This window comes from Podarcis pityusensis (genome assembly GCF_964106645.2).
Source record: "Podarcis pityusensis genome assembly, chromosome: 11".
NCBI lineage: Eukaryota > Metazoa > Chordata > Lepidosauria > Squamata > Lacertidae > Podarcis > Podarcis pityusensis.
The window spans coordinates 20,128,067-20,416,424 of record NC_138036.1 but is presented as its reverse complement, the minus strand read 5'-3'; the positions used below and the strand labels follow the sequence as shown (position 1 = coordinate 20,416,424).

General features: G+C 42.9%; 2 protein-coding genes and 1 long non-coding RNA gene across 3 annotated transcripts; 1 reads left to right on the top strand and 2 right to left on the bottom strand.

The window, feature by feature from the left end:
• Positions 1–16,214: 16,214 nt before the first annotated feature.
• LOC308458913 lies at positions 16,215–34,775 on the bottom strand. Its single transcript, XR_013977773.1, has 3 exons — positions 34,712–34,775; positions 19,381–19,507; positions 16,215–16,485 (listed from the first exon to the last, which is right to left on the bottom strand). It is a non-coding gene; the product is annotated as an uncharacterized lncRNA (long non-coding RNA).
• Positions 34,776–65,583: 30,808 nt separating this feature from the next.
• Positions 65,584–249,855, top strand: HCN1 (hyperpolarization activated cyclic nucleotide gated potassium channel 1). Its single transcript, XM_080972498.1, has 8 exons — positions 65,584–66,100; positions 94,447–94,870; positions 173,927–174,088; positions 192,346–192,564; positions 209,547–209,693; positions 219,618–219,858; positions 239,802–239,966; positions 245,402–249,855. The coding sequence occupies exons 1-8, from the start codon at positions 65,703–65,705 to the stop codon at positions 246,244–246,246; spliced, it is 2,601 nt and encodes an 866-aa protein (XP_080828624.1). The 5' UTR covers positions 65,584–65,702; the 3' UTR covers positions 246,247–249,855.
• Positions 249,856–271,201: 21,346 nt separating this feature from the next.
• On the bottom strand, positions 271,202–273,767 carry LOC308457886 (uncharacterized protein; the record flags this gene model as incomplete). The annotated part of the gene is made up of 2 exons (XM_080972112.1): positions 272,801–273,767; positions 271,202–272,769 (listed from the first exon to the last, which is right to left on the bottom strand). The coding sequence occupies exon 2, from the start codon at positions 272,711–272,713 to the stop codon at positions 271,202–271,204; it is 1,512 nt and encodes a 503-aa protein (XP_080828238.1). The 5' UTR covers positions 272,714–272,769; positions 272,801–273,767.
• Positions 273,768–288,358: the final 14,591 nt, after the last annotated feature.

The following is a 288,358-nucleotide window of genomic DNA, read 5'->3' as shown; positions in this document are numbered from 1 at the left end:
TTTCATGCAGGAGTCTCTCCAGCCCCACCTGGAGATATCGGGATTAAACTTTGGACCTTCAGCATGCAAGGCAGATGTCCTACCACTGAGCTATGGCCCTTGTCTCCCCCTTTTATCCTCACAACAACCCTGTGAGGTAGGTTAGGCTGAGAAACTTTGACTGGCCCAGGGCCACCCAGTGAGTATCACAACTGAGTGAGGATTTGAACCCTGATCTCCCAGGTCCTAGTCTTAGTCTTCTATCCATTACGACATACAGTCATACCTTGGTTATCAAACGGAATCCATTCTGGAAGTCCGCCCAACTTCCGAAAACATTCAAAAACCAAGGTGTGGCTTCCAATTGGCTGCAGGAGCTTCCTGCACTCAATCAGAAGCCACAGAAGCCGTGTCGGACATTCGGCTTCCAAAAAAAGTTTGCAAACTGGCACACTCACTTTAGTTCAGGAGCCAAAATGTTCAAGTCACAAGTCTTTCGAGAACCAAGGTACGACTGTACTGCTTTACAAGCCAAATTACCAAACTGCATAGGAAAATAAACTAAGGTAAAATGCAACAGATGACAAATTCAGTAAACAAACAAACAAACAAAAAACAACAAGCACATGTCTGTGATTTTATGGAATTATTCTTCCATAAAATGACTGGGTAACACGTCTGTGGTCCCACTGTTGCAGCAATGTTTACCGAGGCTGTTACACAGATGCTATTTCCCAGTTGGTGTCATAGCACAGTCTGCTTCTGAGCAGGCGCTCAGACCAGCGTGAGGCTCAGAATTCCTTTTAAAACTACTCAGCTTCCACCAAGGTGACAGTAACTTTTAAAAAACCAACATAAATTAAATCATCTGCCCATCTGCTGCAGGGAACTGGTGGATCAACAGGTAACATCAGAGCCAGCCAACAGGTTGCAGTAGAAATGAATGCCAAATATTTGCACTGTTGAATCTGCTGTGTTACCGTTGCACCATTCCCACAAATTACCCTGCCATAACAATTACCCTGTTTATGCATTACTCACATGCAGGGCAATCATGAGTGGGAGCAAGAATCGGGGGGTTATGTCCATGCCCATGGTCTCTACACTGAGTGCAAATGTCTGGAATATAGTCACTACTTGAGAGCACCTGTGGATATGTAGGGTCTCCAAATAATCTGGACACCCATTTGTGCAGACATAGCACACCTGCAGGAGCAGGATCCTTTACTTGGGTGGGAGGAGAAGAGGGAAGAGAAGGGAAGGGAAGGGAAGGGAAGGGAAGGGAAGGGAAGGGAAGGGAAGGGAAGGGAAGGTGAAGGTGTAAATCTTGGAGGAATCTATAGCTCCCCAGTTGTTATTGGACTCTAACTCCCAAGCAGCCCCAGGCAGCATGACAAATGGACAGGGGAGAGAGGTGTCATGGTCCAACAGTGTCTAGAAGGTCACAGGTTACCCACTCCTACCATTAAGGGTCTGAGCATCAATTGAAACACTTTAAATCACCACCTATCTTATGGTGCACCACCTGGCATACACCTAAACATGAGCAAGCTTAATAGTGACAAAAGTGGCACATTATTCTTGATAGATTGAACATTCCTGCCACCGTAATTGCTTGATGCAGAAGAACTCGGTCCTAAAGATTCCTTTCTCTTCGCTGCACCGTCTGCGTTCTTGAAAAATGAAAGAAGAGAAAATGATGCAAGAAATGGAGTTACATAACGACATTATTTGCAGTGTAAGTGTGCCAAACCAACATATATGACACTAAGATGAAACTGGATGACTAACAGCACAAGCCAAGATGTGCCTACTCAAGGGGGGAGCGGGGAGTCCCACGGTGCTTCCAGATGGCCTGGTTATTGAGCATTCATTCTGATTTGTTTGCAAGGAGGTCAGATGATGCCAGCTACATAATAATGTCAGTATTCAGTATGATTTGATCATGGGGAGGCTAGGTGATGTTGCATCAAGGCAAATGCTAGCCTACACTATACAGTACACTGCCATGTCAGTTTCCTTATCTCAAAGGGCCTGATCTTTTTGAGCCAGGTTTGGTGTGCAAGACTTCACAAACAGTGTTGTTTGTGCAAACTGCACTAATGTGCAATTGAATCCCACCTAAAAAATAATGGCAGTCTGGAAGCACCACCACTTAGTCCAATGGGGCTTGCTCTCAGATAATTGTTTTGGAGAAAGAGGTTTGGGAGACATATCCTTACTCTCTTGTAACAGAATTAAGCACAGCAGTGATTGCTCCAAACACATTCAAACTTAGATAGATTGTCATTTGCCCACATCCACCTTTAAACAAACATTTCATACAGAAATACTTAGGCTAGAATAAATCACAGACATTGAGTTTTACAAAAAAAAAAAAAGTGAAGATATTACTCACAGAGTTTCCAGAAGTTACATCAAACAAATCTCCATTTGCTGGCAGTAAAATAAAGATGAAAAAAGCTTCCAAATGACTTAAAAGAAAGAATGTGGTTTCTTTACAAAAAGGACCATGCAATATTTGGGTTAGCAAAGATGCAGACTATAAAACTACCTTTTAGAGCGATTTAGGTCACTTTCAGTGCCCCATTGCTACATGGCTTTTTGCTTGTTTCAGAAAGCCTGAAGAGAAAAGAAGAGGGGCTAAGCCACACCCACTGGCAACTTGAGCCCAGCGTTCCAGTTAATCCTTTCATGCACGCAAGTGTGAGTCAGTAACTGTATATTACAATCAAGTGTGTATAGGACTGAAGCCTAAATGGGTTTAATAAACAGGTATTTATGTTTTAGGGAGGCGGGTGGCGCTGTGGGTTAAACCACAGAGCCTAGGACTTGACGATCAGAAGGTCGGTGGTTCAAATCCCTGCAACGGGGTGAGCTCCCGTTGCTCGGTCCCTGCTCCTGCCCACCTAGCAGTTTGAAAGCACATCAAAATGCAAGTAGATAAATAGGTACCACTTCGGCGGGAAGGTAAACGGCATTTCCGTGCGCTGCTCTGGTTCGCCAGAAGCGGCTTAGTCATGCTGGCCACATGACCCGGAAGCTGTACGCTGGCTCCCTCGGCCAATAAAGCAAGATGAGCGCTGCAACCCCAGAGTCGGTCACGACTGGACCTAATGGTCAGGGGTCCCTTTACTTTTTATTTATGTTCTTAAAGGCAGTGCAGCAAAACTGGCAAGCGGGAGTTGGACACGTTGACAATTCACTTCTCTTTGTATCTAACAAGGCATACACTATCCCTGTTGTCAGGCAGGAAGTAGTTAAATAAAAAGGAGTTCAGCTGATCACATCCATACAGCTGTGTTAAAGAAGTTGCTGATCTCAGGGGGAAAGTGCACTTCTTTTTGTACAAACTGGGGAAAGTGACTGCTGGGCTTAATCAGCAGTCTTCGCAGCAGTCTAGGGAGAGAAGTCTCCCATCTCATTAGGGCAAGACATACCTACAGTGAACTGAAGCGCTCTGATCAGAACTAAGTTAACTGGACTGTGGAGCAGGGAGAGTCAGTCTCCAATTGTGTAGAAATGTAGGGTGTTGTGGAAATGAAGAAATGTGGAGGACCTGAAAAAAATAACCATAATTGGGATAATCATAAAACTATCCATAAAGCAGATCATCAAAAAACATAATTTATCTGAGGGGTGTTCACATGTTACATTCGAGGTGTGCAATCTGTCCACACGTGTAGACAAATAGTTGAGTTGTACGCTTGTACACTTATCCTCGTATAGCGCTCAATAAGTGTAGTCTGTGCACCTGTGTATACAATGGCTGACCTGTAAGATTTTACCAGTGTCCGGATTAGCTACTGCATCAATTTCTTTAATATCAAAAATAGTAGTGGCTTTGAGCCAATTCCCCAGGAGTCTCACAACTGCTACACACTGACTCTAATCATAAAATACACAATACACACCGAAACAGCTCCTCACCCAGACAGATTGTGTAATTAAAATACAATAGTGGGAATGGTTCTGACTTCTACTGAGTTTATTTTTAGCTGTCCTTGCTTTGGAATCTGGACTTTGGGGATAGATAGCATTTTGCTTGCTAAAAGATGCTATCTCTCGCTACGTATTGGATAAGAATCACTGATGAATCACACAGAAGCCAGCTGAAATTATTCATGAGCCCCACTTACATGGAAATGCACTCATTGTACGATCTCGCTGACTGCTGTTAGTTTTTTTAGTGCTGGATCCCAGTCTGAAGATGGTTTTTTTCACTCAGATTGTAAGAAACAAAATTAGACTAAAATGTGAGTAACAAACAAGCATCATACCCTCTGTTTCCTGTGTGCAGACTGTGATTGTAACCTTTGTAGCCCAAATGGCATCAGACATGCATAAGAGCTTCTGTAATGCCAAGGTTTGCAGGAGTTGTTGTTGTTTAGTCGTTTAGTCATGTCCGACTCTTTGTGACCCCATGGACCAGAGCACGCCAGGCACTCCTGTCTTCCACTGCCTCCCACAGTTTGGTCAAACTCATGCTGGTAGCTTCGAGAACACTATCCAACCATCTCATCCTCTGTCATCCCCTTCTCTTTGTGCCCTCCATCTTTCCCAACATCAGGGTCTTTTCCAGGGAGTCTTCTCTTCTCATAAGGTGGCTAAAGTATTGGAGTCTCAGCTTCAGGATCTGTCCTTCCAGTGAGCTCTCAGGGCTGATTTCCTTAAGAATGGATGCGTTTGATCTTCTTGCAGTCCATGGGACTCTCAAGAGTCTCCTCCAGCACCATAATTCAAAAGCATTAATTCTTCGGCGATCAGCCTTCTTCATGGTCCAGCTCTCACTTCCATACATCACTACTGGGAAAACCATAGCTTTAACTATACGGACCTTTGTTGGCAAGGTGATGTTTCTGCTTTTTAAGATGCTGTCTAGGTTTGTCATTGCTTTTCTCCCAAGAAGCAGCTTAAAGGGGAAACCCCCTCACAAAAATGCCTCATGAAGGCTGAGCACGCTGACTGACAGGGGGCGGAGTCACTGACAACCATGCTTTTGCATGCACCATGACACCCATGGGAGTCTGATTGATAAGCGCTGCTGTAAATATTCTATCAGTCTATATATATATTAGAAATATTTCCAAGATTCTCCTCCCTGGAATTTCTCTACTGTTTTTGCAGTTCTGAATTGCTAGTCTTGTTTCCAACTGAGACCAGAGGCCAGAGTGCCTCTTTTGATCTCAGCATTCCAGCTATCTTGGCATCTGGTATGATGCATTCTGAGATGAGCTGGCTAGAGTTCTTTAGTTAAGCATTAGTATGTTTTACAAGTTGCGCCTACGCAGTCAGAAGCAAGCATCACTATGTTCAAGGGAGCTTATTCCCAGGAAACCATGCATAGATTGCTGGTTCTAATAAATTGTGCATTAATCAATGTACCGCTGCTTCTTCCTCCTTTGTGTGCATGTGTATAACAATGCATCAACACAGCTGGCTGTATTTTTGGACTCTTCTTGGGGGCATAGTGATGGGGGCTGTTAAGATGAGCCCCTGAACTTCAAAATTGGCCACTGGCAACAATGCAATCCATGGAACAAAATCAATCAACATTGCACACTGCAACCACAACCTTGAAAGCAGAAGCGATTTGCTCGCACTGGGTGTCGAGGCAAGAGGGCATCACAGGGAGCACTCCAAAATGATGTAAAATGGAAGGTGAGAGGTGGGGGTGGGCATTGCCACTGAAACCACTGAAATTTGAGAGCCCAAAGTCCACTACTGCTGAAAGTGCTTGTGTGAACCGACACTGAGTTTCTGCTTCACTTTGCAAGCAAATGGTATGAAAAAACAGAAACTGGGATATATTTATTTAGAACAACAAATATATTGTCACTCCAAATGAATGGGGTGTGTGTGCATGTACATCTAATATGCTCAGTATGCCCTTGCATATTGCAAAGATCAGCCATTTTGAGCAAGCTAGTTTTCAAGATAGCTTGTCTGCCACCCTTGATTTTATTATTGAGGAATCCTTGATATATTTCTAGGGACCACAAGCTTCCAGAGAAGGTTGGCATGGGATGAACCTACATAATTCGCACATCACAGATTTCCTGTGTACAGATATTACAGCAGTAGGAAAATTGGAAACTGGCTTCTATCAAGTCAGACCATTGATCAGTGTAGCTCACTGTTGTCTACAATGATTGGCAGTGGCTCTCCAAGGTTTCAGGCATGAGTTTTCCCCAGCCCTTTCTGGAGATGCCAGGGATTGATCTTCTGATTTGTGAAGCATGTACTTCTAGACATATAGCCATTCCCCACTGAAGGAACTGAACCTGTAAAGTGACTGAATCAGGTAGAAGCAATTCCCCAGTGAATAGGGCTAAACATTGGTAGTCTAAGTTAAAATCATGAAGTGAAGATAGATTTTGAAATTGTGTATATCTATATTGAGATAGATGACAGATAGATATACATCGGTGATGACTTTGTCATTGATTTGTAGTGTAATGCCTATCTGATCTTGTCTATCGTTCCCATTCTTGTATAAATATACAGATATATACATGAAAACAAAAGAAATGTTTCCAAGAACCTGAGGGTTCAATGGTATATAACCACTCTGCATGCTTAGAGTTCATTGAACAGGAGTGGGGATTTTTGGGTTGTTGTTGTTTTTTGGCTGGGGAGACACAATCAGAGTTTTATTTTTATACTTCTGAAAAACTTGTGGTTTCCCTAAGCTGCTGACCCCTCTCAATATGGAGGATGCCATTTTGGCGATGTAAACAACAGCGCTCGTTCCTGAACACTGAAAACAGAGAGAAAGATAACTGAGATTATTTTGATGGAAAGAAACTGTTCATACTGAAATGGAGTCAGGAGAAATCAAAGGAATCCTGCCTGCTATATTCATGTATGCCACGAATTCTGCCTCTGATGAGAAGCTACAGGCATGCAAACATGTGGACCTGAGGAAAAAGAAGAAGAAAAACAGTGTTTTGATGAAGAACTGGGTGTGCACATTAAAGGTTTCCAGTAGACAGCGAGTTCTGAGGCTGCCAGCTATTTTGTTTATATGAAACAAACCGGAGACAGATTCTTTGTTCCCTGTTTTGACAGGCGGGAATGAGAAGTAAGATAACAGCAATATCATGATCTGGAGGATCTGTAAAATAGTGTGGTCCCTTTCATTTTTAGGTTATGCAATGCAGTGCTATGCAACTTTGGTACACCCCAAGTTCCTGCAATCAAGCTATATTGACTCTAGCCCTCTTCAAGCTTTTCTCCCCTTTGAACGCAGCAGGAGACAGTGGGGCCACCTACGCTCAACAGTGTAGGAATGGTGCCAGCCCCATTCCTACACTGTTGACATTCTTGCACAGTTGACTTCCATGAACTCTTGCACTGTAAGGGGAAGGTCCAAATGCATGCAAGCTGTCTCCATAAACTAGAGCCCTGAACGTTCCCTTCCATAAGATTCTAGTCCACAGGGACAACCCATGTGTACTGAGTGGGATTCCCCCTTCAGATATTCCAACACACTGACAAGATAGGGAAGGGACCTGTGACTGAAAGTGCATGGAGAAGAACCTCTGAAGCACGTTAATAAGTATAATAATTCTAATGTAAACAATTACACTTGCAATATAGATGATAGATAGATAGATAGATAGATAGATAGATAGATAGATAGATAGAAGCCAATATCTTTATTTATATAGCAGAAATGGCCCAAGCTATTTTCTAATATGAAAAGCACAGCTCTAACTGCACACCCTACAAAGCACTGGTAGTCTGTCAGAAAACTAGCAGCTGCACCCACTAGCAATTTGGCAAGAAGCAAGTTCACTAAATCCAGCCAGCAAAAACAGCTGATTAGTGCAAACACCGGCTTTCTGTGCACATGTGGTCAGTGGCGAAGCTGCATGCTCCACTACCGGGGGCGGAGAGCAGGCATGGGTGTGGCTTCCACCCCCAGGGAGCTTGATGTGCCCCTGGGGTGTGTGGCATGCATCCCAGGGGCGTGGCACGCTGCCCGCAGTGGTGTGACACATGTTTTGGGGGTGTGATGCGCTGCCTGTGGGGGTGTGGCACCTGGCGCACGGGGGGCGCATGTCTGGGGGGGGCACCGCGATGGCACCCTACCAGAATAGTGGTGCCGGGGGCGGTCCGCTCCCTCCGCACTTCTGTTCCTCCGCCAGTGCGTGTGGTGCTGTTTTGGCTACATGAGGACTGGCACTCAATTCAGAAATTCAGAAATGGGTGTAACAAGCTCAGGGCCCCAGTCTCTCCATTCCATTCTTGCTCCCCCACCTCAGGGTTTCAATTTCCTCAAAAAAAGGTCAGCCAGCATTGTGTGCTCACCCAGTATGCTGTCTTGCCTGGCTGTTTTGGTTTTCCCCCTTCATTCAAGGTGTTTTTTTCCAGGGGGGGGAGGGGAGTTGCACAATCCCAGCAACATTAAAGCCCGGGGTTTCTCTATTGATTTCTATGAGCAGCTCTTACTTCTGCTCCTGGGCACATTTAAAAATAGCTTTTCAGTGTGAACTGGAGAATGACCTATACAGACAATGATATGGCTTGTTTGTTGATTGGTTCTCATCTCTAAGCCTTTTATGTGTATGCTTCTCTTCTTCAGTCCTCCTATTTCTGCTGTTCCATTCAATTCCCCCTTCCACCCCAGTTATCAGTGCTTTCTTAGTAGCCAGTCAGCATTCACACTCATTCGTCACCTTATTCCCTACTTTCTCATAATGAATTTTAATAATTCTGCAAGCCTCAAGATTATCCCTGAGTCTGCTGATAGCTCTGTCATGGCTGTTGTCAACGTAAGTGATGGCACTCCATGATAAACTAAGGATTTACAATCTCCTCATGGGGAAATATCTGTTCTCAGTGTGCAGGCTCTCAGGAACTGGGTTTTTGATCATGATGCTATCCAAGAGAGAGACCGCACTGCTCATGCTTGTTTTATCCTCTTGGTGACCTCATACCAAGACCAATAATTCAAGGCCCCATTATTCTGAGACACTGACCATTTCACAGCTTTGCAGGGATTTCACAGAACTTAGGTTTCAGCAGATGCCCTCAGCATATTTGGACAAGAGGTACCTTGGAATCCCAATTATAGAACAGAAAGTTATTTTCAACCGTAATCAGTACATAGTCGTTTAGATCCTCCAGTAGCACAAAAGTAGGGAGTAGCTCAGCATAGGGATCTCTGCTATGGGCTATATGGCAGTTTCAGAGTTTGCTTATCAAGGGCCTTTTTTTGGACCCCTTAAAAGAACAAAGTTGAGATCACCATAGCAAATAACATTGCTCAATTACATTACATTTAACACAGCATAACTAAAGTTAATTTTATAGAGATCCAGCGCCAAGGGTCTTGTGGCGGTTCCCTCATTGCGAGAAGTGAGGTTACAGGGAACCAGACAGAGGGCCTTCTTGGTAGTGGTGCCCACCCTGTGGAACACCCTCCCTTCAGATGTGAGGGAAATAAGCAGACAGCCCTGTTCAGGGAAGTTTTTAATATTTTACACTGTACTGTTTTTAACACTTGATTGGGAGCTGCCCAGAGTGGCAGCGGAAACTCAGCCAGATGGGCGGGGTATAAATAATATATTATTATTATTATTATTATTATTATTATTATTATTATTAATCTTTTAATACATTTATGCCTTGAACCAGCTTAGTGATGTTTTCCTTCAGCTTGAGTAAGAACTGGAGCCGGCAAACCAAGTTCTTTCTGCAGAAAAAATCACAATGCAACTCTCTCCCCACCCCAAGCCCAACTCAAAAAACCCCCCAGACTCTGACTGCACCACCACTTCTTTCCCCCATTATCTGCCATAAGAACATAAGAAAAACTTGCTGCAAACCCATCTAGTCTAACATTTCTGATCTCACAGTGACCAGCCACCTACATCACCTTCTTACTGCAATCATACCTTCCTGTGTTGAACACATTTGAATGCATTTGGTCAAACACATTTAGAAGCCTCTCTGTGATCAGGAACCCTATGTAGGAACAGCACTTCTGCCTCCATTCTGTGCAGCACACGGAATGTGCACACATTCTACTGAACCCAGGAAGAGGGCTACAGTCTGAGCCTGCAATTTTCTGCTCACTTACCTGGAAGTAAGCCCCACCGAACAGTGGGACATACTTCTAAGCTAACATGTATAGGATTGGGCTCTCTTGTCAGTTAAGTCAAACAAATAGCCAGCACGTGTAGACACAAAGTCAGAAAAGCTAAAGCACAGAATGAACTCAGGCTTGCTAGAGAGGTTAAAAGCAACAAAAAAGGCTTTTATGGGTATGTCCGTAGCAAAAGGAAGAACAAAGAAACAGCGGGGTCACTCAGAGGAGAAGATGGTGAAATGCAAACAGGGGACACAGAAAGAGCTGAACTCCTCAATGCCTTTTTTGCCTCAGTCTTCTCCGATAAAGAAAACAATGCCCGACCTGAAGAATTTGGAGCAAATGATTCAGCAAAGGAAACACAGCCCAGAATAACTAAGGAGATAGTACAAGAATACTTGGCTAGTTTAGATGTATTCAAGTCTCCAGGGCCAGATGAACTGCATCCAAGAGTATTAAAAGAACTGGCAGATGTGATCTCAGAACCACTGGCAGTCATCTTTGAGAATTCCTGGAGAACAGGCGAAGTCCCGGCAGACTGGAGGAGGGCAAATGTTGTCCCTATTTTCAAAAAGGGGAAAAGAGAGGACCCAAATAATTACCGCCCAGTCAGTCTGACATCAATACCAGGGAAGATTCTGGAGCAGATCATTAAGCAAACAGTCTGTGAGCACCTAGAAAGGAATGCTGTGATCACCAATAGTCAGCATGGATTTCTGAAAAATAAGTCATGTCAGACTAACCTGATCTCGTTTTTTGACAGAATTACAAGCCTGGTAGATGAAGGGAACGCAGTGGATGTAGCCTACCTTGATTTCAGCAAGGCATTTGACAAGGTGCCTCATGATATTCTTGTAAAGAAGCTGGTAAAATGTGGTCTTGACTATGCTACCACTCAGTGGATTTGTAACTGGCTGACTGACCGAACCCAAAGGGTGCTCATCAATGGAGAAGAGTGGAGAAGAGTGACTAGTGGGGTGCCACAGGGTTCTGTCTTGGGCCCGGTCTTATTCAACATCTTTATCAACGACTTGGATGATGGACTCAAGGGCATCCTGATCAAATTTGCAGATGACACCAAATTGGGAGGGGTGGCTAACACCCCAGAGGACAGGATCACACTTCAAAACGACCTTGACAGATTAGAGAACTGGGCCAAAACAAACAAGATGAATTTTAACAGGGAGAAATGTAAAGTATTGCACTTGGGCAAAAAAAATGAGAGGCACAAATACAAGATGGGGGACACCTGGCTTGAGAGCAGTACATGTGAAAAGGATCTAGGAGTCTTGGTTGACCACAAACTTGACATGAGCCAACAGTGTGATGCGGCAGCTAAAAAAGCCAATGCAATTCTGGGCTGCATCAATAGGAGTATAGCATCTAGATCAAGGGAAGTAATAGTGCCACTGTATTCTGCTCTGGTCAGACCTCACCTGGAGTACTGTGTCCAGTTCTGGGCACCACAGTTCAAGAAGGACAACCAAAATGGTCAAAGGCCTGGAAACGATGCCTTATGAGGAACGGCTAAGAGAGCTGAGCATGTTTAGCCTGGAGAAGAGGAGGTTAAGGGGTGATATGATAGCCATGTTCAAATATATAAAAGGATGTCACATAGAGGAGGGAGAAAGGTTGTTTTCTGCTGCTCCAGAGAAGCGGACACGGAGCAATGGATCCAAACTACAAGAAAGAAGATTCCACCTAAACATTAGGAAGAACTTCCTGACAGTAAGAGCTGTTTGACAGTGGAATTTGCTGCCAAGGAGTGTGGTGGAGTCTCCTTCTTTGGAGGTCTTTAAGCAGAGGCTTGACAACCATATGTCAGGAGTGCTCTGATGGTGTTTCCTGCTTGGCAGGGGGTTGGACTCGATGGCCCTTGTGGTCTCTTCCAACTCTATGATTCTATGATTCTATGATTCTAAGTCTATAGCTGAGTTTTTATTTATTTATTGGAATAACTGACCCTGAAGAGTCATAATTTTTGTCCAATTAAATTAAGATGCAACATTCATTAGTAATGACCGGCATCTCCAAGTTAGCACATAGAGGAGTTTTCCATACAGGCAGGGGGAGTGGGGGGGGGGGTGGAAGGAGACATAGAAAGACAGTAATAATGTGTTGCATGCTACCATGCTGGGGAACGCATGACATAATTATGCAGAATTATAATTAGAATAATTAGAAAAGCAGAGACAATCTTACTCTCTCGGTAAGTTTCCTAATCAAACTATCATTTTATTTGTAAATACAGTGAGGCTGCAATCCTAACTCTACTTGCCTGGTAGTAAGTCATTGAATTAAATACATTTTATTTCTGAGTTTTCGACGTATGGTAACAGCCATTTAAATTGCCTGCAATCTGCAGGATTGTAGCCCAGTTTTTAAGTGCATCACTGGTTTAATCATTGTAGTTATACAGACTGATGGCAGCAATAGCATTTGTTCAGGATAGATATTGATTATTTCTCCTTTTTCATCTCTATGAATGCAGGGTAAGCTTGAGATCCTGTTACATAAACTAATCGGCCTCCGTCCAGCAAGCATCCGTGTTCACCCCTGTCTTTTTCCTATTCTGTATTTTCATCTTTTTCTTTTCATGGAAAGTTACACTGCTTTTTTAAAAAAATGGGAAAATATGACACAAAACTGATTATATTTTCAAAGAAATAACACATCCGATGCACAGATTAGACACTCATAAATTACAATAAGGGGGGGGGAATCAAGAACAGAATGGAGGGAAACGTTGGGGGAAGATAAAAGAAGCATTGCATATAATTGTTGCAGGAATACAGCATAATATATACTAATATACAATTCAAAGTGTTGGTGTTGATGTTTAAAGCCCTAAACAGCTTTGGCTCTGTGTACCTGAAGGTCCAGCACCAAGGGCCTTCTGGAGGTTCCTTCACTGCAAGAAGTGGTTGCGGGGAACCAGGCAGAAGGCCTTCTCAGTAATGGCGCCCGCCCCATGGAACGCCCTCCCATCAGATGTCAAGGAAATAAACAACTATCTGACTTTTAGAAGACATCTGAAGGCAGCCCTGTTTAGGGAAGTTTGTAATGTTTGATGTTTTATCCTGTTTTTTAACTTCTATTGGTAGCCACCCAGAGTGAATGGGCAGGGGAAGAAGAAGAAGAAGAAGAAGAAGAAGAAGAAGAAGAAGAAGAAGAAGAAGAAGAAGTCTATAGCAGGGGTAGCCAACATGGTGCCCTCTAGATGCTCTTGGACTCCACTCCCATAGTACAATAACATCTGAGGGCACCACATTTGCCATCCATTGAGCATAGCTGGAATTAGTTCTGAGCAAATATGGGGTGCATGGGATTGCACTCAGGAGCAGCCCAAGGTATTTTGTTGCCTTAGGCAAAGGACAGTGTCGCCTGACTGCACTGGCTGCCATTTAGTTTCCGGGCACAATTCAAAGTGCTGGTTTTGACCTATAAAGCCTCAGATGACTCAGGACTGCAGTACCTCAAGGACCACTTCTCTCCATACTGAACTGACCTGGGCCCTGCACTCATCACCTGAGGCTCTTCTTTGTGTACCTCTTCCACAAGAGAACCGGAGAGTGGCAACATGAGAACGGGCTCTTTCTGTGGTGGCTCCCCATTTGTGGAATGCTCGCCCTAGTGAGGCTTACGTGGTGCCTTCCTAGCATAGATTAACATTCCAGGTGAAAACATTCCTCTATGACCAGGCTGATTAAACAATTTATGGCATTTTAAATGTTTTGTTGTTTTTGTTTGTTTATTGTTATTGTTATTACGTTATGTATATATATAGTAAACCATCCTGTGATGTTTGGATAAAGGATGGTATGTAAATTTAATTGATTGATTGATTATAATAATAATCTGGCACCCATTCCATTTGCAGACTTACTGGGCTGGCGGCTGAATCTTAATTCAGCACTAGAAATGGGACAGCACCCTTCACCTTTGCCTGGGAGGCAGTGTGCTAGTTTAGGTGGTTCATGACGAGCTCAATAGTTCTGATCTCCAACAGAGGGGAACATCCATGGAGCTCTGGATAAATAGCTGGTGTGTGGGTGCGCATGCGCATGCGCGCACACATGCACATGCACACGCTGCCCTTCAGCATCTGCCTCCTGAGGCAATATCTTTATTCCTCCTTGATTGCACCCTGCATCTTCAAATCTGCCACCTGCATAAAAGATGAAAGATCAACATGAACTAGATATTGGGGAAGGATGGCGGCTGTTTTTGCAATCCATATAGATTCCCCCTCTTCCTCCAAAAAGGTAGGTAGTTCTTCATCAACAATAAATACTTTTTGAGTAATACACACCTTATCCAAGGCAAGGGAGGCTGTTCCATTAGAGCAAATGGGGCAATGCCCCACCACCCTCAGGCAAGCCCACCTGCTGGCCTACTTACTTAAAACCAGCCCAGGGTGGTAGTACTGCCTATCAGCTTCCTCCTCCTTAGGCCACATTCACACACTATGATGCCACTTTAAGCAGTCGTGGCTCCCACCACCACCACCAAAGAATTCTGGGCTCTATGGTTTGTTAAGGGTGCTATTAGGAGACCCCTATTCTGTTCCCACAGCATCTTAAAAAGCAGAGACATCACCTTGCCAACAAAGGTCCGTATAGTTAAAGCTATGGTTTTCCCAGTAGTGATGTATGGAAGTGAGAGCTGGACCATAAAGAAGGCTGATTGCCAAAGAATTGATGCTTTTGAATTATGGTGCTGGAGGAGACTGTTGAGAGTCCCATGGACTGCAAGAAGATCAAACCTATCCATTTTTAAGGAAATCAGCCCTGAGTGCTCACTGAAAGGACAGATTGAGAACCTGAGGCTCCAATACTTTGGCCACCTTATGAGAAGAGAAGACTCCCTGGAAAAGACCCTGATGTTGGGAAAGATGGAGGGCACAAGGAGAAGGGGACGACAGAGGAAAAGATGGTTGGACAGTGTTCTCGAAGCTACCAGTATGAGTTTGACCAAACTGTGGGAGGCAGTGGAAGACAGGAGTGCCTGGCGTGCTCTGGTCCATGGGGTCACGAAGAGTCGGACACGACTAAATGACTAAACAACAACATTCTGTTGCCAGAGCTACAGTTTCCAGGGCAGTTTGACAATCAATCCCTTTTCACAGGGGCATCTGAGAATTGTAGCTTTGCAAAACATAGGGGTCTCCTGACAACTCTCAGCAGCCTTAACAAACTACAGCTCCCAGAACTCTTTGGAGGAAGTCCTTGTATAACTCAGCAGGGAGGCGAAAGTGGTCAAATTAGATTTAGTTAGCTCAGACTGACATTGGCTCCACCTGCCTTCTTCCTTGCCAGTCCCAATGAGCACCGATCACTACTGAGTGAAGGAGCTGTCCTACTTATAGTTGTTTTAAAACAGGCAGTTGAGGCTGGAGTACGAAACATAGTTACCTGGGAGTAAGCCCCACTGACCTCAGTAAGACATTTTAAAGTATGCATGCCTAGGCTTTCACTGTAAATATCCCTTTGTACCTAAATAGTCCTTACACAACATATCTGTGTGGAGGGTGTGTGTGCAGACCTTGCAAGAACTTAAGAATAACCAGTGTCACAAAGGTCAAAGCGGATATTAAGAGGCTAAGTCTTCTCAGAGACATTACACAAGTTTTCCAATGGGTTAGATAAGGTAACTCTAGATCAACTCTATTCACACTGTTCAATTAAGCAAAGATTAGTGTGCATTCACCTTTAGTTCAACACAAAAATATGCTTCCATTAGGTAGTCTGACAGATAAACCATGTGGTCAAGAACTGTAATAGGAGAATATCTGGCAATTAATGAATAATAAGGCCTCTGTGTATTTATAGTTCTAAAGATGGGCTTGAGTATCTCCACCTATTGTTATGAAGTCCTTTCCTAGTTAGACTTCAAAATGTTCTATGAATAACTGGCCTTAAAGGCAGGTGAAGAGGGGGAATAAAAAATAATGTAATAGGTAATATTAAGCTTTTGGGGTTTGTTAAAATAAACTCATACTAGGAAGGTTGCCATTTGGTTGCTACTCTTATAGAAGCTATGTAGTTGTACTCTGTGCACCCAGGGATTTATTCATTCATTTATTTCAATGAAGGAAGAAAGGAAGGAGAGAAATGACAAAGTTCCATTCTGGCCTTTAAAAAAAAAAATTCTGCCTCTTTCTCTGTTTGCTTCCCTTTCTCCCCATTTTTATAAACATTAGGGTATGCCTGGGCACACCTCTTGTGCATGCCTATGACACCATGACATTTTCTTTCAGTTGCTTCTCATTTTCTGCAATGATAAGCCATGAATGAGCTTAACAAGACTTGATACATCTATCAGTTTTCAGAGGCATGGATACCCATTGTGAAAACTGCCCGAGTCTCAAATGATAAACACTTCATGCTGGGGCAATCCTTTCTTTCCTGAAAAAAAGAAAAGAAGGTGTGATATGAAATGTTGTGATATTATATGACAATGTTCTTCCCACAAACCAGCACAAACTGTTCCTAGTAGTGTAATGGTTGGGGGCAGAAAAAACGGAATTCAAGCACACTTTGTATTTTTCAAAGCTGTAAAAAAAAGTCTTGGGAAACTTATGTTAAAAAGGTAAGATAGGAGAGTATTTAGCCTATAGAAAATTCAGGTGTAAGGAGTATGAGATTTCCATTAAGAAAGCATAAAATCAGGGGTCAGCAAACCTTTTCAGAAGGGGGCCGGTCCACTGTCCCTCAGACCTTGTGGCAGGCGGGACTACATTTTTTGGGGGGCGGGGGGAGATGGCTATGTTTGTTCCTTTTGTTAGGAAGTTGGGGGGAGGAGTGTTATGTATTGGGGTTTAACACATTTTATGTTACAAGGCGCGTTCTAACCAATCGTATAAGCACTGGTAGACGAATCTTCTAATGGCAAGTAAGCGCATGCACTTTCAACTGTCAACGGTCAGTTCACGCTCGGCTTTATTATTGTGTTGTCCAGTCAGTTCGGTTCTTGTTTTCCTATGAGTGAGCTGTTGTCACTGACAAATGTTAAAAAACGTAGTTGAGGAACCTATACTGCCTGGGCTTCTGACTTTTTCCGAACATTTAACATTGGCGACGAAGGTGGGATTGATGATCTCCTGCCGGCTGCCAGAGGCCCAAGACCGCACCGCAGCACCATTATACGATTGGTTAGAACGCGCCTTGTAACATAAAATGTGTTAAACCCAAAACATAACAGCTCTAAAAAGCAGCTTCTCAAAGGAAATGTTTTACTCAAAAATAATTCTCAATATCCAAACTTGCAACTAATAAACAAACACGTCAGTGCCACTCATCCTGTATTTTCATTTACTGCCATCTGTTGTTGTCAAGAGTCATTCTATTTGTCCTCTGCTAGAAAGCTCCAGCAAGCTGATTACCAGCGATTCAACAGAGAGAACAATGGGAAATGCTGCTAGAACGAGCATCTAAGCATTATCAGTAATTCAGTGTATTCACATTACAGCGGCAGCCAGGAGTTCTGCCAGGAAGGAGAGGCACTGAGATCTGCAGGTACCATAATATGCACACAAACCACTTACAGCAATTCTGCTACCCCCCCCCCCCAATTTATTGAGACCCAAATAAATCTTAAACTGTGCTTAAAAGTAAACTTTAGCAGAGCCGGAAAAGACTCTTGAGGAGGCTCTGTTTAAGTGGACAACACTGGGCTACATCAGCCAATGGCCTGACTCAGTGTAAGGTGACTTCACCTGTACGAAATGGCTTCCCAGCATGCAGTTTGCCCAAACATCTAGTCTATCTTTGTTCAGACTGCTGATAATGTAGATACTGATGAAGATACAACAAAGGGAAGCTTGCTCATATCAGACAAAGTGTGTTCTCCTTCATGAAGAGCACGTGTTGCAGTGGGGGCTGACAGGACGCTCCAAAGTTGTGGGGCGGGTGAATTGATCAGTGGCCACTGTTGTGATTGGGCTTCCCTTGTTGTTGGGAAGATGTTAATGTTGCAATTTGATGATTGACAGCCAGAAATGTTAAAACTCCCTACACGAGGCGTAGAGCTTCCTCTTTTCGCTCCGTGGATCGGATTACCCGCCCCCCCCCCTATATTTAGGGTTGTTCACTTTGATCTTGCTATGCCTGTCATGGGGTCATCTGCTCTTGGGGCAGGGGCCCAGTAGGAATTTTGTCCATCTGGCTGATTGGCTGGGGCCATTTGGTTTTTGCCTACTGCGTAGCAAATTGTCACAACTTGTAAGGTTGTGGTTAGGCATTGGTTTATGGTTTGGTTGGTTGAGGGGCATGGATTGGCTGTGCCTGCCCCTCTAATGCTGCTGCTGCAAGGGATTCTGTTAAAGGAATACAGGGGCTCACTATTGCTTTTGTCTGAACCCTGTCAAGGGGGCTAGGGCCATTGCAAGAGCTCCTGGTTGCATTTGGGGAGGGCTGAGGGCAGATTCCCTGCTCCGTCGCTACCCCCAAATGTATTCCCCTTTTCTGACTTTCGCAGGCTTGCGAAATGTCAGTCTGTCCCCCACTGGGGGGCAGATAGTCGCAACCAATGCCTAAGCAACCACTCACATTTTTTGTATTTTAATAAAGTTGTGGCCAAAATTATGCCAAAAACCTTAAACAAAAATTCTCTGTGTTATGTGAGTTATTTGGGGTGGCTTGGGGACCTTGACACACAAATGTTTGTGGGAGGCTTTTATACGTCGTTCCAATAGCAACATCCCATATAATGGAATTTGCTTCCCCTATGGAAACAAATTCTTCCCATGGGCTAGATGGGCTTTTTTGCTTGATCCAGCAGGGATGCTCTTAACACGTTTCTGTAAAATGACTCCAGCTTTTTTTAAAAAAACCATATCCATTAAAGGAGTAGATTCACTATTATGTGGAGTGGCACAGATAGCTATGGGGACACTGTGGCAAGTTGGGTGGGCAATGTCTCTGGAGCGGAAGAATTGCACACTGAGAAATAATGCCTTATAATCTCGGATTTGCTATGTCCTAAAGTGGGACGTGGGTGACCTATAAGGCAGAGGCTGTAGGGTTTGAGGGGACACTACATTCCTGTTTGCCTTGAGAAGTAAAAAAAAAGAGAAATAAATAAAAAATCTGCCAACCCCATTTTGCTTGTTTCATTTATTTGGCCTTGAAGGGATTCCACCTGCCTCTGTAAACCACAGAGATGACAATCAAAGAAGAAGGGGACAGGAAAGCAGGAACTTGGAGTTTTGAAGCCCAAAGTGATGGGGAAAGCAAAATAGGCATGCTAAGATTATTATCTTTCCCCCGAACTCAAATGTACCTGTTACATAACTGACCTACCTGTAAAATCAGTGCACGGCTTCTTGAGTTATATCCTGCTAGAGAATGTAGAATGTGGTTGGGTTTTTTTTTAACAGCCTTGATTTCAAGAGATGGAGAGGATGCACATATACGGGAAGTGTGATGTCTGCGGAAATAAAAAAAATATGTTGTCATTGTACAGGTTGTTTGGATTTAAATCTTTGCAGCTCTGCTAATGACCGTTTGCAGCAGCCGGGCTGCCTAACTGCATAAGCCACCTGCAGTTTAATATATCAAAGAAATGTAGCAAAGAGCTGCTAAGATTGCCATAAGGCTTATTGTCAACAATCTTCATAGATAGATCTCTGGCACATGCTGCCTTTCTGTAGGACAAACCTGAGAACAAAATGAGTCGACCTTATTCACAAATGGTAAACAACAAACAGTCTGACGCTGTAGTTTGTAAGCCTCCACCCCACAGTTATTTTCTGAACTGCTATGCTAACAGGGAATATTCAGACACACTCACACTTCAGAGAGTGAAACAGAGCTGGCCTGCCCATCAGGTAATCTGAAATAGCAGCCTCAGGCAGTGGAATCTTGTGAAGTTTTGCCCCGCTCACCTCTGCAGCCACTGGGATTGCATGGTGGCTGTTTCTTCCAGCAAGATCTCATGAGATCTCTAGGAGATCTTGCTGGAAGAAGTCGCTGCTGCTCAACTCCAGTAAGCAAGGCTTCAGTGGTGGTGTTTTGCCTCAGGCAGCGAAACAGAACAGGGTGCCCCTGGGGTGAATATATGTATGAACAAGCCAATGCTGACAAATAGTTCAGCTTCAGTGTGGGAACTGAACTGGTCAGTTCGGATGGGAAATAAACTTCACAGTCTAGGGGCAGGATGCTCTGAAGGTGGTAACCAAGGCACGGCCGTCTTACTACTCTGCCCCCCGATACAAGCATACTACAGTGTGTTCGTCACAGAGGTTCGGATAAATTTACACTTGCATCTTAGTTTACGTCAAGGCCCACCAGTTTTTACACACAACCTGCTACTAACAACTGTGAATGGAGGTGGCATTGCCTTCACTCCAGCACGCAAATGTGCTGTTTATTTTCCTTCTTCACACTTAATATCTTCTCCCCTCCCTCCACGTACAGTATTTTGTATCTCGTAAAAGGGGAACAAACTTTCCTGTCATTGGTCTTTTTAAAAATTAATTGTCATTTTAAACTTTAACAAAAACAGACGGGGGAATAATTGAAGAAATAAAATAATAATTTGAATTTTTAAAATGAAACAATAATTTATTAATAATGTTAATAGTAACCAAACACACTCTCTCACACATCCAATCAGGTCACAGCATGGATACGGTAGCCATCAATAAATGCATCTTAAGCTAAACACTGAATTTAATATAAACCTACGTATCCACGTGAAACTGACATCCATCTGAAATATGTTAGAATGTAGAAAGAGCAGTGTGCCTCTCAGAGTATTGCATAATAGATGGTGGATATTTATCCTTCAAGGCTTGAAGTGTAAGTCTGTTAGCAACCACAAGGGCTCACCAAGTCCACTTTTGCTATCCTGCTATTAATCCCCATACTTCAGGAATACGATTTAAAAGTTCCTGAACCTCTGCAAGGTTTTTTTTGCCAATGCAAAAGTGATGTGAATAGCAACTTTAGGCCAAAAATAATATATCACTATACAAGCCTGTCATTGGCCTTGAAAAGTCTTGCTCTGCACTTCTTGCTTCTCGTTAACCCCAAGCTTTCTGGAAGAAAATTGCAGCACAAATGTAATAATAAAGTAATGCATAATAACAAAATAAACGCCCCCCAATTGTTGTTTTCTCAATTTTGTTAAAAAGAACAGTTACATTTGTACCACCACACATTCTCTCTGAGGTGTTCATACAAACGATATTGTAACATCACAATATCACTGCATCCTGTGATCTAGCTCTCAAGCCAACAGCTTTGTATCTGGCATTGTTCAGGAATTCTGAGAAACCCAAAGGATCAGTGCAGTTTTGAAATTGCAGTCAACACTACAAACCGGGTGTGAGGAACGTGTTATTTGGCAGCTGGTGCTGGTTCTGTAATTTTATCTAGGTTACCATTTCTCACACCTACACAGGAGTCTTACCAAACGCCTGCACTCAAACCTTTCAGTTAATTGCAAATTCTAATCCTATTTTGTTTTGATAAGTAAGCGTGTCTGAGAATCTCTCATCAGCTGGTTTATTTTTCACAGAGAATCAGCAAGCCTCAGTGATATATTTTAATCATGCATTCATGCATTTTCTTAACAAGGAAGCAACTGCTGAGGTAACTTAGAGGCAGTATTTTAAATACTTGACTGAAGCTAGAGCTCATGGGAGGTGCAGGTTAAATATCAGAATGTCTGGAGTTCGTTTTCTCTAAACAGCGAGGCAGTTCATTCCTCAGGGGAAAGGGACAAGTTTCCTCTTGAGAGATGCTCATACAAGTAGTATGCATGGAACGGCCCTCACCATTGCCAGGACTAGAGAAGCCTAATTTCTGGATTAGGGCATTGACTTGTGACTCTGAACCCCATCAGAACCTATAGAACCGCATCAATACCTATAAAAGTCATTAACATATTGGGACTATTCTTTTGTAACATGGGATATTGTGCTTATGAGTGCCACAATTTGCTGCTGCCCTGTCTCCATTCAGATTGCTTCCCTTTGTGATCATTCTACTGCCAACTGTAATGTAAGATTAACAAAGACTTCTCCTTTTCAGCAAAGATAATATAAAAGAATGGGGATGATTTGAAATTGTGTCTGCCGCAGATGGTAATCAGGGAGACATAACTACTTCACAGCGATGGAATTGCCGTCTTTGACTGTAATGTTGGATCAGAATGAAATCGACATTCAGATGCTGAAATCTTGTTGACAGCTCAGAGAATATTTGTTCAAAATTCATCTGCCGCCTTACAGATATTCCTAACTGTTCTAGGGACTCTTGGAGCTAAGGCAGAGAGAGAGAGAGTGAAAACAGCCTCATGACTCTTTGCATTCAGGGGAAAAACACCTTTTGGTTTAGAAAGCTTTAGAGATGGATTTGACGTGTTTACACCACTTTTACAGTACTGCCTCTCTAGATAAAAACATGCCTACATAAAATGGGCTGGTGTATTACAGAGCTAAACCACAGTGTTCACTTCACTTTCTCTGCATTCTTCCAAAGAGCTGGGTGCGGACACACCATACATTTAAAGCACATGGGTTCCCACAAAGAATTGTGGGAATTCTAGTTTACCCAAACATGGAGAACAATTCCCAGCACCAACAAACTACAGTTCCTATGATTCTTGGGGTGGGGGGAGAAACCATGTATTTCAAATACACTTTAAATGTGTGGCATGTACGCTGAACACATGAAGCTGGTGTTACTATATACTAAGCTAGACCATTAGCAGACCCGAGTGTCCAATCGTCCTGATTTTCCAGGGAAAGTCCTGAAAGTACAGTAGCTGTACTGGTTTCTGATTGGATCCCAGAATGTCCTGCTTTCCCTTTTTCCTCTCCTCCATGCCTTGGAAAACAATTAAATGTGTTGTGTGTAGGTGCAAAAATGGAGTCCTGTTTCTATGGAAAATAAAATATTTGTACCCAATGCAGGAAATGGTGAAGCTGTCATATGAAGCCTGTCCTAAAATTTTGAAGGAAAAGATTAATGCAGAGGGAGATGGACCAATGATTTGGCCCACCATAAGGCATCTCCCTATATTCCTACAGAACAGTACTGGGAGGGGGGAGGGTAAGAGAGAAATTCAGTTTGGTTTGCTTACTAACTTGCCCTTTGCAGAACAACAAGGGAACCAAAACACAGCTATCCTTTGAAATTCACATTTTGCACTGCAGTTTCCTGGCCAGCAAGAGAGCACAAAAGTATGTATATTTAGAGAAGTGTGCAGAAAATGTGTATATTTGTGAAAACAACTTGCAAAAAGGCATTCTATAAGGGTAGACAGGTGTATATTAGGCACCATTGCATACACACAAATACGTATTATGCACTAAAATGCTGACAAACTTTTATGAGAATTTATTTTTTCTTCCCGGTGAAAAGAAAGAGCAAACTGACGCAGAAATGCAGCGAGCCAAACTTCGCGTTGGAAAAATGACTAAACTGAGAGGAACCAAAATTGACAGATCCATCCATCCCTAATAGCAGCCATGTACTACCCTACCCTCTAATTGCTGTGTTACATCGGCTGCTCCATTGCACGACACACAGAGAGCAGTTTTTACTGCAGTGCTTAATGGTTAATCAATGGGTACTGTCGCTTCAAAGGCATCGGATAAATCGCAGACGGTGCCCTCTGGGAGCGTTACGTTAACAGGGAGCAAATGGTTGCTGAATGCAGCTCAGTCTGCCAACTGCGGGCAGCTTTGGAAAGTTTGCTTTAGTTAATTAATTAAATTAATTAATGTGTTACACAATGAGAAACGTCTCCGACACCTCGCTGTGTCGCTTCCAGCAGATCCTGGAATGAGCTGGTTATATCTCATCCTCCGCAATAGCTTTTGTAGTTTTGGGATAGGTGGGTTGTTTTGGGGATGTTTTTAAAAGCACTGTTTCGTTTTGATCCTTCAGCAGTCCCAGTCGCTACTTCAAAAAGTAGGTCAGCTGTGAGCTCACTGAATTGCCTTACGCAAGATGTTTAATCTTATCCACCCACTTGTTATGCGTGTATGTGTGAACCTTCATACATGTCCAATCCGTGTGAGGACCTTAGTAAGAAGCAAGCGTGCATTGTTTTAAATGTGTGTTTATTCTAACCCTTATACCCAGTAAAGAACAACTCACACCGAGAGCTAGGGAAAGATTGGTTTATTGCAAGGGAAGGAAAACATGCATGCTACGAAGAAGAAGAAGAAGAAGAAGAAGAAGAAGAAGAAGAAGAAGAAGAAGAAGAAGAAGAAGAAGAAGAAGAAGAAGAAGAAGGAGGAGGAGGAGGAGGAGGAGGAGGAGGAGGAGGAGGAGGAGGGGAGGGGGAGGGGGGGAGGGGGGGAGGGGGAGGGGGAGGAGGAGTAGTTTGGATTTGATATCCTGCTTTATCACTACCCTAGTCTCAAAGTGGTTCACATTCTCCTTTCCCTTCCTCCCCCATAACAAACACTCTGTGAAGTGAGTGAGGTTGAGAGACTTCAGAGAAGTGTGACTAGCCCAAGGTCACCCAGCAGCTGCATGTGGAAGAGCGGAGACACAAACCTGGTTCACCAGATTACGGATCTACCGCTCTTAACCACTACACCACACTGGCTCTCGACAGTAAGGTACAATGGCATGTAAATGTACTATGTGAAATGATCTGGAAGCTGCAGTTAGCGCAGAATGCTGCAGCTTGATTGCTGACAGGGGCGAGGCCTTGTCCGCATATGACACCTGTGCTCAGAGATCTGCACTAGTTGCCAATTTGCTACTGGGCTGGGTTCAAGGTGTTACTATTAGCATATAAAGCCCTCAACAGCTTGGGACCAGTTTACCTACAGTATCACCTTTACCCCACATGTGCCCATTCAATGGCTTTGATCAGTGGAATTGGCACTACTACAATTGATGCGTAATGCCCATTCCGAATTTGTAAGAAGTCCATCATTTACTATGGCAGCACTTACACTTTGGAACTTCCTGCCTCTTGAGATCAAGTTGGAACCTCTTTTTGGCACCTGCTAAAGACATTCTTGTTTAGACAAGTCTGCCCAGATGATTAGAAATTTGAGGTAATTTTAAAATCTGTTTTAGTATTTTAACTTTTAAAGTATTGCTGTAGTTTTTTTCTTGGTTTTCTTGTTTTATCTTTGTGTAACCTGCTTTGAGGGTTGTTGTTGTTTTGCAATCAAGCAGTGTAGGAATTTTATTAAATAATAACAATAATGCTGGCAGCAAATAATCATTGATGCATCAAAACACGCTGCTCTAAAGATAAAATGACCCTTACATCACAGAAATTTATAGAAAGTGAGATTAACGGAGAGTTTATGGAACTCACAAAGAAAAGGGATAGGAGCAAAGATTATATCTTATTCAGCACCAAGGAACTACAGTTCCCAGGATTCTTTTGGGGAAGTCATGTGTTTTAAATGTGCTTTAAATATATGCAGGGCTTTTTCTCCCCTGCCGCAACGCACCAGAGTGCAATTCCGGCAGCTCTTTTGCCCTGTTTTGTACAAGAAGTCTGTTCACCCAGCAAAGGAAATCGCCAAGCAGGATTGTGGCTAAAGTGGCCTGAGTGCATGGGAAGTGGCAAGTGGCGAGCCCAGCATCTTGTCACTTAATTTTGGTTTCAAGATGGCAGTAGCAGCATCTGGGTTGGCGACTGAGGCAGTGAGTTCCGCCACCATTTTTCCTAGAAAAAAAGCACTGGCTACAGTATATGGTATGAACACAGCCTACATACCATGTTGCTCTGCCTATAGTGATGCCCACTTTGAGAATCAACCCCACTCTAATCTACAAAGTTCAACCCATTCATCTGTATGGCAACAACCCAGGAGAACAGACCCAGCTTTTGGGGTTGTAAGCATTTTCATTTTTAATGATGTTACTTGAGCAGTTAAGAAAATGCTCTGAATATTGCTCGGAACAGCAAAAACAAAGAAAATAATTGGATGAGGAGCTGTGAATCAATGTCTAGCTGTGGGTTGGTTATACATGAACCGAGAACCATAAACTACGATACTGCCAGGAAATCAATTAAGAGTAGGTTAAAAGAGGCTGACCTGCAATTAGGCATGGAGTGCATTTTTTAATATATCATTTTCTTGGTGGAACATTATATATATAAACACACTTTCAAATATTTTCTTCATGATTCTGCTTTCTGGTCCTTGAACAAGGCTTTTGATTCCTGCAGGTTTCTAGTTATTGCCTACTCGGAAGAAAGGCATGTGAAATCCCCCAAATCAGTTTCTTCATGGTCAACTGATAGTTGACTGGGATTTGTAGTATGTGACATGGTGTTAGCTGATTTAGGCTGCAGACACACCATATTAAAATACAGGATGCCCACCAAAGAATCTTGGGAGTGCTAGTATTGGACTATGACCTGGTAGACTAGAGTTCGAATTCCCCCTCAGCCAGGTTGACTTTAGGCCAGTTGCCATCTCTCAGCCTAAACTACCTCACAGGGTTGTTGTCAGGGTAAAATGAGGGAGGAGCAAACCATGTACACCATCTTGAGCTCCTTGGAGGAAAATGCGGCATTTAAATGTAATAAATGGTGGTCAGGGACAACCCTCATGGGTTCAATATATGTTGTTGTTGTTGTTGTTGTTGTTGTTGTTTAGTCGTTTAGTCGTGTCCGACTCTTCGTGACCCCATGGACCAGAGCACGCCAGACACTCCTGTCTTCCACTGCCTCCCGCAGTTTGGTCAAACTCATGTTAGTAGCTTCGGGAACACTATCCAACCATCTCGTCCTCTGTTGTCCCCTTCTCCTTGTGCCCTCCATCTTTCCCAACATCAGGGTCTTTTCCAGGGAGTCTTCTCTTCTCATGAGGTGGCCAAAGTATTGGAGCCTCAGCTTCAGGATCTGTCCTTCCAGAGAGCACTCAGGGCTTATTTCCTTCAGAATGGATTGGTTTGATCTTCTTGCAGTCCATGGGACTCTCAAGAGTCTCCTCCAGCACCATAATTCAAATGTATCAATTCTTTGGCGATCAGCCTTCTTTATGATCCAGCTCTCACTTCCATACATCACTACTGGGAAAACCATAGCTTTAACTATACGGACCTCTGCTACTTTGAAGCACAGGGTGTTCCATCAATGTAAGGATTCCCACTGGTGTAATTGAACTGTACCCCACCTCCTTTCCCTCTAAGTCGGTTTTGAGGGGTGGGTTCCCCCAACCCTCCAGAGAAATTTGGGGGGACTGCAGAGTCAGCGCTTGTGGGGAGAAGAGAAAGGGAGAAAGTTCCACCAAGTAAGTGGAAATCCTTGAGCTGATGGCACGAGCTAGCTGGATCCCACCCAACATCTATAGTATTAAGAGATAACGGAGGAAGTAGGGAAACGGTTGAAACCCATTTCCTTTCACAATGGTTTGCAACAATAAAAAAAAAGTCTTTGCACTCCAAATCTGCAGTTCCTTTCTCTTAGTCATGTCTTGCTCATAAATAAATGACAGCTTTTCCAAAATCCGCAGCTCTTTGTTGGCAAAATGTGCTTTGAATCAAAGAACTGTGTTTTCTTCCAGTCCAAAAAACACTCAGCTGGAGCTGTTTCCCCCGCCTGCCCCCACTTCTCATATTTCCAAATCTATTTTCTCCCCTTCTGCATTTGTTTTATTTCCTGGAATTATTTTTCTTGCCTCCCCACCCTTCAGCTTTGATTACAGGCTGCTGCAGTTTGCTTCCTTCGAGTGCCCCACACAGACGAAATAATTTAGTTTTGCTACTTGCTCTGAGAAGCACAGTACATTAAGTGTGAGACATGACTAGGCCGGTGCCAAACACAATCTCTTGCAGAGAGGAAGTGCAGGAGCCTTTATTTGAAGAGTTATTTATGTATTGAATTGATTTAAATAGAGCATCCACTGTGGCAAACACAGTGTCCCAAAACTGCTTTATGAATACATTCAGGTCTCTGGGAAGTAACAAGGATTTCTCTCTCCTGTCAACTCTCACGTTTTTCAGCCAGAAACTTATTCTTATGAGTGACATCTCAGAGAGGCACCTTAACTGCTTCTGCAAGCAGGAGATCTCAGTGATTAAAGCTAAGTGGCAAACTGCCTATCATTATGATGGACGGTGTTTGGAAGAAGGGAAGACCTGTATACTAGGAGACTGTTGTGATGTGTATTTGCGCCCACTGTGCGTATATGATAAGAGAGGCTAGAGAGAAGGGGGGCCAAGAGGCAGCGATGAAGAAACCAGGCTGGAGAAGAAGCAAGGGTTCTCATCTACCTTCTGGTCTCCCAGAACCAGAAGCGGTGTGAAGAGGTTGGAGCAGAGACAGATATGGCAACGAAGTCTCAGAAGGGGAGAATTTGAAAGGTGACGCTTTGTCCTGGATCTTAGACAAGTCAATGAAAAATTCACACTCAAAAACTTTGGGGTGCTCCTATAAAAAACTTTTGGGGTGTCCTGGTTTTGAAATATGGCAACCCTAACTTAGGGAACTGTGGATAGGAGGGGACCTTCAGTCCCCACAACTGCCTCATAAGGGCAAGATCTACCGGGATGAGTTGCTGTGTTCACTAGGCTTGGCCTCCTGAGCTGACTTTGTTTCCTTGAATAAAGAGATAACTTCACTGACATCATATGATTTATTGCTGACCTGCTCTTGGTTACTGCTTCTGACACCTGCTCACTTTCCACCCCCTTTTTAATGCTTTTTGTTTTATTTTTTGCCAAATGTGTAAAACAATGCGTACAAGTTAAATGTACATAAGTTTGAGTTAGGCCTTGCAAGGATAAAATTTTAACAGAATGATAAACAATGTAGAGAGTTAAGTTGCAACCAGGAGCGACTTGTTATGTTTGGGGTGGCATCTCTTTCTATGTTAAATGAACATGGAAGCAAATGAATATATTTCAACACAAATACCTCAAGTCAGACTAGGCTGTAAAATGCAGTCAGATCGGCTCATCTGCTGCCGTTTCTCTAAGAGATGACATTAAGCCAGCTGCAGAGGCTGATTACCCATTTGGCAAAGATGATTTGGTAATTAAAGCTGAGATTAATTAACTCATCAGGAGAAAATGGGGACAGCTAAAGCACTTCTACCAGGTATGCTTCTAGCAGGCTCTGGGTGGCATTTGTGAGGAGCCATTGAGTGAGGAGTTATAGCAAGTCAACATGCTGGCTTGCCCTTTTCCAAACTGCATTAACTTAAAAGATGAGGAAAACATGCATTGCTACAGTTTTGTGGGCCACATTTTCAAATGGTGTGGTCTCATTTGAAATTAAATCAGAGAGGGGCCATAGCTCAGTGGTCAAGCGGAGGACTTGTAGATGATTGACTGAGCAAATTCAAAGAGTGCTCACTAACAGATTCTCATCACACTGGTGGGTAGGGGGTGACAGGTGACAAGTGAGGTGCCACAGGGTTCTCTCCTGGCCCATTGTTGTTCACCATCTTTATAAATGACTTTGTTGAAGGTGAGGCGGTGCTCATCACATTTGTAGAAGACATGAAACTGGGTGGGGTAGCCAATGAGGAATAACCAGCTGCACAAATACAAGATGAGGGACACCTGGATTGCTATTAGTACATGGGGAAAGGATCTAAGAGTCTTAAAAATGCACAGATTTAACATGAGTCAACAGTGTGAGGCAGCAGCAGCAAAAAAGAAGCGCATAAAAGCTAATACTATTCTAGGCTGCATCAACAGAAGAGTAGTATCCCGATCAAGAGAAGTCATAGTCTTGCTCTGTTCTGCATTGATCAGACCACATCTGGAGTACTGTGCTCAGTTCTGGGTGCCACAATTTAAGAAGGATATTGACAAGCTGGACTATGTGCAGAGGAGGGTGACCATGATGCTCAAGGGTCTGGAAACCAAGCCTTATGAAGAACGGTTGAGGGAGTTTGGTATGTTTAGCCTGGTAAAGAGGAGATATAACAGCCATCTTCAAATATTTAAAGGGCTGTCACATAGAGGGTGGGAGGGTGGCTCAAACTTGTTTTCTTCTGCTCTGGAAGGTAGGACATGAACCAATAGATTCAGGTTACAAGAAAGGAGATTACGACTAAACATCTGGAGGAACTTTCTGACAATAAGAGCTGTTCAACAGTGAAACAGACTTCCACAAGAGGTGGTTCCTTGGATGTTTTTGGGCAGAGGTTGGGTGGCCATCTGTCATGGATGCTTTAGTTGAGTTTCCTGCATCCTACAATTTTGTGATTCTATTATTTGCAAGCAGGAGGTTGCAGGTCTGAATGCCTAACACCTACTGTTAAAGAAAATATGGATCAAGTACCACGTGTTTGGGAAAACTTTTCAGCTAGATGACCACCTTCCCTTCTGGGCAGCCAACCAAAGACTATATGCCAGTGACAAAAGTGAGCAGAGCAATGAATGTGAATATTACATTTATGCAGTTGGCTGGTTTCTATTCATACTCCCTCACTCAAAAGTAAGTGGTATTTATTTTAATGGGGCTTTCTCCCAAGTATATGGGTAGTACAGGACTGTAGCCTAAGATATGATATAAGCAAACGCAGCTATATTTCATCCTTGCTAATCATTATACAGCACCCAAATGTTTCCTTGTGTACTTGGTATCTTCCACTCTCCCAGCTTGAGGATATTGACATTTAAGGAAAGAAAGCTATTTCACTGTGATAGCAAATCAAGGCTTCATCTACTGTAAACATTTGCAGTATATTAAAACATTGCATTGTTCAGACCATTGCTTTCAGTGTGATTAGTTAGTTTCAAATGGCTGTTGGTGGTGATTTTCTGTTTGGAGGAGGTTCAGAGGAGTAAAATTCTGTATCTGATTTATAACTCTTAAAAGTGAAGGTTGGTCTGCAATAAAGATTGCCTGGCCCATCCAGCAATGGGGTATTGGCTTCCTGGTGAATTATGACTTTATTATCTACAGCTACACACAAAAAAGCAGAGTCAGTATGCATCATTTCATGTCTGTGTGACATAGTTTATTTGTGTTCCAGTAGGCTGCAGTACCAAAGTTAAGTAACTGATAGGCTGTCACGGCTTCAATGAGCTTCACTAATTCCCATCTTCCAGGACAACCACTCCTATTTTCTTGGATTGTGCTTCCTTGTCATGAAGAAGTATGGGGTGATTTGGTGTACCAGATAGGCAAGCCTTTTCTTCCTTTCCCAGAAGAAAGTAGAAAGCTCCCTTGGCTGGATAAGTTCAGACAATATTTAGTTAGTTGTTTTGTTGCCAGTTTAGATGACTGTTCAGCTTGGATTTTTTATTTTATTTTAATAGGGATAAAAAAGATTAGGAAGATTCTTCTGTAAACACCTGTCTGTACTGGTAGATCTCCTTCATGACTATTTAATGCTTTCATTTATCATATTTATATCTTGCCTTTTTTTAAAAAAAGTGTTGAAACCCGTTTATATGATTCTCTTTACAACAACCCTGTGAAGTAGGCTAGGCTAACAGACAGTGACCAGACAAAGGGCATGCAAGGAGGTACTGTACCCTTCATAATATCAAGATGCATATGGAGAGACACCACATTCATTCACTCACGTAAACAAAATACTTGGTGCTAAAATCCTATACTCTGCAGTGTTTCACAATTTGCCTTCTGACATGCAGCCCTTTCCACACCGTCCTTGAAAAAGAAGCACAGGGCTTGAAAAAGTGACTTTCTTACTTCACTGACTGATCTTTTAACATTTCTACAATCCCATCTCCAGACTGTCAATTGAAAATAGAAAGTTGGATTTAATTTATTTTGTTAGGATCCAGTAGAAAGTGGCTCCAGTATATATGCTTTGAAAGGTCATATTACTTGTTCATGTTAATACATAGCTCATGCATTCCCATATACTTTATAGTCTCATTTGAGAATCCATTAAGCAAGTCTCTAGTCCTCATAAAAATGGAGTAGAAACAAAGAGACGATGAAAGGGATAGCTTTTAATCATCGTTTTTATCATCGTTTTGATCATCGTTTTGATATTTCCCTTTCAGGAATATAAGTTTCACTACAGAAACGATGAAATCATGCTAACGCCAGCTTCAGTGAGGTAGATGCCAGTCTCACAGACACTTAGTGGTCCTTGATTATCCAAACCACCACTACTACTTCTTCTTCTTCTTCTTCTTCCTCCAGGCATCTACTCTTGATAAATCATTTTGTTCCTGTATTGTCTTTGGGCGAGTGACAGAGAGGATTGTTGACACAAGAAGTCAAATTATAGAAAACACGGGGCATTTTGGTAAGTCTCCATCTGCACTACACGCAGGAAGCAGTATCATCATACTTTCCAACTTTTGGAAACCCAAAACCAGAACTCACATCTTTCAGGAGGCACTTCTGGGTGAGTCACCTGACCTGCACTTTTTGGGGGAGGTGAGATCTTGCATGGCACCCAAAAACACATTTTTTGGCACCACGCAAGAGCACAGCCACCGCAAAACTGCTTGGGGGGGGGGGAGTGCAGTGTGAGACCATGGCACTCAAAATGGCCACTGTAATCTTGCACAAGAAAACAGGATGTCCCGCTTTTTTTCTATGGCACTTGTATCATGTCTCTTTAAACAGGCATGGCTTCTCTTAGAGAATCCTGGGAACTGTAGTTGATTAAGGATGCCGAGAATTATTAGGCAACTCTGATTCACAAGGAAACTCACAGACCTATAGTCTCCAAAGTACCTTGGGAATCAACTTAATAGTCCTACATGGGTCCCTCTGAATGTAATGGTCAGTGTGTGTTGGACTGTGTGTTGAGCATCTTGACAGCTATTGTTAGATGTGCAACACATCAATGTTTCTGATGCAACAGTGTCAAAACATTCATCATTTTTTGCTAGACCACAATCCCTTGGACCCCAACCACAAAGGCTTGGTAAATATTTTCAGTGGAATATTGGATAGCAAGGAAAATGTGAATGATGAAACAGAAGAGATAGGAAAGACCACTTAACAGTCTGGTTCCCCCCACCAATAGTGTGACAATGAGAAAATTGCAGCAAGCTATTACAATCAAAGTGTTAACAGAAGGTGTCTGTCACAAACAAAGCTCACCACATAGATACATACTCGTTCAGTCAGAAAATGCTGTTGCTTCTTTCAGCAGATAGAGTTCCAGGGATCAATATAATATTTTCAGCATGAGCTATGCAAGTTGCCACCAACTGTGCTTGATTCAGACACAAAGCTAATGAGAAGGAGTGACAAGCCCATTCTAATAACTGGGAAGGTAGAGCCGCTCAGGCTGAAGGCAGAGCTAATGTGCTTATTCATGATCTAGAAGGAAGACTATTATGCTACCTAATATCATCAAAGTGGAGTTGGTAGGATGGACCTTTAGAATGAGTCATAAAAGCAGAAGCAATCCTTCAAAGAATTGGGTTTGATGGGGCTTAAGCATGGGTAGGCAAACTAAGGCCTGGGGGCTGGATCTGACCCAATCGCCTTCTCAATCCAGCCTGCAGACAGTCCAGGAATCAGTATTATTTTACATGAGTAGAATGTGTGCTTTTATTTAAAAAGCATCTCTGGGTATTTGTGGGGCATAGGTATTTGTTCATATTTTTTTCCACAATATAGTCTGCCCCCCCCCCCACAAGGTCTGAGGGACAGTGGACCGGCCCCCTGCTGAAAATGTTTGCTGACCCCTGGGCTTAAGAAATGAAGGATAGCATATGAGAACAAACACAAACTATCTTAATGAGCGAGCTCAGCTCCTCGCAATGCATTTGCTCATTAAGGCTGCATACAAACAGGACCTTCTTTTATGAGTTCCCCATCGTGCCCTTGTGCAATTCATATTGACAGAGGGAAGTGCACATTGATTTATGATGGGTCACAGAAGATGCCTTCCCTGCAGTCCATGTGCTGAACCTGGTCAGACTGGTAATTAACTCTTGCTTCAGTTCTAGCAATGGAACAGATGTCTCTGGCTCTGCCAAACCCGAGGGCAGCAGGCTAGCTTAGGGAACAGAAGGCTGGTTTGATTTCATTTGATTATTTAATTTCTACCCCACTTAATATATTAAAGGTATCTCCAAATGGTGTGCAAAAAACTGAACTAACAACAGACGACTTAAACAAATTATTACAAAGTACAGTTATTTATAAAAATGTTACATTACTACAAAATTGCTAATATATAAAAATCAGTATCAACTCAGGCATACCCTCCCTCTCAGCCTTCGGGTTCTTGCTCAGGATCCAACATTTGTGACTCATGCTTTCTAGGCACAGGGAAAAGTGGATAAGCCCTAGACAACACAGCCAGCCAGCAAGAAGAAAGCATGGCAGCCACTAGGGCAACAAGGATAGGAATGGCAAAAAGGAAGTACCTGACTGCAGAGACTTTCTAGTGGCACCCAGGAACATGTTTATGATTTCAGAATGCAAGATATATTTACTATAAGATACACTTTCCTTCCTCAACGTGGTTTTGGACTACAACTCCCATCAGCCTCAGCCACCATCTGGAAGGCCCCAGGCTAAGAAAGGCTGAGATATGTAAAGGTGTTACGTGACTCATGCTATAACTCGTTACAGTGGAACCTTGGTTGTCAAACGCTTCGGAAGCCAAACAATTTGGAACTCGAAAGCCGACAACCCGGAAGTGAATGCTTCCATTTTTGAACGTGCCTCGGAAGTCGAACAGCTTCTGAGGTGCATTTCTCCATTTTAAAAAAGAAATTTGCTGACCTGCAATTGTGCCTCAGTTGTTGAAAGTTTCAGAAGTCAAACGGTCTTCTGGAACGGATTACTTTGAACAACCGAGGTTCCACTGTATAGCGGTTCTTTTGGAATTGCTATAATAATTCCAGAACTTCTGGAATCATCTGGTGTGTGTTGTAACATTCCAAATTGTATTTGTTTCTTTTAAAAATCCATTGAAAAAAATCCAATTTATATCACCCTTATGATAAAAGTGTCTCTCTTCCCTTTCTCTCTCCCTTTTCTAAATAATAATAAAAAACCAACACTGTTTATCACCCAAGTGTAAACTGCGAACTATAAAAACAGCCCCAGACAAATTTCCCCTTACTTTGCATAGTTTTCTGGAAGCAGTATGGAAGGGACTTTGATCTGAAAAAAGCAATCAAAAGGAATAAAATAAAGGTTTGTTCAAACTGACATTGTGAGCTCTGAGGCAATATATAGGGAAAACATGATTAAATTTTAAATGGAATAGAAAGACAGAGGAAAGCATGGGAAAGTTTAGTACAAAAACAACTTGCCCTGCCCCGTGAACCTCCACTTGAGGTAGGCTGTGCCTGCCTCAGTTCTCCTCTCTGTGATTATGCAAACATAGAATCATAGAACTGTAGAGTTGGAAGGGACTCCGAGGGTCATCTAGTCCAACCCCCTGCAATGCAGGAAACTCAGTTAAGGCATCTATGAGAGATGGCTATCCAACCTCTGCTTAAAAACCTCCAAGGAAGGAGAATCTACAACCTCCAAAGGAGACCATTTCACTGTCGAACAGATCTTACTCTCAAACTTATTTAATTATTTCTTTAAAAAAAAATATTAGGAATTTCAACATAACAATTTATCAAAAATACATCATCCTCATTCCCCCCATTTTCCCCCTCCCCCCTCCCCCCCCAAAAAACCCCACTCCCCAGACTTCCCTCAGCTTCTCTCTCTGGTTTCTCAGCACTTGTTATTCTCTGCATATTATAAAACTGTAAATATCCTTTATTATTCTATCAATATATTACCAATAAAAAAATTGTGTATGTTTATTCAAAACCTGCCAAGGAGTCCAGTTCATTTTGTTGTTTCTTTAAGTACTTTGTAAAAACTCCTTTTTTGTAGCCTGAATCCATTGGTTCGGGGCCTACCCTCCAGAACTGAAATTGTCCCCTATTCTTATGGTGAGATGGTAAAATAGTAATATTGCGTGAGAGTCTAGAAAGGAGAAGGGCTTTGATTTCTAGGTTGCAATTCCATTTCAATGGGGTTTTTTTGCATTATTATTTGTGTGTGTGTGTTTAAAATGTGACTGCCAACTGGCCAAAGGCAGGGGGGGGGGAGTCATAGTATATCAGGATTGGCAAGCAATATTTTATGTATCAAACAATATTTTAAAATGCACATTGAACCATAGCGCTGAGTCATCAGGTGATAGGGTAATGAAACCTCTCTCCCTTCTTCTTGCACTGCCACAAGAGCAATGAAGGGAAGAGGGAGGAGCCTTGGAGGTGAATGGAAACGAGGCTGGGGGAAAAGGGCTTGCCCCTCTCTGCCTTGGATTAAAAGTGAATCCAGTGAAGAACATTTGCCTTCTATTTATGTGCATGCTGAGATTCATATTTCTGAGCCAGGAAACATGAAATTTGGCAAGGCTGCAGGAGACATCTCACCATAAGCGTATACTGAGAAAAAGAAACACCTCGTCAAACTTAGTGTTGAATGATACAGCTAGCAGCGAGTCTCCAACACTTCAGAGAGAGGTCTTTCCTTTCCATATCCTAGAAAGAACATAATGACAGAAAAATAGCCTTCTGGATCACACCAATGGGCCCATCTAGTCCAGCATCCTGATCTCACAGTGGCCAGCCAGATGCCCGTGGGAAACCAGGGAGCAGAGCCCTCTCCCTTCCTGTTGCTTCCAGCAACTGCGTACCCAGCCAACTGCCCCAGAAAAAATGGGACATCCCGTTGTTTCTCCTGAGAGGATAGTGGCCAAATTGACCACTGCAGTGCCCTGTAGTTTTGGGCCTTGCTCTCTCGGGGCAACAATCATGCATGGCTCCCCAAAAGCCTTTTCCCCCCCATTTCATTTTATTTTATTCACATAATATACATTCTTTACAACAAACAACTCCAAAATAAGCAGACAACTCCAAAATAAAACCATATGTAACAAAACCATAAGTCTCATGTTTTCATTTACACTGATCTCCTCTCCGATAACTTTACTTGATATTTCTTGCTGCTTTCTGCTTTCCTTATAGAATCTTTATAAAAAATTTAATCTCTTAAATACTATATCAATCTTTAACAATTTCAATTAATCCCTTCACCTCCCTCCCCCACAGCCCAGTACTTCCCTCCACCCAAAAGCCTTTTTTGTGGAGGGCATGATCTCATGTAGGTCACATGACTCATGTTGGGGTGTTGCCACGGAAGACGGTGTCCCGATTTTGGGCAGCTTCATATTGGAGCGTATGCAACTGGCATTTGGAAGCATTGCTGCCTCCATCTGTGAAGGTAGAGAGCATAGCCATTGTGACTAGTAAAGGTAAGGTAAAGGACCCCTGGAAAGTTAAGTCCAGTCAAAGGCGACTCTGGGGTTGTGGCGTTCATCTCACTTTCAGGCTGAGGGAGCTGGCTTTTGTCCACAGAAAGCTTTCTGGGTCATGGGGCCAGCATGACTAAACTGCTTCTGGCGCAATGAACGGAACACTGTGACGGAAGCCAGAGCACACAGAAACGCCGTTTACCTTCCCACCACAGGGGTACCTATTTATCTACTCGCACTGCTGTGCTTTTGAACTGCTAGATTGACAGGAGCTGGGGCAGAACAATGGGAGCTCACTCTGTCATGGGGATTGAAGAGCTGACCTTCTGATCGGCAAGCCCAAGAGCCACTCGTGTCCCATTTTTCTAATACTCTTTTAAAGCCGTCCAAGTTGGTAGCCATCACTGCCTCCTGGGCAGGGGGTGGTTCCATGGTAAATACCATTCTTGAGATTAGGTGACCAAAACTGTACACAGTATTCCAGACATAGTTGTACCATTGAATTGTATAACAGCGTTATGATTTGGACAGTTTTATTTTCAATTCCTTTCCTAATGCTCCCTGGAGTGGAATTTGCCTTCTTCACAGCCACCCCACCCTGGGTTGACATCTTCATCAAGTTATCTGCTATGACCCCGAGGTCTGTCCCCTCCAGCTCAGACTCCATGTCCGTGTCTATGTGAAATTAAGATGTTTTGCTCCAACGTGCATCACTTTACACTTGTTGACTTTCCTTTTATGTAAAAATAGTAATGGAGAAATAGTATTGCTGCATCTTAAATCAGCTGAAGGAACTGAAACGGGCAGAAAATCCAAGCAATCAACTGTGAGTGGAGGGGGTGTCCTATCTGCTATCCTTGAGACCTCCTGGGAAACCTATCAAAACCTGCTGTCAGCTGGAACTGGGTGCGAAGAGGGCAGCTGGCTGTAGAACAGGACACAGCTGTGGGCAGTTTGAGGAAGCTGCATCAACCTTGGTGCCTGCCCATCAAAGCAAGTCTGGAGGGAGAAACTAGGGTGACGTTTGCAGGCTCCAGAAACCCCCTTCCTTATGATATTTTCTGGGTGAGCTATGAGTTTGTTTGGGCACTGGGAGGCTGAGAAGAGAGGTGCGTCAGAAAGAATTGATATTGGTCCATAGTAATTTTGTATTAATGGAGCATTTGAATATGCAACGGTTTGGATTTTTGTAACATCTGCTGCTGTTAAAGTTGCCTGTTGCTGCTGCTTTCAGAGATATTTTTATATATTAAGCAATGTTCCAAATAAGCCATACAGTCTGCTGGACTTGGGTTAGATATGAGCAGCCCTTCTGGGAGCGTGATCCAATGAGGACAAGGGAGAGAAAATCTTTGGCATTAAAACTGCCTTATCCAGAGCTGGCAAGGGCAGAAAGTGAAGGCCAGCTGGAGATTTTAAAAAGAAGATGAAGGACTAGTGTACATTTCCCTCCATCCCAGCAGTGGACCTGCGAAATGGAAGGGCTTTATACCCAACAGATCCAAAGCCTTCGTCAGTCCCCCTCAACACATCCCCAGAAAATGTCATTTTGGCCTTTTCTGCCCTCAGAGTAGCAATGGCAGGTAGGTGATGCCCCCCAAAAAGGGTGTGTGTGAAAAAAATATTTTTTATCAAAGATTTCTTAGTTTACAAAAATAAGTGCATTGTCTCTTTTTTCAAGTTGTGTTTTCTACAGATCAGTGGTAGTTGTTGTGAGACATCAGTGTTGCGTGCAGTATTAGGTTGGGAAGAAAAGAGGGGGGAAGAGGGGGAGGGAGGGTGTGGGGAGTGGGGTGGGGTGGGGTGGGGTGGCAATGCTTCTATTCTTCTACTTAGTGTATGTGTAGGGTTTTGTGTCAGCGTCACTTGTGTGGGTTTTCTTTCTATTCACTTGCTATATTTTCTTGGTGGTGAGAGAGGTTGGGGGTGGCCTAGGGTGTGGTTGGTTGTCTTTAGTTGGCTGTAGTGAGATTTGCTTGTGGGTGTTGTGGGGGGGTTGGGTCAGGTTAGCCAGGTCGATTCATATGAAGTTGGTGGATTCTTGTTGTTGTCGTGTTGGGCTGGGCCCGGAAACCAGTGTCCCCACTGTGGAAGGACATGTGGAACCAGAATTGGCCTCCACAGTCACTTACAGACTCATTGTTAAAACCGTGTTTATGGAAGACAATCTTACGAGTGATCACTAAAGAAGAAAGAAAGAAAGAAAGAAAGAAAGAAAGAACATACCGGAGTGAAGGCATCTTCTTCTATTTGTCCCCGTGTCAGTTTCAGTTTATTGGTTAGTTTTTCTGGTAAGCCTGTTTCTCATACTATTTGATACCATTGGTCCATGTTTACTCCTGACAGGTCCCTCCATTGTCTGGCTATGATGCTTCTGGCTGCTGAGAGTAGGTGGATTATGAGCTCTTTATAATGTGAGTGGGCATTGTAATCTTGGAAAATGTTCAGTAGGGCCAGTTCTGGGGTGACTTCTAATACTTGCTTAGTTATTTTGCACAATTCTTGTATGACTGATGTCCAGAAGAGTTGGATTTTGGGACACTCCTACCACGTGTGGAGGTATGTTCCTGTGGAGGTGCATCCTCTCCAGCAGTTTGGTGAGGCTCCTGGACGTATCAGTGCTAGTTTCTGTGGTGCTAGGTTCCATCTGTGAGTTTCAGGGTGAGTTCTTTTCTTTTAGCTGAGATGGATTTAAAGGGAGGTTTAGACCACATTCTAGTGCATTAGGTAAGGTTAATTTCATATAGTAATTTATATGCATATTGTAATTTATATGTACAGACACAATTTGGAAATAATTCACATGAATTAAATAGAAGCATCAGACATCTCACCATAGCGAGAAAGCCACTAGGTGACAGCTAACTGTTGAAGGGCTGGGGAGACCCAGCCAGATGGGTGAGATATAAGTAATAAAATTATTATTATTAAGGCTCCTGCTCTCCTTTTTATGGTGCTTTATCTTTAAGTGAACTTGGACTGGACAGCTTACAAATAAAGGACACCATCAAACAGAAGACTGTCTTCTGTAAAGTAGGACACAGGGCCACCCAAACAGCAAGTATAAATTGACACATAGACTGAATATGTGGTTATCAGAAAGATTTCATTAGTTTATTAGTTATCAGAAAGGTTTAATTGTTTTGTTTTATTATTGTGACATTCCGTTCCTGGGTTGCTTCTTTTATCTGTCCCTAAGCAGGCTGTTAAAAGAAATTTATTTGGACAGTTACAGAGCTCCAGAATTTGCCTTGCCTTATTGTTCCGTTGCTGTCTGTTTGGGGCTTGTTTTATCGACTTCCGCTTTAACTGATTGTGTTGGCTGATTTTAATGGTGCACCACTTGGAATGCACATGTACAGGAAAAAACTTGTGTGTTAACCAGCAGCATATGGGCTTAAACTAAACACTTCACTTGCAAAAAAAATAAAAAAAAATAAATTCTACCAATTTCTGTTCCACTTGAGTCACAGCTGCTGTTCAAAATATTATGTCTTGCATTCAATACAGATTTCTCAGCTTAGTCTACCAGTTTCTTGTATACAGTAAGGAGCAGAGTAAAAATGATCATCCATTTATTTCAGGCACTCTAGAATGAGGGTATATCCTGAGATTTTGGGATGGAAACTACGGAGCTACATTGATCACTTATTTTACCTGAAGGAGCGTCTCCACCCCCATCGTTCTGCCCTGACGCTGAGGTCCAGCGCCGAGGGCCTTCTGGCGGTTCCCTCAGTGCGAGAAGCAAAGCTACAGGGAACCAGGCAGAGGGCCTTCTCGGTAGTGGCGCCCGCCCTGTGGAACACCCTCCCATCAGATGTCAAAGCGATAAACAACTACCTGACATTCAGAAGACATCTTAAAGCAACCCTGTTCAGGGAAGTTTTTAATGTGTGACATTTTAGTGTATTTTTGGTCTCTGTGGAAGCCGCCCAGAGTGGCTGGGGAAACCCAGCCAGATGGGCGGGGTACAAATAATAAATTATTATAATATAATATAATAATAATAAATTATTATTATATTATTATTATATTTTCCTGAAGAGCAGCAGAGGCCCACCCATTAGGGTAAATGGGACACTGCCCCCCCCAACCTTGGTTTGCCCTTGGCCAGCCCCACCTGCCCACCTGTGAACTCACAACCAGCCCATACCCTCCAACATTTCTCCAATGAAAATAGGGACGTCCCATTCTGTAAAGGTCATTTTACTATTTATACCCCACACATCTTACTGGGTTTCCCCTGCCACTCTGGGAAGCTTCCAACATACCATATATAAAAATATAATAAAACATTTTTAAAAAATCTTCCCTATACAGGATTGCCTTCAGACGGCCCAGGGATCAGATAACTCCATAACATTTCTCCAATGAAAATAGGGACACCCTAAGGAAAAAGTGGGGCATTCTGGGATCAAATCAGAAACTGGGATGGCTTCTCTAAATCAGGGGTGTTCCTGGAAAGTAGGGACACTAGGAGAGTTTGTGCCACATGTAGGGATGAAGATGGGGGGGGAAACAGAATTACCATATTTTTTGCTCTATAAGACTCAGTTTTCCCCTCCTAAAAAGTAAGGGGAAATGTGTGTGCGTCTTATGGAGCGAATGCAGGCTGTACAGCTATCCCAGAAGCCAGAACAGCAAGAGGGATTGCTGCTTTCACTGTGCAGCGATCCCTCTTGCTGTTCTGGCTTCTGAGATTCAGAATATTTTTTTTCTTGTTTTCCTCCTCCAAAAACTAGGTGCGTCTTGTGGTCTGGTGCGTCTTATAGAGCGAAAAATACGGTAGCTCGCTTTGCCTATCATTGGCTCAGGCTCCACCTATTGTTGGTTTTCCAGGGGCCAAAAGTGTGACCTTCCCCTCTGCAGGCAAACAGAGAAATCTGTGGGTGGAGTAGGAGATCTCCCCACGGAGGCAGAGGAATAGCATTGGGGTGTGTGCCAGGGGGTGTGAACCAGGCACCCCCATGAAGGCGCTCAGTGCTCTTCTCCACCTGCCATGGGCTGTGTTGGCCCTCTTGTAATAATAATAATAATAATAATAATAATAATAATAATAATAAATAATAATAATAATTTTATTTATATCCCGCCCTCCCCAGCCGAAGCCGGGCTCAGAGCGGCTAACAACAGTAAAGTGATAAAACATTCTAAAATCATTTCATTATAAAATTAATTCAAAACAGATTAATGGCAACCATTGGGCTAGAGTTCTGTGAGGATTGCCAAAGGAGGGAGTCAGGCTGTGCCTTGGCCAAAGGCCTGGTGGAACAGCTCTGTCTTGCAGGCCCTGTGGAAATATGTAAGTCCCGCAGGGCCCTAGTCTCTTGTGACAGAGCGTTCCACCAGATCGGAGCCACAGCCGAAAAAGCTCTGGCTCTAGATGAGGCCAGCCTAACCTCTCTGTGGCCTGGGACCTCCAAGATGTTTTTGTTTGAAGACCGTAAGTTCCTCTGTGGGGCATACCAGGACACTGTACACTGCAAAGCACTTTGCACGCTGCCGCCATGATAAATATAGTAACAAATGCACATCAAGTAGAAAATAGATACAAGTAGGATTTGAATAAACTTTCACAATTTTATTGAGTTTAAACATGGAGGACGATATTGCAACAACAGCTAATAGTATATATACATGCAGAATATGACAAACAATGTAACAACCCAGAAGGGGAAGTTGAGGGAAATCAGGTGGGGAGGGAGAAGATTGTAAATGTAAAAGTAAGGTAGGATTGGAAATTGGTGTGTGATATATGGAATGTGCAATTATAAAACCGCAATAAAAATTTATTTTAAAAAGAAAAAAGAAGAAGAAAATAGGTACTGCACATAATGAAGAGAATAGGGCTTGGGAAGTGTTTGCGCAACTGAAATTTTGCAGCAGTTTTTCTTTCTAGTTTGTAAAAATACACCAAATATGAATTTGGTCTTAGGAGTTGTCTTTGGTCAAAGACTCTTCTGAAGAAAGAGTATTTGATTTCCACATACAAATGGCTGTAATGTAAAACAAACACCCCCTGCCCCCAGGCGGGAAACCAAAGAAAGTCAAATTGGCTGTATGCAAATACTTACGAGCAAAACAGGTGGTGAACTCTTCTGCCCCTGAACGAAGCCTTTGCTGTGAGTTTGACGTTATTGAAAGTGACATGCTCAGCTTCTGCTGCACATTTGCTGATTATTTACAGTCCATCATGTTTGCAACAAGTCCTAGGGAAATTAGAACGTTCTCCTCCTTTGTATTGCCTTTGCTGATCTCTTTTGTATTCCCGCGTGTACTCAGTTTTTTCTCGTTAAAACGATTTAAAACATTTGTTGAATTGTGCTCAGAGCCATCTGTGGAGGGAGCCCATTTCCTTCGTGCAGTTGCTTGGGCTGTAATGGTGTCACAAGTCAATTTCAAAGTATGAGAAGGAGTGGCAGTCAAGTGCACTTATTGGTATTTTATTTATCAATTCATTATGTTTTTATTCCATCCTTCCTCCAAGGCTGAGAGGGTGGTAGCTCTCCATTCCCCCCTTTTATCCACACCACCACCTGTGAGGTAGCTCAGGGTAAAAGTTAGTAGCCATCCCAAAATGTATTTATTTACAGTGGTACCTCAGGTTAAGTACTTAATTCGTTCCGGAGGTCCGTTCTTAACCTGAAATTGTTCTTAACCTGAAGCACCACTTTAGCTAATGGGGCCTTCCACTGCTGCCGTGCCACTGCCACACAATTTCTGTTCTCATCCTGAAGCAAAGTTCTTAACCCAAGGTAAGATTTCTGGGTTAGCGGAGTCTGTAACCTGAAGAGTATGTAACCTGAGGTACCACTGTATTTGTTAAATTTGCATACCTCCCTTCATCCACAGATCCCAGGGTGACTCACAACAGAAAAGTACAAGATAAAACACAGCTGCCCAGTGATCTGCTTAGCTAAGTGGGCATTTGAACCCAGATCCCTTGGTCTGACTCTCTAACCACTGCATCTTACACCTTGTATTGGCACAGTTTTGCCTCTCTCAAATGTGAGAGCAGAGTCTGCCAACAGTGCAGCAAGGGAGAAGCAGGCAGGAGTATATGCGCATAAGGCTGTTCTGTAGTTAGGCAGGAATGTTCCAGAGCTGGGATCTTCTTTTCTTTCCCTGGGGGGGGGGGGTGTCCTTCTAGACTGGAAAATGGTTGTACTCTCATTGGGGGTAATGGGGTAACTCATGTTCCTGCAAGTGGTCATATGCAGTGCTTTTTTTCTTAACAAAATGTTTAGGGGTACTCTCAGTGCTTTTTTCTGGGGGGGACGCAGGGGTGCGCATACCCCTAAACATTTTATGAATCTTTGTAATTTTGTCCACTTACTACAGTGGATGCTCGGGTTGCGAACATGATCCGTGGGAGAAGCATGTTCGCAGCCCGCAGCGTTCGTAACCGGCAGCGCCATATGTGTGCACGCGTGGGTTGCAATTTAGCGCTTCTGTCCATGCGCGACAGCCGAAACCCGGAAGTAACCTGTTCCAGTACTTCCAGGTTTCGGCGTGTCCGTAACCCAAAAAAACGCAACCTGAAGCGTCTGTAACCCGAGGTATGACTATTTATTTTTCCTGAGTTGAACTATAAAATGGTGGTTTTTCTGGAGCCAAAATGAGAGTTCCCCTAAACATTTTTTTAAAAAAAAAATCACTGGGTACTTTCATTTTTCTACTCAAAATACTGCCCCTCAATGAGGCCAAACTTAGATTCACAAAATGTTTAAGGGTATATGTACCCCCGCATACCCCCAGAAAAAAAGCACTGGTCATAATCAGCTTGTATGTACAAAAGGACTTAGACCAGGGGTCAGCAACCTTTTTCAGGTGTGGGCCCGTCCACTGTCCCTCAGGCCATGTGGTGGACTAGACTATATTTTTTTGGGGGGGTGAACGAATTCCTATGCCCCACAAATAACCCAGAGATCCATTTTAAATAAAAGCACACATTCTACTCATGTAAAAACACGCTGATTCCCAGATCGTCCGGGGGCCAGATTGGGCCGCATCCGGCCCCCGGGCCTTAGGTTGCCTACCCCTGACTTACACACTAGTTTATACTGATTAAAATACAGTGGTACCTCGGCTTACATACGCTTCAGGTTACAGACTTCGCTAACCCAGAAATAGTGCTTCAGGTTAAGAACTTTGCTTCAGGATGAGATCAGAAACCATACTCTGGCAGCGCAGCAGCAGCAGAAGGCCCCATTAGCTAAAGTGGTGCTTCAGGTTCAGAACAGTTTCAGGTTAAGAACAGACCTCCGGAACGAATTAAGTTCTTAACCTGAGGTACCACTGTATACATAATACTTGGAGATTTTCAATCTGGTTTAGCAGAATGATGATGAATATTCTGGAATGATTCTTTTATCTTTCCCCTCCCCTTGAATTTTTTCATTGAACCCAAAAGAGAGATTTTGAATTTCCAGGGGTGTTGTGGAGGTCAGAATAATTCTGTTTAACACCTAAAGTAACAGCAAGGAAGCAGCGGTTTCAGTTTAGAGATGAAAAGAGCTAGCAAATGCACTCTCCTTTTTTTCTTGCTCAAGTTTTCCCCAGGGAGTTTATTAAATATATTGTTCAGATGTCCTGTGTAGTACCTTCACATTTTTATTGTTATTACAAAGATACTGGAAATCCAAGACGGAACAGCATCAAAAAGCCATATTTTAAAAGAAAGAACAGAACCAAAGGAAATGCACTGAATCTTGGCTGTTGGATCACTTTGGAAGAGATCAGATGTTGAAAGGGAGTAATGAGTGACCCCCTTTTATACTTTAGAATGTTGCATGGGAAATTGATTTAGCAGCAGGGATAACAGAGTATGGCATGTCATAAAGTGTGATCAGAAGTGCACCGCCTAACCAAAGTATTTGGAAACTGAAGTCTTTTTACTAAACAGCTTAGGAGAATTTAGTGCTTGTGCCTAGGACAAAAAAAGAACTTTGGCCAGCTATTTGGCTCTATAATATTCTCTTAGGACAATTTAATTATTTTAGCATCTAGCATGTCTTGGCTTGAAAGAAGGATTGAAATTACTACCTTTGAAAAATCAAACTGTTGAGTTGCTACTGACAACTCAAGATCACACTTTGTAGGTTCTGTATAACTGTATAATAATCTTTCTGCGCATTAAAAGCATTTTTTCAAACACTGTCCCTTTAAAAGTAAGTGTGTGTGTGTACGGTGATTTGAAATCTGATGGGGTGGGGACAATGCAAGCACCCCTTGCTCGTTTACTTAATCCTCATGGAGAGTCCCTGAGGAGGGTTCTTGTTAATGGGAATACAGATGGACTGGAACACTCACTTGCCCCTAAGCACAATTATCCTATGCAAATATATTGCTTTGGGATGCGAACTGGAGGCCAATGGCAGGCATCCTTGCTAAGGAAGCTGGCAAAAGGCACAGTGCAGTGGAATCAAATCTGCACTTTTGCTAAATGGCTGGTTTTTCTGTTGCTCCTGGCTAAACATGTAAGTGCCTGCAGCTTCTTTCTGTGATGTTGGCTCCAGCAAGCAGCTGCATTAAACAGAGCGCCGGAGAGTTGGCAAGAACTTGACATATCTCTCTCGCACACCCACACAGTATTGCACAGAAGCATTCTAGAATAGCAATTTCAGTGAGACCCCCCTTCACAGCTGGGAAAAAAATAAATAATAGAAATTATTCTATAGTGATGAAATGTGCATTTCAAATAGGACAACCAGCTGATATAGGCTGTGTGTGTGTGTGTGTGTGTGTGTGTGTGTAAATCTGTAGCCCCTCCGAATCTTGCTGGACTACAGCTTCAACTATTCCTGGTCATTGACCATGCTGGTCCTCTAGAGAGCCACTCCTTCACTCTTGGTGGAGTTAATTACGTTTTTAATGTGGCCTACCTCTGAAACAATGGGTGACAGTTCTCTCTTTTGGGAAATCCATTCATAAAGGGATCGCTGGACAGTTTAACACTTTCCCTGTTGCCCTCTAATATCCACCGACACTGCTTTTGCCACTGCTACCTTGTTTATTGTCATCAGTTCTAATGAAATCCTAATGTTTATTAAGCCCAAGCATTTAACACCCACAGATCTAGAACAGGGATTCTCCTTTTGAAAATTCAAGAGCAAATGTACCAATAGGGAATCTCCTTTACTCATGGAATATCAGGATTCTAAAATGCATAAGAGCCTCTCTATGAGTTGTAGGAAGGTGATACCTAGTGTCACCCTGTAGACTAGTCATAAGTAAAGAGGTTGGTTGGTGGGGGTTGGCTGAGGAGAGGCAGAGCTTGGTGGGCAGTGATGCATTTGCCCTACTAAAATGGGCTCCATTGAAGATTCAGACCAACCATGCCTGGAAGAGATTCTGCCCCCCACCCCATTGGACAAAAATATAATGTTATTTCATTCAAAGAAAAAACAAACAAACCCTTCTCCCAAGAATAAGAATACAAACCCAGGCAGATGAGCTCCAAGATCAAAGTGTACTACTACATAGGTAAAGGTAAAGGGACCCCTGACCATTAGGTCCAGTCATGACCGACTCTGGGGTTGCGGCGCTCATCTCGCTTTATTGGCCGAGGGAGCCAGCGTACAGCTTCAAGGTCATGTGGCCAGCATGACTAAGCTGCTTCTGGCTAACCAGGGCAGTACACGGAAATGCCGTTTACCTTCCTGCTGGAGCGGTACCTATTTATCTACTTGCACTTTGATGTGCTTTCGAACTGCTAGGTTGGCAGGAGCAGGGACCGAACAACGGGAGCTCACCCCATCGCGGGGATTCGAACCGCCGACCTTCTGATCGGCAAGTCCTAGGCTCTGTGGTTTAACCCACAGCGCCACCCGCATCCCTGTACTACTACATAGATAGATGCTATTATTTCATTCAAAAATAGAGGTGCAGTAATCAGTATGCAGCCGAGCCTCTTGGAATGGCAATGTGGTGAATGAACAGAAATAGAAGCAAAGTATTTAACACACTCGTTAGATCAGGGGAGCACATGAATGCCAATTGCCACCTAATTGCCAGACATCTGAATTTGGGAGGCATCACTGAAAAACAGATGTGAATGGTCCTGTCTGAGACAAATGAATAATCTTCCCCATCCTTTTCATTGGCAGATCGCTAATGTGTGAAAGATTTTAAGGGAACAATCTGTCACGAACTCCTACAACAGAAGCACTATTGAAATGAACACAACTTGCAAAAGCATATGCTCCAAGGCTGTTTATCGGGGGCACATTTGTTTTTCCTGATATATCGCTCCAAACGACATATAATGCTACTATGTAGCAGGGAATGACACCTGTCCCCCCATTGTTTAATTACAGATACAGGGATAATTTTCATTGGGACTGAACATACGGGAAGGAGATTTATTCCTTCCTGCTCTAGCCATGATCCTGGCAGAAATCCCTGCCCTTGCAATTAGCATCAGAAAAAAAGTCTCCATTGGTGCTGATAGGAGATTCTTTTTCTTAGCCACATCTAGCCATGGAGTAGATTTATGTTGGGACTGTGGCTGTGGATTTACCAGCCATATCTGGTTGGTACGGCATTGGAATTCAGTAGTCAGCTCTCCCAACTCTTTGGGTAGTAGTCAACTAAATTCTTGTGACAGTGTAAGGATTAGCCCCAGCACAATGGGATTCCCCCTCTCCTGCCCTATGTGCACCCCATGCCACCCCACGATCTGCTACTGAGTGATCAGAGAAAACCCAAACATGGGGACACATGAAGGGGAAAAGAGAAGGATAATGCTTAGTAAGGAGAAATCCTTGCACTGACAAAACATTCCCGCAGGGGTGCCCAAGAGGTCCAAATTTGATAAAGTGAACGTGCGTGAGGGCCGACAAAGTTTTGGGGGTTTTTTAGGATTGAAGTTGAGCTTTTCTTTACATTCTTTTTAACATATACTGCCGCAGGGGCCAGGTTAAATCGATCAGCGGAGTGGATTAGGCTATGGTTACCAGATTTTTTTTCAATGAATCTGGGGACACTTTTTTGTTTGTTTGTTTTGAAGCTGAGTAGCAACAGGGAGTTAGTAGTGGGGATGGTGAGGCAAAAGACCCTGGGCCCAAGCATACATGAATATTGTATAAAGGTACAAAGTCTTTCTTTTGCACCCTGTGAAACATAAATGCACAGAATTTTTTTAAAAACTGGGCAACAACTGGCCGGCTGTGACTCCTGAGAGTCCCCCAATCAGTCAAAACAAAGGGGGGAAGGGGACAGGAGATCGCACAAGACACATCATATGTGCACAAGACACATCATATGGGTACTTCCGGCGAGGAAGAATGGCGGGCTCCAAGGCAGTGAGCAGCTCCTGATGCCAGCCAGAGCCAACTGTGCTACCAGGCTGGCTCCGGGCTGCTGAGGCTGCTGCTGCCACATTTCCCAGGGACAGATTTGCAAATCTGGGGACATTCCAGGGATGGAATTTGTCTGGGGACAGATTTGCAAATCGAGGGACTGTCCCTGGGAACCAGGGACGTCTGGTAACTCTAGATTAGGCCCCCAAAAGGCAGTGGCAGAACTTCATGCTCCAGCAGAGGGAGCGGAGAGTAAGTGGGGGTGGGGGTGGGGGTGGCACGCATCCTGGAGGCGTGGTGTGCTGCCTGTGGGGGCAGGGCGCCCAGTGTGTGTGGGGGGGGGGGTAGCCACAATGGCACCCCACCTGGATCATGCTGCCGGGGGCAGTGCGCACCCCCTGCACTCCTCTTCCTCTGCCAGTGCTGATATGGACTTTGAACATGCCTGCCTTAGTGCTACATTGAATACACCCCTTTAAGTTTTGCAGAAAAAGATAAGCAAATGTGTTGTGTATGTAATTTGGATCTGTGAGAGAGGGATAGCCTTCTCCCTACACTACTTTCTCCCCATACAAAATTCTGCTCCCAAGTGCTATTTATTGTTTAGCATATGTTTCTATTTTACATTTGAGAACACTGGTGAGTTCAGGTTATTTTTCTCTAAGGGAGCATATTGCAGCTTGAAGGCAGGGGATAATTTTCATAAGGAAAATGGCACCGGGGGGCAGGGCGACTCCCCTATCCTAGTGTAATGGTCTGAATCCAAATCTATCTGCACGTCTTTTTATATCTCTTGTCTTGTCTAATATCTCACCTAGTCTGGCCACGAATGAGTTGGGGCTGGTGTCCGACGTAGACATTCTTCGTCTGTTGCCAAGGCTTGTACGCTGCTGGAGGGGCACTGCTGACCCCAGAACCTCCTTGCTTACATTCTCTGTTCACCTCCTCTCTCTGATCAGTGGCATGAGAGGACATGAATCAGTATCTTGCACATGCATTGCATTCTCCTCTGGACAGTTGTGTGGACTGGGTCCGAAGAAGAGGCAAATAAATGGGCAATGGATATGTCAGTGAAAAGGATGTAGGGGTCCCACTGAAGGCAACCTGAAGCCAGACCTGACATTGGTGATCCTTAGGCTGCAATCCTATACTCACTTGCCTGGATGCAGGTCTGTTTGAACAGAGGCTTAATTGTAAGTAGTTACATAGTGAATTGTAAGTAGTTACAATGGTAAATTGTTACATAGATGTGCACTGCTAGTGTGATAATAGGATCAGCACAAATACATGACAGTCCCTGCTTATGTATATGAAAACCTAAATAGACCCTTGTTCATATTCCCTTTGTTTTGTGTAGCAGAAGTTCCCATCAGATTGTGTCCATAATCTTCAGGAAGTTATGGAGAAGATTTCTGAATGTTCAGAATGAAGACCAGTAAACGGGGGGGGGGGGGGGATGGGAATGTATGCCTCCCCCCCCCCCGATTTGTGTAATAGAAACATGCTAGCATCTATAAACACTCGTTCATCAGCGAGTGGAATCTTTATTTAAAGTGACTATCTACATGGGAGAAATGAATTATTCATTTCCTTAGCTAGCTTGATAAATTCCTCTCAGCATCGTTTTTCAGATAACGGGAGCTGTATTTCATTAGAACTAACTGTATCCCTGGTTTCTTTCTTTTTTTGGAAACTACTTTATTATTGGATTTGAAAGACGACTTTTTAAGAAGAAAAATCCTTTAAATAGCAAGTAGGGTAAGCATCAATCAAAAATGAGAAGCAGCTCTCGTCTATACAGCTTTGGCCCTGTATACCTGAAGGAGCATCTCTACCCCCATTGAGATCCAGCACCAAGGGCCTTCTGGCAGTTCCCTCATTGTTACAAATAAGGTTAAAGGGAACCAGGCAGCGGGCCTTCTTGGTAGATCTACAAATGAAGGACATTATAAAAATTTAATAAACAACAACAACAACTAGGATGTGAAACCTGTAGCATCCTAGATGTTGGACTCCAACTCCCATCAGCCTCAGCCAGCATGTCCAATGATCAGGGATGATGGGAGTTTCTCTATGCTTGTCACAGAAGGAGATGCACAGGACCATTGCTAACCATGGCTCTGGGATTCTGGGTGGTAATGGTGTAAACCAGCTCTTAGAAATAACAAACAATTGCCTTTCCTACACACGCACTGAATTCCACCATCGCTGTCACCCCTTTCATACATTTCCAGTGGAACAATTCTGGCAAGAATGATTATCAATCATCTCATGTCTTAATAAATTGGAGCAGGAAAAAATATATATGGCTAATCAAAGACTTTGTCACATGAGCAGCTCTTAGGCTGCTCCTTGAATGCTAAATGGAGTTGCACAGATGGCCGAGGGAGCCTAAAGACGAGATGGAGAAAGTCATTAAGGGCTGCAGAGGGACCAGAGAGCATTAGGAAAATGCAGACAGCAGTGATTCAGCAGCAAGAGAACTGGAAGCCTATTAGCTAATTACGTTGGAGACGACAGTCGTGTTTTCTTTTTACCAAGGGCTTGATCCAGCAAACGTGCACAGGGTGAGGAAGGGAGTAGTGGGTGCCCTAGAGAACAACATCAGTAGTGTCAAAACATGTCAGCTGGGATGTTTGGTTTAGATGGCTGTCCCCTAAGCTCAAGAGCTGGATGACCATATATGCACCATCTCCTCCATTTCTGATGTTCAGGCTTTGAGTGACATTGCTCATTAAGTAGCGAAAACAGCAGCATCTAAGCACAAAAGGGAGCAAGTTTAGAAGGGCAAGAGTTTTCCTGACTCAGAGTGATTCACCTGCTCTGCTGTTTTGAAGTTTCAGGCCAAACATTTAAAGTTCTATTTCCACACACACCAACAAATCCTGGGAATTGCAGTTTTTTAAGACCCCTTTGAGGTGACAGGGGCCTCTTAACAACTCTCAGCACCCTTAACAGGCAACAGAGGTAAGGATTCTTCGGGGGAAGCCATAACTTGGATAAAGTGGTATGACACTGCTTTAAATGTGTGGTGCAGAGGGGGTCTTTGTCTTTTCTTCAGGTTAAACATCCCCATCTCCTCCAGTCTTTCCTTTGTTTCCACCACACCACCTTAGTTTGGGCCTCTACCATCCCCCTATTTTCAAGTGCCCCTATTCTCTCTGGACATTCACAGAGGCATTTCCCTGCTGGAGCGGAGGCAGCGGATGTGCACAATGCTGTTGCCAGGAAGGGTGATTGTCTTCCCAGGGGTAAGGACCGCTGGTAGGGCTCGGATAGTTGGAGGGAGGTGGGAAGCTCAAGCTTGGTAAGCAATGGAGGCAGTGTGACCAGGAACATTCACTAGAAAGGGGCTGGGGAGGGGAGGCGAGGAGTGGAGTGGAGTGGAGTAGAGGGATGGGGCTGGAGTTCAGCAGGGTCCTTGGCAGCTGGGAAAAGGGAGTGGGCAGCTGGGTGAAGGGGGTGAGCAGCAAATGTGGGTGCAGAGGGGAAGGGAGAAGATGGGTTGGGGGTGGTGGTCCAAATCAGGCAAGGCATATGTGTGTGTATGTTGGGGGGGGGGGGACACACACACAAACCTGCCCCTTCAAGGGGAAAATTTGATGATGGATGATGGGCTCGTGTCCCGATTTTTATCACCAGGATGTTGGAGGGTGTGTTCCTCTGAATGCATTCCAGTTTGTCGGTCTCCTTCAATTGCTGACCATAAAGAAGGCTGATCGCCGAAGAATTGATGCTTTTGAATTATGGTGCTGGAGGAGACTCTTGAGAGTCCCATGGACTACAAGAAGATCAAAGCTATACATTCTTAAGGAAATCAGCCCTGAGTGCTCACTGGAAGGACAGATCGTGAAGCTGAGGCTGCAATACTTTGGCCACCTCATGAGAAGGGAAGACTCTCTGGAAAAGACCCTGATGTGGGGAAAGATGGAGGGCACAAGGAGAAGGGGATGACAGAGGACGAGATGGTTGGACAGTGTTCTTGAAGCTACCAGTATGAGTTTGACCAAGCTGCGGGAGGCAGTGGAAGACAGGAGTGCCTGGCATGCTCTGGTCCATGGGGACATGAAGAGTCAGACACGACTAAGCAAGTAAACAACAAGGGTCTCATGCAGGGGTATATCAGGAGGCCGGCTTCCTTCTATCTCCTACCAGGCTCCCCTCTATACCATCCTGCTGCTGTCCACAAAACTGGGAGAATATTTCGTGCAGAGAAGTCAATGGCTGAGGGGAGGTGGGAGAGCATTACGTCCCTGCACCTTTGCTGGGATCTGGAGGCCAGTCGGGCATTCAGTATGTCTGGGTATCCAGCTTAGGCTTAGGGTGTGCAATTTCATTCCTCTCCCATTTTGTAATGCCATTTATGTAGGTTTTAAGCCATCATGTTCATTATTCCCTCGTAGAAATTGCATTTGTTTCATCGTTCATTCATTAGATATAGCATTTGCTTCATTTCTCCAATTTATTTTGTTTTCCTTAGATTCCCCCCCCCCTTTGATTCTTGTTCCGTTTTTCTTTTTTCTTTTTTCTGAAGTCTGCTGTAGCAGCAGCTGGAAAGCTGACTTGGCAGGCACTCCTGGTAGCTTCTTTCCCTCTTTCACTCACACACACACACACACACACACACACTTCCACAATGCCTCTTGGATTCACATTGGGGGGAATGTTGATTGCCAGGAGAGGCTGCCAATGTCAGTTCCTGCTGCTGTTGAGGCCCCTCCTACTCCTCAATGGTACATGAGTATACAGTAAATGGAATCATGAAAAGCATACTCATTCATAATTCCATGGAAACAGTTCAGAATGAAGATATATTCAGTGAACCCATTTGATTCAATTTAGTCATTCATTCTTAACTGAATGCACACCTCTTTTAGGTATCACCTGCTGAGATAGCACTTGTCACATCCCACGTGAAGAAGTTAGGACTGCTTCACATATAAATGTGCATCACTTGATGATTGCAGGACCAAGTCACTACTTGCACACGGAAATGAGTCATCACAGTTCAAATGCCGCAGCAAGAAAAAGGCTCATATCCTCACACATCATCACCAACACAATGTTTTTAAACTATTCAACCATCTATTCAATTGCAAGTCACCAAGTATTGACTAATCAACTAAGAGACGGCCTTCTTTGTGGCTGTTTTATTTTGATGGACTTTGGGGAGCTGAATATTTTGAAGGAAAGGGCTTTTAATAGTGCTTTGCCATTTTTTACTATCTGTGTTTTATTAGATGTGCTTTTTTAAAAATTCTATTATGGTTTACTTTTAACTATTACGTTTTGTTTTGTTTTTGTTGTTTTAGCTTTCTGCGATTTATCCATTTGTTTTAATTTTGTAAGCTATATTGAGTCCTGGTTCTGGGAAGAAGACAGAATATAAGTTAGTATAAGAAGGAGGAGGAGATGTCAAGTGATACAAGTGCCTGCAACAAAATGTTGCGGCAAGATTCTCATCACTCTGTTTCCTTCCCTTCCCTTCCCTTCCCTTCCCTTCCCTTCCCTTCCCTACCAGTTTGATGTACCCCCCTCCCAACAGTATTCTGTCAGCATTCTGCAGCCACTGAGTATGCTATGCCCTCAGTGGGCCCACTTTTTTGAAATGGGGGGTGAAGGGTGTTCTTATCCCTAAAGGTTTTCCTCCCCATCTATTTATTAGGCATTGTCATGGTCTACTTTTCAGTATAGTAGGTCTCAGAGCAGGGATAAAATATTGGGAAGCAGATGTATGCAAATCAGCTTCACAATAAGAACAGCAAAGATATATGATTAAGGCCTCAGAGATAAATAGAAAATTCTTGGAAGTAACAAATAGGCCTAGGGGTAGAATAAGAATATGTGGTAGTAAATATTAAGGATTAGAATACCAATAAAGGAGAAGAGGTTAGTAAATGAAAGGAGTTAATTTTATTAGAAATATGAACTTGGAGAACTGTTATACAGGAGATATAATGAAATTCAGTTAAAGGGGACTTGAGGAAGTCAGTTATCAATGTGATGAGAGTTGGATATTTGAAGAGATATCCTTTTTTGTGTGTATTTAGTTTGTTGTAGTGTGGTGTGTTTTTCTTTGTTGTGTGTTTTGTACTGTTATTTTTGTGATAAATGTTGAAAATCAATAAAGAAATATGGGGGGAAAAGATTAAGGCCTCAGGTGTACTATGGCTTAAAAAAATACATATCAATTTCAACAAGCATAACTGCCACCCAAAGAATTCTGGGAACTGTAGCTTGTTGTGAGTGTTGAGAATACATTGTATTTCTGTGACAGAGCTACAATTCTCAGAGTTCACAAGGGAGAGGGATTGTTTGCTAAACCACTCTTCAGAATAGGATCTGAACCAATGCGTTAAAGTGACAAGAAGGGGATTTAGAGTAAACAGGAGGAAAAGCATCTTGGTGCTACAAGCTTGCAGAATATGACTCCTTAATGAAACAACCTGAAGAGTCCCACACAGTCTTCTCCATCATTGCACCTTCCAGATTTTGGGGACTGCAACTCCCTTAAGTCCCCTCCAGTCTTGGACACTTTGCCAGGGAACTTAAGAGTCTTTCCTAAGGTGTTATTGTTACACTGTAAGTGATACATTAAATAGGCACACTATTATACTTAAGTTGTGATTTTCATAATGTCTGCTATTCAGATATTTTATATTTTGGCTTATGGGATTTTATATTTCTAACACCGAGAACCAACCTTCTCCCCAGTGACATCTACAAAAAATGCTACCTGGGCAATAAAAAACCCCAGCATGATCTCTACCACCCATCCATTCTATAGCAGGAGGGAAGCAAGGCCAATAAATCTTCCAGAAGCCATGGCCTTGTCTCTTTCAGTTTTTGTAAAACTCACCAGCTGTTCAGAAGTCCCAGTCCAACTGTTTGGAAGAAGCATAATTTTTTCTGAGATTGTGCAGGAAGCAAATCTATTTTATGGAGCGCCTCTGAAAAACCGCTTACAGACACACAATAGAAGCAATAAACAGCAATAGAGCGGCATATTAAAAATGAAATATCCGTCCTTTCATTAAAGCCCAATCCTATGTTGCCAGCTTTAACAGTTCTGTCACAAGCAGCGTTCCCTGCAACTATGACTGAAATAGCATCCTATGCTAGGGAAATGGAGCAAAACCAATGGAATCTTTTTGTTTTATCTCTTGCCATTTGAACACCTGTCCTTCTTCTGCTTCCCCTGGAAAGGATCCCAAAGGTAATCTAGTCTTAAGTGTTTCCCTTTGCAGGAAATTTACTGTTACAGCATCCTTTGCAAGTGGCCATTCAGTCTCTGCTTCAGAACCTGATGTCTGCCAATGACCATCTAGCCATGGCAGGGACTCGCTCTGTGGAGAAAGAACTCGAGGCAAAGGAGATGGCAATGGATGGCAATAATGAAGCTAAATGCCCTCTCACTTATCTGCAGGAATGAAATGGAAGAGGCCTGGATGGAATGAAAAGAGTTTGCTCCCTCCTTTTGCAGACCAGGGAAAGGAACAACAACAACTTATTATTTCTACCCCACCCATCTGGTTGGGTTTCCCAACAGAATATTAAAAACACAATAAAACACCAAACGTTAAAAACTTCCCTAAACAGGGCTGCCTTCAGATGTCTTCTAAAAGTCAGATAGTTGTTTATTTCCTTGACATCTGATGGGAGGGCATTCCACAGGGCAGGTGCCACTACCAAGAAGGCCCTCTGCCTGGTTCCCTGTAACCTCACTTCGCAGGGAGGGAACTGCCAGAAGGCCCTCGGAGCAGGACCTCAGTGTTCGGGCAGAACGATGAGGGTGGAGACGCTCCTTCAGGTGTACTGGGCCGAGGCTGGAGGAAGCTGGAGGGGACTAGACAAACATCAACAAGCCTTCATAGTTCCACAGATTGCTTATTTATTTATTCTTGTATTTATGTATATCCCATTACACAGACTTTAAAATATCCGTAAGTCACATACACCATAAAGCTACCCCATTGATACCACACAGCAATTAAAGCCCGTGGAATACCAATACAGATGGGGCCTCACATATTTCATCAGGGAGTGCATTACAAAACACCAGTGCTCTTCATGAGAAAGCCCACCTCCATGTAACCACAAGATGATAATCATCAGGCCATGGCAAGGCTCATTGGGTTCCAACTGTTGGTTGCAATGGTCTTACCAGGCAATGATGTGAGCTCCTTTTATCTGCTGCATCACAGTGGGTCCCAAGCTTGTGTATGCCAGTGGTTCTGGGCTGTATAACCTGAGGGTCTCTGTCGTCCTAGAATGTGGTGATACAGCATTTTAAGACACATACAACATGACTGACAAAGAGCCAAGGAAGCTGATGATGTCCCCATAACACCACACAGTTCTGCCAAGCAGCAGATTATGCCAGAATTGTCCATAGACAAGGAGGCATGATGATTTTTGTTTTTGTTTTATTGCATATATTTTGTGTTCTCATTTTGTATATTTATGTTCTGACACGCCCTGTCATTGGCTGTATACAAATTTAATTAATTAATTAATATTTTTTAAAAAATGGTAAGGATGGCATTTTCATTCCAATTTACAAGAAATGTGGCTTGATCATACCAAGTCATTAGACCTACAGCCAAATTAATGTTTTGCCATCCTGGAAAGTGCATTCTTGGCTTGTTCCCGTCTCGCTTTGGCGCTATGAATCACCTTGAAGACTATATTTCAGTGTGAAGCACACCAAAGGAAAATGAAAAACCGTCTGCGGTTGGGAGGTTGCAGGAGGGAATGTTCAGACAGGCAATAGTAGCCAGAAATGAAAAGGGGAATAAATTACAGCCAGATAAAATGGGAAAGACCTATGAAATATAGACTTTTTGCCTCTTGGGTGCCAACATTGGTAGTGACTACAGGAAGGCATCCCAGGGCATGAATTTCTCTCTGAGGACAGACCTCCTATCTTTCTTTAAACTATTTTTTAAATTTGCTCAGTAACCAGTCGTTTTGCCCTAGATCCATCTCTGCCATCTATTATGGATACTTTAGTTGAGATTCCTGCATGGACTGGCTGACCCTCAGGGCCCCTGTGGCGATCACACAGGGTCCCTGGGCATTTGACGGTTTATTGATCCCTGTGCCACCACTGTGCCTGCTTCCCCGCTGCCACCAACCCGTTACTCTCAGGTACACACTGAGTCCAGACAGTTGCTTAAATTGAACCAAATAAACAAGTTTATTTTATAAGTATTAACAAGTTTATGGTTTCTCAGATAATATTCTGGTCAGTTTCTGACCTATACCTTCCTAATACCTTCTGAATTATTATCTTAACTGTTTGACTGACTCCTCTTAACAGATTCTCTCACTCTCTCACATCAGACTAGCCCAACCCACAGACTTATCCTCTCCATCCCTTCTCTAACCACAGACTGACTTCTTAACAACTCTAACTCTAACTCGTCCCCTTGGGTTCCTATAGGTTAGTCATTTTACAATTAGTTAACCCTTTCTTTATGAACCCCGTATGATGTCACATACTTAGGAAGGCAAACACCACAGCCCCTTCCAATTCTACAATTCTATGCTTCTATGATGTCTTCCCTGCTTTTGGTGCCTTTGAGTGATACATATTGTTGATTTACACTGCAGGAAAGATGACCGTTTCCAAGAGAGCTTATCTCAAAATATATTTGCATATTTTGAGCTAGGTAATTTTCAGTTGTGAGCCAGACATGATTAAGCAGTAATTCAATTCCTGTTTTGAAGCAAACACTCCAGTCATCCAGCCTTTGACAGATTTGGAATTTTGACAGTAAGGTGGAAAACCTTCTTGGAGGGTGCTGTGATTTTCTACGGTGACTTATATTTTATGGAGATGTCATTCCATGGCAGGTGACCCATGCAGTTGCATTCTTATCATGCTCCTTTTCCACCAGCAGGGTCACTTAATAGCTCAGTGAACCGTTCTGATCTGAGAGAGAGAGAGACCTAACACATTTGTACTAGGAAGAGATTTTCCATAGTCCAGTGGTCGAAAGACTGATTGGATCTGTTTGGATGCCTGTCATGGCACATTATGTGATTCTGCAGCCTAGTGCTTCCATGCTGCCCAACTCCACATCACACATCAACTTCAAGCAAAAGCCATATGGAAACAGCAAATCAAGTGTAATCTCAGGCCCAGGACTCAATTTTGTTGTGTGGATTTGGAGGGTAGGGTAGGATATCATTTATTATTTATCCTTCCTCTTACTCACTTGTGTGAGTTGAATGTCTAGTTAGCAGAGTTTAAAATTACCATCCCTTTGCAGAATCAAATGTGGGGACAAGGTTGCTTAACCTTATTAATCATTATCCAGGATGCTTTAGCAGACCAGATCTTTCCCCTTTTTGTGTGGCTTGAATGTACCATACAAAGCCATTTCCATTGCACCACCCACTTTTGCCTCTGGCCCCACCCACCTTGCCCTTTGACCCCAGAAGGCTGCCCATAAGATAGCATGGTCCTCATTCTGAAAAGGGCCCCACACTGCCATGGTAAATCTAGATGAAGTTGTGTGTGGACTCTGCAAAAAATTGCATGCCTGAGCAGCACTGAGTTCATGATAAATTGCCATGTGGAAGAACCCCCAAGCAAGACTGTCTGTAGACTATTCCAATATTTCAAGGTCATTATCTCATTCCATGTGTTTTGTGCCTCCTTATAAGCCTGTATGATCTGTCAGCAGCTGATGTTATATTCTCAAGCAAAGAAAAAGTTGTGACAACTTGTTCACGTCCCTTGCATCTGACACTGGCTTCAGCTCTTGACAAGCTAGGGAATCTGTGAGTGTTGGTGTGAAGAAGAGACAAGGACGGCTGGCAGAAAAAGTAAACTCCTTTCACCCGATTTCTCTGCCCAGTGTTATTGTACATCACCAGCTTTATTCTGAAAATTAGAAGTCTGGAGAGAAGATCTGGATGACCTTGGAAATGCTCTGCTGGGAAATGAGAAATCCATAAAATTCCTTCCTCTTTTGTGCATGCATTTCTGTCTAAAGTATCCTTGCGCTGCTGTGCTTGCAGCCTGCTTTTGGGCTTCCAATAGGCATCTGGTTGGCCAATGTGACAAGAAGATGGCTTTGGCTTGATTCAGCAAGATGCTTCTCAGGTTCCCATGTTCTATAGTAAGGAGAGCATCTTCCCAAGACAATACTTAACAAGAAAGTCAAAAGTTGTTGTTCATAATTCCACGTAGCTTTGGACTGTTGCCTTGGTCACGCTCTGCAGCTTGTTAGAACTTTATTTCTGGCTTTCAAACTGGAAGATTGAGCTTTTAAAATATATATCTACAGGGACTGTGTGGATGACATAAATCATCTGAATAGCCAGCCAATTGACCAACAACTATGGCAATTGCAATGCACTCACTGGGAATATAGCAAAACAGCACTGTCACATTTGTCTGGCCTATGCTGCATGTTCAAATCTTTAGGAATAAGAAGCCAGATAGTTTGGTTTTTTTGCAGCAGTCAATGACCTTTCTGTGTACCTTGGCATTTTCTGTCTATTGACATTGAGCCACCCACATGGCCCACCACTGCCTGCTGCCGTTGCTGAAACAATATGACTAGTTGGAAGTGTTTCACCATTGTTGTTTATTGATTTTAAGGGTTTTATGTATATTGTGATCACTTTGAGATTTATCAATGTATAAATGAAAAGCGGTGTGCAAGTTTTCAACATAAATAAAGAAGGAAATATAGCTTTCTGGTTTAAGTTCACAAAATGTAAATATGACCTAGATTAAGTGTTTGGTCATCAGTTCATTCTAAGGGACCCAAACTGTCTTGCTTTATTATTTATTATTTTTTAAACCTATCTCATCAAATAACACACTAGACCTGGAAATCTTTCTACTGAAGGGCAGGTATATATTGTGAAGTAAAGCAGCCTATAAATAAATAGACCAGTAACGAGCCTTTGTGAAGTGCACTGCTCTTATTATCCTGCAACCCCTTTATTTCCATTTTAGAGATAAGGAGTGATGGGCAGGTCCTCAGTTACAGCCAGTTAACATGGCCAGACATGTAGTAAGTAAACTGAGATTATGATATGGACCTCCAGCCTTATCCAGTGGACCACTTTGGCTTAGAAATGCAGCTCATCCCTGTACCTTAAGCCATTCTTTGCACTAAGTAATGACACTGAGGTGGTTCAGTTGAAGGAAAATCCTCCACACAGAGCAGTACCACTGGGCACAGTGGTATGGACAAAGTACACTGGGTCAGTGCATCTGGCTGTTAACCAGAAGATTGGTGGTTCAAGCCCCACCAGGGATGGCTGTGAGCAAGGTTCCTACATTGCAGCGGGTTGGACTAGATGATCCTTGGTGCGCCAACTCTACAGTTCTATGGCTTTATAGTGTCTGCTTGCAGAAAGGGGGTAGACATATTTTCTTTCTTTCTTTCTTTCTTTGCATCTGGATATGACAGGCCAGATGCTATTTCCTCCACATACTTATGCCCTCAGAGATGTTCTGGATGGGGGACCTTCTAATAATAATAATAATAATAATAATAATAATAATAATTTTTTATTTATATCCCGCCCTCCCCAGCAGAAGCCGGGCTCAGGGCGGCTAACAACAATAAAATAATACAACATTCTAAGTACTGAGTCAGCTCCCAGACAGTGGGGCTGCTGTTTCCAAAGTGCAAATTTACTCTACAATCATCTCTGCCGCACCAATGATTCCTGTAGTCCAGTACCTAAACTCTGCCGCTACTTCCCACTGCCATAAACTATTATCACATCAATAAAACACAAACCTCAGTGATTTCTCCTGTGACTGAGCCAGGCAGCTTAGCTGTCTTAACTTACTCTACTCTTAGAATTATTATAAATTTTACTCATCCATACTTCAACTCTTCTGCAAGAATTTCACTGGAAATTGGAAGGTGCAGTCAAAGTGAATCTCCTGCTGGGACTACTCTAGTTAACGGGCCAGGATGGCTGATAAGAAAGTTTACCTGGCTTTCCAGGATATATAGGGAATGTAGGAGAAATCCAGACTGGCTTGGAAAGAATTTGGAGACTTATAATTCAATACCTGTGTTGGATCCTTTATATGACATGTTGCTGTCTGGATTTTAATAGCCTATGTGGTTTTATTGTTCTTACTGGGCTGAATATTGATAGCTACTAGTGTTAGCACTGATTCTCATTGACCATTTTCTTATTTTATTTATTTATTTCATAAAAGTTACACAGCGCTTGATTGTAAAAATAAAGAAGGATTTATAGCCGTCCTTTAAAACACACAGAAGTTAAAATGCTAAAACAGATTAATATTCTAAGCTTCAGGATAGGTTTGTCCAAAAAGGAATGTTTTAGCAGGCACCAAAAAAGGTTAGAGTGAAGGTCCCTGCTTCATCTTGATTGGCAAGGAGTTCCGAAGTGTAGGTGCAGCCACATTAAGTGACCAAGTCCTTACAAATGTGGAACAGGTATTAAGTGGCACCTGTAGTTGTGCCAATTCCACCAATTGAAGCAGTCAAGTGGGCACATGTGGGGTAAGATGATCTTGGAGGTAAACTGATTTAAAGTTGTTAAGGGCTTTATAAAGGTAAAGGACCTCTGGACGGTTAAGTCCAATCAAAGACTTTCAGGCTGAGGAAGCCGGTGTTTGTCCACAGACAGCTTTCTGGGTCATGTGGCCAGCATGACTAAACCGCTTCTGGTGCAATGGAACACTGTGATGGAAGCCAGAGCACATGGAAACGCCATTTACCTTCCCGCCAGAGCAGTACCTATTTATCTACTTACACTGGCGTGCTTTCGAACTGCTAGGTTGGCAGGAGCTGGGCAGAGCAACGGGAGCTCACTCCGTCACAGGGATTTGAACTGCCAGCCTCCTGATCAGCAAGCCCAAGAGGCTCAGTGTTTTCAACCACAACGCCACCCGTGTCCCACTAATGTCTTATTATATACTGATAATAAGACATTGAACTCAGTCCAGTAGCAAATCAGCAGCCAGTACACATCTCTTAGTGCCGGTGTTATATGCTGATGAGGCCTCGCTCTTGTCAGTAGTTGTGTTGCAGCATTCTGCACTAACAACAGCTTCCAGATTAATGACAGGTTGCACCGATCTCCCTTGCTCTACCATTCCACTGAATCAAAGTGCATGTTCTCTACCTATGTTTCTGCACTGGCATAATGATCAGCTGCCTTTCTCCAACTGTTCTTCCTCATGGTGCAAAGGAAGTGATAAGTACCATTCAGTGGCTCAAGTTCAGACTGGTGTGTCCAAGCAGGGATCTTGATAGGAGGCTTTATGTGCACCTGAAAGGCTGCCAGATGATGTGAAAATCAAACGCTGTTAAGCAAAGACATCATGAAGAGGCATCAACAGTCACACTGGCTGTGCATTGTTCTTTCTAGACACACAAAAGGAACAGAAGGTCAACCACTCCAAATCCCATAGTGAGACAGGATTTTTTTTAAAAAATATATCCACAGACATCTAAAAAACAGACTTCCATGATTGTTTGCCAAAACTAGAGCCCCAAAGCAAGCCAAGAGTAGGTGGCTTTTTATTAATACTGTAGAGCTAAAAACTCCTGGAGCATCTAGGTGTGGACAGGCTTGGATGAGTAATTGGTCTGATGAAGTATCCCTCATTTTTCTTTCCTCCTTATGCCAGAGGCACAAAGAATTAGGTTAGCAAAACTGGCCCATTCATTTCAAGCAAGCAAAACATGGCACAAACCACAGGATCTCTTCATCCAGCAGGTATTAATGTATGGGTAGGAGGCTCACCCTAGCTGCCTGCCTTTTCTGCCTGACTTGGATTATAGAAACAGAGGCAGCATTTTGCCAAACATCTGGCAGCTGACAAAATATAGCTGATGGGCTGTGTTTACCTTGGTGGGTCTCAAGTTCTACTGTCAAACAGACCCTACTATTAGGATCCTTCTCCTAATGCTCAGCTGGATTCCACTTCCTTGCAATTTCTACCCTTCTGCCTCCGGAGAAACAGAGTAGAAGTCTTCTTCATCTTTTGGGTGACACCTCTCCAGATATCTGTGATGGCTCATTCACACAACAAGAGGCCACTGTGAGATGCTACAGTGATGGCTGGTTGAATGTGCCTCATGTGCTGGGAAGATATGGGCAACTGCAGCTTCTCTATGTATGTACTGTACATGAAACAGCAGAACAGACTGGGAGTGCAGGGATGTGTTAAAATAGACCGGAGGTCTAACTCAGTATAAGACAACTTCCCGTGTTTGTTCCTATGTCCTGCACTGAATGTGTTTTGTGGGCATGTGTGCGTTCATGTTGCGAAACACCACCCTGCTATTTTATGAGAGAGGCGATACTTAAGCACTTGTTATAAATAAACTCATAAATGAACCCCCCTGCCCCGGAAAGATCCGGCTTTTTGCGATAGGGGACAGGAACGCTTGCTGGGAACTGGCTGTGTGTGCGCGGCGCTTGATGCGACCTCATCTAACCTCATCCCAAGCAGGCGAGTGCTCTAACGTCGTCTAACGTCCCTCGCTGCGGACAAACCCGGGGAGTGAAATGCTCAATAAACAGCTCGTTCCAGGGGGAGGGTTGCCACAAACGAAACCCCCAGCTGGGTAGCACCTCCATGCCTGCGCAACCTCGGAAGCCGTCCTTCGTGCTAAAGGCACCGGGACCGAGGAGCGATCGTGGAAGGCAAATCTGTGCAAGCGAAGCCAGCTTGGGAGCCCCGGTCCCTTTCTTTGGGTAGCGGCGATGTGAGGAGGAAACGCTGGCTCAGGCCAGCCAGCTGCCTTACCGCGCGCTCCATCCTCCCTCCCTCCTTCCCTCCTCCCGGGCTCGTCCGGGTCGCTCAATGTCAAGCGAAGGGAAGCGGGCCCAGGCGCGCCGCTGCGGTCGGCAGAGGGCGCTCGAAGGGAGCCTGCCGCCCGCCCGCCCGCCTGCCTCTGGCTCGGCCCTCCTCCCCTCTCCCGTCGGTCCCCTTGCCACGCGAGGCGCGCCAGAAGGGGCTGAGGAGCCGCTGAAGGGCGGGCAGCAGTCGCAGCCGCCGCCGCCGCCGCTGCAAGACGGAGCCGGCTCGCCTGGCCGGCGCTGCCTCCCTCGCTCGCTCTCCCGCGCCACCTCCCTTCCTCCGCCTCCCGGCCGCTCGCTGGGCAGAGGCATGGAGGGCAGCAAGCCCGGCTCGTCGCCCGGCAGCCGCGACGACGGCAGCCCCAGCGCCAACGCCTGCTTCCAGGGCAAGGCGGCGGCGGACAAGGCGCTGGGCAGCCCGGGAGCCGGCGGCGGCAGCCTCAAGGACCATGGCAACTCGGTGTGCTTCAAAGTGGACGGCGGAAGCGGCGGCGGCGGCGGCGGAGAGGAGCCGGCGGTGGGCTTCGACGATGCCGACGCCGCCGGGCGCCAATACGGCTTCATGCAGCGCCAGTTCACCTCCATGCTGCAGCCCGGGGTCAACAAATTCTCCCTCCGCATGTTCGGCAGCCAGAAGGCGGTGGAGAAGGAGCAGGAAAGGGTTAAAACTGCAGGCTTCTGGATCATCCACCCCTACAGCGATTTCAGGTGAGGGGCGAGCGGGGTCGTCTGAGGTTATTTTCTGGGGTGGGTCGGGGAATCGATTTTTCTGTTGGTCACGGTGCGCGCGCGCGCAAAAAACCGGGGCATGTGTCGGCTCTGCCTCCCCAAAGATCTGCTTGTGCAATTTGGGCATTTTGAGTGTCTGTGATGCTCTGGTGCCCAATTTTGATGTCAGTCCCTGAAGTGGGTAGCCGAAGTTGAACCCTCTGGAAGAAAGAAATATTCCTATCTCCACTCAACCAACCTCAATGAAAGCTCAGAGTTCTGAAGAATGACAATTTTCCTGAGCTTGATCCCCTCCAACCTATTTCCTCTGCCTGCCCCCTTTGCAAAGTCTTCTTTGGCGTTCAGGGAAAGAACATGCCAAGTGCTGGAATGGGGAGCATCGAAGAGGCTCTGTCCACAGAGCTTTGAAAGTGCTCACACATATGCATAGAAGCCCAGGTTGGCTTCTTGTTTCTTTGGTAGCATTGCTCAGAAGTAAGTTCCACTCCGCTCAGTTGTGCTGTGCGCAAGATTGTAACCTTAGACTTTTCCCAAGTTCTTGGAACCTCAGGGTCCCACAACCCTCCGTTTTTGGAAGGACAGTGAGCCAGTGGCCTTCCAGAAGTTGTTGGGTGACTATCGTCCATCCTGGGTGCTGCTGATTGGCGCTGGAGTCCAATAATGGCTGGAGGACTGGAGGTTCCTCACTCCTAGACTAGACTTTCTTTCCATTGGCTGTACTGACCACCATGAAATAACTCACCCCCAACTTGTTTCCACTGAACTCTCGTCTAGATAGAAGAAACACAAATGCTACTTACTGTTCAACTTCCAGTCTTGCCCAGGTGACATGTCACTGACCTTCAGAGATGGAGGTTAGATTATTTTCCATTTGCACTTAAAGACAACTCTCACATCCCTTTTCCAGGTGGAAGATATAAGGGAGCCCTCCCCTCCCAGGATGCTGCAAGTTTCATGGGGCACTTTTTGGCATTCCAGTAAAATGGAGCTTTGCACAGGAAAAAAAATATATAACTTTGGCAAGCCAAGCATGTGAAATGTGGCTTGATTCTCTCCCCCGGTCCCTAATTTAGGGAGTATAATTTTTGCATCTGCAAAGGAAAAGCTAATCGTTTTGGCTATCTTGGAAGAACTGCGAGGAAACTGGGGCATGATAAACTAAAAATGAGGAATACCGTTTTCACTCAAACCCAGAAACTGCAAACATCTAAAATACGTACCTTCCTATTTTAAATATCCAAAGTCATGGTGACTTATTCCCTATCAAGCTGTCCCAAGAGAATAAACACCCTTTGCTTCATTTAAAAAATCCTTGTATGGTGCTGGCTACGGGAACAGTGCAACTGACCTTGACTAATATCCTGTGCAGATGTTCTTCTCTATACATCGTTGGGGCAGGGGAGAAGATTGTAATCTTGCCAACTGGCTCTGCCTCCTTGGCACACCCAACGTGTTGCATTTATTGTCTCTGAATGGTGTATGCATGATTTTTGCGAATGGGGCCTACATGTTTAAGTCTCTATGTGGCTATTCTGTCCATTGTGTGGACTAGAGTTGTGTCAAGGGGACAGGGTCATCTGGCACAATCTCCATCTACCCCTTCTATATTCAGGGAATAATGCATTCACAAGGCTTTAGGTTCTTTTATTAAAACTTTGGTTCCTTCATGCCTCAGTCTGTCTTAGTGCTGTATGTCAGAAAAAGACAAGAAAACGAGCAAATCAGAAAGACAGAAGACAGAGAGAAATAGGATGCTTTCTCTCTCTCTCTCTCTCTCTCTCTCTCTCTCTCTCTGTTTGTGTGTTGCCCTTAAAATGAAAGCTTTTATGTCTTGAGTCATGGTATATCCATGGGAAGTTTAAAAACACGAACATGTAAGATTCAGGCTCTTAGTTAAAATTTGCACTGCATGTTATTGTCGCTCAGTCTGATATGCGTATGCGTATGAAAGCTTTTTTGTCTGACAACTGCACATTTTTAGCTCTCTTCCCAGATACTTTTGGAAAGGCTGTGCTATTAGCTTGATAAAAAAGCAGGAACCTGGAAAAAAAAAAAAAGGATTACATGGATTGAGGGCAACTGGGATTTTGCTTAATGATTTTTGGCCAGAGTGGGGTTTGTCCTTATTAATTTACCTGGTGCTTGAAAGTCATCCAGAACGCGGTATCTCCTTGAGCTATACTATTATGTGCTGGAGGGACGCATGTGGGGAGAAATAGCATTAACTAGGTAGAATTTATGCACCATCCTTAACTGGGAGCTATCCAGGGTATTGAATAATAATGCATCTGGAAATCCCAGCTTTAACCTTGGAATCTGTGTCCTTGTCATTTCCAGAGTATACATCATGTCTGCTCCCATATATCCTGTAGCAGATGTAGTTTTCCCTTCTCATGTGTGTAAAAGAGGATGTCATAAGGGAGAAAGCAGTGTTAAGTTTCATTGACCTTCTGAGACAGACCATTCATAGTTGGCTTGGAACAGTCTTCATATTCATGAGATCTGTCAGGTAGATGAAAAAGAATCAGTTGTGCCTTGCGTGAGATAGATTGCAGGAAGTGTAGAATGAGATGGGCATGAAGGCCATTTAAATCTGAAAAAGGATAGCTACACACAATATAATAGAAAAATGCATCTCCGAAGATTGTTGTATTGCTTTATTCAAATGTGTATAGTTTTACACAAGATGCTAATACAATTAACCTTTGCAAATTGTTTACTAATTGCAAGATGTCATATGTTTAGGTTATGAATTTCCATGCAAACATTGTGTATACTCAGAGCACCATGGCATCTTAACATACTAAGGGATTGTTTGCTTTGGAATTCTTTCATGTAAAATGTATTTGTAAAAAATACTGAGTTGCTTACAGATGCTGTGAAAAAATGCTCCTCTATAGGACCAAGCATCTCGTGGTAAATATATATATATATGAATTTGTGGAGGTGATGTGAGAAAGTGGTGTCTAGTAAACAGTCCTTGAGCTTTACCAGTTGGTGGTAATTCAGTGCCTGTCTCTACTAATCTATGATAGTGCTGGCATTTTAATATATACTAGTCAGTTCAGCTGTCCTTACATATTATTATTATCATCATCATCATCATCCCAGGGTGCTTCACAACAGAAAAATACACAATGAGAATACAAAACACATAATAAAAGAAAAAGAAAAACAAGCAAATTTGAGGGGAAAGCTTATTTATGGCCTGTGCTTTGCAGAAACAATGGATACATAGTGTATTGGCATGTTTAAAAAATTAAGGAAATCAATACGTCCTGGTGATTGTGGACAGAGACAAATGGCCACCAATGAGCTGCCTTACCTCTGGGAGCCTCACTGAAAAAATGAAAGTGAGCAATTATGTGAAGAGATTCTTAGGGCTGAACTACGGTTTTAATTCTGGTACACTATTTTTAAAGTTTGTGTGTGTATAGTGTTGTCGGTTGTGAATGCTATGTATGTGTATGCTAAAATGATCAGCGTTGTCATGAAAATGGAATCGGTACCCTGTCATTTTCCTGATCAAGCCAGCACATCTGTGTGGTGGTTGTTGCTGCTGAATTTCCCCCCTTCCCTTCCCATCCCATCCCATCCCATCCCATCCTTATAAGGTCCCAAAGTGAGCTCCAACAGCATAAAAATACAAGATTAAATTAAATTTGAACAATTTACAGTCAATTGAATAGGGTGGGTCAGGTGTCAAAGGCCAGGGTATAGACTTTATGTCACCACACGTATATCTTGACGATGGCACCATGTATTTTGCAAGTGTACAAAAAGGAACTGGAGTATGAAATATTTCTGCCCTTGCAATTATTTGGGATCTGCTCTGGGCTGGCGACAATAAACTATTCAAGAAAACGAATGAATGGGAACACACAGTGAAACGACAAGTTTGGCATTGTGCTTAACCTGCTTAACACTTCAGAACTGACCACTGTCAGGAACCTGGGTCCATCTTGCAGACCCAACACTATGGAGCATTTTTTGAGAACCACTTTTGTATTTGTGAATGAACCTTTTGGTATGTAGTTCCATTGGCAGTTCTTGTGTCTCATATGGGCACGAAGCAACTGTGTTTGGATGGATAGTCTTATTCTTCATACTAGCAAAGTTACCTTCATGCATAATCACCAGATTAAATTTTTACACTTACTATAGAATGTAAATCAACCTGGATGCTATGTTTATGAACTAAATGAATTTTGATAGAAATGAAATGAGTTGTGCTGATGATACATACTGTGCTGAATAAAATCAGTTCCAGATCAGTCTACTTCCCCTGTCTGTCCTCTTCCAGCTTTCCTGCCAACCTGGTTTTGATCCACCTGAAGCTCCATCTTGCTGGGATGTCATTGCCAGGGCTAGAAGGTTTAAGGGACCTGCGTATGGGTTTAATAGGGCATCTTAGGAAATGCATAGTGTTGAGTGTGAGAGATGAATGGTGAGAGAGCAAGGTTGTATCTGGATGAGGGCAACAATATGTCTGTCTGTGAAGGGTGGAAATTTCCATGGGTTTCTTGAAGTGGCCTACTTGTGCATTTAAAATTGGGAATGTGGCTTCCTAAGAAAGACGTTCCTACACCTAATAGGCACTGGTATTATTCATGCACATGAGAAAGGATATATTGCAAAGAATAGAATGTGATCTTCGCATATCTTTGGACATTAACTGGGCTTGCAGAAAGGAGGATGTGTGGCTAATTCATGCTTCCTCTTTCCATGTTTCCATGCAAAGGTGTGAAGTGGTAACATGCATATCTTCCCTAAGCTAAATGTGTACCTGGACTTGCACAGATCCTCATGGGAGAGATGCATGACTTGTGACCTCAGATGTTACCTGGGAGGAGAGGATATAGCACAGACTTTTTGTTGCCTTCCGTAGCCACAGACTTCCATCGTATCATTTGGTTTCATTATAGAGCGTTAGAAACTCAGATATATGAACTAGGCATCAAATGGCTCCCTAAACCAGGATTACAGTTGCCAAAACAGAATGTCTAGTTGCCATTATGGGGTAAGACAGCTCAAAATTCACATTTTTCAGTACTTGGTTATTTGGTTACTGAATTTCGTTCTGATTGTACAGATAAAATATCACAGGTAGCATTCTACACAGTGTGTTGTTAGTGTGTGAAAACAGTCAAGATCCAATGATCCCCAGGCATGCACCTCCAGATGGTGGAGACTACAGATCCCATAATGGTGTTTGGGCATCTTCACTTGGTCGCAATTGGCCAATAGCCAGGTGCAAAATGTGCCTGGCTAATTTTGAATGCTGGTTTCATATAATATTTGAAATAACTAGCTCTGTTTCCCCCCCTGAAATTTGATGAATACTGATTCATAAAACCTTGCAACTCATTTTGCTGTTAATACAGATTTGCTCTATTATGGGGTATTTCTCCCGGAAGCTCTGTTAGTAACTCTTAAGTGAAACCACCCATTCCATCTTGTTCTGGTCCTCTTAATTGGTGGGTGCAACCCAACAAATTGCACCTACAGGAGCAAATCTATGTGCCACATATCTCAGTGGAACAGAACCGTATAAGAAGCACTGAGTCCCATTGAAACCAATACAATTTAAGAAAGACCTGGAGTGTGCCATGCATTTATCCCCTCTCAGATGCAAATCTTGCAACACTTCATTGGTCAGCCTGAACCATGGTTAATGTTAAACACCTGCATCAGTGCTAATCCATGGCCAATGCATTCCAGAGCTTGCTTCTTAATGAGGTTGGGGAAGCATCTGTTTTGCATGCAGAAGATTCCAGGTAGGGCTGGGAATGTCCCCCCTTAAAATAAAAATAAAAATCCTGGAGAGCTGTTGCAGTGAGAGTCGACAATACTTAGCTAGATGTAGAAGGCAGCTTCCTATATTCCACTGCTCTCCCCAGAGCCTGAAACAGCTGAGTACTCCCTCCATCTGAGCCCTGAGCAGCAGAGGCTTGCGTTGAGCTGGTGACCAGGCATGCAGGCCTGCTTCATTTGTTTCCATCAGCATAACATCCCCTGCTGGATGTGTTAGAAGTGATCCTGCTCCTGAAGCAGATGGTTAAGCGAGGTGCTGGTGGAAAGCTCATGCTACTTCATTTACCAGCTCAATCCAAGCATCAACTCATCATCTTAGGGCTGAGCCTCCTGACCACAGAGCAAGCAAACTGGTATTTAATTCATCTGCTCCTGGCTATCGCCCTCTGTGCTGGCAAATGGGATGAGGAAGAAGAAGGAGCCATGAGTAGGATGAGGATGTGGAAGAAACATAGAAAATAGGACCTATGTGCGAGGGTTCCTTTTTGTGGGAGACAGTAGGAGGTGTTCCTGCGTGGGGTGTTTGGCTTCATGTGTGACAATTCAAGTGAGCAGGGGAGTGTTTGCAGGGGAGGGAGACAGTGTTGTGAGAATGGAGTAGAGCAGAGGAACAAATGTTCCTTCTGTAGCCCCCACCCCACCCCATTTCCAGCAAGTTTCCACTTGCTAAATTATTAGCAATTGGGAGGAGAGTAGAACCACAAAATAGTAAGAGAAAAGGAAAATAATTTACATAGCACAAAGTGACCATATACAGTGGTACCTCAGGTTACATACGCTTCAGGTTACAGACTCCGCTAACACAGAAATAGTACCTCTGGTTAAGAGCTTTGCTTCAGGATGAGAACAGAAATCGTGCTCCGGCGGCGCGGCGGCAGCGGGAGGCCCCATTAGCTAAAGTGGTGCTTCAGGTTAAGAACAGTTTCAGGTTAAGAACGGACCTCCGGAACGAATTAAGTACTTAACCCAAGGTACCACTGTATTTCACAGTGTACTCTAAGGAAACATTTCAGGCTTTCTTGGCTACAGGAGTACAGTAAATGTATGTATAACGTACATATTTTATAGGAATTGGTGGTATTGAAATGAAAAAAATTGTTGTCTAGTACAAAATACCTAGAAAATAGTCACCTGCAATTATATGCATTTTGGTTATATATAGGCTGTGGTCCTATATTTCCTGTGTGTAGTAGTAGTAACATTTGTTTGGTTGTTTGATAAAATGTATACACTTCTTGATTGTAAAAGAAAAAAAACCCCCTCAAAGCAGTTTATTGTGCAAAGATCAATGACTAATGTAGTGGCCGCTGCTGGATTACTGTTTTTCTTTTGGCATCCTGGTGGCTTTTAAAAAGATTTATAAACCACTTAATCCATAAACTCTTTTAGGTGGTACACATAATTTTTTTTTTTCATTGTTGGTGTTGTAGTTCTTCTTGTGCTTTGATTTGTAGCAACTTTGCTTTGCCTGTTTTGCTGCAGGGCTCCTGCGCTCCGTCACTGCTTTGTGTTCTGATGGAACAAGATTTTGCAGGTGTTATATAAGCTGCACCATCAAAGGCCAGTTTCTTTGTCCCCTGGTAGTCTGCTCAAAGGAAATATCAAGAGTCTCCTGGGGCGCCTTAAAGCCTAACAATGTTTGTAGCATGAGCTTAGGTGGGTTTCGGATGCCCGAAATAGACACCCGCGTGCATGTATGCGTATGCATACATATACAGGGTGAGTCCTTTAAAAGAGGCCCCCTGGGTACAGAGTGCACATGTTCCACGGGGCCTCTTTTAAAAGACTCACCCTGTATGTGCACACACCCTATGGCAGTGAATAAATTGATTCTATTTATTTGTTTGCAAAGTAAGTCCAAAGAGAACGTGCTATTCTACAGGGAATTAATGTCCAATTAAGAAATGATTGTGTAAGTGGCCTGACAGATCTTTTGTCTGAATGGTTCCACGTATTTTTTCACAATCCAGTTGTGCCTCTGGAGCTGTGTGTCTCCGTTTTCTCTTGCACAAAGGCTCCCTTGGTAGAAACCCTGTGATTTTTGTGTGTGACACTACTCACTGGTACATTGTGATGGTAACCACAATGATTCTACCAAGTTATGAATACCGGCATCTCGTTATTATTATTTCTACTTCTACCTGTGCAAGTATTTTGGTTTCAGACAAGTGGTTAAACTGGTTTTGCTTCTGTTGCCGCCAGAAAGTTGCAGATGCATCCAGAAGCTGACCATTGGTGGGTTCCATTCATATGTTTAAAGGATATTCATTTAGGCAACTAGACCTTAATACAATAATAATAATAATAATAATAATAATAATAATAATAATAATACTACAGTGGTACCTTGGGTTACATATGCTTCAGGTTACATACGCTTCAGGTTACAGACTCCGTTAACCCAGAAATAGTACCTTGGGTTAAGAACTTTGCTTCAGGATGAGAACAGAAATCATGCTCCGGCGGCGCGGCGGCAGCAGGAGGCCCCATTAGCTAAAGTGGTGCTTCAGGTTAAGAGCAGTTTCGGGTTAAGAACGGACCTTCGGAACAAATTAAGTACGTAACCAGAGGTACCATAATAATAATAATAATAATAATAATAATAATAACAACAGTAGTAGTAGTTTTAGTATTTATACCCTGCCCATCTGGCTGGGTCTCCAGCCATTCTCAACTTGACTGAAAAGCAAAATACTCAACACACAAGTTTGCATGTCTTAAACCAGGAATGTCAACCTTTTTGCAGCTTGAGCTGCACATTCTCTTTGGGCACCTTCTGAGGGGCGCATTTTACCTTCATAGTGCAGGCTGTTTTCTGCACACATCTTCCATCTTCCATCCAGGCAGGCAAGAAGCATTAACAGAATTTAAGGACGCATTCTACTCAGGCATGTGCTTTTCCACTAAGCTGTGGTTCCTCCTTTATAACAATCAGCCTTATAAGAATCAGTTTATTTATGGCTTAAAAGGAATACTTTTCTGGCTTAAACTCATGCACATTGATTAATAGCTTATCCTTAGTTACCGGTATTTGTTTGAAGAGTCTTACCAATTTTATCTTTGTTTTAAATGATGATAGCCTTATGCATATTTTCTTTTTTCAATTGCTGTGTGGATTGTATCTGTGTTTTATCTACAGTTATTTTTGTGCACCGCTTAGCTCTTTGATCAAGCAGTCTGTACATCTTCTAAATAAGTAAATAAATAAAATTTAGAAACGCTTCGTGAGAATGGTTTTCCTTCATCCTCGCACAGTCTTCATTAATAATTACAAAGTGTTGCGTTCCTTATGTGACACTGCCTGGTGCAATAACTCTTATTAACCAAGGCCCAAAGAAGTGTTGTCTGTCCAAGAGTTCTTTAGATTTAGGTTTCCAAACTGCATTGTGATATGACATTGGAGCTATCTGGTCAAAGAAGACTCAAGTTTAAATAATTACTTTGGGCAAGTGTATGCACTTGTGTGAGCGTAAACTGGATTTGGGCCTTGACTTCTTAAATACTTTTTTATTCATGGTTGTTGTTGTTTAGTCGTTTAGTCATGTCCGACTCTTTGTGACCCTATGGACCAGAGCACGCCAGGCACTCCTGTCTTCCACTGCCTCCCGCAGTTTGGTGAAACTCATGCTGGTAGCTTCGAGAATACTATCCAACCCTCTCGTCCTCTGTCGTCCCCTTCTCCTTGTGCCCTCCATCTTTCCCCACATCAGAGTCTTTTCCAGGGAGTCTTCTCTTCTCATGAGGTGGCCAAAGTATTGGAGCCTCAGCTTCACAATCTGTCCTTCCAGTGAGCACTCAGGGCTGATTTCCTTAAGAATGGAGAGGTCTGATCTTCTTGCAGTCCATGGGACTCTCAAGAGTCTCCTCCAGCACCATAATTCGAAAGCATCAATTCTTCGGCGATCAGCCTTCTTTATGGTCCAGCTCTCACTTCCATACATCACTACTGGGAAAGCCATAGCTTTAACTATACGGACCTTTGTTGGTAGTAGGTTTCTAATAGAACCATTGTGCTGGAAATGCTGGCTGCCACAGCATCCCTCATGGTGGTTTCCCAGACTCAGGTTGAAAACCTTAAAGAAGGCCTTCCAATCTTCCAAGCCTTCCAAGAAGGTTTGTTCTGCTGTCAACATACGCATAGACTTCACAGTTACTCAGAATGTTTTGGAAAAGCAATGTTGATACACCTGTGTTACTGTTACTTGCTGAAATAATAATACATTCCTGGTCTCCTACTACATCAATTAGTATGCACGTAGAGCGATAATCAGAAAGCATAAAAGCACTATTGTTCAGTTTCAGAAATGACAGGGATTATCTTGTGCCTCACAACAACAGCATGTGCTGCAAAGCAAATTTTAACTTAGAAAATCCCTCTTGCTCATGCCCTTCTCGCTTTCTCCCCAAGGAGAGAACAAGGAGTGAGGTCTGCCTTCAATTAACATTTCCAGCTTATATTGATTGATATTGCACTACTAAAAATGGCCATGACGCTATAAATTAGTCTGAGACCTTCAGACAATTTACACCTGCAGAAGTCCCATTAATTTCAGTGGAATATAGCAGGGAAAATTATCTAAAGGGCTGCAGCCTAAGTGGTTAACCTAATAGTTAGTCATAAAAATAACTGTGCGGATCATAAAAAGGGTAGGTATCAGTGCTGCTGGATCGCCATCTTTCCCCGACACTGTAAAATGTGAGAATTGCACCTTTCCTATATTACACATTGTGTATGAATGGCTCTTATATTTTTATGCACAGAAATGTGGTTTGTGAAACATGTTTCTGGACTTAGTCCTCCAAGGACACAGTAGGTTTCCTTGGAAAAGCGAGTACAGTGGATTTAGTTGCAGAACCCTCTTTCTGTATGCAGATTGTATTTGCTGGAATGGGGCATTGATCTGTATGTAGATCTAAGGGAGGATGGGGAATATTTGTGGCTCTCTAAATGCACATCTGGAACTAAATTATGCGTGCGTTTGGGAACATTCATATGCATGTTCCCCAAACCTCTAGCTCCTCCTTCTTCCAGAATATTGAGCTTTCTAGACTTGGATAAATCTATATACTGTAAATGACCTTGCCAGGAACATACGGATGAGCAGTTGACGTTGCTTTTGAGATTTGCGGCAGGTCTTTCAGAGTTTGCAGCAAATGTCGTATCCTGGAAGTTGGGTGAAAAAAGAACAACCTGAATAAAAAAAGAAATGCCTTATCTACAGCAACCTCCTTCTCATACCCAAAAATTGCCTATGACAGGAATGTACCATCAGACATGGATCTTTCTGTGCATTGAGCTTACTTTGTATTTCAGTGAAAGTCCATATCCTAACCTCAGAGACAGGCAAACACAGGAAGAGAGGGAGAATAACTGTTCATGAGGATTGTGCATGTCTCCTTAAGGGGGAAGAAGGGATTCCTGAGAACGGGAGCAGCTCAGACTGGTACTTATCAAAGCTAGAAAGATAGTGTCCCAAATCTGCTCAGGAGGGTGTTGGTGAGAAATGACAGCATTGTATGTTTGTGGGGTAGGACAGAGGAGGAAAACAGAGATGGCTGTAGTATCCATGGGCAGGCCAAGTTTGTTTCAGAAAGAGATGAGGAAAGTATGAGAGAGAACTAAAGCCAAATTTTGAGGATGCCCGTATAATGTCATGATGTGAGATTTTGTTTTGTAAAACTAAAAAACAAACAAACAAGCAATCTGATCAATATTGATTTTATATTTAATGGGCAGGCAAAAGCTGAAATTGAAAAGGAGCTCTCAGTTGCTTTAGCAATATAGCAATATAGGAAGCTGCCTTATCCTTGGAAAGATTATTTGTCCATCTAGCCCTGCTTTCCTGTTGTGTTCCAGGTGTTTTGAACTTCCAGCAAGTTGGTTGGGACGGATAGGAGTAGAAGTCAAAAATATCTGGAGGGCAACAGGCTGGGGAAGCCTGACCTCAGCTAATCTTTTCTGTGTTGACCAGCAGGGTCCAGACAGAGTGGTCCTCTTCCCTATACCTTTAACTGGAAACACTAAGGATTGAGCCTTCTGCACTCAAAACACATGCTCTACCACTGAGTTGTAGCCTGTTTCCTACTTATCACTGTCTACAAATCAGACAGACACCTATGGTTTTGATACTTTGTAACCCGCTGAAAACATTTCTGTGCTGCCAAGAGTTTTCAGAGAATTAATTTGATTCCGCTTTGGTCATGTGTTCCATATTTTATGATTATGATGATATTTTAATGTTTTTATTGTACACCAACATGATTTTTTTTTAAATGAGTTGGCGGTTTAGAAAGACTCTCATAAATAAATAATAAACAAGGTCTGCATTTAAATTGTACAGATTCTGTACACATATTTTAAGAAAAATATGTGTTCTGTAGTATATGCATTCTGAATGCAATTTAAAAGTAAAGTGTGTGTGTGTGTGTGTCCATGCTTGTGTGCATGTGTATTGCAAATCTGGCTAAATGTGCAATGAGAGCTGTGTCCCCATCTTCAAGCAAGTTTGGGAGCTTTAGATCGGGTTGGTCTACTACTGCAAAAAGCATGCCGAAGAAATTCCTCCTCCATACTACTGGCAACAGCCGTGATACAGAGGTCTCCTTGATGCTTTAGAGCAGAGGTTTTCAACTTTTTTGAGTCCACGGCTCCCTTGACCAACTACGTTCTTTCTGCAGCACCCCTGTGGGGCTCAGGAGCCCAGTTATATCACTCCTTGCCTGCAGGGCTGGCACCCTTTTTCAAACACCGTCCCTTGTGGAATGTTCCCTCAGCCTTTTCTCCTCTACCCTGTCCTTGGGAGTCCTCTGGGCAGCAGCTGATGCAGCCCCTGCCCCAAAGAGAGGTGCCTCCTCACATTGCCCCACAGGGGCTGGGGAAGCACCCCCTGGCCTGCCCCAGAGGCATCATTTGCCTGTGGAGCTGGTAGCCAGGGCTGCTGCAGCAAACAGCTGTGCAAATCTTTGGGAAGTAGAGACACAAGAGACACAAGAAAGGGAGGGAAGGAAAGAGGGACAGAGGCCAGTGTTGCCCACAGCACACCGGACTATCGTTCAGGGCACCCCAGGGTGCCACAGCTGACTGGTTGAAAACCACCGTGCCTGGGTTCAGTTATCATTTCTGAACACATCCACGGTGAATAACGGGCATAGCAGCCCCTGTTTCATTTGAAACTACAAAAAAGTCTTCTTCTACAGGTCCTGTGTTGCTTATGCATCGTGTTTTGACACTGCAAACACCAGTTCTCTGTTAGTTTGCTGACACACATTGAAGCGTTGACACAGAAAGTGCAACGCAGCAATTGCATACGTTACCACTGAGCCTGCCCCTCTGCCGACTTTTCAGTAGTGGGTGAAAAATACTACTATTGCTAATTTGTGCACACAGGGCTTTTTTCTAGTCCCTTTTGCTGCTGGAGCTCCACTATTAAAACTTGGCTGGGCTTGGAAAGCAGGTTTGCAGCTCTGTGTGACAAGTCCTTTCAGAGGTAACGGTTAGCAGACCACCAACATACATGTGTTCCTCCTTGATTTATTTATTTTTAAAATCACTAGCTAAGGGTTATTTGACGGGGGAAAAAACCAGTTCCTTCCTGCCCCTACAGTCCCACATGCTGTTTAGAGAAATATGCTTCATATGCAGGTTTGACCCATAGTATCTCCAGTTGAAGGCTGTCTAAATCAGAGGGTGTTTTGGTGCTAAACCGGTGTCAGTAATGGACTGGATAAGGGTGAAGCTCGACTGAGACAAAACAGAGCTGCTCATGGTCAGTCAAAAGGCAGATTGGGTTATAGGGATTCATCCCATGCTGGATGCGGTTACACTGCCCCTGAAAACTTAGGTTCACAGCTTGGGTGTACTCTTCCACCACCACCACCTCCTTCTCCCGTTCTTAATAAAAATACAGTCATGCCTTGGAAGTCGAACGGAATCCGTCCCAGAAGTCCGTTCGACTTCCAAAACGTTTGGAAACCAAGGCGCGACTTCTGATTGGCTACAGGAAGCTCCTGCAGCCAATCAGAACCCGCAGAACCCGCGTTGGATGTTCAGGTTCCAAAGAATGTTCACAAACCAGAACACTCACTTCCGGGTTGGCGGCGTTCAGGAGCCAAAATGTTTGACTTGCAAAGCATTCGGTATCCAAGGTACAACTGTATTTGTAAGCATCCTTTCATCCATATGGATAGCAGGATGGGATGCAACAAACAAAGCCCTACAGAGCTCAGCAATTCAATACCTTAAGGACCACCTTCCCCCATACAGACCGACCCAGACCCTGTGCTTGTCATCTGAGGCTCTTCTCTATGTCCCCACTCCCTGAGAGGTTTGGGTGTGTGTGTGTGTGGCAACACAAGAATGGGCCTTTTCTGTGGTGGCTCCTCAACTGTGGAATGCCCTCCCCAGAGAGATGTGCCTGGCAACATCATTAAATGTCTTTAGGCACCAGGCAAAAACATTCTTCTGTACCCATTAAATAATTCTATGTCCTGTTAAAGCTGTGGGATAGGGGTGGGGGACTGTTACTATGATTATTTTATTATTATACTGTCTGTTATTATGCTTTTTATTACATTTTTATTATTGTGTTCCATAAAATGTGTTCTTAATGTTGTACAGCACCTTAGGATCTCTTTATAAAGGGTGGTTCATCATCACCATCATCAAACACACCATGAGAAACATACAGTTTTAACAGAGTAAGGCATCTAAAACCAATCAACAGTAGAACTGGTTAAACAATTAAGACAAATTTGATTAATTAAGGACACGTTCCAGCCTACAAAGCAGGACCAGTGAAGGGGGTGGTCAGAAGGGAGTTTGAAGCACCATTCAAAGAGGCCTGGGCCCAGCCTTTCTCAACCTTGCCCCCCCCCATGTTCTTGAACTACAACTCCCATAATCTCTCTAGAGATGGCTAGGGATGATGGGAGTTGTAGTGCAAGAACATCTAAAAACCCACAGTAGAGAAAGGCTGCGCTAGGCAATGGAACCTGGAGAAAAACCCAAATACAGGGGCTCCTTCAGGTATTTGCTTTCCAATCCATTTACCTAGGTTTGGCACCACCAAACCTTTTGAGAAAAATGCTTAACCCAGTTTCATTTGTGCATGTGTTTGGGTGTGTGTGTGAGAATTAAATGTATAGCAGACGACTTGTTAATTGTCTAAAGCCTTTCAGCCATCTTTTCCCTGGACCTGTTTTCCCTGGAGTCTGGAACTCAATTTTGAAATTCACTGTGTGTTCAGTGCTAATTCCTAGAGGTATCGTGCTAGACGTAGCAAAGCAAATTAAAGACAAAAATTATTGAGTGTCATTTGTGCCATTCCCAAGGTTACCAATAGATAGTTTTCAAGAAGTATATGCTGACAGAAGATGAATTCTAATTTAGACACCCCTGTGGCACCTGCCAGCTTCTCTGTCCACCCCAATTTTATTTTTAAATTTTTTTGGGGGGGAGGTTGCTGTCTGTACCTCCTGCAATATTTTATTTGGATTCGAAGGTGTGTTTTTTTTTGGAGGTGTGTGTGTTGTGATGCTTCTGAACTTTGTCAGCCCCCCCCCCTAAAATGGGTATTTTGTGATGCCCACAACCTTAGATTTCCAAATGTGCCTCTGTCCCCCAAAGGTTCAGGAAATCCTGAATGAAACCCTGATACAATCTATACAATTCTGTTGAGTAGAGTAGGCTCAGACAAAATTGCATAGGTGTACCCAGAACATTATATTAATATACATTGCTTATGCTAAAAAATACCAGCTATAATTATAGTTCAACCATTTCCTTCCCTGTGGTGGTTTTGATGAAAATTACACCTCCAAAGGCAACAGCAGAAAATTCCTCATTTTATTCATTTGTTCGCTCTGTCTTTCTGCCATTTCTAAAACATATAAATAATATAAAATGTAGAGCAACAGAGTCTTCTCAAGCTGACTGGTAGTCTTTTCAGGAGCTGAAGGTACAAGCTTAGTGACCTGGACATCTTGCCTTCCACCTTCCCTCAAGACACACAGGTCTTAAATAGCCTCAGGGAGGACCACATTTTCTGAGGTTTATATGTGGAAGGTGGAGAAGTTGGGACGGGATGGAGGTGATGTAGATTTTCACCATGGCAGAGGGCAACTTCCAGAGGAGAAATACAAAGCGCTTTGGGAACTAGAAGGAGAAGGTTCTGGTAACCGGACCTGAATATCCTAATGCCTTCATACAACAACAATAACAACAACAAGCGTCAGTATTGCACAGTGATGTTGGTGTCATTAAGAAACAGTGCACTTGTTAGGGATGCAGAATTGACCATATCCATATTGCTAGTGTGTTGGCAGGTCAGTAGGTGACTCTGTCATATGTGGAGAAGCTCTAAACAGATGTTGCCAGTGAGGACATCCTGCCTCTTTCCAGTTCCCACCCACCTATGCAGGAGGCACTCGCCAATAGGAGATTTCCCCCCTCTTCAGGTGAGGGATTTTCCTTGAAACCACAGCAGGGGAGGAAAGGATTCAATTCTCCCTCCATAGCCATGACTGTTTATCTTTAGAGCCATGGGAGCTGCTTCATGGTGGCTTTTTTCCATGCTTCTCCTTAACACTGGAAGTCCATGGTCACCAGTGAACATCCACTGTTAATTATAAAATTTAAAAGTACGTCACCTGTACTTCTGGCATTTGATTTCCTTCTGAACTCACAGTTTACAGTCTCCCACCTCTGACCATTTATATGCGTACCCAAAACTCAAGATCATGGCATCTGATTAAGTATGTTCAACAAAAGCCAGTGCCATAAGAATATCTGTCAAGTCATTAAGTTGCCACAAGTCTCTTGGTTGGTTTTGCTGCAATAGCCAACACAGCCACCTCTCTGGAACTGTGAACTCGAATGTCATGACTCTGTAGATGTGTTTTGTTGAAGTGGTACTTGGAATAGATTGCTCTGATGTAGGAATCGCAGGGGTTGCCTGCTTGGCAAGTGGGATAAATGCATTTTGGCATGCTTTGACTTGAGACTGCAGTCACGTCCTGCACCAGAGCTTCTTCAGGGTAATTTTTGCCTTGATTGACTGCCCCGCCCCATCGACAAAAAAGAAAAAAGAAAAATAAGTTTTATGATGCTTCACAGATTTAGTGATTCCAACCAGACCCCTGTCACGATTTACTGGCTGCATTCCTCTCCCGTGCAATGTTTCAGTATCTGATTACTGTGCAGGATTGCATTCAGTTTCCACCTTTCTGAAAGCACAATAGCTTCGCAGATAATATTGTCTTCATCTGGGCAGGTTAGCTGTTAATTTAAATGCTGCCATGGACCAGTATTTGAAAACTAAATGCACATGCTGCAAATTTAAGTGCTCCTGCTGAAGGGCAAGGCCTGAAACTACGCATTGTTTATTTTACTTGTTTACTTCATAAAATTAATACACTGATGGTAAAACAACAAAACCTCAAAATGGTTTGCAAAGAGAACGAAACAATAAATTTATCAGTAAAACAGTTTAAAACAACTACAGTGGCACCTTGGGTTAAGAACTTAATTTGTTCTGGAGGTCCGTTCTTAACCTGAAACTGTTCTTAACCTGAAGCACCACTTTAGATAATGGGGCCCCCCGCTGCACGATTTCTGCTCTCATCCTGAAGCAAAGTTCTTAACCCGAGGTACAATTTCTGGGTTGGCGGAGTCTGTAACCTGAAGCGTCTCTAACCTGAAGCATCTGTAACTCAAGGTACCACTGTATTTAAAACAATTAAAAAAATAAAATCAGCAATAAACTAAAAGCAGATTGAAATTTACATCAACATTCTGCATGCCTGGGCAGGGTTCTCCTAACAGGAATGTTTTTAGCAGGTGCTGAAAAGAGTACAGCAACGGCAGTGGCGTAGCGTGGGGGGTGCAGGGGGGGCCGGCCGCACCGGGCGCAACATCTGGGGGGGCGCACTCGCACTCGCAGCTCTCTGCCCCTACCTGGCTCACTCACTCTCTCTCACTGCAGTGCTGGCTGTGCGAATCCGATCCGAGCCGCTGGGTCGCCGCCCACTGTGGAGGGGGTGGGTGCCAGGCGTGCGGTGCGGAGAGAGAGCGAGGGACTATCTGGGGGAGGGACAGTGCAGCGGCCGCCCAGCGCAGCGCTGAGCGCGGGAGAGAACCACACCAGACCAGCCCAGGCAGCAGCAAGAAGAAGCTGGCAGCGGCGGCAGGTTAGGGGTTAGGGGGCGCAAATTACTTGCCTTGCCCCGGGTGCTGACAACCCACGCTACGCCGCTGAGCAACGGTGCCCGCCTGATGTCAGTGACCAGGGAGTTCCAAAGTGCCGATTTCTTATAAATGCAGGTATTATTTGGCACCTGTCACTGTGCCAGTTCCGCAGATTAAAGCGGTCACGTGGCATACAGGGGTAAGGCGATCTCTCAGGTAAACTGGTCCCAAGTTGTTATCATCTGCAGTATTCTGATGTACTATGCCAGGGGTCAGCAAACTTTTTCAGCCAGGGGCCGGTCCACTGTCCCTCAAACCTTATGGGGAGCCGGACTATATTTTGAAAAGAAAAGAAAAGAAATTCCTATGCCCCACAAATAACCCAGAGATACATTTAAAATAAAAGGACACATTCTACTCATGTAAAAACACTCTGATTCCCGGACTGTCCGCAGGCCAGATTTAGAAGGTGACTGGGCCGAATCCGGCCACCCGGGCCTTAGTTTGCCTACCCATGTTCTATGCTTTCCCTTCTTGTGGTGAGAAAACACACCCTGCTTGTCAATCCACTGACAGACTTGTTAGCTGCCAATCAGGGAATTTAAATTAGTTAGTTAGAATTCTAGAGACTTTTCTGTCTTAATAAGCAAACTTGGAAAATTCAAGTTATGCATATCTCTGCATAATACTGCATCATGTTTAGGACTTTGATTGCTGTGATGTGATTATTTCAGCCTACGTATTTAACTCCCATCCTTTGTTTTGGTTTGGCTGTAATTTAAAATATAGTGTACAGTACTTGAACAAATAGAGTAGAGCAAATACAAACGATTTGGTGAAGGCTAGCGCAGTGGGTCTTTTATTTGTAGGATATAAGGCTGCAAGGGGAGGGCCGTGGGTGGTGCTGTGGGTTAAACCACAGAGCCTAAGGGCTTGCCGATCAGAAGGTTGGTGGTTTGAATCCCCGCAACAGGGTGAGCTCCTGTAGCTCGGTCCCTGCTCTTGCCAACCTAGCAGTTCGAAAGCGTGTCAAAGTGCAAGTAGATAAATAGGTACTGCTTCAGCAGGAAGGTAAACAGTGTTTCTGTGCGCTGTTCTGGTTCGCCAGAAGCGGCTTAGTCATGCTGGCCACATGACCTGGAAGCTGTACGCCGGCTCCCTCGGCCAATAAAGCGAGATGAGCGCCGCAACCCCAGAGTCGTCCGCGACTGGACCTAATGGCCAGGGGTCCCTTTACCTTTACCTTTAAGGCTGCAAGGAGGAGATGATGGGAATAGGTGAACTGAGGGACAAATCCTAACATCACATGCCTCCAATGTAGTGCATTTATATACCACCTTTCCTCCAAAGCTTTGAAGGTGACATACATGGTTCTCTTCTCCATTTTATGCTCACAACTGCCCTGTGAAGGAGGTAAGATTGAGACACTGACCGGCCCAGGGTCACCCAGTAACATCATCATCATCATTATTATTATTACCCCACCCATCTGACTGGGTTGCCAGTGAGTTTCATGGCAGAGCAGGAATTTGAACTCAGCTCTCCCAGGTCATTACCACTGGCTTTTCTGCCTGTGGCTCTAAAGAGTTGGAGTTGCTCAAGTGGAGAGTCCTGCACAAAGAGAAAAAATGGGATGTGGTCAGATGAAAAGTCCCTAGAGAGACCCTCTGCTAAAACTCTACTTAATTTTAAACCTTATTAATTTTATTTAACGTAGCGGTTAATGCAGTCTTGACTGTTGGGCTTTGTTTCAGGCTTAATGATTTATAAGAAAGAAAGAAAATTCCTTCCATGTCTCCAAGATACAATCTATCAGTCTGTTTTGTTCAGTGGTCCTGCAAATCTGACATTTAAGTGTGTTTGATATTTCGGGTTTAAAGTCTGCTAAAGCCATATTCAGTAGCGGAGGTGCACCTGTTGCTCATCTTTTAAACACACACTTAAAGTGCTGTCCTCATTTTGATACAGAAGAAAAGGAGCATAGCAGCAAAGCAAATAATCTATGTCTGTTAGACCATTCTGAGATTCGAACGTGGCACTGCTGCTGAAATAAATCTGACGCATTTATATTCCTTTCGTTTTGGCGATACTTTCTGATACGTGTTATAAAAATGCCTTTAATTCTCCCTCTCAGTGTTCATCTCCTTTTGTCTGCCCCTGTCTTACATAAAATAGGAGCCATTTTTGGCCACGGACCTGTTTTTAGATTTTGTTTTCAGTGCCAAGTGTGCTGCTCAGGCTGTAGAAAGGGGGGGGGGGGAATCCCAAATAAATAAATGTAGATAACTTGCTCTGCTCAGAAAACCAAAAATATGCAAAGAATATTGTACTCGGTTAATTTCATTGTACCCAGGTTGTACGCTGACAATAAAGGTATTATTTGGGGGGAAAGCCGCTAAATATGAGCACTTAACTGAAAATCTGTGGATGTTGCAGGGTAGCTGAAATGCCTTTGAAAAATCGTAATTACAAATTAGAAGCAACATCCTGATTGGGAAGCAATATATCTTGCAAGTGTCGTTTGAGGCTGCCACTGTAATTGTCCCCAGCCTCTGATAATAGTTATCAGAAGTGTGTTGGGGGACGGCGGTGGCGGGGAGAGAAGTTAAATGGACAAGAATTGCAGGTTCTGTATGTGACAAGTTCCTAAATATTAAGAGGAAGCTGGGGTAGTCCACATGGTGCTCTGCATATGTTGTTGGACTTCAGCTCTCAGCAGCCTTGACCAGTTTGGCTAATGGTCACAGAGGCTGGGAGATGAAGTCCAAAATCCACTTGGAGGTTACCATGTTGGCTGCCACCTACATTTAATTTGTTTTACTTAATTGTATTACCGGTATGTACACCCTATCTTTCCTCCAAGGAGGCAAGGAGGTCAAGATGGCATCTGTGGTTCCCTCACTCCTCATTCCCACCCCCCAACAACCCTATGAAGTAGGAGAGGCTGAGGGGCAGCGATTGGACCAAGATCACCCAGTGAGCTTCATGGCTGAGCAGGAATCCTAAGGGCCCAATGCTCTAACCACTAAACCAGACTGGCTCTGCCAAAACAAACCTGACTCAGCTCCTTTCCTAAGCAATGAAGGTGGACAGCTGGCAGAATAGCTGCATTTTTTCTGAATGCCTGGTTCAGGATGGGGAATCTGTGGCCTACAAACCTCACATCATTCTGGGACTGATGGGAGGCAGAGTCCAACCACATCTGGAAGGCCACGGTTTCGCCTTGACTCATTGGATAACTGTTTGCCAAATATGTAATGCAACCTACCATTTCCCCTTCATTTTAATTTCAGTGTTATTTGCACTGTTACCTGCAAAAAAGGTCCTTATTAGCTTTCCCTGTTTTCTCTCTGTGCACTTGACGTACTGTTTTGATAGAAGCATTTTTAACGGTGATGATGATGATAACGATAATAAAACTATCTGCAGAGACAAGAGAATACAAATTTGATTTAAAGTGCAGCAACTTAATATACCAAGATGTAGAAAAGGGAAGTTTTAACTACTGAGGATAAAGTTGTTTATCAACAAAATAAAAAGGAAGAGACGTATTGGGTCACTAGTGCCGGTGACCTAAGGTTCGTCAAGTGCTTATTTTAAGAGCAGCTTATCAGTTAGCGGCAGCTATGGGCAACTTACTTTAAGGGAAACACTTTCCAAAGCCACCTTTAACCTGTTCTTTGTGCGTCTGAAGCAAAGGAACAGCTGTGGCAGTGCTGTGCAAAGTCATTAAGGAACTAGGTATACTTTGAACTCCCAGGGATCAGAGAGAATTTTTGTTCAAAGGGTTTCAGAGTGTGCAGACGGCAGAGCGGAATGCATTTCCAAAATATACGTTGTGCTGGTGGGACAGGATTGTGTGAAATAATTCCGCTTTGTTCCTGGTGTATATATACATATATGAATTATTGATATTTCGAAGCCTCTTTTTGCTTGAAGAGGGGATTAATTTTGGGGGGGGGGTAGGGGAGATGGCTATAAATGTGATTGTATAGTTAGTTGCTTGAGGCATAGCTCAGTCCCCAGAGCACGAGACTCTTAATCTCAGGTTCGTGGGTTCGAACCCCACGTTAGGCGAAAGATTTGTGCATTGCACAGGGTTGGACTAGATGACCCTCGCGGTCCCTTCTCTGGAAACCACAGAGGGGAATATGCTCTTGTGCTCAGATCCTGCCTTTGGCTTTCCCACAGGCAATTGGCCACTGTGAGAACAGGATGCTGGACTAGATGGGGCAGTGGCTCAAGACCGCAGGCTCTTCTGGGATAGTTCATGAGCATTGGATCTGTCTGTAAAATGTCTGATAACATGGCTCTTAAATATTTAGCTCTGAGCTGTAAAAATTACCACGTCGCAAACTGCGACTCTAATCAGATGTAATAATGGAGCGCGTAGTGCTTTCTGCTTCTTAATGGTGTTTTATAAATTGGCAAATCAAATTCTGGTGTCACTTTCCTTATGCAAACATCCATTATTTGCACATGCATTTTGTGCTTGATCTGATTTAACTTTGCTTCCTCTTCTTCACTCTCTTCACACAGAACTGAAGCAAACACGGAGTTGTACCCTTTTGCCCAAGCAAGTTTCAGGCATTAAATAATGCTTAATGGTGCTAATGAAGAGCAAATTCATGAAGAAGGGGGAAAATATTAATGTGCATGTAGCTACTAAGAAATTACATTTTGATTTTTTTTTTAAGTGTGGCACATGGCCAGTGAAGGTTGATTCTGCACTCAAAATTATGTTATAAATGATAAGTGATGAGCTGTTTCCCCAGTTCTGATTCCACTTGCTCACTTTTAAAAGACAAGAATTAATGGAAGCATTTGCATATCTGAGACTTTAGTACTTAGCTTTAGGGATAAATATTCTCAAATGGAAGCTAAATGCATTGGCAATAATGGTATTTGTAATGCTAAAGCTTGCAAGGTTAAATGGATAACTGCTGAGTGCCTTAATCTGTACTTCATGGAGTGCACTGAAAGGAAAGAGTGGACAGATGTCCAGGTGATTTTGATTTGTTTTTATCCTTAGATTATCCTTAAATAGAAATGCCCATAGTGAAAATTACATACAGGTGCCTGGTTTCAATGTCGCAGTCCTAGTCTGATAAAGCATGGCTTATTGACCTGGGAATGTATGGTCAATGAATGGTCACCCTCCTTGCCCATCACTCTTTGTTCCATGATCCAGGGCAGCTCATGCAGTGTCTTAAACCACAGAAGTTCATACTGAGAAACTGTGATTTAAAGGCTCCATCCAAACTAGAGCCACAGACCAGAATCATACTCTGGTTCCATATCCTTGTTTGAATGGTGCCTTTAAATCAGTTTCCCACTGATTTAGCCTATGGGATACAAGGCTTTAAGAAACAAAGAGTGTCACTGAAGTTGAGGAGGAGGGAAGAAATGAAGATTTGAAGAGTGAGAGTATACTTGGGTGGTGATGATCTGTGCAAATGTGCACATTGAAAACTTGTTTGATATCTGAAAGCAGCTTCTCAGCTACAGTTTGTACTCAAGTAGTGGCTCAGATTCCAGAGTAGGGCTGGGCGACATCTGGTTTTCAACATTGTGATATATCACCAGATAAACATGTCAATATAGTGGTATATCACAATGTCTGTATCATGGGATGTAACTGTGTAGAGGTGAACAGCATAATATCCTGGCAACTGCTACTACTTAGGGGTCTAAAACGGATTCATTTTTACTGTTACATATTGTCACAACTGTTGTTACATATTGTACATACATTTTACTGTTACATATTGTCACAACTGTTAATTTATAGTACAGAGCAACAGGAGCAGCAGGAATCATGAGAGAAGTAATGACTGTCTTCAGAGTTTTCCCCATATTGTGATTTTTTTTACCAAGCACATACACATTGTGCTTCGCGATATATCGCCATGCCAAATATTATGAAACCATTATCACGATGTGGACTTCAAACTGATTTTGGACGATGTATCAATACATCGCCCAGCCCTACTGCAGAGTCCAACACACACGTGTTATGTGCCATGCCTGGTTTTATTTTCTATGTATCACAGCTTCTGCAAGAGCCATGGGAATGGACCAGGAAATGAAAAAGCGGTGGCTGAATTCTATACCAGAGTCATTCAGGCATTTAATGTGCTTCTGCCTGCAACCTGTTGGCTAAGGAGTAATTTCACTCTAGACCAAATAGAAGGGAGATAGACATTTGGTGACATTTTCTTTAAGATGATTTGGTTGTGCATATGTGTGAGAGAGATAGAGAATATTTGGGCAACCAAAAGGCAAAATGTGCCAAAAATCTGGTTCTTCCCTCCCCCTGTTACGGCAGGTAACAGGGTTGTATCTGCACATGTCTGGGCACATACTGAATTTTGCTGCAGGGACCGCAGATGAACTGCTGAAGTCCAAACCTAGAGAAAATGCAACACAAGAGATTCGAGAGTTAAAAGTACTCCCCTACAGCATGCCATGAAATACCATATTGCATTGAGATGTGAAATAATTTGATCAATACTGAAGGACAGGGTAGTATCTACAAACCCCCAGAAATAATTTGAATGTCAGTGCCGATGAACAAAGTTGACATTTTACCAGTTCTTTTTCTCTATGCATGGCCTTGCAAATGATAAGCCTACATTCCTTTAAAATGCACGTTTTTAAAAGCAGAAAATTGCTTAACGATGAGACATCTCCTTTCCCACCCTGCAATAGTCATGAAGTGGCAAGCTTTGGCTCGGAGCTTGACAAAGCTTCTTTGCATGCAGTTACATGGCCCACACCATAAGATGTGCGAGTTGGCAATCTTTCCGCAGCATTTATTGAGAACAGGAATTGCTGAACGCAGCCAAGTTAAAATAATAATAATAATAATCCCATTAACTTAAAAATGTCAGCAACTGGGTTGCATCCATAGATGTTGCTCAGCTAATGGCAAGGTTTCTGTCAGGGGAATAGGGTGGGAAGCAATTGCCAGCAATTCCTCTCACTCTGCAGCCCCACATTGTATACACATTCATGCAGGAGTAAGGCCCATTGAACTCAATGGAGATTGCTTCTGGGTCGACATGCATAATAGCATTGTATTGTAAAAGGGACAAATGTTACTGCTTGTGGAAGAATGTATGTGAAATGCTGTGAATACCTTAAAGCGCTATGTAAATGTACTTTTTATTATTAAAGTAAGGTGTGAAAGACAGTTCTCTCCAGCATAAAACAATTTGGTAGGGATAGGAAAGTGGCTCAATTGTTCTAATTCAGGCACCCCCAAACTTGGCCCTCCAGATGTTTTGGGACTACAACTTCCGTCATCCCTAGCTAACAGGACCAGTGGTCAGGGATGATGGGAATTGTAGTCTGGAGGACCGAGTTTGGGGGTGCCTGTTCTAATTGGAACTTCAAGTGTAAAGATTTGGCTTTAGGAAGGAAGTAAACTATAGGAAATTGATCTGAAAACCTTCCTGCTTGTATGTGTGTGTGTGCCCTTCACTAATGTGTTCTGTATTAATATAATGTCACTTGGGGTTATGTAACACTTCACAGTATAGTGAACGTAACAGCATTAATTACTTGGTGTTTGTTAAGCCCTTGACTGTTATTTAGATAGGCCCCGATTTCACATTAGCTATGAGTGGTGTTCATTGCTAAAGATACACTTGAATACTGATGAGTTGAAATTCCTGATTTTGTGCATGTGTCGGTGCATTCCCCTTTTGTGAGAGAGCATCCTTCAAGTGAAAACAAAAAATTCACGAGAAGCAGAAGCCTTGTCTACTGACATTGCAGAGGTTGAAAAGGGGCAAGCTTTTACTTCAGCCCCTAAATGTTTTCACATGTTAATTAAAATAATGTATATGAAGTGTATCGATTACTTGAAAGGTGTTTCGGCCAATGCCAACTTTTATTGTTGAAATTATTGTTCTCAGTATGTTGAGAACAATCGTTCAGGAATTGCTTTTGTCCAGCAATCCTTTTTTTTTTTTTAAATGGCTAATGTATCCCAACATTATAATATACTTTGTTTCCATGCAGTCATTCTGAACCCAATTCATTATTATGTCACATTTTCCTCCTAGGACATCAATATGGCATACCTGGTTCCTCCCTCCATATTATCCTTTATTTGTTGCTTGCATGCATAGGTAACGTTCATTCCAGTGAGCGTTATCTTAACTGCTTGTTTATATTCGCAACTTCATATTTCATGGTTTGCAGTTGTTTATCGTGATCCACTTTGAGGTACATCTGGGTATAGGATGGAAATTATTGAAACTGAAATTAAACAATGTGGCCCTTAGGTTTTGGTGCAAGGATGGGCAACTTTTCCTAGCAGGCTGCTTCCCAGAACTGAGTGAACCTTGTCTGTTGTGGCCGTGGGGTTAGTGGCTCTTTTAGACATCATGCACATTGGCAAACATAGCATAGCAACATTATAATACTCTAAAAAGTGTGTCATACATGCTGTGTTTCACAGCACGGATGATGGCCACAACACCTTCTGAGAACAGGCCATAGCTCAGTGGTAGAGTGCATGAATTGCATGCAGAAACGTCTCAGTCCCAGCATCTGAAGGTAGAGCTGAAAAATATTCTTGCTTGAAATGCTGGAGAGAATATGCAAAACTAATCTAGACAGAATACTGGTCTGATCTGTATAAGGCAGTTCCTATGTTCTCTGTAAGAGCCTTCCACTGAGCACAAGTGCTCCATTTTCTCAGTGGACAGGCTATATATTACTCATGTGTTATGGGCTGGAAAGCAAGAAGAAGAAGATACATAGAAACTGGAGCAGGCTATATATTGTCCATTTGTCATTAAGCTTATTCTGGTACATTTTGGCTTTGCATTTGGAGGGAGACCAAGAGTGAATTTCATTGCCAAAGTGTTCATGATTAACAGCAGGCACCAGTTCATTTTTATGTAAACACATTGATAGGTTTTGACAGGAAGGCTGGGGAAAAAATCTACCAAATGCAACTCATCCTTTCAAATATGCCATGGAATGATAAGCTAATTCTTCAGCACAATGCTGCATTTATTCCATATGCCAATCAACTGGTAGGGAGGAATGGCAGAACTTGCTTGTACTCTCTGGATATAATAGCAGGAATTCTCTCCCTTTGTCTTAACAAGTAATCCCCATCAAAAAGATCTCTCCCAATCATATGACCAAGAAAGTGTGTGTTTTGCAATTGTGCTATTCAAGGAGAGAGTTTTACAGTGGTTGCAGAATTCAGTATTCTGATGCCCTCTGATTAGTTCAGATCACACATGGATGTCAGGAATCCTTAATATTTTTAAACAAAGGTGTTCCTTTAAAGCTTTCTTTCATTGAACAGGAAATAGCAGTAGAATTCAATCCACCAACTTGTCATTCAAATGTCTTCTGAGATTATATATATATATATATATATATATATATATACCCACACTCGCTAAAAACCAGTGGTATTCATCCCTAAGCAGAGTTTTCCAGAAGAGCAGCAGTACTAAGAGAGCGTTGCTCTGTTTAGCCTAGTGGCTGAGTCGGGTAATTTTAGATTCTGGATGTAATGTTTCTACAGGACCCCTGGACTCTTGAGATGACCACATGTTTTTTCTTCGTGTGCCCTGCTGCACATGGCAGTTCTCCTGCTCCTTCTATTGAGTGGGGCCTGGACTTGTGCTCCCATGCACATTTATACTGAAGCTAGCTACCCACACTTAAAATTTAGTCAATGGGACTATAGCTTGTGTTTTTTCCTCAATGCAACACAGACAATCTTATATAAATGGGAATGTTAAATGCTAACCTTTCCCAACTTGGTGCCCTCCAGATGTTTTGGACTAAAACTCCCATTGGTTCCAATGAGAGCCAATAATAAGATCTTATAGGAGTCGTAGTTCCATAACATCTGGAAGAGACCGCATTGGGCTATACAATGGTACTTCGGGTTACATACACTTCAGGTTACAGACTCCACTAACCCAGAAATATTACCTCAGGTTAAGAACTTTGCTTCAGGATGAGAACAGAAATCATGCTCTTGCAGTGCAGCAGCAGCACAAGGCCACATTAGTTAAAGTAGTTCTTCAGGTTAAGTACAGTTTCAGGTTAAGAACAGACCTCTGGAATGAATTAAGTTCTTAACCTGAGGTATCACTGTACTGTCCATGCATTTGACCAAGAAAAGTCTCCTGCCTTTTTGAAGGTAAGGGCACTTCATGCAACAAACATGAATGTAGTAGATATTCTAATTTTTAAAAGCCTTATAATATATAATTTAATTATACTGCAAGAAAATAATATTTTTTTGCTTTGTTCAATTATTGTGTTTTCTATCTTCTCTTAGGTTTTACTGGGACTTAATAATGCTTATCATGATGGTTGGAAATCTTGTCATTATTCCTGTTGGGATCACATTCTTCACAGAGCAGACAACCACACCGTGGATTATTTTCAATGTAGCATCAGATACTGTGTTTCTGTTGGACTTGATCATGAACTTTAGAACTGGCACTGTTAATGAGGACAGCTCTGAGATAATCCTGGACCCCAAAGTCATCAAGATGAATTATTTAAAGAGCTGGTTCGTGGTTGACTTCATCTCATCAATACCAGTGGATTATATCTTTCTCATTGTAGAAAAAGGGATGGACTCAGAAGTCTACAAGACTGCTAGAGCACTTCGTATTGTAAGGTTCACAAAAATCCTCAGTCTGCTGCGTTTATTACGGCTTTCAAGATTAATAAGATACATTCACCAGTGGGAAGAGGTAAGATTTTCCTTTTGTATATTCATCAAATGGATGCTTTTTTAAAAAAGAAAGAAAAGATCTTACGTTGAGATGTTGCAGCCAACTGAGACTTCATAGTTCTGATTACACTTAGGAAATGGTAAGGTTACTTGCTGGGTGCGGTGTAGCATTTTATCTTGTCCACTATTGTTTACTTTGTGCTACTTTTGATGATGCAGTATTATTAAAAACTAAATAAAGATTCAGGATACATGTATTAAGGCTACAGGAGTGGGGTGGGGGGACTTTTCCAGAAAGGCTAAAATGAGCAGTCAGTACTCTTCAACGCAAGAGCTTGATTAGTCTGACTGGTATTTATTTCATGTAATAATTCTACCTTCCGTAGTGGCTTTTCCATTGTTGGCAGCTGTATGCTTTTGAACACCAGTTGCTGGAAAATGTGGGGTGGGGTGGGGGGAAGAGTGCTGTTGCACTCCGTTCATCAGGTTGGCCAATGTGAGAATAGGATGCTGAACTCAGGTGTGTCAAGTTGAATAAAATATTGAGGGGAAGAGGTAAGCCCTGCACATGCACCATTTGAATGGCAATACCCATCAACTGGCAGAGGGGGGCTTAAGTGTTTTATTGGAGGGGGAGAAGGGACTTTGGCCTTTAGGAGTTTACTCCTATGGCTGGACTAGATGGGCTACTGTTCTGATCCAGCAGGCTCTTCCTATGTTCATATTTATAATAATAGTCATTTCAAATATCACTTTAGTCATAAGCTAGTGGCAATCTTCCCATGATCCCTTCGAACTAGTCTTGTGTTTGTGTGTGTTGCAGTAGAAGCCCTAAGCCAGTGGGGAGCACAGTCCTTTCTCATTTCCTCAGTGGAGCTTCCTCGATCTCTTCAATAAGAAAAGTGATGAGTGTAGTGAATTGAGGTGAACTACATTATTTTAACTTAAGCAGATACTGTAGAATTGTAAATGTGCATTAGAGCAGAGTCGTGTGCAGTTGCTTCGCTGTCCCTGTGGTGGATCCTTGAGGATACTGAGCAGGACCAGAAAATAATTTCATCAATATGTAGCCACTGTGTAAAAGAAAAGAAGAACTGTGTAATGTATGTGGTCCCATGAAATGTAACTGAATTTTGACAAGCAACTCTAATGGCAGTAAATAAGATTTGGTGAAGATCTTGAAGAAGTGAAAAATATTCGTGTCCATTCACTAATTTGAGGTAAATGGCATTAACCAGTTCGCCAAGCTGAACCCCAGCCAGCAACTTGGATCAGTTTTCTTTTCTTCTTGAGTCTCTTAAATGCAGCCTAGATAGCTTAATAACTACGTATGAAAAGTATGTTTCTGAATGAAAGTGGGATGAGAGGTTCAGTATGTTGTTGTTTATTGTTTATTTCTCTTTTGCTATTCCATGGTGCCTTTTTCCCTATACCTTGCATGGTTTTAATGTCTTCTTTTTTAATACATAACTTTGATCTTATGGGAGAGGAAGGGAATTTATAGGTGCTATAAATAAATGATTCGAGGTTAATTCATGCTTTTGACCAATACAGACGCAAGAGGTGATATCCAACTAAGGCCCCATCTGCACTATGTATTTAAAGTAATATCATACTATTTTCGAGAGTCATGGCTTCCCACAAAGAATCTTGGGAACTCTAGTTTGTTAAGTGTGCTGAGAATTAGGAGATTCCTTTTCTCCTCTGAAAGCTGCAATTGTCAGGGTTCCCTGAGAAAAGGGATTGATTGTTAAGCTACTCTGGGAATTGTAGGTCTTGGAAGAGAATAAGGGTTTCCTAACTCACAGCATCCTTAATAAACTACAGTTCCCGGTACTTTTAAGGGGGAAGCCATGACTGTTTATTAAGTGGTATGGTACTGCTCTAAATGCATAGTGCAGATGGAGCCTAAGTCATACCTGAAGTTGCTGTAATAAAATAATAATAATTTGATGTCATTGATTTCAGTGGATCTACTCTGTTTACTTTGGTGATATGACTCAATAGAGAAGTTAACTTTTCCATACAACACTTACATATGTGGTTTATTTTCCTTCTCTGCCTCCACCGCCTTTTCATTTAATATCAAGCTGTTGACAGGGGTATTCAGGAATTCCAAGGTATTAAAAAGAGCCTTTTCCTTGAAACCTTTTCCCTCAGATTATTCATTAGCAAAAGGATGCAGCTGTAGCCTTCAGCATATTGAATATAAATCTGAACTGGCATAGGTAATGCCAGCCTATGTTAGCCGCTCAATCAAGCAAGTGGTTGTCAAAAGGAATGAGAGCAAAAGACATGTAAACGAAGATGCTGTGGATAATTTGGCAGGACTTATAAGTACTGATTTTACAAATTTGCACAAGGATGCTCTTATATATTAACATTATGAAGGACTAAATGTACTATAGCATAACAAACAATGATGAATTAAGGAATACATAAATGGGTACCGCTTGATCCGTCTGTTGATAGATATAACTTTCATTCTCATAAACAAGACTCTTAATCTCAGGGTCATGGGTTCAAGTCACACTTTGGGCAAAATATGCCTGATATGCAGGGTGGGTTGGACTAGATGACCCTTGTGGTTCCTTCCAACTATACAATTCTATGATTCTTGAAATCATGTGGGGGTTTTGATATGAGGGAAAATCAGTAATAGGTAATATTCCCCATCATTTTCTTGAGGCCAATGCTCCTTTTGTATATTTCCCCTCCTCTGGTGAGATCTTTTTATTCTTTAATTGATGTACACTTTCAGTTTGAGAAAATATTAACACAAGGCATCTGTTTACTCTACTGTCTGTTTATGGCTGAACTCACCATGAACACTTCCCTTGTTCTCTTAGAATGGCAATGGTGCTCACCTGAAAGATGCCGGAACTGAGTTTCGGTGAGTTCTGGCTGAAAAAAGAAGCCCTAGTAATAACCAAATGTCACACATACCCTGTATTTTAGCAATAAAAATGAAAACAAAGAGATTTACATTTTGTTCCCCATCCAACAAACAAACAAATCACAATGATTTGTTTGTCTGTTTATTCTTGTTGTTAGATTTCTGTTGTTGTTGTTGTTGTTTAGTTGTTTAGTCGTGTCCGACTCTTCGTGACCCCATGGACCAGAGCACACCAGGCACTCCTGTCTTCCACTGCCTCCCGCAGTTTGGTCAAACTCATGCTGGTAGCTTCGAGAACACTATCCAGCCATCTCGTCCTCTGTCATCCCCTTCTCCTTGTGCCCTCCATCTTTCCCAACATCTTTTCCAAGGAGTCTTCTGTTCTCATGAGGTGGCCAAAGTATTGGAGTCTCAGCTTCAGGATCTGTCCTTCCAGCGAGCACTCAGGGCTGATTTCCTTCAGAATGGAGAGGTTCGATCTTCTTGCAGTCCATGGGACTCTCAAGAGTCTCCTCCAGCACTATAATTCAAAAGCATCACTTCTTCGGCGATCAGCCTTCTTTATGGTCCAGCTCTCACTTCCATACATCACTACTGGGAAAACCATAGCTTTAACTATACGGACCTTTGTTGGCCAGGTGATGTCTCTGCTTTTTAAGATGCTGTCTAGGTTTGTCATTGCTTTTCTCCCAAGAAGCAGGCAAGCCACTCCAGTATCCCTGCCAAGAAAACTCCATGGACAAAGACAACAGATTTCTGTTACTTATCCACACATCTATTATTGTTCTGATATCCCAGTGTCCCTTTGGTTCTCCTGCTTTCTGATTCTGCCAAGAGTTCTGGATTTTATTTTTTTTATGTTAGCAGCTGAATAGATGCTGCACATGCACCCAACAAAAAGTTCTTGAGAATTAATGTACAGATAAAGGTGCAGTTGCAAAGTTCTGCCGAAGTTTTACTCCCTGTGGATTGTGTTGTTTTTGGTGTTTTTGTGTTGGCTCCAGCGATTGTTAATCAGTAGCATAGCTCTGCCTGAACACGGTGTATATAATGTATCTGAAATACTTTTTTTTTTGGCCTATATGTCTAGTTTACCATTATGGAACACGCATTATTATTTGGCAATGTGCAGCTGATGAATCTGCTCAGAAAAAAATACACATAATTAGTCCCTCAGTTAAAATCCCATATGGGTAAGAACTCTGGGAGTGCATGAGAAATCCTCATGTTCTTGTAAAGTCTGACAATTTAAAAGGGAAAAGGACACATTTTAAATGCCACCTGAAATGCTAAATGGCACTGGCTGACCTTTCACACAGGAAACGTAAGACGCTGCCATATACCAAGTCAGAATTTTGGTCCATCCACCTCAGTTACGTCTACTCTGGCTGGCAGTGCCTTTCCACAGTTTCAGACGAGTTTCTCCCCCAATGCTGCTTAGAGATAACTGGGGACTGAGCCATGGCGCTCTGCCAGATAGGACTTGATTTTGGCTTGTATCGTTAAGGTTGGTATTTTTGTTTTATTGAATTTTCACTGAGATATTGTTAGCAGTCTTGAATATTTTTGGCAACAATATTTTCCATTACTACTTAGAGATACCGGGGATTGAATCTGGGGCCTTTTTGCATGCAAAGCAGATGCTTTGTCATTGAACGATGGCAATTTTATTTTGAACTTCTCCTAATTTACTGAATCGGGACAAATTACCTCCAGGTTTTCTGCTGATAATCATTTGGAATACCTCAGTTAATTTAACACCAACCACCAACACCAACACCACAGCAACAACCACAACCACAACAACAACGATTACTGAAATATCTAAGCGTTTCTTAGTTTGTGGAGCCACATATTTTTCTTTGGGACTGGCTGAGACCCAGTAGATTGAGCATCCACCATTCAGATAGGATGAAGATGATCTTCCTCCATGGTTCATGTGCCTTGAGTAATAGAGTTTGGCCTGTTTTTGGATGCAGTTGCACTCGCCCAGAAGGTTCAGGTTCATAGTCCAAACATTTAGAATGTTGCCACATGTTTTAATCTGGTTTTAGTTTATTATTAACTGTTTTTGGATATTTTGGATAGTTTTTTGTTTGTTTGTTTTTTGCTGATAATTTCAAATTGGGTTGGGGTTTTAGTGCAATCAAGCAGTATACAAATCTTGTGAAATAAAAGGAAATCCTGGAGGTGCTATTGGATCCTTTATTTTCAAGAACCTGCTATCTAAGATTGGTGTGCCAGCTATGACCGTAAGGGGACCAGTTATGCATCGCCACAAAAGAGGGCAAAAGAGGGCCTGAATTTGCATAAAGTGTGCATATGGTAATTTATATATAAATTCAAATTTTAAAGCAATTACTATAATTGAAATTTAAATAAGATATATCTCACTGTAGTGGGGAAGGCACAAGGTGTTTTGTGCCTGCTCAGTTTTCCTGATCTTGGACTGGACAGCTCCCAAATAAAGCATGTCTTCAGGGCATCTTGAATCATAGAGTCATAGAGTTGGAAGGGATTTTGAGGATCTCCTGTGAGCTAGGGATCATGGGAGTTGTAGGCCCAAAACATCTGGGGACCCAAGGTTAAGAACCACTGATCTAGTCCAACCCTCTGTAGTGCAAAAATATGCAGCTGCCCCTGATGGTGATCAAACCTTCTACCTTGCTGTTTTCAGCACCACACTCTAACCACCTGGCCTATCCAGCTGATGGCTCACCACCCCCAACTCTCGATCCATTTCCAGCCCCAATTCATAGGATGGGGCTGGGTTGCCTACAAGACTGCCTTCTCCCACACAAACCTGTCTAGCTACTGAGGTGCTCCTCAGCAGAGGTGCCAACTTGTGAGGAAGATGGGGAGGGGCAACGTTGCATGTGCAGTGTTGCATGTGCAACATTCTGACATCACTTCAGGATGTCAGAGGAGCCAGGGGGTGGAGCCAAATGCAGTTGTAGCACAGATTCAGTGGCCAGTGGCTCCTCCTGCTGTTGCTGCCACCATCGGCCGAGGGCTGCTTTCCCCCTCCTTCCTTTCCGCGGCAGGTAGAGGAGGAGAAGGAGCCGGTCACTAACGTCACGCTGTGCTTGGCTCTGCACTTGGCTCTGATTTCCCCCCAACATTTGGGGAGTTCAAAGGGTTGGGTCCCCAGGAGTTAGCGCCTCTGTTGCTTCTCCTTTGAGCTGCTCTACCTACTCAGGTCAGGTGATTGCTGTCCTTTCCATTGTGCTGTCTCATTCTACAGTGCAGAAGGCTCACCTGACACTGAGATTCATGTATTTCTGATGTTGAGTGAAGACTCTTTGATTTGTCTACTTCTTGTGCAGTTTTTTAAATGTGGAGTACTTTTTAAAGGCTCTTTGTGGCTCTTGGCTTTTATCTCTGCTAACATAAAAGTTATCAAATCTCATAGGCTTTTACATGAAGAAAAGTGCAGAAACATATTTAAACAAATGAGCACTATTTTATATCACCAGGCTGCTGATCAGAATGACATGCAGATGTGGCGAGGAAGGCCTGTGATGTGGAAATGCTGATGCCCATGGGATGTTTCTGTTTTTTTTTGAGTGCAGTTTTTTTTTACTGAAGCACATCCAGAGGTTTTTCACTTCAAGAAAGCCGGTGTGTGTGTGTGTGCCATTTTGGAATTTGGTAAAGCGATTTCAAGATGCATGACACAGTTGAAAAGTTGACTCTGTGATATAGAAATGCACTGTTTGGACCTCAGTTTTAGAGCATTTCTTGTGGTTTCATTGAATTGTCCATTTTCAGGGGACCATGCATTTGTTGTTGTTGTTGTTATTTATTGAATTTCTATCCCACCCATCTTCCTAAAGGAGCTGAGGGCAGCTAGCAATGAAGCAGAACAAACACCAAAGTTCAAAATAAAACCTATTGTACAGCATATAAAAACAATAAAGGACATTAACAAACATTTTAAAAAGCTACATGCCCTCACAACTAATTATTTCAAGGTTGCTAGGAACAGAATCTTTCAACCATCAGATGCCTGGGTGAATTGGAATGCTTTTAAATCCCACCTGGAAGCCCATGATGAGATAGACAGGTGCACTTCACCACTTGCCACCTGCTTGATGAAGGGAAAGCAGAGCCTGAGCATCTTTAACAGATGGCTACCCAGCCTCTGCCTGATGACCTCCCAGGAAGGAGAGACCACCACTCCTCTTGATAATTGATTCTATTGTTGAACTGCTCTTACCGTCAAGAAGTGAATCAAAATTTATCCCCCTGTAACTCAGGAGATCTAGTCCTGCAGTTGGGAGCAGCAGGGGAAAAAGTCTTCTGCTTTACCCTTAACCAGATAAGGGAGTTCTTTAAGGAATAATGACAACTTGCCTGAAACATTGTGTGGCGCATGGAGATTCCCATGGCTGCTGCCTGATTATACTGAACCCACAAAGTTTGTTCAGTTCGGATGTAGGTTTCTGTCGGGTTAGCTGAAGCAGTCCCACGGGTTGCAGCTTGCCACAAATTGTATTTTATTTTAGTTGCCATGCGAGCCAAAACATATTACAATCCTTTGTAGGTTTCAGCCTACCAGTTGAGCATGGTGGTTCACAGGTTAGAGCACATGTGTTCACAGATGTATAACATTTATTTAATATATTACAAAAGTATCAAGGTGATTGTGATAAATCAATATGTATAAATTGAAGAGACCACAAGTATATTTGTACATTTGCTTCGGTATTGTCGATATTTTATAGGTTTTCTATGTGTAGATACAATTAAAACATTTATTTAAAAATAAAAATAAAAAACACTGTATATGAGCAGCAGTTGCAATCTCTCCCCCTTTTAACACATTCACTTAAATTGAGCAGTTGGGGTTCACCGAATGCTCTGATTTGTGTGTACTGCATCTGTGTTTATATAAGCTTGTTAAGCTTGAGGATATGGAGAGGTCAAACAATTTGGTGTGAGATCTGACACGGAGTGTCACTCCCCCAGATTTCTGTCTAGACTTCCATCCTGATCCTCAGCAGTTTCCTGTAATCTTGAAACCACAAATCTTTTCACAAGCAATCTTGACAGTATCTTATTGCTGTTCTGTTCTCAGAATAAATATGGCTTACCCAATATAAGTAACACTTCAAAATACAAAATTGCACCTCAGCCACTAACCCCTATGACAAGCTGTGGCCTGATGGAAACAGAAATAGGAGTGTTGCTTTCTCCTGAAATATGTACTTAGCAATCAAAACAGTAGGCTGCATATCAAAGGCAGTATCATCAAATAGCATGAAGGGCAAATAACAATGGAGCATTAAGTGATAGGGCTTGAAATAGATAAAAACACAAGCACTGCATTTCTGGACCAGTGCAATATTGATGTAGTCCAGGGATATCCAATGTGGGGCACTTCATATGTTGGGCTCCAGCTCAAATTAGTTAGATTCTGATTTCTTTTGGCCCATAGATCCATATTTCTCCCCCAGCCGTAACTGTATGTTATGCAAAGTATTCAATGTAAGCATGTTGGTTTCCTGGCCCAAAATGATGTGTATTATTTTCACAGCAGTTTTGAGTACAGAAGCATTGACGAATAAGTATGCTGCTTGTCATCCTTATCCAAAAAGATAACAATAGAAACAATATCATATTCCAAGGACATGGGAGTGGGCGTTTTGCATCATTGCATCATTTGCATTGATGCCCTTCATCAATCACCAGCGCCGCACAGAACAGGTGAGAGCAGCAGACTGTTCAGATGTCAGAGTGAAGAGATCCTCTGCACCCTCAGATATGCCCATCAAATATACACCAGTATAGAGGAAGCCTAGGCAGATACAGCCCACTGAATTATGGCAATTCTGAACCCAGGAAGATAAGAAAATCCTTTCTGGATTTTGTGTCCAGCATTTTGTTCTCACTGTGGTCAACGAGATGCCTATGGGAAGTCCACCAGCAGGACACAAGCATAATAGAACTCTCTGTCCTTTATATTGGAGGATAGGGGGTGGCTGTGATACATATTTATATACAGTATAAGCATACAGAATCTGTGGAGGGAGGGATCATACTAGGAATGGATAGTCATCTGCTTATTCAGATATGTAACTATAAAATGACAGAAGAAATGCAAATATCTGATGTGCTGGAATTGTTTTGATGAAAGTACAATAAATAGATGGAGAGAATCCGTTCAAGGCTATAATATAGAGTTTATATGAGTGATTCTGGTAGGGGGAAGGACAATATTTGACTTAATGCACTGGTGTGTTTATTTAAAAACAAGAGTTGTAAGTCCTCTGTGAATACATTGCTCTATCAAGCCATTCAGATATTGATCAGGTGGTTAAATTTAGCTCATAAAGATTAGTTCCTTATGGGCTCAAACCTTAACTTTTCTTGCACATGAATAAATCCACCAACCTTACCAGTGGCTCACTTAGGACACTGATTAGATGTGCTTGCATAATTGACTTATTCCATTTTTCCGTATTTCAGTGAAGCTTTTCTCTACAGAGTTAATTCACATTAAGCAGAGGACACAAGAAGGGAAAGGCAAAATAAATGTGTTTCTTGATTTATTTAGCCAATACCATTTAAGGTTAAACTTCAGTAAAATTACATGACATGTAGTTTTGTTAATTATTTCACCTGCTCTGTGTACTCAGATATGCAGAAAGAGCAGTGAAGTGCAGAGGGGACAAGAAAGCAAAACAGGATTTTCTTTTTACCGCAACTGACTTGGACTGGTGATGCAGCTGATGCGAATTCTGAATGGCCCAAGAGAAGCATGGACACCCAGCGTCAACAAACGAGCCCTTGAGCCCACAAAGGCCTTGCCTTTGGGGATGGGCATTGGCAACAATAGTGTGGATAAAGGGTGATAGTTCATTTAGAAATAAGCCCCACTGTGCAACATGGGACCCATTTAAATTAATGGGCATGACTAACTTGGGTCCATTAATTTCAGTGAGTCTGCTCTGAGTATAAGTTAGTTGGATGTAACCTAGCATTCAGAGGATTATAGTCAGAGGTATTTGCAATGTTTCCACCCTGTTTTTTTGAACTTCCTCTGCAGGGAATCTTGCCAAGGTTCTTCTTCATTTGGTTTTAGAAAACAGCTAAACACATTTTCCTTTAGTTAAAACTTGATTTTAATCTGGGTGTTCTATAACCTGCACTAATTCAAATGTTGGAAACTGCTCTGATTTTGAAAAGGGCAGGTTGAAATACTTTGAATGAATAAACTGAGTATTTTTCTGTTCACAAATGGATCTTCTTTTCTGAAACCACAGAGAACATCAGGTCAAACCTTTTGCATTAAGGAAACCTTTGTGTCGATCTCCAAACAAAATAGAGTTGCAAATAGTAATTATCTCCATATTAGTCACATTATTATTCAAAACTAGTCACACAAGTGTACAAAAACAAGATCTTAAATTCTGCTCTCCGTAGGTCCTCCGAATGTTCTGTAGGCATTCCCTGTAGAAACCAGTAGGATATTGTTACTGTTTAATTGTATGACAGTATTGGATAATACTTTGAACTGGAATTGTTCATCAGTTCCACTCCATTTCCCCCTTTTACCTCATTGCTTAGCTGTTTTGGGTTCTGCAAAAGCTGCAAGAGTTGTTTGGAAAGCTCATACGTTAGAAAGAACTCTTCGTACCAATTCCATTAGAAACAATACTGTACTATTATAGGTTGTGGTTGACCTTTCTTAAATTAAGGAGATGACTGGCATGCTGTGCACAAACTCACATCAACAACACCAAATTCCCCAATATCTGACAACCATCACTATGGATAAATGGTGTAAATTTGGTGTTTTAAGGGGAAAGTGCACAATTGTGGTGAAACCTTGAGCTGTGCTTCCACACTAAAGCTGAAATATGTGTGGTTAATTCAGTTAAATCTATTCACTACTATATTTTGTTATGTTTAGACATTTGCTGTGTAGGTCCAAGCTATGGTTCATTCTAACTGCAGATATGCTTAGGTACTCTCCAGTCAGCTGTTTGCATGAAGCAAAATATGCCAGCAGACATTAATTTTGCAGCATCCTTCTGCCACCCAACCTTCCTTCCTTTCCTCGATTTGTCAGATATATCTTGGAAAACAGAAAGTCTCTTTTTGATGCTTAAAGGCAAGAGTTGTGAAATGTCAGTGCTAATGTTGAACATGCTGCTGAATTTGTTGCTCAGGGTCTTCTGATCCCTTTTCCAGGGCTGAAAATACAAAGCAAGATTGGTTTTCAGTGACAATGTCTTTCTTGACTAGCGTAATAAAATATATGCTTACAAGACATCTTCTCGTTTTGACTTTGAGGAAAGGTGACCCATAGTCATTTAGAAAGTGTTTCTGTATGTGTGCTTAATATTTGTTGAAAGATACTGGATTGTTGGGCACTGTATATCTGATGAAAATGACGAAATGAGTGCCTGTCATATACACACACAAACCGACACACACATAACTTGCTCAGTTGTACTTGCGAGAGTACAACCTGTTCACCATGAGCAGGGTGATGCTTACTAGGGGCTTCGCCAGATGAATAAATTTGCCAGACCTGTTTATTGAGCATTCATCCTGATTTGCTTTCACAGAGCTTTTACAGAGGTTACACTATGCCCAATTTTTGCTGAGTATTCATTCTGATTTAATTGTGGGGTGGTTATATGGCAATTAGCATTAATCCTTGTTGCCCTACTGCCAACAGGTAAGCAGTTTCTTGTTCCAACTGGGTTTCATGTGGGAGGCTTTTGCAGAGCTGTCTGGATAGGCCAAAGATTAAACTGTGATTCCGCCCCCCCCCCCCCGCATGAGCTCTGATGCTGAGCTGCAGCCTTTCCCCAATGTCACAAAGGAACAAGGTGCAATGTCATGCGTAGGAGTCAAAAATCTTTCCTTTATTGCAACTTCTATTTTGAGTCAGATTTGAATCCTAGGAACAATGGACTGGAGCTGTTTTGAGGAAAATGTGCATTCTAATCTGTCTGCCACGGTTAATGAGGATAAGAAAGACAAACTTACATAGAATCATCCATACCATTTAGGCTCTTGAATAGGACTTGGTACTGTTTCACCTCCATTCAGGGCATTAATTCAATTTCAAGATGTTACAATAAAAATATTTACCAGTATTGAAAATAATCCTGGATCAAACTCCGCCCCCCCCAATAGCAATCTTAACAACAACAAAAAATCCAATAGATGAACTTTTATTATTTAGATCAGTGTTTCCCAAAGTGTGCTCTACAATGCCCTTTGGTGTGTGTGCTGGAATCATCCGGGGGGGTGGTAGTAGCCTCGGGTGCAATTGGGGGGCATTGAATAAAAATAAGGGGTCAGTGGAAGCAGAAAAGAAGAAGAGAAGATTGAGAAAATATTGAAATTGTTGTTTAATGACGCTTACTGATGTAACACAGAGTTAAAGTTGAAGTGATTACTTTATTTTCCAAATAAACACACAAAATGCAAGTTATAACCAACCAGTGGTCAAGTCTGCTGATAGATCTTAAGAAGGTTGATTTCCAGGGGGGCTCTGAGTAATTTTTTTTTTTCTGGAAAGGGGACAGTAGGCCAAATAAATTTGGGAACCTCTGATTTAAACAATAAGAAAACTATTGAAAAGTTCTTTTCCTTGTTAGTTGGTTATTGGGGGGGGTGTTAATCCTTTTGATTCCCCCTGCAGGCAAAGACAGGCTCCAGCGGATTGAGTGGATGAGACCAATAGTGGGTCCAATGGTCAGGAAGTGTGCTGGTCCCGTGGCTTACCCGAGAGGTGAGGTCCAAGTCCAGTCTGTGGTCAAAGATACAACATGGAGGCAGTCTGCAGTAGCTGAAGCTGGGTGCAGGGCAGGGAGTCGGGGGAAGTCAGGAACAGGCTTGCAAGTTGGGAGCCAGGGTGGGTCAGGAGCTCCAGCAGTAAAGCAGGACAGGGTTCAGGCAGGAACTGGCAACCAACAATGTTGCTCCCGCAACTTGGGACTGGGGCTGGCCGGCTTTTATCTGCCCCGAGGCATAGGACGGCCCCGATCTTCTGGTGACTCGCCTCTCCTGACCTGGAGGTGAGCACTCCTCCTGCAGGAACTTAGTTCCCTCCGCCTCTCTGCCCTGAGCCTCTGCAGCTCAGGAGAGGCTGGAAGGTTACCGGACCCAGAGGCAACCTCCTCTTCCCCTGACAGGGCTGCGAGTGGAGCACCTGCAGGCAATCCTCCATCACCTCAGGAGCCAGAGCAGACTCAGCTGATGTCTGCACCTGAGGACCCAGCATAGGTGAGGAACCTTCAGGCTCAGGCCCTAGCCCTGGCTCACCTGGTTCTGGAGGCAGGGAATCCTGTGCAGGCTGGGATCCCTCAGGTTCAGCATCCGAGTCTGAATCCCAGGCCATCGCAGGAAGGCAGTTTCTGCATGTGCTGCAGAGAGAAGTGAAGGGCGGGTGCAGCTTATCAACCTGGGAAGGTAGCCTATCTAGGAGGAAGAAAACTCTGATCCTAAACCTCCACTGCCTTGCTGGATATCTTTGGGAGAAGAAAAGACCAAGGAGTAAAGCCTACACAAATTCGGAGTGGAGTCTAAGACGGCTGGATGGCACCTTGTGCGCCTCTTTCCCACAACTCTTGCAGCCAAGCTGCTTTCCTTTGGACCACATCATCAAGCCCAAGAATGGGTTCTTGTCATCTGGGCAGCCCCAGACCTCCATACACACTGCCCAGGCTTGTGCTCTGGAGAAAACACTTTGGTGCTGCTAACACAGCAGTTTAACTTCACCCCTAAGGGCGCACTCCATTGTCTCTTGAGACAGATGGATGCCAGCAACTGTTTCAGTGCTAACATTGTTTTGATTGATTGATTTGCTTCTTATTGTACTCTTGTCTTTTGGCCTTTGTTGTATTTGCTTTGAGAGTCTTGCTGAGACTGTTCTGCATATGTGGGAGATGTGTGGTGGACATTTGGAGGTGCAGAATTGAAGCATGGGTGAAATCTGAAGAAGAAGAAAAAGAGTTTGGATTTGATATCCCGCTTTATCACTACCCGAAGGAGTCTCAAAGCGGTTAACATTCTCCTTTCCCTTCCTCCCTCACAACAAACACTCTGTGAGGTGAGTGGGGCTAAGAGACTTCAGAGAAGTGTGACTGGCCCAAGGTCACCCAGCAGCTGCATGTGGAGGAGCAGAGACGCGAACCCAGTTCACCAGATTACGAGACTACCACTCTTAACCACTACATCACACATGTTGCTTCCGTCAGCATGAAAAGAGAGCAGTGGCATGTGCTTTACAGGCAAAAGACTATTTAATTGTATGCAAGGATTGTATGAACTGAAACCTCCCTTCCTCAATCACTGTGCACCCTTTCTTGAACTGGCTGCAAGACCACATGGGGAAACAAGACAAGAGGGACCTGATGATGGAAAGCTTGCTCTCACTTCATTGACTCATTCCCTCTTCACGACGAGGGTGAAGTTCAACTTATGAGGGTTTCAAAAAGTGAATTGAATCAAGTCAAAGGGAGTTTGACCTTGCTAGTTTCTAACTCCCTGAGAGTTTCCACAAATATTACAGTGAAAACATGGAAAGCAGCTATTCAGGCCACTTCAGCAGTCTCTCAAGCAACATAGAAGTCACAACTATGAGAGCAGCATGATGTAGCACAGATTTTTGGCAACATGGTCCCTCCAGATGTTGTTTGACTCCCAGCTCTCATCAGCCTCAACCACCATGGGCAATGGTCAGGGCTGATAACAGTAGTAGTCCAACCGGGGGCCGGTGTAGTGTGAGGAGTGCACAATTTTTGAGGGGCTGCAAACCAGGCACCCCCATGCAGGTGCCCCCAGTGTGGCCTAGCCCAGTGCTCCTCTCCGACCACCAAGAGCTGCATCGGCCAGCTGGGCTCCCCCAGCCAGTCTAGAGTTAATGGGCTGCAGTTATAGGAAGGTATTGCTCAGCTGAACTTTATGAAAAAATACTTGATGGCAAGTAAGAGCAGTTGGCCAATGGAACCAATTACAGTGGTACCTCAGGTTAAGAACTTAATTCGTTCTGGAGGTCCGTTCTTAACCTGAAACTGTTCTTAACCTGAAGCACTACTTTAGCTAATGGGGCCTCCTGCTGCTGCTGCACCGCTGCTCGATTTCTGTTCTCATCCTGAAGCAAAGTTCTTAACCCAAGGTACTATTTCTGGATTAGCGGAGTCTGTAACCTGAAGCATCTGTAACCCACGGTACCACGGTAATTAGTGGGGAGGTGGGCTCTCTCTCACTAAAAAGGTAAAGGTACCCCTGCCCGTACGGGCCAGTCGTGTCCGACTCTAGGGTTGTGCGCTCATCTCACTTAAGAGGCCGGGAGCCAGCACTGTCCGGAGACACTTCCGGGTCACGTGGCCAGCGTGACGAAGCTGCTCTGGCGAGCCAGCACCAGCGCAGCACACAGAAATGCAGTTTACCTTCCTGCTATAAAGCGGTGCCTAGCAAGCCCTAGGTACTGAGGTTTTACCCACAGCGCCACCCACATCCCTGCATCTCTCTCTCACTATTGGTCATCAAAGAAGATAGACAGCCATTTGTTGGGTGGTTATAGGTTTTACTTTGCAGAGGACAGTCCTCTATTTGCAGAGGACAGTCCTCTGGTCCAAGTTTGGTTTAAAGGTAAAAATGAAGAAGAAGGGAGAGCTAGAAGTCTCTTGAAGTTGCCCATCAGTAGTCAGCACCCAGACTGTGGACTGAGGAGGCATCGATTGTCAGCTGGTCACAGTCTTCCCTGCTGTGGTGAGATGCATTTCTGTTTAAATTATAGTAATCATTTCTAATTTTGCTTCTCTCTTCCCTACTGATAGGCACACTAACATTATCATATGCAAATTTTATGTGCAATTGTGTGGGGTTTTTGTGTGTGTTTTATGTGTGATGATGATGCACTCTGTCATTTTGGCGATGCATCAGTGGCTGGTCGTTGCTCTACCTTTGGATTTCCTGTTTTGAGCAGGGAGTTGGACTTAATGGTCAACATGCCCCCCCCCCCCCAATTCTATCATTCTATGTGCCTGAGAGTGGAAAATCATATACTGTACATATATATATTTGCAGTCTCTGAACAATGTATCTTCCATTAAATGTATATCTGTATAGGTTTTTGAACTGCCCTTCGTAAATTGATTTAAGTGGACACAGAACAACTTTAATAACTGATTTTCTGGAAGTGCCTGCGACAGTTAAAGCAACTCATTGCCTCATCTCAGATTTCTGTCTGTGTTTGGAATGGAGAAAAGGCCCGAAATGCTCCAAGTGACAGCAGCTTTTCTGTCCACGCTAAATTTGGTGAGCATGGATTCTCTATAATAGGCCATTTCAGGAACAGCTAAAAGCATCACAGTGCCTGGAACAATTATGATGCTGTTAGAGCTTTCCACATTTCAATCACTACTTCTGCTGCTTAATGGTGTTCTCATTTGGATAGCCAGATATTACCACTGGTCTTTGCTCGGAATATAGCACACAGGGAAACTCTTCAAAATGTTACATTAAAAGAGAACCTGCTGCCAATTTCCCCACCCCACCCGGTTTGCTGATTCAGAGCCTCTTGGCATTGGTGATTCAGGCATGGCACAGGGAATAAGCATGTACATATGGTTCTGTAACAGACAGAGGGGGTTATTGTGAGTTTCTTAGGATAGGCAAGTCTTCATTTCATGCCTTCACTTCCTCGTCCTTACTGCTACTGAGTATGCAAGAAGAGTTTCTTTCTTTCTTTCTTTCTTTCTTTCTTTCTTTCTTTCTTTCTTTCTTTCTTTCTTGTTCTCTCTCTCTCTCTCTCTCTCTCTCTCTCTCTCTCTCTCTCACCAGTGCAAAGAAAATCTGGTGTGTATCATTGCAGAAAATGGAGGGAATCTTCTGTGAGGAAAATAGCAAAAAGTATATGTTAAGAAAAAATTACCACTGCCAATATCTTCACCAAATCAGTGTTGCCAATTGTAAAAGTCATTGCTACAAAAACTCTGTGCTGCTTCAGCCACATCATTTGAATGTCTAACAACCATCTCCTCAAGAAGGTATTTTAAGGAGAACTTGCAAATGGAAAAAGGCCTCGAGGTGATCAGCATAACAGAGATGGATAATCTTTGAAGCAACAGGACTTTGTTGTTCCTTTGGAAATTTATCCATGTATCTCTTATGCTAATCTCCTCAATGTCTTTTTCTGTTATCCTTAGAATATGTTCAGGAGGAGCTGGAGATGATTATTAGGCATTCAAATGATGTGGCTTGGCTATAGCTTACAAGAAAGAGCTGGGATAAAGCTAAGATAATTTGAACATTTTGAAGAGAAATGCAAAGTGCGCTAATGCAGTTGGATATTTTGTCAAAGCTGCCTAACACTTGCACTTTAATCTATTCAATTTATAGTAGGACATTTTGGGCAAGACTTGGACTTATCCTAATGGCTTCAGCAGGATCTAGTTGAATAATAGTGTGCCATGGCCATAACTTTTGGTAGCAAAATACTGTGGTGATTATGTTTTATTGACCACTGAGCTTTCCGCTGGCTGAGTAAGTGGAATATAAATGAATATCCTTTATCACAAATGTAACTTGTACGTGGAGATATCCCCTTTCTTGTTCTCAAAACAATCCTTCAGGGTTGATGCTGCTGAGAACTATGACTTGCCCATGGCTGAACTCAAGTTAACCTAGTCTAAGCCCAGCACTCTATTTAGAGAAGGGCTGTAGCTTAGTGGTAGAACACCTGCTTTGCATGCAGAAGACCCAGTTTCAATCCTTGGCATCTTCTGGAAGGGTTGGGAAACACCTCTGGCTGAAACCCTGGAAAGCCACTGCTGCACTCAGATAAAACTGTGCTAGATGGACCAGTGTTCTGACTTCCTCTGTTGCTTCACATCCTATCCTGTTGGCTTTCGTTTTGATGTAGAGATACAGATATGGATCCAAATGATCATAAACAAATAAATGATCAGTTACCATATTCAGGAATTGTAGACGAGCCCCATTTCTGATCACTAGTCAGGATTTGGATTAATTACATTGCCAGACAAGTAAGTAGTGCAGCTGGTTTATGCCACATAACTTCTCAAAGCCTTACTGCATACTCTCCAACATTTCTCTGATAAAAATAGGGATGTCCTATTTAATAATGATTGTTGTTGTTTAGTCATTTAGTCGTGTCCAACTCTTCATGACTCCATGAACCAGAGCACGCCAGGCCCTCCAGTCTTCCACTGCCTCCCGCAGTTTGGTCAAACTCATGTTAGTATCTTCGAGAACACTGTCTCATCCTCTGTCATCCCCTTCTCCTTGTGCCCTCAATCTTTCCCAACATCAGGGTCTTTTCCAGGGAGTCTTCTCTTCTCATGAGGTGGCCAAAGTATTGGAGCCTCAGCTTCAGGATCTGTCCTTCCAGTGAGCACTCAGGGCTGATTTCCTTAAGAATGGATAGGTTTGATCTTCTTGCAGTCCATGGGACTCTCAAGTCTCTCCTCCAGCACCATACAACGACAACAAAACAGCAATAACAATTTTTATTACCTGTACCACGGCCATCTGACTGAGTTGTCCCAGCCACTCTGGGCAGCTTCTAACATAAATAAAAACATAATGAAACATTAAACATTAAAAAACTTCCCTATACAGCACTGCCTTCAGATGTCTTCTAAAGGTTGCATCTGCTCCTTGTATCTCCTTGGCTTGAGGGTCACATAATTCCGTCCAACATTTCTCTGATGAAAATGGGAATGTTTTAAGGAAAAGCGGACATTATGGGATCAAATTAAAAAACAGGACCCTTCTGTAAATCTGGAACTGTCCCTGCAAAATAGGGACACTTGGAGGATCAGTTGCCCTGATCCACCAGACTAAAGCAGGGCTCGTGGGAGTGGTTTGGGGCAGGTATATGTAAGAAGGATGTGAAAAAACGAGAGTGTGATCAGTTCTAGTGCTTTATTAGAAGAAGGAAATGTAGATTTACTGCATGGCCTGTAGAGACACACAACCTTAACAAATGGACACTGCAACAGTGAGAGGTCCACGGCCATGCAAACGTTCATACCTTCTTTATACATAAAGCAGCATATGTCACTTAGGCCAGGACTTTCCATTGCTTCACCTGACCAGATGAGGGCATAGGTGGCAAACGCCCAAATCTTATAGATAGTTCCCCTTTCTGGGCTCAGAGCCCAACACCCCAAGCCCACAGATAAGCATAGCATCAAACCAAGCCAATTAGCATGTGTTAAAGCAAGTGAATCATTCTTGCAACAACTACCAGCTAGTTTGGGGTTATCTGGACTACCAAGATGGTGTTTGCAGACTTTCAGGAGCATTTCAACTTTGGTTCAACACAGCTGTAAAATTAAATCCCCCAATAATAACCTTCCCTTCCCTGACCCCTCCCTTCAACTTAAGCAATTTACTGCTTATGAGTGGTCATTCTTTGTTAATCAGCCATCCTATTAAAAACTATCCCTGAGCCTTTTCAACCCATTCATCTACAGTTGACATTCATGTTCAGAACGTCATATATTTTATTCTGTTGATCAGAAAATAATAACAATAATATAGAGTATAGTTTGAGCACCAATTAGGCTTATCCTTGCAATTTTGTTTGGTTTTGTCTAATATTCCCAATTTGTTTACTGTATAATCTCAATACACTGCATTTCTTTCTCCATAGCTTTAATGTTGCTATCACTATGAACAGCTGGCATTTGATAATTAAAAATATCAATCTTTAGTTTACTGCAGTTTAGGATTAGCGTACCAACTTAACAGAGAACTGAGCGTAGCTGAATACTAAATAAACAAAAAAGAACTTTAGTGAAGAATTATTGACTCATTTTAAAAATAAAATTTAATTACAGATACATAGCTTAGATTTGTTTAAATATGCATGTGGACTCCTACTGTCAGTGAAACCAAGATCAGTTTGTGTGCTTAACTTTTGGGTGGTTTTTTGTTTTATACAGCAATATAAACACCCCAGTACAAAAATAAGCCATGATGTATCCTGGAATCCTCTGTCCATGATTCCTTTTCCTTGGAAGATACCTTATAAAAAAGTAATTTCTCCTCCTATTTTCCTTTCACACCGAGTTTGTACTTTATTCCCACTCCATCAGTTTCTTTCATCCTTCCTTCCTGGTCCTTTTACTCCCTTCCCTTTCTATTTCCTGTTTGTTGTTGTTGTTGTTAAATGTATGTATGTATGTATTATTAAATTTATATCCCTCCCAGCAGGATGCCACCAGGTGGGTTCTTGTGTAATGGTGGAAAAATACAAAAGCTCTGGCTTTCTGTGTTTTAAGAGAATAACACAATTACAAATTGTAACATAACATCCAGCCCACAACTAGCTCTTCTAAAAGTATTTGAAGATAGTGATAAAGGACCAAATATTTCTTACTGGTACACAAATATATGGGAATCAGCCCGGTTTTTTGTTTTTTTTTTAAGGCATATAAACTGAGAACCTCTAGAGGAATAAAAAAGAACAAATTTATTTTTGTTTTATATGATTTTATTGGACACGTTACTAACATAACCAATCTCCCCCCACTCCTTCATCCTATAAATGGTTGTGGATAATACAATAAAACAGGAATTTCCATTATATCAAAAGTCTGGAATGTATTACTAATATCTCTGGCCTCCCTTTTGTCTCTTCTTCTATATTTGATGCCTACTTTCTGTGATGATTTTGTTCTATGCTTGATTTTGCATTTTAATATAGTAATAATAATGGTTTTATTTTATTATTAAACATGTACCCCACTCGTCCTGCCAGAGGATTCTAGTGCAGCAAACACACAAATGATAAAACACTTTAAAAAATAATAATTCAGGAACATATTAAGCTTTTATATCACTTTCTAGTTTCCTTCAACACCTCCTTTGCCCTTTGGCCTTCCACCCCCTTCCAACTCCTTTGTCTTCCAGCCATCTTTCCTCAGAATGCAAGTAATTGCTGATTCTGGCATTGATCCAGTCAAAAGGCTATGTCATGCCTTGGGAGCAGGGCAGAAGTGAGGAGACACTGGACAGACTGAGGTCTACCTGGCTGAGGCCACCCAAAAGTGGCCCAAGGCCCACTGTTTGAGCAACGCTCGTTTATAAAACAAGAGGAAATAGTAAGATTTTGAAAGTGTCTGGGTGGTGGTGGTGGAAACAGAAGTGTGAGTGGCAGATGGGGAAATGTTATTAACAAGGACTGCAGATCTGAGGGAGAAGTTATTATTTCCTAGTGGGAGGAAAAGTTAAGTCCTAGTTGAACATTCAAGCCAAAGGCAGAAAGGGATATTTTGCAAAGGCTGCCTATGAATAAATACCCAAAGGACCTTGTTTTCTTAATTTGTCTTCTGTCATTATGTTTTGCGTTTCTTTAAAGAAATATTAGGAAAGGAGAGAGAGAGATGCTTTAAATAAGGTTTTGTGATTATCTATTTGCTTTTGCTTATTTAAATTGGTATTTTCAATGACTGCATTGCCTGGGGTTATTGATGTATTCAGGAAGTTATGAGAAAGATTGTAAAATTCAGCAATCACAAAAAATTAAAGTGGCCTTGCCGATAAGTCTCACCTGCCCTATACATTCCTCCTGCTTTCAGTTATTTCGTGGCATGTTAATGGCACTGGAGAGGGTGGGGGAAGGAGCAAGCTAAGCCTCTGGCAGCTTACAAATGCATCCCTGCTGGGTCACCTTGAGGTACCCCTTGTTCACCATAAGCAGCCAGGTGAGTGGCTTTTTACGAAACCCGATTAAGAAAAATGGGATAAGTACCTGCAATATTCCTGCAAAGAGAAGAGCAGCTGTGCATCAACGAGAAGACATAACAGAACTAAGAAAGCAGCTGAGCACCTCATCAGCCTTGCATGTCCCTCTCCACATAGCAGTGACATTTGCGTTCTTGCCACAGGAAAACAGCCACGTAGATACAAGAGGGTTGGTTGAAGCAAGACAAAGGACAAGATGTTCTGTTCTGTTGCTGCTTTGCGAACAAATCTCTTTGTAATGCACACAGGCAAAATTCCATTGTATCTTGTTGCCGTGGAATTTTTGTGTGAAATGTTGCAGAAGGACAAGGATTAAACAAAGGCACCTAGTAGCCTCTGGCATTTGGGCAGAAGGTGAAGCCAGTATTAAATAGGGAAAGATCAATTGTTTCTCTGTGCTATTTGCCCTTTGAGTATATATGCTGTAAAGATTACTTGACATTTTCCTCCTCATTGTACTATCAGCATGAAAATCGTCAATGTCCAGCTAAATTAGAAAGGCAGAAACCTAGATGAATGCAAGACAGAATCTGAATAGCAGGAAGTTGCTTTAGAGTGGGATGAAAAGAATATCTTAGATTGTAATTACTGTTCCATATCTTGACATCTATTGTCTGGCCTGCGTGCATCCATTTAGGATTTCAATGTAGTTGACTTCAATCTTGGTTGTTCTGACTTTGTATTGATTTTTGATGTAGTGTGTGACATATTTCACATTTTCTTACTACATTTTGATTTTAAGCTATGCATATTAAATGCTTTCTAAACTGCTTTTGAGAATCTGATGGACTGGCCCCGTCAATAAAAAGAGTAAAGCATATTTTTAAAAACAACAGAAAGCATAGGGTGGGATGTTTCATTCCCTTGCATTATAGAACTTTTCTACCTGTTACTTGCCCATCCCCCCTTGCATCAAATAACTATGAGTGTAGATGTAGTGCAGTGGTTAAGGGACTGATCCCTACGCCAGAAACGCCCAGGTTTGAATCTTACCTCACCATAAACTCACTAGGGCTAGGTGTTATCATAGAAACACAGAATTGTAGAGTTGGAAGGGACCCTGGAAGTCTCGCCCAACTGCCTGCAATGCAGGAATATCAACTAAAGCATCCATGAAATATGGCCATCCAACCTTTGTTTAAAACCCTCCAGTGAAGGAGAGTCCATCCACAATCTTCCGACGGAAACCGTTCCATTGTCAAACAGCTCTTATTGTCTTAAACTTCTTCCTGATGTTTACTTGGGCTCTCCTTTCTTGTAACTGGAAACCACTGGTTCGGGTCCTACCCTCCAGAGCAGGAGAAAACAAACTTGCTCCATCTTCCATATGACTTCCATGTGCTGTTGTTAAATTGGTATAAAGTGCTGTGGATATGTTCCATCATTGGTTCTGGATCTACCTGCTGTTGGCTTTCTAGCTTTCTGCCCTGCCAGTCCCAATGAGCACCAGCCACCACTGTCAGAATGTTCTCACAAGCAATGTTTTCTTTAATTTTAATATATCTTTTGCACCTGACTCTGGTTGGTAGATGCTGGGGTTCTGTTGAAACAACAACACACAAGGTAAACCCAAGAAGACTGAAGACTGCCTGCTCTTGGCTTGAGTAACTATTAGTTCAGATGTAGATCTGAACATCTAAGAATAGGTGGTCTAGGATGTGGATGAACAGTGTCAAAACACACATCCAGCCAGGTCAGCAGTATTAGGATGAGCATTACAGCGCAGATGGGGATGAGATTATTTCTTCCTTTTGCTGTTCTCTCAGTCCAGTCTGCCCTGCCTTCCAGCATGTATACTAAGGCTAGGTCGTAGGTACCAAGAAAAGATCAAAGGACAAAAGTGGGAGTATTTAAAATGAAAAAACAAAACAAAAAACCTTTGGGATTCAAAATAAGAACAAACTGACTCATGGGTCATTTTTGTTTGATCTGATCTGGGGCTTTTGCACCGTAATACATTAAAATCCTGTCTTCAAAAGAAGCTCCAACACTTCATGAAATAATGTTGTGCATTTGTAACTGTGAAGACTGATTACTCAAGAGGTTCAGATGATGACTAGAAATAACTGTTTTCAAGAAAGAATTTGTGGAATTAGATTGCACAGGAACATTGTTGGATATCGTTTAGGGCTTTTTTTTTTTTGTTTTGTCTGGATCTTTTTACCTGAAGTGCCTTGTTGAGTGATTAGATTTAGTTGAGTAGCCTTCTCAGTCTGTTTCCCTGGATAAATTTCTTTTCTTCATTTTAAAGTATTCTTGTTAAAAATTTGTCTGTGTTGGTATCTTACTTCCAACTGCCCCTTTCCCCCCAGGGACAGTCCTTTCTGGAACCTGTTGCTGTTTTTAACTGGTTGGGGGTGGGGACCCCTCTGTCTTTTGTCCCTGTTTTACCTCTTGAGAAAAGATTTGTGCATGTGTGTGCACACTCAAAAAATCCTCTTTATATCTTGATTTGAGTTCACATGCTTGTAAAATGCATGCACACAAAAGACCTGCCAGCTTCCAGTGCCCCTCCCTTCACTTGGGTCATTTGCCTGGACACAGAAAATCCCTTCTTCAAAAATGAATGCAGGACACACTCTTCCTGCTGCGCCACCTCACCTGGCATTGTTTCTGGAATTAAGTTGAGCAATAGGCATATTCATCCATCCATTTTGTTTCAGCAAATCACTGTTTAGGATGGACATGTTGCTACTTAGACACCACAACTCTGCTTAGTATAAGGATATTAAACCTGTGCTATAGTCAGAAATTCTGGTGTAAAAGTTTGGGATCCAGATATAGTTATGCATTTTAGCTCACACAGCCTCTTGAATATTTTACATGCTCTTCCCTTTCAGATCTTCATTTGAAATATTGGCAGTCAGAGTCTGGCTGCGTCGACATTGTGTATGCTGGCAAATAGTAGATGTGGCTTTCATAGCTTATTAAACATGGGGGCCAGAGATAAGCCTGGTTTCAATTATCATCGAGGCTTCATAAACCATGGTTTATGAAACTGGAAATGAGCATTGAGGCTAAGAACCTCTCACTTTGCTTTCTCACTTTGTGTGCTGGCTTCAGTGTGAAGATCCTGGCTTGTGTTAAGCCAGAATTTCTCATTGTGTCCAAATGAATCCTGTCTTATTTTTCTGGCTTGTTAACCGGCATGTCAAAGCTCCACTGTTAGGCTGTTATGTGTAAGTTTGGCCAGGATATTTGCACTGAAATACAAATCAAGTTCTTTGTAATGGAAGTGGGGAGAGGAGAAGTGGTTTGCCCTGATGCTTATTAAGTTTCATGAATCGTGATGTATGACACTTCCAGTGAATGGGAGGACCAGTCTGCTGTTGTTTTCTTCTCTAGTCTTTCCTTAGGGGTAGGGAAGATGTGATTCCATTCACATTTAAAAGTGAAGCTTCCAAATCCTCATTTTCTGAAACAGTACATGAACCAAACCCCAGCCATTGTTTTGAAATTCAACCTTCTCCGATTTTTTTGCAATGCAATTCTCCAGCTAAGTAATGCACACAAATATGCATATACTAGGATAAGAATTGTATAAAATGAACATGCAAAATGCATTGTATTAGAGAAAATTGCTTTGTGAAAATGTGAATATTAGGGAAAATTGCATACAAAAAAAAGGAACGTGTAAGAAAAATTCCACACTAAAATGCTGATGGATTTTCATTAGAGCTTTAAAAAGAAAGCTGATGTGGTAATGGGGAGAAATGAACTCAAGTTTGGAAAAACAAGAAACTGTCATATTCACTCATCTCTCTGTCTCCTGTGTAGCATCAAACTGTTCCCCTTGCCACTGATTTTCCCAGGGGGCTTTCACTTGTATTAGTCACCCTTCTTTTCAATAATGCTAACAGGGGGCTGAAACTGCATTTCATTTGGATTGCTGGTTACTTTATTTTTTGTTTGTATTGTAACCAACTCACAAGATTGCAGCCAGTCTTGGCATTCCCGAAAGTCTTTCAGTTGTTTGCAATGACTGACTAAAATGATGGAATGGAAATGTAACCAGCTGAGAGATTCTGGTTGGCTGACACGGTGTGATATCAATCTAAAAATAATAAAATGGGTACAATTGATTCTGCATGTCTTTGTGTGGTTAGGGGCTTGCATTCCTTAAGACAGCAATCCCACTGTGCCCCCATAGCAAACCATTTTTAAAACTGAGATAACATACATAGGCAATTATTTATTTTGGCATTCAAAGGAAGGAGTCTCACTGGGCATGCCCAGCCTCTCAGAAAATGGTCACACGAACCCTGGGAGTTCCAGGTTTTCTTTTAACACAGAAAATGTGCACCTTTTCCCTTGGAAACTTACCCATTTCAATTCAATTGGTATATTTGGGGAGGGGGATTCCTTTGGCTACAGCCAAATAGAGCAACATAGCTTCCACGTAGCATGGCTACATTACCATTTATGATGGCTCCAGTGTGCTGTCACCACACAAGCCAAGCACGCATGACATTAGTCACAATCCATCTGTATCCCTTCGCTTTTAGAGTACTCCTGTTTGATGTGCTTTTGCTCAAACTTAGTTTCCATCTGATTGGAAAACAGAAGCCACGGTTCTGTTGCTGTGCGAACAGCTCAGGCTGCTTTTCTGCACGCACAGGTGACAGCTTCACTTGGCATAGGGGAAAACATTGTTGGGTGAAGGCATCCTCACCTGTGCTCTGATGTGAACCTGGTGGCGTGAGAAAGCAACTTGGAAACATAGCAGGCTGTGGAGATGGAGGAAATGACCTTGCAGCATTGCAAGCCACTACCGTGAACATAGCCTATTATAGGTAACAATCAAACATAGATAGGGCAGTATGCTTTTGAATACCAGTTTCTAGGAAACAAAAAGCATTTAGGTCTTGCTTGTGAGTTTCCTTGGTTGGCCACTGTAAGGACAGGATGCTGAACTAGAGGGCCATTGGTCTGATTCAGTGCTGCTAAGTTACTGGGTAACAGATGGATTTTATATTTTCAGAATGAGGGATCATCAACAATCCTAGGGGCAGCTCTAGGTGCAACTTGAAACCTGCGTAACACACCATACAAAAGCCTAATCTAGTTAAGTCTGCACTCTTTGCCCACACTCTATTTTAAGAGACTAAATGCAGACTCTGCGATTTCAGCCTCCAGGCACCCTTTCCCTCCCCAACCCCACTCCTGCTTTGTTTAACGTCCGGACTGATGCAGAATTCTGGAGAAATTGAAAGCTTGCCCATTATTTTGTGGCATTTTGGTTGCTCTTTAATAAAGGTATCACCTGATCATGTAATATATATATATATATGTGTGTGTGGTGTTGTTGTTGTTTAAAAATGTGCATTTACCATTGCAAGTTGGTTAAGGCACTTTTTAAATTTTTCATTTTAAATTATCTTGCACTTCATCAAGAAGCATGCAAATGCAGGCTTTTGGATTTCAATAGGTAACCCATTAAACACACATTTATGAAAGCACACAACCACTATTTTTATAGGGCGAGTAAAGGGATTTGTTTAATCTGTTCTATTTTAAAGCGATACCAGCCATGTGACACCAGGGTATTATGGTTAAGAGAACTAGATAAACACATTAGAGTAATTAACCTGCCTGGGAAGGGGGAGCTTTTGAAACTTAAACACACTGTATTAAAAGGTAGGCAGTGTTGAATTATCAGCAGCTGCTGGATCAAAGCAAATTATCTCATTATCATTTCTTGCAAGCAGTGGTGAATTTATGATCTGCAGGCCCCTGTGTACAGGCCTTTTTGGAGAGGAGGCTATTTATTCAACTTAACAAATGTGACTATGTCAAAATTAGAGGTGTATGAAGGTATGGTGTTATTAATGTTTCTGCTTTTGTACTGTGCTGTCCCTCCTCAAACAACTGTCAAGGACTGGCTGAATGTAGAGGAGTAGTGGGAAGCATCAGCTGGGAAAACCCCCAAGGGAAGAAGGCTCAGAGCCCGGGAATTGGTGGTGGAATGATGATGAACAGTCAGATAGTAAAGAGGGAGAAGTCTGGGAGGAGGAGGTGTCGGAAGCTGAAGGGGCTGGAGGGTTTAGTGAGTAGGAAGAGGCTGGGGGCAAAGAGCTGTCAGGGGCAGAAGAGAAGGCTGGAGAAGAGAGGGCCAGGAGGCAGTGATGAGATTGGCTGCTGAAGAATCCAGGGAGTCTCCCCTTCCTGCCGTGACCAGCTTCCTTCCACCCTGGTCTCATAGAACACAGAGAAATGAAAAGGTCAGAGGAGAGGTTGGCTGTGCACAGATACAGTTTACTGCTGCTTGGAGAGGGGGGGACTTAGGTAGCTGTGGGAAGGTCCTTTTAACTGCCTTCAGTCCTTTTAACTGCCTGTCTGGGGCAAGGCATATTAGGAAGAGTTGCTGTGATCACTAGGCCTGAGTTGTTTTGGTTACTTTGAATAAAGAGTTAACTTCACTGTATTTTTATTGCTGGCCTATGCTTGACACCAGCTCCTGACACAATTTGGACACACACACACACACACACGCTGTGGACCAGTCTGGAGAAAAAGGTGATGGTAATAATGATGCCTCCGAAATGGATTCCCCCACCCTGCAAAATCCTTGGGAACAATCAGATTTTTATTTTTTTTATAATGATGCTGATGATGGCTCAGAACCCACCCCAACAACTTTGGGACAATTCCTGCTGTATGGCATGCAGCAATAACAAGAAAGCATTACCATATCCTCCCTCCACCCTCATATTCAACTAAGGCCCCTCTTAAGTAGCTGTGTACTCCACATGCCGGCAGGCAGCAAAAGAAGCAAGCTACAACAGGATGACTACCATATTTCTTTCTCCAACCCTGCCCTCACCTCACTTTTCAAAGAGTCCCTCAAACAGCTGCCTGTCACATGACATGCAGGCATCAAAATGAGTGACAGGTGATTTCTGTGATTTCTTCCCACCCCAACACACACACTTGGTTTCCATGAACATCATTTTGAGAGCACAGTATTGAATACAAGCCAGAGTAAAAATAAATTGCATACACAGAATCAAATTCTGACCATATCAAATTGTGGCCTGTAAGGATGAAGATCTTGGACCAAACAAACGGTGATCTCTGGTTTGGATCTAGTTCTAAGCTGGAGATTGTGGTTTGTTTCTCCCCAGTGCTAGCAGGGAAGAGTGAAGCAGCTGTGGTCAGATCAGAATATCACGGTGATGTCTTGCTATTCTGTCTCTCTTGGTTTTGTAAAAGCCACACACAGGTTAAATAAGTGCAGAGTTGTGTACATGACCCGGAAGCTGTACGCCGGCTCCCTTGGCGACTAAAGCGAGATGAGCGTCGCAACCCCAGAGTCGGTTATGACTGGACCTAATGGTCAGGGGTCCCTTTACCTTTACCTGTGTGGAGGTTTTTCAGCTTTGGCATTTCACACTCAAATATCTCCATGAAGGTTAAATGCATCTCTGATGGGAGCTGATGATAACTTGCTACTTCAAAATGAAAACAAACAAGAATAATCTTAAACTCTTGGTGAGAAAGACTATAACTAAGTTATTTAATTTCGGTGGGCCTAATCCAAGTAAAACTTAGCTGAGTGCCACCCATATTATTATTATTACTATTTTTAAAAAATGGGAAAATCTGAAGAAATATAAACCTGTGAAATGTTGTGATTATAAAATATGGTTGGAGTTTGTTCTGTGGAACCTGAGAGCTGCCCTGGGCTACCAAAGAATCTCCTCAATTAGGTTAGCTGTAAAGATAACTTCGTTGGTTACAACATGGTGCTGATGACACCAAGGTTGCAGGTTCGATCCCAGTAAGGAAGAGCTGCATACTCCTGCACTGCAGGGGTTTGGACTAGATGATCCTTAGGGTCCCTTTCAACTCGATGAGATGACGTTATGATTATACTCATTACAGTTTCTCTTCTTTGCTGTGCAAAAGCAGCATTGCCAACAACACTTACATATTCAACTTGTACTGCCTAAAGTTAGGGGGAGATAATGGAGGTGTGGCTTCACAATAGCAGGAAGGATGGACATAGTCATGTATTCATTTGGGTCAGTGGAAGGGGAGGTACCCAGAAAACCATATACTACCCTTCTGTGAGCTCTCTTGAAACCATATTGTTCCATAGTTCCCACATGAAGAAGAAACCCAAGGATGGACTGTGGGCAATAAAGGAAAACTCAAATCTTCTGTTTTTGTTGTTGTTGCAATGCGCACATGCTGTGTTGTAACTTTGTACTGTTCAAAACGTCTAGAGGGCTTTTTATACATTCTTTTTTTAGTATGAAGTCTAGTCTAAACTTTGCTCTCTGAAGAAAGTCCAAAGATTTTTATTATGCTAAAGCAGAGTTGTCATGCCACACACAATATATAGTGCCATCACCACATGTGGAGGAAGATTCCTTTCATGTAGCAGAATGAAAGCATCTAAAGGCCCGCAGTTGGGCCTTGCACAAGAAGGTAGAGGAAGGGAGATTGGCAGAGTTTTAAGTGATGTGCCCTGGTGTTTTTCTAGAGGTGCCTACAGAGAGTGAAGGAAGAAGGGACTGACTATATATTCCCCATGATTCCACAGGAAAAGGAGAGGGCATGGCACGTCAGATGGAGGAGTTTGTGGGGAGGATAACTGCATGGCTCAGATGGGTAATTGGGTTGATATAAGACCCAGTATTTGCCAACACTGTTACACTAGATGCTCTGGTCAGACCTCACCTGGAGTACTGTGTCCAGCTCTGGGCACCACAGTTCAAGAAGGACACTGACAAACTGGAACGTGTCCAGAGGAGGGCAACCAAAATGGTCAAAGGCCTGGAAACGATGCCTTATGAGGAACGGCTAAGGGAGCTGGGCATGTTTAGCCTGGAGAAGAGGAGGTTAAGGGGTGATATGATAGCCATGTTCAAATATATAAAAGGATGTCACATAGAGGAGGGAGAAAGGTTGTTTTCTGCTGCTCCAGAGAAGCGGACACGGAGCAATGGATCCAAACTACAAGAAAGAAGATTCCACCTAAACATTAGGAAGAACTTCCTGACAGTAAGAGCTGTTCGACAGTGGAATTTGCTGCCAAGGAGTGTGGTGGAGTCTCCTTCTTTAGAGGTCTTTAAGCAGAGGCTTGACAACCATATGTCAGGAGTGCTCTGATGGTGTTTCCTGCTTGGCAGGGGGTTGGACTCGATGGCCCTTGTGGTCTCTTCCAACTCTATGATTCTATGATTCTGTGATAGATTTCATATTCTTTAGCAGGATAGATGAGACTAGGAACATAGGAACCTGCTGTATATTGAGTCAGATCATTGGTCCATTCAGCTTAAAATTGTGCATCTCCCAGCTGTACCTGGAAGTTTTGACCTGGGACCTTGTATATGCAAAGCATGTGGGTCAGCTGGGAAACTATGCAAAGCATCAACTGACATAAGTCTCAGCTACGGAGCTGTGGCCCTTCTCCATCTGCAGATGAGGCGACCAGTTTGCATGATGACATCCTATCAGGATATGGCTTAATTAAAATTCTTTCTTTGGTTGCAGCTGCTACAAAGGGGTTCACGTCTATTAGCTCACTCTGTGCTCGCCTGCCCCTTAATAGATGTTGATACAGCATGTGCAATTAAATAGCTGATGAGTACAAAACAATTAAAATAACCCTCTCACCTCTCAATAACAGCAATCCTTCTCACATTAATAGTGGGGGGAGGGTTCCCCCTCCATGTAACTAAAAGGAGAGTTTACTTGCCCAACAGAACAAATTTAGCAAAGTGTGTTACCACTATCCATGGTGGTCACCTTTTCATGCTTGCTAATGTTGGACAGCTTCCATGTTTCATTTTATCCACCAACAAAAGAGTGCATTAGCAATTTGATAGGTATAATTTAGACTATATCTTGAAAAACAAAAGCCTTTCAGCAATAATTTAACGTTAGTGTTCTCTCAGAGCAGTCATCCAGAATGTCCTTCTCTATGTATAACTCTGTCCCTACCATGACATTGTGTTATGGCTTGCAAAATTGTCCATTAGATTATATTTAATTAAAATAATATGCTGCTAAAACTGAACAGTTGTGATATTCCTTCCATACGGTACTGTCTGAGATACTTTTATTTTCCAGCTGGTGGAACTGTTGATTAACAAACGCCTCTCAGAATACATCTGTCAAACTCCCATTTCTGTGTTCTCCTTTCAACCTAAGTGAATGTAGACATCTGCGTATGTGCTGGGGTTTTTTAAAAATCATAAACTGTAGTGCAGACTTTCTGAACCTGGTGCCACCCAGATGCTTTGGATTCTATAACACCCATCTTCCCTAACGATTGACTATTCTGGCTGGAGTTGATGAGAAATGGGGAGGAATTCAAAGCAGTGCTAAGAAGATTGTCCCATCAAAAGCAATCATTTCTGCTTGCCTGAGTGAACAATGCCTTCTACTCCGCCTGTGAGCCAATTGTGTTTTTGGGGGGCATGGGGGCATACGTGTGGAAGGGGGGGAGTCCCAGTGCACTAGCATAAGTCAGGCTTCCTCAATCTCGGCCCTCCAGATGTTTTTAGCCTACAACTCCCATGATCCCTAGCTAGCAGAACCAGTGGTCAGGTATGATGGAAATTGTAGTCTCAAAACATCTGGAGGGTTGAGGTTGAGGAAGCCTGGCATAAGTTCTTCTGCAGGCTTATGCTGGTGGGGCTAGTGAGTTGAACCCTGTCCACAGAGTCCAAAACATCTGGAAGGTATTGGGTCGAGGAAGGTTGTTGTAGTGCAAGTTTGGAAGTTTTGGTATTGTAGGCAAAATATTGATATGCATCAGTACATGTGCTCAACACAAACACACAGAAGGACTTATTTCCCAATGAAGTCTCCTTCACACCTCTCTGCTTCCATCCACTTATTCCTACAGCTGGGCTAGCACTTGCTTTGTGCATAGTGTAGAGTGGGAATGGGGGAATCTCAGATGTTGTTGAACCCATTATTCCTAGCCATTAACTATGTTAGCTGGGGCTGATTAGAGTTCAGCAGTGTTTGTGGGGCTACAGATTCCCCATCCCAGTCTAAAGGCTTCATTTCTGAACCTTATTCCACCCCCAACAGCTTAGGTTTGTTTCTTGGAAGTATAGCTGCTTGACAGCACAGTGCAAACATACCTCATCAGTTGTGTGAACACACACACACACAGAGAGAGAGAGAGAGAGAGAGAGAGAGAGAGAGAGAGAGAGAGAACCAGTTACCAGAAAAAGGATCATGCTCTCCCTTCTGTGAATTTCAAGGGAAAGCAGCAATTTCCCCTTCCACAAGTAATTTGCTCTGCGGGTAGCGTTTCCTCTTCTTCTTTGCTTACTGTTTTTCTTCCCTCCTCCTCCTCTCCCTGAGCCTGTCTTCATCAACTTATGTAAGTCTCAGGATTTGTAAACTGGCGTATGGTGCTTATTGGCCATCTTTCAATCTCCTCCCACGCTAAGATCATCCTCCCAGTAACCGTGTAACACATCAGGCAAAGATCCCCTAATGCCATGAGCCTCTTCAATTACTTAGGTCTTCAATTATACTTCTGGGATTCTGCGACTTGCAAACTCCTTCACAGATGGTGCATACAGTGTAGGAGTTTGTGCTGCATAGAGTGGTGCAGACTTCTAACAAATTTATATTCAGAACATTTTTGTGTTAAGCGCAGTTGGAAAACTTCCTTCCAGTAGCACCTTAGAGATCAACTAAGTTTGTTATTGGTATGAGCTTTCGTGTGCATGGAGCATGGGATCACTTTGGCTCCCATTCCAACTTCCCCAGGTGGGATTTCAGGGTCGAATTCTCCCACATTTCCGTGCTGTGCATCTATCTGTCACGGACACGCCTTAAGTTTATGCATTAATTTTGTTTAATAAATAAATATATTAAACTGTGTATTTAATAATATATATACTATGTATATTAACTAATATTAACTGTATTGCAAACACTTTAATTAATTATATAGAAATTTAATTCAAAGTGTAGCCCATGGAGTCTCTGTCAAAATACCGTATTTTTTGCTCTATAAGACTCACTTTTTCCCTCCTAAAAAGTAAGGGGAAATGTGTGTGCGTCTTATGGAGCGAATGCAGGCTGTGCAGTTATCCCAGAAGCCAGAACAACAAGAGGGATTGCTGCTTTCACTGCGCAGCGATCCCTCTTGCTGTTCTGGCTTCTGAGATTCAGAATATTTTTTTTCTTGTTTTGCTCCTCCAAAAACTAGGTGTGTCTTGTGGTCTGGTGAGTCTTACAGAGCGAAAAATACGGTCCTTTTTTTGTCGCCCACCTGGTCTGAGAGGTGGTACCACCCTGATCTAAGCCATAGCATCTAGCTGTACAGCAGCAACTACTTGCTGTATGGATTTCTAAACAGCGGGGATTGCCAGTTTTCTGTTGCTTTCAGCATTTTTGTCTATATTTGCCTTAATAAAACTCACCTGGTGGTTTTCTTTCCCCTCTTTATTTACTGCAGTCTTAGCAAATGTGAGAGCCATATGCAGTAGCATCAAGAATGGGGGGGGGGGGTAATCTAAATTTGTATCATTTCAATCTACAGGAGAGGTGTGCATGGAGCAGATTTTTGAATGCTCCTTCACATAAAAAGCCACATGAACTAGCACTTCAGAGAGAAGACTATGCTAAGCATTTTTTCCTGCCTGAGAGGTGCTAACTGCAAGCAGACACTGAACTCTGGGCAGGCTGGGACAAGTGGAGTCATGTAAGCAAGCAAGCAGACAAACAAAACCTTTCCTAACCATTTCCTAACCATTAGCAGAAGATCTCACATACCCTGCAGCATTTCTCTGATGAAAATAGGGACGTCCTATTTCATTTATTATTATTATTATTATTATTATTATGAATTTTACTATTTATACCCCATCCATTTGACTGGTTTGCCACTCTGGGCAACTTCCAACATATATAAAAACATAAAGAAGCTTCCCTATGTAGGGCCACCTTCAGATGGCTCAGGGGTTGGAAAACCCTCCAACAATTCCCCAGTGAAAATAGGGACGTCTTTCCATACCCTCCATCATTTATCTGATGAAAATAGGGATGTCCTAAGGAACAGCGGGACATTCTGGGATCAAAACAGAAACCAGGATGGCTTCTGTAAACATGGGACATCCCTGGAAAATAGGGACACTTGGAGGGTCTGCTCTCATACAGACAATCAGTGCTCCCCCCCCCTTAAAAATGATTGGGGTACTCTCATTTTCCAACTATTGAAATACTTCTCCTCAATGAGGCCAAACTTTGATTCATAAAATGTTTAGGGGTATCCTCGTCCACCCAGAAAAAAAACACTTAAGCAATGCAGTGGGGCTTTTATAAAAACAGATGGCAAATGTGTTTCATTTGCCTGAATGCCCAGGATTTGATTCAGCTCAGGAAATGTAATGGCATAAGGCATTTGTACTTTAGTTGGGTTCGGGAATTGTCAGTTAATTAATTAGTTAATTAATTAAGTTTGTTAGTCGCTTTATCTTTGAATCATAGAATTGTAGAGTTGCAGGAAACCCTGAGGGTCATCTAGCAACCTGAGAAAGAAGAGTTTGGATTTGATATCCCGCTTTATCGCTACCCGAAGGAGTCTCAAAGTGGCTAACATTCTCCTTTCCCTTCCTCCCCCACAACAAACACTCTGTGAGGTGACTGGGGCTGAGAGACTTCAGAGAAGCGTGACTAGCCCAAGGTTACCCAGCAGCTGCATGTGGAGGAGCGGAGACGCGAACCCGGTTCCCCAGATTACGAGTCCACTGCTCTTAACCACTACACCATACTGGCTTACAACCAACCAACCAACCAACCAACCAGGCAAACAAAACCCCATATAGATACATTAAAACCAAGGCAGGTTGGGTTTGTGTGTGTGTGTGTGGGGGGGTATATTTAAAGCATCCTGTCCTCTTCTAAGAGGCCATAGATAGTTAAAGGCCAAATGTCTGGTTATAGAGAAAAGCTTTTGCCTTGTGTCTAAATGTATGAAGTGAAGATGGCAGATGAGCCTCTCTGAAGAGAGCATTCCCCAAGCAAGGAGCCACCGCGGAAAAGGTCTGTTCTTGTGTTGCCACCCTCCAGGCCTCTTTTTTTTTTTTAATAAATATTTATTGGAGTTTACAATAAGAATAAATGTAACAGACAATATAACAAATATCTTAACATACTTTCACATTTTTTTTTTTTTTGGACTTCCTCACATCTCCCGCTCCCACTTTCATCGTTGTAACTTTTTACCAGCAATTTATTATCTTGTTTACATTTCTTGTATCCCCTCTATGTATTTATAATCTTACAATTCTCAAAAAAAGAGTTATATTTTCTCAATCTCACTTATTTTCTTAAATCATCTAAGTTAGTGGTGCTCAATTATTTATGATCTAGCATCCTGCTTAGCATTCACTCAAGTTGCAATATTTTTGTAAATAGTTCTTAAATTTCTTCCAATCCTCCTCCATCTTCTCTTCTCCCAGGTCACGAATTCTGCCAGTCATCTCAGCTAGTTCCATGTAGTCTATCAGTTGCATCTGCCATTCTTCCAGTGTGGGTAGATCTTGAGTTTTCCAGTGCTTTGCGAGAAGTATCCTTGCTGCTGTTGTTGCATACATAAAAAATGTTCGGTCCTTCTTTACCACCCCTTGGCCGACAATACCCAAAAGAAAGGCCTCTGGTTTCTTTGTGAAGGTATACTTAAATACCTTTTTCAATTCATTATAAATCATTTCCCAGAACGCCTTCACTCTAGGGCAAGTCCACCAGAGGTGGAAGAATGTTCCTTCACTCTCTTTACATTTCCAACACTTATTATCAGACAGGTGGTAAATTTTTGCAAGTTTGACTGGGGTCATATACCATCTATATATCATTTTCATAGCATTTTCTTTCAAAGCATTACATGCAGTAAAGTTCAACCCAGTACTCCACAATCTTTCCCAGTCCTCAAACATGATATTATACCCAATGTCCTGTGCCCACCTTATCATAGCCGATTTAACCATTTCATCTTGTGTATTCCATTTTAACAGCAAGTTATACATCCTTGAAAGTACCTTAGTCTTTGGTTCTAACAATTCTGTTTCTAGTTTCGATTTCTCCACCTGGAACCCTAGTTTCTTGTCATTTTTAAAAACTTCTTTAATCTGAGCGTAGTGTAACCAGTCTCGCACTTTATCCTTCATTTTCTCCAAACTCTGCAATTTCCAATTGTCTCCATCTTTTTCTAATATTTCCCAATATTTAGGCCATTTAGCCTCCATATTGAGTCTTTTTCGGGCCTTAGCTTCCAAAGGTGAAAGCCACCTTGGAGTTTTATTTTCCAGCAAGTCTTTATATTTTGTCCAGACATTAAACAGTGATTTTCTGACAATATGGTTCTTAAAGGCCTTATTTGCTTTAACCTTGTCATACCATAAGTATGCATGCCATCCAAAAGCATTGTTAAACCCTTCCAAATCCAACACGTCAGTGTCTTCAAGAAGTAGCCAGTCTTTTAGCCAGCAGAACGCTGCGGCCTCATAATACAACTTTAGATCTGGCAGGGCAAAGCCCCCTCTTTCTTTCGCATCGGTTAATATCTTAAACTTAATTCTGGGCTTTTTGCCCTGCCAGACAAACTTAGAAATATCTCTTTGCCACTTCTGAAAGCACTCCGTCTTGTCCAGAACCTGAAGTGTTTGAAACAAAAACAACATCTTTGGCAATACATTCATCTTAATAGCAGCAATTCGGCCTAGCAAAGAAAGTTTCAATTTTGACCAACTATCTAAGTCTCTCTTAATTTCTGCCCAGCATTTTTCATAGTTATCCTTAAATAGACTTAGGTTTTTTGATGTTATGTTTACCCCTAGGTATTTTACTTTTTTAACCACATTAAGTTCTGTCTCTTTCTGAAACCGTTCTGACTCTATATCTGTTAAGTTTTTCCCCAAAACTTTAGTTTTCTGTTTATTCAATTTAAATCCAGCCACCCGACCAAAATCATTAATCAATTGTAGTACTCTTTTCGTACTAGACTCTGGCTCCTGCAAGGTCAAAACCAGGTCATCTGCAAAAGCTTTTAATTTATATTGTTTCTGTCCGACCTGGATTCCTTCCACCAACCGGTCCCCTCTGATCATATTCAATAGCACTTCCAGAACCGAGATAAATAACAAAGGGGAAATAGGGCAACCTTGTCGTGTTCCTTTTTCAATTTTAAACTCCTCTGTAACCACATTGTTAACTATCAGTTTAGCTTTCTGCTCTGAATATATCGCCTCAATCCCATTCTCAAAACCCCGTCCCACTCCCATTTCTTTTAAGTTTCCCATCATAAATTTCCAGGAGATGTTGTCAAAGGCCTTCTCCGCATCTATAAAAATTAAAACTGCTTTTGTGTTTATATCTGTTTGCAAAAGTTCCAAAATGTCGATAATGTTCCTTATACTAGAGGGGGATACAAGGAACACCCTCCAGGCCTCTTGTGGCACACGAGGAAGGGCCTAAGATGATGATCTCAGGGTCCAGGTTGGTTCATGTGGCGGGAGGCCTTCCTTGAGATATTGCAGTCCTGAGCTGTTAAAGGAAGTTGGCCTTCGAACTCTCTTCTTTCTTCCATTTCTATAATATATACACTATAATATGGTTCAGCTCAGCCATGTGAATTCATTGGCTGGCCTGAGGCCACCCAACGTTTGCTTTTTAAAATATTGAAGGAAGAGCACATTAAATATTTCCCATTCTGTTAAAAAGCCTGATTCTTGCCTTATGCAAGTTTCATAGATGCTCTTGCCCCTACTTTTCTATCCATTGCATATTTAAATACTTTACACTAAAACTGTCTTAGAACTCATATAGCATACAGCTTGTTATCAAACGTTCTGGGGTAGCTTCTTCTACTCATGCTGACTTGCATGTAGCCTTTGTCTGGAATAAAAATTCTAAGGGGCAGAGATTTTTTATATTATTTATTTATTTATTTATTATTAGCTTGCTCAGCCCAAAATTTAATTAACAAACCAAAATGGGTTCATAGAGTCATATCTTAAATGAAACCAGTTTTTTGTTCCTGATCCTGTCTTTTTTCTAAAACATACAGCTAATATAATCCTGTCCCAATTCTACAATTCTGTGATTCTTCAGCCAAACTGGCTCCCACCTTACAGATCAGTAAAGAAACCAACGCAGTTCCTGCCCTTAGGCTTAGGGTCTAAAAGACACAACAATAATTTTTTAAAAAAGGTTGGGTGGGGTGGGGAAAAGCAAATTCAAGCACCAGTTCTTAAAAGTTACAGTTCTTACCATGACCAGCTGGAATGGAAATGGTTCCAATTAGCCTGATGGAACGGCCAATGCTGATTAAAACATTTTATTTATTTATTTATTTATTTATTTATTTATTTATTTATGGCTCACATACACACATAATATAAAACCACCAACCAAGGAGACAGGAATAGTAGCTAAAATCTTGTGTAAAACCATTATCTGACGTGTTGTTGTTGTTGTTTTAAAAAAGCTTGCTGGAATAAAATGGTGTTCGGTAATTGATGCAAAATAGTGAGGGAGACGTCCAGCCATGGTTCATGGGGAAAGGTGTTCCATAATCTGAATGCAGTGATAGAGAAATCCCTGGGCTCATCCACGCTAGAGTTTAATGTGGATCTGGAGTTTTTTGTGTCTGTATTGGTTTTTCTTCATCCGCATGATGCAAGTGGCAGCCTGCACTCCCCCCCCCCCCCCACTAAATTTGGATTTCCCCGATAATCCAATAAGGGAGCAAAATCCAATATAGAATTGCATGCTACCTGATTGTGGATGCATTAAAGTGCATTGTGTGAGCAAAGTTTTTACCCGTGTGGTGACGCTTCTCTGGGTGCAATACCCTCACTTCCATTTTGTTTCCATTAGCCCAGAGGAAAAGATGCAGCCTGCCTTCTTCCACCGGTTGTTGCTGGAAGCATACTTTTTCATCTTTTAATCAGCTATTTTGCTCTTGCGCAAAACAGCTCTTAAAAATCAGAATAAAAACTGCCCTTGTAGGTAGAGGAGGTGGGAAGAAAGACACTCGCAGCCGATCCTGTGAGGGAGTTGAAATCCTCTTCTGGTTTGGAGTGATACACGGCCTTATAATTTTACTGCTTTTTTGTGGTACAGTAGTACCTCGGGTTAAGAACTTAATTCGTTCTGGAGGTCTGTTCTTAACCTGAAACTGTTCTTAACCTGAGGTACCACTTTAGCTAATGGGGCCTCCCGCTGCCGCTGCACCACCGCTACACGATTTCTGTCTCCCCCTGAAGCATAGTTCTTAACCTGAGGTACTATTTCTGAGTTAGTGGAGTCTGAAGCGTATGTAACCTGAAGCGTATGTAACCCGAGGTACCACTGTAATCTGGTATGGTATGCCAAAATAACCAACAACTGTATTTCCATTGTTATTTCTTATACAATTTACCCCCCTCAAACATTGGACAAATACATCCCATCAAGCATTGCTTACTAGCAGGGGCGGAGGGTGTGTGGTGGGGGCGGGCCGCCCTGGGTGTCACCACTGAGGGGGGTGACAAAATGCCAGATGGCACTCACCGCGGGGGCTGCTGCATGCCCCGAACCACGCATCTCTCCTGGGAGAGACACTGTGGCTTGGCTGCGCACAGGCTCTGGACTGCCCAAACGGTCCACCCGCTGCCTACCCCCCCCCCAGCTGTAGGGCGGCTGAGTGGGAGGAGGCAGGCAGACTCCAGAGGCCCTGCAGTGCGACCCGCCCCTATAGGCAGCTTGCCCCGCTCTTGGACGCAACACCCCAGGCACCGGCGTGGCTTCCTCGGCTTCTTACCAGCATAGATGGGAAACACCCGGGATGGATTTCAGAGGCATAAAACTGAAAGCACTCGTGTGTAGATGAAGGTGCATGCAGAAATAGCAATCCACATACAAATTAGCTCCCACCTCTGTTCCTCATCCAATCAGTCCTTGATATGGGAGCGGCACTGCCCTTCCATGCCATCTGCTACTGCCACAGTTTAAGGAATTGCCCCTCTCTGCTTTGCAAGATAAAGAAATTTCATGCTTTTATTGCTCCCAATAACCACCAGTCTAATGATCAAACAGTAATAACTGGCAGGCTTGCAGGAATTTCACAAGTCTTATCTATCGCACAGTGCTGCCATACAGCCTTGATAAGGCAGGTAGATTTGGCCTCTCCTGCACCAAGTGGATGTTTAGTAAATAGGGCAATGAATTATTGAAAGAAGAATCTGGATATCTGATGCACTTAGCTTCCAGCCAGCAAGAGAACTGGAACGAATAATAGCATTATTAATAATAAAAAACAAACAGGTCGGATTTAGCAGTAGATGAAATTACTAAGAAAGAAGATGGATTATGGTTGCTCTGATATTTGCACAAGACCTACCCTTTTGTAATTAGAAGATCAAGTATCTGGGTAAAACAAAGACGTCTGGGACAGCATAATACCTTTCACCAATGTCTCTGTTCCTCATGCCACAAAATACTTCAAGTTTGCCTTGTAATTACCTAGGTCTGTAAGTTTTTCAGTATGTACTTCAGCTCATCAAGCAAAACTGTGTAAACAGTACCCTGCCTCTGAAAATTGAACGCCAGTAGATAAGGGCTGCTTGAAATATTAGCCCAAGTCGTCTTGATGCACACATTATTGCTAATTTGCATTACATGCGAACCAAATTTTAATTTGCTCCTTGTCCTGTGCTGCCTCCTATTATCCTGAAAACTTCTTCAGCTTTTGAATTCTTGGAAATGGCTTATGCTACTTGCCTGTCTTACTTGCTAGCTATGTTCAGACACCACATTAAATCATAGTTTAGTGTGCAGTGAACCTTGTGATTGTGTCTTCTTCCTTCCCTTCCTCCTGCGGTACAGCCACAAAGAGGATTTTGGAAAGGTTTACTTCTGAATTTGATCAACCACAGCTTGCTATCTCATCTGAATCGGACAGACTAGCTTATTTGAAACAAGCCTAATTCAAATGATGGGTTATCCGGGTGGCACACCTAATGGATCATAGTTAGGAAGCAGAGAACTTAACCATGTCCCCAGGTTTGGAAGACATGCTAAGCCAGACCTTGGTTAGTTGCTCCACCATACCAATCTAAAAGGACCAGGAAGGAGCAAAATGGATATGAGCACCTATTCATAAGCTAGCTCATTCACAAGGTCCTGTTAAGCCATTGTTTACTGTGACATGCAAACCTGGTCATTGTTTATTTTTATGTTGTATATCATCCTGAGGCCAGAAGAGCGGTTAAAATACTGTTAGTAAATAACATCAACAACAAATTATATAATAATGATTCTCAGCTCTGCTTCAGGCAGCAGGAAATTTGCCAAACTCTGATTTTGGAGGTGGGGCAAGGATTTCTTGTGCAAATTTCCTTCAAGTAAGTTTACATTAACATTTGGATCTGAATCCAGGAATTTCTGATTATGGGATATTCATGGTTTAGTTTAGGAAACAGTACACACCAGGAAAATAATAGGGTTGGAGTTTGCACAGAAAGGCCAAAGTATACTTCTGATTGAGCTATGTCTCATATATTAAGATCACTAAAAGAAAAATAACATTATATGTTAAAGGCATAAGTCCAGTAATTTGGGAGGTGGCAAGTGAGGGCAGGCAAGATTCTGATTGAGAGGGTTCTGCTTGCCTCTCCTCTGGTGCTGCCCATAAGTTTGGATTTTTTCCGCTTTCCTTTCTTCCTGCTTGTAAGTTTCCTGTGTCCCAGCTGCATCGTTCAAATTGTTAAGAAGAAGCAAACAAAGGTTGGGAGAAGGGAGCGCAAGACATTTAACGAAAATTATTCATATATGCCCAGTTCGGAAGGAATAATAAACATTTGCAAATTACTTTAGAAAACTATATGGGAGCTTGTGATAAGTATGCTGAACAGTAGCTAGAAGGAGGGGGGGGGGAAGAGCCAGCATTAATGCATGCTGCAGTTTTTCAATTAATTCACCACAGCATGAGTCTGCACGCATGTGACATTTGCACAATGTGTATGCACTTCTACTCCCTTTTGCCTGACTGCTTCTTTAGGCAAGTATAATTTGACAAATCAGTTTCTTTTTGAGTTCCAATTTTATTCCACTCAAAAATAGGTGCCCTTCACATACAGCCATGTGTGGTAATCTCACATGGCTGCAGTTTTGTGTGTGAAAAACAGGATACTCCCACCTGCAGAAAGAGGAGAGATGATTTTCACCAGTTCTCCCTGGTGCCCATTGTAATCCATGAAAATAGGTTTCAGAGGGATGAGGAAAGTATTCATAGCTGGAGGCTGTAGAGTGGCCAGTTCTCCATGGAGGGGGGTGGGCGGGAAGGATTTGCATCATGAAAAAAGAGGGCAAAAGAGTACACCCATTTGTATGAGGCAATTTATATGTACAGTGGTACCGCGGTTTACGAACTTGATCCGTTCCGGAAGTCCGTTCTTAAACCAAAACTGTTCTTAACTGAGGCGCGCTTTCCCTAATGAGGCCTCTCACCGACTGTGCCCTTCCGTTTGGATTCCGTTCGTAGACTGAGGTAAAGTTCACAAACCGGGAAACTACTTCCGGTTTTGCGGAGTTCTTAAACCAAATAGTTCGTAAGCAGGGCTGTTCTTAAAATGAGGTAAAGGTAAAGGTAAAGGGACCCCTGACCATTAAGTCCAGTCATGGACGACTCTGGGGTTGCGGCACTCATCTCGCTTTATTGGCCGAGGGAGCCGGCGTACAGCTTCTGGGTCATGTGGCCAGCATGACTAAGCCGCTACTGGCGAACCAGAGCAGCGCATGGAAATGCTGTTTACCTTCCTGCTGGAGCGGTACCTATTTATCTACTTGCACTTTGACATGCTTTTGAACTGCTAGGTTAGGTATTTGAACCGCAACCTTCTGATCGGCAAGTCCTAGGCTCTGTGGTTTAACCCACGACGCCACCTTTGTCCCTAAACTGAGGTACCACTGTACAGATAAAAATTTAAAAATTATCAGTGGAGGCTCCTTCATTAGGGCAAGTAGGGCACTCAAGTATCTCTCACCTGCCTGCCTTAGAACAGTCCAGAGGGTAATTCTGACTGTCAGCTTCTTCCTCCTTAGTCTCAACTGCAATACGTGGAGCCAGAGCCAATGACAGGCAGAGCCAATTAATTTGAGATTTGTCCCCAACCTCCTTGTAGAACTCAGCAAGGAGGAGGATGGGGAGAAAACTAAAATTTGTTGGCTCTTCCTGTCACTGGCTCTGGCTGCACCTATTGCTAGCCCCACCAGTTCCAATGAACACCAGCCACCGCTGGAAAGAATTACTGTTACTGAAACAGAAATATAAGTTGTTGCTGTTGGTAAACAATGTCAAGTCTTCTGCTCTGCCCTTGTTATGGTTCCTTATCTTTAAACCAGAACCGGACCAGCCAGCTGTCAAATACAGGACACCTTCCAATAGAGGACTGTCTCCTGGTAGCCCTTCAAAATTTTGGATTGTCCTCTGTAAAGTAGAGCACATGGCCACCCTAGCAGGAGGAGAGGGAATCAACATTTTCCTCCTTCCTTCCATTCCACTGGATCCCACTCTCATCTGTGAGCATATTCTTGAAGCATAGTTTTGATGCAAGCAGGGGTGGATCTTGCTAATACGCCATCTTGTGCAAGGTCAACATTTGACGCCCTCCTTCCCAGCCCTCCCAGTGCTGGCTTAAGCTGGGCTTTGGGAAGGAGACACAAAACTCTGGCAAGGTCCTAGGGCTCTTCTACCTCATTTCCAAAGCCCAACTTTCGGAAGAAGGAAGGCAGATTCTACGACCCTCACAGGCTTTGAGAAGGCACCCATCCTGGCTGCACACCCAGTGCAGGTCAACCAGTTGCACTGCCATAGAGCCAATAGTCCAGTAACAACTTAGCTCTACTGTGCCACCAAATACCAACCACAGCTTCTTCTTTTCTGCGGTGTGCATGCTAAGCAGAACAAGGAGGCATTAGGATTGGCCAAACAAATGGAACAAATGGAACAAACAAATGGAACAAACAAATGGAAGACATTGGGATTGGCCAAACTCAGAAACTGGGAGATTGGGTTTGTGGAGTCAATACTCCTCACTCTAAAACCATTCCAAAGATTCCCTGCTGAGACATAAGCAGAATTTGAAACTTTCGTTTGTGAGATGACCTGAAAGCCCTCGCCCCATACCCTTTCTGATGGTAAGAGGATTGCTGGTGGAAGGTTCTACAGCCCCCTGAAGATGCACCTTTGCAGGAAGGTATCAGGTCTTGAGCAATGCTAAGCATCCTCGTAGGAGCATCAAGTCCAGTTGGTATATATACTGTATTTTCTGGCGTATAAGACTACATTTTAACCCAGGAAAATCTTCTCAAAAGTCGGGGGTCATCTTATATGCCGGCTACAGCAGCTGCTCCTGCAGCAACTCTCCACCAAAGGATAAAACGACAGCAAATTAAATCAGAGGACACCATGCTCTCTAGATGAAGCAGAAATACAATTGAAAATTGGTCCCAGAAGCCCCCGGCCACTGGGAAGTGGAACGGATTTCCAAGCCAGAGTGGAGACTGTTTTTTTAATTTTTATTTGGTGTGCGTTGGAAGAGGGGTAGTCTTATACAGCGAGTATATCCCAAACTCTATATTTTAACTGGAAAAGTTGGGGGGTCGTCTTATACGCCCAGTCGTCTTATATGCCAGAAAATACAGTAGGTCAATCAACAGCAGCCCATGAGTATGTAGCGTAAGTGTAATGCTCCATAGTATTTCACTTTCATCCTAGCATTTCTGTTGTGGTTTGCACCCAGGCCTTAGGTTGGCAGACACCAAGTGCTTGTTCATTTGTTTAGAACAATTTCTATCCCCCCTACCAGTGTAAAAACGCCGTGCAGAGGAACTTGTAGCATAGAACACCACACTGTAGAGAAACAATATAAAATCATTAGAACAAAGAGACAGGGTCAGCAGCATTAAAAAATCATTATCTGCATCATAAAATGAAAGCCTGCTAGAATAAAAAAAAGATCTTCAGTAATAGCGGGGGGGAAGTGAGGAAGGGAAGCAGCCACACTCAATGAATAGAGGTGTCCCCATAATCTGGGTGCACCATTTGCACCCAGATCCTTTCTCCCTTCCCTACCCAGCCATACACATGCTGTATCTTTGGGGGGAAAGCCAATACATTTATTTCCTGTGCAAACTGTAAATGGTTCAGAGTTAAAAGCAGCTTTAAAGGCTCTGTAGCAGGCATAGGCAAACTCTGGCCCTCCAGATGTTTGGGACTACAATTCCCATCATCCCTAGCTAACAGGACCTGTGGTCAGGGATGATGGGAATTGTAGTCCCAAACATCTGGAGGGCCAGAGTTTGCCTGCTAGCATCTATAAACCCATGTACAGTTTCCCCCTTGCTTTGATTTCTTTATTGGACATTGAAGAGCAGCTTTAACCAAGGCACATAGCTATTTCTTTTCTTCTTTTTTGCTCAGTAAGGGACTCTTATTTCTTCCAATATATTCCTTCCTCAAGACTACATCATAGGTCATGTTTTCCTTCTTTCAAATGTATAAAATGCTGGTGGTGAGTCCCTCCCGCCCCAAAGACATGGGCAGTGCACATTAATATCCCACTATCTCCATGTAGCTACACAGAGCAGAGTTGTTGACTAACTTGAGAATTCGCTTCTTTTTTTAAAAAAAGGACACTACCTAATCTAGCAACATGTCACTTTAGCAGTATGTTACTGTAGATGCAGTAAAAAAAATAATAATAAAATTACTGAATTTCATTGGAGGGAAGGAGTTTCCAAATGATTTTAAGTGTTGAAATAAAGTTCCTTTAGCATCTAGTAATATTTACAGCTGGAGGGACGCGGGTGGCACTTTCGGTTAAACCACTGAGCCTAGGTTGGTGGTTTGAATCCCTGTGATGGGGTGAGCTCCCATTGTTTGGTACCAGCTCCTGCCCACCTAGCAGTTTGAAAGCATGTCAAAGTGCAAACATATAAATAGGTACCACTCTGGTGGGAAGGTAAACGGTGTTTCCGTGCACTGCTCTGGTTCGCCAGAAGTTGCTTTGTCATGCTGGCCACATGACCTGGAAGCTGTCTGCAGACAAAGGGCAGCTCCCTTGGCCTATAGAGCGAGATGAGCGAGCAACCCCAGAGTCATCCGTGACTGGGCTTAACGGTCAGGGGTCCCTTTACCTTTACTAATATTTACAGCTAAAATGGAACCGAGATAATTGTAACAGAACTCTCTCTCTCTCTCTCTCTCTCTCTCTCTCTCTCTCTCTCTCCATAAAGTTATTGTATGCCACGCTTACGTTCCATCCTCCTCTAGAATGGCCTGCAATCATATTTTAGTCCATCATAACCAAACAACATAAAAGCAATTGAAACAATCAACAGTATATGGGACATAAATTCCAGGAACAGCCTGAAACTTACTCAGAGGAGCAGGAGGTGTGGGAAGTTTATAGGTAGTGATAGTTGAATCTGTCCCACTAAGTCTATTTGTTTTTAAAGTCTGTTGATTTATGGCATTTCCTTACAAATATTTTATATAATTTTGCACAAACTGTTTAGAGGATTTTAGTTGCTGTTGATTAAAAAGCTTATAAATCATGTTAAATCAAACAAATAAATAGTTGCAATGGACATTGTAATGGCAGCATTTCTGAAGAATTCCATTTGCCTGTAAAAATACAGAACTCCTTCATATTGGTGACTGTGAAGTAGGACACATGGCTACCCTAACGCTTCTGTATGTGGGTGTATCATATACTTAAAATATGTTTGGAAAGTTGTTTGCTGTGCATTTGGAGACCTCTTGAGATACTCTAAACAAATCTTGCATGATATGATCAAAGTTTTGGTTTATGTTTGAATACAGTTGGATACCATTTTGAACCAAGATGGTGGACTGAACAATCCAAAACTGTACAAATTTTAACCACTGATTTTTATTTTTTTTATTTTTTTAGGATGCTATCCAACAACAAAGTTTGGCTAGCATAAGGATTTTGGCTGCAGAATGAATGGGCCCTTGCCCCCATCTACTTTCCCTATGCACACGTTAAATCTGTTCTGGAAGTCCCATCTCCAGTCTTCCAGAGCAGATTTGGGAATGATGTGGGGAGTGGGAGGTGATGTTTCATTGTGTAAGCAGAAAATTCCTTGTGCTAAAGGAACTACATCCTTTTATTTTTGTGTGCACAATAATATGATTTTGTAAATACAGGTCATCTATCACAGGGATTTAAGGACCCAAATGTAGGATTAAAATGTGTTAAATGTCTGAAAATCAAATAACAGGAGCTCAAAGGCAGCCCCAAATGCAGCCTTCATTACAGTTGTGACCATGGCACTTTCTATAGTGCAGTCAAAACATAGGGACCCATTGGACAATTGAGACTGAAGGTCAGTGTTTTGTATTTTTTTTTAAAAAAAAACTCCACAAAAACCCCAGTCATTTGCTGAAAAGTACTTGGAAAATGAAAACTTGGACTGTGCATTGATTTTTTTTTTTAAGCAACATGACAAATGGCTCAAATGCTTTCTCTTGACATGTATGGCACGTTTCCATTTAGTTCATGGCGGGACAATGCAATTTAGAAAGAAGAAAAGGTTCTGTCCTGTATTGTTTCCATTGGCTGCCAAACAATGCAGAATAAAGTGTGAGATTTTGCAGTGCTGCAAAACAATTGGCCTTTGCTGTCAATCTGATCCCCTGCTTTATATATGCTGTCATCTATCTATCTATCAATCTATTTTTATTTACCAAAGTGTGTGTGTTTATTGCTCTATAAAGCTGCTCTATAATTCTGGAATTATATGCAGTGAAGTAAAGATAAGTATTCAGACAAGCTGCAGGCAGGATGAAATTGTGGAAGATTAAATGAAAGTTAGAACTTCAGAACTTCAATTTAGGTCACTGACATCTGTTCTCTAAGGAAAAACTTAGAATTTAAGGTGGGCTATTTTTTATTTTTTTAAATGCTACATACATTAAAACCCTACTGAGGTTTAATGCTGTGAGCCAATGTTAAAATGTCAAGCAAGTGAGGAAAAAAACATAATTTACCTCCGTGTACCTTTAGAAATGCATAACAAGCCCTGTTGGGTATTGGCATGGAGTACTGATGGAGAACTGCGTGATAAGAAGGGGAATTGATAGAACTGAAGAATCGTAAGATTTTAGAGCTGCAAGAGATCTTGGAGGTCATGTAGTCTATCCACCTGCTCAGTTCTGCAATACAGTGGTACCTCGGGTTACATACGCTTCAGGTTACATACGCTTCAGGTTACAGACTCTGCTAACCCAGAAATAGTGCTTCAGGTTAAGAACTTTGCTTCAGGATGAGAACAGAAATCGTGCAGCAGCGGCACGGCAGCAGCAGGAGGCCCCATTAGCTAAAGTGGTGCTTCAGGTTAAGAACAGTTTCAGGTTAAGTATGGACCTCTGGAACAAATTAAGTACTTAACATGAGGTACCACTGTACTGGATTCACATGCAGCATTCCTCACAGAACTGCCTGTAAGCTTTCTTCCTCAGCCTCAAAGTTATAATTATTATTATTAAATTTGTTCAATTCTACCCTTCATCAGAAGATCAAAGTGCAGTTCACAACACAAAAATCTGAAATAAGAACACAAAATACATAACAGAAAGCTAAGTAAAAATAAACCAATACCCCCCTCTTCCACAAACACATTTAAAAGGCCATTTATGGTTTTATAAGCCAAAAGAAATGTTTTCATCTGGCAAATAAAGATATGCAATGAAGGGAGCATTCCAAAAATGGGGAGCCACCACAGAAAAGGCTCCTTCTTGTGTTGCCACCCTCCTGATGTCTTGTGGAGGAGGCACATTAAGAAGGGCCTCAGATGATGATTGCAAGGTTTGGGTCAATTCATATGGTGAGAGGCAGTCCTTGAGGTATTGCAATCCTGAGCTGTTTTAAGGTGTTATAGGTCAAAACCAGCACTTAACTGGTCCTGGAAACCAACGGGCAGCCAATGCAATTGGGCCAGGATCTGTGTAATATGCTGAAGCCATCTTGGTCCGATGAGCATGTACCCCCAAGCTACATACCAGCTCCTTGAGTGGGAGTATAACCGCATCAAGAGCAGGCAACTTCCCAGCCATAAGGTCCAGGGAAGAGGGATCTAGTTGCCATTCTGGAACTCAGCAGGGGGAACAAGATGGCAGAACTAGAATGGGTTGGTTCTGCCTCTTATTGGCTCTGGCTCCACCTACTGTTAGTCTTCCTGCCTTCCACCCCACCACTATTAATAGGGACAAGGTGGAAAATCTGTAGTTGGGTTGCCCTCACCTGCCCCACATCTCACAGCATTCCTGAGACCTTTAGCAACAATTTTGACTTAATAGGGAATGCAGCAGAAAGAAAAAGACTGCAAAACTCTGTTCCACAAATGACCACCGACTCTCAGTGCACTGACATATGAAATGCTATGACCTTTCCCTTATGACCCCCAGCTATGGTGGCTGGGACTCATGGGATTTGTAGTTTAGAATAGCTAGAAGGCACCCATTTGCCAAAGCCTACCATAGTGCTTGAATAATAAAGTCCACATATTTTGAAGAAATTCTCTTCTCTCTCTCTCTCTCTCTCTCTCTCTCTCTCTCTCTCTCTCTCTCTTAGCCTTGTAAGCTTCTGGAGGTAATATTGAATATTAGAGAGCTTGGGAGTTGTCTGAATATTCATTTTGCACAATCATGTTATTATGTTGACAATAAGTCACGCTGCAGAAAATGAATGCCATTTGCCGCAGATCACTTAATAGTTCCAGTGATTTTTGCTTTGGCAATTTTAGCATATAGGAGCACCCCTGATGCATTTGAGTTCAGAGATGAAAGCTGCAGTGTTTCCACAGATTGCAACTTAGAAAAGAGAACTCCAATATTAAACAGGAACTGTGGCACCAGCGGACTTAATGGAATGTCAGGTTTAATAATTTGACTTTGCAGTCTGAAACGTGATACATTTCGCAAAGAAAGATATTTATAGAACCCAGCCCCACTGATGCAGAGCTGAGGGAATTTGGGACAAATTTGCCTGGTGAGCGAGTTTTCCTCTCTTTTTTTGCATGAAAAGTTCATTAGCATTTTGGGGCATCAACAGGACCTTATTAAAATGCCCAAGAACAAATAGCGTAATACAGAAGATGCATACTTTAAATATTATTTACCTCCTTCAAAGGCAGCGCTGGGGAAATGCAGTGGACAGATGCCTCTCGATTTCTTTCACTGGCCCTAGACCACAGCCCCTCTCCCCAGCCTTCATTTAATGCTTTTGTCTGTGTCCTTGACTGTGACCCTCTTATCTGCTTGGATGGAGGAATGTCTTTGAAGGGGTGTGCTAGAACCCTCTGGTTTTTGAATGGATGGACCATAGTGTGCCACACAAAGAAAATAGACTCATCCGGGCATAGGCAAACTTGGCCCTCCAGATATTTTGGGACTACAATTCCCATCATCCCTGACCACTGGTCCTGTTAGCTAGGGATGATGGGAGTTGTAGTTCTAAAACATCTGGAGGGCCGAGTTTGCCTATACCTGGTCTCATCCATTGCTTCACCCACTTTTGCCCCTGGCTTAATCCATCACTGGCAATTATTATTATTATTATTATTATTATTATTATTATTATTAATACCCCGCCCATCTGGCTGGGCTTCCCCAGTCACTCTTGGAGGCTTCCAACAAAATATTAAAATACTGTAATACATCAAACATTAAAAGCTTCCCTAAACAGGGCTGCCTTCAGATGTCTTCTAAAAGTCTGGTAGTAGTTGTTCTCTTTGACATCTGGTTGGAGGGCATTCCACAGGGAGGGCGCCACTACCGAGAAGGCCCTGGAAGAAAGCTCCCGGAAGGCGTAAGAACCTCCTCAGGCTGAAAAGAGTTCTTCACCCCTCCTCTTCTAAGCTCTACTATTTTGGCACACATAGAAAATAAATTCTGGAGATCACCTTTTTGGATCCTGCTGCGTTCCTTTTCTTTTTGGGAGATTAGGCCAATGGATGCTGCAAGGCTAAACTTTCATCCTGAGCCTATCAGACAAACACCAATTAGTTGACAAGTTCTTTTGAAACATGCCTGAAGGTAGGCTTTGTTTCACTTCAAGGCTATAGTTGTTAATTCACCGATTCCCTGTGCAGTGACTGAACTGCACAAACGGGGAGAATAATTGACAGCAAAGCGAATTACTTGCAGCGAGTTCCACTGTGACAGCATTAGACCTTGCTTCTTCATATTGCGGTAGTTATATACTGTAGTTTCGGCATGCTGAGTATTCTGATGTTGCTAATATTTCCGAAACACATGTGTTTTTGTATTGACTTCCTCTTCTCACCCAAAAAATCAGTTCCCCTTCTGGCAGTGACTCCATTAACTGAGATCAGGAAATCCATCACCCACCAGAGGGCTTTCTCCCCATGTTATCCCAGTTCTGGAACAGCCATCCATCAGAAATTTGGCAGGTGCCTACTCTTTTGTCTGTTTATCTTTCAGCACTGCCTGAGGACAGTTCCTTTACTTCTGGCCATTGAACAGGCCTTCTGGAGATAGGAATTTGTTGGGCAGATATTGGTTAGAGCATGGTGCCGATAACACCAAGGCTGCTGGTTCGATCCCCATTTGAGGCAGCTGCATATTTCTGCATTTCAGGGGGTTGGATTAGATGATCCTCAGGGTTCCTTCCAGCTGTACAATTATATTATTCTATGATATATTTTAAAAGACATCTGAACGCGGCCCTGTTTAGGGAAGTTTTTAATGTTTAAAGTTTTATTCTGTTTTTAATGTTCTGTTGAAAGCCACCCAGAGTGGCTGGGGAAACCCAGCCAGATGGGCGGGGTAGAAATAATAAATGATGATGATGATGATAGGAAGCTCCCTTATACTGAGTCAGCCTATCTCTAGTATTGTGTGCACTGGCTGGGGCTGGCTTTTCAAGGCTTTCAGGCAGGGGTCTTTCTTAAGACACTAGGGATTGCACCCTGGGGCCTTTGGCATATAAAAATAGTTGCTCTATTACTGAGCTACAGATCTTCCCAGCAGAGTGATATTAAAGGGCTGCATTGGTGAATTTTAACTGTTATGTTGTATATTGCATTGTTGCGACCGATCCGGGATCACTTGTGATGAGAAGTGGGTTATAAACTTTGTAATAAAATGGAATAATTAGAAAAAAAATATATGGTGTGAAATTAAAAGGGATTCCCCCCCCCCCCGAAGTTGCATTGAAGAGAGAATTTGTTTCATTTAACTAGGTATGAGTCTGCTAGTTTATCTGTTCAATCCTCCATCTAGGTTTCTATAGTAAGGACTGCACCATACATTATGGTCTATGGCTGTTATTAAAAGCACTTTTACATTGTGCTCTTGTAAGATTCTTAAAATGTTTCCCTGGCAAAATCGCATATAAAATCTTAATGCTGGCAGAAGCAGCCATTAGATGCATGTGGTGGAGACACAAAGACTCTCCGTGGTTGGGATGATGCACAGAGTGAGACTTACTTGTTACAAACCCTGCATGGAGCACCAATGTGAAGGTGTTTTTGTGGCCCCCATGTGGAGTTGAAATACATGAAGTGGACCTAAGTCTTTGAAAGCGAGGCACTTCTGAATATAGGATTCCATTGCATTATTTCCCTGGCCGTTTTGGATTAATTATCATGCAGTTCCAAATTGTGGCTTTCCATAAGCCCTCTCTGCTCTTTTCAATAGAAACCTGCTGGAGCTAATGCTCAGTATTATATTGGGCAATGAATAATTAGGCATAAAGCACCGAGACAGAGACTTTGAAAAATGAGCATAGCGGAAACCAACATTCAGTGTGCTGTTGTTTTGAAGAAACCATGGCCACCAAAATAAGATGGTGGACAGTGAACCAAGAGTCAAGACCATTGGCATCTCTTGCACCATCCGGCACCCAGATCTTCCTAGGGAGATATATCTGCTTCAGCAGCAAAGGCACTCCATAGCCCTGGCCTTTCCCTCACCATACTTGCAGTTCATTGACTAACAATACTGCTCTAAGGGCAGCTATCAGGTATGGCTAGTGCAGAAGATTATTGTTGCACTTTACTCCCGCATGCTGCCCACTTACTGGCTGATTGAGCTCTTAGTGCCTGACCTTAACTAGCCTCTGCTCCTTCCATGAGCATCTTGATCTAGTCAAATAAATGTTCAGGTTAACGGCCCCGCTTGAAGTTTGCTATGCCACTGTACCTGTCCTAGTGCATCAATCTTGCTACTGCCCCTGAGCCTTGGAGAAGATCCGCAAATGCTTAACCTGTATGAACCCAATCTTGGCAGCACCTCCCAGTAGCATCTGATGCACTCAGAAGGCTTTCATGTACGGTTTTTAAAAGATAGTCTAGGTTTGCCTCTGAGCAGTTTGCAACTGTCCTGATGAGTTTATTTACATATTCTTTCTTCCCTTGCTTTGCCTTCCTCCTTCTCAGGGTGGTGCACAACTTGATGAAAAGTATGCACAATAATTTTAATGCACAATATGAGCAATAACTATGCACAGTAATCAAAGCACCTGAAAAAGCAAAACAGCAGCTCATCCATAGTAGTAGGTCCTTTGCGTGGAGAGGATGACAAAATGCTATTGGGTGACAGTGAGACGGTGGAACTGCTTAATGTCTGCTTTGCCTCTGCCTTCAACCAAAAGGAAAGCAATGCCCAACCTGGTGATAACAGAATAAATGTTGCAAGAAGGCAGCTGAAGCCCAAGATAGGAAAAGAGATGGTAAGGGAACACCTAGTTGCTTTAATCAGTGATGGCCAAACTTGGCCCTCCAGCTGTTTTTGGACTACAACTCCCATCATCCCTAGCTAACAGGACCAGTGGTCAGGGATGATGGGAATTGTAGTCCCAAAACAGCTGGAGGGCCAAGTTTGGCCATCACTGCTTTAAATGAATTCAGATCTCCAGGGGCTGATGAGCTGCACCCAAAGTTACTGAATGAGCTTGTGAATGTAATCTCAGAGACTCTGTCTATAACCTTTGAGAATTATTGGGGAATAAGTGAGGTCCCCGCAGCAGACTGGAGGTGAGGAAATGTAGTTGTCCCCCCTTCAAAAAGGGAGGAGGAGGAAGACCCAGGTAACTACTGACCGATCAGCTTGATGTCGATACCAGGAAAGGTCCTAGAAAAATAATAATTAACCAGTCCATCTGTGAGGACTTAGAAAAGGATGCTGTGATTACTAAGATCCAGCATGAGTTTGTCAAAAACAAGTCATGCCAGACAAAACTAATTTCTTTTTGGAGGTAGAGCTACAAGCTTGGTGGATCAGGAATGCTGTGGATGGAGTATATCTTTATTTCAGTAAGGATTATGACAGAGTCCCCCATGATATTCTTGTGGAGAAGCTGGTAAAATGCAGGCTGGATGAGATAACTGCTAGGTGGATTTGTAGCTGGTTGGCTGACTGAGCCCCAAGAGTGTGCACTAATGATTTTTCATCAACCTGGAAATAAGTGTCAAGTGGGGTGCCACACTGCCACAGGGTTCTGTCCTAGGCCCATTGCTTTTCAACATCTTCATAAAAGACAATGGGTGTTTCCCATTGTGTTCAAAGTAGGTTCATGCCAATATAAATGTGCATGTTTCTGTAAATTAAATGTCTGTACATTGTTCTGCATGATGCTTTGGCCTCTTGAAATTGCCTTTATGTGCCAGAAAGAAAAATAAGTAACACCCCTAGTCCCAATATTAGAAACTCTTATGGGAACTTAAATATTTAGAGTGTTTAAGTGAATGAAGTCCATGTCTAACAAAGTGATTTTTGGCTGAAATATTTGCAGAAACTCAGGTACTTGTGGCAGAAATCTCCAGCAATCCTTCAGATGTTTCCACGACATCGTGTACTTACTTTACATCTCTGTGTGTCTGTTTTTTAAAATAAAAAACCCCACCGTTCTTATTATTTCAGTGGTGCCCCGCAAGACGAATGCCTCGCAAGACGAAAAACTCGCTAGACGAAAGGGTTTTGCGTTTTTTGAGTCGTTCCGCAAGACGAATTTCCCTATGGGCTTGCTTCGCAAGACGAAACGTCTTGCGAGTTCTTGCAAGTTTGTTTCCTTTTTCTTAAAGCCGCTAAGCCGCTAAGCCGTTAATAGCCGCTAAGCCGCTAATAGCCGCTAAGCCGCTAAGCCGCTAATAGCCGTGCTTCGCAAGACGAAAAATCCACAAGACGAAGAGACTCACGGAACGGATTAATTTCGTCTTGCGAGGCACCACTGTAGAGGGAATAGGATGCACATTATACAAGCCAGTGCAGAGTCTTCTGAAGTGAGTGCAGAATGCTGGATATTCTACTGCAGGATTCAGTTTTTCAAATCGTTCATAAATGATATCAAGGGGCAGAGTGAGAATGCAGAGCTTTGACAATTTGTGACAAGGAAGGAAAGGAGTGGTTTTGACTGAAAAGTGTCATCACAGTAATATGTTTGCTATTCCTGCTCAGTGTTGCTCAGTCCTAATACACAGCTAAATGTTTAATGAACAACATTCTTCATTTGATAGTTATTTGATTTTATCCTGTTTTTCATACATTATTGTCTTGCATCAAACGAAGGCTCTGCCCCCAGGCTTTCAAACTAAAAAGGTTCGGTGCAGATGGGAATGTCCAAAACTTGGTGGATGTTGATAAGCAGCTATGAATGCTGTCAGTTCCAAATGAAATCCATGGAAGTCCAAAAAATACTTGTTTCTCCACTTTTTGGACACTAGTGAGTAGATACTGGAGCTGTGAAATTTGTCCCAATAAATTAGCCCCTATGCATATTACTCACATGAATATTAAATTGTAGCTGCTGCCAACCAAACTGATTCCTTACCAAAATCATTGCTTGGTTTCATAATTTGAACTTTAACATCCAAATCATTCAAGCAGCAGCTTTGGTGAGAGATTGGAGTCACAGCTACTGGCATCCAAATGACTCTCCACACCCCCAGGTGTATGGGCAGGCAGTAAAATACTGGAAGTGGAATCAGGCTGGTTCATCACAGCAAAACAATAGTGGCTGCCTCGTATCTCCACATTTACAAATCTTAGACACTTACTTTTAAGACGTGCCACATGGGAATCCCTTGTAGATGACCACAGTGCCTGGAGACACACAGTCCGTTAGCAGTGACCAGAGGAGGAATGACTGCTGGGAGGATTGCAGAGAAGAGAATAGCCATGGTGCATCGGTATCCAGTTCTTGTTGTATTGCAGGACTGTAGATTCTGAGACCGTTGTGAAGTGCTAAGTTCACGAAACGACACTTTTCAACTTGCAAATCCAGGAGCTGCATGCCACTGGCTGGATTAGGCCAGGGGTAAAAGTGGGTGACGCGGGTGGTGCTGTGGGTTAAACCGCAGAGCCTAGGACTTGCCGATCAGAAGGTCAGCGGTTCGTATCCCTGCGACGGGGTGAGCTGCCGTTGCTCGGTCCCTGTTCCTGCCAACCTAGCAGTTTGAAAGCACGTCAAAGTGCAAGTAGATAAATAGGTACTGCTACCGCGGGAAGGTAAACGGCGTTTCCGTGCGCTGCTCTGGTTCGCCAGAAGTGGCTTAGTCATGCTGGCCACATGGCCTGGAAGATGTACGCCGGCTCCCTCGGCCAATAAAGCGAGATGAGCGCCACAACCCCAGAGTCGGCCACGACTGGACCTAATGGTCAGGGGTCCCTTTACCTTTACCTTAAAAGTGGGTGAAGCAATGGATGAGGCTCTTAACCTTTGTAGAATAGCCTATATTCCAGCTGCTCAAAAGTCAGAGTGTTCTAATATAGCCCCTGAAACACATCCTTCTATCCAGGCAGGTAGGAGCTATTATTGCTTTATGGCAAGTGGGTATCTTGCCACATGAGCTGTAACTTTTTCCTTGAGCTCACATTCTGTTGTTTTTGAGACAATGTCACCCAATGTCATGGAGCATGCATTTTAAAAGTTAGCATTGCCATCATAGGTAGAGCCAGTGTGGTGTAGTGGTTAAGAGCAGTGGACTCGTAATCTGGTGAACCGGGTTCGATTCCCCGCTCCTCCACATGCAGCTGCTGGGTGACCTTGGGCTAGTCACGCTTCTCTGAAGTCTCTCAGCCTCACTCACCTCACAGAGTGGTTGTTGTGGGGGAGGAAGGGAAAGGAGATTGTTGGCCACTTTGAGACTCCTTAGGGTAGTGATAAAGCAGGATATCAAATCCAAACTCTTCTTCTAGGTGTGTGGGTATATACAGTGGTACCTCGGGTAACAAACACCTTGGGTTACAAACACTTTGGGTTACAGACTCTGCTAACCTGGAAGTAGTACCTCGGGTTAAGAACTTTACCTCAGGATGAGAACAGAAATCATGTGCCAGCAGCGTGGTGGCAGCGGGTGGCCCCATTAGCTAAAGTGCTACCTCAGGTTAAGAACAGACCTCCGGAATGAATTAAGTTCGTAACCAGAGGTACCACTGTATAGACAGAGGACCCTGTAGCACCTTAAAGATCAATTATGATTCACTTGCTTCATCTGATGAAGTCAACTCGTTTGTTTGTTTGTTTGTGTGTGTGTGTGTGTGTGTGTGTGTTTTAAAAAAACATGCCTCTGTTAAGTAATCAGTAGTTTACATGCTACACAAAAGCAGCAGTGAGTCACACTTTTGTTCTCCACTAATGACTGCCAAGAGGACTCATGCATCTCCCTCATGGTAAAGTTCTCACCAAGATTCAGAAGGTCACAATTTGCCCTAAATGGTTCCTGCTCTTAATCAGCTCATCCAGAACTGTGTTGCCATTGGCAAAGATGCAGAATTGTATGCATTGTCTGTCTGCAGGATTACAATGAGGATAACTGGAAAACATGTGATAAGTATAGCTTTCGAGAGGTAGTTATGAAAGGGCACCAGGAATCCTCAAAAGGAGAACTCTCCTCAAGACACCTCATGGGCTCATGCTCCTGAATCAGTTGTGTGTCCAGGGAGAGATGAAATACACCTTCACATATGGGTAATGAAAACATGTCTTTGATCTTCATTGGCCTTTTGGCAATATTATCTTCTGCCACATTGAACTAATTGACTCAAGACTAGTGTCCTGGGCCAGGAGTTGGCTACGACTGCTGAACAGCAGTCTGAAGGGGGAGAAGGCAGCTGATCAGCCTTCACAGCGGAGAAGGCATTGATGAAAACCAGCTGGAAGTGGCTGCCTTAAACAGAGCTCTCAGCAGCAGTCAGATGCTGGAAACAATGCCTGTAGTTCCTGGCCCAACCTTGCTTCCTGTTCTCCATCTGGATCCTGGACTCTGTGAGCATCAGGCAAGAGTTCCTCAGAGACTCCTAGCTCCTCCTTATTTGACAACGGGACTTGGACGGGGCCACAACAGCTAGAGGTACATCTCATAAAGAGTTAATGCCTTTCTCTCTCTCCTGTTCGAAGTACAACTGAAGCATCAAGCCCAGTCAGCATCATCAGCATGGCTGTGCAAATGCCAAGGCCCTTGGACTTTGATGGACCCACTTCAGCTTGCATCAAAAATGCATATTCTTTATAACTGGATAGCTAGATTTAATCTCCAATGACTCCATTGTCAGATGGGCATGTGTGCAGCACGTGTAATTCCTTGTTCTTCCCCCAGATGCCTCTAGGCTAGGCATTTAGGAAAAGAAGATTGTAGTCAGTCCAGAGATTCCAAACTGTACTTTGATGTAGGTTGATTGGCGGGATCACGACTTTTGTGACTTAGACAGCTTTGTGTCAAGAATAAATTCAACAGGCTAACTTTTTTTAATAGGATGGAAATACAATTATGGGAAAACATGGTCATATTATATCTTTCAGGAAATTTATTTTTTGCCTTCCTTTCCTTCAAGAGAGGGTACGAATTTGCCTGTGATATAAAGCATAAGCAAACTGGATGCAAATCTGTGTGCTCTTTTGTCGTTGGGCCAGAGGACCCAATCCACCTCCTGTCTACATCTGCTTGGCCACTATGAGAACAGGATACTGGACTTGATGGGCCTTTGGTCTAATTTAAACAGGCCCTTCTTACTAGGCAAATTATGGCATTTAAGCCAATGCTGCCAGTTTCTGTGAAAGAAAAAAAAAATGCTGCCTTTTTGTTTCAGAAAGAGATTTAACTAAATTAGGGTTTTCATATTATGTAACATCATGGTGCAAAATTAATGTCATTCTCCTTCGAGAGTTTCTGCTGCTTGAGCCTTATCTTAACAATCTTAAATCCGCTTCTGTAAACAAGCAAAAGTCCTCCCAGTTTAACAGACAGCTGAAATTAGAGTTCCTCACGAATCACCTCACATTTGCAAGTGCAAAAAGAGAAGAAAAAAAGTTCTATTTATTGTTGAATGTGCAGTTGCAGTAAGATTTGGGTACACAGGACTCCTGGGGGCAGTATGTGGCAACTGAAACTGATGGATCCCAGTGCTTGTGCAGCAGAGAAGAAGTCAGTAATGTGGAAACTTGAAATCTTTCTTTGCTAGTAGGACTTCAACCTGTATCCTCTGAAGCACATTCAGCATTAGCCCTGTTGGGGAATTCAGTCTCCCTGCATGCAAGACGACACTCAAGGAGAAGGATCACCTCTACACAGTTTAGAGCCCTCCATGAGTTTGAGGACCAAGATCCATGAGCCCTCTCCACTCCTGGGAGATTCCCTGAGCAGTTGAAAGAACCCTGCAGTATCAGCCATGAAGCTCACTGGAGTGACCTTGAGCCAGCCACCATCCCACATCAAAGGGATGCTGTAAGAGTTTAAAAAGGGGGGGGTGTAGGGGTAATGCTCCATATTGCGAAGGCAAACATCGCACAAAGATGTGCCACAGTATGTTGGTTGAGGAGCATTACTCTTGCTTTCTCTGACCTTTTGCCTTCTTGGCTAGAAGACAGGGTTGTCCCCTTGACCTTTTGTCTTTTCGCAAACTGTTTGCTTAGACATGTCACTTGGCTGGAGCAGGACGGGTGAAACTGGCATTATCAAGTATCAGAGGAACATTTGAGGGAAGCACCTGCGGACACGTGTATTTGCTAATGCTGGAAACGTGCTTTGATGGAAATACGTTAAGTTCAGGGTGGTTTCGCTACTGTTTCCAATTGTTGACTTCTGCTAATAAAAGGAGCCTTTGCAGAGCTAGCCGGCAGCTTGCTTGGAGCATGCTTGCTTGCTTGCTTCGGCACAGCTCACATGCATTCAACTCCCATGCTGTATTTCTACGGGGGGGGGGGGGGAGAATGAACGAAGTATGCTACCAGTGTGCATGCCAGTGTGAGCCAGTGTGGTATAGTGTTTAAGAGCGGTAGACTCGTAATCTGGGGAACCGGGTTCACGTCTCCGCTCCTCCACATGCAGCTGCTGGGTGACCTTGGGCTAGTCACACTTCTCTGAAGTCTCTCAGCCCCACTCACCTCACAGAGTGTTTGTTGTGGGGGTGGAAGGGAAAGGAGATTGTTAGCCGCTTTGAGACTCCTTCGGGTAGTGATAAAGCGGGATGTCAAATCCAAATTCTTCTTCTTGAGCTCACTGCAGAAAATGATTGCTAAAGATTAAATAAATAAATCTGGCTGTATCGTGTTGAGGTCAGGTGTGTAAATGAGAGAAGGATTAGAGGTAGACAAGTGTTTGTGACACCCAAGAAGCAAACTATTAATGGGAGCGCCTTTTTCAGGTGGTCTTCTATCTTGGCCCTAATTTAACACAGGATATACCTGAAGATGTTTGCTAACTTCTCTAAACATTAAATGTGTCTGTAGTTGCAAGCTCACGTATTTTGGGATGCTGTGGCTTTTCCCACTTCATGAGCACAGTTGCAAAGAGAGGTTGCCGTCTATGCAGAATGGTGCACTGCTCAACAATATTTGGGGCGAGTAATAGCCTGTGAAATTAAGACTGTAATATTAAGACTATTTCATAGATGTGAGATGTATAGAGTAACTTCTTTGTTCGGGTATGACCTGTATCTTTCCAAAGAGATAGCACCGTAAAGGTTGCTTTACGGTGCAGAGAAAGGGATTGGCATATAAGCAGTTATGGCTCTTTAAATACAAATTGGTTAAAAATGAAATGGCAGGGGCACCAATTATATATCCTGAAATATCCCAGACACAGGAGGATAATTTCAGTTTGAACTCTTTTCTGTCTAAAAATAGGTTCCTGCCTGCGCCGGGGAGGATGAATGTGACCAGTGTAAAGCTCAAGAATTCTGCAGGACACTATTTGACGTTACAGGATGTAAAATATTCATGAATGATTGCATGCTTATTTTTTCCACTATTGTATCAAAATACCTGCTATACCATTTATAGCAGTAGATTTTGTTTGAGCCCTGCCACCCACCTCCTTTCAATAAAAAGCCATTTGCCTTGATAAACACATTAAAGGGGATAATTTCCATTATAAATATGCAAGAATAACTTGTTATAGAAGTGCTTTTGATATTTGGGCAGGGGGGAGAGAATAGTCTCTGTGCGTAATTTCAGTAAGAAAAAAAATGTCGTCTCAACTGCAGCAAAACTCAAAAAGCAAAATAAAAGGCAGGGAATAAGTAGTACCATAACTTTGCTAGTATATGTGGGACTAGCAACAAAACATTGCAGTTTATTCTCCATCCTAAATGATGGTTTTTTTGAAATTTCAAAGAGAATTCCTTATTTGTGTTTTATTTTTATTTTTATTAAAAAAGGATTCTGTTAGCAGATGTCATATGGAAAAAGAGTGCAGGGATAGCACACCCTGTTTTGCTGGTTGAGGCGAGCATCTCTTTCCTGTGTTGCATAGCGGCACCTGTGAATCGCTGTCTTCCAGCAAGATCTCACTGAGATCTTGAGCACTTTGCAAGATCTCAGCAAGATCTCACCAGAAATGGGTGCTGCTTCTCTGCTGGTGTCAGGGCAGGCAGGGCACCTGTAAGGGTGCCACCTATTGGACTTCCGCCACCCGAGACAGCTACCGTCCCTGCCTCGTGTGTGGACCGGCCCTGGCTGGGTGACACAGCTGTAACCATTTCCTGTGTCCCAAAATGTTTGGAAGGACTAACTGGGAAAGAGTTTCCACTAAAAACCACCTGATATTGACCAATTCTGGGGTGCTGGGTGAGGTGGCCTGTTTTAAGATTCTGTGCTTTATTATATTTTTTTATGCAAGCATTAGATTCAGTACTCCCTTAACTGGAATGCTAGAATGACAAGCTCATTGGAGCACATGCTGGCAGACTCTTAACCTGATTCTCTGCTCAAATCAGATTGCTTTTGAATTTGTTTAGAGCCATTAACTACAGGCTGTTTCATAGATTTTCGAGGCGGGAATAGATCTCCTATATCATCAGAAGCATCTCCTTGACTATGCAGCAGTGTTCCTGGCAGAGCGCTTGCGGGTGTTTTACAATTTAGTGCATTCACCTGTATAAATGTGTCGGTGAAGGCATTGTGCAGTTTTTAAAGCATAGCTCCTTCACGCTGTTAAAAGGGCAGGAAAGATTCTAGGCATTACCAGGCATACAAAAAAGGGGTGGGGTAATATCCAATGCAGTCTAGTCCATTAGGGCGAATGGGGGAACCTCAGGACTCAGCTACATTAGCAAAGAAAAATTGTTTTATATGCGTTATAACACTGTGGCACCAGATGGCGCTGTGGAGTTCCGTCTTTTGCCAATGTGATTTCTCACTTTGAGGTTTACAACGCATTTGTCTGAAACGCTTTCCTGATGTGTCTACATCCAGCCTCAGTCTATCCTCAGGCAGCCCCGACCTGCCTACTTTTGTACAACCAACTATGATGCAGCTATATAAATTTAGTAGGTAAATGAATTGGGGAAAGCAAAATGTCACTTAGAGAAGGATCTGAAATATTTTCCTTGAAGCTTGAATGTGTTTTATTCTGGATTGTTTCATTGATGTTTTAATGTGCTGTAAAACTACTTGGAGATGTTTTATTTAAAATATGAAACAGTATATAAGTGAAATGAAATAAGAGTAAGAACAAGAACAATAGGCTTCCTCCTCTGTGCTATTTCTGTCCCGCCACTGTAGAACTGAGCAGGGATGAGGAAGAGGGCAAAACTAGAATTTGTTGGTCCTGCCTGTCCACTTCCTGGGGGTGTCAGGGCTTTTTGCCTTACATGTCCAGATGAGCTCCCAGAAACTTGGGCATTTCTGAACTTCAGGTTGGTTGAAGCAGATATTTCTTTTTCAGTGGCGTAGCGTGGGGGGTGCCAGGGGGGCCGGCCGCACCGGGCGCAACATGGGCGGGGGGCGCGCTCGCACTAGCAGCTCTCTGCCCCTACTAAAATCCACGGGTTAGGGAGCCCGCGCTCGCTCGGCTTGGCGAGGAGGTCGCGGAAGGGGGAGAGCGAAGCCTTCTGCCGCGGGCAAAAAAAGGAGAGGAAGCCGGGTGGGCGGGCGGGCGGGCTGGCTGGCGGGGGTCTGGCTGCGCCTGCTGCTGCCGGTGCAGGGCAAGGCAAGCAGAGCGAGGAGGAGAGAGAGGGGAAGGGGGGGGGAGCAGCTAGGAAACGCTGCGGTGTGGAGGAGGAATCAATTAAGGAGAGAAAGCGAAAAGCCTTGGAGAAAGGGAAAAAAGGAAAGAAAAGAGGCAGCTCCAGGAGAGCGCGGGGGAAAGAGAAGCCTCGCTGCTGCTGCTGCTTGGGAGAGTAAATTACTGTACTTGCCTTGCCCCGGGTTAGGGGGCGCAAATTATTTGCCTTGCCCCGGGTTAGGGGGCGCAAATTACTTGCCTTGCCCCGGGTGCTGATAACCCACGCTACGCCGCTGTTCTTTTTTTGTGTAGAACATGAGCATAGAAGAGATCTGTTTTGCATAATGGGGGGAGGACCTTCTGGCTACTGCTTAGGGAAGGGGTCAGAACCTGTGGGCCCCCCAGTTGTTGCTGTTGCAATCCAACTCCCATCAGCCCTAGTCAGGAATGATGGGAGTTGTAATCCAGCAATTTCTGGATGGCAATAGCTTCTCCATCGCTTCTGTAGAGACTGGGATGACATGGAATCCTGCTCTTTCTGGAGAACATAGCTTTGTAAACATGGGGAGCTACTAGCCAGTTACCTTGGCCAGGGCTGGTCCAAGATGTTTTGGCACCTGAGGCCAACCACAAAATGTCCCACCACCACCAAGGAGGAAGGAGTGAGTGAAGATCTGCATCAGGAACAAGAGGAGGATTTACACTGGGAGCAAGCGGGGAGTGAAAATCTACATTGGGAACAAGGGTGGGAATCAAATCAACCTTACCTGATGGTTGAAGTGGGAATCAAAGGCCATCACAGGGAGAAAATGGGCCCACAATGAATCGTGCCGGACTGGTGCAGAGCCTAGGAGACCCCAGAGGGGAGCCTCCGCCATTTCCTTCCTAGGAGCGGGAGGAGGTCAGCAGTGCCACTTATTCGTCTAAGAGGCTGCTGTGGGCACATCATGGGGTGGCGCTACCCTGCCTTTGGCCCACCTGCTGCCTCTGCTTCCATCAATCAGCCTTTCCAGTCATGTCAGAGGGTCCTCCTTCCTAGTCACCATGCAGCGCTAGGTAATTAGCTCAACACCCCTCACTTCCACCCAGCACCACTGTTTATCTGAGAAACTATGGATTGTTTCACAGGCAATAATCTATGGCCACTTGGTTGGCATCTTGCATGCTAGGACTTTGTGCTCATAGTGAGGCAATTGTTGGCAGGTACCAGATTTCAAAGCATTGTGGCTTGCAATAAGAGGCAGCATTTGACTCTGCACACACAAACTAAGTCTAGTCTGGTATGTGGTGGTATGTGCACATGATCAGCTTTGTAAAGAGGCATTCAGTGTTGCAGTTGTCAATTGATTTCCAAAAGCATGGCACGGCATAATATCCATGTGAAGTGACTCTAGCTTTGTCTGGTTTAAGCGCAGCAATACTACTGTGTAATCAGTAACTTTAGCAATTTATATATACATATAATCATCACAAGTTTTTGCCTAATGTATGTATCGTGCTCAGTGTTTTTGTGAACGTACGTCATCATCTTATCAATTTCTGAACAGTTTTGCAAAACAGCATGCAGCCCTCTCACAGTATTGGATGAATTGGTGCAAGCTTGTTTAAATATATATATGGGGGGGGGGGGCCGAGCCCAAAACAGAATATAAACTGTAGTCTTATAAGGGAAAAATGAATTTTCCTGTTGCGGCAATTTACCTTTTCATCACTGCATGGCACAATAAAGGTTTATATTTTGTGAGTGCAGTCAGGCAGAAAACGTTGGGACTGCCTAATGTGTTTTGTCCAGTCCTTTAAAGTCTTGAACCCTTCAAAGATGCAAGTCTACAGTCATTTAATGAATGTCCTCCCTCCTAAAAAAGAAGAAAACCATATGCATCAGCAGTGAAGGCATAGGGAGGATCTTTAAGCTTGTGGTAGAGTAAATGCTTTGCAAACATAGGGTCCCAGCTTCAATCTCTAACATTTCCAGTTTATGGGATCGATCGCACTCCAGAGATCACTGGAAGTCAGAGAATGCAGTTCTGGGCTGGATGGAGGAATAGTTCAACTGCCAATTCAGCATGTTATGTTTTTACACTATTTTATTTACTCTGGTACAGATACCTGAATACAAAACATCAGTTTAAATGCCAGCGCATGTGAAAATGGTCCGTTTCCTCTTTCAAGCATCCTACTAAAAGCAGAAAATAGAATTCTACAAATGATAAATATAAGGAATCATTATTAAACATCTGGCTGAAGTTCTCTAAACACCTATATCTCAAAATTTAATATCATAAGGGGTCCTAAGCAATGATATGTGTTGAGATCTGGCTTTAATCAAAAATTTAACATCTACTTTCTGCTTCCCAGAAAAGTTTCCTATTTGTATCTACATACAGATGTTATTCTACGCTGTGATTACAGTTGATCACCATAACATATAGCCAAATGAAATATTTGATCCCAAAAGTGCAGTAAAAAAAAGAAAAAAGATTAAATACCTGAGGGGGGAATGAATGTAATGTTTTAAAATCCCTGTTCTTTGTACTATTGCAAAGTAATAAAATGCACAAGGTAATTCGCAGAAAAGGCAGCATGTTGGGGATTGAATTATGTGCATATGGTTTTTGGTATTAGTTATATGACTAGCAGGCAGGTTTTGAATTACTTGGAATCTGTTAATCAGCTTTTCTGGCAAATCTGCTGAGGGAGCATTAGAATCGTCCAGTCAAGACGCAAGAAAGAAAGGCCCAAATTAGCTTTGAACCATTTCTGGGGACATGCAGTGCATCCCGCTGGTTAAATTTCTCATTTGGGGAGAAGCAGGCCAGTTATTCACTAATATGTTATTCAAAGATGAACTGAGAATGTCTAGCTCCACTTTTGTCTGCATCTACTGTATATACAAATACCAATTCAGATCTTCCCAGCCTTGAGCTTATGCAGCCCAAACTGCAGCACCTGTGCAGGAGAGAAGGAAGAAGAAGAAGAAGAAGAAGAAGAAGAAGAAGAAGAAGAAGAAAAAGAAGAAGAAGAGTTTGGATTTGATATCCCACTTTATCACTACCCGAAGGAGTCTCAAAGCGGCTAACATTCTCCTTTCCCTTCCTCCTCCACAACAAACACTCTGTGAGGTGAGTGGGGCTGAGAGACTTCAGAGAAGTGTGACTAGCCCAAGGTCACCCAGCAGCTGCATGTGGAGGAGCAGAGACGCGAACCTGGTTCCCCAAATTATGAGTCTACCGCTCTTAACCACTACACCACACTGGCTCTCAGAGATAAAGGCAGGCTCAGAGTAAACCTGAGGTATATATGTTAAGGCAGTGCCAGCTCCAGGTTTTGGAGGGACTTTGGGCAAAAAAGCTCTCAGTGGGCCCATCTCCTCTTTGCGACTGCCACAGTGGAATGGTCTCCTTCAGGAGGTTGTGGACTCTCCATCCTTGGAGGTTTTTAAGCAGAGGTTGGATGGCCATCTGTCATAGATGCTTTAGCTGAGATTCCTGCATTGCAGGGGGGTTGAACTAGATGACCCTTGTGGTCCCTTCCAACTCTACGATTCTTTGCTACTCATTCACTTAACTCGGGGATAAGGAAGCTTTTTTCCCTTCGTGTGTGAAGCTAAGGATGTAAATCTGACCTTTGTACAGCAGGCTAGTTTTACAAAGACTCAGGCATCCCTCCGTCCAGGCAAGCGAAAGGAATTACCACAAGGTAAAAGTAGGGCCAGTGAGAGGTATGGCCTGGGGAGAACCTGAAGGGCCCCATTTGGCCCCTGGCCACCCCTCACTTACCTTTTCTTCTGCTCAACGTAGTCGACACAACTGTCCAGAAGGAGAAGGCAAGGCTAGAGAAGGTGGATGCTGCATCTTCTCCCTCTGGCCTTCGCATGTTTGGAGAGGGTAAAGTTGAGCAGCTGAGCCTGGACGCATCAACCCCCCCCCGGCAAAAAAAAAGATGAAACGCAGCACCAAATTAGGAAGAAAAGAGGGTACAGATGCACACTGTACATTTGCATATGCTAATATGTCTCTCGGTGTGTTTATATATATGCACATAAAGGTAAAGGTACCCCTGACCGTTAGGTCTAGTCGTGGACAACTCTGGGGTTGCACGCTCATCTTGCTCTATAGGCCAAGGGAGCTGGCGTTTGTCCGCAGACAGCTTCCAGGTCATGTGGCCAGCATGACAAAGCCGCTTCTGGCGAACCAGAGCAGCGCACGGAAACGCTGTTTACCTTCCCGCCGGAGCGGTAGATATTTATCTACTTGCACTTTGACGTGCTTTTGAACTGCTAGGCGGGCAGGAGCAGGGACCGAGCAATGGGAGCTCACCCTGTCGCAGGAATTCGAACCGCGACCTTCTGATCAGCAAACCCTAGGCTCTGTGGTTTAGACCACAGTGCCACCCGCATCCCTCCAGCTGTAAATATTACTAGACGCGAAAGGAACTTTATTTAAACACTTAAAATCATTTGGAAACTCCCTCCCTCCAATGAAATTCAGTGATTTTTTTTTTTTTAACTGCAGCTACAGTAACATACTGCTAAAGTGACATATTGCCAGATTAGGTAGTGTCCTTTTTTAAAAAAGAAGTGAATTCTCTTGTTAGTCAACAACTCTGCTCTGTGTAGCTACATGGAGAGAGTGGGATATTAATGTGCACTGCCCATGTCTTTGGGGCGGGAGGGACTCACCACCAGCATTTTATACATTTGAAAGAAGGACTTAAAATCAGCTTCCAGGTCACGTGGCCAGCATGACTAAGCCACTTCTGGCGAACCAGAGCAGTGCATGGAAATGCCGTTTACCTTCCCATCAGAGCAGTACCTATTTATCTACTTGCACTGTGACATACTTTCAAAGTGTTAGGTGGGCGGGAGCAGGGACCGAGCAACGAGAGTTCACCCCGTCACGGGGATTCGAACCGCCGACCTTCTGATCAGCAAGCCCTAGGCTCTCTGGTTTAGACCACAGCGCCACCCGCGTCCCATATATGCACATACATATATGCAAATTTAGAAACAATAATTTAAGCAGAAATGCAACCCATCTCCCCATTCTAGCGAAGAACTGTGCCCAGGCGTACTTGCTCTGTCTACTGTCCAAGATTCAACCTTTACATTGTGCTTGAATCGGCCACCCCTTAAGAGGACTGACCTCTAACAGCCCTTCAAATACATGACTATCCTCTGTAACATAGAAGGCATACACACCCACCCTAGGGACCACACAGACCAGTGGTCTGTTAAGAGCTAAAAAGCAGTAGTTGTCACTGCCATTGCTGTGGTGTCCTGGGATGAGGAGAAGCAAGGCAGTAGTGTGGTTTGCACCATGGAAACATGCCACACTGACCACATCGCTGCTTTGACGTCTCAGTCTGCCTCACCAACAGCAGCGCAGGGAGTTCACTTTCCTATGTTCCCCTCTGCTCAGCTCATTTGGTAAAAATTTACCCCTCTCCCCGCAATGAATTAATGTGAAGCACGTCTAATACTTTTTAGAATTTTTGTTTTCCAGTTCCGATAGCCATTTGTTTTATGAAAACAACTTACTGACGATTTGATCTTTGTGCCTTTGTATAAAAGCTATTGATTAAAACGGGTTATTTATAAGAACTTGCTGTTATTCTAGATTTAGCCGTTCATGTTCTGAAGGGGATAAAATGATGGAAGTATGAAATCCAATATTTCTGCTTTCCACATAATACAATTTTTTTCTGATTAGAAAATAAAATATGCCCAGCTTTCGCAAAAAGCTTTTATACGTGTCAGTTGCACCACTAGATGCAATTTTCTTCACAGTAAATAAGCAAATAAAATAATGAATCAATATTAATTAATTAATTAATATCAGGCTTCAAGCTCATTTATTTTTTAAAAAGGAGAAAATACCCAGGGCTCCTTCAGGAGAAAAGGCAGGATGTAAATGAAAACAAAAACAACAACAATAAAGCCTTTATCATTAGGTTGTTCTTTTATCTACTTTTCTCAGATTTACAATTTCTTTCTTTCTTTCTTTCTTTCTTTCTTTCTTTCTTTCTTTCTTTGTGATGGGGCTCCTAGAATAGTACTCTGTGTTTAAAATATGATGGAAGGATAGATTAAGGATAGATTAAGGACATTAAGGTATTTTGAACCCCTTTCCTGATAATTTTTTATTTTATTGAATTATCTACCATGATTCTGGGTTGGGTACTGCCAGTCAGAAGATTCTCCAAGCACTTAAAATATACAAAAACATCCTTTAAGATTCATATTATTGTAAATTTACAATCTATTTAATTACTGCTGTATACTTCTAGAGGCAATATAATCTTGCATAATAACATTAGTAACAGTGAAATGTACTACCGATTTTTTTCCTTCCTTATTTATTTCTAACCAAACCCTTCACCAAAGGGTCCCAGAATGGGTTACAGCCATATAATATGACATTCTAAAAGCAGATAGAAAAAAAAATCTGTTCCCGCTACAACAGAACAGAAAATTCAACAAAAGAGGTTCATCCCACAAAACAAAACATTTTAGCTGTCCAAAGGCTGGGGCAGATATGTGCATCTTCAGCAAAAATGATATACTGAAGATGCTAGATGCACCTCTGGGGGGAGAACTACAGGGGTCAGCAAACTTTCTCATAAGTCCCTCAGACCTTGTGGGGGGCCAGACTATTTTTTTTGGGGGGGGGGGATGAACGAATTCCTATGCCCCACAAATAACCCAGAGATGCATTTTAAATAAAAGGACACATTCTACTCATGTAAAAACACACTGATTCCCAGACTGTCCGCACTCCAGATTTAGAAGGCGATTGGGCCGGATCCGGTCCCCAGGCCTTAGTTTGCTTACCCATGGTTTAGAGGGTGTTGGAGAGAAAGTTCATTCTGGACCACCATTCCCCACACTTCTGAGGCTAGTGGAAGTCCCCTCTGTCGTGCTACATTATAAACTGCTGTTGAACCTGAGAGGAAGTTAAAAAGAAATTGGTAACTGCAATTCAGAGGAGAGTGGGATACTCAAAAATTCCATGGAACTAGCACAAGCCCTTTATGTGAGCTGAGCATTTCTTTAGATGGCATTTTAAAGACAAAACTGTTGGTTTAGATGTATGATTTATGATGCACTTTGAGACCTATTAAAATATGGCGAGATTTATGTTGCCCTCTAGTTACAATAAAATGAAAAGAGTAACTTTTCTGATCCTACTACAACAACAAATGGAATGTATTCTAACCTTGAATAATGATTTGTTTAACCTATGGTGACATCTGGAGAGCGCAGCTCACCTCATTTCTTACAGAAAATCAGAGCTATATAGGCCACAGAAATGATTAAAAATATGTAAGGACTTCTGTATGAGGAAATATTTAAAGGATTACAGCTTGTCAGAGAGGGGGAATAGGAGCTGACATGATCAGAATTTATCAAAACAATGAATGGCTTCAGAGAAAGTAAACAATGTTATTATTGTTTGTTCCCATCCTTAAGTAATCTTAGTTTTTGTTGTTAATGGAAATGAGAGAATAGCCAGATCTAAAAAGTTATGGCCACTAGCATTTTCTTTAGATAAGCGCATTCAGCAAGATTGGGAAATTTGAGGCTGTTCAGACGTTATTGGACTTCAACTCCCATCTTTCCTGGCCGTTGGCTGTGCTTATTGAGGCTGATGGGAGTTGAATTCCAGCAACATCCTGAGAGCTACATGTTCCTCATCCCTGACATTGACAAAGAAAGTGCTCTCTTTTTGTACTGAGGAAAGATGGATAAGTATGAAATGGTACAAAAAAATCATTAGATTCATTCTCGGCCAAATACATTAGATTCATGAAATTCTTGCCAGCCCAAGCTTTGAAGGCAGCTAAAAGGTTTACAGGCTATTTTCTGTATCGCTCCAAATGTTGACTCATGTGGAACTCTCCATAACAAGGGGCATTCCTCTTTTGCTCATTTGGCACCCAGCATATCCTTCATTGTCACAGTGAGTAATGTTCAGGGTAATTTATCATGAACCATGTTCCTTAATATTCCTGCAGCCCTTGTAAGAGATTGGGAGACTTGATCCCTGTAGACTTGTTTAGATTCTGGCTTCACCCGATAAGATTTTTTGGAGCGACTTCTTGTTTTGCAACTCATGTTTAAACCATCCCTGGAATGTATCCATTTTCAAGACGTCTGGGTAATTCATTCTTGCAGTGCTGGTCACTAAAGTCGTTGGCATTGTTCATGCCTGAGAGCAAACGCAGGCTATGGGAGAGGAAAGAATATCATCCCTGAACTCTTGCTACTGGTAAAAAGTTAATCTGGGCTGCATCCTTCCTTGCAGTTAGAACAGAGAGGGAAAAGAGCACCACTGGACTTGACCTGGCAATTGCCCATATTATATTTACATCCATTATTCCTTTATCTAGAATATAGTCCTGCCTGGTTTGTGGAACATAATAAGATGCCTTATTCTGAAACAAACCTTTGGTGTATCTAATTCAGTACATCCTTTTTTAAATCTGGTGCCCTCCATATTATTATTTTTTTACTGTTGGTCCATCATGGCCAGTGATCAGGGATGACTGGAGTTGTAGTCCAAAACATCTTGAAGGTACCATGTTAAGGAAGACTGGTCTTCCTCTGACGGGCAGTGGCAATCAAAGGTTTCAGAACGGAGACTTTCTCAGTCCTATCTGGATATGCCATGGATTGGACCTTGGACATTTTGCATGCAAAACATGTTTTATTCCACTGAGCTGCCCCAGCCTTCCCCAACTGGGTGCCTTCCAAACTATCCCAGGTTCAATTCCCAGCATCTCCAGGTGGGGACCCTCATTGAGATCAATTTAAAAAACCAGGAAGCAGAATAAATCCTTAGTCTCCCCAGTGAAGAAATGTGGAAAGTGGACAGAGTCATATAGATTTTTTTTTATTTTTTTTTTTGCACTGCCCCTTGTATCAGACAATTTGATCTAAGTTTATTAGTCAGTTGGTTGCTAGTAGGGAGTGGAAATCAGACCAATGTACTGTAAGGCAGCCTTCCTAATGTTTATTCAGGATGGGGATAAGATGGAGATAGTAGCCAGGTTTCTGCAACAAACCACGAGGATTTGTGAATGTTATACAACAGTATTTTAATGTTAGATGCAGATTCTGTTAAGCTATTTTATTGTACAGTGGTACTGCAAGTTACATACGCTTCAGGTTACATACGCTTCAGGTTACAGACTCCGCTAACCCAGAAATAGTGCTTCAGGTTAAGAATTTTGCTTCAGGATAAGAACAGAAATCGTGCTCCGGCGGCGCGGCAGCAGCAGGAGGCCCCATTAGCTAAAGTGGTGCTTCAGGTTAAGAACAGTTTCAGGTTAAGAACAGACCTCTGGAACGAATTAAGTACTTAACCTGAGGTACCACTGTACTGAACTTTTCAAAATTTTGTCTATATGCAAGTATATGAGTATAAAAGGGAGTCGTCGTCCCCAAGGGGGGGGGGTCGTTCCCCCCAAGGATAGGTACTGGCACCTGTGCTTTTTAACTTGTGCATAAATGACCTGGTGTTAGAGATGATTAATGAAGTAGCCATGTTTGCTGATGACACCAAATTGTTGTGGGTGGTTGAAAGAAAAGGGGGATTTCAAGGAACTCCAATATTATCTTTCAAAATTGGGCAAGTGAGCATTAGAACGGCAAATGCTATTCAATATAAGCAAGTATAAAGTGATATACATTGGGGGAAGGAATTCGAACTTCAAGTGTACCCTAATCAGTTCCAAACTGGTGGTGACTCTCCAGGAATAAGACCTTGGGGTCATGGTGGATAGCTTAATGGAAGATACAACCCTGGGTGCAGCCTCTGTGAAAAAGTTGAATTTCACATTAGGGATCATTAAGGAGGGGGTCAAAAGTAAAACAGCCAAAATCATAATACCTTTGCAGCCGTGCTAAGAATACTACGTACAATTCTGCTCAAAAAAGGATGTTGTAGAGCTGTAAAATATGCAGAATAGGGCAACCAAAATGTTCAAGGATCTCCCTATGATGGAGGCTCACAATATTTGGGGTTTTCTGTGTAGAGAAGGGTGAGTAAAGGAGGCAATGGTATTGAAATGCATGGTATTGAAATAGTGGGCAGTCCTCCCCCTTCTCATAATTCTAGAATCCAGGGTCATCCAGTGAAGCGGAGTGTGGGAAGAGTTGCTTCACCATAGTAAATGGCTTACTATTATTTCCAGATGAGGCCAACATGTGGAACTCAACTCTACAGATCACTATTAACTGCCTCTATGAGTGTGGTATCCCTGTGGCCAAATGGATCACCTAGTTTCTAAATGAATCTTGTACTTCTCTCTGCATCTGTATTAACCATGCTTAATATTCCCCTTACCTCTGCAATAATAGTGGACTTGGTGAGCATGTTCGTGTGTGTGTGTGTGTGTGTGTGTGTGTGTGTATCCGTTCGTTTGTTCGTTCACAGTCCATTTGGGGTTAGGAAGTCTTGCTGTGGAATAAATGAGGCCAGCACAATGAAACTCAATGCCATACTCACTGAATTTGAGTTTAGAAAAAAAATAACACATTCAAAAGGACACAAAACACTGATTGCCTTCAGTTCATGTTTTCCAGATACACATTTGATTAAAATTAGTGTGCACTTCATTAAATCTCTCTGGTGTTTTCCCCTTCATTATTAGTTTAGCCGAATCCAAGCTTTCTACACTCATTAGCAGCTTTGCATAAACCATGTAACCAGATTTAAAAGTCTTGTATATGCCTACCCACTTTTTCTTTTGCAGAAAGATTAGTTTCCCAAAGAAATATACTGAAAATTAACCGTATATATAAGGATTCAGTTGAACAAACACTGCTGCCTTCCAGGTAAAATAAATTGCACTCAGCAGCTGTTTTACATGCTCTTTGTTCTCAGACTCAGCTTCTATTTCATGCCTAGCAAAGAGTTACAAACTATATAGGGCAATAGGGCTAGACTTGACTCTGCTGACGTCAATGAGAGAAGTCCATTTGTCTTCAACAGACGTCGAATCAGGCCAACAGTTTGCTATTGATCTTTTGCTGAGAACACAAGTGTCAACAATAGTTGCTTAGTTGACATGCTGCCTATCTAGAGCACAAGATGAATCTGCTGAAATGGCTTAAGAGGTTTCCTTGTTAACTTTTATAGCTTCTAGTGCATGGGTGTCAACCTGCAGTGTGTGTGATACCATAAATGGCACATGCCGTGACCGATTGCAGCACACCTTGAAGAAGAGGCATGTCTGGACGGTCTCTCCTTTGCTCTTTGGTTGTCTGCTTCTTGCTCGATAGAAGCAAAATCATCTGCATAAAAGAGATAGGAAGTGTTGATTTACTTACTTGCTTGGACAACAATAAAAAGAACCTGTAGCAGACTTGCCTGAGCCCCATGGAGATGGTGGGTCCATACAAGTTCACAGCATCTCAGACGGAACTGTCAAATTAAAACTTGTCTGTCCAACTCATAGATCAGTAATTGTGGAGTGGCTACGTTCTCTGTTATTGATATGTCCATTAGTAGCCTGGTAATCTCCATTCTAATCTCATGCAATCATTATGAGCAATGTAATGGCTCACTGTGGAACACAAGAAGGACTATAGTTCCAGGGTAATGCTGATTTGATTCAGAGTCAGTCTTCTACTCTAAGCATTTAAGGAATGCTTGGAGTAGAAGACTGATTCTGAGGTCTTGAAGAGGTTTTGCAAGCTGCAGTAGTAGAATGCAATGGTCTGGTTAATCAGTGATCTGGCTTTTCAGATGTTGCTCCAACACGTGTAGGCTCTACTACAAACTTCAGATGGGTACAATAGCATGTACGTATAAACCTGGCCCCCCTCTGCAAATTGTTCATATGTTCAGCAGCAAAATTGTGCTAGTATTTCTTTGGGGGGTGCAGATGTTAAAAACTAATTAAAATGCACATATGTTTTATTCCATGTATCTAGTTAGTTTCCACATCAGAGTGCAGGAGTGCACTTAGCTGCCCTCAAAAAAACCTGAACTAATTTTGTATGGAATTATTGGGAGCCACAAAATGACTTTGCTCATCATTACTCATATTCAGAACAGACCTGTTGAAATTAGGGGACTCGTGTAAGTTAAGTACATTGATTTTAGTGGGTTTGCTCTGAGTATGAATAACCATACAGTGTCATTAAGGAACACGACTAATGCAAGGATATATGTCTTTCAAATGAAGCCAAACGATCAGGATGAGCTTTGCAATGTTTAAAGAATTTTAGGCACAAAGTGGCTTCCTAGTATATACCTATGAATAAAAAAGGGATTATTAATCAAGTGTGAATGAAACTGATAATAGTGCAATGAACCTCTTTGACTTCAGAGGCCAATCCCTTCTCATAACCATCAGCGTTGCTGCTGATCCATTCTCAGCTTTTGCTGAAGTTGTTTTCAGCAAAGTGATATAAAGGGGTTACAATATACAGTAACTAAGTTTATAAGAAAGGTCTAGTTTGTATGAGGAACACAATGTAAGGGGTTCAGCTTTAGAGTACCCCCCCCCCAAGATTTTGCCTGTCATGAGATTGACATATTTGACAACTGTAGTGAATGGTAATGAATTATACAGGAGCCAATCTGCTGTTATTGTTGTTAAAAAACTATATTGCTTTTTACAAATGTGAGTTATATCTTGCAATTTGAAAAATTAATTAGCCAAATTAAATAAATATATTAGAGTACTTCAGTGTAGCTTGCAGTGTGTGTGTGTGTGTGTGTGTGTGTGTGTGTGTGTATTTAGTAGGATTTATCTTAACACTGTCTTAAGTAACCTGTGATTCCCCCCCCCCCCTTTTTCTTTTTCCTGCAAATGTTCACTGTAATGCTGAACTGAACAGCGTAGGATTATTTTATAGCAACAGAGTTATCTATCACCGGGATGTTTTTATGGCAATCAGCTCCTGTTCAAGAATTTTAAAAAAACAAAACCCATTCTAAACTGTCATTGATGAAACAATTGCTTAATACCGATCACCATTGCATTGAGAGTATGTTTTAGTTTCGATAAGTTAGGGCAGTGATGGCGATATTATATAGAACTGTATATAGAGCAATTAGTTGACCGTTTTGGAAAATTAGAAACTTGTGAGTTTCATTAAAGAAAAATGGTCTCTTAAAACCACATTCATCACAGCTAACAACCAAGATTTGTTCCAGCATGATTTGAACAACCTATATATAAGTGGCCTGGTTTTGTTTTGTTTTTTTAAAAGGTGCTCACCACCTGCAGGGTCTGACTTAGAGTTAAATTGGATTTGGAAAGTGTTTCTGAAATGCCAGCCAGTTATAGTTAAGTGCCTAAAAATGGACCAGACCAGACATTTAGGCTTCTAAGTTTAATAGTTTGGGCCATGAATGTCTTCTTGACGGGTCCCTTTAACGAGAAAAGATTTGGCCTCCATCCTCACTTCAAATATTAGAAAAATGTCACCATACACCCTTGGCTCAGAAGTTATTTATTTACTTGAGTTCTACCTGTTTCGGTTCTACCTGTTCACCTCTTTCTGACTGCTGCCCTACAGGTTGGTTTTAGTTATTTGAGGCTATTAATAGGGAGAAGTGGCTATGTGGAATGGGGTTAGCCATAGGACCAAGAACCATACATGGGCTGAAGTGGGTTTATAATGACCAAAACTTTAATGGACACCACTCACGGTGTTCGGCATGGCATAGGGCCAACGATTCAGGCATTAGGGAACCAGGCTTATGCCATCCCAGCCCCACCACCGGTTTGCATTCTAGGATAATGTTGGGGCAGGGTAGGAATATCAGGCTTACCAGGCAGGGATTTGGGTTTGGTGGCTCGACCACCAGTACACTTTCCTCTTCCACCCAATAGGATTGCTCTCTTAGTAAGTTTTCTCATCCGCAAAATGGCTATATTACTTACTAGTGAAGTGAAGCTGTTGCTGGGCTGAACAAGATAAAGGCAGTGTGTGTGCATCTCTATATTTTCCTTCAGAAGGCAGGGTGTGGGTACATTCAAGCTGCTTTCTCCTGAGCACTGAACACTGTGCTTTGGATAGAAATTTGAGGCAACTGCAATTGTACAACTAATAAATAATATTTGCATGTTGTCAAGCCGCTGCCTAGCTATTGCCTTAGGGAGACCTACACTGGGGTAGCATTACAGAAGTTAGACAGGAAACCCCAACAACAATAGTATCAAATTCACAGGAGAAAAAATAATATTTCTAAAAATACTTTGAAATCATCAGTGATACATTTGATAACAGCAGAATGTTTCGTAAAACAAAATATGTTATAGAATGTTGTTCTTCTACTGCTTATTCTTTTGTGTTTAGAATCAATGCACACTATCCTGCCTCCGGTATTGTTCCAACCATGTAGCAACTCAGCAAATTTTGACCGCACGGCACCCATATGAAGTTTGTGCCATTCCCAAATCGGAAATGGAGAACTGTGTGGATGGAGCATGCTGACATTTGCACCTGTGCATCTAGTTAATACTGGGAGAGATGGAAGTTTCCATTCAACCATACTTTCGTTACAGCAGGGAACTTGTGGTCTTCCAGATGTTGTTTCACCCCCAGCCTGTTTGGCCAATGGTCAGGGATGTTGGGGCTTGTAGTCTAACAACATCTGGAGGGTCGCAGCCTTCCCATCACTCCTTTAGTGCATACAGAAAATCCTTTCCAGGCCAATTTGTCCACCAATGAAACCTCAAGTATTGTGAAAAAATTCTGAATGGTGGAATGGCCATTCTGAATGGAATTCTGAATGGCCTCTTGAGCTGCCTGGCTCTAGAGGATTTCCTTTATTCTCTGTTGATGAAATATGCTGCTAGATCCCGCTTCAACTGCCAAGGTATCAGGGCAGCATACAAAGCTAAAGGAAAATCGAAACAGATTCAGAGTGATCACTTGCCTTGACAAGAGAGGACTCACCAAGTTGCACGGTTTTGGTGCCATTGTCATACAATTTCTAATTTTCTCTACAGATTTTCCACATGACATATGATCTTGCAAGCGCTGTAGTGAGAATCTTCAACCTGATTGGAATGATGCTCCTCCTTTGCCACTGGGACGGTTGCCTTCAGTTTTTGGTACCATTGCTCCAGGATTTCCCGCACGATTGCTGGGTGTCCCTAAATGGTATGGTTGTAAGTATTGTTCATTTTTCATTGTGTTTTTTCAAACGTCCTTTTAAGAGCTGTAATGAAGAAGGCATATATTCAGAGCCTGTTATTTTTCAACAGTATGTACAGTTTGCTAGTAAGGTTTTGAAGGTTGTTTTTTGGCTGATGATGATGATGATGATAATGGGACCAGACATCAGCAATAGATAATCAAGTGGCAAGTGCAGTGAAATGTTTCGATGTGTCCCTGGGCAACCGTGCTGGGAATTTCCATGTGTTTCCTCTGAGCCAAGAGGAAAGCAGGGGAATCTGCCAGACCTGTCAGTCAACCCATCATTTCTCTTTGTCTTGCTTCCTTTTCCTCACCTGCCACGCTGGTTCTGACTCCCTCTTCCTGCTGAGCCTGCCATTCCATCCCTTTTCTTCTCCCTCCTTCTCTTTTCTCTGCTGCTTGTTCCGATTTCTGCCTTTCCCACCCACAATGCAACTGGTACAATGTTATGGCGCAATGCAGAGAGATTCTGACAATGCATTGTGGAAGAACATTGCTGTCCAGCTGTCTGCCGGCTGCTGCTATTCCAGGGCACTTCAGTGGCTGCTGTTCCTAGGCAGAAAAAGTACTGTGTAAAAAGAAAGAGAGAGGGAGAGAGATATAACCTCTTTAGAATAGATGCAGCTGCCCCGGCCTCTCATAGCAAGTCCAAAGTGTTTTAAACCAGGGATGAGGAATCTCAGGCTCAATGGCCAAATGCAGTTCTCCAGTCCATTCTGTCCATCCTTGCGGACTTTCTCTGGGCCATAACTCTCACTGACCTAACTATGCCCTCCTTGAGTGCTTTTGCCCAGCTGGGATGAGTCCTTGGAATCTGATAATGCCTCTATGCACCTAATGCGTAGGTGGAGGGAGGATGGGTGTAGAGACTTCAGTTGTTGTGGCTGAAACATGGCTTGCTGTGCACTGTATACTGTAAGAGTCACATCTTTTACTCTGCTCATGTCTGCTTCTGTCCCCACTCAATGCGGTGGCCCCTGGAGGGCTGCCCACGAGAGAATGCAACTCTGTTTTGAACCTCCACCTGCCTCCCATTAAAATGGAGATCTTTTGTCTGAAAGCTCCCCATCGTCAACACCAAAAACATAAAGGTGAAATATTCTGGCATGTCTCTAAGAATCTGAAGCACCTGAGGATCTGATGAAAATGACATATAGTTCCCAGGAAATTGATGAAGAGAGATGTGTGGGTGCTGGGTTGCAAGAGGCCAGCTGAGAAAGACAGAGATGCCCATAGGCTTGAGGAAACAATGGGTTGTGGAGAGATGCAATTGTAAAACTGACTTATAGCACCTAAAGCAAAAAAAGAAGAGAAAGAGAAGCGCTGCAGAAGCAGATGGCTCAGGTATTTGGCTAAATGTGTTCTCACCCAAGGTAATTGATGGCTTGCCCCTAGGAACTGCTGACCACTGTGCCACCTGGCGAGTCATGCAGCTGCAAGCTCTAAGGAAAGAGACTTCTGGATCTGGTTTTGTTCCACCCACCCAGGCTGGCCAGTGATGTTGGTTGTAGCAGCAGGGCAATTAATCAAGGGCGGGCAGAGGTGAAGAGAGCCAGGGAAAGAATGGAAGTTCCAGCTGTGAGTGCAAATATATTGTCTGGATGTCAGGTTCATCTGCAGATGGCCTCAGGTCTCTCCATTGAGAACCAATAGAGTGGTAGACCTGGAAGCTTCTCAGAGATCAGGCCCATCCAGCCATCAGATCTTCCAGAAATGGAAGACGTGTTCTCAGATGTTAGTTATGGATGTTTATGTATTTATTTGGAGTGTTTACCAACCCATCGCAGTTCAGAAAATGTCCTGTTGGCGCCCTTGTCAGATGCCCATATACCTGTGTTATTTGTTTCGAGTTTTCTATGCAAGTCACTAACAAAAGTTTTTACACAGCTTTTGAAAAACTTGGCTGCCAAAAAAAATAAAAGTAAAAGGAAACTCTGAGTGGTATACAGCTTTTTTTTTTTTTTTTAAAATACATCTCAATTTCCCCCCCTTATGTACTTCTGACACTTTGACATTTCTGGGAGATGACACTAAATAATGAAAGGCATGCATGTAAGGGGGAAATCCTTGAAGAATTCTAAGACTGGCTGTTCTCCAAGTAGAATGTCTAATAATCAGTTATGCTTATGTGCCCAGATTAAATGTGGAGTGATTCATGTTTTGGCACAATGAGCCCTATTTTAAAAATGGGTTAAAAGAAAGTTCAGCATTTTCAAATAAGAAGTAATCTGGAAGTGTTGTTTTCCATGGGCAGAGCAATGACGGCCTTGAACCTGTCATCTTTTGTCTGTAAGCGATGATCAGTGATGGATGATCAGTTCAGGAAAAGTGAAATCTCCATAACTCACCTGCCTCTGCAGTACGCTACCAATGGACAACATGCCTTCTTAGCCTAGCATATGTGCTATGAACCATCAACATTTACGACCCTATAAGTTGCATCTGATCGATGTTACTGTTCATGCCCTTCTTACACAAAGTAATTATTATTTTATACTTCTGCAAAAAAATAAAAAATCATTTGCTTCCAAAATGTGCTAAATTATTAAGTTCTCTTTCATTGGGGCATTCCCCACAATTATTACTTTTTTTGGACAACTGAAGATAATGCAAATGATCATCCTGATTCTGCCAATGGATGTTTGTATTGCTATGAAAGTCTTGCATAGGGGAATGGGAGGCACATTGTCAGGTTTATTTTCAAGTAGATGAAAGAGAGTTGGGAAGAGGACCTATAAGCTTGCTAGGGGGGATGTCTGAACTTGTTTCTTTGTAATGGTGTAAGAAAAGAAGAAAACAGTGGGATTGATTGTGGGACCAGATTCTTCTTTGCTCCCTGCCCCATTGCTGCTGCTGCTCTGTTAGAATCATAGAATTGTAGAGTTGGAAGGGACCCTAAAGGTCATCTGTTCCAACCCCCTGCAATGCAGGAATCTCAGTGTGCTGGTCCTGGGGGCTACCGAGAGGTGAGGTCCGAGTCCAGTCTGAGGTTGATGGTCCGGTATGGAGGTTATCCATCAAAGCTGTAGCTGAGTCCAAGGCGGGGAGTCGGGTGGGGTCAGGAACTCTGGCAGAAGAGCAGGACAGGGTGCAGGCAGGAACAGGCTAGCAACAACGTTGCTCCCGCAACCTGGGACTGGGGCTGACTGGCTTTTATCTGCCCCGAGGCATAGGGCGGCCCCAGTCCACAGGTGACTCGCCTCTCCTGGCCTGGAGGCGAGCACTCCTCCTGCAGGAACTTAGTTCCCTCCGCCTCTCTGCCCTGAGCCTCTGCAGCTCAGGAGAGGCTGGAGGGTTACCAGACCCAGAGGCAACCTCCTCTTACCCTGATGGGGCAGAGAGTGGAGCACCTGCAGGCAATGGGTCTTCCATCCCCTCAGGGGCCAGAGCAGACTCAGCTGGTGCCTGCACCTGAGGATCCAGCACAGGTGAGGACCCTTCAAGCTCATGCCCCAACTCCGGCTCAACTGGTTCTGGAGGCGGGGACTCCTGTGTAGGCTGGGATTCCTCAGGTTCAGCCTCTGAGTCCCAATCCCAGGCCATCACACTCAGCTAAAGCATCCATGACAGATGGCCATCCAACCTCTGCTTAAAAACCTCCAAGGAAGGAGAGTCCACAACCTCCCGAAGGAGACTGTTCCACTGTCCCAACAGCTCTCACTTTCAGAAAGTTTTTCCTGATGTTTAGTCAGAAATCATAAGCACTGGGTCTTTATAGTATCTCAGCAGAGATGCTGTTCCACAGAACAGAGGCAGTCACACTGGAAGTCCTGCTGTGAGCTACTGAGGAGTGGGCTTCTGACATTTTAGAGAACGGCTTCGGCCCAGTATACCTGAAGGAGCGTCTCCACCCCCATCGCTGAGCCCAGACACTGAGGTCCTCCTCCTCCTTCTGGTGGTTCCCTCACCGTGAGAAGCAAAGTTACAGGGAACCAGGCAGAAGGCCTTCTCGGTAGTGGCGCCCACCCTCCCTTCAGTTGCCAAGTAGATAAAGAACTACACAACTTTTAGAAGACATCTGAATAGATATGTTGTAAGTTGCCCACAGTGGCTGGAGAAACCCAGCCAGAAGGGTGAGGTATAAATAATAAAAATTAATTAATTAATTAAAAGAAGCAACTATCCTGCAGAACACAGTGGCCAACCGGTCATGTAAAGAGTAAGGTAGTCTCTCAAGTATCTTGATCCCAAGCTGTAGATAGCCTTGGATATTAGTACTAAAGCCTTGAACTTGGCCCAGTAACAGATTGGCAGGTACCACTGACAAGATGTTACATGCTGGCAGATTGCCCCCACCAGCTTAGCTTAGTTGCCACTTTTGACGCTAGTTACATCCTCCAGACCAACCTTACTGATAACCCCACATAGCGTGTGTTGCAGTAATACAGCCTTGAGGTTACCAAGGGGCATGCACACTTGTTGATCAGTTCTGTTGGTACATCATGTGATGGGACGATGAGCTGCTTGTGTGTAAAATCCAAGTCCCTCAGAGTTTGGTCAAGTTTGCAAACCTCTGTCTGTAACGGAGCCCCTTAAACATGGCTCCGTCAGTCGCTGGCAGATTCCGACAGTGGTTGCTTTCGGAATCGCTTCCAACATAAAAGCTCCTTAACGGAAACACGTCTTCTGGACTCTCTGCGTGACAGTTTCCGGCGAGGAGTGGGTGTCCCTACAGGAGGTCCTGAAACCTCCCCACTGTTTTCGCTGGAAGTGTCTCTGAGCCATCCCTCCAGCTCACTTTCCCTCAGCTCACCTCCTCTCCCCCTACTGGTTCCCTCTTCAGCTGCTGAGTCTCTCCCAACCTGTGTGAGCCCTTTCACCTCCCTTCCTTCCGATGGCAGTTCCCTGACACACCATGACATTTGAAAACAGAGCTGTGCAAAAATGTCTGCTTGAAATTCTTTATCCTATTTGTGGGGAAAGAGACAGGACCATTTTACTTTTATTTGCCAAGGAGGAGAGGAGATTATCTTAAAGTTTCTGGAGGGAGGAGCTCATCGTTAGCAGTGGTAGTAACATAGCCTTTTTATTTGTTTCAAAGTTGTACGTACATGTGGCAGCCTAACCACCATTTTGTGTCCTCCACAATGCCCAGGACCGAGCCTAGTCCCAGGGCATTATGTGTTGGCAGCAGAATTGTTGTTAACATGCACAAAAATGATGGGGAATATGTGGATAAAATGCTGTAAAGGGAGCTACTTTTTCGTGGGGTGTGTGTGTGAAATAAAATTTAAAAAACCCTCGAATGTTTTCTCTGGGAAAATGTCTCATGAGACTTTTTTTCTTCGCATTATATTTACAACAGACTCTAGAGCTGAGCCCAACTAAATTATAGATTGGATATTTAATTGCATAATCAGCCCTCCTGATGATGGTGATCATTATAGCAACAACAACTACTACTACTACTACTACATATAAGGCACCTTTGTTCACAGACCTTTGTGAATGGAATACATTACATTGTTAAATTGCATTGACCTGCATGTAACCCTCAGGGTGAAGGGCCGGCCATAAATGTCTAGAAATCAATCAATAACATCTAAAAACTAGTTTTATTATTAGTTTACCCAAATTGCCCCAAGCCAACTCTTCCCATCCATTATTATTTTTAAAAGAAGAAGAAGAAGTGTTATGAGTAAAAATAGATAGTTTTCTGCACCTGCATGTTTTCATCTGCTAGTTGTTGGTTTTTTCCTCTATTTTGGAATATTGTTCCTGATGTCTCACTGTGACAATGCCAGTCTCACAACAGCCAAGTGACTGTAGACATCCAGAAACATCTTTAATGATAAATGGCATGTTTGCTGACGCTTCACAAGTGCAGCTTTCCTGACAAAATAGTGACATATCTTCAAAAATGTAATTACTCTAATAAAAAGTAGGTCACCGAGTTGCTGACTGGCACGTCTTGGCAATCTTTGTGCAGCTGCTTTTGTGGCTTCCGCTCCGCATAGATTGGGAACTAAAAAGTGCATATTTCCTGCTGAACTGCTGAAGAAACCAAGTGCCTGAACCAAAGGAACAAAAGCACTGCCAAACCAGCTAGTCTGAATGAAAGGAGCAGATTTTGTATTGTGTTCAATAAAGAGCCACAGAAAAGACAGCAGAAGTAGGCACAGCTCAGCTACCTTTGAAACTGTGTAAGAACTAGGAGTCTAACCTTCAGTTTGCAACTCGAGGCAGACTTGTGTGAAAGGCCAAGGAAACAACTGGGACTTATTTCCATTGAATGGCCCTGTTTGCATGTAATGCTAAGCCAAACCAAACCATGGACTAGCACAAGTCAGAAAGCATGTGGACTCCTGGAAGGGAGAGAGCTGCTACTTTTCTCCTCCTCTGATCACTCTGGTGCTGTGTTACACTTAGCTAAACCATGGTTTGGCTTAGTATGTCATCTGAACCCAGGCTTGTGATTTAGCTCTCCCCAGATAAACTAGGAGCTGCAACCACAGTTTGACTTCATGCTACATGCAGATGAGGACAGTGTCTACAAGACAGAAAAATCTCCAGCATTCAAGCAAATATCTGCACATGTGTCTTTGACTCCTATCTTCAGTTCTCCTGCTCCAATGGCCAGAGCTGCTGGGCGTTCACCAACAACTGGAGAGCCACAGATTCCACACACCTGATATAGAACAATTGGCTGCATATCTACAAAATGTGAGGGCAGTTATTTCAAATGTTCTCCATGCCCTACACAATCATCCCTTCATTACTCCTGCACATTGGTAAAACAACAGGCAAACGGTATCTTGATACAACAACAACAAATTTATTATTTGTACCCCGCCCGTCTGGCTGGGTTTCCCCAGCCACTCTGGGTGGCTTCCAACAGAACACTAAAAACAGAATACTGTATTTTTCTGTGTATAAGACTATTTTTTTATGTGGCCATCTTATACACGGGTAGTGCAGAGAGGGGACGGGTGACTGGTGACAGCCGCAAGCAGGAGATTGTCAGCGGCGATTGGGGAGGTGATTGGTGGCTGTGACAAGGGATTGGCTGCTGCTGCGACAATTGGGAGGGCCGTTGGCGGCAGCTGGCAGCAAGTGGGCAGATGATAGGTGGCTTCGGTGAAGCATGCAGTTGGCATTGTGGGTCAGGCAGGTGATCTCTCCGCCCCCCCAAAAAAGCTCAACAACCCTGGGCAATCCCACCCCCATTTCCTTAATTTGGTGTCCCTCAAAATAGGGGTCGTTTTATACACGGGGGGGGGGCATGTTATACTTGGAAAAATATGGTACTTTACAAATATATATTAAGGCTGTGCAATAAATTGCCATATAGTTGAATTGTATTGAAATAACATTGTGATATGTGCTTCAACAAGGCAATATACTGGTGAACAAAAGGTGGAGACTTAACAGCTTCCCAGGGGGTATCTCAGCTGAACCAATACTTTACAGATACTTTGCAGATACTTTGCAGGCACGGGTGTCTCCAGCTTTGTTTGCTGTCTCCTTTCTCCCTCCTAACCATAAGAAATGAAGATAAGCCCTTGTACAAACCAGCAAATTTTTTCAGCTTCACTGGTATATTTCCACTTAAAGGTAAAGGTAAAGGGACCCCTGACCATTAGGTCCAGTCATGACCGACTCTGGGGTTGTGGGGCTCATCTCGCTTTATTGGCCGAGGGAGCCAGCGTACAGCTTCCAGGTCATGTGGCCAGCATTTTGACATGCACTTTGACTTGCACTTTGATGTGCTTTCGAACTGCTAGGTTGGCAGGAACAGGGACCGAGGAACGGGAGCTCACCCCGTCGCGGGGATTTGAACCGCCGACCTTCCGATTGGCAAGTTCTAGACTCTGTGGTTTAACCCACAGCGCCACCCGCGACCCATATATTTCCACTTAGAGCTCAGCTAATTATGCAGAGCCTGCTAACAATCCAGGAGGGAACCCTGCCCCCCCCCCCACAGCTGGCTAGACAACCATAGATCCAGCTGCAAAGTAAACAAAGAACATAACAAAGAACTGGAAAGCTCTTCTTTCTTTCTTTCTTTCTTTCTTTCTTTCTTTCTTTCTTTCTTTCTTTCTTTCTTTCCTCACCCTCACCCCCACCAGTGGAAAAAAAAAGTGTGGGGAAGAGTTTCCATTTTCATTTTCTGGTGGTGTTTATGTTGTTGGTTCCCCCTAAATAGCTTTCTTCCATATGAAAAAGGAAGGGTTTTTTATTATTTAAAGGAGACTATCTTTTTGCTTGCTGTGTGAGAATGATGAGGAGGGTACCATGGTACACCTGCAGCAGCAGAACCAGACAACTTCATCTGCTCCAGCTGCAATGAAACATGTCTCTCTCATATCAGTCTCTACAGCCACAGCAGGCACTGTAACTCTCCAACAGTTTGACTTCACCCTAGAGACAGACGGATGCCAACCACATCACGATTGATGTTTGCTGTATTTTAGTAACGCACACATACAAACTATCAATTATCAGAGAACTGAGAGAACAAAAATGTGTGGCAAACTCAGCATGCCCAATGCTCTGTGAACATTCAGTTATGGAACCATGGAGAATCTCAGAGGCATTTGTTTCATTTCAAAAACAAAACCAGCTAATGTGGATCTCCAAAATGCAGGTGGAGATTTGAAGCAGGAGAATTTTAGAAGCAGCCCTATTTATCTTGCACATATACGCTTCAGGTTACAGACTCCACTAACCCAGAAATAGTGCTTCAGGTTAAGAACTTTGCTTCAGGATAAGAACAGAAATCGTGCTCCGGCGGCGTGGCGGCAACAGGAGGCCCCATTAGCTAAAGTGGTGCTTCAGGTTAAGAACAGTTTCAGGTTAAGTACAGACCTCCGGAACGAATTAAGTACTTAACCCGAGGTACTGCTGTAATGGGAATAGCACCAATCAGTTCAGAGGACAAGGCTTCCATCACCAGAACCTTTTATATGGAAGTACTGTACTAGGAGGTTTTGGAGACGATGCTTATCCCAGTGATTCTTGCACCAGAGTTAGGGTTAGCAAGATTGTTTTGCTTTGTGAAATAGAGTTGTGTGCAAATGGCCTCTCAAAATTTCCCTTTGTGTTTTAGGGGCAGAGAAATTGGGACAACTTTGCTGAAATTCCCCAGAGGCAGCATATACAGTGGTGCCTCGCAAGACGAAATTAATCCGTTCCGCGAGTGTCTTCGTCTAGCGGTTTTTTCGTCTTGCGAAGCAACCCTATTAGCGGCTTAACGGATTAGCGCTATTAGCGGTTTAGCGGCTATTAAAGGCTTATCGGCTTAGCGGATTAGCTGCTAAAAGGCTATTAAAGGCTTAGCAGCTTAGATAAAGGGGGGGGGAGCGGGGAAAAAAATCTCAAGACTCGCAAGACATTTTCGTCTTGCAAAGCAAGCCCATAGGGAAATTCGTCCTGCGAAGCAACTCAAAAACGGAAAACCCTTTCGTCTAGCGGGTTTTCCGTCTTGCGAGGCATTCATCTTGCGGGGCACCACTGTACTTTGCAACAGTTTCTCAGGGTTGGGGCACTCGCTTGCAGTAGCTTAGCTTCACCAGACACAATCTCTTTTTCTGTTGCTGTTGGCAGCCTGGCCCCACAAACATAAAGGCCATTGAATTTAATGGGCTTACTCCCAGGTAATGGCTATAGCACTGCTGTCAATGAGAGGAAGTTGAGTCCCTCGAATGCATTTTTCTCTTTCTCTGGGTAAAAGAGGCAGAATGATGGCTATAAAGAGAATAAACTGGCATTTTATGTACCTTCTAAGTTTCCATATATGCTCTGTTTTTCTTCTTTCTTTAGTGATGGCTAAATAGCTCCCTGTAGAGAAATGCATCAACATATGTATCTCAGGATCCTACTTTTGCAACAGTTTTGCTAGTTATCTAACACATGGGACTGGGATGTAAGAACTCATTTTGCAAAACTCTATTCCTGTGCAAGTCTCCTTGAAATGAATGGAGGCTTTGCAGAAACAACATCATGATGAATTGTTCCCTAGATTGTAGGCCCGGGAGTTGTAGGTAGAATGCAGGTTTAGCAATTCTCCCAAGGCCTTGCAACAGCAGAATGCCATTTTAAATACAAAGAACACACAGTTCCTGAAACCAAAGAGAGTAACTTACTGGTCTTGTTTGCACGTAGCACTAAACCAAATACAGTGGCTTAGCAAGAGCAAGCACGTATTTCGGTACCCAAAAAGAAATTTACAGCTGCTTTACTCCTCTGCCAGTCTTGCTGTTGCCACTGTCTGGAGCTAAGCCATGGTTTGGCTTAGTATTCCATGCAAACCTAAGCTTGTGGTTTGTTTTCCCCAGACAAACCATGAGCAGTAAACCTGGAACAAATCTGGCTTGTTGGGAGTGATACAAACCACAAGTCCAGGTTCACCCATAACACTAAGCCAAACCATAGCTTAGTTTTTGGTAAAGTGATGACAGCAATACTGGAGGAAGAGGAAAACGAGTTGCGATTTCCCTTGTGGGTACCCACATGCTTGCTTAATCCATAGTTTGGCTTAGCATAGCGTGTGAACCAGACCACTAACTGCAACTGAAATGACACATGAACACAGAAGCATAGGTACAACGGGTGCTTGCTTTAGGAATGAGATTGAATCATAGAATTGTAGAGTAGGAAGCCACCCTGAGGATAATCTAGTCCAGCCCCCTGCAATGTAGGAATAAGCAGCTGTCCATTATGGGGATCAAACCTGCAACCTTGGTGTTATCAGCCCCATTCTCTAACCAGCTGAGCTATCCAGGCTGTGTGAATTTTTCCTGGAGATTTTCCAACCTATGATAGGGCATTCCATTTGTAGTCCCTAGAGATCATTGCCTGGAATCCATTATATTGTCCTTTTTTATTCCCCTGAGATTTTGAGGGGCAATTTTAACCATGCTGATTAATTTATTTATCACTGCCTGTATAGTTTTTGTGGCTTTTGCCTTTTTTTTTTTTTTTTTACTTATTTATGTACATGCTATCTGTTTTATTCTTTTTTTTAAAAAAAAAAAACTGCCATAGGAATATGCTTGAAGAGCGGTATTAAATACTTAGAATAAACATTCCCTACCTTGTTTTCTTGCCCCCAATTTTTGGCTTCCTGTGAAATGGCAGAATTAAGCAACAACATTAACATCTTTACATTTTTAGAACTCCCAATGTAGTTTTCCTTTAAAGAAGACTAGCAGGTGGATTCTATATTTGCGCTGCAGAGTAATTTTGTAGATCATCCTGTAATCAGAACACCATGGCTTGGTACTCAGATGTGAATAGATATGCTATGCTTCCATTCAGAAAGGTGTTTGAAATGATTGCTAAGCATTTCTGCACTTTCTAGTGGCATTACCATTATGCTATTTACACTGTGACAGGGGACCCTTTTTCTACCAGGGGGGCACATTCCTTTCCAGGCAACCTTGTAAGGGGCACATGTTAGTAGCGAGCAGGGCCAGAGTCAAATGTGAGTGGAGCAACAAATGTAAATTTGCCTGTGTATAGTAGACTAGTTTCTAAGGATCCCTCTCTCTCCTCCAACTGGGCAAGAAAGAGGCATTATCAGAATTCAAGGACACAATCCAAGCAGGTGAAAAACATTAAGCGTGTAAAGCATTGAAGGGTGTAGCCTGGAGAGAGTATCAAGAGGGGTCTAGAGGGCTGCATTTGGCCACCAGACCTGAGATTCCCCAAAGAGCATATATGCTATGTGTAATTATTGTAGAATTCTTAAGGACTGGCTCTGAGATATATAAATGATGCAAAGTGGATATTGGGCCAAGCTATCCTGTAGCCTATAATTTGAAGAGGGGAGGAGATGTATTCTTCTTCTTTGGCGATCACTCGTAGCCAAGTAAGATTGTCTTCCATAAACACGGTTTTAACAATGAGTCCGTAAGTGACTGTGGAGGCCAACTCTGGATCCACACCCATGGAAACACCAGCAAAGTCCACCCTGCTGCCCACAGACAAAAGTAACCAATGAATTCAGGTCTACAAGGAGACAAACAACTGAATCAACATGCGCACACAGCACACACAATTATTTCAGAAAATTGCCTTTCCACGAGTCCCAGTAGCACAGGCAGCCATGAACCCACTTCTGTTAATCTCCAGGCATCTCTGTAGGCAGGAGAGGGTCATTGTTCAGTGATAGAGCACCTGCATTGCATGCAGGTCTTAACTTTAATTCCTGCCATCTCGCAAGTACGGCTAGAAATGTCCCCTGCCTGAAACCATGGTGAGCTGCTGCCAGCCAGAGTAGTTAATACTGAACTAGACGGACACTAAACAGTGTTTCCATGCACTGCTCTGATTCGCCAGAAGCAGCTTAGTCATGGTGGCCACATGACCTGAAGCTGTACGCCGGCTCCCTCGGCCAATAAAGTGAGATGAGTGCTGCAACCCCAGAGTCGGCCATGACTGGACCTAATGGTCAGGGGTCCCTTTACCTTTACCTTAGACGGACAAAGAGTCTGACTTGGTGTAAGGCAAGTTCCTTTGTCCCAAGGGTCCATCTCCTCTTGAGCTGCTTATAACTAGAGTAAAACACACTAAGAAAAGGGAAGAGACTACCCACTGTACAGCACCCAGGCAGGACCAGATAGTGGACAGGTACACAGCCCTCCCTGAGAAAGTGGTTCAGGACCCACTAAGGCAGGGAACAACTCTTTTTGCCAATCAGCCAATGCTAGCAGTCAGAACATACAACAAGGTGAATGGCTACATTTAAAACGTAAAGCAGGTAGGATCACAGCATGCATAAAAACATCAAGGCTCGTGTTTAACATGCTTCCATCTTGGCTAATTTCACAAAAAAACATTTTGAGAATATAAGATTGCCCCTGTGTTCCTCTGATCCACTGGCTTGAGCATAGATGTTTACATTCAGCATCTTACTGCTGTGAATTCCTGGGGCATGGTAATGTAAATTTCCATAAAGACTGTTTCTGCACAGGAGGTGCTTTAAACTTGGTGGTTTCCACATTGTATACTGAGTATTTCTGCAAAATGCATTGTTTGCTGTGGAAAGTATGCATCCGCTGAGGGATGTCCCCCACCCCCACAGTTTTTTTGTAAACAGCTTCCATTGCCTTGGAGGTTCCATTTGCACTTCTTAGAGAGAGAACATGCTGTGGAATAGCTAGTCAGGTTTATATCACTTCACTCCTTCAACTGTCTGTCTCCAAGACTTGTTACTATATAAAACTTAGGAATCATCTGTTTTTATTTTCTTATCAGATCACCACTGTTACCAAGTCAAAACTTGGCTTGGCCATAATCTTTCAGCAGTAGTCTGTTGTATAATGTCTCAGTTACTAACAACGCTCTATTTTCAATATTTTAATTAACAAAAGAGGACAAGGAAGGAGAAGCAAGCTAACTTTCTAACAAGTCACAGAGACATTCCGAGAGAAGGATTTTAATTCCAAGAGGAGAAAAAATTCTGCAGATATAAGGGACTTCATTTTCTTAATTTACTAAAGAGAAGAATTCTAGACTGAGGCTGTGCATGTTACCATTTGCACTATATCCAGAAACCCACTACTGTTTCTTTTAAAGCTGTGAACACACGTTAGCCACCATCTATATCTATTCTGCACTTTCTTGAAAAATACTACTGCCGAACCAGCTTCAGTTCAAAGGAAAACCCAGTATGCCTTAGAATGTTGCTTTGCTAATGAATATTGCAAATCCTTCTGTGAGAAAAGAATGAGGCTGCTGCGTTCAGAGCAAAAACAAAATTCAAAGCATTTGTGCTCAAAATATCACTGGAAACAGCCAATAATTTATTTTCCCTTTTGCTGCAAAGCAGAAGCATCTGCTTTGGGGCAATAATTCTGCAAACCCGCACCACCAGGCTGTGACAGCTGGAACTAGCCTGCCGTAACAAGAGAAGGAAAGCCCCATTTAGGCAATAACCTTCAAGCTTCAAAATTTCTGAATCAATTTATATCCGAATGTGGGTGTATGGATGAGTGATGATAAGCCTTGCCTAAGGGACGAAGCTGCTGTGTGGCAACAGAGCTGATTTGCTTGACGAGAGAATCTCCCAGGAATAACTTCATCAAAACTTGAAAACACCATTAAACAACAGATGGTTACCTGAGATGGTGGCTGCCTTGTAGTTTTGAGGATGGCGAATGCACATTTCTACCTGTGATGATGAATCAATCATCCATCCTCAAACTAGAAAGAGTGCATGCCTTGCCATCTGTCCTGGTAAAAAAATAAAATAAAAGGTATCAGAGGTGAGGCTGTGGATTAAAGAACAATTGAACAACAACATCAGAGGTCACCAAACATTTTAGGCCAGTGGACACATTTGGAATCCCCAGCTGGCATGGGCAATGGTGAGGACAGATGGAAATTGTAGTTGTCAACATCCAAAGAGCATCAGGTTTGGGAAGGCCGGCTAATGTGGAGCTCAGTTGGTAGAGCTCCAGGCTGTGGGTTCAAGCCCCACGTTGGGCAAAAGATTCCTGCATTGCAGGGGGTTGGACTAAATGACTCTTGTGGTCCCTTCCAGCTCTACAGTTCTATCATTCTATGAAGGGTAGTAAAGGTAAAGGGACCCCTGACCATTAGGTCCAGTCGTGACCGACTCTGGGGTTGCGGCGCTCATCTCACTTTATTGGCTGAGGGAACCAGTGTTTGTGGACACATTTGGAATTTTAAGAAGGTGTTGAGGGCACCAGTCCCAAATGTCTGCCTGCCTGCCTGCCTGGCTCTCTCTCTGTAATATCAGAAAATGGTTGCTGTGGGGGTGTCACAATGGTTGCCACATGAAATAGGACTTACAAAATGGTACAGGAATATCCTATCCACTCCCCAGTCAGCCATCCCATCAATGAGGGAAGAGGCAGCTACGTCAGCTGCTGCTGTGTTCGCCAATCTGTTCTGAACAGCTGAGTGGCCAGGCCTGGCATCCAATGAAATGAGAGCATGTTCAGGGAATGCTGGAAAGGTGAAGCCACTGGAAACAGGAACTGAGCAGGAAGAGCAAACCGTCTCTTCCGTATTGTGGATTTTTGAGGAGGGAGCATTTACACAGATCTTTCACGGGCAGCATATGAGGTAGTGGTGGTCACATGGGCACCTGCAGGTGCCACATTAGTGACCCTTAATCTATGTGAAAGATGTGCATTGCCTTTGGAGATGAAAGACATGGCCAAAGAGGTGCTTTTCAGCCATTCCGGTCCTCCACTTGCTCTTCTGCCTTCCCTGTTTAACCATGTCCCTTTGCTTGGTGGGATGGGAAAGGGCACTTGGTGGCATACATATCATACACCAATGTTTATGATGAATACTGAAGGGGGGGGAATGAATTCTACTTTCTCTCAGGCTGTGGTCAGCAACCTAGAGAGTCTCTTGATCAGAAATGTAGGTCTCCCTCAGTGTTGAGTTTGCACCAGTATAATAATAATAATAATAATAATAATAATAATAATAATAATAATTTATTATTTATACCCTGCCCATCTGGCTGAGTTTCCCCAGCCACTCTGGGCGGCTTCCAATCAAGTGTTAAAACAGTACAGCATTAATATTAAAAACTTCCCTGAACAGGCCTGCCTTCAGATGTCTTTTAAAGATAGGATACCTGCTTATTTCCTTCACATCTGAAGGAAGGGTGTTCCACAGGGCGGGTGCCACTACCGAGAAGGCCCTCTGCCTGGTTCCCTGTAACCTCACTTCTCGCAGGGAGGGAACCACCAGAAGGCCCTCGGAGCTGGACCTCAGTGTCTGGGCTGAACAATGGGGGTAGAGACACTCCTTCAGGTATACAGGACCGAGGCTGTTTAGGGCTTTAAAGGTCAGCACCAACACCGTTGTTGTTGTTGTTGTTGTTGTTGTTATTATGCCACTGAGCTGCCTTGTTTCCATGCAAGGAGGGTTGGAGGAAGCCCACTTCCCTGAACTTAGAAACCTAGCATGCCAGGAAGAAACATTTAGTTTATTCTTCTCAGTGACATACCCAGAGACATTTTTCAAACAGGATTATTTTGTTCCAGGAAAGCGTTCACACATGCAATCGCCTGCCTGCAGCCTTAAAGTGGCACAGTATAGGAAAATGACGGTGTCGCTTTAGCTGATAATATACTGCTTATTGTAAAAAGAACATATTTCCAACAGAACAAGTCAGTTACAACTAATTGAGTCGCACTGCTTGCTCTGTTAGTCGTTGAAATCTTCTGCATGCCTTTTCAGAAGTAAGCTCCACTGAGTTAGTGGATATTGGATTGCAGCTTAGCTTCATCCTGGTTATCTTTTGCTGTGTGGGACCTCTGTGTGGGAGGCAGTATTCCTTGACTAAGCAGCATAGAAAAGACCCTTAAACACAGAAGATGCACTGTATTTAAACACTGATTACTAAGGAAGACCTATAAATTAAGGCTTAGACTTGGTAGACTAATTGCAAATAATCAGCGACCGGTGCTTTTTACAAACGTGAAGATTTCCTGACATCCTCAAGCTTTATTACATAATCAATCCTTGGATAAACAGCTTTCGTATTTGCCACAATTACTGTCTTTAATAGGTTATTTCCCCCCTCAAATTAATGTTTTTCTATTTATATCAGTTAAAATGGATTACTACTAAGCTGAAGCCAGCGATAAACTCGATGTCAAATAAGAAATTAAATGCCCCCTTTCCAAGGTAGATGGCATGCTTCCTCCAGCTCCTCTGAGGAGCAGAAGAGATTTTAAAATGAAACAAAAATGCCGCATTTTTGTAGGAGCTTTTGGCAGGAAGGAGGCTAACAAAATAACAGAATAGCCCTGTTTTAAAAGTCGATGTGGAAATAAAAGATTTACAGTTTGGATTACGTGTTTCTAAAAACTATCTGCTTTGGACCAAAGTGTATGGGGGATGGGGATGTGTGTGTGTGTGTGTGTGTGTGTGTATTCACCTGAATCATAGAAAACCCACACTTACCTAAACCTCAGTCCATATATCCTTTGCACACCATGGTGGAAATCCATGCATGATCTCTGACTGAGTAAATTACAAGAAGGTCATCTCCTATCCTGTGCTTCAGCAGTCTGAGGCATGGGTGACTCCGGGTTGCTGCATTTAGACTCTGCACACAGCGCTAAACAGATATTCTCTGCTATCTGCTCTTGCAGCCAATTCCCTGTTCAGAGGAGGAAGAAGGAAGGGCTGGGGAGTCAGTTCACCCCTCCCTCTTTAGCCATGTAATCAGCACTGTCAGAGGTTTGCAACATATTACTTATTGCCAGCCCTCCCCATCCTGGTGCCCTCCAGATGTTTTTGAGTACAGCTTCCATCATCCCCAGCTGGCATGGGCAATGGTGAGGACAGATGGAAATTGTAGTTGTCAACATCCAAAGAGCATCAGGTTTGGGAAGGCTGGCTAATGTGGAGCTCAGTTGGTAGAGCTCCGGGTTGTGGGTTCAAGCCCCACATTGGGCAAAAGATTCCTGCATTGCAGGGGGTTGGACTAAATGACTCTCGTGGTCCCTTCCAGCTCTACAGTTCTATCATTCTATGAAGGGTAAAGCTATATTAAAGGTAAAGGTAAAGGGACCCCGACCGTTAGGTCCAGTCATGACCGACTCTGGGGTTGCAGTGCTCATCTCACTTTATTGGCCGAGGGAGCCGGTGTCCGGGTCATGTGGCCAGCATGACTAAGCCGCTTCTGGCAAACCAGAGCAGTGCACGGAAACACCGTTTACCTTTCCGCCGGAGTGGTACCTATTCATCTACTTGCACTTTGACGTGCTTTCGAACTGCTAGGTGGGCAGGAGCAGGGACTGAGCAACGGGAGCTCACCCCGTCGCAGGGATTCGAACCGCCGACCTTCTGATCGGCAAGTCCTAGGCTCTGTGGTTTAACCCACAGCGCCACCCGCGTCCCTTAAAGCTATCTTACTAGTTATCAAAATAGTACCTGTCTATTTATTTATTTATTTATTTATTTATTTATTTATTATTTTAAATACGTTGATCCCAAGGCCTTGAATGTCTTCTTTTCTTTCCCTTTCACCCAGTGAGCTTAAGAATACAATATTGGTAAGGAAATCCAATGTGTGAAACAGTTTTCTGTGCGATTGTATCGATATCTGACATCCTCGAAGGCATTATTGTGACGATGTAGTGATAATGAATATCCCTTTTAACATTTCTGAGTTATGTATTGAAAGGACGCTCCTTCAAGATAAGTTATCTTCTTCTGACATAGGCTCAGATTCCTTTGTTGCCCTAGCTGACTCAAACCCCTTCTCTGTTACCTTTCTCTGTTGCAGAATGATTCCTGGGGGAAACAATACTCATATGCTCTCTTCAAAGCCATGAGCCACATGCTTTGCATTGGTTATGGAGCCAGAGCCCCTGTCAGTATGTCGGATCTCTGGATAACCATGCTGAGTATGATTGTGGGGGCCACCTGCTACGCCATGTTTGTGGGTCATGCAACAGCCCTGATTCAGTCTTTGGATTCATCACGGCGTCAGTACCAAGAGAAGGTAATTTGCTCTGAAATACGACTTTTGTTTTCAAAGCCTCTAGTTATCAAGTTGTGTTAAATCTTGTGGGGTGGAGTTTTCACAGAATCTGTTCAGATAAGAAAGAGAGAGAGAAATGATAGATAATTGCCTGGTTCACATGTAACACTAATCCATGGTTTGTTGACCAAACCATGAGCTAACCACAACTAGACCGTGGTTTATTTATCCAAAGCTTGCCTTATTTTCTAGCTGCTGTCACCTCCCGTATTTGTAGCTTGGGGAACTGCTGAGGTGAAATAGCCAAAAAAACTATGGTTAAGGAAATTTGCACCAAGCCATAGTTAAAACAAACTAAGGTTCATAAGCCAATGACAAATCATGGCTTCAGATCGTGGCTTGTTGACAGGAAACAAAATATAGTTAAACCAGTAGGTAGGGTTTGGATGATCAAACAGCCATATCTGAATAAACCATGGCTAAATGTTATGTGCTAACCAAGAGGATAAAGCCACAGAGAATATGCTGGGGCAGGGAGGATAATACCATCTGTGAGAATTTCTTAGTATTCATAATCAAGTATCGTACATTCCAAATGCTTATTAAACCCATCCTGTGACACATAAGAAGTTATTGAACTTCATGTGCAGCTTCCTACTGAAATTATCTGGGTGATTTGATCCTGTTGTCCTGTCATATACTACGTTGTGACAAACAGTGTATATGTGTATAAGTATCAGAAAAATGTAATTTCCTTCCTTAAGAATGTCACCCTCTGTAGATTAGAAGGAGCAAAACAGCCACCAATGATTATACCTGCAATTTATTTTGCTTTAGTGTCAGTTATACAGTAGAAAATACTTATAAACAGAGGGAATAAATGTGGGCAAAAGACCAGCTTTAAAGAATAAAGTGTTTATAATACATTGCAAGGAGATTCTGCGGGGTGGGGGTTGAGGCAACAGATACTGTTCGATCAACAAGGCTGCAGGAAATTCAATGAGGGAATGAACTGAAAATAGGAAGGTAATATAAAACTTTCTGTTAACAAAAGGCTCAGTTGATCTAAATGGGGAGGGAACAGAAGAACCTAAAGCAGTAGGCATTTTGATCAGCAGCAGATGAAACCTGATCATAGTATCTTCATCGGGAGAGGGATGCAGTAATGAGGGTTTGTGAAGACAGAGGGTTGATGTAGAATTGTCAATGGCAGGTAGTTGAGTTGGATGTTGGCATTCAAAGTAAATATCTGAACAAAGGAGAAGATGCTAGAGCTGAATCCAGCTTGGAGACCAGATTCATGCTTTGTTATAACACATTTAGACTGCTGCATTGTTCCCCGTCCCATGAAGAGTGTCTAGATCCATGGTTCCCAACGTGGGGCACATACCCACAGGGGGTCAATTTGATTTTTAAGAGGGGCAATTTGATAATGAGTTAGACCAAGTTAATGACCTTTTAGGCTTCCTCCACGTGAACAGGAGTTCACTTTTTGAATAATAAGAATTATATGTCAATGGGGGGGGGGGTCAGGATTTTAGAGATGCTTAGGTGGGGCATGGCCAAAAAAAGGTTGGGAACCACTGGTTTAGATGCTTCATTTGGTACAAAATACAGCTGCTCAACTACTAGGCAGCATCAGGATTATATTACTCCAATATTGAAAGATCTGTGCTAGTTGCCAGTGTTTCCCAGACTCGGTTTGAGATGTTAGTTTAGGATACTGCTACCTGTAAGACATCCTCTTGATGGTGTGCATGAAAGGATTTTCTCCTGTGTGCCTCCCAGATTGTGGAATATGCTCCTTTCAGAGCGACCTTTGGTCCTCGCCCTCTCTGTTTTAGAAAAGTTAACAAGACACATTTTTATGTGGCCTTTTAAACGTTTTAGTAGTGTTTGAAATGTTTTCTGTTGCTTGTAATGTTTATATTATGTTTTTGATTTTGATTTGATAGTTTTCAGAAATGTGATGTTTCTATAAATACTATAGTACAAATGATTTTTGGCTTGAGAAAATAATGGATTTTAGAATGCTAGTATTGGGTGATTCTTTAAATTTTAATACTCATCAGCTGTTACTTAAAAGATTACGACTTGACAATATATATGTGAGTTCATAGTGTAGTGCAAGAGAAAATGTAAATTTGTAGAAACATTTATTTAGAGTAAACGGTACTAAATACTGGCTTTCCCGACTTTGTATGGAAGCTGAATTAATACCCTTATGTTCAAACTCAGGTAGCATTTAACAATTGCATTTTTTGTACAAGAGCAAGTAAACCATTAAATTAGATTTTCATTTACCCGTTTCACTCACATAAACAAAGGAAACACTGAATTAAATGGTTATTTATTTTTCTTTGTCGTGAATAAGTATTCCCCCCACCCCAGAATTTTGAAAATCCTGTAATATTTTGATTTCCACAAGTCAGCCCTTGGTGGCCACTTGTTGGTGGAAAGTTATCATATATAAATTAAAACAAATGTAAATCATTAGGCAATTAAGATTTATGTTTGAAATCACCCTTATGCTTTTTGAAGGTCTTTGAGAGCCAGGAGTTCGTATTAGGTTTCTCCGTACCTCTGTGATATCTGGTACTGGAAGACTCTTGCTATTAAGATCTGATAGGGCAGACTACCTCTACCATGTCCATTGTTTGCAAATCCAGAATTACATAATGCATAGTCTGCCTGCAGAGGATGCCCTTTTATTTGTGCATATTTTGGCTGGGTTATCTTAAGACGTTATCTATTTTGAGTCTCTTGGGATCTACCGTTCAGATAGAAAAACTAAATCTTAAAGTTGAAATGATAGACAGAAGCCATCACCTGTTTCTTTGGCTCTAGTACTGCTCTTTTTGTTTCACCCTGTGTCCCTTGTGGGCCTGAAAACTGAATGCACTGAATGATACTGAGTGAGTATCATGCAAGCCTCTGATAAGGATTATTCTCTTTTGCTTACAAAGAGGATAAATGGCTGTTTCAAAGACTAGGTTTCTTTGCTGCCTGTTCTGTCACCACATTTCTGCATGTTAAAAATAGGCTTATTTTCCTGTAAACATTTATTTGACTAAAGGAGGATATAAAATCCATCAGGAGAATTATCAGTATTTCTATGATAAAAGGGTGCTGGGATTCTTTTATATCTGGATGCATTTTTCTTGTCTTGAAATCCAGATAATTTCAAAATGTACTAAGGAAGAGTGCTGCTGTTGTTTTTCTGGTCTTGTTTCTGTCCTTATTTTTTAGCGTTTGTATTTCATGCCACATAATAGATTTCGACTTTGACAGATACTTGAGCAAACTGATAGTAATAATCACTTTGGTGCCACCTGCTTTAGGGAAATAATCCATCAGCTGCATTTAGTATTGAACTTATGTAGGCTAGCTTGCATGATGCAAATGTCAGAATTGCTGAACAGCTTCAACCAACAAAATCCACCTGCCCGAGATTTTGATGGCTGTTTTCAGGACCCTTTGGTATCAGAGGTCTTCTGTTCCCAACCTCTGATATTTCAGTAATTTGAAGCCATTGAACAGTCCGCTTGAACTTTTCGAAATTAGATGGTTTCAGATAGTTTGCAGAATGGACAAAAGGCTGGAAGCTGTTCAGAATTTGCAGGAGACAAAAGCAGATTAAAGGACAATGGCTGACAACTCAAATGGCCACTGGACTAGAGCATGCTGAACAAAGGAGCAGTGGGCCACAAAAACATGCCTGCACGTGCACACACACACACACACACACACACCATGCAAGAGTGCTCACCCCTTTTCCACCAACATTCCTCCATACCATCTCCCTTCCCCTGCTTTTTCAGATCCTTTTCATAGACAGCTCCAAACAGCCAGAATTCTTGGCAGACTCATGATAGCCTTAGTTCGTTGGAGTGAGCAAGTGACTTCTGCTATGCTTGTGGTATTCTTGTAGAAGATAATTGGTTCTTTTTCATCCCCAATATTCTCTGTATATTCATTGCAATTCTCCAAATAACCCTCCCAAAATATGGTATAGACATTTAATATAAATAAAATACATATGTCATGTATAAATACAGTTGTTTTTCTCCTGGATTCTACCTGCTCTAGAGATGATAAATAGCACAATCCTTTCCCCACACCCCATTTTCTTTGTCATGGGAATTTACCTGTAAAACGTCCTTTCAGCTTGAGTCATGCAGTGGTTTTCTCACAGTATTCCACAGGAAAATGCACAGTAAGCTCATTGCGAAGACAGCAGCTTTTTCATAGCAAAATTAAATCAGTTCTGTGGGAAAGAAGTTAGACGGGGAATCTAACTTTGCAGGCATCTTTCTGTGTCTGTGCTTGAACCTGCTGCCTTTTACTGGGAGATTCCTAATGAAAGAAGCCCAAGGTTGCAATCCTGCAGATCTACGTGTGCACAGCCTGTTCTAGTACACATTACAAGCTTTTAAAAAACCATGTTTCAGGCTGCTGAGATTGGAGGTGTTTGTGACAAGGATGGCCTATCATCTCCACCTGATAGCTCAGTTGGTATAGCATGAGACTCGTAATCTTACGGTCGTGGGTTTGAGCCCCACATTGGAAAAAAGATTCCTGCATTGCAAGGGGTTAGACTAGATGACCCTTCTGGTCCCTTCAACTCTATAATTCTATGATTCTATGATGTTGGTCCCAAAAGAATTCATGGGAGAGCAATACAAAGTGATTAAGAGTTTAGAACCAATTTTCAGCTTTTAATAGGGCGGGGGAGCAATTGAGGGCACATATTTGGTCATTTGTTTTTAATGGAAAGTTTATTATTCTTATTCTTCTTATATTCCACCTTTCCTCCAAGGAGCTCAAGGTGGTGTACATGATTCTCCCTGTTCCCAATTTTATTCTCACAACAACCCTGTAAGGTAGGTTACACTGAGAGGCAGTGACAAGCCCAAGGTCACCAAGTTAGCTACATGGTTGAGTGTGGATTTGAACCATGATCTCTCAGGTCTTGGTCCAGTCCTCTAACTGCTACACAATGCTATCTCAAAGTTCCCCCTAAATCAATGAGACTACATGCTGAAAACTCGGTAGCCCAGTGTGTGAACAACTCTATACATAGTTCTCTGATGTACTGCTGAATATTTGCATACTAATCGTCATGCTTTAGCAAAGTCCTTCCTGAAACTCTCCAGCCAGAAATGAAATAGAAGAATTGAGTGCTCAGATATCAAACATTTGCTAAGACTGGAACCAGGGGTTCAGTTTACAAACCAAGAGTAGCTACCATGGTGCCCTTCAGATTTTGCTGCACTATAAACCCTATTCTTCCCAATGATCAGGGCTGATGGGAGTTGTAGTCCCATACCTCTGGAGGGTCTGAGGTCGAAAAAGTCTGGAATTAACTGGTATCTGAGGCAACCTGAACATTGATAGTACAATACCGAGAAATAAAGGAGCGCTTAGAGGCCTTCCGCTCTAACCCATACATGGCATGCCTATCGTTTCATTGCTCCATGCTAGAGAACTGTATACTTCATGATTCACAACTGCATATGTTCGAACAATGAGAGTCAAGTTACTGGAAAGAAAAACATTTGTGATAACATCGATGAAGGCTTGATCCATATATGCAGGTCATCACCTTGCAATCATCAAGTGATAAACATGTGTGTTAACCAGCCCTCTGTGGGTTCCCTGCTGTCGTTTGACAGGCTCAGAGATTGGTGGAAAATCTTGTGTTTCCTCTACCCTTTTCCGCTCAGTGTCCATGCACATGTAAAGCAATACTGTGATCCATATCGCTGGGTTCACTGAAGTATTAATTTGTTTTTTTCACTTCTGTATTTCAAAGCATTAGTTTGATCCTTGGTGTGCTTTGCTGGCTCTTGTTGACTGCTGAGAGCACATAGTTAATATTTCCGGTAGAAGTGTTCCGTGGACGGCTCCTTTAGCCTGTGCCTTATCTCCTACAAAGCGGAATCGAAGCTTTCTGATGCTATTGAAGATGCAAGATGAAACAAAATATAATATTGCATGATCGATATTTGTGGCAGTTTAGCGGGGGGAAACACAGCAAAAGAAATCTGCTGAAAGGTTTGTTGAAAAAGTACAGTGTGTAAAAAAATTATCTCTATGATAGTCTAAAGATTTTTACCAGGGAAGTGTTTTGATGCATCTATTTTTATTTTGTGCAGTGTATGTGTGTGTAACACAGTGAGCAAAGTAACATGACCAATTTCTGGAGGTCATGTCCCATTGACGTCATTAGGAAGAGTGAATCAGATGCTAGATATTGTCTGGACCAAGCCTTATGCAAATTCTGAGACACTTGCATGGAAGTTTGTAAAATAATGACAGTTATTGGTGGGATTTGCCCTTTGATGTGTAGTGGACAAAATCTGGGTGACCGTAAAACACCCAGAAACAAAGGAAGCCCTAAAATCTTTCCACCAGTGGGAAGTTTGGTCCCAGGACCATTGAGCCACATGACAATGTCAATGGGAAGCAATCTCTTACTTAAGTACTGCTGCATAATACTTTATAATTAACATGAAATGCAAGGAGAGAATACAAGGAAGGTGAGAAAGTGAAAGGCAAATGAGTTTGTTGTGTCAGCTTAGTTATGATAAATTACCTCAGGCAGTTTCCCTTATGTAAAAGCCCTACTGTAAGGAGAGTGTCTCATTAATAAGTAGGAGAAAGTGACAAGATGAGTTATAGTGGAGCAATCCACATTTAATATGGTACACACGTGTGATTATAAAGAATGCTATCAAATATCTCTGGAAGAGAAAAAGTTGCTTTAAAGACATATACTATCTTAAACCAACTCTTTAAAGCATATTCTAAACTGAAACCCCTGTATACAAAGACTCACTCATTGCCAATAGTATCTTCCATTAAAGCAGGAGCCTTAGATAGGCCTAGACTCAAATCACGGTGACTAATTTCTTCTAACATAGCAGAATCCATAAAGGAGGTGATTGGAGTGAGTTATAGTTGTACAGAAAGAAAAATAGGTAAAATGGGCAAAGGCTGCAGCAAGAAAGTGCTGTCAACAAATCAGTTGCAATAATCAAGCTAGCACCAATCGCACAAAATGTCTTCTCATGCTAGTGGTCTGTTTCCATTAGCAGTGTGATGTTAGAGCAACTTAATTCACACTAGATTGCCCTTTCTTTTCCATGAACCAGAAAATCGCAAGTCTCAATTTTCCAGTTCACAGAAGAAGAGCTGAGATCTATTGTGAGTTAGTCACCGTAGTGTTTACAGTATTCCCGCAAGAAGGCAATCATTTGTAAGAGTGAGCTTGAAGCAGAATATCTGAAGTCACTCACTTTACGAGTCTGCCATTCCCTATGTTGGTCTGGGCTGAGAGATGTCTGGTTTTCAACATCATGATAAACCAGCTAAATGTCCTGGGCAACAGCTACTACTTAGCAGTCTAAAACTGACACATTTTTAGTTACTTTTAACTCATCGTTACAACTGTTATTTTATAGTACAAAGCTACAAGGGCTGCAGTAATCACGATGACCTGCTTCACGTCTCCCCCCCCCCCCCATTTTTACTTGGCACACACACAGTGCTGGATGTACCTATAAGCTAAACAAGCTATAGCTTAGGACCCCACTCTCTTGGGGCTCCCCAAAAAAATTAAAGGGAAAAAAACTAGATGTACATTTCCAAAATACAAGATAAAAAACAAATAAAATTAAACCTACATACAGCAACAGTGTTTTGTTTTGTGTTGTGTAGGCTCCTATGGTGTAAGTAATGGGCCCCGCCTGCTAGCCTGCTCGCTAAAATATCACTGGTTTGCTCATTTCTATATATAGGGTGCCAGTGTTGTGTAGTGGTTAAGAGCGGTAGATTCATAATCTGGGGAACCGGGTTCGCATCTCCGCTCCTCCACATGCAGCTGCTGGGTGACCTTGGGCCAGTCACACTTCTCTGAAGTCTCTCAGCCCCACTCACCTCACAGAGTGTTTGTTGTGGGGGAGGAAGGGAAAGGAGAATGTGAGCCACTTTGAGACTCCTTTGGGTAGTGATAAAGCGGGATATCAAATCCAAACTCTTCTTCTTCTTCTTCCTACATTCTGCATGGCAATATGTGCAAATGGCTTTAGATACCTATTAGATCCATAAATTACCATATAGCATATATTCAATGCAAAAAACAGCAACAATTTGTTGTTGACAAAGGACAGCTGGACATATAAAGGGCCCCATTACCTGTAGTAGCTTAGGGCCTCATCAAACCTAAATCCAGCCCTGCACACACACACATCATGATTCATGATATATTGTCATGTTGGATATTGTGAAACCATTACCACAATGTGGACTTCAAACCAATTTAGATGTTGTATTGATACATCGCCCAGCAATGCTAGAGGACAAAGCTTAGAAACACAGGAAGCTACTTCATACTGAATCTTTCCAGTGGTCCATGTAGCCCAGTGTTCTCTACACAAAATGGCAGTGGTCTTCTGGTTTTCAGACAGGAAAAATTCCCAGCCCTACCTGGAGATTTTGGGGATTGGACCTCAAACATTGTTAGGATTGTACTGTAAGTGAGTCTGGATCCCAGGCCATTGCTTTGTATAACTCCGTATTTAAAGAACATAGAGAGTCACAGTTAAATGGCATAACTATACCATTTGGCCGATAACAGTCCTCCAATCAGTTCTTCATATAAAACGATTTTACTGATTCAGCCTAAGAAATAGCTGAAATTATAGTACATGTCACTCTGGGTGAAATAATGTGAGTAATCAAAACCATTTCATGGTGTGGCTGATGCATGATCAATGTCAAAAAACCTCAGTATGATTTTAAATGTTGTTTTTTTTAGTCGTCTGGGTTTAATGGGTGTTCTCTTTCAGTGCTATTTAGATACAGTTATTTAGCTTGTGCCTTGGGATTCTTAATTGTACCATCTGTTGAACAGTAAAGGAAAATAAGAAGGTTGCTTATATTTATTTACCTTGGTGTTTATTAGTAGTAATAATAGCAAAAGCTCCTCCCTCCAAAAAAAATTAGTTTTTGAGCTATTTTAAAAGAATGTTTTTAGAAATTTCACAAAAAAATCAAAACTTCCAATAAGAGCTGCCATACACCTAGATTTTCCTGTACATTTTAACCAATTTCTGAAAATTCCACCTGGGCAGTATTTTCAGCGGATGAATCCCAGATATGTCCAGGAAATTCTGGACATATGCCGGCCCTATGTTTAGCACAGGAGGGGTCATTTTCTTTAAATTGTGGGATATTTGTCAAGTATAGCCAAAATACCTTCTACTTGGTTTGATTAACAGCTTGTTCATGACTGACTGAATGTGAAATGAGGTATGTTTTCCCCCACCCCACTAGATGACTTCATGTCATCTGATGCACTGACATATCAGGCTAACAGTTAGGCTATCACAGAAAGGCATGGTTCTCACATAACACTAAACTATGGCTTAGCAGTATGCGCAAACCCATCACAGCAGCTTTACTATGGCTTATATAATAACTATGGCCAAAAACCACTTTTCGACCAAGGTTTATAGCTGGTTTATAAAGCTTAGTTAATGTGAACTATAGTTTAGCATTATGTGCGAATCCTGACCTACTCCTTAACCATGGTGAAGGACTGTCACTGCCCAAAAGCTACAGAGCTGCGAGTGAAGAGTGGCAAAAGAATTAAACTGCTCTCAGGGCTCGGCTGCTCTCATTGGTACTATTAACTATTCTGTGATGAAAGCTAAGGTTTAAGTGATTGTCTGCCAAGTGTCTCTGTTTTAGCTGTGGTTTATTAACTATGGTCGACATTATAGTTAGGCATGGTTTAGCATTATATGTGAACCTTTACCATGCGCTCCAAGTACTCCCCCCCCAAAAAAAAATAACCTTCACTTCCCATCCCTTCCCTCAGCAAAAGGGTTCATCTTACTTGGTTTATTTTCTGCCAGGAAGGCTATGCACATACTTAGAGCTATCAAGCTAATAATAATTGTAACTGTTTGTCAAAGGTGGTTTGATGGCCTCACTGCCTTTTTTTTCCTCAACAGAGAAATGCAGTTATTATTTTTAGCGCTGTGAGCAGTCTTCTGCTTGCCATGTCTGCCAGCTCATTCCCTCATCCAGGACCCCTTACTAAATTACCTTCCAAGAATTTTTATAATACCATTTAACTTCTGCTCAGTAATTAAACATTTCATCTCAATAGCCAGTTTATACAATGTCTTACTATTGTTCATTTCAGTTACAATGATTGAGAAATTAATTAAGTTTGAGTGAATTTTTTGAAGAAGATTCATGTTCTCGGTCTGTTCCCATGGAGTCAGTGGTTTGCTTTATTTTATTTCTTTAATATAGAACACAATGCTCATAACTTAATTTACTTTGAAGTAATAAAAAAACCCACCTCATGCTGAAATTCCATGGAAGCGAGGCAGTGTCTTCAGATATCATCCTTATCAGCTTTCCCACCTTCCATAATGGCCTTCCTGGGGCCAGTCAACAAAGCTGAAATTCAGGGTTTGGCCTCTTTTTGGGTAGCCTTGAAAGAGGATCGGCCATTTTTTTGAAAAATAAGACTATCAATTGCTGTTATTCATTATAGCTAGGTATAGGCCTTTGAGCACCAGTTGCTGGGAATCACAAATGGAAGAGTGCTGTTGTGCTCATGTCTTGCTTGCAGGATTTCATAGGTATCTGGTGGACCACTGTGGGAACAGGATTTTGGACTAGACAGACCCAACAGGATCCCGTACAGTCTTCTAACCCATAACCAGGCAAATAGGTGTTGTAGGTTCTATTCTGATACACCTGCCATGAAACAACTTTGGAGCCACAGTTGAACATTCAATTCTCTTCAAGAAGGAACACCTGCAAATTATGTGTAAGGTAAAGGTAAAGGGACCCCTGACCATTAGGTCCAGTCGTGACCGACTCTGGGGTTGCGGCGCTCATCTCGCTTTATTGGCCGAGGGAGCCAGCATACAGCTTCCGGGTCATGTGGCCAGCATGACTAAGTCGCAGCGCACGGAAACGCCGTTTACCTTCCCGCCGCAGCGGCACCTATTTATCTACTTGCACTTTGATGTGCTTTCGAACTGCTAGGTTGGCAGGAGCAGGGACCGAGCAGGGGGAGCTCACCCTGTCACAGGGATTTGAACCGCCAACCTTCTGATCGGCAAGTCCTAGGCTCTGTGGTTTAACCCACAGCGCGTGTAGCCAACACATAAAATCAAAGCATCCCACTTAGGCCCAGCTCTGTACAGATCTCCTTATTCCTGAATTGGGAGAAAACCTGAACATATATAACATCAAATAAACCTAGCAATTAAGGCTTTTGGGGTTGTTGTTGTTGTTTTACCAAACAGCATATGAATTTGATCCTTACCAGGTAAGCAAATGAGGGTTTGTGTCATTCAGTAATCAGGGTCAACATACTGGGTTTCAAATGCTGTTCATTACATTAGCAGTGAACATTACATTGCATTGCTGGCTAGCTCCTGGCCACAACAAGGCTGGTGATAGCTTGAGCAGCCTGGTGAAGAAGAGGAAATTGGGAAAGAAGCGAGTTGTGAGAAAAAGAGAGAAAGAGACTTAGCTTGGTAGGGGACTTACTCAAAGTCTCTTTCTCTCTTTTTCTCACAACTCGCTACTTTCCCAATTTCCTCTTCACCGGGGTCTAATGTGGATTTAATTGCCTATTTGTGTCCATTTCTCCCAAATAGGCAACTCCCACAAAAGGAAAACAAGCGAGGCTACTTCCCTAATGTTAGGGCCCAACCCATTGCCACCTGGGCACCTTATCTCCTGAGACGGCCTAGTATCCCCTATAATCTGACTTTGTGAGACATATACTAGAGCATTTGCTCAGCAACAACAGCACCTGGCCTCACATCTGATGCTAATCCTGTGTGACATGTCCTACTTTCAGTGCAGGATATTATTTTCATTCCCCACCTAACTGATACCTGGGGTCAGTGTTCACCTCTTAAACAGAACAATAGGGATATTAATTGGGCATTAAAATATCTGACTTGTTAGCCAATTGAAGGCTATATACTGAGCTCTCACTGGGAGCTGGTTAAAGTCCTAAGTACTCTCCCCAGTGAACAGAATATGGGTTGTAAATTCTGTGAACACTAGACTTGTTAAAGCACAAATTATCCAGTGAGATACAGCTGCATATGAAGGGCATATACACCCAAGAATGCATTCACATTTTTATCCTGTATCTTCCAAGAGCAGGAAAAAAGTAGAGTTCTGATCTTTAAAAAGTGTTCTGCAAAAACTCATTACTGAAGGCTGGAAAACTCCTCCTAAATCCTGCTGTTAACATACCTTGGTATTAAGTAATGAAAGCACCATCATCATGAACCAGGGAAGCAACTACAGTCATTAGCCATCAATACATTCTGGTCATATTGGCAGGATGTGACCTGGACTTATTGATGTGATTGTGCAGCCTCTTTATTGTTGATTTGTCTTTGTGAACATAGTGATCCATTTAAAGTAGAAGTGGCAAACCTGTGGCTTTCCATATGTTGTTGGAGTCCAACTCCCTTCATGCCTAGTCTTCAGCAGATTGGGGAGGGGGCATAACCAATTGGTTTTTTTAAATCATCAAAAACAATAGAAGCTTATTGGGAGATTACGGTCATATGTAGCACTTCTGAACAACAGATAGTTTGGTTAAGAGAATGGTAAAAAGTGTGTGTGTGTGTGTGTGTGTGTGTGTGTGTGTACGCACTCACAATGGAACTTCCACCCCCCTCCTCTCCCCCCAGAACAGATTTAGGGAGGACTGCAAGGTGGGGGGTGGGTGGGTTCCATTGATCAAGTGGAAATTGTTGCACTGATGGAACAAGTTAGCTAGATAGTGTCCTTAATTTTCCTAGCAATTTACCCAAAAGACTTTGAACAGATAGCTAAAACTGGTGTCATTAAATCTCAGGTTAATCACTCTTAGTGTCTGAGGCTGATCAAAAGATTTTTAGGTTGGCCAACAAAATAGTAAATGAGGTATAATACCTACAAATGTCTTTTGAGACCTGGCTCCAGCAAGTCGAATCACTTAGTTCCAAGCTTTGTTACCTTTATTATTTATCTTTCACCTAAGAATGTGGGTCGAAGGCTATTCAGTTGCAAAGCAGAGTGCAGTCAAAGAAACAAGCAACAAAGGAGGATTTGAACAGGTGACAGAAGATCACAGATCAATGCACAGGGGACTGGCTATCCGACTCATGCAAAGGATAAGGAAAGGAAATGGGTCAAAGCTAGGATTGGAACTTGTTAAAGTGTATTAATTCAAATCTCTTAGGTCAGTAATCTGCCAAGAGGCAGAAATGTGGATAAGAGTACAAAAGGCATGGCTTAAGCAGAAGCAATTAATTGGACTGTCATGTACTAGAATGCTACCAGTGCAGCTGAAAAAGGCGTACATTGCCTTGTAAAGGTCAAATTCTGGGGAACCAAGCAGGAAAAGAAAAGTTATAAACACTAATTCTGTGGTCAAAGCTTGAATGTCATGGTGATTAGACTAGACATTACCTCCACCAACAGATACAGGCTTTTCCTGGTCCTGTCCTATATGTTCTCATGCTGTGGTTCACTTGCTCAGTAGACTAATTGAATATTTTTCTTCAGCATACCATGTGTCTGAAGTGTTCATGTGTGTTGAATTATCAATTAATTGTTAATTTAAGGAGGGATAACAGAACTATAAACTTTGGGGTGGCATTTTGCTCAACCTTTTCTACCTGGGTATTGATACTGAAATATAAAAGACATGTGCACTCCAATATGGATACTTAAACAGAAGAAAGAAGGAATAGGTAGAAGGAGCCGGACGTGAGTAGCTGGGTTACAGCAGCAAGATGATTTTGACTAAAATTAGCTGGGTTGTTAAATGGATAGGGTAATGTGTGCAACAACCAGTGACAAGGTCTGAAGTACCTGGGATAGCTCCTTGCAGGGGCTCTGTGAATAAGAGTGGCGTTCTTGGTGTGAAGGCCAGCATTAAACTCTGCACAGTTAAGATGGAATTCGTTGTCAGAGGTTATAGTGATGGCCACCAACTTGGGTAGCTTCAAAAGTATTTTAGGCATGTTCATAAAGCACAAGACTATTGACAGCTACTAGTTATGATGCCAACGTACTAGCTCCAGCATCAGAGGTGGCATGTCTCTGAATGGCAGTTGTGAGCTTCCCATAGGAATCTAGTTGGACACTGTGGGAACAGGTTCAGCCTTTGGTCTGATCCAGCATTGCTCTTGCTATGCAGTGTCCAAAGGAGCCTTTAAACCTGGAGCCCCAACTCCCTAAGATTATAAGGCAGGGATTGGGGAAACTTGTGCCCCTCCTGTTCTGGGGTCTGATTCTGACTCCTCAGTTGGAAACATAGGAGTAAGGTGAGCTGATGTATCAGGGGTATTAAACCAGTCTGGTGTTCACTGCTGACAATCCATTCTTACTCTGACAGATTGCACCAACTTCTCTGCCTTGGACTCAGTTTTGGGTGGATTTCAGAATTTATTTTATTTATTTCATGAAAAATTATACAGTGGTACCTCGGGTTAAGTACTTAATTCATTCCAGAGGTCCATTCTTAACCTGAAACTGTTCTTAACCTGAAGCACCACTTTAGCTAATGGGGCCTCCTGCTGCCGCTGCGCCGCCGGAACATGATTCCTGTTCTCATCCTGAAGCAAAGTTCTTAACCCAAGGTACTATTTCTGGGTTAGCGGAGTCTGTAACCTGAAGCGTATGTAACCTGAGGTACCACTGTACAATGCTTGAGTGTAAAAAAACAAACAAAAACCCAAAAACCTCAAAGCAGTTTATAAAAAGAGAAGTCTCTGGGGCAGGTATTTCCAGCTGAAGATCATCTCAGAAAGATCTAGGGGTTAGGCTGTTGTAGGACCCATTCCTTCCCTACCTGCCACTGCTGGGAACTTTTCAAGGAGAATATTTCCAGACATTCTGTGTTTGCATAGATGAAGAGCTTTTCATATGGACATACTCAACTGATTCATACAGGAAACGTTTGTACTTCTTTAGTGTAAAAGCATTCAGTTAAAGGTATTTGACAGAAGGGCTCATAGATGAAAATCTTACACCATTGGTTATTTCACCTTCTCTCATATAACCTTGGTAGTAGGTCTCATGTGTTTTGCAAAAGGACCAGGTTCATCTTCCTGAATTAGCTGCATACACCCAAAAAAACCCTTTACCACAAAACATGGCTCATATGTACAAATCAAAAGCAGCCAGCCTATCCATCCCCAGTAATTAGTGCAATATCAGCCACAATGTCCTGACAGCAAATATACTGATTTTATAACATCTGGTGCTGAGGACTAAACAGTGACCTTCCTCATAATGACCTTTCAGTTTAATCCCTTTTGAAAATAAATCTTATTATGGATGAGTCAGCAAACAGCTCTACTGTGTTTGCTGTTTACAGCTTGCATTTTTCAGGCAGCAGAAAATGCAGATTTTAATATACCGGTATATGTTTTAGGCTTTTCATTTCTACAGCATCCCTCTGTGAGGTTAGTAATTTTTTAGCAATCATGTTAGTGAGTACTGTACATGATTTGCTTGTGATCTTCCCCTGATTCTCTAAAATCTATAATGTTTGGACTAAAGCAGGATTGCTCCTTGAAATGCCATCCCTCCTATGGTTGTTTTCAGCATTGGCATTAGGAATCTCAGATGTTGGGGGACGGTTAGGCCAGGGGTTGGGAACTGAATGCAGCAGCCAGATAATCCTCCTCAGTCCTCACAGACTTAATGGCGAAAATTACACCTGCAACCAGCATTTAATTCCAGCTACCGCTGGGCGAAGGTAAGAATGGATGGATCAGTCTCTTTCCATTCCATAGAAATAAATTCATTCACAAATCTATGTAATCCTATTTCTACATTAAATTTAAATATGTATTTTTAAAGGATTAAATATGTATTTTCAACATTTTTGTCTCAATATACACATTTCTAAACATATTTTATCCCAGATATATACTTTTATATTACATAATTATGATACATTTTTATAATTGATGCATTTATGAGAATGCAATTATCCTTTTTATACAGATCTGGTATAGCTTAGTGGCTAATGTGGTATGTGCTGAAAGGCACAGCTCAGTAGTAGAGTCGATATGTGGCATGGAAGAGTCCCAAATTCAATCTGCAGTTGGGAAAGATCCCTATCTGAAATCCTAGAAAAAGTGCTGTCAGCCAATGGAGACAATACTGTGCTTGATCTGACTTCCTTCCTATATTCTTATGAGTCAGGGCACCCCAAATTCAAGTATCACTTCAGCCATGATCACTGACATAGAGCTGCAGAGTTGGAAGGAACCCCAAGGCGCATCCAACACAACCCTGTTCAGTGCAGGAATCGTGCCTGCAGCTGTCCCCGGGTGGCCTCGAACCACCAACCTTCTGGTTAACAGCCAGGCACATGGACCCATTGGGTCACAGGTCTCACAGACGATACGTTTGCTTGAAGAACACATTAGCCATCACTGCCAATGTTCTCCTGTAGTGGTTTCAGCTGGTGGAAAAGACAACATGTGCTCCAGGTCATTTCTAGACTTCTAGTGAGGCCCAGCAGTCGTGACTGGGATCCCATGTGAACTGTGTGGCTGCTCTAAAACATGAACATGCCTTATGTGAAGAGTTCTGGCATTCAATGGCAAATATTCAAATGGCCATGGTTCCAATGCAAGAGGCCATTGTTTCCCACATGGGGAAAAGTTCAAAAGCCAAGCTATATAGAAAGAAATTTTTGACCACACAGTGCGCTAACAAAAAGTCTTTTCTGAATTATCACCTCAAAACTTTGTGCAGTATCAAAGCAAGGGAGAAACCACTTATTATTATCCTTTCACTCCCTCTGCTAATAGCCACACATTTGCCTTTTGCTTTTATGATGTTAGTAATTCACTCATTATGGATTTCCCCCATTACATTTTAAAAGCCTATTGCATTAATATACTTTTTTTTTACATTTCCTCTTTTTCTAGTACAAGCAAGTGGAACAGTACATGTCGTTTCATAAACTACCTGCCGATATGCGCCAGAAGATCCATGATTATTATGAACACCGTTACCAGGGAAAGATCTTCGATGAAGATAGCATTCTCAACGAACTCAACGACCCACTTAGGGAGGTAAGGATGTCAACATTGCGAGAGGGTTTCTCCCTCATTCTGAGCTTGAGAACAATTCAGGTGCATGAAAAGTACACCCTTCATTTGAGGTGGGCTTTAAAGAGCCCCTGAAGTTTTTCTGAATTTGGCTTGGGTCGGGAGAACTTTGCTAGTTTGTCTCCAATTAGACACAACAGGCAAACTAAAAAGTTATTGCGATGATATGTTCATTTAAAATATGGTTTACTGTTCTGTTTTGCTTCTCAACAACTCAGTTATGGCATTTCAGTTATTATGTAATGTATTGCTAAAACCACCCTTCTTAAGAAGAGGATTGAAAAACCACCAACCTGCGAAAATTCAGCAAACATCATCCCAGTTCCTCCATTCCGCCCTAGTACCCAGGAAAACAATATTAAGACCAGATTTCTTTTTAAAAAATAGGCCAGGTTCACAAATCACTTTACAAGCTTAACAGTGGTTTAAAAGTGAACATACAGTGTGCTAGTTCAGAGGGAGAAAAAAAATATATTCGCTGCTTTTGCTCTTTGCTTTTTTCCTCTGTACTGCGCTACTGGGAACTAAGCCATGGTTTGGCTCAGCATTACATCCACATTATGGTTTATCTCTCTGCAAACAAACCACAAGCTGTTTTTCCTTGGCCTGCTACTTGTGGTTTGTTTGGTGGAGACAAACCATGAACCGGAGTTTGGACAGAATGTTAAGCCAAATCATGGCTTAGCTCCCAGTAGTGATGCAGCAACAGGAGCTGGAGAAAAGTAAAATGGCCATTCTTTCCTCCCTGTACATTTGCCTTTAAGCTACAGTTAAGCAGAGCTGTGGTGGTTAAAAGTGATGTATGAAAGAGGTTGGAGAATCTCAGCCCTTGTTGAAGAAGAATCAGCATAGCTTCTCTAAAAGAAAGTCTCACCTTACTAGCAGGGTTGGTCAATAGATTCTGAAGTCACAAAGTACTGAGAACCAAGTGGAACTGGGTCATCTCAACTTACCCAGCAAATAATGCACTTTGCAGCTTCGACAAGCTCAATATTTTTGCATTTTATCCAACTAATGGTGACTGCAGCATAAATTCCTTCTTTGTTTATAAGCATGAATTTGCTATTAGCGTTATCAAAATGTCATGCTCATTAATTGTTAAACTCTGATATGGAATGACAAATGCTAAAATTTCCATGCCTGATAGTGCTTAATGCCAACATTTTTTAACCTTTCCAAACTACACTTTCCATGTACTGGATAACAAATTGTATGTCTCTTGCACACAAGGAGCAACAATTCATATTTTCCCCCTCAAGTTGACCCTAGGAAAAAAATATATGAGTGAGCTAACAAAAACACATGCAAATGCTTTACTCAAGAGGTAAGCTTCTGAAAATATGAGCAAGAGAACTGAAATGATTATGCAGCATTAACTACAGTAGGTCATTTCTGTTCCTGTTGTAATTGCATTGTGATTTCAGTTGTTCTAAAAAATTAAACTGCATAAAAACTTTAAAATACAGGACTGCGCTCAGGATGAGGACTACAGCAATCATTTGATGACAGTGCATAATTATCACTGATGGGAGATTTTAATTATGTTTGTGGAAACTTGACAAAGCCGACTGTAGGAGCACGTTATGAACATGACATTGATCAAGTTACTTAAGAACAGGATGGTGGGTGGGGTAACAACAACAACAACAACAACAACAACAACAACAATTCAACCTACAAATGCTGGCACAAATGTCTCCCTAAATTTAAAATTTCCATGTGCCATCAATGATGTTTAACAGGATGGGGATGAAAAACAATCTGTTTTCTATCCCAAAATGAGGAAAACTGCACAATATGTTGGAGGAAGGGGGAAAAAAGGATGTTTGAGACACCCAGGTTATTATTTGAGCCCAGAAGCAACTGGCTTGGTCATGCTGACAAGTTGGAAGCAGTTGAATGAACTGCGGGTGGCTCAGTACCAGCAGATGTGCGGAGCCAAGCATTGACTGAAAATGCCATACCAAGAATTGCGGCTAAATAAATGCTAATGCTAATGAAAGGATTGGTGGACAAAAATAAATAAAATAAAATCTAGGCATGAATCTGCAAGAGCAGATTTTTATTTCATACATTCCCTTCTGGGCTGGCGATGTTGGGAGCAGATGTGAATGTTCCCTTTGTACATTAGGTGACACACACAGAGAGACCAATCTCCATCTTTTGTGCCACCAAGAGACATTCAAAGGATTCATTCCAGCTAGGCAAAAACATTCAAGATGGGTGCGAAGTTAAGTCCAGGCAGGATGTGAAGTCTTGGGGGATTATTTGAGGGCCATGGCTGGTCCTGAGATTCAGCACTCCCTTCCAAAAAAGAAACCCAAACCCAGATGTGATTAGCAGTGGCACATTTAGCATCATGCACAGCTAATCCCATAGGTTTGTGTGTGTTGTTGTTTTTAATTAAGGGGGAAAGCTGAAGAGCAGCAAGCAACTGTGTTTTGAGGGACATGAAAAAATGACACTGGGACAATAAGAGACTAGTGCCCCATTGCCGAGTGATAAGATTTCCAGACTCATGAATGCTAGGATAAAAAATGCCAGGAACTCTCTCCGGCGATGTGCCTTATTGTTAAACTGTCTGGAGAATAGCATTCCACTAGCTGACCTTGCTCACAGGGGTTTCGTGGGCATCATTACTTGCTTCTTGCAGATAATAACAAGTAATGCAGTGGGATGGCATCGGTCGGATAAGTGTTCTTTGCAGTTCCTTAAAGCAGCTCCAAGTTCCTGTAAAAAAAAAAAAACAATGAAAAGAAAGTCTTGACACTTTGAATATGATGAAAGATTTTTGTGCCTGACTATTACCCAGGCTATAATTGGTTCCATTAGTTTGTTTCATGGGGATGAAGAAGAAACTTCAAAGCTGTGCAGGGAACTGTGTGTGCCACTGTTTCTACGAATAATAAGATAGTTATTGCATAGTACACAACACTACAGTATAATCCATTAAGTTGTTGGTGGAATTGTCCCTCTAATCAGAAACGTGGGGAAAGATGTAATCTGTTTTGGGGGTTTTAAATAATTGTTTGCCCAAATTGTTTGAGTCTTCCTTGTAACTATTTTACAAATTTAAAGTAAATATAAAGGTCTCTCTGAGTGAGACTTCAACCGTCTTGAAGGCAACAAATTTCTTCCTCACCCCCACCCCCCGTCACATCTGGCCATTGAATAGCACCAAACCATTTCAGCTACACAGATTGCTTACAAAAGCTCTTCAGATCCTGAATCTACCTTTCCAAATGAAACTTAAACTGGTCCATAACACATTGCCAGGCAAAAACATTCCTCTTCTCCTAGGCTTATCAAACAATCTATGGCCTTTTAAATTGGGGTGGATATTGTTTTCGTATGTTAAAATGTTGTGTATTTTTGTGTTCTTATATTGTAAACCGCCCTGTGATCCTCAGATGAAGGGCAATATAGAAATTTAATAAATCATCATAATCATCATCATAAGTAAGAGGATTTAAGCCAATTTATAGCAACGGAAAAATTATTTATTTCCTCATTTCTATATGGTTCTCCATAACAAAATCTCAGAGTGGCTTACAAAAATATATAAAATAATATTTGAAATACAGAAAACGGAAACCAACAGCAGGAAGAAAATACTCCTTACAGACTGTTGACCAAATCAAGCTGTTCCCATGAGCACTCAAAGGCTTGAGTGAAAAGGTGTCTCTTAAGTAGCCTATAGACCCGACATCAGGAAGAAGCCTAATGGACCTTCAGAATCAGGGAGTTCCACTACATCTGAGAAGGTGCTACAATGGGTCCCCACCCCCTGCACACTTCTCAGGTGTGCCATTATAAGGAGGGCCTCCTCCACAGATCCTTTCTGCCAGGCTGACACATATTAGGAGAGGCACTCAGTTGGGTCCTTGGATCCCAAACCATTTAGAGCTGTATAAGACATGCAGATCCATGAGAGTCGCATGGACTGCAAGAAGATCAAACCTATCCATTCTTAAGGAAATCAGCCCTGAGTGCTCACTGGAAGGACAGATCCTGAAGCTGAGACTCCAATACTTTGGCCACCTCATGAGAAGAGAAGACACCCTGGAAAAGACCCTGATGTTGGGAAAGATGGAGGGCACAAGAAGAAGGGGATGACAGAGGACGAGAAGGTTGGACAGTGTTCTCGAAGCTACCAGCATGAGTTTGACCAAGCTGTGGGAGGCGGTGGAGGACAGGGGTGCCTGGCATGCTCTGGTCCATGGGGTCACAAAGAGTTGGACATGACTAAATGACTAAACAACAACAACAAAGACAAAATAAGTATCTTAAAGTAGACTCCATAGCAAATAGGCACCCAGATCATGGGAAATAACTCACTCAATAACTGAGCAGCGTCATTCTTCACCAGCTGCAGCCTCCAAACCATCTTCAAGGGAAATGGGTTGAGGGCTGAGATCCAGCAGAGTTCTGTTTTCTAAGCAGTACTAGAATTCTCTGCATGTCCAAGTATAATAGGAAAGCAACACTTTGATCAAAATCCAGTCTGCCTCATCAACAGTTAGATGTGACTACGGAAGTTTAAATTGGTCAATTTTGGTTTCTCAATTTTCTAACCTTCAGTTCTCCACATATCCATGTCAGTTGTGATTTTTTTAAAAAAAAGTCCTCATGAGAGTGTAGTGTAGCTTTATATTGTAAACGTATGCATGACATTTTGCCAAAACTGCACATTTTTTTTGCAAAGCAAAATAATGCATTTAGGTATTTAATTTTCAATAGTATATGCGTGTTTATGAGCGCTTTACCCCAATGTACGCATTTATGTAATTATTTGGCTGGAGAATTGCACTGCAGAATTCAGATAAGAATGGATTTCAAAAGATGGCTGTATTTCATTCCCGCTTTGTTTTGGAAAGTGCAAATCAAATGTGAACTGAATCAAATTTCTCCCCATCCTTAAGAAATGACACACTAGAAGTTGGATGGTATTATTTCTGCATCACCATGACAAAGCCTTAATACATAGCATTGTAGGGCAGACCTATTCTGGACACCTTACACTGGATACTTCAGCATCTCCCATTGCATGCCATTGCATGCTCCATTGTAGCTCTGCAGATCAGATCAGCCCCAGAAAATTATAGCCCAGTTGCTTTTCCAAGGTAGGAGACAGCTACAGTTCTACAATGCAAGTTGTGACAGAGCTATAGCAGCACAGCAAACCCAACTTGTGAGAAAGAGGTTAATACCCTTTCTGAGCCATTATTTAAAGTTCAGAGCCAGCCTATTTTTAGATCGTAGTGTGAGAAGACGTTGGCTGAAAATAGATACAGATCACGTCTCCTTGTAGAATATAGAACATTGGGACACTTCATTTTCAGAGAACATAATTGGTATTTGGGATATAACCTCCCTGCTTTCAACCTTTCGTGCACTGTAAAAAGAGATTTGTTATAAAAACCTCTCATCTTATGTGAGTATTCCTAAGAACACAGAGCACAGCAAAGGGTGGGGCAGGGGTGGATTTAGTTAAGATTCGGTTTTGCTAGCCCATTTTGGGTGTGGCTAAGGTCAAGCTGTCCCCAAGTTTCCATTGTCTTGGTACTGTTTTGGCAGAACGTATGTTTAGCTCTCAAGCAGTACACTCTGTAGCAGCAGAATATATTATCCATTGCAAAAGTAGACAAATGAAAAATGCACAAGCCCCCACCGTTGTCTTCTCCAGTGCCCTGTGGTACTCCCATCATGCTCAGAAGTTCTTTCTTAATGGTGATTTCACTTATTTATGTATTGTATGCTAGCTGTACCCAACAAGAGCAACTCTCCCAGTTGCTCATATATTTTATTCATTGATGGACAAGAGGATTTCTAGGTTGGCCTTCATTACATGATCCCAGGGTAGATTGTGCGGCAATAAAAGAGCAATAGCAACAAAGAGAACACTATGAAACCAGATTCAGCACAGCTTTATAAAAGCAATTTTAAAAAACAAACAAGCAGCATCATTAAAAATACCCAGGAAGCACAACCTGGGCTTCTCATCTGCAGCAACAACATAATTCCTAATGCCTTTTTTTAAAAAAAGAAAAGCCTGGGCAAATGAGGGATTTGTCACCTAGTGTTGAAATGACCAAAGTCTTGGCACTAGTTGTGCCTCAAGGGCAGGGCTACCCAACCTTTCTCAGATCAAGGGCTGAACTTTTTTCTTGACAATGTTCCAGGGCTGCATCCCAGTAGCAGGCAAGGCCAAAAGTAAAAGTGGGTGGAGCAGTGAATGTGAAATTGATTGATTGAATTTATATACCGCCCTATAACTTCACAGAACAAAATCAAAACATAAAACCGCTAAATACATAATAAAAATAAAAACAACTCAATGACCCCCCTCCCCCCCAAAAAACCCCCACATTTTTAAAGGGCACAGGATGTAAATCAAATCAACCAGAGGCCTGGTTAAAAAGGAACGTTTTTTCCTGGTGCCAAAAGGTGTATAATGAAGGCACCAGGTGAACTTCCCTGGGGAGAGCATTGCGCAGACGGGGAGCCACTGCAGAGAAGGCCTGTTCTCGTGTTGCCACCCTCCAGACCTCTTGAGGACGAGGCCCACGAAGGAGGGCTTTACACAGTTCAACTTTACACAGCTGGTTAGTTTCTATCTGGACTCTCCCCCCCCCCCCATCCTCCTTCAAGGCAAGAAAGAGGCACTATCAGCATCACAGAGTTGGAAGTGTTCACAGACACATCCCAGCCAGATAAAAACAGGGGGTGTGAATCAGGGCTAGTCACGGATGTGTCTAGGGAGAAGGGAGAGGCTAGAGAGAAAGTGGGGCATCAGGAGAACACTGAGGACCAGAGAGAGAAGCTTGGAGGGCCACCTTTGCCCCCTGGGCCTGATGTTCCCCACATCTACTGTAAGGGAAGGGTTTCCAAAGTCAGGGTGATACTATGCACATGAGGAAGGCTGACCCAAAAGCTTTTAGAGGAGTCAGAGTGTGTCACCTGACATATTCTGGCCTGCTTTCTTGCTGGCCTCCTTCCCATTCCTTCCTTTGGCCAGAACTGGACAGTCCTGCCAGATTTTCAGAATTTCCAGATTTCCGGGTCAAGTTTCTTGTGTGTTGATATTGCTCTGGTGCACACATTTTAACAATTTGATTAGTGGAGGAAATAATACCAGAATGGACTTCCACTGTGTACAGAAGAGCTCAGGGTGGCAGCTTCGATCATTTTGTTAAACTCTATTCGAATGCAGTGTTTATCTGTCTAGCTCCAAAGTGTTAAGTGCACTGTGCCTTGACACTTACGACATTTTTTGCATTGCCCCCTTGGGCAGTAAGTTCGCAAGGTTTGCCATCATTCCACCTTGGCTGACACCAGGAGACCTGATGTCCCCCTTCCACAGCCAGATGGTGGCACTTTGTCATTCTGGCCGATATGCAGCATCTGAGTCACTGGCTTGAAGAGATTAGACCTCGTGTCCGGCTCTCGAAGACTGCTCAGGCACTATAAAAATCAACTTTGGTGGAATCGCAGAAGTGGTGATTAACATGCAGGCGTGTTTCAGAATAATTCAAACCACTTCTTGGCGAAGGCAGAGGAGTCTTATTTCTTTCAGAAATGATCTTTGGTTCATAATTAATTTATAAGTTAGGTGAGATAAACGTAATTGAAATGCTCTTCACCACAAAAGACATGTCAGGCTGTAATAGGCCCGTAAATTAGCCAGCCTTGGCTTTGAGTCATTTGAATGTTCTTTTTAAGATTCCCTGGCCACATGAGTTACTTAAGGAGATGGAGCCAGGCCACATTGCCTCTTAGGCAAACTTCCAGGGCCACACACCAGTGGTGGTGGTGGGGAACAAAGGCCAAAGTGGGCAGATCCATGGATCTGAATTGGTTTGACTGCAGGCTTCCTCAAACTCAGCCCTCCAGATGTTTTTGGCCTACAACTCCCATGATCCCTAGCTAGCAAGACCAGTGGTCAGGGATGATGGGAATTGTAGTCTCAAAACATCTGGAGGGCCGAGTTTGAGAGAACCTGGGTTAGAGTGTGGTGCTGAAAATGCCAGTGTTGCAGGTTTGACCCCTGTATGGGACAGTTGCATAGTCCCGCATTGCAGGGGGTTGGATTAGATGCTCACCAGGGTCCCTTCCAACTCTACAATTCTATGATTCTATGACTCTTACCTTTGTACGGTAGGCTACATTCCATTCATACAGAAGGCAGAGGCTTCTACCATCCACGTATACACACCTCTCCACCCACCACCAAAGCAAACAAGAGACATTCATAAGGCTGAAGGACACAGGCAAAATCTCCTGAAGTACAGGAGCAGGGCTGGTGAGGGCCGTGGTCTTGGGAGAGTTCCGAGGACAGAAGAACATAAGAAGAAACTGTTGGATCAGGTCAAAGGCCCCTCTAGCCCAGCGTTCTGTTCTCACAGTGGCCAGCTAGATGCTATGGGAAACCTGCAAGTAGGATTTGAGCACAAGAACACTCTCCCCTCCTGTGGTTTCCAGCAAATGGCATTCAGTAGCATTGTTGCCTCTCACTGTGGAGGCAGGACATAGTCATCATGGCTAGTAGCCATCAGTTCAATCTGATTTGTTAGCAGTATGCAATAGTTTGCATGGGGATTTTTAATAATTCATGGATTCCATATTTTTGGGTGTATTTCTCTATCACTTTCCTGCCTCCAAAAAAAGTCTGTTTCCTTTTCACTTTTTTATTTTAATGTGGATTTGTTGTCCTGGGGCAGCAGACTGCATTAATCCACTTCAATTCCACAAACTTTGATTTCTGGGTATGTGCTTGAATCACCCCCACAAAAAAACTGGCAGTCTGGAAGTGCCCCAAAATGGAATGAAGGAATGAAGATTCCCAACCTGAAACTATTAGAAATCCACACATTCAGCAGTTCCTCTGGTTTCTGTGCTGTCACCAGAAATTCCGTGTACCCTTTATAGCATGTCCTTTTATTTTAAAAATGAAATCTGGGAGTCTCAGGAAACTGGCATCCAGTGCCACATCCTGTGGTTTGCAGAATCATGACGAACACATTATCCTTGACCTTCCTTATCCAAGCGGCAGGGTTGTGAAAGAAGCATTATTTGGAACAATTTGTTTTGTCTTCATTTTCCATATTAGATGTCCTCAGGATGAGTGGCATGCCTCGTCCCTTGTTGGCAACTCCATGTCCTCAACTCCATGCATTTTGGGCTTAGAATGACTTGATTCCTGTTCTGCTTTTCCCCTTCATACCACTATGCCTTTTTAGCTCTGTTCTGTAGGCAAAAGGACTAAATTGACTGAAGTCCCACTGCTCCCACTTAACCAGCTTGTGGGATGCAGCCATCATCATAATTTAATCACTCCCCAGACTGCTTCTATCTTCTATCCACACAGTGGTAATTGCTAAGGTAATATTTGCTGCTTGTTTGATGCAGTTTTTTAAAAGAGAGAGAGAGTTTGCAGAGGTGACAAAATCCTGTTGGTCCTCCTGCCTTTTTTCTGGACAACTTGCTTGTTTGGATCGGCAATTATTTTTTTGAAAAGATTTTCATTGGTAAAGTTGCTGCATTGAAATAAGCGCGCCTGCACATACACAGTCCAGGAAGTACTTCTGGGCAAATCTGAATCAACAAGGCATGCACAAAAGCACATATTTGCTCCTAACACAGCTGCCACTCGTTTCTGTTGGGTGTACACAGAAGACACTCCTAATGAATCATTGTGTTTTTAACTTCAACTTCTTCCTTGCCAGTCAAGTAGCTGTGTGTATATAGTTTTGTGGTGCTAGATGTCTGAACTAGATTGCCTCTTGATCTTGCCACATGATTCTGTGTCTTTCTCACTTTTCCATTTAATTTCCTTCCATCTGAACATGCCTTTGTGATGACCCCAATTATTTTTCCTCCCATTTTTAGGAGATTGTCAACTTTAACTGCCGGAAGCTTGTCGCCACAATGCCTCTCTTTGCAAATGCTGACCCAAATTTTGTAACGGCTATGCTGAGCAAGCTGCGGTTTGAGGTGTTCCAGCCTGGAGATTACATTATCCGAGAAGGGGCTGTGGGGAAAAAGATGTATTTCATTCAACATGGGGTTGCCGGTGTTATCACTAAATCCAGTAAAGAGATGAAGTTGACAGATGGCTCTTACTTTGGAGGTGAGTACAAAGGAAATGCATGCCTTGAGGTTTATATATAGAGGGAGTGAATGCAGATTAAACCCTTTGGATTCAGGAAGGTTATGAAGACAACATAGCACATCTGTTGGGTATATTTTCTCTTCCTTCCTTGAGGATTGTGGCAACAGGATACAGTAACTCATCTGAAAGCTTTCTACTGCACTCATTGCTAAATTGCCAAGAAGGATGGCCTGTGTCCTGATTTGCTAGTTCACTCACACTTCCACAGCATTTTGATTGCTCATTGGTTAATGGTTCACAGAAAAATGTTTAAGTTAATGCTGTATAAAAACATTGTGTTTGGGGGGACAGTGGTTGATACGAAATGACTGGTTGTGGTCTTCAAAAGTCATTGCTTGATGCTGCCGTCACTGACAAATGCATGCGTGAACTCACTATGATGCTGTTTATACGCAGTCACAGAGCACATGGATGTCTATTTGGCACAAAAAGAAACATGGCAGGACCTGCATTGGGTTATTTCCAACTGTATTTTATGTACCACTGGAACATGCACAATGGCACTTCTTCTCATTCCCCAGGAAGCTCTCCATGTCCTCTGATCTGCTCTATAATGTTGGGGGGACTCTCTGGAGCAGATTTGGGAGCTGAAGGGGCTTAAGAGGGAAGAGAAGAAAGGGAAGCTCCATTGCACAAGTATAATACTGCCCATGTGATGTTCAGTACAACCAATTGGCTTCTTCATGATTTTTTGTATGCAGTGACCATACTTAATGTTGCATATGCTGGTGCGTGGCAGCAAGGACAGTGGATCTGGAAGCTCCCCAGAGCAGTAGGGAAAGATGTCTTACAGGTATTGCTGTTCTTTAGATAGTACTTTTGGCGGTCTCCTACGTCAACATGGTAATAACTTCTTGAGGCGGGGAGAGAGAGCAATCTTGCAACAACTTCTCTTTCAGTTTGATTATATTTAGGCTTAATGACAAATAAATGTTTTCCGTGCCTTAGGAGAGACTAGGTGTGCAAAGATTCAATTAGCATAATATTATTTTGCATGGAAATAGCTTTAATCTTTGAATGCTTTCATTTTTATTAAACCTCAGAGATAGGCTTGCCATTTCCTGTCAAGTCTCCTATCCATTTGTGTTTATGAGTTTCAATAGCTTCTAACTAAGAGAATGGAGCAATATAACTTATCTAGCACACGCATGCACCAAACCGCCCAATTTTGATAATGAATCTGATAAGTGTACAGTGGTACCTCGAGTTACAAATGCCTCAGGTTACAGATTCTTGAGGTTACAAACTCTGCTAATCCGAAGTAGTACCTCTGGTTGAGAACTTTGCCCCAGGATGAGAACGGAAATCGCATGCCTCTGGTTAAGAACAGAACAAATTAAGTTCATAACTAGAGGTACCACTGTATGTTTCATTTTTAACTCACACAATATTAGCCTTCCTTAGAGCATAATCTCCTACATGGTGCCCATTCTAGTTTTGACCCCATCGTCTTCCCTGCTGAATTCTACAAGGGCAACACTGAGGCTGTGGGAGGAAGAAACTGATAGGCAGTCAAGGAGCTGTCAGGCGAATACAAATCATTCATAGAGCAGGAAAGAACTTGAGACATGGAATGCAATTAGCTTTTATTCACAGAAAGTAAACCACACAGCAGAGTCCCTGTGGCTCATCTCACCTAGCTTGAAGACGTTGCTGGAACTGACCACTGACTCCACCTTCCCCCTCTAGCCTCTCACTCCTGATCCCTCCCAAGCAGCTGTAGACTGCAGCGAGGGGGTGGACTTCTTCTCTGCGCCTGTCCTGCTTGGCCCTTTGCTCAGCAATGTCCTGGACTCTCCTCGAGCGGAGGGTGTCAGAGGGGGAGGAGAGCCAGCAGGACTGGGACTGTCCAGCTCCTGAGCAGCAGGGGCAACCTCTGACCCCTCCCTGTCTGAGTCGGCACTCACACTGAGACTCTCTGCCTCGAACCCTGCCCTGAAAGGGCCTCCTTCTTCTGACGCCCCCTCCCTCCCTGATCACTCAGCCCTCCTGCATCTAGCATCTCCCAGCTTGTCCCTTCTGCGAACTGGTCCCCTGTGTCCTACCATCACTGTCCTGGGTCTAGGTCGTCTTCTTCTGTTTCATCCCTGGGGGGCTCTTGGGCCGGCAATGCCCACTACCATTCCTCATGCAGCCAGTCCCTGACAGCCACCCTCTGAGCTGGTTGTAAGGAAGAAGGCAGATAGGTGAGGCCAGCTGAGTTTAGTGGGACAGCGCCCCATTTGCTCTAATAGACCAGCTTCTCCCGCTTGGGATTCTGAGTGTCTTCAGCACTAGAGATGTCAAATTAGCATAGTGCAGGTAGTACAATAAGCACAGCTTATCTTAGTCACCATAAGTGACTGTTTAGGAATGGATCAGTCTGTTGTTACCTTGTATGCATTTGGACTCTGCCTTGTTTTTTTAGCCCATTTACAAATTTCACTGTGCCTCCTTCTCTCTCTCTCAATTTGTGTATGTGTTTATTTGTACAGCGCCATCTATGAAGATGGCACTTTGCAAAGAATAGCTTTGACAGGTCGCTACCCTGAGGGGATTACAATCTAAAAATAGACACAAAGGAAACCTGAGGGAAAGGAGAGGGCCATAGAGGCCGGAATAAACAAAGGGAGGATATGTCATTATTTCAGTTACATATACATCAGTTAGTTATACCTAAAGTAGTGAAATATATGTCAGGGAACTGACATCGGAGCCAGAGGCGGAGGCTAGGCTCTCAAGCGATGCTGCAGAAGGGCCCAGCAGGGGGAGAGGCGGCTCACCAGCTGGGGAAAGAAATCAGTGTAACACCAGGGATAAAGGGGGGCAGATGGGGGAATCGGCGAGGGGGCTCCAGGACTCCTCGCCAGAGATCAGCGAGGAGAGCACGGGTCCTCCGCTACCCACGCCCTCCCTGCGCAGAAGGCTTCCGCGCAGGGAGAGTAGGAGGAGACTTGGAGTCCACTGACGGATTCTGCTAGCGACTGAACAGCCACAAAGTGCAGGGGCTGTCCAGACAGAAAAGGTTTAACAAGGCAACCTAGCCAGGAGTGGCACCAACTTGCGCACGAGCAACCCCTACATTTATTACAATATATATATGTATATTTGGGCCGGGGGGCAGGCGGGGTGTGTGTGTCTTCCTTTGACAGCTTTGTATCTGATGGAAGTGCATTCTAGTGCATGGACTGCAATATATGCTGCAATATATTTGTTTGCTTTGTCTTTTTGTAATGGGTTGTGTTTTGTTTTTGCGATAAAGAGCCATTTTCCATTTACTTCCTGCTAGTTGAAATGCCCAACACATGAATACGAGCCTATCCCTCTGCATTTAATAACTGAAAGACACGTAACTATAGCAATGTTGATTTGGAATTCAGCGGAACAGCAGTCTTGCCAGCAGGTCAGCAACAGGTCCTGTTTCCCCACCTACCCACCCACAAGTGTAGAGTGCTTTCGGATAAATACTGCAATTGTTTCATTTTGTTCCCCGCTGTGTGTCATTTGCTGCTGAATCCCCTCATTGCTTCTTCAGCCCACACTAGATGTGACATGCAGTCTCATGTATCCTTCACCTGACTATTTTTTTATTTAAAAAAACCCCAAAGCAGCCTTGGGGAGGGTTGTTGCTAATCCTTTCCCCATAGCTATTTTTCTGTTAAAAATCACACCACTTCCTCCCTCCCTCTCTAGCTTCTCCCCATATAGGGGGAAGCAGACGAAGAAAGAGACTCTTATAACAGAAAACCCAACAAAGCAGGTTTTATATGTTATACAGTCTGCATACATGACTACAGTCTGCATGCAGTGTAGGTCAGTCTTTCCCATATCCTGGACCCAAACTGTTTGGGGCTTTGAACATAGGAAGGGACATAGGAAACTTCCTCATTCCAAGCCAGATTATTTGCTTACTTGTTTGTTTTTGTTTTTGTTTTATAACTTCTTCATTGATACTTATTCGTAGCTATACAAAAATACGAACCCATTACAAGATATCTTTTTTTTTTAAATATAATAGACTAAGATAACCAGATACTTAGTTGGAAAAAGAACAAAGTCAGAAAGAAGAAAAGGCAAGAAAAAGAGAAACCCACTCTCTCTCACACACACACACACCAAAAAAAAGAAAGAAAGAGAGAAGGGGAGAGAAAAGGGAAATAAAGGGGAAAAAACTAAAAAACAACAACAAAATGAGCAAAAGGGTCATTTGTTGATCTAGCTTAATATTGCCCACACGGACTGGCAGCAGCTCTCCAGAGTTTCTGGCAGGGGACATTTCCAGCTGTAGTTGGAGATGCTGGGGATTGCACCAGGGAGCTTCCACATACAGAGCAGGTTTTCTGCCACTGCGCTACAGCCCTTCTCCATTATCGGCATGATAACTAGCACCTGGGACTGGGCTTGTAAGCAGGTGGAAAGCCAGTGCAATTGTTAAAGTACTGGTGCCATGAAGTCAGAATATGGGGCTGTTGCATTCAGTACCAAGTAAAACCTCTAGGCACGTTCAAGAGCAGTGCCATGTAATGTGTGTTGGATAAGCTAATCTCAAAATGACAAGATCATCCTTATCTACTTGAGGGCAAAACTGGGCCAAAGAGCCTTACCAGAGAACACGCCTGTTCCTTCAGGAGAAGTACAAAATTTTGAGCATCCCCACCGAGTTGGGCCTTCCTTTTTACCACCAGTATTTCCATCTTACATAAAACGCTTGTTGGATGTTTAGGATTGCAGGTTTTTTAATCTGAATACATCTGCATGCTATCTGCATGCACCTTTCCAATCTAGCTAAGATGTCTGGTTTCTGTGTACAAAATTCCATTGCAGGATCAAGGCCCAGTGTATTGTAAAAGTCCACAGTGTTTGCTTATCCATACAGAAATACATAGCTAAATGATAAAGGAAGAATGAGCTATGTCTTTTAATCCATGAATGTAGCCTGCCCCCAGCCACAATGACTCAAGTCCCAATAGACATCTCCTCTTCTCTAATCTTGGACCATGCTATAAAAGGAACAAACCTCTTGTGCTGCACACTTTCATCATTATTCTTAAGGGATCATGCAGTTGGTCAAGCCTTTCCTATATGTGACTTGCTAGTTGACGGTAACCCTTCTCCTATCCAGACTTGCTAATTGATGATCATCCGATCTTTTCAAAGTTCAATGTATGTCCGTACAAAGACTACCTAATTGCAGCTGGTTACACTAGACAGGGTGGTATGTATTGAGTTTCCCGACAACAACAGCTAATTTCTGGTTAGCTTAAAATGGGTGCTAATCTATCACAATGTTTACTAAGTTACATCCTGTTGCAGGAAGCAATCTGCTGGCAAAACTACTGGGTGAAATTTCAGACTTGGCTGGCAGTTAGGCATGGCATTAATGTCTTTCTTGAATCCCATGATTCAGAACTGCATCAAATCCTTCACTTTGGATTTTTACTTTTTTTTTTTAAGAAACAAGCCTGGTCGGTGCAGGAAAATAGAAAACCGAATCAGAACACATTAAGCCCTTGATGCCATTGAGGTCACTGGGAATCTTGCTTCCCCTGTAAAATGCCTTCCTCCCTCCAAACAGATGTGAACAGTGCTGTCAAAATGATATTTTCCATTGTACCTGGAACTTCTCACAGTCTTCACTGCATGCAGTACACTAGAGCAGGGGTGGCGAACCTCTGCTCAGAGGTCGAATGTGGTCTTCCATTCCTCTCACCAGCCCTTGGTACATTCCCACATGGCACTCCAGGCCTGACCTGTACCTTCAAGGATTCCCTCCTGCCATGAACTGTGATAATACCTTTCTCGGTTTGAGAGCTGAAGGTATGTGGAAACCTCTGGTCTTTGCATGGCTAGAATGCAGCCTGCTGTACAAAGCTAAGAGTCACACTCATTGCTCTGCCTGCCTTGACCTCTGGCCTCACTCTCCACTTGCACGCAGCCTCCAGAAAGTTGCCTGCGAGGAAATGCAACAATCTCAGGCTGAAAAAGTTCTCTATCCCAGTGTTAGAGGCAGAGAGCAGGAGACAGAATCACCATCTAAGTAGCAAGAAAGACACATGGGTGGGAGAGGGAGTTTGGAGGTGTGTGTGTTGATAGCAGTGGTGGCTGACTTTGGGGTCTAAAATTTCAGCAGCGCCCTGTGCAGTGCCAAAATTCAGTGCTCCCTCACCTCTTGTGCTCCATACTAAATAACAGTCGCAGCATCTCCAAGGCTCTGCACCCTCCCCTAAATCCATCTCTGATAGCAGAGGGGCAGGAGTTCTCAATTTCTATTAAAATCTGAGCCAGAGCAGAACTTTTAGAGCCTCAATTCTCACCTCATATTTAAGCCAAGTATTCCAAGCCAAAAACATTCTTATTTACACAACAAGAAAAACGAAACTGTGCAATACCTGTAATCTCAGAAGTCTTCCTGAACACAGACCACTATTCATTATGTGATTACCTGATTTGCGACCCAACTATTGTTAATTGTCTTTAGGATGTTATCCTCTGTGATATTTTAAAGGATCCTTACACAAAAGTTTGAGGAATGTTTTGTTTTGTTTTGTTTTGTTTTGTTTTGTTTTGTTTTGTTTTGTTTTGTTTTGTTTTGTTTTGTTTTTACAGTGCAGTTGAGGTAGACACATTAAGTAGATAAGAATTACGTTTGGATAAACAATGGAGTTAAGAAGTAAAAGAGCAGAAATGCAATGTTTGAATGATCCTTTGCACCAGCGATACCTTCCATTTTAATAGACATCATAATGATTTTCCATTAAATATTTCCCTTTACATCACATCTTGATGCATGGATGGCTCACTGAGAAGGCTGTGTGATTAATTTTAAACAACGATGCATGTAAATTGCTTCCCTTTCTTTCCAGCTAATTTAAATGGTGTGCTGTTTTAGAGTTCATTCAGTATGAGCTTTCAGTTTCAGCTGCATCCCCTCACCCCAGTGCACACACACTGCTCTGGATAACGCAAGTATTTCAGAAGAACTTGTTCCTGGTCAGTTCCTAACCTTCTACTTTCTATGGGTGGGCAAATGGATACTTTGGGTCATTAAACCTACATCTGTAATTAATAAAGTTTAGCTCCTGCTGCTTATTCAATTTCTAATGACAGTTACATGTGAGGGGGTGTACTTAAATTAACACCAGAGCAGTGAGTTGGTTTGGTGGTGGTGGTGGTGTTTTTAAAAAAGAGCCAAAATGCTATAGTTTCAAGTACATTTTTGTACGTACACATCAGGGGCAAGAATGCTCACACAAGCTGTGTGCACCTATCACATCAGATTTCAACTTGACCAACAGTGCAATCCTATACAAGCAGCGGTCAGTCCTACGCAGGTCTGAAAAAGAAAAAAAGTAGTAAATCTATTTTGCAGGATTTAGGAATTTGGGGAGAAGGGGGGACAAAGATTGACAAAGCTAAACTAGTGTAAAATCCAACTGTTTGTGTAGATTGCTGGAATTGTATACTGTAATTTTGGAACATTTTCCATACATAAAGGCAATGGAGGCTGGTGCATCTGCATGAATGGGCACTGTCCCACCAGCCTCAACCTGCCATCACCTGTCTACCTTCCTCCTTAAAACCAGTCAATGGGATGGCACTGACTGCCAGCTTCTTCCTTCTCCATCTCAGTGTTGCCCTTGTAGGATTTAGCACGGAAGAGGACGGGGACAAAACTTGAATAGCAAATGGATAATAGTTGAATTTTGGATTTTTAATGTATTTCTAAAATAAGACTGGACACTGCAAGCTCCAAACTGTTTAAGCCAACCTACAGGCAAAATAATTCCCTCTCCCTTCAAATGAATGGTTTGTGAATTATTACAGTTTTGCTTCCATAACTGTATTGCCTGGGTGTGGGTTGCTGACTAGGCAAAAGAGCCAAGTTTAAGCATTTTGCTGTTGCTTGCAGTATATCAGGGCACCAGCACTCCTCTTTTTATATTATCTTTAATGTTTTTATTGTGTTTGCATGATTTCTGACAGTAATGTAGCCATATCAGAACAGGATATTGCCTTTCAGTTTGTTTAGGTTGCTAAAGACTTTGACCTATCTGCTTATGGAGTTCCTCCCTGGTTTAGAGGAGCAGCTATCTCTGTTTTCTAGATCAGTACTGGAAAATTATGAACTGGGAAGCAGTGTAACATTGCATTATGTACGAGAAAATCCCTTTTAATTAGGCTCTGTGTACTCTGAAGTCACCACATCATAATGCATAAGATTAGTGAAAACAAATTCAGCATTGGCTTGTTCTTTGTAATGCAATCTGCCATTCTGTGCTTCCTTTGCACAGTTATGTATTTTTACACTTTGCCATACTGCAAAAATGGATATGACGAAAGCTGTGACCCACCATGTTAACTTTAAGCACATTATATTTTGGCTGTGTGTTTCCTTTTGTTTGAAATGTTGGTCATTTTAAGCCACTGCTCGGTCATATGTAACACATTGGATGTCTTTGCTGCTCTTTCATGACTCCCCAAATCTGCTGCCTGAGGTGGCCAGCTCACTCTGCCTAATGGTAGGGTTGGACACCTTATGTGCTACCAGGGGCAATACAAACAGTATAAAGCTGTTGCGCTTAAGTCCTGCTTGTGGGCTTTTTATGGGCTTCTGCTTGGCCACTGTGAGAATAGGAAGCTGGGCTAGATGGGCTTTTGGCCGGATTTGGCAGGACTGTTCTATATACATATATATATATATATATATACACACACACACACACACACACACACACACACACACACAATATATATATATGTGTGTGTGTGTGTGTGTGTGTGTACACACATATGTGTGTGTGTGTGTGTGTGTGTGTGTGTGTGTGTGTGTATATATAGATATAGATATAGATAGATAGATATACACTACACACACAGTTATATATATATAACTGTGGGAAACAGAATTCTGGACTAGACGGAGCATTGGTCTCTTGCTCTCCCTTTCTAATATTGATGGGTACAAATCTTAAGATTTATGAGCAAACAGAGCTGAGAACTGGTGACAGATGCTGAAATCCGAAGCTGCATTTCTCTGTAAGGGAGAAGGATGTGCGTATAAGAAAAGTGATTGACTGAATCCTCCAGCCATTTACTTAGTGTGAGCGGAAATCCGTTTGCTTGGAGTTCTTGAGGAGTCTTTAATCCATAATGAAATGGAGGGTCGTAAGAATTATCAATAAATGATTTCAACATCCGTAGAATTTAATAATTTCTTAGATTCCCTCTTCCCACCACAAAGAACTTATAGCTTGACCAATGAACCCCACAGCCAACGGGAAGCAAGACTCGGCTGTTTCATAGATAGACCTGGCTGAGTCCTCTTCTTCCTTTGCCTGCTGAAAACGACCATATGGCCTAGATAAACAGCTTGCCCATTTAGACAGCAACATAATATGCCTGGTACATGATGAAACACCCGCTCCCTGCTGAGAAATTAAAGCTGAAGTCAGCTTTCCTCAGCTGGAAGGATATAATTCATTACAGCCTATAATTTGAATTCTGCACCAGATGACAGAAAAGGCCTGGGTTCACTTGGAGGAGGCAGGACAATAAATACATACCTTCCCGCAGAAAAATGTATAGCAGTCTGGCCAATCCATATAGAAGCATAGAGTTGGAAGGGAACCCAAGGGTCATGTAATTCAACCCCCTGGAATGCAGCAATCTGGGATAAAATACAACAACTCCCTATGTTTCATTTATATCCTGCCTTTATTCTAATGAGATCAGAGCAGTCTATGTGGTCTTTACCCTACTTTGATCTTACAGCAACCCTGTTAGATAGGTAACTCCATGAGTTTAATGTCTGAGGGGGTTTGGAACCTGGATCTTTCCTTTTTAAAAAAAAATAATATTTATTAAAGTTTCAAAAGAAGAAAAATCACATTAATAAAAAATTAACAATAAAAAGGAAAAATACAAAGTAGAAAAAAGAAAAAACAGTTAAAAACAATTCCATCTTTTCATCACTTCTTTTACATTTACTTGTTTCCCGGACCTCCTCTTACCTCCCTCTTTTGTATTCCAATTCAATTTGTTAATCCAACAATTCCTTTCCCTCCTTTTTAATCCTAATCTTTAATCTTGATATATTATAACTTTAAATTTTTACATATTAAAAACCAATTTTTCCATATTCTTTTGTACCTGTACAGCTAGAAACCACTTAACTTCAATCCAACATCATTCTAACATTCATTAATTTTGCAATATTTCTGTAAATAGTCTTTAAATTTCTTCCAATCTTCTTCCGCCGACTCTTCTCCCTGGTCACGGATTCTGCCAGTCATTTCCGCCAATTCCATATAGTCCATCAATTTCATCTGCCATTCCTCCAGTGTGGGTAAGTCTTGTGTCTTCCAATGCTTTGCAATAAGTATTCTTGCTCCTGTTGTAGCATACATATGGAACCTGGATCTTTCCAGTCCTAGTCCAGCCACCACACCACAGCAGCTCTGTAACACCCAAGAGGGAGGGGAAAACAAAAAAGAATTGTCCGTGCCATTATTTATTGGTAAACTTTGCAATGATCTGTGACAAACAGATTTGAGAGCTCAGGTGTTCCTTAAATATCATTATGGAGTAATTGCCAGTTGCATGGACTGAGCTGGCGTTCGTAGAGAATCTTTGGCTGATAAGACCACTAGGACCAGGGCTGATGACGTTCAATATGTTTCTCCTTATACAAAGCTTTAAAATTAATAGCTCCATGCACCCTTTTAGTTCTTCATTTGCGCTTGTGCCATAACTGTGGTCTTTTAACAAAGGGCAGCATATAAATTTTATAATAAACGGAATTACGGGTTTTGTAAGGGTGATGTCTGTTGGCTTAGCAGTGGAGGCTGGTCCATAAAGGCCCTACCAACCCCAGTCTGTTCTCAGCTAGCCCCCATTGGCCTGCCTTCTTACTTGGAACTAGTCTAAGGGATGGTGCTCTTTCTCATTAGTTTCAGTATTGCTCTTGTCAAACTTAATATAGAAGAAGATGGGGACATAACTTGAATTAGTTTCTGCACCTCAGATTTCCATTCATGATTTGTAGATGCCTCTCTAGAAGTCCAGGGATGTGGGTGGCACTGTGGGTTAAACCACAGAGCCTAGGGCTTGCCGATCAGAAGGTCGGCAGTTCGAATCCCCGTGACGGGGTGAGCTCCTGTTGCTCGGTCCCTGCTCCTGCCAACCTAGCAGTTTGAAAGCACATCAAAGTGCAAGTAGATAAATAGGTACCGCTCCGGCGGGAAGGCAAACGGCGTTTCCGTGCACTGCTCTGGTTCGCCAGAAGCGGCTTAGTCATGCTGGCCACATGACCCGGAAGCTGTACGCCGGCTCCCTTGGCCAATAAAGCGAGATGAGCGCCGCAACCCCAGAGTCGGCCACGACTGAACCTAATGGTAGGGGTCCCTTTACCTTACCTCTAGAAGTCCTACCCTCTTACTGAAAGCCTTGACACAGGCTTAGCTGAACGCTAATTCTACATTCCAAAGGCATTACGACTGAATTTGCTTTGGAGATATGTGATGCCATCTGTTTTAGGGGCAGCACGAATCATGACTTTTTTCCTTTTAATTAAACCTGTAATTGTCATTATGCAGTTTGGCCTGAGGAAATAAACTGATGCTTTTTAGCATTGCCTTGCTGCCTTCAGATGATTCTCTTCCCATTAGGAAAGTGATCAACCTTCTTGTTTTTTAAAAGCAGTTTTCATGGGAGGAGTTGTTCATAAAGCTCAAGTAACTTAAAAAATAAATAAATCTGCCATTGAATGATGCTAGTACATAATTTTTAATTGGAGCTCAGCTAAATTTTTGTGTCTTTCGGTTTTAGTGTCAGGTGTTGCATTTAGTGTCAGGTGTTCAGCAAAGGAGAATCTTGAATTCAACAGCTAAAGAGGAGGAGAGAGAGAGAGAGAGTGCACAAAGAGACTGCATTCCTAAGATAGTTCACAGAACATCTAACAGGAACCACTGAACCTTTTGAGGCAGGCCACTGTGCAGTCCCTGCAATTTGTAAGACCAATGTCATCAAGCTCTATCCCACCCAACTGAGATGAGATGCAAGCCAAAATGTATTCCATCCATATACTCTGAATTTTTCTCCCCCATCCCAGTCCATGTTATCTATAAACCAGGTGGTGGACCAGTCAGATAGCCATGTGCTCTACTTTACAGTTCTCTGCTTGGAGAGCTCTGTTTGAAGGAATCTTCTATATAAAGACTCATAAGAAGGGTGAATATATAATCATAGGATTGTAGGGTTGGAAGGGACTGCAAGGGTCATCTAGTCCAGCTTCCTGCAATGCAGGAATCTTTTGCCCACCATGGGGCTCAAACCCACGACCTTGTGATTAAGAGCCTCATGCTCCACCAGCTGAGCTACCTGGGCCCTTGAAGTTGCCTGTCAACAACTAGCAGGCTGAGCAGCCACAAGTATCACCGGATCACAGCCTTCCCCACTGCAGTGAGATATATTTCTATTTAACTTACAGCCATCATTTCTAAATTTGCATTTATACATGTAATCTAGCATACGTACATGTTGGGTTGTTTTTTTTTTTAAAAAAAAATATCTCTGTTCTCATTTGTCCTCTCTTTTGGTGATGTGTCAGTGGCTATCCTGTTTGCCAGTTGCATGGACCTGAGCTGGCATTTGTAGAGTGTCTAGCAGGGCTGTGTCTCAGCTTTAGCTCAGTTGCAAAGCTCTGTTAAGGATTGTGTGACACCCTCCTTTCCAGGCCTCAAGAGCTTCTCTGAGCTACACCTTCTGGGCTGGCTCAGGACCACACAGTTTTCTGGAACCTTTTAAAAAAGAAACTACCCTTAGTTCTTTCCTCCTGTTTCCTTCTGGCGTACAGGACTTGGATGAGAAATAGACATAGTGCCAGGTGGGCAACTGAGAGCACAAATGCACACACAAACAGAAGTGTGTTTCCCCAATAGCAAAAAATACCGTATTTTTCGTTCTATAGGACGCACCGGTCCATAGGACGCACCTCGTTTTTTTGGGGGGGAAATGAATAAAAAAAATTATTCCCCCCCCCCCGCGGCTGCCGCCCCAAGCCTCGCGTGCTTCGGGCTGCAGGCTACCGCCCCAAGCCTCGCGCGCTCGGCGGGACCTCCCACCGGGCGCGCGAGGCTTGCAGACACTCGCCCGAAGCACGGGGAGCCCTCCGGAGGGCTCCCCGTGCTTCGGGCGACAGACTGCCGCCCCAAGCCTTGCGCGCTCGGTGGGACCTCCTGCCGGGCGCGCAAGGCTTGCAGACACTCGCCCGAAGCAAGGGGAGCCCTCCGGAGGGCTCCCCGTGCTTCGGGCGACAAGCTGCAGCCCCAAGCCTTGCGCGCTGGGCGGGACCTCCTGCCGGGCGCGCAAGGCTTGCAGACACTCGTCCGAAGCACGGGGAGCCCTCCGGAGGGCTCCCCGTGCTTCGGGCGACAAGCTGCAGCCCCAAGCCTTGCGCGCTCGGCGGGACCTCCTGCCGGGCGCGCAAGGCTTGCAGACACTCGCCCGAAGCACGGGGAGCCCTCCGGAGGGCTCCCCGTGCTTCGGGCGACAAGCTGCAGCCCCAAGCCTTGCGCGCTGGGCGGGACCTCCTGCCGGGCGCGCAAGGCTTGCAAACACTCGCCCGAAGCACGGGGAGCCCTCCGGAGGGCTCCCCGTGCTTCGGGCGACAAGCTGCCGCCCGAAGCCTCGCGCGCTCGGCGGGACCTCCTGCCGGGCGCGCAAGGCTTGCAGACACTCGCCCGAAGCACGGGGAGCCCTCCGGAGGGCTCCCCGTGCTTCGGGCGACAGGCTGCCGCCCCAAGCCTTGCGCGCTGGGCGGGACCTCCTGCCGGGCGCGCAAGGCTTGCAGACACTCGCCCGAAGCATGGGGAGCCCTCCGGAGGGCTCCCCGTGCTTCGGGCGACAGGCTGCTGCCCCAAGCCTCGCGCGCTCGGCGGGACCTCCTGCCGGGCGCGCAAGGCTTGCGGACACTCGCCGGGGCTGCAGGCTGCTGCCTGCAAGCCTTGTGAGCCCGCGGGAACTCCCACCGGGCTTGCAAGGCTTGCGGATAGCTTCCTGAAGCCTGGAGAGCGAGAGGGGTCGGTGCGCACCGATGCCTCTCGCTCTCCAGGCTTCAGCGAAAGCCTGCATTCGCTCCATAGGACGCACACACATTTCCCCTTCATTTTTGGAGGGGAAAAAGTGCGTCCTATGGAGCGAAAAATACGGTAAATAAAGCAAAAGCTCAGCTCAAATTTTAATGAGAGTTGCATAGTTGATCTTTTAATTGGGCCAGGATAAAAAAAGAAAGCTGGAAATACAGTCATACCTCGAGTTACAGCCGTTTCAGGTTGCGTCTTTTCGGGTTGCGGACTGCCGAAACCCGAAAGTACAGGAATGGGTTACTGCACATGCGCAGAAGCGCTAAATCGCAACCCGCACGTGCGCAGACACGGGTTGTGAACGCTGCGGGTTGCAAATGTGCATGCCACACAGATCACGTTCGCAACCCGAGCATCCACTGTATAATCAAACAATACAGCCCTAGAGGTCTAGGTAACCTAGTCATTTTCCTGGCTAGCCCTCTTCACTCAGGATATACCAAACCTTGTGTAAACACAGATATCTGCCTTATACTAAGTCTATGTAGCTTAGTATGGTCTGCACAGACTGGCAGTGGCAGGATTCTTTCTGTCCTGCCTGGAGATTCCCGGGGATTGAACCTGGAAGCTTCTACATGCAAGCAGATGCTCTACCAGTGAGCTATGATCCTCCTCCTTTAATTCTGAAGTAGCTATAAAAGAGCAGGTGAGGCACGAAATGCAACACAAGACTCAAAAACCAATCCGTCAGGCATGAATCACTGTAGTAAATTACAGTTCTCTGTGCAGGACAATAAGCACCCGTTGGATAAAAGTCAGATATGCTTCAGTTTAACACGGGGAATTCCAATACATCTCTCTTTAAAAGATTCCCCCTTCCAAATGAAGGAATGAACTCAGAATGTTAAGGGCAAAATAAGAGACTGAGGGGAAAATATTTTACATACCTTCTGAGAACTTTCTGCTAGCATGCTAAAATAGAATTGTAAAATTGTCCTAACTGGGATAATGATTAGTAGGCAAAACTGAAATGAAATGAAGGCAGCTCAGAGAAGGTGTGTGATTCAATAGTGACAATATTTATTAGTTACACAGCATATTTTAAAAATCAGGTGTTCTAACTAAATTTTAAACAAAAGACTCTGCTCTCCAGTCTTGTAAGGGGGGGGGGGGGAGAGACATTTAAAAAGTGGTGCAACAAAATGGAAAGAATGACCTCTTTAAATGATAATGTGAAATGCTTTGCACCCTTCACCATGTCGTGAGCCAATCCTGCTGCATCTGTGGGCCCTCCTGCTCATTCTGCTGAAGGGAACCCTGGACTCCTCCCCAACAGCACCTTTGACTCGCCAGATGTTATTGGACCTCCATCAGCCCCTGCCAGCACAGCCATTGGTCAGGAATCCTGGAAGAATATCTAGAGGACCATGGGCTCCCCATACTTTCATTAGACCTAAAATGTAACATAATGGATCATCTAAATATTTAAGATAATTTTATATTTCTCATTTGAATCTTCTGTCTCATCTAGCATTCACACTCATTGCTTATTTTTATTTATTTATAAGTATTTATATACCACAAAATCATAAAATATCTAGTTGGTGTACAACATCTAAACATTAAACACCGTTGAAAATGATATGGACAATCATTAAGGTGACTGGCTAATCAAAAATGCACACAGGTGTCCTGCTTTCAGAATGTTCGTTATCCACAAATTCTAGCGTGTGTGTGTGTGTGTGTGTGAGAGAGAGAGAGAGAGAGAGAGAGAGAGAGAGAGAGAAATTCACCCCTAATTGGTTTTTGGTTTTTTTAAGAACCATGCAATGCCTTTTACTAAACTGTCAGATAAGATTGATGAGAGCTCCTCCTCATTTAAATCTCTCCTACGATACGTCTGAATTTTCCGCTAGGATTTATAAATGAAGCCAATCCGATTCTTCCTCTGGGTGGTTTAAAGGTCAATTGTGGTTATATGGATTGGGCCCAAAGGAAGAGGGCAAGCAAATGAGGAATTGGTGAGCCCTCTGAAAGCCACCGAGGTCCCACAAAAACCTGGAGCTGGCGCTGATGCCAACAGACACACCCAAGGAATTTGTGGAATTTTTTCAACCACCCACTAATCACAATTCCAGCCACAGATTGCGCTCCCGGAGTAGCCAGTTCCAGAAGATAACAACCAGCAAGTGTAGATAGTCAAATGGGCTCCTTATGCCATGCAACCCTGTGCAAATGTCTCCCACAAACACAGAGCGCATCACCAGGTGCCTTCATGGAACTATGGGTAGGAAGTCTACAAAGAGAACTCTGAGGCTTCTGAATTTGAATCCACTTAGGAACAACACGTCCACTCAGGAAAAAAAATAAAAATAAATTAAACCATGGACTCTTGTATTGATATCTTTGTGAAGGGAGCCAGCATTTTTGCAGAGGAAAGTGGTGTGAGCCAATGACTAAGGACGAATGAATTTTACAATGTTACAGCTCGGAAAATTACATGAGGGCAGATGTCCAGTGTTCTCTGTTGACTCTATTGACTTAGTGTTATAACACCATCTATTTTGCAGGTATAATGTCACTCTGTTGTCAGGGGCAAGATCAACTCCTGAGCGATCACAGAATTTTGGCCTGTTTATCATCTTCCTTGACAAGAGTCCCTCCAATATTATTTCAACTGAGCGTGTGTGTGTGTGTGTGTTTTCAAGCATTGTGTGTTCCACCTGGACAAAGGGGTTTAGAAGCAATTGTATCCCTCTATCAGGAACACAGCTCAAGGATATAGGATTGCTCTGTTAGCCATATATAGTAGCTATTTTAGTTAGTTAACCACTTCCAGGATATCAATTGCTTGCTATTTAACGTTTTTTCGCAATCAAACATTTAAGAGGTTTCATAGGAAAGTGGAAAGATTTCTATATGAATTCCAGAAGTTCCCTTCCTCTCTTGCAATGTTTTCCCCCCTCCAGAACCAGAAGGTGGCCATTAATATCACACAGAATTATATTGGTCCCGTGGGATCAAGTTTCCTGCAAGAAATGGCACAGGGCTCGTGAGCCAATGGTTCTTCACAGCACTGTTTCAGTTGCAGGCATTCCCAAAGTGATAGTAAATGATAACCTCAAGTTAATTTAGTGTGATCCTCATATTAACGATTCACAAAATGATATATATATCCTCTTTCGCTCTGTTGATGAAGCTGCGTGCACAGGGACTTGTTAATAAACAGTTCTAAGCAGGGTTTGCCTCTACCAGAGCCTCTACCAGAGTGGTATTCAAATGTGGCAGCGGGGTTCCAATTTTGAAAATTTCATTTGGATGCCATCTCTAGCTAATAATGTGATTGCTAGCGTTTGAGAATGTCTCTGTATTGCTAACTGAATCCTTATTTTTAATATACAGTAAGTATGCTAATCACAACTAGGTCCAGATTTGCAAATCCTGGAAATGTGTGTCCTTTGGAGGGAGATGTGGTGGGTGTCCATCTTCGAAACACAGTAGCTCCTAATTTTCCTCCTACAAATGGAATGGAGTTCAAGTTCATGGAAGAGGGCTTCCCCTTCTGCCTTGCAGTCATGCTGCAACCTTGAAATCTGCTGCTGGGGGTTGGGGAAACCTTGAGAATAGTGTGGGAAATGGTGCTAGCAGGAAGAGGTGGTTCGAGGAAATAAGCCTCCCTTCAATGAGTTAAGTCCCAAGGCAACAGAATCACAAGGGCAACATATGAGGGAGACACACATTTCTCCATTCCTCCACCCCAGAGCAATGAAGCCTGGGGCAAAAAGCACCTGTGTCCCATCTCCCAACACGTTCTTCATGTGTATGGAGCACATGAAGAGGTGTGTGATTGGTGGGGCAGACCCTTGAGGAAGGGAGCATGTTAGCTTCCTTTATGACAACGCAAGGAGGGCAGTGACAAGAGGAACATCCACCTAGAGCAGCAAAATAGGCTGAGCGCAGTATGGGATCTGCATCTACTGAGAGAGGTTGGTAAGAAAAAAGCTCGGAGCCTTCTGATTTAGTGCAGGTACTAAATATCTTGATTTCCATGCAGGCATTTTATTTTATCAAAATGTTGCACTTTGCTGTTTCTATACAAGGGTATGCATGGGAAAGATGTTGCTCGACTACAACTCCCATCATCCCTGAGCATTGGGCTTGGCTGGTTGGGGCTGGTGGGAACTGGAGTCCATCAACGTCTGAAGGGCCACACATTCCTAGCCCTGTTCTGGGGTAAAAAAATATAATATCTTTATACAGGCAACCCGGTTGCTTTCTGGGTCATCATGCATGATGGCCCATTCCACCTGCTTTTCCAGCCACTTCCGGGTAGTCACGATGCATGCATGCATGGTTGTGCAACAACTGGACATGTGTCAATTGGTCGTTGCCTAGATTGAAATGGCAGGAAATAAACCTAACGAAATGAGCCTGAGTGAAGAGGCACGAGGGCTGTCACCAATGGAAGCAAAAGCTCTGAAAAGGCTCAATATGGAGGCCAAATGGCCGACATATTGGGAAATTTTGGAGCAAGAAGGAGATAAATTGAGACTGCAGAGTTTTGAAAAATTAAAAAATAAAGTGAGAGATTGGCTCCACTACTATCAGATAATGGAGGCATATAATTTGGATAAGAAAATAGGCTTCCAAGTGGAAAAATCAAAATTAGAAACAGAATTGTTAGAACCCAAAACTAAAAATTTGTCAAGAATGTATAACTTGCTGTTGAAATGGAATACTCAGGATGAAACGGTGAAATCTGCTATGATTAAATGGGCACAAGATGTTGGACATAATATTATGTTCGCTGACTGGGAACAGTTATGGACCACAGGTATGAAGTTTACGGCATGTAATGCCTTAAGAGAAAATATTATGAAAATGATATACAGGTGGTACATGACCCCAGTCAAGCTTGCGAAAATTTATCATTTGCCCGATAATAAATGTTGGAAATGTAAAGAAACTGAAGGTACATTATTTCACCTTTGGTGGACGTGCCCAAAGATTAAGGCTTTCTGGGAAATGATATATAATGAACTGAAAAAGGTATTTAAATATACCTTTCTGAAGAAACCAGAGGCCTTTAACTTGGGCATTGTCGGCCAACTGGTGCCAAAGAAGGACAGAACCTTTTTCATGTATGCTACAACAGCAGCAAGAATACTTATCGCAAAGTATTGGAAGACACAAGATCTACCCACTTTGGAAGAATGGCAGATGAAGGTGATTGACTACATGGAATTGGCGGAAATGACTGGCAGAATCCGAGACCAGGGAGAAGAGTCGGTGAAAGAAGACTGGAAAAAATTTAAGGACTATTTACAGAAATATTGCAAAATTAAGGAACTTTAGAAGGATGCTGGATAGAAATTAAGAGGTTTTTACCTGTAATGCTTTAAGAGACATGGGGGGAAAAAAAGGTTAACAATTGGGTAAAAGATTAATGGTAAGGATTTGCTGAACCACCAAACTGAATTGGAATACAAAGAAGGGAGGTATGAGGAGGTCTGGGGAAATAAGAGTAAGGAAGATAGGTTATGGAACATTATTGTGTTTTTAACTGTTTTATTTTGTATGTTTTTTCTTACTTTTTGCTTTTTTGCTGTAATTTACACTTTTTTCTTTGTTTTCTGTATTTTTGTGAAACTTTAATAAATATCATTTAAAAAAAAAAAAAAAGAGTGAAGAGGCACGAGGTGCTTACAAAACTCCAGGAAATATTGGAGCTGGGCTTGAACTGCTGCTGTCCTCCCCCCCTCTGCCGCTCACTCATCAGTTACCTTTTTAAACCATTTCATCTCTTTTCCTTCCTGTGTTTTGTTCTTCCCTTTATCCCAGAAATCTGCCTTTTGACCAAGGGCCGCCGCACCGCCAGTGTGAGAGCTGACACATACTGCCGCCTGTATTCTCTCTCTGTGGACAACTTCAACGAGGTTCTGGAGGAGTACCCCATGATGAGAAGAGCCTTTGAAACAGTAGCCATTGACAGGCTGGATAGGATAGGTATGTTTTTGGTGTCCCCCCCCCCCTTTTCTGTTCATATAGCACCAGCCACAGAAGTATTTGTCTTTTAGGTCAAGAAAACTAAAACATTGTGCTCTACTAATGTAGTGGTATCTTTCAAGGTATGGAGGGATAAATAGCTGCAGTAAATAAATGCAAAAATAAGGGCCAAGCCAAGACATTTTGCTGCCTGAGGACAAGATGGCTTCCCTATACACTGCACCTGAGGGGAGCAGAAGTTAGTTTGCTTAGTGGGGTTAAGGCAGACTGTGTGGCACACGCACAAACACACCTCTGTCCTCTTCGCACTTCGTCACCGCTCCCCAACTTCCCAGCATGTGCTATCTGAGGCAGATACCTCTCTCTGCCAAATAATAGGGCCAACCCAATAATGATAACTGTTTGAAGAAGACTGGGCATGATAGCATGTGTATATGTGTGTGAGGAGGAGGAAAGGAAGCAAAGCCACACTTTTCTGCATGTTAAAAGCTCCCCACCCCCAGGACTATTTTGGCTGCCGCACCCTGGAACAGAGCTTCTGAAGCTCCAAGGTAGGGTCAGAAGAGGAATCCACCAAACTCAGACTTCCAAGCAGGCACAACTGACTCAAGCTGGGCAGATCATGACTCAAATCAGATCATGGGTTCACTTCAGAATCCACTGTTCTGAGGGTCCCTCTATGAAGCAGTCCAAGAGGCTGCAGTGTGATCTCCATTCCTCCAAAATTTATTTCTTTCCACACAGTCTGGAGTGGGAAGCATTTGGTGGTGCTGCTTGTTGCTGTATACCGTGCATACAATACAGCAAGTCCCCTGGGGAGCAATGGGACCTAATGACATTCTGTTGCTTTCAGAAGGAATTATAAGGACGTTTTCATGGCTGCCACCATGTAAACACAAAAGGTGGTGGATTACCTGTTTTAAAAGTTTAAAGGAAAGAAGTATATTTTAGATCAATGGATCACCCTTGGAAGTACTTAAAAAAAAAAAACAGCTTTGTGTTTCTTTGTGGATTTTTAATAATTTTCCCTTTAAAAATCCACATGGAAATTTGATGGACTTAGTTCTGTCCCCATGGAGAACTGATGTGGACCAGACTTTAATGGGTCCATCCATCCCTGCTCCAGGGCGACATGGATTACTACTTTGTTCAACATTGCTTAGTTTGCATACTTCAGTTTGCACAAATGAGTCATCCGTTGTAATGGGTGAAATAGGAGAACCCTGCAGCTCTCTGCATCTGCAGCCCCTGCACCCCCTAGTCCTTTGGTACATGACTCTCCCCACATGTTTGCATGTTGCAGTGGAAAGATGAAAACAAGGAAGGACAGCTCACTTGCTTTCAGATCTTCTTGTGACCTATAAAAGAGTCTTGCTGAATCTTAACCATTTGAGTTTTTGCAGAATCTCTAAAACATTTTGCAAAGGCAAGAGTAGCATGCAAGAAGCATTGGAGACACTAGGAGAGGTAAGGGTGAGAATAAGGAAGGTACAATCTTTTGCATGACTCCAGATATATGCAGAGTTGGTGCCAGGCCCACAGCAAAATGTAGCAAGTACCAAAGTCTGGGGGCCACACCACTGTCCCACAGAGCTCTGAGAGCAGGTATTTCAGGTATTTTAGACCCAATTAATTTAAGGCTTTATATGTCAAAATTAAGACCTTGAATTGGGCCCAGAAGCAAAGAGGTACCTAGTGCCGTTCTCTCAATATGAGTTCTGTTGGCCATTCCAGTCTGGTTGCTGCATTCTGTACAAGCTGCAGTTTCCGAGTCTCTCTCCTCCCCACCCCCGTGCATTGCAATAGTCCAGTCTGGAGGTTACCAGAGCTTGGGTCACTGTTGCCGAGTCATTTCTCTCCAGGAAAGGTCGTAGCTGGCGAACTAGCTGTAGCTGGAAGTTGGTGCTCCGAGGCCACCTCGAATGACAATGCTGGATCCAGGAGCACCCCCAAACTATGAACCTGCCCTTTCCCAGGGGAGAGCAACCTTAGGACAGGACACCTCTCCACTTCCCGGACTCAAGAACTCGGCACACAATACCTCCATCTTGGCTGGATTCAATTTCCATTTATTGGCGCCCATCCACACCATAACCACCTCTAGGCTCTGGTCCAGAACTCAACAGCTTCTGATTCAGATGGAACAGAGAGATAGAGCTGGGTGCCATCAGCATACTGATGACATCTCACTTCAAATCCCCTGATGAAATCTCCCAGGAGCTTCATATAGATGTCAGACAACATGGGTGACAAGATGGAGCCCTGTAGGACACCACAGGTCAATTCCCATGGCGCCGAACAGTGGCTCCCAATTGTCACCGCTGGACACAGCCCCATAGGTAGGAGCAGAATCACTGCAATGCAGTGCAGCGCATGCTAAGTTTTATGAGAGTGTCATGATTATTCTGCTGTCTTTTGCCATTCTTATTGTTTTTCCGTTCCTTTTATACACCACTTTGATTCCTTTTAATAGTAAGGTGGCTTATAAATGTTTTAAATAAAGAGCCACGGATACTGCAGAGAAGTGGCCAAAATCAAATATTAATACTTTTAAAACCTAAAAAAAAAAAAAATGCAGCCCACTATCCCATTCCATTCCATTAAATGGCCATGTTGATTTATGAATAAGAGATGTGTTGCTATAAAAGAGAAAGTGTAAGTGAAATTTAAGTAATCCGAGGCTCTCACATATCCCCTGAGAATCTAAGTTTGGAAGTCATGCTTATTATTGTTTATTAATCATGTATAGAGGCTGTCAGCAGCATTCTTAGGAAAGGTCATTATTGCACAGATAGTGAAGGGGGGGAGGGTCTCTGAGTCTGTGAGCCAAAATGATAGGACCATATTTGTGTATGGCTTGGATTTAGTGAATTATGGCTAGCCTAGTGAATACAGTATCAAGGCTGTTTTTAAGTTGGCAAACGTGGCAGACCTGTGCAGTACGTCACCGATTTGTCAGAAATATTCTTCGAACCACCACAGACCAGCAGCATGGAGACAATCAGCCAGGCCAAATTTTGAGCTGGAAATTCACCATTTCACTATCCTCAAATTATCCAGATGATCACCAAGGTTCATAGACATGTACCAACCCCCACCCCACCTGTAGGAATTTTTATTAGTATTATCATTCATTGCAATTGGTGGGTTACTTCTTTTTTATATAACAAAAAGTAACCCAAAGCAACTCACAAAAATAGCACAAAGGTTGGAATGCATATAAAAACCAAAACAAACTGAAAACCCCAAAACACGGCATTCTTGGCAGTGGTGCTCTCCCTGTGGAATGCCCTCCCTTCAGATGTTAAGGAGATAAAGAACTACACAACTTTTAGAAGACATCTGAAGGCATCCCTGTATAGGGAAGTTTTTAATGTTTGATGTTTTATATGTGCTGGAAGCCCCCCCAGAGTGGCTGGGTACAAATAATAAAATGATTATTAATTGTTATTACTAAAAAGGCAGGTCAAATGCATCCCAGCTGCTGAAAGGAGGCCACAAAAATCTAAAACCCTCCAGTTTAAGGGATGAAAGCCTAGGTAAAAAGAAAGATTTTTGCCAGCTGATAGTGGTGGCGCCAGGAATGCCTCCCTGGGGAGAGCATTTCATAAGAAGGGCTCATTCTCATGTTGCCAGCCTCCGAACCACCCTTGGAGGGGGCATGGAAAGAAGGCCCTCAGGTGCTGAATGTATCTTCAGTTTCCAAAGCAGTGCTGTTTATTCAAACTGCAGATTAGTTCGGGCGATTGCTGCAAATGCATTCAAATGTATGAGATTTTGCTCTGCTGTAGGGCATTGTTTCAAGGGTCATGCAAGTTGTTTTTGAGGCCTGTAGACTTACTTTGGGGGCAGTGGATGATATAGATCTCACGTTCCGCAGCACCCAAACCAAGTATAGTCAGTTTGCATTGCATTGACTTGTGTTACACAACCAGGTACTAAATAACATCCCCTGAGTTCATATTAGTTCACAGCCATTTGGGAAGATTACTACTCTCAATCTGGTGGTCACTACTTAAGCAATGTTTAATAATTAGTTCCAGGAAATGTGTTAAATGGACACATGTATTTATAACTTACATAACACATTGGGCATTTCAAAAATTAGGGCAGCTCAACAAGGAGAGGCAGAGAGAGAGAGAGACTCTTTTAACACAACCTAGTTACTTCATTTCCTTTCCTTTCCACTGCTGGCAACCTGTCATGATTGGATTGCAAAGTATATTTGCACGTTAAGAGTCAAACCGGTCCCCACAATAATAGGAGTAAAATGCTGAAGTATTAGCAGGCACCAGCCTTTATCGTTAGCAAATAGTAAAATGCTCATCACGATGGTGGTCAGTGTGTTAAGTGGTTTTCTGGGGACAGGACTGCTAACCACAGTTCATAGGATGCTTCAAATCCATGTAAATATTCATGCAAACATTTCATAGGATGCAGAGCAAATCAGACGCTGGCATCGTTTGGATTCTGGTGCACCATTTTTATTTCAGCAAGCATTTCCGGAACATTCTTTTTTATCTGGCCACTTTTAATACTCTGCTTTATTTTATGACGTATGCTGTTTTGTATTTTATTTTGTTGTAAGTTTCTTAGAGATTTATGGTTATAGGTGATTCATAAGTAAGTGTCTGCTCGCCCTGTGCAAAATTGGCTGTGCATTCATGCTCACTTGTGCACACACACAAACCCTTGTCAGCAAGGGCAAGACAGGTTTTTGCTTTCATTTCATGTGCATCATGCCTGTGAGTAGTAGTATTATGAACAGCATCATCGACTTATTAATTTCCTTGTAAATAGCCATCTCAAGGAGATTTACACATAAGATAACTAAAAGCAGTTAACATAGTGTCTTTATATGCACTATGGGGCACGACACTGTCATCACAGCAGTGACCCATGTTCCTTAAAAGTGGGGATTAATGACTATTAGACATGAACATCTGTGTTAGGAGGCAGCATGCCACTGAATCATAGTTGCTGGGAAGGAAAGGCAAGAGGAGTCTATTGCCTTCATGCTGTGTTTGTGGGTTTCCCAGGAACCTGAACTATAGAAGTGAATGGTTGCTATTGTATTTCCTATGGGGGAAAATGAAAGGATGTAATGGAAGACATAAGTGGGGAGGGGGCTAAACCTGCCCTGTAGTGATGATCCCAGTTACTCTAGCATCTGAGAATTGTGCTTATTCCCATTTTGGATAGCCTCATCTATCTGCCTGATCATCCCCCATGTTATTTTTCTTATAGTGTGATGTAATCTGAGGAATATAAAAAAAGAATGTGGCTGATGTTAAGTCTTTTGGCTATTTTAACCATTTCCCTTATTGCCTTGATGCAAGAGACAGACAGACAGCTAGATAGATATGGTATGATCTATCAGGTGACCAGAGAGATGCTAACTTGCATGCTATGTTGTGTCCGTTTCGCCCACAAAGGAAAGAAGAATTCGCTTCTGCTGCAAAAATTCCAAAAAGATCTCAATACTGGTGTCTTCAACAACCAGGAGAGCGAAATTTTGAAACAGATAGTGAAACACGACCGGGAGATGGTGCAGGCAGTCGGGACGGCAAATCTGCAGCAAATGCCAGCCCTGAATTCGAGTCCTTTGACCACTGCCCCCTCGATGCAGATGAGGACTCAATCCCCGCCTGTGTATTCTGTGATGAGCCTGAATTCTCCAACGCCTAGCACACAGACGCCCCAGCAAGCTACCGTTTTCTCCCCCTGCTCCTACCCTTCCGCAGTCTGCAGCCCACCGGTACAAAGCCCTTTAGCCGGCCGAACTTTTCAGTATGCAACGCCTACAGCTTCACAGTTGTCGCTGCTGCAGCAGCAACAGCAGCAACTGCAGCAGCAGCAACAGCAACAGCAACAGCAGCAGCAGCAGCAAATGCCTAGTGGGTCACAGAAGAGTGATATCCACAAGAGTACGCAAGCTCTTCACAATGCTAGTCTGACGAGAGAGGTGAGACCCCTCTCTGCCTCACAGCCTTCATTACCCCACGAGGCTTCCACTATGATTTCTAGACCTCACCCGACAGTGGGAGAATCTTTAGCCTCCATTCCACAGCCCGTCTCCGGTTTCCAAAGCACAGGCATCCAGGCTGGGAGCAAAGGCACTGTCCCCCAAAGAGTGGCCCTCTTCCGCCAGATGTCTTCAGGAGCAATTCCACCTACGCGAGGTCCCACGCCACCAGCTGCCACGCTGCAAAGGGATTCTTCCGCAGTCTTAAGCACGGAACTAGAGGGCGATAAACCACGGTTTGCTTCAAACTTATGATTCATGCAGACTTCAAATAAGCGGAGACTGACATAAAACTGAGATCACTCCCAGGATTTCCAATAGATCCCAGCTGTCTACAATGAAAAGGAGCACTTTGGACAAATTGAACTCTTGAATGTATGGAGAGAGAGAGAGAGACAGATGGACATCAGAGAGAGAGAGAGAGAGAGAGAGAGAGAGAGAGAGAGAGAAGAGAACTCCAAAATGGCCTCTCATGTCTTCCTTTCTTAGAAATTGTTAAAATGAGTCTAAAAACAGTGGTTGTAATGTTATTTATTTTTAACCTGGTTAGAAATATGAAGTGATTTCCTGCTTTTATTCTACATTAAAAGGCAGTATTAATAATTCCAGGAACTAAGCCACACAGAAATAATAATAACAATAATACTAGTAAAAATCCATACATAATGCACCCATTAGCTTGGAATTCGCAAACAGTAGTTTTTAACTTTTCTTAAACAAAAATAATTGAGACACATTTCCCATTTTAGAGGTCCAGATTACTTTTTGGTGCTTTTACATTCAGGTTTTCAATTGAAGGATCAATGAAATTCTTCCTGTCTACAGAAAAAGGTCTAGCAGTACTGCTTGTTTTGGATGAAATCTAACCTCAGAATCATTCTCCTCTTTCTGAAAGCTGGGTGGACTTCTATCTTCATATTGGGGGGTAAAATTAGTGGAGACTCATTAATCTTACTGTAAATAACTTTTTAGACCCAAATAACAACAACAACAACAAAAATAGCTCCTGTGTGGTGTACCATTGCAAAGTATTTGTTTAGAAATTTAGTTTGCAACTCTTCACGCCAAAATATAAAAAAATTAAATTTTACGAAATATAAAATGCAACACAACTGTAATGCAATGGCTTGAGACCTACAATGCTCCTTTTACATGCAGTGTTTTTATGCAAAATTATATGCTTGATCCTGCTCTGTGTATTTCACCAATACCATCACCTATTTCTTCATTGCCCTAGGTGGTGTCTGAAAATATTCCACGCATGCTTGGATTCTTATTTTTGTTAGCAGAAAACAAACAAACAAACAAAAAAATGAACAACAAAAGCACCCTGCACCCCGGTACAACTCATCGCATCAGTCAGCCGTTTTAGGGAAAAGCCCAAAGGTGTCTTTTTAAAACTTGGAAAATGATAAATGTGAATGGATGGTTTCTGCATTTCATTTCCTATAATGCTGACTTCAAATCTGTAGTTAATAACTAAAAGTGAATTTGTTTTGATTTTTTGAATGAATTATTTTGTCAATCACTGCTTCGGTTAGGCTTTCAGGTGTGTTCTCTGTCCTCACTGTAGTTCTGTAGTTGACTGTGACGATATTTTACAAACAAGAAATAAGTATACTATAGCATCCTGTTTGTTTGGGAATGCACGACTTGCTCAGTGTGTACTATAATAATTTGGACAGCATATTCTACTGTGGCATGTATTGTCAACCGTAGAAATGAGGTTAATTTTTTCTTCTTCTAATGTCTGCACAAAAGGGAGGGAGTCATTAACAGAAGGCAGGGTTAAAGCATACGGTTTTGTAAACCTTTTCTTTCCTTTGCTTCCTTTCTCAAGTTAACATACGACCTACAAGTGCTTCCAGAGGGAGGATTTTCCAACTGACCAGTGTTCTGATTCAGGCCCCAGTCAAACGTTGCCTACTGTGCTCCCAGTGCTTGTCACATTGGGGATGGTTTTGCTAGCATGAAACATAACAGTACACTTTTCTCTTATTGTGTGGAACAGAAGCTGCAGACATTCCTGCAACTGTAGCTCAGTGGTTCAGCATCTTCTGTCTAAGCAGAAAGTTCTCGATTCCTGGCATCTCCAGACAGGAGTAGGATTGTCCCACATCTGAAATGAAGATTAGAGAGCTGCTGCCAGCCATACTCAGCTAAATAGACCAACAGTCTGGTTCACAATAGGGCGGAGCCTATGTTCCTGCTGGGAGCAGCTGTCCCGGCATGGTGAACATCATGTTGCTGTAAGTAATATGTAAACCAGGGCTTGATGTGTTGCTGCCTCCCCACATAAGCTATGCTAGAAAACTCTGTCGATCCTTTCTGATCCAGGTAGTAGACTGGGAGCTACAAAGTTCAGCGTATATAAGAATCTGATAGAGCACCTGTTGCAAGCAAATCCCTTGATCCTTTTCCCCGGGACATTCTTTCCTTCTGATGTGATCCTCCATCTCAGAAGCAGACATGGAGGAACTTGTACAAGACCTGTGTCACCCTCCCCACAAAGGAAGCCCCTTAGCAAATTGATAGTGCCTGGGGAGGGCCACGGTTAAGCTGACCATGCCGTAACTGAACTGCATTTTGAACGGCGGTGCAAACAACACTGCCCATCCCTTCAGCCCAAAATGGGTAACGCCTGGTAAGAGAACATGCCCGTTAGTACTGACATCACTGAGCAGTGGAAGAACAAAATGGCACCTCGCAACTGTGTATGTTGTGGTGCTTTCGTATACACTTGAAGGTTAAGCGTGTCCTAATTCCAGTGAAAAACACAACCCACCAGGAATGTTTTCCCTGTGCAAGATGCATCCATTCCAATGGGATTTATTCTGAAGACACCCCAACGGATGGTGTTCAAAGTTGGTGGTCTTTGAAGTGTACAGAGTCTTTTCTCTACAGGAGCCTCTTTGTCCCCAATGAGGCCACTGTAGAAGGAAGGGTAGCTTTGAGAGTGCCGCCCAAAGTCATTCTGCCTGTTATGCCTTTTCTCTGATGCTATTTCAAATGCCTACATGGATAAACCACACTTAAAGGTTTTAGTGAATCCCCATTCCCAACTGAAATAAAGTTATTGACGTAATTTATTCCGTGAATATGATGATGGTGGTTAAATGGGAGTGGTCATGAATCGCATACAAGGAATGTAACGCTATGGATAAACTGCAAGACCATTTATTTTTTGGTACAATAGAACCCTGACTTTATTTTAATACTAATAATAAATTTTATCCAATTTAAGATGATCATATTCTGGTCCTTAAAACTATTCAAGGTTTACATTTGATAGGAGTATAATGGAGTTGGTAGTGAACTATTTTTATACATATGTTTATTTTATTTTAAGTACTATAAAGAAACATTAACATACATGGTCTTTCAGTGAAACCATTAAAAAAACCTTTTTAATGACTTTGTAATAGAGTGGGCAAAATCTAAGATTTGTAAGTTAACTAAAAATGGTACAGGGTATAAAAAGATATACATATATGTATGTATGAATGTGTATATATATATATTTAGGTTACGAATCAAATGACTCTCATTTCTGTAATACTGTATAAAGAATATCCATTGCTATTTTGAGAATCAACCTATTTTTCTCTGTATATAACTAAGCCCTTAAATATGGAACCTTGCATCTGTATAGGATGAAATGTATTTATGATGAGGTTGGATCATGTTGCTGCTGAAAAGACAATATACATCAAACTGATTCTTACAATGACTGTGTGATCAGGGATGAGTTAGACTTTTTTCTTTTGTCTTTGCTCAAAGCCATAAATATATATATAAATATAAAGATTATTAATAAATTGAACAAAAATATAAAACAATAAAAAACATGAATATTTTATTTGATCTGTGGTGTTTCCACGCAGGTATGTCATGTTATTTCGATGTGAACCTAAATCTTTTCTTACATTGTCAAATGAATGTGTGGCAAATTTTGTAAAACACATTCTGTATTATAGAATTCCTGAGATAGGTAGATTTTCCCCACCCCTGGAAAAACATGCTATTTGGTGGCCTAAGATGGGGAAATATAACTGGTTCAATTATGGAGAGTCATGTTACAATGATAAAGGCCTGGGTAATTTGTATACTCTAGTTGTGTGCATACTTAACAAGATATGTACAGAGGTACCTCAGGTTACGAAATTAATTCGTTCTGGAGGTCCGTTCTTAACCTGAAAGCATTCTTAACCTGAGGTGCGCTTTTGCTAATGGGGCCTCGCACTGCCGCCATGCCACCGCTGTGCGGTTTCCGTTCTCATCCTGGGGCAAAGTTCTCAACCCGAGATACTACTTCTTGGTTAGTGAAGTTTGTAACCCGAAGCGTTTGTAACCCAAGGTACCACTGTATTGGTTACGAATCATAAACTTAGAAAGTTAAAACAACCAAGAGTCTTGTAGCACAGGAAGTCAAGGAAATATATTACGGCATAAGCCTGTGTAGACTACCGTTGCTGCAACAGACTAACATGGCTTTTACTCAGAAAGTTGAGTTAAATACTGCCTGTTCTAAAACAGTTACATCTGATTGTGAATTACGAAAGTATCACTTGGTTCATCTAAATCTGCCTACAAACACTTCCAAAATCAGAAAAGTAATTACCCAGTCCACTGACTTGCAGAAGGTGCTTTGAAAATCACACCAAGGAATATATCCATTCACTTCAATGGATGGGACTGGTCTGCACAGAAATCCTTTTGAACACATGGGTATAACTTCATTGAAACAAGTAGGTAACCTTACATGTTCCTATCTTTCACATATCCTATATATTTTTCAGAGTGCACACAACCTTGCTTTCAAAGAACTCCTAGTGAAACATTTTGTGCTAAAACGTGAATTAGGCTGAGTTACTTGCAAGATGCCCCCTAATGTGTTTCACGGCTGCCTGAGAATCGGACCTGCAGGTCTACCAAGCTAAAACTTGGCTAGGTAGTAGCTGACAGGGTAACTACTATTTCCCATTAACAAAATACTGCAGTTTGAGCTCCAGGGAAATGAAGCTCTAGCAGAAGCTCTGCTTTCTGGCTCCCTGATAAGACTCACTCATATATGTGTCAAATGATGGGCTGACCGTCTGAGAAGACTCCAAAGAGCTCTGAGGAGACCCACTGGAATTAATGGGCATGACTAAACAGTAGTATCAATAGGATTGCTCTCTGTAGACCTTAGTTGGAAACAAACCTAAAATGCCATTCTCACATATCTGGAGACTTTGGGCCCAACCTACCTATACATGTGAAACTTCCATATACTGAGTCAGAGCATGGGTCCCTCAGCTCTGTGTACTTGGACTGGAAGCAGCTCTCCAATGTCCCTGAGACATAGATCACCCCCATCTTGCTACCTGTCAGGCTTTGGGGAATCGGCTCCCCCCCCCCCCCGTAGCAGTAGATAAGAAGATCAAATGAAAACAACGTCTTACCGGTTAGAATCTTTAATAATCACAGCAAGAGAACAAAGAACACATCTCATAGAAATGGCAATACTCCTAATTAAGGGTCACTCCTACGTCTTGTAATCTGAGCTTGTAGCCTCTCCGCTTTCTGTTCTGACATTTTCTGAGCTCTCCATGACTTTGGAGACAGGGGGTGAATGTTGTCCAGAGACTGTGAATCTGTTAACTCTCTTCCAGTGTTTCTTCTCCTAGCTGTTCCCCATCCAGTATTTCCCAGCTTCTGCCTTCTGAACTATGCCCCTCTGCAAACCACAGTTCCAACTCTATACTGTCCTCCTGCTCCTGGGAAGATTCAGGATCAGGAGGAGGGGGTGGCTCCCACCATTCTTCCTCAGTGCAGCCCTCCTCAGCTCAGTCCCTGACACTACCTGAGATCGTTGATCTATAATTGCCTGGGATCTGAGACCATCTGCTTACAAACCATGTTCTCTACTGACCTAGGGCTCGGGTACAAGTAGGTCATGAACAAGAAGATGTTCCTCCTCCACAGCAAAAGATGCCAACAGCCAGTTTAGTAGACCCATCTAAGCATCACACATCTCTATTACTTACCTCTGGCTCATACTTTCTGAATTCAAGTGTTTGGTTGTAACTTTGTGCACAATTTCACTGCTTACATCTCATTGTAACCAATACTTCACATAACCATGGTGGGAAAACTGTTGACTTCCAACACCCATCACCCTGACCATTTGTACACTGGCTAGAGTTTATGGGAGTTAAAAGTCAACAACAATTGGAAGGCTACAATTTCCCCAACACTGTAATAGAAAATGGGAAAGAAAAATAGTAACTTAGCATAGCATATCTGGAATTTGAGATAGGTTATTTAGATAGGCCATTTTCATGTATTTTTTTGGTGCACCCAGCCTATCAAAGCAAAAACATAACAACAACAACAACAACAACAACAACCTGTAGTTTAGTTTTGGGGGATCTTTGGGAAAAACTGATGTTTCAATATGAAGGATGGTAGAAAGGTTGAGAACCAAGCTAGCTCACTGAGACATAATGATTCATAAAGTCCATTACCGTGATGCATGTTGTAAATGGAAGCATTTGTCTTTTCTAATAACCATTTCCCATAACACTGGATTGTTTTGCTGTCATCATGCAAAGTGGCTTCTGCCCACCCCACCGCAAGTATCATTGCATTCTAGGAGCCTGATTTTCCCTGTTCTCTGATGCAGGGGGGAAGGGGAAATTCATGTACAATCATAGACTTGTAGAGTTGGAAGGGACCCAAGGATAATCTAGTCCAAGCCCTTGCAATGCAGGAATCTCGGCTAAAGCATCCATGACAGATTTTCCTGGAGATTAGCAATCCAGTGTGAATATTGCCTCCCACAGCTCTTGCAGCAGGCACAGTGCTCAGGAGTTCAGGAGCAGCGTAAGGATTTAAGAACTGGATGGAAACACCATCAATGTCCCAACAAGTTTCCTCATGCCTCCCACCAAGCTTTTAATGATGAGGTATGGCACTGTCACTTGGAAGACTCTTGTCTTGTGGGACTTCAAGTAGGGGGGAAATCTTCTCCCATCTGTGAAGGTGGTGCCTGGTTCTAGGTGACAGCATGGATAGCTCAGTTGGTTAGAGCGTGGTGCTGATAACGCCATGGTTGCAGGTTCGACCCCCATATGGGACAGCTGCCGTCCAACTCCATGATTCTATAACTGCTCCTTCCTGTTCTGCCTCTGGTTCAGTCATCACCACTTCCTGCTCAGTCTCTCTCCCCGCCACGCTGACCCTGAGCTCATTAAAGGCCTTCTGAGCCTCAGCTGAAGGTCTACACTATGCTAGCATCCCTGCACCCCTTCCAAAGTCTGGGTGAAAAGGGGAGGCCCACCCTCCTTCAACCCAGGTCCCCACAATTCACACACACCATTTCTTCCTGCCAACTCAAGCTCGATCCCAACAGCACTGCAGGGCTCACGAAATCAAGTGCCAAAACTGGGGACAGGGCATGTTGGCTCAGACCTATTTCCAAAATTCATTACAGCGTCACACCATTGTGACTGGGAAAATTAGGTTCATTAATTTTAAGCAGTCGACTTCCAATTTATTATTCTTTTGTTTGTATTAATGTGTTACAAAAAAATGAACCATTTATTCTTAATCGCTTTCTACAACCTGCTCATGGCTTTGTATGTTTTAAGTCTTTTGCCCACGCTTTGTGTTTCACATCTTATTAAGCCCTGAATGTTTCCACCCTTTCTTGATATGAATAGCTCACACTGTCATTTTTCAATACACCAGTTATATTATATCCAAATATCTGAAAAGTTGTTTAAAGGATATGCAGCCTTTTTGTGGTCCAATCAAAAGATGCATTGGTGAGATTCCCATACTGACCTGAGGCGAATGGCCTTCAATATTTCATTAAAATGACCAGCCTGTAGCATCAATGGAATATGCGTATACTTGGGAGTTAATGGAAATGAAATGTTATAATTTTTTATGGGTTGGCCATATCATTTATTAATGAATTTCCATTAACTCAGTTTATACCTTAAAAGACAAAAAAATGAAAATGAAACTCGTGCAAATGCCAAGGAACCATATTTAGGAAGACTTTTCTGGTAAATGATTCAGTGATTGGCAGTTGAAATGCAAAGGAATAGAAAATTTTCTGCAGCTGGAATAGTTATTTCATGCACCACTCCCCTTATTTAATTAAAAAAAAAACCATTTTGGGGCAATATATTGTTACATTGGGGTTATTTATTTGAAGCTAAAGCAGTGGGAGTAACTATCACAAATCAAAGAGAATAGGTTAATGTCTGTGTATACCCCCCAAAGGCTGTGTGAGAGAGAGAGAGTGGATTCCTGCTTTTTTGAAGATCTACTCCTGAAAGCACACCTGGATTAGTAAATCTACTACCTCATCATTAAAAACAAATGAACCAAAGCTATGACAATGCAAGATTTTAGCTCTCTCTTCTTTTCACTCATGCACAAATGGAGCTCCTGCATGCTCAGGTGCTATGTTAAAATACCTGATTGCATTTGCATATTTTTAATTTTCTGAAGTTTGCCTTCTGTGGCAAAGAACAAGAAAATGAGGTCGATGAAAGGTTTAACCACTCCGTCCATCCTCCTGTGATTTGCAAGGAAGAGAGGGCTGCAGGTGTTGAATCCATATTTTCTATTCAAACAATTCTATATTCACATACGATCGCATATTTAATGGACCATCTAATTTGACTCTCAAAGGCAGAATAAATAGTGAATTCCAGCCAGGCACAAGAATTTGACGTCACAGCTAGCCTCCTACACCCTCAGGCTCTTGTCTGCCAATCACTCTTCTAGCATAGCCTCCTTCAATAGTGTTTTTTTTTGGGTTCCAATTGGGCATACCCCATTAAACTGGACTGCAACTGCACTTCAGAGGTGGGGCAAGTTCTCATAATATCCATGTACTCTGGAATGACTAAAACATGCAGCAATGCCACATTCCCTCGGTGGATCCAAGATGGCGACGTGAGCGGCAGCCTTGTCTTATGCTCGGTAAAGCTATATTTTTATTATCTGCTTTGACGGGTTCTAAGGGCTCTAAGATGCCTTAAGGCGTTTATTTTAGAAGTTTTATGGTTTAGATTATTTCTACTTCTCCCATAAATCTGCAAGAAAACGCGGCAGATAAAGACTGTTAAAGGGAGTAGGGCTCATTAACAGCACAACCTGCCCTGACCCTGCTATTTTGAGAAATTTTCTCCCTATTTTCTTGCCGACATGAGAGGGAAGAAACGCCGCAGGCAGCATTCCAATGAAGCTACGAGCACTGCCAAAAAACAGACAAATATCAGGGATTTCTTGCCTGACAATGACCTAAATGAGATCTGTAGAAACTTCCCCACAGCAAACAGCTATGAGGTCCTTGCTCCCAGTACTACTCATGAGGAGCCTGCCGGCATTGTGGATGGCCCACAACTAGCCTCGAGCCTGTGTATGAAGGAACAGATGGAACAGACTCTTGAGTCCCTGCAAAAAACTTCACCTGAATTATCCCAGTCACCAGCCCAGTTAAACAAGGACCGAGAGGCACTGGAACTGCTAATCTGCCAGACTGAGTTGATAACACATACCATCACCAACTTATATAAAAGGCTGGATGGGATCGAAAAGAAGCTTGAAAAAGTCACAGCTAGCCTCCTACACCCTCAGGCTCTTGTCTGCCAATCACTCTTCTAGCATAGCCTCCTTCAATAGTGTTTTTTTTGGGTTCCAATTGGGCATACCCCATTAAACTGGACTGCAACTGCACTTCAGAGGTGGGGCAAGTTCTCATAATATCCATGTACTCTGGAATGACTAAAACATGCAGCAATGCCACATTCCCTCATCTGCAGACTTACACATGTGCCCCATGTAAAACTGAAAGTACATGCATACATGGAGGAAAAGGATTGCTGTAATTTCTGCCATTTCAGTGGCTTTTTAGGCAGCTGGAAGACTGGGAGAATGTTGGTACAGGTACATGTTGGTGTGGTAAGACTTTGGCTGTGGACATACTAAACCTTAAAGAATTCTGAAGATGGTAGTTTCACCCTCATAGAGTTACAATTCCCAAAAAGCATTAACTAACTCTTTGAGGGGAAGAATATATAGTAAAGTTGCAGTGTGTACCCAGTCCATTTTCCATGGTGGTAGACAATATAATCAGAAAACAACAGTAATAAGTATTGGGATAAAACGTTAAAATGTAAAACAAACAACCCCAACAACATGTTAAAATAAAATTTAGCCAGTATATAATGTGTTTCTAGAATGACAGGAATAAAATTTCAATAAAACAGCAGCATGAACATGAAAACACATTAGTTAAAAGTACAGTTCCCAGACTTCCCTAGGGACCTCTCTGAGAACTGTGAGGGGAATAGGGGTCTCCAAAGAACTCTCAAGAGCTTAACAAACTACAGTTCCCATGAATCTTTGGGGGTGATTTGACTGTTTAAAGTGGTATGATGCAGCTCTAAATGTTCTGTGCAGATGGGGCCTAACTAGGACCAGATCTGCTCTGATTAAAACTGAACTGAATGCTGCCCAATGTTATATTGGTCTCCACAGGTGGAGCTCCTCAACAAGCTCCTGTTCTCCATATGCAGGTGCAGTAAATAGGAGGTTTGGGAGGCTAAAGTTTGTATCCACCTCCCATCCAGGGTTAGTCCTATTGCTGCTATCTGCCTGTGTGAATGATGTGGTCATGCATGATACCTCATGGTATCTTCCCTTGGGCTTTCACTAAAGCACGGGCACCTGGGGAGGCTGCAGAGTGCAGACCACTAGCAAGATGATTTGTAGAACGAAAGGAAGGACACTCAGAAGCACCCTTCAGCCACCTCAAAAGTAAGGTAAGCACAGTAGAAGCCCTGCATCCCACCCATTGGACTTTCACCTTCCCTTTTCATAATGTTTGAATGAAATTCATTTTCTCATTAATTGATGAAGAACGGTAGGGAAAGAAACAAGAAAAATTGTCAATGTGGTGCTAATCTGGACAGTATTGCATCTTGTCTTGTCTTCCTCACGGCAAATAGTGGGTTCAGTTATTGAAAAACGGAACCATTTTTAACTTGCCCATTAAAAAAAGCCCTCTCCAATCACTCCATCACTAATCATTTAACACTTTCTGTACAGCAGGGTCGGCGCAGCCATTAGATGGGGTGAAGCCCTGAAGATGCTGCCCCCAGGGGTGCCCTGCCTGCCCTACTACCTCCACCACTTATGGAGAAGTGGCGCTGGCATCGTTGTTGATTTTGGACAAGACCTTGCCCAAAATTGCCACCAACGCTGGTGCCGCTTTTCCAGTAGCAGAGGCAGTGGGGCGGGCAGGGCAAGCCATTATTATTTAGAAGACATTTGTTTAATAGGTTATTGTATTTTAGTGTTCTGTTGGAAGCCGCCCAGAGTGGCTGGGGAAACCCAGCCAGATGGGCGGGGTATAAATAATAAATTATTATTATTATTATTATTATTATTATTATTATGCAGCAGCAAGGTGGTACTTCCTGCTTTGCCTCAAGCAGTAAAATGCTGCATAACGTTTAATTTCAGCATTCTCATTTAAAATTGTGAGCATAGTAAAATGGAACGCTTGGGAGTTTTCGGTGGAAGTAGGATAAGAGCTATCGATTGCTACCATATGGGAGAGAAGGTGCATTTGTTTTGTAAGAGAGTATTTTCCTAATATTCATTTCATTCTAATGAAGGGCTAATGTCCAGTGGTAGAGTCTCCGTCTTGCATGCAGAAGGTCCCAGGTTCAGTTCTAGGAGAGACTCCTATCTGAAACTCTGGGGAAGTTGTTGCCAATCAGTGTAGACAATACTGAACTAGAAGGACCAACCGTTTGACCCAACAGAATGCAGCTTCATATTTTCCCATGATCATTGATAGGATCCCCTGATTCCATGATCCCCTGGTTTCCAGGCAAACAGGCCTTTATTGTTGCCACTCTGTGGTAGTATATCCTTCAACTCCAGATTGTCCTCTTCTCAATAGAGAAATTCAAGTTCATGTAGACAATCTTTAAGACGCAGAAAATAGAGAGTGCCATAGTGATTGACTAGGAATTTATAGGCATGGGGATTTTTTTTTTAATCAAGTAGTAAGTACAGACTTTAAAAAATAAATTTGGTGCTACCGCATAGTTCATGGGAAGGGTACGTTCTGAGATCACACTTAACTTGGTAAGAAATGGAAGGATCATTAAGTACGCTAAAAGCCTTGAGCAGAAATGTGATTTCTTGTAAAATATATATAAAAATCTAGATAATAGTCTTTTAAACTGTCGCCTATTTCTATAACGAGTAATAAAGTTAAACGTAACAGGTGAATTCCTTGGTTCCTATACTTTTTTCCATTATTAATCCTTAGTAGCAATTCTATATTGCTCAGCTGCTATGAGGGTAAGTGTAAAGGGAACGTTGACCATGCATAAGCTTCCATGTGTCCTGGGGCTCCAATTGCCCAGAAATGCTCATGCATAGATCTTCCCTTATCAAAATTCCAAAGGATGGGACCAGAGGCATCGTGCAGTGGCGGCAGCATAGTCTCCCTTTCCATGCATAGGCCTTACATATGGGCCGTGGTGGCTGATGCTAATTGGGGCTAATAGGGTGGAAGGCAGGGAGACTGACAGTAGGTGGCGCTAGAACCAACGACAGGAAGTGCTCTTCCCTGCTTTGTTCTGCATGTGACAATGCTGAGATTGAAGAGGAAGTTGGCGATAGCTCAGTGGTAGAGCCTCTGCTTTGCCTGAAGATGGTCCCAGATTCAGTTCCCAGCATCTGCAGGTATCACTAGGGATGCCCTCCATCTGGAATCCCAGAGAGCCACTGCCAGTCAATGTAGACAGCACTGAACTTGATGGAGCCAATGGTATGAAGTAGCTTCCTGTGTTTTTGGCCGGCAGTGCCGCTCCTGGGATTGGTTGTAAGATAGGCTGGCTGAGGGCAGAATGAGGTTGGTGGGGCAGTGCCTCATCTGCCCTAGTGGAACAGCCTCCACTGCACATGGAGAATGCTTCAATAGGGCTATGAAATGGGGAAAGCCACCTCTTCCTAGAAGCTAACTAACAACCAAATGTGCACACAGAATTTCAAGAGGCAGAGCTCAATGAATGGTCTAACTTGGCTCAGTCAAAGCTCATGAATACCCTAATGTACTAAAGTTGCCAGTGAACTCATTACTTGGCAAGAACAGCAAGAAGGACCACATGTTGTTTCAGTAATAAATCCAAAGAAGAAGCTGTTGTTGCAATGATGCAGCCTCACTGATTAAAAGAATAATTACAACCCATAGTTGTTTTAATTGTCTGTGGCAGTGGTTCCGAAAACTTCGAAAGCTGAGAGACATTCTCCCCCGCCTCCATTAACAATCATGTTAAGCTATATGAGAAAATCTTGAATCCACATTAGGGATCTATCTACCTTACTCGGGAAAATCTAAATATTACAAAGTAGTGATCAACTCTTCATCAAACTAGATTGTAAACAAAACAATGGACCGACCGGAGGAAAGGGTTGGCTGGTTTTGGAGGCATGGATGGAGGCTGTTCTGTGACTTGGGTATGATTTCCTATTTAGATTTTAAATTTCTGAGAACTTAAGAGTGCAACTCACCTGCGTGAAAGTCGTCACAGGTTTCCGGCACTTGATTTGACACCAGGTGAGAGGTGGGTTGGGATTCTTGGATATGTCATCAGCTTTTTATATATTGTTTGTTATATCTTATTGGCTGGGGTGTTGTATACTGGTGATACTGTGATCTTCTTCGGGAGCAGAAGAGTTTGATTATAATTGCTTATAAAGCAAAAATAATAATACAGCACTGAACTTCTCTGCTACTTCCATTTTTCTAGTGAAGCTACACCAATATTTTTTTATGTTTCCAACAGTGAGAAGTGAAAGGGATTTCCATACATTGAGCCACAGTGGGGCCAGTTAAATGCTCTTAGAGCTGCCCGTGTCCCATGCTTACCTGTCTGTGAAAGAACGGTGCTTTTCTTTATGAAAAGATATAATCTCTTAATGCCCAAAGTGTATTGTACAATAGTTATTAACTCCCATCAAACTTTTGCATGTACATGCCTTTGATATTATAAAGCCACTCAGCAGTATAAACTGCAAGCCTGCAAATATATTTTAGTACATAAAATAAGACACATTTGGGACTCTACAACCTGGATGATCTATGTATTGTACATGCCGTGAGCCTCTCAAACAGCCACACTTGCAAAGCTAGAAACAGAAATAGCCCGTGATCTCTGGGGATCAAAATACTCCCAAAATAGTCAGGTAAGTAGGGAAATGTTTTAGGGATTTTATTATATTACATATATAATATCTATCTCACTGGGCACTTATTCATGAGCTTATCATGCTAGTTAGGTGAACTCATTAAGCTGTTGCCTGAAAATCAATTGGTCTTTTGTCCCTAAACTGGGGGCGTAACACAGCAGACTGCCATTTATTTTAAAAATGTACTTCCTTTTGCAGTTCAAAAAAGTAGTTGATTCTATTCAAGTCCAACTGAAGGTTTTGTTCAGGATGTGGGTGTGTATGGAATGACCTGACAGTACTCAGATGTGATGTGTCAGGGATCTTCAAAATGCAGCTGTTAGGCAACCTGATTTTTTTCCCCCATGCACTTTTTTCAGTTCATAATCTGGAAGGGATTAGCACCATGTCTAATTAATCTAAATCAAATGAACAAATGTAAGCTAAAACTCACATTGCTTTAAAAAGTAGTACACTGGGAAAGGACACGGACCAATAAGCAGGTATAATTATGAGAAGTATTTGGATGAAAACATTGGGTAGGGTATCTTTTAACTCCGATATGCTTTTTCAGGCCCTGAGAGAGAAAGGGGCAAGTTTGCTACATATAGAAGACACAGAGAAAAGCCTGGGCTGTGGGCAGTAGTCTGAGCAGAGTCAAGAGAACGAGTCTGGGGTTATGGGACAAGCCAGTCATTAAGCCTAAAGGGTAAGTTATGAGCAATGCCAGGAGACAAAGTGAAGAAGCCAGCCAACGGCCAGGGCTGCTTCCTTGTTTGACTCAGGTCAAACAAGGAAGCAGGATGGAGAAGTAAGCCATAAAGTAGCGTCAAAGGACAACAAGAACACACCAGAGTTCAGGAGGACTTCATAGCTCAAGTAGAAAAGGAAGCCGTCTTATACCCCTTCCCATCCAGAAATATCAGTGACCGGTTTGGATGGGTGGAGGCAGCCCAGGACCTGAAGACAAAGACAAAGCATAAATGAATATTCAATAGAAAGACCACACATGAAAGAGCTGGGAGATTTTATTTTTTTTATCCCAGATGGTTTTTATATTGAATTTGGTATGTGTGCATTTGTAATTGTTTAACTGTTTTTTTAATATGCAATTGTTTATATATGTCTTTATTGCAGTGTGAAGTTGCTTTGAAATGCTTCATAGGAAGCAATTAACAAATGGATTAAATAATAACAGTTTCCACATCTTTCTGGGATATTTATGTACAGTCAGTCTGTTTCACTGATGCTGAGGAAGAGCTGTCTTGCAATTGCTTTATTTTATATCTGGCCTTTCTACCTGCACAGGACTCAAGGTGGCTCATAGCATAAATTAAAACAGATAAAACTAAAAGGTGGGATAAATCTAAATATTTTAAAAACCAATTAAATAAGTAACACTATTTTAAAAACCAATGGGAAAACAGTTAAATCCATTTAAAAGCACACACACAAACCTCCTTCTGGTCAGCAATCCAGCCCCAGAATCTTGGACCAGCTTAGGTTTCTGAACACTTTGCAAAGGCAGCCCCATGCAGAGTGTGTTACAGTAATCTAAATGGGATGTAATCAAGGCATGTATCACTGTGGCCTTTCCTGCAATGCTGACCTACTCCTCTTCTGTCTATGCCATGGGTAGGCAAACTAAGGCCCGGGGGCTGTATCTGGCCCAATCACCTTCTAAATCCGGTCTGTGGACATTCTGGGAATCAGCTTGTTTTTACATGAGTAGAATGTGTGCATTTATTTAAAATGCATCTCTGGGTTATTTGTGGGGCATTGGAATTTGTTCTTTCCCCCCCAAAAAATATAGCCCCCCCCAAGGTCTGAGGGACAGTGGACCAGCCCCCTGCTGAAGAAGTTTGCTGACCCCTGAGACTCTATGCTATCCTGCAACTGGAACAGGTGCATCACTTTGCAAAACTTCATTATACCATGTGTTTGAGAGCCTAGTCCTTCTGGACGTAGGTGGTTCCACACACAAACCCCCTCAATACCAGGTTGTTGTAATGCAAGGCTATAGATCCATTAAAATGAAATTGCAAACTTTAACATTGCATTTCCCATCTCCTGATCATTTTCAATCTCCTGGAACATGTGCTACTGTAGCACCCTGCTTGTGGTTAACGCTTAGCTGGAATGAAATATTCAATGCAGCAATAGAGAAATTAAAATAATAATTTATTTGTCAGACAAATAAATGAGAGGCACAGTGGTATATGGTTACCAAGCTCTGGCCTGGTCTCCTGCCATTATGGCCAGCACTTATATTCCCTCAGCCCAGCCCCCTTTGGCTGCCTCTGTCCAATCAGCCTGGTTGAATTTCCTATTGGCTGATTGCTAGAACCAATCATATAAGATACTCCCATTTCCTATTACCTTTTATGGGAGACAAAGAGCTATATTTCCTTCTATTTATAATTGGCAAACAAGTAGCCATTAACCTCTACAAGGCACCTTAATTAACGATCACCTTTGCCCCCTTACCATTAACCTCTACAAGGCACCTTAATTACCAGATAACCTTTTGCCCTAGACAAGGCGCCTTAACTAACATTTCACCTTTTGCCCTATTGCCCTATTCACTCCAGAACAGATGGTGGCTAATGGTTCTATTTTTATCTGAACAGAGATCTTGGGTTCACCAGCTATGAAAGATCGCCTTCTTTGGAGCCATATGTCAGGAGTGCTCTGATGGTTTCCTGCCTGGCAGGGGGCTGGGCTCAATGGCCCTTGTGGTCTATTCCAACTCTAGGATTCTATGATTCTATGAAATAAGAATCTAACATAAGAATCTAAATTTCTAAATCCTTTGCATAATTACATTTAAGCCAATATATTTAATACATAACATATATAGTTTTTTTATAAGCAAAGACGTTCACAGTAAGAAAAAACTTAAAAACACTTTCTTCAGAGAGAAGCCCCCCTTTCCCTAGCCAGCTGCTGTTTCCATTAGCTCTTGCCGTTTGTCCTATTTGTGGCACAATATTCTTACTATTTACCAGCTTACCATTGTGTTTTTGCAACTTGATTATTTGTAAGGTCAGTGACCTCGCTTCCCAGCCTTTTTATGACCGCAATAAACCAATAAACCAAAGGGGCCCTCTGCCTAAGAGGATGAACATCTGCCAAAATCTTAGCCAGCCTAGTTCCTGCCTGGCATGAAACATTTGTGAATTTAAGCCCATTTTTAGAATTATAGGAACCTGATCAAAATATAAGCCTTGATTATAATGCAGGCTCAGATGCCTCATTCCCCCCTTTCAAGCTCAAGGACCTTCATCCCAAGTGTCCTTGATAGCTTGACCTTCATCATATTCCTGAGGTAAAGCTCTATATAGGGCCATGATATGAGGTAGAGTTTCATTCGAAATCATCTTGCTAATTGTACTTCTAAAACATGAAATGATACATGGCACAATACATAAAACCATTATTACTACCGTCAAGAAAAACAAACAAGACAATAGTATCCCTTTGAGTCCCGCAACATTAGGTAACCAGTTGGTGAGCCATCCCATATCCCATCCTTCCCATGTTTGTACTGGGACATGTGCTATACTCTCCATCTTTGTGGCCAACACACGGATTGCCTCACCATTATCAGAAATGTTAAAGCAACAGGCATTCCCTGTCAAGTTCAAGACTCCACATAGGCCTCCCTGCCTGGCAAGTACATAATCCATTCCCATTTTCAGCTGCAAAATGGCGGCTCTACTTTCATCCAGCTGTTGTGCAATAAGTCTCAAACTCTGGGCTGTTGCATTGGTTACAAGTTCCACTACTGCTTGCAATCGAATTATTCTGTTTAGATTATAAATAGGATCCCGTGCCCCTTGTATGAGCTCACCAGGATTCCAGGAGGCAGGATCATAATAGGCTATAATGCGCTCTGGTGGCCAATCATCAGTATCGCTCCAACTTTGGGTACTTCCTCCTGCTATATGAGAAATATCAGCGTTTCTTCGTGTACGCTTGGCCGAATTAGTGGGCATAATCCACATTGGTGGTAATACCCATCCCAGGAAACAAGTCCCACTCCATTTGGAAGGGAGTTGCTTGTATGCCCATTCTCCACATATCCACCACAACCATCGGGTCTGAGGTTTTTGGTACGTGGAGTGCAGAAGGCGAAATATCAAAAGGGGTAGAGAGTTCACAGTGCAGTATGTTAGATTGCCTTTTTCTGTCACAGTTATGTTCCATACCACTTTCCATGCATCAATAAAAGGAGGTGCACAGGGCAAGGTATTCCGAGTTCGATAGGTAGTACCGTTTACCCAGGTTTGACTATTCTTAATATAATCCCAAGTATAGTGACAATGAGAAGAGCCTACCATGGTAGGATCAGCTGCCTCTGATGATTTATGTACACAGAATTCCCCTTGTACAGGTATAACTCGTATTGGTTTAGTTGAGTTCCATCCGGGGAAATTCTGTACTTCTGTTTGGTGTGGCATTTCGCTTACCATACCAATGGCATTTAATGGTATCGGTAATAAAGGCATACCTCCCTCTGAATCATCTGGCCCAAGAGAGCAAACAAGACAATTGGTCCTATTTGTAACATTGGCTACCATCTCAGCTAAGCCTACCCACATATTGTGGTCATGGCGGAATCCATATTTAGCAAATTTGGTCAGATTCAAGGACCCTTCCCCTTCCCAAGGGATCAGGATTAATAATAAAATCATGTTGATGTGTAGTATATGCATTCCTTCCACAAAAGATTACCTTATTGTGATAGCATAAAAATATTAGCCCCAATATAATTCCCCCAGTGACAGAAATGGGGAACCACCAAGACCAAAACATATATCCCAAGGATCCCCAATTAGTAATATCCTTGATAATTGTTCCCCAAGGGGGGGCAGTCAATTAATTGTATTAGAGAATCTTCCCGTTCACAATCGCTGGTTTAGACGCTCCTCAAGCTTCAGGCGTGCGCAGGTCAGCCAGCTTCCAGGTTGTGGCTGCAGCAGGCCGGTCGTCTAATGTTGCCCGTGACCTAGCCCGTTCCCCGTAGGGCTAGATACAGGGGTTTTTGGAGAGAGTCAGTTTTAAAGGATTAGAGGGGTCACCTTTGCATGTCCAACTGCCTTCAGACTTCTTCAAACGGGAGTGATGAATCCAGGGGGTCACCTCAGCTACCTTCACCGCTGTTGGAGTAGAGAGCAAGACGGTGTAAGGTCCACGCCACTTAGGTGCAAGTGGATCACGTTTCCACTCTTTCACCCATACGCTATCGCCAGCCTGGAACTGATGAATCGGCTCGGCAATGCTGCACGGCGTGCGCTCGAGGGCCCACCTGTTAAGAGAAACAAAAACACGGGAGAGAGATTGCACTTGTCCCTGTGTCACATAGTCTCCTATTTGTTTGAGGTCAGCTAGAATATCCTGAACAAAGGAGGGCGGCCTCCCATACAGGAGCTCAAAAGGTGACAACTTAAGTCTTTTTGTCGGTGTACACCGAACACGAAACAGTGTTATGGGTAACACATCTACCCATCCCAATCCCGTTTCCTGGGTTAATTTTGCCAATTGGGTTTTCAGAGTCCGATTCATTCTTTCAGTTTTCCCTGAACTCTGAGGCCTATATGCTGCATGCAGTCTCCATTTCACTTGTAGGACTCGACATACTTCTTGTACTACTTGATCAATGAACGCTGGCCCATTATCACTTCCAATGCATCTAGGTAATCCAAACCTCGGGATCAATTCAGTGAGGAGTCTCTTAGTTACCTCTCGTGCCTTTTCAGTTCGGGTGGGAAAAGCTTCAACCCATCCGGTAAGAGTATCTACAAACACAAGGAGATACTTGAATCCCTTAGAAGGGACCAGCTCTGTGAAGTCCACAATTAGGCTTTCCATGGGGACATATCCCACATGTTGGATTCCAGGAGGTTGTACCGGTCCCTGCCTGGGATTGTTTTTAGCACAAAGAACACATTTCTGTGAAATGCAAGTTGCTAATTGTGATAGGTTAATAATATACAACTTCCGACTGAGACTCTCTCTGGTTGCAGTACCGCCAAGGTGAGTAGATTCATGATAATTTCTTACAATTGTGCCTGCTAGGTGATGAGGTACATAAATCCTATTGTCCGGCAGGATCATCCAACCGTCCTTCACAACCGCTCCTTCCTGTTCAGCCCACTTCCTCTCTTCTGGGGTATAGTGAGGTTTAACTTCTCCTGGAACTACCTCTGGTATGAGGGCTGCTATAAATCCTCCCACAGGCTTTTGGGCTGCCTCTCGGGCTGCTTTATCAGCAGCATGATTTCCTCTGGTTATTGGATCCCTTCCTCGTCCATGACCTTTGCAGTGCATTACAGCAATCTGTTCTGGAGCCCATACTGCTTCCAACAGGATTTCTACTTCAGGTCCATATTTCAAGGCCTTCCCGTGGGCTCCTATTAGACCTCTTTCTTTCCATAGAGCTCCATGTGCATGCAGGGTTAAGAAGGCATATTTAGAATCAGTATAGATGTTTGCCTTACATCCGGCTGCCAATTGCAGAGCTCTAGTTAAACCTATAAGTTCAGCTTTTTGTGCTGAGGTGCCAGCAGGCAAAGCTTCAGCTTCCACAACTTCCTCATTGGTGACCACAGCATATCCTGCTTGTCTGGCACCTTCATGCAGGTAACTGCTACCATCAGTATAATATACAACATCTGGATTTTTCAATGGTTCATCTTTCAGATCGGGTCTACTGGAATAAACTTCATCCATTATTTGGAGACAATCATGTGATTCTTCATCATCTACCTCTGGTAGGGGCAGCAAAGTTGCTGGATTGAGCATATTCACTACTCGTAGATGAATCCTGGGATTTTCACACAATAGGCCTTGGTATCTAGCCATCCTTGGGTTCGTTAGCCAATAACTACCCTTATATTCCATGAGTGTCAGAACAGCATGAGGTACATTCACATACATCGTCTGGCCGAAGGTAAATTTATCAGCTTCTTTGACAAGGCTTGCAGTGGCCGCTACTGCCCTTAGGCATGGAGGCCATCCTTTTGCTACTGAGTCCAATTGTTTTGACAAATAAGCTACTGGACGATTCCAACTTCCTAATCTCTGGGTCAGGACTGCTGCTGCAATCCCATTCTGTTCATGTACATACAGCTGAAAGGGTTTTTCCGAATTAGGCAGTCCAAGGGCTGGGGCCTCCATAAGTCGTTGTTTGATAACTAAAAAGGCTTGTTGCTGCTCAGGTCCCCATACGAATGGGTCCTTTTCTGCACCTCGAGTGCTTTCATGTAAGGGCTTGGCCAGACTGCTGAAATCAGGTATCCATAGTCTACAAAACCCTGCTGTTCCCAGGAATCCTCTGAGTTGTTTCCTTGTGGTAGGTTCCTTGATAAGGCAAATAGCTTCTTTCCTCTCTGGTCTCAATGCTCGTTGTTGGTGTGAGATGTCAAAGCCCAAATATTTGACCTTTTCTAAACATAACTGTGCCTTTTTCTGGGAAACTCGGTAGCCAGCTTCCCAGAGCAAGTGGAGCAGTTCCTCTGTCCCTTCTTTACAAGTATCAAAATCCTTTGCTGCTAATATAAGGTCATCTACATATTGCAGAACCACCTTTTCTCCAGGTATTGAGGGGTAACTTGTTAGATCCTTCGCCAAGGCAGTGCCAAATAAAGTTGGGGAATTTTTGAATCCCTGGGGCAATCTCGTCCAGGTTAGCTGGCCTTTTGTTCCTGTTAAAGGGTCTTCCCACTGGAAGGCAAATATAGGTTGGCTCTGTGGTGCCAGCCGGCAACAGAAGAATGCATCTTTCAAGTCCAATACAGTAAAAAATGTTGCTTCTGGTGGGATCAAACTCAGCAGGGTATATGGGTTTGGTACATTTGGGTGCAAGGTCTCGATAGCCTGGTTTACGAGCCTCAAGTCCTGTACTGGCCTGTATTCATCTGTCCCAGGTTTCCGAACAGGCAAAAGGGGTGTGTTCCATTCTGATTGGCAGGGCTTAAGCAGACCATATTTTAATAGGCGGTCCAAATGTTTCTGGATGCCCTCTGCTGCTCGCCGGGGTAAAGGATATTGCTTTACAGATACAGGGGTAGCCATAGGTTTTAAAGTTACTACAATTGGAGCTATATTCTTAGCCATTCCTGGTGGGCTATTTTCGGCCCATACTCCTGGTGGCACCCGTAGGGTTCGGAGGAGCTTGTTTAACTCTGTATCCAATGTGGGTTGGACTTGCAGGGCTGACATTAGGCGCCATGATTGTTCCTTAGGTACTGAGAGGGAAATTATTCCTGCTGCCTTTGATGGCAGTTTCATTTCTGGACCTCGAGGAGTGAAGGTGATTTGGGCCTGCAATTTGGACAACATATCTCTACCTAAGAGAGGTATTGGACACTCAGGTATATACAAAAACTGATGGGTTAAACGATGTCCCCCAATCTGGCATTCCAAAGGTTGGAGGAAAGACCTCTTAGCTGACTGACCAGTGGCACTTTTAATGACTACACTTTTGGATGCCTTTTTCTGCAATAGTTCTGGGAGTACTGAGTATTCAGCCCCAGTATCAATCATAAAGTCTATTAAATGGCTCCCTAATTGAATCGTGACCGTGGGCTCCTGGAAGCCTAACTTTATGGAGTCCGGTCGTTCCTAGTCTTGGGTAAAATCCTCCTCTGCCAGTCCAATGAAATTGTCCCTACTCCGTCCTTGTCCAGGTCTCTGATATCTTCCATCTCGGATCATTCCCCGTCCCCGTCCCTGGTTTCTTGGGCCGGAGCCTGGGCCTGGGCCTGGGCCTGGGCGTACTTCTTCCAACCTCAGGGGTTCAGGACACTCCCGCTTCCAATGACCCTCCTTCTTGCAATTTGCACATTGATTCCTTCCCAGTGGTGGATTCCTTCCCCGCCCTCTCCCTCCATTTAAGGGGCGGTAGTCTTGCTTCACTGCTGCGGCTAGCATTACCATCTTTTCCTTCTGCCACTTCTTCTTCTCTTGTTTCTCAGCCTCATCCCTATTCCGATAAACTCGGCGTGCAATGGCCATAATTTGGCTCATCAGCATCCCTTCCCATCCTTCTGATTTCTGAATTTTCTTACGAATGTCAGAAGCGCACTGGGCCACAAATGTAGCAGTAGATCTGTCAGCAGCCTTTGACATGGTCGATCACGAACTCCTGGACCACCGCCTTGCCGACGTGGGGATCCAGGGCACAGTCCTTCAATAAAGGAACTGGAGGCCCCTCGACTGTCCTCGGGTCCAGTATTGGACCACTTTGACCGGATATCTCCAGCCGATGTGGACAGATTCCTCCAAGCTGGAAAGCCCACCACCTGTCCTCTTGACCCGTGCCCGTCATGGCTGATTAGAGCGTGTCCAGACGAGGTGCGGGCCCCCCTGGGGGATATTATCAATTTGTCCCTTGGCACCGGGACATTCCCAGGGGAACTGAAGGAGGCAGTGGTGCGTCCGCTCTTAAAGAAAACATCATTAGATCCCTCAGATCTATCCAATTACCGCCCGGTCTCGAATCTTCCATTCCTGGGTAAGGTGATTGAGAGAGCGGTTGCTGAACAGCTTGGTAGGTTTCTGGATGAAACATCTGCTTTGGATCCATTCTAGTCCGGCTTCCGCGCTGGTCATGGGACCGAGACGGCTCTGGTCGCCCTAACAGATGATCTCCGCAGGCAGCTGGATCGAGGTGGGTCGGGGCTGCTGATTCTTCTAGATCTGTCAGCAGCCTTTGACATGGTCGATCACGAACTCCTGGACCACCGCCTTGCCGACGTGGGGATCCAGGGCACAGTCCTTCAATGGCTGCGCTCGTTTCTCTCTGGTCGGGGACAGAGGGTGGCGCTTGGGGGGGAATTGTCATCGCGCCACTCCTTGGTGTGTGGAGTGCCTCAGGGTGCGATTCTCTCTCCGATGCTTTTTAACATCTTTATGCGCCCCCTCGCCCAGCTTGTCCAGAGTTTTGGGCTGGGTTGCCATCAGTATGCTGATGACACCCAACTCTATCTGTTGATGGATGGCCATCCTGACTCGGCCCCAGACACACTGACCAGATGTCTGGAAGCTGTGGCTGGATGGTTACGTGGGAGCCGGTTGAAGTTAAATCCTTCGAAGACAGAGGTCCTCTGGCTGGGTCGGGACGATATGGGATTGAGGGGGCAACTCCCATCTCTTGCGGGGGTGCAATTAGTGCCAGCACCGTCCGTTAAGAGTTTGGGTGTAATCTTCGATACCTCCCTTTCTATGGAGGCGCAGATTACAGCTATAACAAAGGCGGCATTTTTTCATCTCCGCCAAGCTAAGCAGTTGGCCCCTTATCTCTCTCGCCCTGACCTAGCCACTGTGATCCATGCGACGGTCACCTCCAGACTGGATTATTGTAACTCGCTCTACGTGGGGCTGCCCTTGAGACTGACCCAGAAACTCCAGCGGGTGCAGAATGCCGCGGCGAGACTCCTTATGGGGTCTTCGCTGCGAGATCACATTCATCCGGTACTATACCAGCTGCACTGGCTCCCGGTGGAGTACAGGATCAGGTTTAAGGTGCTGGTTTTAACCTTTAAAGCCCTATACGGCCTAGGACCCTCGTACCTACGGGACCGCCTCTCCTGGTATGCCCCACAGAGAAACCTACGGTCTGCAAATAATAACATCCTCAAGGTCCCAGGCCTCAGAGAGGTTAGGCTGGCCTCAACTAGAGCCAGGGCCTTCTCGGCTGCGGCTCCAATCTGGTGGAATGCTCTGTCACAAGAGACTAGGGCCCTGCGGGACTTGACATCTTTCCGCAGGGCCTGCAAGACAGAGTTGTTCCGCCAGGCCTTTGATCAGGGCGCAGCCTGACTCCCTCCTCTGGCAACCTGCACAGAACTTTGCTTAATTGGTTGCCATCAATTTGATTTAATTAATTTTTATAATGAAATATTTTTAGATTGTGTGATTATTTGATTTTTTGATTATTTGATTGTTGTTAGCCGCCCTGAGCCCAGCTTCGGCTGGGGAGGGCGGGATATAAATAAAATTTATTATTATTATTATTATTAATCATTCTGCTGTTTTCAGGGGCTTCAGGGTCAAAAGGAGTCCATATACGATAGGCTTCCTGCAGCCTCTCTAAAAAGTCTCCTGGACTCTCATTTGGTTTCTGTTCTACTTCTGAGACTTTAGACATATTAGTGGGCTTCTGGCATGCCCTGCGGATACCTTGCACAAGCGTTTGGCGGTAGGTGGTAAGCCTGGCCAGGTGAATTACATTGTTTGGATCCCAATTAGGATCTTCCAAGGGAAAGTTGTCCCGGAGATGACGGTCAACATTTAAAATATTTCCCACTCTGGCCTGCTCACGCAAATATATCTGTGCCTTTTCAATTATGTCTCTCCTTTCCTCAGTGGTGAACAGAGTATTCAGGAGCTGGCGGCAATCTGTCCAAGTAGGACTATGAGTATTTATTATTGAAGTCACCAAGTCCATCATAGCCTGAGGTTTTTCTGCAAAAGATGGGGTGTGTGTTTTCCAATTCATCAGATCCGTAGTTGTGAATGGAATGTACTGGAGGGTTGAAGTTCGAGGTGGCCGTGGTCCGAGTTGCCCGTTAACCAGCACAGGCTCCTCAAGTGCATCAAATACTCTTCTGAGAGGGGCTACTACGTGATCTTTCTCTTCGCTTTGCTCTAGGGGCCTCAAATCATAGGGGATTGTATCTGTCCCAAGGCGTTCTTTTAGCAGCCTTATACGCCTGGCTGTATTGCTTGCTGACCGATTAAGGTCTCCCTGTAACTTCTGTAATAATTCTCTAGGACTTGGATGTACAGGGGTTTGGGGTAGGCAATCAGTTGTTCCACTAAGAGAGACTGTAGATGGAGTTCTACTGGGACTCACAGGTGGAATAACCACTTCTGCTTGGGCTTTATTATAGGCCTCCAATGCCTCCTGAAGATATTTATCATAATCTATCAAGGAATCAAGTTCTGTGACTCCAGCCCCATTATTCATTCCACTTTCTTGCCTTGGGGTTACAACTGGTGGAGTGTTTGGATTAGGCTCCCTTCGATGTGGAGCATAGGGTGGAGGTGGAAGCACCTCTTCCTCTGGTCCCTCAAAAATGGGTTTGAGTTTATTTGGCAATATTCCTTTCCTAGCTTCGGCTTTTACAGCCAATAATTTGCATCGTTTGACTTTGCATTCCCTTATCCATGGAGGATTTTTATTTAATGTGCTCAGCCAAGAATCTATATATGAAAATTGTTCTGGGCACCCTCCAGTTTCTTTGGCGATATTAGACCAAAGTTTGCTTACTAAATTTATATCAAAGGTTCCCTGAGATGGCCATTCAGTATTTTGTTTCGGCCACTCTAATTCACATAACGTTCTCAAGCGCTCTGGCGTCATTTTGACTCCATATGCCCCTGAGAAGGCTTTCTTAAAATTATTTAACATACATTCAAGAGGTGTATTTTCCCCCTTTGAACCCCCAACTCCCATTGTATGGCCCTGTGAAGTATCCACTCAGTCACTCACACACACGCTTCGTGAGATTCCTTGCCCGGGTGAAGTCGCCTTACCGGGAACCGAAGTACTACCCACTCCACACTCAGGTCAGCTACAAATTGTACTTTCTCACACATACAATGCGCTGGATACTTCACCATACTCTACCTCCCAACCTTTCCCTTTCCCTACACCAGATCACCATCTGATGTACCCAACCACCTAGCATACTCAGTTCCCCTTTACTGAGACGCAGAAGTTTGATCAAGACTTCTCTTCCTCCCAATTAATTGGAGGGCCAAAAACCCCTTAGTGCACTTACCCTTAGTTGGTTGCCTGTTTATTTCTCTGGTTCCCCCCGGTCCGTCGCCGTCGGTGGGCAGGGTATCAGACAGACGAGACTTCTGCGTTCCCCTGGAAAAAAACTTTCCAGTGCGCGCTGGGTAAGCAGTGAGTGGTCCTCTCTCTTGTACCCTGCCCAGTAAGGCGAAGGGGCTGCGTTCCAGCAGACCACTTATCCGAGTCACAGGCACCATAAAATGTAGCACCCTGCTTGTGGTTAACGCTTAGCTGGAATGAAATATTCAACGCAGCAATAGAGAAATTAAAATAATAATTTATTTGTCAGACAAATAAATGAGAGGCACAGTGGTATATGGTTACCAAACTCTGGCCTGGTCTCCTGCCATTATGGCCAGCACTTATATTCCCTCAGCCCAGCCCCCTTGCTCCTCCTTTGGCTGCCTCTGTCCAATCAGCCTGGTTGAATTTCCTATTGGCTGATTGCTAGAACCAATCATATAAGATACTCCCATTTCCTATTACCTTTTATGGGAGACAAAGAGCTATATTTCCTTCTATTTATAATTGGCAAACAAGTAGCCATTAACCTCTACAAGGCACCTTAATTAACGATCACCTTTGCCCCCTTACCATTAACCTCTACAAGGCACCTTAATTACCAGATAACCTTTTGCCCTAGACAAGGCGCCTTAACTAACATTTCACCTTTTGCCCTATTGCCCTATTCACTCCAGAACAGATGGTGGCTAATGGTTCTATTTTTATCTGAACAGAGATCTTGGGTTCACCAGCTATGAAAGATCGCCTTCTTTGGAGCCATATGTCAGGAGTGCTCTGATGGTTTCCTGCCTGGCAGGGGGCTGGGCTCAATGGCCCTTGTGGTCTATTCCAACTCTAGGATTCTATGATTCTATGAAATAAGAATCTAACATAAGAATCTAAATTTCTAAATCCTTTGCATAATTACATTTAAGCCAATATATTTAATACATAACATATATAGTTTTTTTATAAGCAAAGACGTTCACAGTAAGAAAAAACTTAAAAACACTTTCTTCAGAGAGAAGCCCCCCTTTCCCTAGCCAGCTGCTGTTTCCATTAGCTCTTGCCGTTTGTCCTATTTGTGGCACAATATTCTTACTATTTACCAGCTTACCATTGTGTTTTTGCAACTTGATTATTTGTAAGGTCAGTGACCTCGCTTCCCAGCCTTTTTATGACCGCAATAAACCAATAAACCAAAGGGGCCCTCTGCCTAAGAGGATGAACATCTGCCAAAATCTTAGCCAGCCTAGTTCCTGCCTGGCATGAAACATTTGTGAATTTAAGCCCATTTTTAGAATTATAGGAACCTGATCAAAATATAAGCCTTGATTATAATGCAGGCTCAGATGCCTCACTACTGCAATTTCTCATCAGCCGTACCTGTTCAGTTTTAACACTTTTGGAAATGTGGAAAGGAAAGTTGAAAACGGAGATGTATCTGATACTGACCCACCCTTTCATTTTCCAAGAGTCTAGTCACAAGGGGAAGATGTTTCTCTGCCCTGACTAATTCATCTAATTTCCTGTTTCCTCCATCCCATTACTAACTGCCCTTTGTTGACTTAAATTGATTTCTAAACTTCCTGTTGTTTGGCAAACCCGTAAAACATGCCAATATTAGAAATGTGCAGTCAATAGATGTCTAAATCAATTGTGGTGGGGACCACACAATTTATCTAGGAGTAAAACATATTGAAATAGTGGGATATTACACACAATTTTGTACACCAACATCCTAAAGCGGAGGAGTTTTCATGATAGGCAGCACCTAAATATTTTAAAGCAATAATTAGAAGAAAAGAAATAGAATACAGGGTATCCTAGGTAAGCATAAGACACTGAATTTTTTTCTGTGGCAAGGCAGCTGATATAATATTAAAGATAAAATGAAGTTACAATCTTCGTTTTGTGCAGGGGTTACATTCCAGACCCTCGTGAACATCAGTGGGGCCTGCATAAAGCATTCCACTGCCACTATTCCTTGCTTTTAGTGATGTTTTAGTGATGTTTTTGGGTCACGTCCAGGTTCAGTGCTGTGAGCACCTGAGTGATCGCCCATCAATTGGACATACATAAATCGGTCGTTGCCTATATTGGCAAATATTTGCTTACAAGGTTAATAGGGTTAATAAGTGTTGAATAACACATTATGGCAGTAAGAGTTTATATCTTTTCATAAAGAAAAGCACAGTTCTTTCGCAAACAGGTAATCATAGGGCATGGGCAGCACCAAGTGCATTTAACTGGCCCCACCGTGGCTAAATTTTTTGGAAATGCCTTTCATTTCTCACTGCTGGAATTTTATTTTTTTTTTTTTTAAAAAAAGGGAAAATAAAAACTGAAATTATGACATGCACACCCCCAATATAGAATAGGAGAATATGACGAGTTGTTCAGTGTTGGTGTAATATGGCTTTTAAAAATCCATTTTTCCTCCACCTCAAATAGATTATTTGTTTTAACAATTTATTTGCAACATCCAGGGCCGCCTTACCCATAGGCGCTAGGGGTGTGGGGTGTGAGAACCCAGGCACTGGGCTCTCAGGGGCGCCAGGCTGAGAGTAGAATGTGCTATAGGATTTTTCCAGACCCGACAAATCATCCTTTTAGTTGCTGCTAAAAGGGAAGCTGTCTTTTCAAACACACTGAGGTGTGATATTCCCAAGAGACACGTATAAAATCACAACTGGCTCCCTTGCAAGTTCACAGCCTGGGTTGTTCCTTATTTCTGCCAGAACAGATTCCTCAGCAGTGTTTATTACAGGGCATTCCCACAAAGTATGAATTAGATTATTTACACGTCCACCATTGATCACTGGTTGTTGGATAAATTTTGCTTAATCTAGCTAGTGTTCTACCAATGAGTATTATTTTAAAAATCAGATTCATTCACAGATTAATAAAAAATGTAGATATATGGAGGGATTAGAATAAAAAAAGGCTTCTCAATAAAAATTACGAGAAAGTCCCATCAGCTGTCCACCCCACACATTAAGACGGCACACACACCATAGATTTAAAGCACATTGTTTTCCCCAAAGAATTATGGGAACTGTAGTTTGCTAAGGATGCTTGGAATGGTAGCTGTATTGCACATGAACTACAGTTCCCAGAATTCTTTTTTTGGGGGGCAGAGATTTGCTTTAGATAGATGGTATGCTTTAAATGTACAAAAAGCTAATACAGTGGAGAAATTAAGGGGTGCTCTAATATGCTGTGGTATTAAAGGTAAAGGGACCCCTGACCATTAGGTCCAGTCGTGGCCAACTCTGGGGTTGTGGCGCTCATCTCGCTTTATTGGCCAAGGGAGCGTACAGCTTCCAGGTCATGTGGCCAGCGTGACTAAGCTGCTTCTGGCAAACCAGAGCAGTGCACAGAAACACCGTTTACCTTCCTGCCGGAGCGGTACCTATTTATCCACTTGCACTTTGACGTGCTTTCGAAGTACTAGTTCAGATATTATTAGTGTAGTTTGAATATGTAGGTCTTCCATTTTCCAGGGACCTTTGGGTGAAGTAGATACCATAAGTATCTAAAACAAACAACTCCCTACATAATAGTTACCCCTTCTTTAAAAAAATTGGGAGAATGCATCATGTGCCTTCAGACCATATCTTGGTGCGTATGCATATGTGTGACTTATTGGTCCTAAAAACAATTATTCTTTTTCAACATATAATTCACTGTTGATAGCATAATACCTTGTATCCTTTGTCTTGCCATCAAGGACCACATATACAAAACAGAACTAGTTTACAGCAAAATCCTGGATTCCAGAGCACAATCATAAGTATTGTGATTACTACTTATTGCAAGCAATTTGACTTGAAGTACTAAAATTTTGACTTTGGGTGGGGATATCCAAACATTTTCTAAAGTCAGAGGAAAGTGATTTTTAAAAATTCTACCAATCTGAAGAAGTATGCAGGCACACAAAAGCTTATACCCAGAACAAACTTAGTTGGTCTCCAAGGTACTACTGGACAATTTATTTATTTATTTTTATTTATTTCCTCTGTGTCAGACCAACACGGCTACCTACCTGAATCTAGAACCAACAACTCAGTTTCACTTATTCCAGTGCATTTCCCCCCAGGACAGATGCCATTTATTCAAACTACTTCCATAATGCTTAGACTGTTTGCCTGTCTTTACCCAATAATTTCTATGGTGCATTCTAGATGTTTTGGACTACAACTCTAGCTGGACCTAGCTGGGGCTGATGGGAATTATAGTCTGAAACATCAGGAGGGCACCAGGTTGGAGAAGGCTGGACTGGAAAATAATGTAACAGCAGCTAGTATAATGACTAGAACTAGTCTTGGATTCTGGGCCATAGCCAAGATGACATATCTTGCCCATTTGGATTGCTGCAATCATTTTTCTCATTCATGGGTCAAAGGCTGAGCATTGAGCTCAGCATTCTTCTTATTGATCTTAGAAAACTCTTGCAATTAGCTAGAATCATTATGAAGGAAAATTTAATACACTGTTAACATTAGCATTTATGCCCACAGGGAGAAAGGCAGATTTAAGATCTGCTTATATCAAGGACAGATAAAGGACAATGTGCACAACTCTTTCAGTGCATTCATGAACTTGTAGCTGAGAAACATGATGATAACTGGGTGACGATGGATGGTAAGAACAGCTCCGGTTACATGGCCCCTCTAGAATTTTATGATTAGATTTTAGTCACTTACCTCTCCTTTGAATGCTGCTTGTTCAAGGGCACCACCTAAGATTTCAGTGGGAAGGGTTTTAATAATAGGGGGCAAGATTTAGCAAATGCCTGATTTTGGAAATCATAAGGTTTTAAAGAAGCCAGGAGTTGTATGCAAAGATACTGTACATTCTGTGAGGAGAAACCAAAACCCACTTTTGTTCAGAGCAGGGGTTAGTGCATTCCGTCCCACTATGTCCCACTCTGCTCCAAAGTGTCTGTTTCTGGGGGTTGGTAGTTATGAGATGCAGCCTGGTGAGAAGTCAGTGTCGACCCCCTTTTACTCACACATGAAAATCTTTGGATCTGACTCAGTGTATTTAATGATGCTTTGTGACTAGTAAGAGCCAGGGCAAGCACCAGAGACTGTATTACTATTTGATTTTTCTTACCAACCCTTTACCATGAGATACTTGGCCAGGTTGTTGTTGTTGTTTAGTCATTTCCGACTCTTCATGACCCCATGGACCAGAGCACGCCAGGCACTCCTGTCTTCCACTGCCTCCCCTTCATGGATCACTGCCTTGCCATGGCGAAGGGGCTTGAATAACTCAGAGAAGCTATGAACTATGCCAAGCAGGGCACCCAAGATGGACAGGTCATAGTGGAGAGTTTTGACCAAACGTGATCCACCTGGAGCAGGAACCAGCAAGCCACTCCAATATCCCTGCCAAGAAAACTCCATGGACAAAGACAACAGGCCAGGTTACAACACTTTAAAAATGCAATATTAAAACCACTTAAAATGGATTATGAAGAATAGAAGAAGAAGAAGAGTTTGGATTTGATACCCCGCTTTATCACTACCCGAAGGAGTCTCAAAGCGGCTAACATTCTCCTTTCTCTTCCTCCCCCACAACAAACACTCTGTGAGGTGAGTGGGGCTGAGAGACTTCAGAGAAGTGTGACTAGCCCAAGGACACCCAGCCGATTCACCAGATTACGAGTCTACCACTATTAACCACTACACCACACAAGGATAGCCTTGTTGGATCAGGCCAAAGGCCCATTTAATCCAGTATCCTGTTCTCACAATGGCTGATCCTGTCCTGTGTAACTGGTAGCATTTCAGAGAAAATGACCTTGATGCTCCTGACTTGAAAGATCCTACATACCTTTCTGGGACATCCCAGTTACACTTTGCCATGCCACTGACGTACACCAGCACCAACGACTCCTCCCAACCACTGTATACCATGCTATCTAGGTAAAAAAAAAGTAAAGGACCCCTGGACAGTAAAGTCCAGTCAAAGGCAACTACTGGGTGTGGTGCTCATCTCACATTCAGGCTGAGGGAGCCAGCGTTTCTGCACAGACAACTTCTGAGCCATGTGGCCACTAAACCGCTACTGGCGCAACAGAACACCATGATGGGAACCAGAGCGCACAGAAAAGCCATTTACCTTCCCACCACAGCGGTACCTATTTATCTACTTGTACTGGTATGCTTTCAAACTGTTCGGTTGGCAGAAGCTGGGACAGAGCAACAGGAGCTCACCCCATTGCGGGGATTTGAACTGCCAATCTTCTGATCAGCGAGCCCAAGAGGCTCAGTGGTTTAGACCACAGTGCCACCATACAGTGGTGGAGGAAGGGGTGTGTGATGGGTGTGGTCCGTCCCGGCTGTCATAACTGAGGGGGGGGGTGACAAAAATATGAGGTATATAATTTTTTAAAAAAATTGGGCTCATGAAACTTTTTAGTTCCGTCAAGAAATGTAACAAAATGTGGCTGGCACTGGGGGCCACACCGCAGGGGCCAGCACTTACCATGGGGCATGCAACATGCCCAAACCATGCATCTCTCCTGGGAGTGATGTGGTGGCTTGGGTGCCTGCAGGCTCCGTGCTACCTGAAACAGCAGTGTGGGGCTTGCGTCTGTCCACTGCCTCTCCCTCAGCCTCCCTACAGCTGAGGGGTAGGTGGCGTAGAGGCTCCACTCACCTCGCCCTGCCCCCATAGGCAGCTCGCCTCGTCCCCGGCTGCAAGATGTGCATGCCGCACTGGGCACCCAAGCAGCTAGCTACACCGCTGCCACCATGCTATCTAGACAGTAGGTGGCATCTACTAACCTCACACCAAATGGTTGGCACAGCTGCCCCACACCCACCTAATGATTGAATCACCAACTGCTAGGCTTTCCCCAACCCCCAGACCTCAGCTTGGGGAATAACTGCTTGTCCCTCAATGAATGGGTTATTTCTTCCTCAGAGTGATGATCTCTCTTCCCAAGACACTCATTCTCCATAACAGCCATGGTTGCAGATGAGCTTTATCTGAATCCTCTGTTTTGGGGGGCTGCCTGCTACTAGCCATTCTTGTAGCATTATTATTTCCATTCCATTTTGTCTCACAGTTCTATTTCATGCTCCTTCCCCCCTTAGCAGAAAGGTATGATCTCACTGACACATCAAAACTCACCACCACCACACTTTGCTCTTTGGTCTGGTTCCCTCTCAGCTATCGATCTCTCCGTCTCTAAGATGCCCTTTCTCTTAAATGTCCCCAAATGCCTTACAAAATTAAATTCATTCTTCATCCACCAGCTTCACACTCATAATCCATAAAAGTCCACATGTATATGCTACTATGTTAATAGATATAATGACTCCTGTTAAGTTTATAGCATTAAATGCACATTTTGACTTATTTTCTTTCTCTGTGACAAGTATTTAAAAAACAGCACTTTTGGGGGGGCCTAACATTCTCTATGGAACTATCTTACCGCACAACGGTGATAAAACATTTAAGAGGCAATTTTAAGAGATCATCACCTACTTTTGTTCAACACATTTATTATAATTATTGTTCCACAGTTACCTAGCCAGGTCTCAAGAGCGGGAAGATAAAGATGAATTTACACATTAAAATGTTGGCAAGAAGCCATAATAAATTAATTGGGAGCAGGAGACTTTTCTTAAACAGAGATCATACTGTTAAGGAGTTCCATCAGGTTGGTACCATTAAAGGGGGAAGGGATAACAGCCTGTATTATCTTCAGTAGGGGTGGGGAACCTGTGGCCCTTCAGATGGTACTGAAATGCAGCTCCTATCATCCCTGCTCACTGACCATGCTGGCTGGACCCGATGCGAGTTGTAGTTCAGCAGCTTCAGTTGTAGCTTCAGCAGCAAAGATTCCCCAGCCCCATTCTTCAACTTTTAGGTTTCCTATGTGCTAGAGAGCTGGTTTAACGTAGTGAGTGCAATTACCAGGGGGTGCTTTCCATGGGGACACCCACAGGGGTAAAAAGGAAGTCCATCATCTACAGTACACCCATGCAACTGATTAGGGCTGGATGCAAGTAGATAAATAGGGACCGCTCCGGCAGGAAGGTAAACGGCGTTTCCGTGTGCTGCTCTGGTTCGCCAGAAGCGGCTTATTCATGCTGGCCACATGACCCGGAAGCTGTCCGCGGACAAACACCAGCTCCCTCAGCCTATAGAGCGAGATGAGCGCGCAACCCCAGAGTCGATCACAACTGGACCTAATGGTCAGGGTTCCCTTTACCTTACCACCACCAGAAAAAGCTACTGTTCATGGGGCAAAAGTGAGCTGGTGTCATGACCCTGGAGTTGGACTCTTCATCTGCAGGGGATGTGGGGCTCTGAAGCAAAAGGGGAGAGCATGCAGGGTCAGCCCCAGAAGTGTTCTCAGGTGAACCTGTGGCCTGAGTTCCCCAACCCTGTGGCCTGTGGATGTAGCTCTGACTCAAAGGATTCCACTGCAGAAGAACCAGGAAGCTTTGAAGTATGGGCACCCAGGAAGGCTGCATTCTTCGTGAAATGAAAGCAAAGATACAAACACACATGGGGAAAGGTCATAGCTCAGTGGCAGAGGATTTGCCTTTGCATGCAGAAGGTCCCAGGTTTAATGTTGTGAAAAGCTGCCGAATCATTTAGCATGCTGCATCAATGAGACTCTTGAGGATGACTCATTGTCTGTATAAGTATTGTATCTGCTTGCAGGCAGACTCAGTCTGTGTCTGTCTGTCTGTCTGTCTGTCTCTCTCTCTCTCTCTCTCTCTCTCTCTGTGTGTGTGTGTGTGTGTGTTAGAACCTGTGCTCTGTGAAGCCTGCGCTCAATGAAAACTCTGTGTATGCTCTGAAGCTAGTTTAATCTTCTGTTCACTATGCTGTTATTTGCAAACAAGTTCATTTTAACTCAGTAAAGCTTTTACTCTTTTGCTGAAGAAGTTTCTGCGTTATAAATTTACGCTGCGCATCAGGAGAGACTCCTGCTTGAAACTCCAGACAGCTACTGACCGTCAGTGTAGACAATACTGTGCTAGATGTACCTGTGGTCTGACTTGGTCTAAAGCAACTCCCAATGTTCTTATACATTGGCCAACACAAAAGTAAGGTAAACTTAGCAGAACTCCCTCCTTCCACCCATGACAATATCACTGTAAATGCTCCACCCCCACTGATAATTGCTGAAAATGCAATGTCTTTTCTCATTAATTGGGAAGCAGTCGGAGGGGGAAATGCAGTAGAAATTTTCGGCATGGTGCTAATGTATATATTACACATTCTTATTGTTAGTTGGAATCAATTATTTCACTAATTCTAAACAGGGTGCTTCTAATAAAGATGCTAATGAGAATCAACCAGTGTAATGTTTTTTAAAAAAACTGTTATTGTTAGTGAGGACATCATAATACCAAGCTGATTTTAATTATGATAATGGTCTGAAAACTGACATTTATTATTCCAGTTGCTACTTTGGAATCATGTTAATTAACCGAAATGTTTCAAGATGCTACTGGGATCATGCTCACTTTGTTGGCCTGGTTTCATTGAACACCATATAATATGTCTGTGAATGTAAAGAAAATGTGCTTGAGAATGGGGTTGAGAAAAAGCAGCCAGCTTTGTTTTGAATGGTACTTAGAACTGATTCACCCTTGATGTCTCATCAGTGGTTTAATCAGCACTGATGATTGACAGCAGTGATTCCCAAGGTACCTGCCTCTGTGCAATATATACCATCTATTGTTCCTTTCAGTATTCTCACTTTTCCTGTTTTTCCCACATTCATCCCCACCACCATCAAAATAGCTACTGCCATTCAGTATATTTCCTCCTCTGCTGGGGGTGGGAGGATGACGCCCCAAGGGCCAGGTCACCCCTTCTTATACTAAGAAAACTGGGGGGGGGGGGAACAGTGGTAGAGGGGGAGGGGGTATCTTTAAAGACGTTTTCAGGAAGAGTTAAGATCGTGCCTTTATATAGACATGCCAAGGGTTGTGGCCAATGTCATTCCTACTCAGAGTAAACCCACTGAAATGAATAGACATGGCTAATGTAGGTTCATTCATTTCATTGGATAGACTCTGAGCAGGACTTAGTTGCTTACAATCCCAATCAATTTTTAAAATAAATATTAAGTCTTTAATATTTGTGGAGTTGCAAAGGGCAAGTTGTGGAGTTGCAAAGGGCAAGGCGAGTGTCACATGCCTCTCAAGGTTCTTGTGGGAAGAATATTAAATGCTGCTCTCCAAATTATCTGAAGAAGAGAACTGAAATGTAGGTACCAGTTCAGTCCTCAAGTGATGAGTGCACATCTGTGAATTCACTGTATCTCTAGGTTTTATGGTTTAATTAAACTAGGAGACCGATGCCAACAAAAAACAGCAGGCACTGAACCATTAAATTTAAATTTAAAATTTAAATTTAAAATTCCTTTTAAATTTTTATTTACTTATTACTGGAAAGTACATCCTGCACATTTTCAATCAACAAGGGGTGCTCTAAAAACCAGGCAAAAATATTAATGCTGCGCAGATTGGGGGACTTTTTTTTTGTCTGAATGCTACTCATATATAACACCCACCCACCACAAATACTGATACCCATGCATACATACATGTACATGCCACACAAATACACACATGCACGCACACAGACATGCATAAACACACATGCAGCACACACACACATTCAGAGTTTCACTCTCCTCCTCTGTCCAGCAATTAGCACTGAAAAAGTATTTTAGCTCTGCATCAAGAGCTCTGTTACTCAATTTGCTACAGATGTGATTTCCCTCCCCTCCCCAGCATTTAAGGTAAATTATCTATTTGAGCGATAGCTTTTAACCCAGAATGGTTTAGGGGCAAAGGAGCATTTGGTCCTTCTGACTAAATCGGTGTTCTTCTTCGCTTTGAAGCACAGCAAAAGCAAGAAGGAGAGCAGGACGACATGCAAATCTGCCAGAGTAGAAACCTCATTACTGCAGGAAGAGATAATCACATTAGGGAAATTTCATGTATGAGAATTAATTATATGGATGCCTTTAGGGCCATCATTATTCTAAACAAAGACATTGGAGGAACAGAGTGATGAAATTGAAAGTAGCAGGACATTTCTGTCTTCTTGTTATAAAAGTTTTAAATGTATGACAAAGCCGAGCGCTAATGTGTCCAGCATACTAGATAACTGGTCTGTGTTGACTCCTAGGAGATATGAATCTACTAAAGACAAATGCGTTGAACAGGTTTTTGAAATATGAATTCTTAATTTATGCCTCAGATGTGTTCACTAGACAATGGCCTAGGTCAGAATTTAGTAGCAAATAGTGAAGCACAGTCAGATCCAGAATGACTTGCTGCTGAATAAGACATTGGTTCTACTTTAGGGTGAGGAGATGGCCACATTGTAGACAGACAGCGTAAGAGATACTGTGATTAATACTTTTAAATCAGGAATTGTAAGAGCATATGAAGATCTGTACTGGAGTAGACCAAAGTCCTACCTAGCTGTCAGGGACTGGTCCGAAGAGGGGGAATGGTGGAGTCCGCCCCCCCCCTGCACTTCCCAGAGAAGAGGGAGACAGTATAGATTTAGAACAGTGGCTTGCAGAAGGTCATAGTTCAGAGGCTGCAGAGGGGACAAGCTGGGAAATATTGGAAGAGCAGCAAAAAGAAGCAGCACCAGGGGAGAGACAGCTGACAGACTCAGTGTCTTTAGACAGCATTCATGAGCCCCCGTCTCCCAGGATATGGCATGTATTGAGAATAGTAGAACAGAAAGCTCAGAGGCAGAAAGCACAGATTAGCTGGCACAGGGATGACGTAGAATAGAAGAGACGGAGGGGATGGGACTTTACTTGGAGCAACTCCATTATCTAAGAGAGACAGTATCTCTCTCTCTCTCTCTCTCTTTCTCTCTCTCTCTCCCTCCCTCCCTCTCTCTGTGAATATTGAATGAAAGACTGATAAGAACTCTTTTTGTTTTTCTACTTCTTGGCTGCCACCATGGGAGGGATTGCATTCCCGGAAGCTTTGACGCTAGCTCAGCATCACGTTTCCCACAATGGTCAACCGGATAACCCTGGGAGTCCAACTTCAAATTGGCTGCCATCTCAATTTTGCTTACAACCAACCCTGTCGTACACTGTATGTTAACCCTTTCACCAGCCCAAGTAAAAGAAACAAACAGGGGGGCATGTCTCACCTTGTGGAAGGGAATAGCTAATAGCCGTGGGTTCCAGCAAAACACAAGGGAAGCAGGATGGGCCATTTCCCAGGTAGTAAATGACAGTCTGAGTGCCTTTTTCATCTGGAGCTACGAGCATCATGATTCCAGGTGATTACAGCATGCCCCCAAATAAGGGCAGAAACATAAATGCTTCAAAGAAGGACTGCAAAAGCGGAAATTTTGTTCACTTATCTTTCATCCATGGGGGGGGGGGCACTCCATTTATTTTTAAAACCATTTCTAGGCCAGCTGCACAAATATAATTTCCAGAGTGCTCTGGGTGTACTTGAAAGGTTGGCGGCACCTTCTTGTCCACTGCTAACATTTAGTGAACCTTATAAAGTCCACTTTCAGGCTGGAAATAACTGTTATCACTTAGGAGAACAAATGGCTTGTCTTCACATTGTTAAGAAGATCTAAGCCAAAGGATCCCTTGGGACTATAAATGACTGGGGAACATTTATCAAGAGCTGCACAGCCCCCTGGTCTTGCTTTCCTATTATAAGATGAACCTCTTTGCCACAGATCCCAGAGAATAAGGAAGGCCAGCCCATATTCTGACCCACAAAGTGCCATCTACCCAGCAACCTGGCCATCTACCCAGACAGCATACTAATCACTTTCACTTTCATACTCAGGAAATAATGGAGCAAGATAATACATTACCTCTCCATTGACTGACACTCACTGTCTCCCCGTGGGCCAAATTCCTGTCTCATTTTCTTTTACATAAATTGAAAAGGAATAGTAAGGATATCAGTGGGCCACAGGAACTATGTTCATTGACAATATTTTTTTGATCATCATATTTATTCCTTCATTTTATTTGGTATTTACCCACTACAATGTTTTAAAAGAGAAAACTATATCTATGTAAAACTTTTCATGCTATCTCGGTGCATAATTTTTGACCTTCACAACTTGGGACATGCATCCCTAAGGAACTCCTTCTCTGTGTATTAGTCTACATCCTTGTTGCTGTTAGATGATCATGCTAATCTTCGTATATGTGAAGGAACTGGAATCTGCTGACCTGGACTGTTTGTATGGACTTTTACTGTAGGGACTATTACGTGTTATTTGAGAATGCATATCTGTCTTGTCTGTTTGGGGATTATAGGGCTAACTTGTGAAGCCTGGCATTACCCCAAAAGTTCAGTTGGGAAGAGGGAATTTCATTGCAGATGAGAAGTTTCTGAAGGACTCCATGACTTCCTGTAGCCTATTGGGCAGAGCAAGGTAGCCTATATCTGCAGTTTGCCAGCTTGGAGGTCCTTTAGATCAAGGCATATCTCAGTGTGATAAAGAAAAAGCTTTGAATACCTAGGAGAGGCAAACAAAGAGCAAGGGGTTACTACTCAAGAGTAAGATTCTTTTGAGAGTTTGGTGAAATGAGGGACTGCTTAAATGGATGGCATATGAACCTACAGTGGTACCTTGGTTGTCAAACAAAATCTATTCCAGAAGCCCGTTCAACTTCCGAAAACATTTGATAACCAAGGCAGGGCTTCTGATTGACTTAGTTGGAAGCTGCAGTAGCCACGTCAGACGTTTGGCTTCCAAAAAACATTCACAAACCGGAACACTCACTTGCGGTATTTGGGAGCCAAAATAGATGAGTACCAAGGCGTTCTGAAGGAACAGGTTAACAGCCATTTTGGGGCTGATTTGGGTAGCTCTGCGCAAGCAGGTTTCAGGCTTGGTTAACCTGTTGGTTAACCTGTTCCTTCATTACGAGAACCAAGGTACGACTGTACTTTATTTTCTTATTTTGTTCCAAAGAATATATTGTGTTTCCATACCCTCTTCATTGCATATCTTTCTCTTAACACTCTATTTTTTTAATTAGCTGGATTTCTGTAACTTTTGCATTGCATATCTTTTTCTTTAAAAATCTACATTTATTCCATCTTAACTCTTTATAAACATGTGTGGTCTCATTTGAAACACCCTTGCCCCATGTGCTGTTTTGGGGGTTCTACCAACACCCTGACTGAATTCTAAAGGTTGTGGGGAATAGAAGATGAACCTATTGTGCTAGGAAATGTCCTTGCACAGGCTTTCACCAGTGGGACCAGTTAGTTGAACCATCAATGTGTTTTACATTTACAAAGCAATTTTTCATAGTCAGAATCACTTAAAGGTTAAGATATAAGTAATAAGTGATTCAGGCTATGCCCACTTGTTTAAAGAACACAAGCTCTTTTCTTGGTCAGATCAAGGTCTACCTAGGCCAGAAGTCTTTGCAAGAATCCCAGGAATCAACAGGCAGAGATTGAACCATCAGAAATTGCTTAATGGACCATCAGCAGATCATGAGTCTACGTTCTGCCCAGACATGTTGTACAGTAAAAGAATCTTGTAGCACCTCCCTCCTGGTAATGGCACCTAACATGCTCTAGAAAGCCCCATTATAAGCTTGATTGAAGATGGAAAAAGAGAAGCAGTCTTTATTAAGGTGGTGATACAGGCATTGGAAATGATGCAGGAGCCTTGGAAATGTGGGTTCTAATGCAGTAACGCCAGCACTGTGAAGCATCCTCATTGTGGGACATAAAGTCAAATTTAAGAGACCAAATCTTTCTCTAATCTTCTTACCAAGTTTTGCAAGCATGGGGTGTGCCAAAAGAAACTATGTGACCTGACCTATTTCTAAATACAGTAATTAAGCTACAAGATCAGGAAACAGTCAACCTTCTTATCTAACTTCTCTTTAATTGGATGTTCTGTTACATAGCTATAGGCTGTGTTTTTCTGCTGATCAGCTGTCCATCTGGAACATGACAACAAACATTTTGAATGTATAGCTATGTCAATAACAATCCCTTGGCAGAACCCAACCATTGATTAGTACAACATTCGGCTGATGTGTATTGGCAGTACCGAGTATTGAATACTGAGTGTTGAAATAATAAGCATTCTTATTAAGTAATTGTGTTCAGTGGGACTTATTAACTACTAAGTGTGTTTAGGATTGCAGCCTAAGTCTGTGCACCTGAGACTTTAAAAAAAATCACATTGAAATAAATGTAAATACATCCAGGAATCAGGATGGTGCTTGGGCAGTTAATACAGTCCTAACAATTTGAGTTA

Bases quoted from the DNA above. Each gene is read 5' to 3' on its own strand.
- HCN1 (XM_080972498.1), top strand. From the start codon at position 65,703: ATGGAGGGCAGCAAGCCCGGCTCGTCGCCCGGCAGCCGCGACGACGGC. The intron at 94,871-173,926 runs GTAAGATTTTCC...TTTTCTCTACAG, and splicing joins ACATTCACCAGTGGGAAGAG to ATTTTCCACATGACATATGA. The intron at 192,565-209,546 runs GTAATTTGCTCT...CTCTTTTTCTAG, and splicing joins GGCGTCAGTACCAAGAGAAG to TACAAGCAAGTGGAACAGTA.